Below are 288358 nucleotides of genomic sequence, written 5' to 3' on the forward strand. Positions count from 1 at the left end.
CAGAGATGGATAACAGACAGACTCTGACTTTTAATTATAGTTGTTCATGCTAAAAATGAGTAGTGGTAAGTCAATGGGTGTACCCTTCCTCCCCAAAACTGACTCAGCAAGAGGTTTGGGGATGCAAGGGTAATTTTTTGGCTCAGATTTGAGCACACACACGAAGGTGAGAACTGTGGAGATCACAACTGCCTTTGCTCTCTCTTGCTCTGGCTAGGATCTGCAGCCTTAGAGTGACTGGAGCGAGCAGCTCCCTTATCCCAAAGCCTTGTCCTGTTAGTGAGGCTGCTGCTTCCTCCAGTTGCCTGGCTTAGGACTGCTGCAGTTCCTGGCCAGGGAAGGAAGCACAGGAGAACCCTCATGCTGGGGCATCTCCTGCAGCATCTCTGTGGAGGGGCACAAACACCACTCCCGTACCTCACTACTTCTGTTTTTGTTCCCTGTCCCCATGGAGTGTTGCCACAGCTGATGTGCCATCTGTACAGAGCAGACTGACGGCTCTTTCCCTCGCCCCACACCCTCTGCGGAAGCAAGGGGCTGGCGACCGGCTGCGACAGACGTGCAAAAGGACAAGGTGAACATCACAGGCAGCACCAAGAAAATCCATCCAAAACTCTGCTCCATATGGGGAAGCACAGTTCCAGCTGCTCGGCCTTTGGAGTAAGCTTGCTTTGAAGCTGCTGCCACCCTGGCTTTAATGTTAGGCAAGCACAGGCCCATCAGAGCTGGTGAACAGGGGGAAAGCAGCGGGGGTAGCAGCATCATGCTGGTAAGAGGAATCTTGTGATGCTATCGCTCCCCATGATTATGCTGTTAACAGCCAAGCAGGGTGGAGTTTAATGAGCAAAGGTAGATGAGAAAAGGAAAACAACTGAGACAAATGATGTTTAAATGTGATGGCTCATTAAACAAAAGCTCTCTGCTATGTTTCTTTCCTTGGTGGCAACAAAAGGGACAATGGCCATAAGTAAGAGGCAACCCACTGACAACAGGAAGGATTTATAGAAAGTAACACACTTAATTTAGCAGCTCCAGCATCAATGAGCAGAGATATTTTGCATCAAGAAACTCAAGTGAAGTGTTTTGCAATGTTTTTGCATGAGGCAGAGAGCTCTTTTCAGCCCAAATCCTAGGAGCTTCACACACTGCTTGAATATTGAGGACCAGTCCTGCTTTCCTGCACATCCAAACTCCTGGTGTGTCCAGCAGATGTTTTGGAATGCAGTGCGGGCCGCAGGTCTCATACTAATGCATCCACCATCCCGTCTGGCCTGGGCTACCGATGCGTGCTTGTGGGGGTTTGATTCTGACCAGATCCTGTAGTTTTTACTGAACTGTAGGCCTTAACAGACTTTGAGAAGTTATCCTAATCAATCTCCCTGCAAAAGGCAGGAGCAGCTACACGGGTGTCCTCCCTGCCAGCCGTATAACCTGTGCCTAGAGCGGTAGAGGCTCCGCACCCCCCACACTGAGCAACTATTCCAGTGTTTCACTGTCATTGTCCACCTTGTCAGTATATTGTCCTATTCTGCCGGGATATAGAGTACAGATTATTTCCTCCCTCTTTGCTGAAGCCTTAGTATTGATTTTGTAATAGACTGCCTTTCAGCTTTCCAACAACATGTGAGAAAAGATCTCCATAATGTTCATCTGTCTTACAAGGCAAATGGCTACTCTGCATTTGTATAAATCATGAAACTGGGTGTGATCTTCTGCCTGAATAAAAAAAAAAAGATGCAATCTATCATATTGAAGTTTCTATTGTGTTATTTATGAGAATGGTAAAGGCAATAGTCTTCAGACATAAAATACCTGATCCCTCAGCAGCTCCTGAGCTGAGAAGGTGGCCCTGCAGTCCAGCGCGAGTGGAGGACAGGGCCCTGGACTTCTTTGCCAATTCAGAATTTATCGGGAATGAGAAAGACTGACTACATGATTTCTTCCAATGTTAGGACATCTTGGATGGCAAGAGAATAATATCTTTACTGCTCTTTTCTTGTTTTTTGCATGGGAAACCCAGCCTTATCAGAAATTACATTGTCAAAGACTGGAAAATTTAGCCACTTGAATGCTGTAGAAAGTATGCTGCTGGCTCACTCCATAAGAAAAAAATCTTGGGAACAGATGCAGAGATATCAGATTTAAACACCCTATTCTTTGGCTTTTTTGAAAGTCAGGCACCAAGGAACTAACCCGGATTCTAGGATTCCCGCTGAAATGGTGGTGCACAACAGTAGTGGTACAGGCCCTTTTGTTTTCTGCATTCTGCATGTTGACTACGCTGACATCGTAAACCACAGTAAAACAAATAACTTTGTTCTAACTGCTGCAACAGAAGGTCTTCTGTCTCCCAAACATCATTTGATCCAAGAGGGATTGAACTGACTTGAAAGCAGCTTTCATCAACACCCTCTCTGTTCCAAGTGAGGAGCTTACACCACTGGAACTGCCTATTCACAAAGCTCATGGGAAGACAGCCAGCAAAATACAGCATCCATATGGAAAGTGCTTATTGGTTAAGAGATGGCAACTCTGTGGACAGGAGAAATGCTACTGAGACAATTTATCTACAGTGGGGAGTTCAGGCATCCAGTTCTCACTGCCGTACCACTGTATCTCCTGTTTAGTCGGTGTCAAAATGTTGCGGTTGAGCAACATCTCTTTTTGTGCATACAAATCAATGGTCTGATTGATTGCCCTCAGACTGATTTTTGTTCAAAATTGCTGAAGCCCCATTACCTGGATGACATGAGTCAGAGAAATTAAAGTCTCACTGATTATCATGTCATAAAGCAACCTGAGTCTGCAAAAGAATAACCTCGGCATTTGATATCAAGGCACGCTGTGTTTGCAATTGATACTTTGAAGGCAGATGCCTAATATTAGTCAGAGCAACCTAGAAGTAAAACAGGACACAATAGTGAGGCAAGGCCAGCTGGACCTGCAGTGGCTGAAGCGTGTTCCACCTTGGCCTCCAGCAGTGAGTGAATTTCCAAAACTTCTGACAGCATGATTTAGTTCCAACTCCATTGCCTAAATGTGGGTGCAGGGAAAGCTATGACATTGCAGTCAGCAGAGATCCAGTCCATGTGGGCGGTGCAGCTTGGAGAGCTGTGCTGCTCTTGCTGAAGTAGACAGTTGGTCGGCTAAATGGCTCTCCAGACTCTGCAGCCTGCATAGACTCATTTTTTGTTGACTGTAAGCAGACATTTGGCGCCTAGTTCACATATAGATACCTACAGTCTGGAGACCTACATCTCACACTGGCTGTAAGTGCACAGAGTTTAACTCACTCCTGAGCTGCAAAGCTCACCATGGTGTGTGCCTTGTCAGTCAATAACAATAGCAAGCTCCTGTAAAAAGTGGTTACCAAAGCATAATCTCCGATTCCCTGGGAATATCAGCTGAGTATTTAAGACCAGTCCTTCCACTTCATTTCATGCCACAAGGATGCAGAAGGTATCTGGAAACCAAGTCCTGAGCTGGAATGTCTTCTGAATGGTGTGTTCACAAAACATTCAGTCCCAGAAGTCAAGAATATGTAAATATGTATTTCTCTCAAACCTTTCACCCACCTTGCCTGTCTTATAAATGACAACTTCTCCTGGTTTTCCTCTGATGGATTTCCTAGAACTTTCTTAATTCTTTCCAGGTGGCCTCTCTCCAGTTTCACATCTACCGATGACCACATTTTGTTCCTGTATCTATTGAAAGCTGTAAGCACTGTATCTGTTCCAAAACACCTCCCCATGGACAGACCCAGGGGGCTTCTGATGACAAACAACAATTTGATGCTCATTCACGTTACGCTGACATGTAAACCCACCAAGGATGACCGGAACAAATGGGACCTGACTGTCTTCATAAATTTCCTCGAGTGCCTGGTGGGAGGCAGAACACGCTCTTGCCAACAACCTCTGAGGCTGCAGTATAAAAATAACCTAAAGCATTTAAAAAGCAACAAGAGGGGAAGGATGCATTTTATGTCAATTCAGTCAAAAAGTCCTCAGAATTAGTTGCCTGAAGTGTTTGGGAAAGCTGACAGAGTATAATAGCGCAGAGACTATTTTCTTGCTTCTCAGCAAAGACAGCATTAATCGTCTGGGCTTAATATAGCCTTCCACATGCCAACTGGGTGCAAAATTATGGCTGGTATTAGAAAACCACTTACCATGTGGACAGGCTTAAAGTGCAATAAGCTGTGGGATGTGGATGCAGATGGAGTATGCCTAAGGACATACAGTGACCTTGAGAATTGTATGCCATGTCTCTGGAGACATAGTGCCTTTCATTATGGACCCTGACAGAGATGGAGCTCTTCATCAGTGGTGGGGCAAGGAAGGACTTGGATTTGGAGTCAGGCTTGAATTTTGTGATCCAGGTATATCCAGAGATGTCTGAGCACAAGAGATTTACTGGCATCGGTTATGTACACCATTATAATATCTGTATGCATAATACATAGACCAATATACATCAGGATTGTGCCAAGGAGAGAATCCACAGCTCTGGGTGTTTGCAAGAATGTCATGTGTAGAAAAAAACACAGACCTGTAAGCACCCTCCATCCTCTTCTGTACCCAGCCTGGTTTGAACTTGGTGTACCTTCTGCCAAATAGCTACGCTTGTTTTGATAGGGAGCAGATATATGGCGGGGTATCTCATCTGAGATTTTGTCTTAGTGCTTGAAGAATGCAGAGTGTGACAAATAAGGTCAAACCCTTTAACACCCTGCATTGTAACATCTGTACACCACAGCTTAGAGATTGTTGTTCTAGTATTATTACCTAGTAAAGTTGGCTCAATCGTTCAATACTTATGTAACGCTCTTTCTTCTGCACATGAATTGTGTCTCAATCCTGTTTTTCTCCCAGTGGGTTTTCTCAAAAGTTATTAATAAGCAGTTTTGACTGTTACAGATTTTTCAGTGAATTCTTTGTTGTCCTGTCTGTAGTTGGCCTCCTTGGTTATGCAGTGATGTCTCTCTCTGATCTCTGATGAGAGGATTAATTTTAAAAGCACGATAATAAATGTACTGTTGGTGAAGTCTTTTGGAGAAATGTAAATCTTTGCTAAAATTAGAAGACATGCAGCCTAGCATTTTCGTGGTTATCCAGATATTGACATGCAACGACATCACGCAGAGTGAGTCAAGCAGAGGCTGATTTCATGGATGAGGATTTTTGATAATCAAGCAACACTAGTATTTAGGTAATTATGTCTGTAAAGGATGTTATGACATATCTATTCTACATGCATTGCCAGTTACCAAGACAGCTTCCTTTTATTATTAATATACACCTTTCCTGCCTTAAAACATTTTGACAATTGTGGGAATTTCTCTTTTTACTGAGCCACATGCCGCCTTGGTGAAAGTGACAGGGCTCAACTTGTGTGAATTAATGCTGAACTGGAAGCACAGAGGAGACTACCCATGGCTCCTTGCCTGACTGCTGGAAGGATGAAAGGTTTGGCAGCGGGGCTGGAATTGAGAGGAGTGACTGAAAAGAAGAAGAGGAAGTGAGAACATCCCAGGCATTTCTAACGGTCATCTTCTTGTGTTAGTGACCAAATACTGTGACATCACTGAATGCCCTTCCTCCTGTTTCGATCTGTGTTTCTGCAGGTGCCTCTGCATTGAGTGCCACCAAGACCCACTAAACTGAGGGGCTGATCCAAGTCTCACCTTCTGGCTGGGAAGGGGTCCCTGGGGAAGTGGCTGGATACTGTGCCACCATTTGGCTATTGCAGCTATCAGGAGGTATGAGCATCCTTTACCGCTGCACATGCTCTTGTGCAAAGCTCTCTCCTGGCAACAGTCAGGAAGGGGGAAGGTGACTTCACACAAAGCAGCTGCTACGCACTTAATGTCTTGTGTTGTCATCACTGGCTGTGTTGGTTCTTAGTTACATTGGGGATCTGCTTTCCTTCCCTGCCTGAGACTGGGAGGCATAGCTGTGCTTCTCAGAGCTAGGCCACCATTTGGGCTGTGGGTCAGCCGTGTCTCCGGAGCACGGACATGCATTGATCTCTGACCCTCTCACTCCAAATCTTCCAATAAGCTCTGTCCCATGTTCAGATTTGGGGAGAAGTGGCCTTGATTGCCTGCTAGACCTCTAATGCACACCTTGCAAAAACTACTGGAGTCTACCTGAAGGGCTAAATAACAAGGTGCAAGGCTTTTGCTGTCAGGCTGGAGTGCCATAGCCGTGCTGGTGTTCCTCTGAACCTTGCCAGCTGAAGGCTGCTCACTGTTCTCCTTCCGCTGGAAGATTCTTCACCATTCCTGCTTCCTTCTCCCTTTTCCCCTCCCCATGTCAGGCAAGGCTCCTTGACTTTTAGGTGGGGGTAGATCATGGCAGATGTATGTTGTCCTTTGAGACTCACCCACTCTTTGGCTTAATTAATCCTGACACATTGCAGTTGCTGCTACGGAAGAAATGTCAAGAGAAATTAGACCAGCTGGTAGCATGAAAACTGGGGAAGCCAGGACTGTGCAGTGCCTCACTTTCCTGGAGAAGTTCGATTTGCTTTCCTAATGGGGGTGGCGAGGAATTGGACAGCTGTAAGCAGAAGAGGCTGACCTGCATCACCCGCTCTTGGAACCGTCCCCTTGCACTGAGGTCCACCAAGGGGACAGTGATGAACCGTTCCCCAGACAAGCCCAGCAGGAGATCTATCCAGCAGCAACTGGTGTGGTTGGGCTTTCGTTAGAGCTGGGACAGCCCTGGGATTCAGCTTGGTTTAGGGTCCCAGTACCCTGAAGCAGAAGCTGTGAGGAGCTCTGGGGCTTAGCTGAGCTCCTCAGGGAGGAGAGAAGCACTGCTGAGTTGCTTCTTTATCTTCTTTTATTCTATCTATGAGCACCTTCAGCTGCAGTTTCTCACCACTTTGTTCTCCTTTAAATCTATTGGCTTGAATGATTTCATACACCAATCAATTTTGCTGGATTTGTCAGCAGCTTTCATGCTTTTTTTTTCTTAAAGCAAACAACCTTCATATTTTGATGTTCCATTAGACCTTCACATTTGAGCTCTTTCCTTTCTGCAGTGATCTGATTTAAAAAAAATGAGAAGCTGGTGTAATAATACACGGTGCAGCTGCACAATGTGGATGCATTGTAAATACATATTTCCCCCTATATGAACATCGCCCTCCTCTGAGCTCTCCTGTGGGACACGGAGCTTGTAAGTCTGCAGATGCCACAAGCCTGGAATAGAACTGCACTTAGGGAGAACTGGCTTTGACACTTAAATATTGCCCAGAGTTCAGGAGTGTATTTTGTGCTGCGGTGTCTTGGGGCCGCAAGCAAGTAGAATTTCCCTTCTGCTTGATGCATTGGCAAAAAAGTCTCTTTGTTCTGCCACAGGCAGGCACCTACTTGCCAAAGGGATGTTACTCATATTTAAATATTAAGAGCAAGACCTTGCCACGGCATGGGATCTCTGGCTTGCCAAGCTCAGAAGCAAGTTGGGCTTCTAGTAATGCAGAAGTAATATATTTCTCCCGTTCTGAAAGCACAGGCTGCATGTCCTGTTGCAGGTGTTGGAGGTGTCGCTCCTGCTGTCTGCGCTGGGCGCAGTGCAGGGGTGTTTCTCTGGGACGCCTGAAGGGAGTGGACCATGAGCTGCGTTGCACCAAGAAGCAGAGGAGAGACCAGGGACTCGGAGAGGAGCATGGAGAAGAGGAAAAAGAAGGATGGTTTTGAGATGGCCATGCCACTCCACAGGGGACAAAGGCCTGTCTGCAGCAGAGGTGTTGGTTTTGGTAGCCGTGATGGCAGTAGCTGCTCTGCACTGTCAGGTCTCTTTGTGCTGCACCAGCAAGCTCCAGGCCCTGGGGCTGCTCAGGGGTCAGTCCAGGCACAGGGTTACCCAGGGCAGGAGGTTATAGGAGGTGGCAAGGCAGTCATGGTCTCTTGCCCACTATACCTATGTGTGCAGAGGAAAGCTGAGACAGTGATGGCCCCTCTAATCTGGAGCAATCAGTGCATCCTGGTTTCTCTGTGTCAGCCAAAGGCTCAGCTCACCACTGTGAGAGCAGTCCCATGGTCTTGTGCATTATGTCCCTCATCCCCATCCTACTCCTTGTTCCTCAAAAGATCACTGCATTGCTTATTCTCCCTCTGTTGTGATCAGGGCAAAGAGAGGTGCTCTGTTGTGCTATACAAGGCCTGGTTTGTGGGGACAAGTCCTCTTCTCTGACTTTGGGCTTGATCTGAACTTTACTGCACACATCCAAGGTGTAAGAGGGCAAAGGGAGTGGGGGCTATGGGAAACATGGCTCAGATGCCAGTCCCTGATCCCACATCCATTCATTTTCCCTTTCACTCTACTCTTTTCCAGAGGTGCTGCTCTGCTAGGTTGAATGTCATCAGGCTGCACAAAACACTTGGTGTCTGTGGTCACAGCAGGTCTGCCTGTCCTTTGGATGATGGGTTTCCAATGAATTTATAGGAGACCTGAACCTGGTAGGCATCACTGCTCCCTGGATCCTAATGTCCATTTCCTTGCTGGGAAAGCTTCAGGAGCTGTGAGGGTGTGGAGCAGCCTCATGGCCCTGTGTGAAGGGATGTGTGTGTTTGTGTGGTGCTGATCACACTGCGTGAGGTGGGAGTGCACCTCTGCCTGTGCACCTCTGCCTCTCTCTGTACACATCAGACCGCTGCCTGAGCTGGGGCTGCCTTCTGCTGCTCTCTCTGGGAGAGGTGCACACACCAGGGCTGCCACGCAGCACGCCTGCTTTGCTATTTTTTTGCACAAATCAGGTGTGTGACCAAAACTGCCCATGACTTAGAATGGGGCTGCGCTAGAGCTGCCAGTTTAAGACATTTTAACACAAGTGTGCACAGAGCCCCTTGGCGCTTTTGAATTGGGCTCTGTCTTGTGTATTATTTTCCATCCAAACAGGTGAGAGGCAGAAATCCTGGGAGCTCTGGAGCACTCAGAGCTATCTCAGGGCTCCTCAGCCATATCAGCAAGATTTACTGCTTCAGGGCTGAAGGACTGAGGCTAGGCCAGGACTTTTGGGAGGAGCTGCCATTGGTGGACCACTGGAAGCATTCCGCTTCTTGTGCCCTGCAAAGTCTACAAGTCCATGTCCTACAAGTCCTCTGCCTGCTTGAGCACAGAAGTAGTCAGCCTGGCTCAGTGACTTGCCTTAGGTGAAGCAGGCAGTGGGGTCATTGTCCCATACTTTGCACTCCTTGGTCTAGCCTATTTGGCTCAAGAGCCAGGCGCTGCACCTGATGGAAGCCCTCTTCCTTCCCTTCACCGCTGTTGGGATGGGCACAGCAGGTCACTGCCACAAGTGGTGTGGGCTGCATGGGCATCCAAACAGGTTTTCATCTGGGGGTGATGCCAGTTGCCTCTACCCGAAGCCTCCACAGATAAGTGGAGGTAGCTGTAGTGATGGAAAAGACGGCTGCCCCAGCTTGCTGGTGCTGCTGCCTTGTCGGAAGATGCCAGCCCTGACCAATCTGCTGGAGAAGCTGTGTGAGTTTCATTCCCTCGTCTGAGTTGTGCAAAATCCTCAACTTAGTTCACGTCAACCATTTTGACGGCTTCAACTAATCTGTTTGGTTTTTTCCACAGCTTGGATTTGGGAAGGCTCCTGTGAACTGGTCTCCCAGCAGTGCTGTGTAGGCTCTCCATCCTTGCAAAGGTAGTGAGAGCAAGCTGAGGTACATCTGCTCTTCCACTGGCATGGCTGAATCTGAGAGAAGGTACCTCCTTACCGCCTGAGGGCATTCTCACTCACGGCCCTGCCCTGAGTTAGTTAAAGCAGCGCAATCTCCTCCCTGAGCTCTGTCATGTCAGTATAAAAGTGGCTTACATCTGCTTTTTAATTCATAATTTCCTTACAGACTTAACTTGGATCATCATAAGCTGTTTCCAATCCTATAGAGTGCGAGCGAAGGCGGGGGGCCTTCAGCTAAATGCATGTAACACCAGCACAATTTTATGGGTGGGCAAGCTCCAAGCAACGTGACTGAAGGCATGTGAATATTCACAGCCATTAAAGTCCAAATAAATACAGTGCGGATGGCCTAATAGATTCAAACAGTGAATGCTGTAGCAGGAACTGCTGTCAGTGTCCGTGAGCAAAGAAAGACAAAGTTCATCCAAAGAAAAAAAAAAGTATATTCACTTTGCATTATTCACCCATCCACAGCTTCTGCTCAGGGAGACCAAGCTGGTAATGGCTGGAACCGGGGAAGGCAAAGCAGAAGGTGCAACAAAAATGGCAATAGAAACCAAGCATTTTTCATCTTTCATCTATTGGTGCTAAACTATTAAATGCATTTGATCAGGGTGGGTAGGACGTGGAGCCCCCAGGCAGGAACAGTGACACACAGTGATACCCCTGAGACTTTCCACGTTGGTTCTGAAAGATGCTCCAAGGATGGTTTGTTGCTGTTGTACCACAGGACCTCCTCGAAGGAAGGAGAGATGCCACCTGCCCATTCACTATGGGACTGCAAGGTAGTAGGAATGGAAGGACTAGCACCTGGCTGGGTTGAGAGGGAAGACCTGCTGATGGTTCTCCTCTCCTTATGCTCTTGAATAAACCTCTAGAAGTTAGCTATCATTAGTGTCTTAACAAATTATGATAAGGTTTTAGGACCAGCTCCTCTGGGTGCTTTAGTAAACCTGAACCTTATTAGACATCTTCCAGAAAGTCAGCAGAGTCTTTGCACATTTTCTTCAATGTTATTAATTTACAAGGGTTACTCAATTAGGAGAGTCCACTAACTTGTAAAACTTTACTTATTTACACTGTTTCTTGGAGAGGGATTTTCTCGAAGCGTGATGATGATAAGCTTGGGCATTACAAATCCTCTTGCTGCTTTTGTCAACAGGCAGCCTGAGAGCATTAATCAGAGATGCATGCTTCCCAGCAGAGGTTTCGCTCTAGTTCCCCGCCGCTGGGCATGGCCCTGCGGTGCAGTGGCTTCCCCCCAAGTCTGCAGGAGCTCTGCACACCAGCGTTAGCCTTTCTCAGGGCTGGAAATCCCATTTGAAAGGCAGCAGCAAATCGGGATGTTTCTCATGAGCCCCTTTTCAGGCAACAGACAAGACTGTCTTTACCTCTAAAGCAAAGCATTCTCCCTAAAGCGTGCATTTCAGCTCAAGGCAATTTTCCTGCACCATACACGTCTCTACTGCATGATGCTTCAGCAGGGCAAGATGCAGGGTAGGCTTGGGCTTCAAAGCATGCTCCCAATCACTTTCCAGCCAAGTGAAAAACTGTGGTTCACATTACTCCTGCAGAGAAGGGAAATGGAGCACAGGGTGAGGAGGATTGTGTTGTGTTGTGACCTTGGAGGTGTTGTGACCTCCAGGCCCTCAAGACTGTCTTGATCACCTTGAGGGGTGTCCCAAATGCTCCTTGTTTGTCTAGGATCCTCCAAGTGATTTCAGTCCAAGCCAGTTATGCAGCTCTCTGTTATTCATACTGCAAATGTGGTAGGTAAATGCTGCTGATCTGCTACTCCTGGGAGGTGCTGGTACACATTAACGGTATGAGGAACTTGGCACAATTTCTGCCCTGCCCCAGCCCGGGGTATTATTTATCCCTGTGTCACTGCTGCAAGTGAGATTTAACAAAGAAGAGTTTCTCATTCCTGCTAGTTACTGAGATTTCGCTCTGGGCGCTTGGTGAATCCTCGTCTCCCTGGTGTGCAGACACTGTTGGTGCATGAAGCGTGAAGTTTCAACCCACCCGGAAGACTGGGACAAGTCCTTCCTCCATGATGGAATCACTGAGACGGTACTGGGGAAGGTGAACCCATCTGCTAGCTGGTTTGGGCAAGAAAGCCACTGTCTTGGGCAGTGAGAAATAAGGGTAGCATCCGGCTGCCGGAACAGGCAGATATTGGAGACACGGAGGTTTTGACACAGGTTGTGTAGAAGCGAATTATTGCTCCTTTTGACCCTTTGTCCAGTGTCTGCCTGTCTGGCTACTCAGACTTCTTTATGTGTTATTCAGAGCATTATTCTGTCTATTGACATTTGCCTTCTTTGAAAGCTTCAGGGAGACAATAACCCACTGCCTTCTTACATGGAAAAATGCCAATAATGAAATTGGATGCAGCGTGTTCTCTCTTCACTAAGAGCTCTATGGTTTCACAGATGTGTCACGAGCGTGTTGGTAGCCTTTGCTGCCTTGAAGGGGTTTGCTTCTTGAAGCAAATTGATTTCCTCTCAGAGTCAACATGAAAGCAAAGTTTTTTGGCCCCGACTGTTCTACAGGTGCCTGTGCAAGATCTAATATATGTGTTACTGTGCATAGAAGGATGTTGCTAGGAAACTTGTCAGAGCTAAATGAGGAAATCCTGTTAATAGAGGCAAGCAAAGGGCCTCAAAAATCTTCCTTTGCAGTCTTGCTGATGTCGTTATTATATAAGCAGGGCCAGCTGTGAAGTTGGGTTGGATCATCCCCTGATGTCAGTGGGCCTGCTTAAATAGTGGCAAAAAACCCAGTTTGGCTTGGTTTTTGTGGTGGGGTTTTGATGTTGCTCTGTCTTGGATAAGTGTCATTGCATCATCTGCATTTTGGAAAGAGTAGGTAAGTGTTTTCTCTCTGGGTTAGTTGGTGGGGACTCTGCCCTGCCCTATTTCACTGTACTGATGTGGTGCTCACTGGTGACCAGTCTGAACCAGCCTGTTGCAGACCTGTCTGAGCCCTGAGTTGGGGCAGTGCTTTCCCAGCTAGCCTGAAAATGTTGCGATGTCCAGAACACTGAGGGAGGTGACTCTTTGCCACTACCTTTGTCTGTCTCTAGTGGAACTCTGAGAGTTTAATTCAGCTCAAAGGTGATCTTGAATGAGAGAATTTCCTCCCCTCTTTGTGGTGTAAGAGGCCTATAGAACATAAGGGATGCAAAGTTAGCAGGGACTGCTAATATTTTGCATTTGGAAGAGGCTCAGGTTACCTGTGGGTATACTTAGTATGTGATCTTCCCCAGTTAGTGCCCCTTGCCTTCTCCTAAAGGCATATTATTTTTGTAATAAGTGCTGCTCTTCCTGCCAGTACTGACCACGAGAAGCAAACCTCTTTGCTTCTTGCAAATGGTTAGGGAGTGCTGAGCTTGCCCTCTTTTGGAGAAACATTAAATTGTGTATGTTATGTACTTTACAACTGCTGTAAAAGTTAAGGCTGTCAATCCTGGCTTGCTCCTAGCTGAAGCTGTGACATTCTGCTACTTTAGCTTCTTTTCTAACTTCTTCAGTACATAATACTTCCCTTTATGTCATTACTTGTTGCATTTCTTTTTTTTTTCTAGCTGGTTCTAAAAAAAACCTCAAAACACCAAATAAATTAACTAAACTCCAGCAGAAAAGGTTTTCTTTGGGTACAACCATTTGTTTTCTCAGCTAAGAGTGACCTGCAGGTGCATGCTGTCAGCTGGAGAGGGAAAGTCTTTGCTATGGTGTGATGTGTGGATGAGAGCACGTTGCATGCCAGCTAAGATTTTTGGAATGGGTTGGGGATGGAGTTGTTCCTCATGTGTCCTGAAGTATAACTCGTTTGTGTGACTCATCCTGAAGGAGCCTTGGTAACTCTTTAGCTCATTGCATGCCAACTGCTCTTGCAAAAAAACCCCCACTGGAATCATTTAGTGAGCTTAAAATGTTTATTAGAAGAATTGTCTCCTCCTTGGCTCGCTAGTGTTCAGATCCAGAAATATTTTTTGAATCTTGAAGGCTTTGCGTGCCTAAAAGATTGTCTGATCTTTTTTCTCCTATCTCTTAGCTGATCTAATAAAAATTAATTCCTTTCCCTACAAACCTTGTCTCAGATACAGCCCAAAGCCTTCACAACTACAACAATACTACTACTGTGAACAAAGTTGCCTCCATCTCAATGAATCTAGCTGTGCAGAACTGAAAGGGAATTAGCTGTGCAACTATTTAAAAATGACTCAAATGCATTTCTATGCACAAAAAGTCATAGCATTAAAATCTCAAGTCTTTTCAGGACATGTGTCCCCTTTGTGCAGCTGGAAATTGCCCTTCCCTAATAGCACGAAGCTCCCATTTCTATCCCTTCATGACCATCAGACATTAAAGATGAGAGGGTTTTTGTTATACAGGGTTTTTACGCCTAGAAAAGCATCGCTCGCCCAGGGCTGAATTTGAATCTTGTCTGTCCTGAGTGGGGATAGTGTGGGGAGAAGTGCCTTTGAAACTGGTGAGTTATTTGTAACACTAGAATACATCTCATTGAAGATGGATTAATGGGTAGAGTACAGCTGAGCTGGTGAAAGGTACATGATTAATTCAGTTTTGACAGAACTGTATAATTTATAGCTTGGATCACACCTCCAATTAGGCATATCACATTCTTTATTTCTATAGCTGTAGAGCCTAGGAATAACATACCCAAATGTCAGCTGTAGCGTGCTTGGTGCTGTACAAACAGAAATAAACATACAATGTGAGAGAGATAGAGTGTGCACCTGAAAAATGTTGAGATTATTTTGGAAGGCAGTGCTGCTCACTAGTGAACTAGGAGACTATTGAAGCTTCCCAGGGTCTGTCTTTGTAGCAGTTCCCTTGTGGAGACCAAGCTTGGTTCCAAAGAGAAATAATCTGGGGAAGGCAATTTAAGAGAGCGGAAGCATTGTGAAGGTGGATGTCAAGTGGTGGTGTAGATGATGCAGGTTTTGGGTGCCAGGGTTGCTAGAGGTTGAAGTTTTGTCCATGAGGGATGTGTGGGTTCCTCTCTTCTGGTGGGGTGAGATGAGATGTAACACAGGGCTATAGATAAGAGGAATTTGCCTGTAAAGGAAGTGGTCTGTCCCAGGCGGAAACAGGTTACTGTGCCTCATTATAGGCATGACCAAGGCGGTGAGGAAAACTGGCTGGGCTGGAGCTCCGGGTTCCTGTAAGGGCGTTAGCTGCCCTTGCCATGGGCCCATCTCTCAACACCAAGCAGCCTAGGGAAAGCAGGCTTAAACTGAGCTGCTGCCCCTTTACACTGGGGGGGAAGGACACCCTGCCAAACAATTGTGAAGCGGATGTCAGTCAAAACTCCTTGCTGCTGTTGCTGCGCTGAAGACCTTGGTGTTATACCTCTACCTGTAGGAATTGCAAGGCTGTTGTAGGAGCTCTGCTGTGCACCTCTGTGTCACACCTTGGGCCGCTGTTCTTTGCACAGCTTGTGATCCCCTCGCTAGCGATTTAGGAAGTATCGCTGCATAAATCAGTATGCACGGAAATAACTTAGCATCTCTGCCAGGTGTCTGTTTTCCTGTAGTCTTCCCCAGTATTTCAGACTGGATCAGTAATGAGCAGGGAGCTATATTTGTGCAAAAGTGTGATGCCAGCTCCTTAAGGATTCATTTATTGGGCTGCAGGCCAAGGCATATTCTGGCCCTCGATTGCCTGTTGCTCACTGCATTTAGTTAATCCAATGGGGTAGGCTTTAAACTTTCGATCCAACAACATGAATGCATCACTGCGCAGTCCTCTGATTTTCTGACTAGCAACAAGTGCATAATGAGAAATGGGGCTAAGGAGGAAAGAATCAACAGTGTTGTTTATCTGAGGAGGTCCAAGATCTGCACTGTGGCTCTGGGCTTCTTCTGGTACAGGTAAGATAAGTACTGTGCTCTTGTCTTTTCACAACATCAAGATCCATTTATGAGATGCTTCTGAAAAATCTGGTTTGTAGCTGCTTGCCTTTGCCTTCCTAGAGAAAGCCAGCTGCTTTGTTCCCTTTTGGGAGAAGGATTCGTCCTTGGAGATGACACCTCTTGGAAACCATTACAGAACATAGTATCCCTGGTAACTGGAGCTGATATTTCTATACTCAGAAGAAATCTGTGCCATGTTAAACAGAGTTTAATGGGTGGGGGAAGATAACTTCAGAAAAAGCTGCTCTGAGCCACTGGAGGTAGGATCGGGAGTCCATGCGAGTTGTCCAAATGTAACCTTACACACAAGGGTAAATTCAGTCCCAAATCCTGTAGTACCTGCATCATCTTTCAAATGGCGATATGTCCAGGGAAGTCACTTAGACCTCACCTGTCCTACATACATTTCAAATTGTTACCAGAGTGATACTACTCCGAGGAAAACTAAGTTGGTTAGCGTGCCCCGTATCAGTATGAGCTTGCTGTGATTCTCTACTGATTAAATTGGATTGAGATTAAGTACTGTTGTGGTGATGTAGAGGCTTTGATTCACTACCACATGTGAAAACAAGGAGAAGCTGAGGGAGCTGGGTTTCTTCAGCCTGGAGAAGAGCAGAGTCAGGGGAAAAACCACCTTTCTTTCAATGCATATGTGGAGGCCATCAAGAAAATGGAGGCAGGCTCTTTACTAAGGATAATTAATCACTGGAATAGGTAGCTCAGAGGTGGTGAAGTCTGTGTCCTTGGAGGTTTTGAAGAACTGAGTGGTCAAAGCCCCAAGCAACCTAGTCTGATTTGAATGTTGACCCTGCTGAAACTTAATTTGCTAGTAATTTTTTAGTAAGAAATTATTCTTTTAAAATTTTTTTGTTCATCTTAGTTGCCTCATAGGCAACATTTTCAATTCAAAGCTTTAAGAAAAAAATCTTTCAAACTCTTTTCTGTATTTGAGAAGCACTAGGACTGGAATATCTCTACAAAAGACGTAATGTGAAGAAAAAAACTTTTTGTAAAAATTCAGTTGAAAAACTTGGACCCAGTTGTCCTGGTTTTGGCAGGGATAAACCACTACACTGGTCTATGCTCAGTTTTTGATGTGTCTAGACAGAGTGAATAATGCTAGGGGTGGTAACAAGGACTTCTCTGAATTATTTCATATTCACTTGCACCCAAGGGCCCACTGGTAATGAAGCCCCCCCCATAGGCTGGTCCAGCACATCCCTTTGAAGAACATGCAGATGAAGAAAAAAGTGAATTTATTATTAAAGACTTAATTTAGCTAAGTTGAGTTGAATCTGTGCTACCAAACTGAAAACTCCAACTGGTTTCCTAGCAGTCTGATCCTCCATTGTTCTCCAGCTGGGTTTAAAGGACTGTGTGCCCCCAGCAGAACGTGCTCTCTCTGACTGACCAACACCCAACTGCTACTAACTCGCATCTTTTTGGGAGCCCCCTCTTTTCAAAAGGACAGCCTCAGTGAAGGTCAAACACTTCCTGCTCCTCATAATGATACGGTATAGAGAAATGCAGGCATGGTGTGATGACAGAGGATGCAGTGCAGAAGAGAATACGCATGGGGTGATGAGAAAAGAGGTGCAGGATACCACTCTATACTCCAGGTTTATAAACATCTCGCCAGTGATCAGATAAAGAAATGTGGACAGGAGAGCTGGGCAAAACCAATAATAAAGAGGAAAAAAGAACAAAATTCAATATATGTAAAAGTTCTCCATATGTAGTACTCTGGATGCAGTGTGGTCTTCAAGACCAAGGAAGGAGGAGTAAGATGTAAAAATGTTGCTAGAAAATATATAAACCCAGCTCCATATGGACCTTAGATGGAGGAGGAAGAAGACATCAGCATCGTGCTCCTTCCTATGAAGAGAAAGATGGGATGTTTGCCAAGCAGTGCATAAAACAATTTCAACTATATTATCGCTCAGACTTTTTCCAGATAATATTATTTCTTAATTTTTTTCCTCTAATAATTACATCTAGGCTGTCATGGTTTAACCCAGCTGGCGGCTAAAACAACCACACAGCCATTTGCTTACCACCACCCCATCACCCCAGTGGGATGGGGGAGAGAATCAAAAATGAAAAAAAAGTAAAACTCGTGGGTTGAGATAAAGACAGTTTAATAGGACAGAAAAGGAAGAGAATAATAATGACAATAATAAACAAAAACAAGTGATGAACAGCACAATTTCTCACCACCCAAAGTCAATGCTCTGCAAGACCCTGAGGTGCCCCACCCCCCAATTATACACTGACCATGATGTCGTATGGTATGGAATACCCCTTTGGCCAGTTTGGGTCAGCTGTCCTGGCTGTGTCCCCTCCCAGCTTCTTGTGCACCGCCTGCCTTCTTGTTAGTAGGGTAGTGTGAGAAGCTGAAAAGTTCATGACTGCTTGGCAACAACTAAAACATCAGTGTGTTATCAACAGTATTCTCATCCTAAATCCAAAACATGATGCTATCTTCTACTACTTTCTTCTGCTAAGAAGAAAATTAACTTTATCCCTGCTGAAGCCAGGACATAGGTAAATAATATTTCTTTGATTAGACTGTTAAGATTTCTATTACGCTGACTATAAATTCTTGGGTTTGCATATAATGTCTGATTCCATATTGTCTATAGAAAGAATTTGAGTGCTATAGTGGCCGTGAAAAAAATGAAATGACCAAAAGAGGTAGTAACTTCCTTGGGTTCAGCTTTGTGCCCTCGGGCATGAGACGTTTTCCTGCCCTCCCAACCTGCAGTACTCCACAAGACCAAGCTTTTCTGGAGAAACCAGCAAGTGAGAGACCACGGACTGCTTGCCGAGTGCAATTTGAATGGCAGTAGGGAAACAGGCAAGATGCAGTTTTCCTCTAAGGGTTGGGGCAAGCAGGCATTACTGCCTCTGCTAGTCATGTCTTGAACTCAGGGCTCTACTTGCTGCATCTCTTTCCGTTCCCTTAAAATGAGAAGGACCGTGTTAAGATTCCCGGAGGCTAACGTCTGCGTGCAGTGGCTATGCTTAGCCTCGCTGTGCTGCAGCAACAGCTACAAAACCCAGAAATGCTTTTTCCAGTGTGACCTGTTCTGTCCCAGACCATTTTGCTAAGATAAGCGAAAAAGTAAGGCAACTGGTGTAGTGGGTTTTGTACTGCTGAGCGAGGCACCTTGCTGAGACCGCTGCTCTCACTTCTCATACTGTAACTGTATTGTTGTTGAAGGCATTCATTGCCATTCACCTTTAGGAGTTTAATTTGCATAATCATTTTTCTTGCAAGGCTTCAGAATTGGCTGATCTGGACTCTCCACTTCAAAATATCTTAACTGTGCTTTTCAATATGCACACAATGCTGTGAGAGAGAACAAAACGATCTTGTTGTGTTACCATAGAGACATCCAGGGTCTAAGAAGGGTTCCTGCTTGAAATTGGACTGTTAAAGGGACAAGGGGCTGTTAAAATTTGATGGAGGGCTTAATTCTTGACCAGGCACTGGTATAAATCGGTGTCATCAGGGTGAAGTGAACTGGCAGTCCCAATGTAGTGCTTTACAAACAGCACTCTTCAGTCCAACTGGCCCAAAGGGGCTGTTGTCTTGGTAGATTCAGCAAAAAAAGAGGTGGAGAGAAGGGGAAAAGGTCCAGGAAATTCACTTGAAGGAAAAGCGTAAAGTGGTTTAACATTTTCATTCCCCCCCTTTTGATTTGAGTGCTAATTAAGAGGCTTTCCTTTGCACTTAGACAACTCAACTTTGCTTTTTAAGCATACATTTTTAAGCACCACTAAATGAAGGTGGGGTGAGGGAAGGTGCAGGGCTGACAACTCTGCTCTAGAGACTGAAGTCCTACGTTCACAGTTAAAGGCAAATAGAGGGACTATAGCTGTGTTCCTGTGTTGACCTGGAGAAAACATGATTTGTACTGTGAGGACACTACCTTCTAAGAGCCTGTTGAGTTTTTAGTGTTAGTGCTGTAATTGTCAGCTATAATGACAGCTTTGTGCAATGGAGGGAGAAGCAAGACATTTTCTATATACATAAAGGGGAGCAACAAAACCTTCTGACAGTTAGCGTTGTCTTTGCTTGGGACTACAGTGTCTGGGCTGTCTGTCAGCATCAAAAGGGTGCTCACAAATGCTATTTGCCAAACTGTTTAAAAGCCCTAGTCCAAATTGGAGAGAGAGGCTGTACTCTGCCCTGTGTTAGTTAATTGATGTGGACCCTGGAATTGTAATCCCTAAATAGGTGTTTGAAAGAGCATTGTTGAACACGTTTTGAAAATTCACTTTTTGTCATTGTGTGACTGTGGTGGGAGATAAAGATCTGCCTTGTGTTATACATGGAGCTATTCCTCTCCTCCCCCGCAGTAGCTGCTGGTTCAGGCTCTTAGGACCTCCTGGCTCTGGAGTCTGGTGAGGGAAAATTTTGATCCTTCCTGCTGTCCTTAAGTCAGCCCTGATGACTTCTTCCTCTAGCTTAAATCCTGGCCCTGATGGACTCACCTGACAACAGTTTTGTTATGTAGTGAGCATGGTGAGGTCTCTAAAAAGGTAGTTCTGCTCTCTTTGCTGTGAAACAAACCCTTTCTGGCCCTGGCTACTGTGAATTATGCACACCTTGCCCTGCTTAGGAAGCTATGGCATATTGTGCCAAAGCAGTATACTCAGCAAAGCTAAATTTGTGCACATCCAAAATACTATTAACTCCTCAGGCACCGTGCACTCTTACAAATACTGCGTGGCCCATGGCTAACACTAAGCAATAGCAGGCAATACTGTCAATAACACCTCGGAAACTTGCATTCCTGTCCGCAGTGATTTACAGGGGGGTTTAGACTCCTTCCAGAACAGGTGAAAGGAAGATCAGCTGGCATGGGCTCAGGGCAGCTTCCTAGTAGCATAGCAAATGCTGACACAAGGAGAGGTTTGAGTCTGAAGTGGAGCATAGGCAACTAGAAATGTTAACCAGCAGGTCGTGTGAAAGCGTAAGCTTATGTTTTGTTCTTATATTGCTTTATTCTTGCATTGCCTCTAAACAGAAGACTTCTTTTGTTGCCACATGGCTACAGAGATTTTTGGAGGAGTCACCCTTGGGATGTGGTTGACTCCCTGTGTTGGAGGATCAAGTCAGCAGATGATGAGTGCTTGTCCCATGAAAGCCCTGACAGACAGGGTTGAGGTGTGCGTTCTCCAAAATTCAGTCACTTTGATGTGGTGGTAATAATTAGTATTACGCTTTATAGGTGGGAAACCTTGCCCAAACTGACCTTTAGGCCAGTGATACATAACCCACACACACTGCATGGGCCAACTGTCTTATCTATGGTTACATTGCACTGTGGATACCAAAGATCTGAGGTCTCCCCTGCCTTAGTCCAGCAGAGCTGTTTTGCTCAGCTGCAGAGTAACTTAGACAATATCGTAGTCCCTGAGCCAAGCAACCCTCCTGAATTAGGAGCAGCCATGAGGATGCTACAGAGATACCTGCATTGCTCTATGGGCTTGTCAAAGTTGGTGTTTGCTGAACATGGAAATCTCTGCGCTGTGCTCTTCAGACTGTCCCGTATACCCCTGGGGGTTTCACCATTACCTGGCATATCTCTGACCTTTCTAGATAACTTACTGGATTAAAAGCTATTTCCGCAAGTTATTGATACAGACACCATTAGCAACACCAAGATTAAGCAAAGTGGGCCATATGTCTGCTGGCACAAGTGTTTTAGCCTCTTGTTTTCCTCGTTTTCAGTCCTCATAAGAAAAAGCAAGTCAGTGGCTGAAAAACATTATGTGTGTGTAATGAATGTCAAACAGTTAAGAAATGCAGAAAGCTGCAATGTCTCTTATTAGACCAGTGAATGTAATAAGGAAAAAACAGATGGGTTTTCAGGCATGGAAGCCCTTCTCCAGGTCAATGTGACCAAAAATGTGTTGATATTTTTCAGCTACATCAGCTGGTCTAGTAAAAGTTATTGCTTCTCTGTAGAAGTTACTGCACCTCATGTATCTTTAGACCATCAGAGCCACAGCAACACTGTTACTAAACGAGATTCCTGAAGACTCATTTTGTATCACAACTGCAGGAGTATGTCCACATGAGTCCTAACTGTAGTGTATTTCTTCTCAATTTTGTCATCTATTTATTTTCTGTCACAGCTGTGTGTAATAAATTCTTTCAGCAGTTCTGAAAAAAAATGGAAGAGTGATTGATTTCAATTTTCAGAGCTTTATGGGGTGTGCTACTTAGAAGACTTGTCATTACCACTATTTGCTGGTGTTTAGTGGAAGATTTAATTCACCTAGTGTAATGATTTGGGGAAATCTGTCGATGTACAATTTAGAAAGTTATTATGTAAATGTCACTATTTTGAAATGCTTTTATGTGGATGCAGCATCCACCATTTGCTAACAGGGGTGGCAGTGTGTGTCCGACAAGGTACAATGGACAGTTGTTAACCACAGCAAGAACAGTGTGTCCAAAGAAAAGATTTAGTTGAAGCCTTGGGGAGCAATTTGTTCCAAACATGTCTGTGTGGACTGGGTTTGGGGGAGTGGAGTGAGAAAGCGATGAAGGATTTCAAAATGTTGAATAAAAAGCTTTGATTTTGTAGGTGTACACTGAAACACAGAGAGTCTCTGGGCAGGAGGAGGGGAGAGGATGGGATTTTGTAGCTGAGTAGGTTTGTTTTTACTGTGGGAGCAGCCAGGGAAAACTCAGAAGAGGTAGAAAAGATGGAGAGACTTGACAAGATTGTGGATTAGCTCAAAGAACACTGAGATATTCCAGGGCAATTAGAAACCGGAGGGGTGGGGGTGTAGAAGTGCATTTATTCCTCATGCTACTGAGGAAAAGAGCACCTTGCAGCGTGCAAAGCAAAGTTGTTGTGCTGCAGGTCCTACATGCCTGCGATGAAGGAACCAGACAAACCAGCATGCCCGCGAGGGTGAAAAGGTGTAGGGGAAGTGGTGTCGCAGCCCAGCTCCTGGGCGCTTGAGAAGCTTGGCTGTATGGCTCCTTTCCCATGAAGCGGGGACAGGCAGAGAGCGACAATGCTCAAGGTGTGGGTCAAAGTGGCCTTGGAGAAAGAAACAGTGCGGTGGCCTACTTCGGGGCTGAGAAGTTTGAGAGTATGCCTAATCCACTCGGGTTTCCATGGACACATCCGCTCCTGCCATCTGGCATTGAAAGAGTGCGGAAATTTGCCTGTTGTTTCAGGGCTGGTTTTGCAGGTTTTGCTGCATGGCCAACGTGCAAGCACGGGTCGTTGCTGTGGCAGGGATGAGGTTATCCTGACCGGCGTGTGGGAATCCTTGCCCAAAAGCCTATGTTGGCAATGCGTTGGACTCACGGTGCCTGTGTTGGGCTGCATCTGACTGAACAGAGAGGGCAGATGACAGTAAAGTAGTAAATACCCACCTTTCCCAGAACTGAGGCTCCTGCACACGGGCTTGTGAAAACAGAAGCCTTTGCACTTGGGACAGTATTTCCACATAACTGCTCCTGTGGCCCGGAGAAGAAAAAACCTCCTGGGATAGATGGGTTGACAGCAATATCGCTGTTTCTTCTTCTGGATAGTGACATCTGTTTTGCATACACAGGTGTTCAGCAAAATAAATCTAGGTGTTTGTTTTAATTTTTTTATTGAAAAGGTACAGAGATAGTTAATTGGGTGTATCTCCAAAGGTCTGTTGAGTTTCTTCTCAGATAGAGTTTACAGATTGAACTGTTTTAATCCTATTTCTGCTGTCAAAAGGAGATAACCAATTCCACAGACTGAAGTTATTAATGATCAACTGAGTAAATTTTATACATCTCTTTATATCTTGGAAGGACTGAAGCTGATTTTGATCAGTTTATAAGCAATGTCACCTTCAATAAATTCCCATCTGACAATAGATAACCTAGTAACAAGCTAGGAGACAGCAAAGGTGATGTAAGACTTGGCATCTATTGCAGCTCTTGAACCCAACTGCATCCCCACTGCTTTTAAACCCATGTTAAGGGAAAAGAAAAAAAAGAAGCATAATCCTGGAAAAAAAGCCTTTTCAAATTTGATTCAGAAAGATGTTTTTCCCTGAGACATGAGAACTGCATTACTTATCATAATTCTTTCAAAAGAAAAAGCAAGTGGGAGTGGTTTAATTTTTCTCTCTGTCCTTGCCCAGCTTAGCGTGTAAAGTCTTGGCAAATATCTTGGCCATTCAGTTTAAGGATCCCATGTCTGTTCTTGTGAGCAATGTAACACAACTGAGTCCTGCAGTGGTCACCTGCCAGCATCTGATGCTTGGGATATTGCAAATGTATCTCTTCTATCCATGATGTGCTATTCCATCAGTGCCAAGGAAGAAGTATAGACATTCACTGGTGGGAGAATAGACTGCTGGAGCAGCAGATATATGTCTGCTTGTAGCTCTAGCATCCAACTGGCTGGAGTATGCTGCACTCACTGAATAAATGGCTGGCATGAGCCTAATATTTTGGGGAAGGCTCAAGGGCAACTCAAGTAGAAATTCAGAGTTCCAGGAACAACATCTCCTCGTCCACGTCCTTTCTGTACAATCTGCAAGCTATTTTTGGAAGTGGTGGTAAGGTGGAGAGGGAGCCAGGGTGAGAGGGCTGACTGGTGCATCTCAAGATTATTATTCCCTGTGGCTGCTCCATCCTTCTGGAGCAGGGCCACAGATTGTTCTTGCAGTTGCTGTAAGAAGCAGCTAAAGTCACTTGCTGTGTCACCGTGTTATGCAGGTATGACATAGTATCTGCTGTGGTCACCAGATCCTAAAGGTGATTAAAATACTCCCTGCTCTTACCAGCTTGGGTCAGAAGGGAGTCATCTGGGTCTATTCTGGGCAGAAATGCTTTCTTTGACCACCAGGCTCTCGATTCACGTAGTGCTTGCTGCGGACTTTAGGAAGCACATTAATTCAGCCATTGTACAGGGCAAAGTGATCTTTGCTGTTTACCTGCCAGCTGATGCACAGCAGGATTCAAGGAACAGTCCAAGGCGAGCTGGGATGGCATTTGCCAAATGCAGTGTGTCCTTATACTAATACCCACGCTTATTTCCACTATGTCAAGAGAGCTTCCAAGTCTTGGCAGATCAGGAAAGCAGCGCAGCAGTCCTAAGGAGAATATGCAATTTTGCTTGTTTTCACTTGATTTTTCTTTGCACCTTTTCATCCCCAGAAGTTATCTGAAGGAGCAAGGGTAGTGGCAGGCCACTGTGCCCAATGTGCTCTGTGCTCTCTGCCCTTGACTTTGGTGGAGGAGGTTGTGTTTCGCAAGAAACATTCATGGGCTTTTATTGTAGTTAGGAGTGTGGACATACCCATTGTGTTCCTCCAGGTGGTCACTGCATATACTCACAAGGATGGGGGTCTCCTGGAGGTGCTGCTGAATAGGAACATCATGTTCCTCTACCCTTTCTGTAGATGAAAAATACAGCAGGTCAGCTGAAGGAAAGAGAAGCCGTCTGAGGGAGCCTGAGAAAACTTCAGTCCCCATATTGCCAGAGAATGAGGGAAACAGCTGGGCTATGGCTGTCCCTTCAGTGCTCTTCTGAAGTGTTATGCTTCAGCTGCTTGAGCCTTTGCCAAGAGCTGGCTCCTTAATGGAGCAAAACTCTTAGCCTGCCTGCCCGTGGCAGGGCTGGAGTGGAGGGTGTTTTGCAAGAGGTACCTTTTCACTCCATTGTACCACCACTCACTGAATGAAATCCCAGCCCACGTGGGAGTTGGCAGGAGTTGTTTTTCTGCCTGATAAGGTCAGGTCAACCATTGCTAATCGTAAATAGAATTAGTGGGTCTCTTCCAGAACCAAGAAAATCAGTAAACCTGGACTGCTAGGGTGACATTTTTACCTAGTCCTCTGGTAAAAGGTGCCAAAGCTTGATGCTCGGCAAGGCAGAGTTTAACCTAAGCTTGTTAGATGGTAGCTGGTTTGCCACTTACTGTTTCCACAGGCACCAACTTACCTTTTTCCTGTTGCTTATTCATTTCTTCTCTGCTACTCTGGACATTTTTCCTTGCCTTCCTCACTCCCAAGTGCAGCTCCCCCCTTCTCAGTGGGAGTGTAGTCACATAAAGGGTCAATGCAGCTTTTGAGGCAACTGAGGAGGTGCCGAGCAACTGGGTAGGCTGAGCATGGGAATGGGTACTCCCAGGGCCTCTTGCTGGGAAAGAGGTAGGGAGAACCTTCAATAAGGTGGACTGGCTGCCTGCAGGATGCAAAGGTTGCACAGCTCTGCTTTGGTGGGGAGGAAACTTTGCATAGGGGAATGAAGCAGTCGTACATTTTTCAGAATTGTTAGGGGATTTTTCTGAACCAAATTGCTTATTATTGCAAAACTAACATGGTCAGACTTGGACGGGGAGCTGGGCATGTGGAAGGAGTTGATCTGTGCGAGCTCTCTGCTTTGATCCTTTCCCTGGATGATGGCCCTAAATTCGTAAAGGGTTTCTTTCCTCCATTCCCACCCTCTACGTGCATGCTTGATGTCTAGTGTGCTGGATTTAGATTGATTTTTCTGTGTAGCCTTAAGGACTGCAATTACTTAAGCTTGCGACCCTAAATGACACAACTTCTTGGTGATTCTTGTGTTATGTAGTATTGCAGGGTCCCAACTCGGAGAATTGCCTAATTCCCTTCAGAGATATCTTGGTCTGATTTTTAGGGGTGCTGAACACTCACGTCTCACGCTCTCTTGAATAGCGTGGTTAGGGTGGCTCATACCTTTGAACAACAAGCCAGCAATGTTTATACCGTGCGCTGCAGCAGTTCCTGGTCCCATGCAGCCTGTCCTAAATAATTTGCTATGTGCTGCCACTCTCTTCTTCCATGCAGCTGTAGGCAGGTCCTGGAGATAAGAAGCCCCCGTGGGGGTGCAATCTCCAACCTGTGCTGGACAGCGACTACTCACCCTGGCCCGTGTAGCATCCCCACGGGGAGGGGGGGCGGGGGGGGAGGAGGAACGAAACGGAACCCCAATTTGTGGGTGGCCCGCGCAGAGAAGGAAGGCGATGTGATGTGCCGCTGCGTGCTGGGACGGGACGAGCGGTACCGTGCGGGGGGTGCCAGCCGCAGCCCGGCGGGTTGCGGGGGCGGCTCGGGGCCGCCAGGCTGCGCTCTCGGGCCGGCCGCCGCGCCTGCCGCCCTCCCCGGGCTACCGGGGCTTGGGGCACGGCGGAGCCTCGCCGCGAGCGGGCGGTCCCGGGACGGCGGCGGCGGCACCACCACCACCGGCGGCACCACCACCACCGGCGGCACCTGCGGCTGCGGGGAAAGGCAGGGCTCGGCGGCCCGATCTGCGCCCCTCGCCCGGCCCGGCATGACGCGGCGGCGCCCCGGAGGCGGCGGGAGGTGGGTGCCGGTAGCCCTGGCCGCGCTCCTGGCCCTGCGAGGTGAGTGCTTGCACGGGTGGAGCGGGGCGCGGTACCCGCGGACGGGGCATCGCCGCGGGGCCCCGTCCGCCGAGCCGGTGGGGAAGTTTTTGGTTGCGGTCCCGCCGGTGATGCTCGGAAATGCGGCGGCGGGTGAGCGCTTTTGCAGGCAGGCGCGGGGAAGGCGCGCTGGTCTGCTCAGTTCCTTTTGCTGCCTCCCCTGCACCATCCTTCTTACAATTATTATATATATATATATTTATTTTTTTTCTTACGGTGCTGTAAAACTTGCTTTAAACTGCGCTTCATGTCATGCTCAGTTGTCTGGGCCTAGCCCCTTGATAAGCTCACCTGGGTGGAAAACTCTGGTCCAGCCTTCAGGCCCTGAGGCAGCAGGGAACTTTCTGCAGAGATGGTGACAGGCTGCCTGGAGCGCTCTGTTTTCCCCGGGGTTCTTCCTCTGGCCTCCTCTGCCTCCTCCTCCCAGGGGCACGACAGGCTTTTTCAGCCCTAAGATAAGCGCGTACCCCTGGGGATGTGGAGACCCAAACCACTCCATCACCTCCTGCCCCCAGAAGCCCTCTCCAAAATAAGGTGTATACCCTGGTCCTCTGTGTGGAGAGGGAACAAATTGATGTGACAGATGCTACTCACACCACGTAGTGCATTGCTGGAGAGCATGAGGAGATGATGCAATAAGGGAAACAGAGGAAACCACAAAGTGCAAAATGTTCAGACTCATCTGTTGATCAGGTGTCAAGGCCTTCTTTCAAGTAATGCCAAACTTTAGAGCAGTCCCACTTGGTTATGTTTTACTGAGGTCTTCAAGGTAACTTTCTTAAGGTCTGCTCACTTATGCAGAGGTCCACTAAGTAGTTTTGCGGAGGTCTGCTCAGCAGCGAGCAGTGCAGAGCTCCGCCAATCCAACTGGGCACTGCTGCCGGCCACCTTTGCTGCTGGGAAGCTGGGGAACCTGCTGCAAGTAATCCCTGAGAGAGCGGGAGGACAGTAAGAAATGACAAGATCTCCCACAAGAATACCAGAGATGTCTCGGTGAGGTCTGGATGAAAGTTCCTTGCAGTCAGGATCTGGATGGAGTCTACTGCTTGGGTAGCTGTGCCTGGTTCTCACTGCCCTGCGAGGTGCAGCAGGCCATTCCTCTCTGCCTGCTGAGAAACAAGTCTTGTGATGGGTGAGATGAACTTTTTACAAATGCATTAGCCCTCAAAGCACCCTGAGCCCCATCCTCAAAAAACATTTGGGAGTCCGAGTTGCATGCATTAACTGGAAATTGCACCTGCTGACTTCAGAGAGATGAATTATGGAAAAAAGTTTATTAGCATTTAATTGAAAAAAATAGATCTCAACTGTTTCCACACTTGATGATATTAATTTAGTTTTTATACTTTTCCCAGTTTGGAAAGTGAGTTCAAGGACTTTCAGGTTCTCAATGCCACAATTTTGTCTGCAGACATTGCAAAGGTGTAACAGTCTAGAAAGTCACTGTGCCTACTGCAGTTAGAGGCAAATAAATGATGTGTTTCTGTTGATGTAATATCCCTGCAAAAACATAGAACAGTAACCAGATTTAAGGTTAAAATTAAAGGGGCATTTAATTATCTCTTTAGGCAAAAAGAATGACTCAATACTTAATTTTCTTTTTTTCGGTTGAGGGCATGTGGGGACAGTGACAATGGACAACCAGGCACAGAAACACATCTTTCCATAAAGTATTTATCTGCAATAGTGTAATGCTTTTTCTTGTATTTTCCTTAAGATTTAAAGATTACCTGAATGAACGCCTGTCTCTCAAGCTTGTTTTTTGTCTTAGGAAAAAGTCTTTAAGAGACAGTAGTAGACGAAAATAGCTGTGGCACAGAGTTACTTCTGTGTTACATGGTGGTTCTTGAATTTGAATTCAAAAGGAAAACTCTAAGGTATAAGGAACAGACATACGCTCCTGAAAGCTGAAATAAAATTGGGAGAGTTTTTCCTAAACAACACTTGCAGAAGATCAGTAAGTGTATTTCTGCTCTGAGTTGCCAAGTCTGGTTAGGAAGAATGATTTTTTTTTTTCTTTTCGAGGCTTTCAATTGGTTTAGAGGACAGAGAAGAAAAATGATGGGGTCATATGCAAAGTGGTACCTAAATGAAAGGTGAAAGGTTTAAAAGTTAAAGGATCAAAAGCTGTAAGAGTGTATAATCAGAAGAAATACTTGATGCCAAACAAATGGAAAGTATGTGTGTGTGTGGGAAAGTCCCTGGAGGTCATTTTGTCATTCTTGCACTTTATGCCTATGATAAAATACAGTCAGACTTTGTAGTGAATTGTCAATCTGGTATTATGGTCCCATTCTCTTACATTGTTTTGCAATTTGTAAAATAGCAATGATTCTTTTTAACTGGAGCTAGATGACTGCTTTCTCTGGGCTGTAATACCGATGTTGAATACTCCTGGGGCAGGGGCAGTGCCTGTGTCTTCCCTCTAAAGCATTATGAGCATAATAACTTTTGTGGAAATAATATTTTTCAGGCTCCCTAGAGAAGTTTAGGGAAAGATAGGAGGGAATTCTGTTTAGAGCTTTGAAACCAAACCTGTGATTGCAAATCAGTCCTGTTACGTAGCCAGAAATAGCTTACTGCAAATTGTCAAATGTGTTAGAAATCACACATTGGGTACAGCTAAACTGCGGAACCAGCTTTTTTTTTTAACTGCGTGGTGTTTGGATGCTGTGATATGGTGCTGCAACAGGTGAGATGTCAGTGTGTTACAGTCTGTTGCAGCTGGATCTTGCTCGATCAGGGTGGGGTGTGCGTGTGCCTGGCAGTAGTGCATCAATGCAACAGCAGCTCTGCAACTTTTCACACAACTCTTCTAGTCCTCACCTGAAGTCACCCTCCTGGCAGCCTGAGGTTATCACAGCTGAAACTGAGCAGTTAAGTTTTGGCCTTGCAGCACCCTTGTGCTAGCCCACATATCCTTCTCAGCCCTGCACCAGGTCCTCAGCCCTAGCAAGAGTGCACTGTGGCAAGGAACTGTGGCAGTTCCTTGCTCTTCTGTGCTTGTGCATTTTTTTTTTTTTGGAACAGATTGCCATTTGTGTCAAGCTGTGTGGTTTTGTGACGTGTAGATAAATCATTTTGCTCACGACCTGACCTTGGTCCCCAGCGGTAGGCACAGATGCATGAACTACTTCTTGCATCTCTGAAGTAGGCATCCTTCCCTTATTTTGGAAACTGATTCTTTATCTCTATTTCTCCGGTATTGCCTGAAACCCAATTTTCTTTTGTAAGATACCCTTCTCCGAGGGATTTCAAAGTGCCTCGAGAACAGCTTTATTTAGTTGCTCAGTAGTAATATGGATATACAAAGTATGGTATAAACAACTCATTAAGAAACTTAGAAATCATTTTTCCTGCCTTCACTGGGGAGATGAGATTTTATTATTATACCAACAGTACAGATGGAGAAAGTGAGGCTCAGAGGCCTTGTGACTCAGTGAAGGTCAGTGGGTGCTGGTAGTAGTCCTGAGTGTCTTGGTCCCAACTGTAACCACAGGAGAATGCTTAATTTTATGCAGCAGGTTAAGCAATGCTGTAATGGTACTCTTTAGGGATGTTCACTACTAAATTGTGGTGAGTCATCTATATTTAGCAGGATGCTACTATCATTGTGCTTTTTAAGTAAAGTGCTTTTAACACAGTTTATTTCAAGGGGAAGTGCATGCACTGAATATATGTTCTTTGTAGTTTTTCTCCTCGTGGAGCATTAACGCTGCCTTCCCTTTTGTAAATGTTCAGAGAGAGATTTAGCTCCTGGTTGTTTAACAGACAGTAGTGTAACAAAGACAGTTCCCTGGTTAATACTACCTTGTGTTTGCACAGTCATTTACGAACATTAACTAATTGAGAGTCTCCAAACTTACTTTGTGAGGGCAGTCAGTTTGATTTATAGCATGGAAAACTGAAGTGTACAGAGATGAAATGATTTGCTTGCTGGCAGGTGGGACATCTGTCCAGCCTCTCCTTTAGAGAAGTCACAATTATAGGGCTCCTAGTCATATGCCACCCCACCTTTCTCTCACAAATGTTTATGCACCAGGGAGAAAGCACAATATTATTAATTATGCATGGTGAACTGTTGTGGTTTTTTCTTATGTTTTCATCTCTTTTGGAGATTTGGAGGTCACTTGTGTCCATTGTGGCTTCTGCCTTTTTTTTTATTGCTTGAGCTGGGCTGAGGGCAAGTGTTCTGTTTTGTCAGGATTGAGGAATTTTAGCTTCATTCTGAAAGGAAATAGAAGTTAAATGCTTTGATGGTTTTGAAAGGAAATTTTTGAGAGGATTTCCATCTTAGGTCAACCAATACTGTGTTTCTTTGTGGAATTGTATTATTATACCATGAAAAAATACCCCAAGCAAAAAGTTAGTTTTATGTGAAAGGTCAAAACTTTTGATCCTAAAGATGCTTGGGATGGATGTTTCTCTTTCTGACAATTTTTCCCCGTTTTTCTTTTGAAACAGTTATGATTTTACAAAATACATCATGTTTGATATGGCTTGGTTTAGTGGAAGTATCTACAGTAAAAGCCTTAGTAGTTGCTATTTCTTATTTCTGCAGCGCATTTAAAAACAACAGTGACAAACCCCAACTTGCAGCGATTGATGGTATCTATGCACAGTCTCTGTCCGTTACTTTTGCCATCTTGACATGCGCATGCAAACACCATGTAGACAACGTGGCATTTTCTGTGTCCTTTCCTTATTCATCACACTGTAGAACAACACTATTTGCACCAAAGGAAGCAGAAAATGGCGTACAGACTAAGATAAGTTTCTATTTAAGAAATACAGCCTGCTTGTTAATCTTTGTTTCCCCTTCTGGAGCAGTCACTGGAGAAATCAGAACAGGACTAGCGGCTCAAGCTCGGTCTCTTTTTACTCGTGCATGTGCAGAGCCACAGACCACCTCCTGGCAGCACAGCAGTACTTGTGCATTTGCATATCTGCATGAAGTTAATTCAAGTGTAATGTCAGTATTAGATTGATCAGATTGCTTACTTATGGATATAAACGTGTACATTTTTTTTCCTCGCATCCTCATGAGTCAACCCAGCTCTGAGAATGTGAGCTAGATTGTGTTTCACAAGCATCAGCAGGAGAAAGCCGATGTCTGAACACCACTCAGTTACATCTGTGCTTTGGTTTTACTCAAAATGCAGAAGCCAGGAATGTCATTTCAGGGGTGGGGGGGTGACACAGACACACTCTGTTTACAAGGTGTGGTGCATTTCTGCAGTGGCTTGTCTAAGCAGCGCTGGGTCGGGTCAGACCACTGGTCTGCAACATGGCCAATGCTGGATGCTGCAGCAGGGGCTGTGGAAAGCCCCACAGAGAGCACTCGGTACCAGACATTTAGTGAAGAGGGTGTGATGCCATGCCAGTGCTACAAGATGTCCTAGGAGAAGGTTGGTGTATATATTGCTCTGGACTTCAAAGCCTACTCAAGCCAATTTTCTTTTAATTCAGGGGGTGCCCACACTCCACTTCCTTGCCATAAAATGAATTAAGTCATATATATTCCTCCTACCAGTGCAGAGCAAATAAAATGTCTGTCCCCTCTCCTTTCCTCAGGGAAGCCCCCTCTGCTTGCAAAGCAATGGGCGTAAAACTTCCCCTCCTTGCCAGGAGTGAGGTTGAGCTGGGTCGACCGAGCCCCTTCTTGCAGCCTCTTCAGTTATTGGGGGGGCTGGTGTGCGGTCCCGCTGGGCACCCAGACCTCAGCCTCCCAAACGGCGTGGGGTGTGGGTGGGCTGTCCAGGCTTGGCTCTTCCCCTGCCTGGCGTGTAACTGGCATCTGCCAGGAGCAAGTGGGTTGGTATATTCTCTCTGCATGCCCACTGGGGACATTACTTCCTAATCCTTGTTAATTAGAAGTTGGCTAATGCCTGGAAGCATGAGGGTGTAGTGCTGCTATAGTTTTTTTCTTTTCTTTTTTTTTTCTTTATTCTACCTGAGATATCAGTGGATGTTCCCAGTATCCTTATAAATGCACAGGCCTCTGATTTCTGCTGAGCTCTTGACTTTACAATAACATGGGTTAATCAATCTTGGTAGTTAATTATGGGCTGTGTTTAGAATATGCAGAAAAAGGAAAAAAAAAAAAAAAAGGAAGATCATAATAGCTCCTTATGTCTGGTCACATTTCCTGCTCTTCAGTTGCATTGAACAACCTTTTCTCTTTCTCTTACAAAAAAAAAAAATTAAAACCACAGAAGCACCTGGTTCACTTCTTCATACCCATTTGATAATTTCTTTCTAGCCAGCTTCTCTCCAGATTAAATTGTCCCAATTTTAACTCTACTTGACCAGTAAGTGTTACTGACTGGTGAACGATGAAGCCTTTCTGTGCCTTCTGTATTTTCAGGTGTGCCATCCAGAAGTAACCTCAGAAATTCCAGCTGAGGGTGCACTGTCAGTGTTCACAGTGGCATTTTAGTACTTCCAGCATCTTGTTCAGCCTACGCCTTTAGACATCCTAACAGCTTGCTGGCTTTTTTGACCACCATTGTATGATGAACAGATGTTTTCATTGAGCCGTGATACCAAGATATTTTCCTCAAGTGATTACATTTTAATTAGAGCCCCATGGTATAGGAGTAGTTCAGATTATTCTCTCAAGTTCTTATCACTGTCTGTTTGGTAATGTTGAATTTCATCTTGCATTATGCTGCCCACTTGCCGAGCTTTGTCAGATCCCTTGGAAGTCTCTCTCAATCTTCTTTTGTCTCGGCCAGCCCAAATCACTTTGCCAGCTCCCTGTCTCTCTTCCAGATATTAAGGAACAGATTAAACCACACTAGAGCTGGTATGAAACCTGAGGGTAATCCCTTGTAATCGGGGCCAGAGCAAGGGCTGGGGGAGAGGGGCTCCTGCACCTCCGAGCCTGGGCACCTGAGTGGTGGGGCAGCAGCTCCGGGCTCAGCCTGAAGCCAGGTGGCATCAACTGCACCGGGATGGAGGGAAGCAAGGGGTGTGTGTGTGTGTGGGGGGGGTGTCTCCCACCCCAGGCAAGCAGGGGACAGAGCTGGCTCTGAACTGGCATCCTGCCTGGAATGGTTTAGCAGGCATGCTTTGAAGTGACTGAAAACTAATTGCTTAGTCCTGTCCTTTTCCTTCCAAATTTGAGTGGATTGAAGGGGGCACGTGTTCCTCTGAGCAGAGATCAAGCTGTTTTGTCTCCTGTTGTGTACTTCTAGGGGCTTAGGAAATTTGACCAGTTTAACTGCACCTTCCAGGTTAGCCTGTACCCTCTCTTAAGGAAAGCATTGCTAACTTTGAGAAACACCTGACTTAGCAAGAGCTTGCATGTCTTTGCTAGCAGCACAGCCACTTGAGAAATGTCATTCTCCTGCTGTTCAGCAGTTTTGGACTTGTCCTTTGAATATACTGAAATGATTGTTTTTTGACTTTTGCAACTTGGCCTTCAATTTTGTCCTCAGCCCTCCTAGCTACCATCTTATGAAGCAACTGCTTAGACTGAATGACTTCTTGTTCCTTTTGTTTGACCACACAATGTCCTTCCTTGCTTCTCAGCAGTTTTTTGTTCAGGAGCATCGAGTACCTTTTCAGAGACCATGCTGAGATCACTTCAATGAACCACCGTGCAGAGTGTAACAACTCTTTCCCCTGCTTTTGGAGTTAAAGTGTTTTGACCGTTTTGCTTGTAATTGTCTCTTGTAAGGCGTAAGAGGTGTGATGCAGAGTTCTGGTGCCGTTTCTCTTACAGGGATTTTAAATTTGATTATGTAGCAGTCATTGTTACTTTGACTCAGGTTGCTCTTTGCATCAGTTGCAGTGTTTTAGCTTCTGAGTGCCCTGGGACTGGCTGTTCCAAGCTCTACCTACACTCTTTAAGACACTGCAAAATTGTAACCCGCTGTGACACTTAGCTAATTCCTGCACATGTTGCTGAAGTCACCACTTTTTGCTGTTTTCTTTGACTTTGCTGTTCCTTTGCTTTCCTTCCGCGTTGTGCAGTAGATACTCCCTTCCTAAGTGGGAGGCCATTGCTAAGTCTAGGCTGCTGTAGTGAGATTTGGGTTTTAGTTTGTCCCTCTTCAGCCTTGGCTATTTAGATGGGATCTGTGCATTCCTCATCTTGCAGTTTGGTGTCTCTGCCCTTTGTGCACACTGGGTTTCCAGGCAGGATGTTACTCTGATGAATTCTGCAGCTGGGACCACAGACTGAGACATGTTGAATACTTTAACCATTGGTTAGCATAGCTAATTTCATCCCTTTCCTGCACTTTATAAAGTGGTTGTTGCATCACATTGTAGGGAACAACTCACTGCAGGCTTCAGCATCAAACCCTGGGTGTTCTTTGGAGCCTCTTGCTCCAGCTTCTCACCCAACTGCACCGACCTGTGTTCCTGTATCGGCATCAGCCATGTGATATGAAATGTTTGTTTTTGAAGTGATATCTCAGAAAATACACCCCTGCTTCTTGGTTAAAAGGTTAAAAGGCTGGTCCTGCAGGGAGTGCTCCGGGTTGTCCTGGCTCCTGTGCATTGCTCGTGCTGCTGCCTCTCACTGCCTGTGCCAGCGAGGGGGTCCTGAAGCCCCCCGTGACCCCTGGGGAAGGAGAGGTGTGGGTGGCAGACCTTGCTGTTTTAGTGAAGCCCTGGGAGAGAAGGTGCTGGAGGGCTTCTGTGAGGTGCTGTTGGGCTCGTGTAGTTGCTGGGCTGCTTCCACAGCTCAGCGTGTGTTTGAACTTCGCTGTCTGATGGGGTTTGATGCCTGAATGTCTCTGGTTATGGAGCTGCTAGGCTGCAAGCCTGCTTGGCTTTCTGGCTCTGTGTCGGAGCTAGTGGCTCAGAGAGGTTGAGAGGACCTTGGCTACTTGGCAGAAGGACAGAATAGCCTCAGTCTGTCTGCAGAATCGTCATGTCCTTGGTTTGTCAAGGGCAGTCCTTCCTTTTGCCCCTGAAACAGCTGGTGTGCCCTGGGCCCCTATTACGGGACTCATCCGCAAGCAGCACCTCCCTCTCCTGCGCTGAAAATGCCTTGAATACAGAGTGTAGGCTTGTGTTTCTCAGCTGTGTGGAGTTGCAGCAAGGCTGCATTTTGCTTGTTCTTTGGGGAATTCTCCATGTTAGTTCTTCGGTAGCTTTTTTGCATAGTCTTATCTGTTCTTGCTGCTCTCATCCCTATTCCCAGTGGCTGCTTTTATTTTTTTAATATTTTTTTTTGTAAGACTGCATTTGGACTGCCACATTAAAGGCAGTTGTCTGTTTATCCACAGAATAAGTACAACATGAGCAGGCTTCTCCCCCCCCACCCCATCCTCCAGCCTTTTTGCACTAACCCCTCCTTCACCCTCCCTGGGACCTCCAGCCCTGAGCCAGAGGTCTGAAGCGCAGGGGTCTGCTGTGGGTGAAGAGGAGGGGAGCCGAGGCATCCCACTGCAGCCACGGGCTTGTGTAGCATCCTAATTGCAAATAGCCCTTCCGGCGTCAGCAGTTTGTGGGAATAATTGACAGGAGGTGCCGGCGAGGTGCTGAGTCAGAGCGAGGCGCGCTTGCCAAGCCACTGCAGCAGAAGGAGCCCGCTCGCCTCGCGTGGAGGGAAGCCAATGGACAGTGGGTTTCCTAGCTGCCTTTTGGGCCTCTGTCTCTCCTCTTTCTGAGGCTGCAATTTAGCGGCAGTGATGCTATGCAAGTAAGGGAGAAACCAGGAGCTGGGGGGGGGGAAAACCTCTTTTTCTCTTTTTTTTTTCTTTTGCTTTTTTTTTGGCTGAGCACTGGGGATTAGGAGTTGCAGGCTCTGTTCCCACCTGCTGCCACTGGGTCTCTGTGCTGCCATTTCCATGCTCCGAGCAGGTAGAAGAGGTAGAAAACACATGTTGGAGGTCAGGGACAAGTGAGTGGCCCTAGTGACAGATTGACGTCTCCTGGGTGTGGAAAAGGAGCATATGGCACCCTCATCCAGGCAAAGGGGATAGTTTAGCAAGCCAAAAAAGCCGCAAAATAAAATGACTGAAAAGGTGTTTTGTCTTGTCCTTCCTGAGGGTTGCTTCTGCTGCAGTGTCCTACTGTTTGTTTAGGGGTTTGAAGTGAGTTGTTTGACATGCAGGAAGAGATGTGCTTGTCCTATATACATCTAGCACCTGATGGACCTCCAGGTCAGGCTTGTGAGAGCTTTGCCATTTACTCCTGACCTTCTTGAATGTGGCTAGCATCAGTGTTAATACCACAGCTGAATCTGTCCCAGATATCTGGATCTTTTCCTTTTCCTTGCTTCAGGGTGACTTCAGACATCTTTGTTGTTCTCCCCCTGTAGCACAGGGTACCATTTTCTTGCCTCAGACAAAAGTCAGTAATTGTTTGCACAGTCTTCTAAATACATGTGTCGGATGTATGCTGCCTTTGTAGGAAGGGTATATTTTTGCTTTGAATATCCACTTTGTAGAAGGAGATGAGGAGCATGAAGGAGGCCCACATATTTTTCAGAACCTTTCATATCTATGCTGCGATCCATCCACCCACATTTTTAATGCTAATCTTCATATAATATGTAGATCATCATACAGCTGATGGAAAAACTTGAGGCCCAGAGATGGGAAGTGCCTTGCCCATGGTCATGTGGGATTCCCATGGCCAAATGGGTTGGAGCCTGCACCTCCTGACTGTCAGCCCATGCCCTCTCCACGGGAGCGTGCTGCTTGGCTGCTGATTCAGTCAGTAGCGTGATGAATACTCTCTCCTGAGTTTTCATGGCAGTGGCTCCTGGATGGTTATTGATTTTGAGTCTTGAAGGAAAACCTGCAGTGACTAAATTGTGGCAGTGGCCAAGGCAAGGATGAGAGAAAAGCCACATTCAGTGACAGTTACGCATGGGACCCCTGGAGAGGTGGCCCTGGGGAGGGGAGCGTGTCCTCCTGTCCTCCCTGCCCCCACCTTGCTGCCTCTTCCCATACTGGGTGCAGTCTGCGGTGCGGATAGCAATCTTAAGCCATCTGTGGCTTGAGGATATTTTGCAGGAAGCTTTGCCCCCCCCGGGTTCTGTTGAGAGATCAGTCAGGGATAGCTTAGTGCTCAGGACAGGCTGCTGCACCGCTGGCCTGCCTTCACTTTGTGTTTTTGTGTGAGTTTTGCCACGGGTGGTGGAGATGTGCTAGAGTGGATCTGGTCCTCCTGCATTTTGAAGGATCGTCTTCACTGCTCAAGGGAACCCTAGTCTCTGGCCAGATACAGCCCTTTCTTCTTATCCACTCTCTACCTATGTTGTGGCTTCACTCTGGAAATAAGAAAAAAAAAAAGAGCGTTGTCTGTTACAATTGGGATTTTATAGTGTACCTATGGGAATTAAGTGCTCAATTCCCTCAGGTTCCTTTTAAAAAGCCTAGCTGACATGAATTTATGTTGAAAATAAGCAAGGAGAGGAAGCAGTCCTGTCAGCAGTGCCATAGCTATTCTCCACGTGTTTGATGTAGCAACTGCTGTGGTAAAGTTTATTTAGCTTTTAAGGTCTGTGGGTCAGGACCTGGGACCGGAATCCTCAAGAGGTCTCTGATGTGAGTGGACCCTATGCCCTTGCCTCCTCTGGCCCTGTGCTGAGGGTCTCTTAAAGCACTCATAAATACTGTGGAAATGCTGGTGTGTAATAACACTGTATGTATGTAGCGACACTGTGCTGGGGCTTGATAAATGCACCTGACATCCACTGGGCCAGGGACTAAGCTTGCTACGCATCAGTTTGGGATGATGAAGCTCTGCAGAACCAACTTTTCTTTCATTTCCTAGGAGTAAAAATGTGTATGGATGTTGAGGTGTATGGTTTAATCGCAACCCATTGTCAACAGCAGCGATAGCATTCACTCTGGAGGCAACTGGGAGATTATTTTGACAACTCTAAGAACCTTTTTTCACTCTCTTCATAACCAAATAACCGTGGTTTGCATCAGTTTTCCACAAACAGAGAAATTCAGTGACAATCATCATAATTTTAATTAAAAGTAAAGAAATACGGTATAAAAAAATAAAACAACTGCTGAGAGACCAAATAAGTAGTGGAGTATGGCTGTCACTTAGAACAAGTCAGGGCACAGACAAGATGAAAAAGCTGCCTTCATCCTTGGCTATGAGTGAGAACCCTTTCTGGGATTTTGGTTTTTTCATGGTTAAAAAGATTTGTATACTTTAAGTTTCTTTCTGGACTTTCTTCCTCTGGCCATGTAGCCCAGATAGCCAGGGCACAGCTGGTAGCTTGTTGCACAGCTGCAAGAGGGGAAAAGTGACTTCAGGTGGGGATGCTGCTGAGCCAGTGATCTGGTGCAGAGCCAGGGGGTCCTGAGAGCCACTGCTGTCCCCTGCCTGTGATCCGTTCCTAGCTCCCTCGTGCCTCCCGCCTCTCTCACCTTCATGAAAATGTTCACTATGTGGCTTGATGGACACACAAAAACGCCCACTTCCCCGCTGTGAATTTATGTGAAATGGACCCAAATTGTGGAAATCTCATGAAATTAGCCAACTGTGTAAAAATCTCCATTCGTTTTGGTTTTGCTCAGAGAACAGCTTGGATTCTTCTACTCAGTTTTGAAGAGTTATTCAGCCTTAGAGCTCAAAATCAAATCATGGTCTAAAATCAGACCAGGTCTACTTAGCTGAGCTTTTAAAATAAAAATGTATTACGCTCAAAGTACATTAGAGACAAAAGGCTGTCTTAATGCAATAATACAACTGGACAGTCAAAATAAAGCAGCACTGGGAAATGCATAAGTTAATGATGCCTTGTTATGTATCCTGTATCTTTTATGGCATGAATTTTATAGTATAAGTGGTAGTAAGATTAGAGGTAGGTGAATAATTTATAGCAAATAATTTATTTAATGAATTCCTCTTCCATTTCTATTTGCAAATTGTTTGTGAACATCCTGTGGTTTCTTTGCATTTTACTTATTTGAAATTACTTACTGAATAGCTTCTACAAATAATATTTGACATACCGCATGCTTATGAGCAGGGTTTTCTTCTGTTTCCTTTAGGGGGGAGCAGTATTTCAGCTCCAGGCTTGGTTCCTGGGCACTGATACAGAGCACAAGTTCACACCATAGTATTTCACTATCCTGACGACTTAAAGTAATTGTTAGAATTTAGCTGTTTGTTTCTGAAAGATATCAAGAGTTGGCTATTACTTCTTAATAATTGTTCAGATTATTTATGTGGATAGACAAGTTCAAATTTCACTTTTGCAAGCATGTGCTAAAATTGCTGCGAATGTGTTACTTCCTTGTACGTTCACGTCACTAAATTAGAATAGTTGCAGAAATGAACAGAAAGATGTAAGGTCCACAGTCAGCAGAGTACTGTGCATATGCTTGACTTCAGGCGCATTCTTCGGTAGATGCATAAGTGGTAGAGTGGCAAATGATGAACTTCAGCATATGTTTAAGTGGTTTGCTGAATTAGGGCCCAAAATATAGAACAAAGCAAATTTATCTTTCATGAAAGTGAACATATGAGAGAATTTTGTTTCCTCATCTGCAGTTATGGGGTAGTGCGTCTTTCAGATGGTGGGGGGGAGGCAATGATATAAATATTGCACCAGCTTGCAGTATTTCTCATTTCATCAAATACAAGACAGTTCATCTGCAGCTTCCCACACATGTCATTCTGTGCTTTTTTTCCCCTTAAGTATTGGGGGAAATAACATGAAGAATTGGAGGAAAAAAAAAAAACCAAAACAACAAACAACCCAGTCATTAGTTTTACTTATTATTTTATGTATATCTTAATCTTTCAAGGTTTCTCAGATTTCAGAATATTTTCCATACGCTTTTATTGGCTTAAGAAAACTCTCTCTAAAAAAGTTAATTCAGAAATATTAAATAACGTTTGAACAAATGTGACTTTCACAGAAAGGGCAACTTTCTCTGGGTCTGTGAGGAATAGGTATGAGTTACTTTAGCATCTTAATGGTCTGTCGTAACAGTATTTGGGAAAAGTCTACATTTTTCTGTCCATCTTCTGGAGGCTACACATTGTGGAAAGCAGCTTCTGAAGTTGTGATAGACCATTTGGGTCTATAACACAGGTGGTGGTTTGTTGGCCTGCCTGGAAAGCACAGTTAGAGAATTAGTTTTGTGGGTTTATGAACCAGTGAGACCTCATCTCCTTTCCGTTTGTGCCTTCATGCTGACCTGTGTGGAGTCTCTTATGTCTAGTCGAGGGTTGAGTGTAGCCTGGTCTTTCCCCCAGCAGTGATTATCTCACCTGTACCTGCCCATCTAATTTTATTAACCTTATGGAAAGAAAAGTAATGTCTCTGAGGCCTTTACTCCTCTGTCAGAGGAGGGATGGGTGCAGGGGCCTCATGTCCTAAGACAACAACTCTTTGTGGGCCATGGTACCCATGGACATATTGAGTGGAATAGCTAGCAGAAGACCACAGACAGCTCAGGCCAGTGTGGTCTGGGAAGCTGGCAGGAGAAAAAGCTGGCTCTTGGGTGATGGATGGTGTGTGGGAGGCAGCTGCAGAAATAGGTAGTGACTTTTGGGTGAGGAAGAGCAACTGCTCCTGCTTGACTTGCAAGAGCCACAATGACCTCTTTGGAGCAGAGGCTCAAAGGAGGAAGATGATGTTTCTTATGCCCCAGTGATCAGAAATGTATCCAAGCCATGCTCTGTACCAATACTCAGACCAGATATATCACAAGGACAAGCCTGCAAAATGTCATCAGTGGCCATCAACTCCTTGGATGCAAGTGACTTACACAACATACATGAGAGGAGGGCTTTTTCCAAAGGGGAGGTTTTTTGACATCTGGACACATTTATTGCCCCTTAGGTGATGGCCTAGATATTGATGTTGCACACATGGAAATCAATGGGGCAGTTTCAGCTCTGTGTGGTTGGGATGGTCAGGGAACATTTGTTGGGCAGAAGAAAGGAGTGCTGGAGCTGTGTCAGTGTGTGCTGTGGGGAGGACAAGGGACTCCCTGATCTGATGTGTTTCCCCATCTATAGTGCTATTTATCGATCTGTGCTCCTCACCCATCTGTCCTCTTCTGTGTCCTGTCTTGTGATTCCAGCTCCAGGGCTGGAGAGGACCTTGCAAGAAAAAGCTGGTGGTGACATTCTGAGTTTTGCACTGGCAGTCTTCTCTCCTCTTTGTACAGCTTTCAGCATGTTAATCGCATAAAATTTATCCAGGCTTAATGCTCATCCCTGGCACCTTTTAATGACCCCAGTGATGAACATTGTGAAATTAAAAAGCAATCATCTATACCAAACAAGATAAACAGCAAATGGTCCCAACAGTCTGACACATGTCCTTACGTGCTACAGGAATGCCTTTAGCAGCAAAATAGGTAGCATCGTGTTAGGTTTATGGGTGATGCTATATCCTGCAAGGGCTGTAGGCACTCATATCTATGACAGAAACAGCATCAAGAGACTCCTTGAGGCAACGGCATCTTTGTTATTTTGGTACCAGAGCCTGGTCAGCTCAGGAAGGTGGGAGATCAAAGACCATTTCTGAATTTAGCTTGAGCTCACTTTCACAGAGCCTTGGGATGAAAATGGCAGAACAGGTTAGTTTGAAAAGAAATGTGGCTATGTCTCCATCCAGTGGCTAGTGCCACTGATGAGTTGGCATCACAGAGAAATTCAGCTTTATATGGGGAGATGTCCCAAAAGGAGGATGTGGCAGAGGGGAGGCTCCCTTCCTAAAACTGATGTTTATGGAGGTCTGAGATACGTCTTATCTTGTTTTCTGCCTTTCTGTGTTGCTCCCTCTTCGGTGTTATATAGATTTGTTAATAGCAATAAAATAATAATAAACTCTTTAATACTCCATTCGAGGAAAGATCCTGGTTGTGCCAACTGGTTCCGCAGTGACTCCTATGGGATGGTGCACGGTTTCAGACCTAAATGGCTGTGGCTGTACATCAAGCTCTCTGTGCGTCTGTGTCAGTCAGCCAGGACAAGTCGAAACAGGCAAAAGGAAAGAAAATAGACAAATTTCCGCATCCACAGCAGCTGGAGTGAACGTCAAACAGATGGGCTCTTCCACCCCGATTATCCTAACCTCCTAAATATAGAAATATGGGCTTTTTTTTCCCTCTTCTCCTCTATTTTTTTATAAATTTAAATTACCCGAGGGGGTGGTGTTAGCTCATGCTAGGGCAGTGCTAACGAGTGCAAATAGAAGTCATCTGCTGACAGAGTCAGATCATGGCTTCTGCTCATGACTCTTCCCCCCGCCCTGCCCACACACACATTTTTCCATTGGAAGTGTGGGGACTGACAGGAGCAGAAGCTGCCCTCCCTGTGGGGCAGGGGGGATACGTATGTGTGCATGAGCAGGCTTTTATTTAAAATCCTGTCCGTGGTTATGCAGATACGCAGAGTAAATAAGTACCTAAGAAACTGGGTAAGAACTGCGGTCCTTGCCACATCCTGCAGATGGTTTGGTAAGTAGATGGGGCAGCTGTACTTCAAGTCACTGGAGGAATACATAGCTATTTTGGTTATCATTGCACAAGCACACTGATAGGTGTGGGGTAGAAAGGTGTGGGATCTGCTTTTATACTGTCCCTACTCTGTGTTTTTATGCAGTGTGCAGAGAGATCAGAGGCATGACTGCTGGCAGCTGGCTGGCCAGCCGTGCCTGAACACCCTCGTCCTTTTTGACCTGTAGTGGTCGACACCAGTAAAGCAGCAGCAAGGCAGTGTTTTGTTATTTTTGGACTTCTTTTGCTGTACTGAGGACTTGGGGAAACTCTGCTGGGTTTTCTTTCTTCTGGTGGGGAAACACAGCACCTCACCAATGCTGTGTTTTCTATTACTTCTGCTTTTTCTTGTCCTGGGACTGAATTTCATACCTGTTCTCAGGCTTCTGTTCCCTGACCAGCCATGGGAGCAGGAGGCAGGGAGAGGCAGGAGGAGGTGCTGCCTGGAGAACATGGTAGAGGAGCGTGGAGTGAGCGTGAAGCCACGTGTCTCATCTCTGCCCTGTTGGGTACTTGCACCCACCTGGGCATTGCTCTCCCCACCTCTAAGAAGCAAATGACAGGGGCTTGTTTCTGAGGATGCTGGCAGGGAAAACCCTTATGTGAGTCGTAAATTACTATTACTGCCATAAGCATGACCCAAGACATGTAATGAGGATAAAGGTTTGTAGCAAAACTGCCCTGACTTGGGGCCCAGCCAAGCAGAGCTGCAATGTTTTTTCCCTTGTCATTAAGTACAAGGGTGTGTTGCGCTCTGTGCGTGTATCTATGCTAGCATCAGTGCAGATATACAAATAGACCATGAATAAGACTTCAGAGGCTCTGTGAAGAGATTCTTTATCTTATGGGCTGCTCTCCATGTAAGGGTAGCATGTGGCTTATTAAAGCTCCCAGGGCTCATTTTGCTTGTGTGCTCATGCTCTCCTGCAGAAACCCAAACAGTTGCAACCTTAAGCCCAGGTGCCAGAGTGCCGTACATAGTGTTGGCTTCTATAGCATCTGCATCTTCCTTGGAGGTCTCCTATGTGCAGCAGGGGTTGACAACTGTTGGAGAGGGCTGGCTGGGGAAGGTGTGGAGTTTCCACCATGGAAAAAGGCCTCTAAGAGCAGGTTCAGCCAGCAGCTGGTGGGGTGATGGAGCTGTGGGAAACTCTGCCTTGGGGCAGAAGGATGAAGCTGGTGATTTCCTGAGGGTTGCTGCACAGGGAATTGTTACCTCTGGTCTTCTCAGGGTGGAGGGCCTTCTCTTGTTACCCTGAGGTCACACAGAGCGGCATTGTCTGGACCATGAAGCACGCAGGTGCTATAAATACTGGGTAGCACAGAGAAAGCAAATGTCTCTTCCTAGAAACAGTGTGGGTTTGGCATGGTGGGGGTCATTCCACCGATAATGAGGCCATGCTCATGTTTGCACTGTGTTCCCTAGAGCCTGGGTCAGAAGAAGGCTTTGCAGCTTGGATGCAGCGCCAGACCTGAGCTGGCTTCCACGCGTTTCCTTAGGATAAGCTCTCCCAGATACTGCGTATAAGGGATCACAGCGGAGAGACACCTAATTGGCTTTGCAGGAGAGGAGCTTTGGCACGGTTTACTCACTCTGATTCGCGAGTGGCTGTATCAGACCTGGCCGGCACAACACGGGGTCACTCGAGCGTCTCTGCGCTGTGCACTTGAGTACTCCTGATCATCATCAGCAGCAGCAGCAGCTCAGGGGTGCAGGCGCACCCGTGCTGGCTCCGCACGCTGCCTGCTTGGCAGAGCTGCCTCGCTCAGGCTTCCAGCCACTGCGCGCTTGATCTGTCTCTCGCAGCGGCTTCGCCTCATTCATGCTGCACAGAGCCAGGGGTAGTCGCCCAGACGGACCCGCGGTAACCCTGACGGGAACCACCGCCGTATTTCTGCACCAACAGCATGGTTAATCTGCAACCTGGATAGATCGTCTCTGGAGACAATAACACTATTTTAGGATGTTAAAAAAAAAATTAAGATACTGCAATCAAGGATGCTGGTTGTGCTACTTGTGTTTAAGGATGCCTGATATTTTCAGTTATACTTTTCGCCTTTCCTTGCCTCAGTTTCACTCTTGGTAAATGGGGTTAACAATCCCCCAATTACAATTATTGTGCCCTGAGAAACTGTGGTGGTCATTATTATCCTGTCTTTCCTTTGAGTCACTTAACTGTTTTGACAAGTTTTGAAAAGATGGGCTGAAACTTTCCTGTCCTTGGATTCAAGCTCAGACTGACTTTGCATGGAAAATTTTAGCCACCTCCATCCTACTTTTGAGAATAAGATTAGGGGGAAAAATGGGTTCCTGTGTGTTTGAAAAGGAAAATGTTTTCTTTTGGATGTTGCCTTTCCACCGTGTTGTGCAGGCAGACCTTGAAATGCAGCAGAAGGGTGGTCTGTATGACACAGGTGTGCTTTTTTTGACACCTTTGAGAAAATCTACCTGAATTTGGCTAGGTAAAGAGCCTTTGAAAAATGAAATCTTATTGTCCAAGTGCTCAGCAGAGATGCTGTAGAATTTAGCGAGGAAAACCCCTTGAATTTTCACCCCCTTGCAGCTGCTGTGTGTGATGGGGCTATGCCTTGTGCTCCCCCATCATGCCCTGTGCTGAGCAGGTACCAGGACAACCCCAGACCTCCCCTGCAGTTGCTGTGGGCTGAGCTAGGGCTGGTCTCTGGCAGCAGGAGCTGGCCATGGGTTCACATCTCCCTCCTCTGCTCAGGGGACTTCCTTTGTCGTGCTTGGAAGCGATGGAGGAGCAAGTCACCCTGCTCATGTTCAAGGAGGGAGGTGACCAAGGCAGGGGATGCTTGGGGACAAATGACCATGGTGAAAGTGGGACTGCACCAGAGGAAGGAGAAGGGAGGAAGTGGGGATAAATGGGACCAGATGGAGACTGGACTCACTGGGGGTGAGTCATATTGATGGAGTCCCCCCACAAGCCTTCTCTGCTCCAGGCTGAGCAGTCCCAGCTCTCTCAGCCTCTCCTGTGGGAGACAACAGCTGCACAGAGGGGTTGAGACTGGAAGTGGGGCTGTGCTTTGTGAGGGACCCTGTGGCCTGATGGGGCTTGGAGGAGAGAGGCAGGATGAGTCTAGGACTGGCTGAGCAAGCAGGCCAGTGTCCCAACCTAGAGGAATTAAAAAGCTAGAAGGATTTGCTTGTGAAGTGTGAGGGATGCTATACAGCTGAGCACCCTAAAAAAAAAAACCCATGGGGACTCAGCAATTCTGCCTTCCAGCAGAGACTTGAAGGTATACCACAAATAAAAGCTGTGGTCACACATTTAGTCTAAACTCAGTGAAAGAGAGGATTAAATATGTCCTTAGTTTCTGTCTGTCCTGGAGGTTGAAAGAAACAGGGACAAATGAAAGTATGTGATCTTTTTATTTACCTATTTAGGTACATGGTCAGCAGTGCCAGTGGATATGGTGTCTGGTGCTGCTGCTTTTCTGGCAGTATCTGGGCTGAATACCTGAGCTGTGTTGATACTTGGGTGATTCAACAGTTTCCTTATAATAAACCACCTCAGTGAAGGCTGGTACTTATACAACAGGGGTTAAAAAGGAGATGGATTACCATAATAATAAGGTAATAATTATTAATAATTGTAGTAACAATAGACCACAATGAATTTTAAAAATCCGGAGGGTTTAAATCTCTGCCAAGTAGATTGCACCTTTTGTCCTTTCCCTACCAGGTATATTATTTTCCTGAAATGTCTCCTGTCACTTCTGTGCTGAGAACTCCCTGGTGTGGTGGTCATTCCCTGCCTGTTTGAGGCTTGCTGCTCTCCTGTTTAACAGGAGAAGAGTTTTGGTGCAGGGACCATCCAGCAAGACACGTTGCGGGACTTCTGCAGTTCAAGTATTTCATCATCATTGCTGGCAGTATGGACAGAGTCTGTTTCTTCGGGAAGAAAAATGGGAAGGAAAAGGGGACAGATGACTCTAGTGTAAAGTAAATGGCTTCAGCTGATGATTAAAAATGTGGGGAGGCTGGTGGATGTGAAAAGGATAGGCACTGAATTTCCCCAGGAGCTGCACGTGGTGGGCAGCACATGTTTGTTACCCATATGAAGGAATCGCACCTGGGGTCTCTGGCAGCAAGGATGGCCAAAAGTGGTTGGTGAGCTCACATATGCCATGTTACCTGCATTTCTAGTTTCTCCCCCAGTGTTGCAGTGCCTGGGGAAGAGGAGCCTCCGAGTGAGGTGGGGAAGCCACTTTTCCTGGCAGCAGTCGAAAGACACTCTTTGGGCATCAGTGCTCTTTCCTGCTTTTGTTTTTGTTCAGAAGAGTGGAACTTGAGGACAAAACGGTCTCTTGGCTGGGTGTGATGTGTATTTTGTGGAGGCTGTCTAACCTAGCTTTTTGCAAAGGCGGATGGTGGGACTCCTGCCAGTTCAATTATACCACGGGCCAAATATATCACACTTGGGTGCCTAAAGCTGGACACCTACATTTGTATTGAGGCACGTCGGGAACAGTCACCTCCTCTTCAAAGTGGTGAGCTGCTTTCCTGGGAGGCTGATGCTCATTCCTAAATCAGGTACCGAAGATGTTTCGCCCTGCTGAAGACTAGACCTAGAGCTCCTAAGGGTTTAGGGCTCCCTTCCTTTATGGCCTCAAGAACATGAAAGGATTGGTCTGATCCACATGGAAATGACCCCCACTACCTGAACTTAGGCCCCCAACCTACACTAACTTAGCAAGCTTTTGCACAGAAACCCTCATTTAGAAGCAAGATGGTGTTTTTCAGGGCTTGGGCAGAGAGCAATTTGTACAGCACGAGGCAGCAAACAGGAGGGAGTGCGAAGTTGCCAGAGCACCTTCCTCCTGCCTCGCATGGTGCCTGGGGCTGCAGCAGGTCTATTGGAAGGGAGAGGGGAAGCTGATCACACACAGTGCTGATAAGTGGCTGGTGTGGTGTCCTCCCTGCTCCTGCTTCTCCATCATGGAGAAAAGGCACTAAGGCCTGTGAAATCTACGTTGAGATCACCACACTTTATCAGCTCCAATGAGCTGGCCTCCTGCTCTTGAGTGAGGTTTGTCAATACTCCTCATTGCACAGAGAGGCTGTGGGGTTTGGCTGGCCTTGTCTGCCTGCTCCTAAGTCTTTGTACAGGCAGGTTCAGTTGGGTGAGTGTTTGGGAGATGGCCATTCACTGCATGGGCATTCCTGCGAGCAAGCAAGAATATTTTCTATTTAGCTTTCCCAGTCTCTTGCTCTTGGATTGTGTCAAGACCCAGCACCCTGTGATTGAGGTTACCAGTCACACAAAGAGCTGGCACAAGCAGACTCTCTCTCTCAAATGGCAGGTTGTTTTGTTGTTGGTTTTTTTTTTTTTCTTAAATCATTGGCCAAGTTATTGTGAATCGAGAGTAAATAATTTTCAAACTGATTGTGAATTGAGAGTAAATAACTCTATAAACCATGTATTATGAAGGAGTCGCAGATAGCAAGAGGGCTAAAATGGGCACCAGGCATTACCTGGAGAGTAACTGAACCACCTTCTCCTACAAAAATCAACGGCAACAAGAAGGCACCCTCCCCTTCCCTGCCCCCCAGTCTGCAGGTGTTTTAGCTGTGTGTGAGTCACTATTGAAAGTATGAGGGGGACTGGTGCTGTGAGAAACCTGCAGATAGTGGCTCTTAATTCCTAGGGGCGATACACATCTGGAGAGGTTTCATTGCTTTGCAGGACACATTAGTCTTTCCCAAGGTGGAAGTGTAGCTTTTTAATCAAAGCAATCTCCCTCCCACCTTGGTGAGCCTTGAAAAGACTTATTTCTGTTGTGTCTGTCTACGGCACTTTGTGCTTTATCTTAATAGTTTAGAGAAAGGCTTTCTTACCTACTGGGGGAGTTGGGAGGCTGCAAGGTTTCTGGGTGAATGAAGCCTTCCCTGTGCTTTTTTCCATAATTTTACTTCCAAATATGTTTCTGGTGTCTATTAGGTAGTTAAGAAACAGAGCAAATGAGAAACATTGGGAGCAATTACATTCTAAAGCAAAGGGTGGAGGTGGGCAGGGGGCAGACATGCACATGATTCATTTGTTACTTTGATTCTTGCCTTCTATTTTTCGAATATCTTTCCTGCAGATGACACAGGGGGTTGCTGGGCAAGCCCAATTAAAGACCAGAGTTCAGAGTATCATTTCTTTTTTTCTTGTGGCCTGTGATCATGTCCTGTAACAATTGAACTTTGGAGGAAGTCCCAGCGAATTACTCTGAAACGACCTCTATTATCCCATTAACAACACTGAAGGCAAAATAACCCCCAACTTCTTGTTTTTGCTCCTGCCTGAGAAAGGAATGTGTGAACTAAAGGTCATTTTTAGGCTCTGTCTTTTCCCAGTGCCCTGCACAGAGAAACAGTGCATGGGAAAGGGGTGCCATCAAGTTTGGGGAAAATGATGTTTCCCTGCCTGGTCAAACCTGATCCAGGGTGAAGACTGGGATGAGGAGAGAGATCTGGACCTCAGTTGTTGGGCTCTGTAGGGCAGCCACTGTCTCCCGGGCTGTTGTTGGGTGAGTACCTAGAATTAATTTAGACTGATAGCACCACCGGGTAGCACAAGCACAGCTGTGAAATTAAAGCCACAGGTTGGCTTGTAGAATTTCCCATGATTGAAGTCATAATGTCTCCTCTTAATTAATTTAATTCGGGTTTAATTTATTGAGGGTTTGCCTTGATTTATTCTGTTGCTGAATTGCTCACTCAGACAGCTTGCGTGAAGAGCCTTTGTGTTTTCTCGGGGCCTGGAAAGGTGTGCTGTCATGTAATGATCCAGCACAAGTTACTGATGATACTACCCCCACCATCTCGCCTTGTTCCACCCCTCCAACAGAGGGGCAAAAAGTGAGAAAGAAGGGATGGCTTCACAGGTTCTGCTGTTTGTAGAAGACAGAGAAATTTCTTAGGACTCAATAACAATTTTTGCATGGGGTTATCAGCACCGGGCCTGCTACAAGTCCATGGGCAGGCAAGCCTTGCTCCTTGGGGGAGTTATTTCTCCATGTGTAATGCAGGTCATTTGTGTTTGAGAGAAGCTTTTGGGATCATGGGCATGTTAGATACCCAACCTTACCAAATTTGCTTCTCATGGAGCAAGACAGTTAAGTGGTTACACGAGGGGATGCTGGATCCCCTTTATTCCCCCAAAGGGTTTTTGTTCTCTCCCCTTCCAGCATCAACTCGTGCCGTGTGTGTGTTGCAGTGTGTCTTCCCCTCCTCCATCCCCTTTCCCCCATCTGAAGTCTCCCAGCGCCCTTGCTGTTCGGGAGGAGCCGGGGATCCTCCTCCTCCTCCTGGCTGGGTGAAAGGCCCTGATTTCCATTTCAATAGCAGGCTTTCTGCTGAGGCTTCTCCACCGCCCAGGCTGGCAAACAAGGAGCCCACTGTTCGCGGACGGGATGTTCAGCCAGCCCCGAAGTCCCCGCTGTCCTCAATGCAGCTTTTCAGCCCCTCTGCTGCAGCCCGGGGCGCCGGGCTGGTGGGGGGCAGGCTCCCATCCCCGGGCAACATGCCTCTCATTTTAAGCAGCCCCGGCCTGTCCTCACTTAGGGCTTTATGGTTTATTAGAGGCTTGTTTGACTCGCAGCTGGTTTTCGTGTGGTGCCGAGGTAATAAAAAAGGGAGGGATGAGTCAAACTGGAGTGGTGGCAAGGGATGGGGGATGAGGTAGGGTCCTTTGCCAAAGGCTTGAATGGTGCACGGGGGTGAGCACGCATCGTGCCCAGGGCTCCTGTCTTGTGAGTTCATGCTGACGCCTCAGATCAAAGGCAGACCCGCGCCTCATCCCTGATATTTTCTTCTTCCAAAATACACATCTGGCCAGGCAGGTAGCTTTCTGTATTGGCATTTGCTTTCAGAAATGCAGCTGCGCCTCCCCATCTCCAAGGTTTCAGGGTAAAGGCGGGACAGAGGACCAACATCTAACCCCCTGTCCTTGGCACCTCTGAGCCTGGTCAAATCAAACCCTCCTGCCCCATCTTACCATGTTGAGCATGCTGGCACACGGGACCCTGCAGTGAGCTGGCTGGGTTTGAAGCACTGGAGTCACATTACTGCAGCCAGACATGGATGAGGGCTAACAGCTGCTCTCCTAATTTTTTTGGAGTTTGCCCTCCAGGTGATGCTGGTGCAGGTGTCATGATGGATTGGTATCTGCCATCAGGAAGCTCCTTGTGCTGGTGTTGGCTGGGATAGAGTTAATTTTCTTCATAGTAGCTAGTACAGGGCTATGTTTTGGATTTGTGCTGAAAACAGTGTTGATAATAGAGATGTTTTCATTATCATTGAGCAATGCTTACACACAGCCAAGGCCTTTTCTACTTCTCACACCACCCTACTAGCAAGTGGGCTGGGGGCGCACAAGAAGTTGCAAGGGGACACAGCTGGGACAGCATGATGTCATGCTCAGCATATATAAAGCTGGGGAAGAAGAAAGGGGGGGGGGGGGGGACATCTGGAGTGATGGTGTTTGTCTTCCCAAGTAATGGTCACGTGTGAGGGAGCCCTGCTTTCCTGGGGATGGCTGAACACCTGCCTGCCCATGGGATGTGGTGAATGAATTCCTCGTCTTGCTTTGCTTTACCTATGAAACTGTCTTTAAATATCTCAACCCATGAGTATTCTCACTTATAGTCTCCCAATTCTCTCCCCCTTCCCACCAGGGGGAGAGTGAGTGAGAGGCTGTGTGGTGCTTAGCTGGGGTTAAAGCATGACTCTCCTCTCCCCAGCAAGGTGTAGGAGAACTTGGCTGCTTCTGCTGCCGCTTTCAGCTTCCAGGAGCTCTTGGTGGCACGAAGAGTCCCAACTGAAAAGCCACAAAGGAACTCCTGATGGTGTGATGTGCCAGGGTGACTGTAGGTGCTGCTTTTCTGAGCTATTTTCCTTCCTTTTTCTTCTCTGTGCGTAGTGGTAAGGGACTCCAGATTTGTTTGTGTTTTCCCCCAAATAGTGTCACACCGATGACATTTAAATTCTGCAGAACAGGCACAGAAGGGGCAGCAGCAGAGCAGGCTTCCCTCTCTGCTGCTGTAGGAAGAGCCAGCTGGAGCGTGGGGACAGTGATGAGGCCAGGCAGACCTCTGCCAAGGCTGGCAGCAAACAAAGCCCACTAAAACCGGTTGCAATGTGTTAAATCGCTAGTTCACAGCAGAAGAGAATGAGAAACCTTTCTCTTCTGTCAGCATGAGTAAATGGCTGATAAGGAAAGGTAATGCTTGTTCTGGTCACTTCTTAAAGTTTTAATTTAGCTGCACCTCTTTTTTTCTTTCTTGGTTTTTCCAGCGAGTACTTTTCATTTGTCCTCCACTGACACCCTCTCACGCACTGAGCTCTTGCAGTTCTGTCTTCCCCTTGCTAATGGAGACATTCAAGTGAGCAACACCCTTCTGTAGCACGCAAATGGTGGAGCGTGTGCAGGGGCCTGGAGGTCTTGCTTTCATCCCCTCCACTTCCACCTAAGCTCTGGCAGGTGACACTAAATCCTGCAAGCAATATGGGGCTCATTCAGCTTCTCTACCGCCAACAGAAGCCCTGGAAATTCAGCATTTCCTATCGCCCAGGCTCTGGGGGTAGGCGCGCTCTGAGTGATGCTCTTGAGTTACCCCGATGCTCTTGCTGTGGAACCAGCCCTGTGCGAAGGGCAGGCTGTTGTGGCTGCCTGTGCCCATGGGTGAAGGGGCAGAATGGAGCGTGAGACAGACCTATGGAGGTGTGGAGGCTCCTAGCTGCTGTCCTAGCATCCACTGACTTCGGGAGTTAAGCACTGAAACATTCCCAGCACCTGGACATAAACAATTAGTAGAGACTTTGAGCAAATTGGTGGCAGTACCTGGGAGAGGTATCAAGTCACCTTCTGAGCTTTGTGGCGTAACTGCAGGATGATTCCTGCTCTTGCAAGCGGTCCTCTGGCTGCCTGTGTCAGTGCTGGAAATCTCATTGCACTCTCAGTACTCATACACCCATGACTAGTAAGAAAGGCTTTCTTTTTGGGATGGAGTGTCCCAATTTGGTCTCAGCCTAGGGGGGATTTCCAGTTGTTGATTTGGCAATGTTTCTTGTATGCGTATGTCTTTATGATGGAGTGGTATCACTATGCTCTGAGAAGAAGGTGCTGTGGAGTTGTGAAGGATGGTACCTTTATTTTGATCTTTTGGGACAGGTTATTTTTAATATGAAAGGCTCAAAATTAAAATATGTAGAAACTCAGCCTCATCTTCTTTATTTAGAAGAGCCCTTCTTGCCCTTTGCCATGAGGAAGAAGAAAAAAAAAATAGAAAACAAACTGAATAAAAATGTTTACAAACTGGCGTTAGTAGCAGCACGTTTGGAGGAAGCTAAGCACTGGGTGCTGCTTGAGGCTATAGGGGCTGCTGTGCTGCAAAGCTCAGCACTTCGATGGGGCTCCGATAGCTGACAGCCCAGGACATGCCCAGGGAGCACTGCGGATGCTCAGAGCCCAGCAGGATCAGACCTTATATTAACATTACCGACTGATGAAGCACAAGGGGCCCAGGGGAAAATAAGTTTCAGAGTCCTGCTGGAATTCTCAGCTTCCTGTGACAATTTTCAGTATGGAAACTTTAAGGTGGTTTTAACACAACCAGCAGACTGTTGAAATCTTTCTACTTCTGTGGGGTGTATAAACTGTGCAGGAGGGGACCTTCTTACCAGGTAGCTTTTAAACGCTGCACTCCCTCTTACACAGTTTACACTGGTGAAGTCTGTAGAACTTGTTTAAGCTGAACAGCTCTGGTTATACATAATTGGTAATACATAACTGAGCCAATCCATTTTTATAGTGCAGGTTGTAGGGAATTCAGGGATAGAAAATTACAGATGCTTGTGTTACTGTAACATTAATGTCTCGGATAGGTTTCTAAATTGTGACATTTGGGAAATGTCTTTATTGTGCTTGGAGAAGATTGTATTTTCAGTATGAATATTTTTGTGGTTTTTTCAAAGGCTGTTTTGCTGGATGTTGGGAATGTAAAATGCTGAGATAATGTTACTATGAGAACCTTCAGCATTTCCAGATTAGGAGTGTTTAGCTATGAGACTGTGATGATAGTTCAGCTTGTTTCAGTTTTATTAACCAATCTGCACATGGTTATCACCTGGATGACTCTCAATTAAGTAAAAAGAAATGCAGAAGTCACCCCCCAAAAAAACCCAAACCCAACAGTAGCTCTAAATACTGCATAAACCCCTCTAAATCCAGCCATAAATATGGTCCTGGAAACAGCTCAGTGTTTTCTCTGACAGCTGCAATCTGCATTCTTACGACTTGGAATTTGCACTTTGCCTGCTGGGAAGGGAGCATCCCTTCACTAGCACCTCCACGTAATTCAGCAGGACACATTCACTAAGAAAGGAAACCCTTCCCAAGAAGAACAGACTCTTCAGCTGCACAATGATACTTGGGCACTTGAGCTCAGGTTATTTATTTTCCTCCATTTTTTATTTTTTTTGTGACATTTGTATCTGATTTGCTCTGTTCTTTGAGTTCTGTTGTCCCTTTTGGACCCAAAGAAAAATGGCCCTGGGAACTGTTTGTTTGCCCTCTTCTTCTTTCCCACATGACCTGCAGTGACTACCATTGTGAGCAGGCGGCGAGGGAATAACAAACTGCTTATGTTTGTTAGGGTTTTGTGGTTTCGGTAACAGTGTGCCCCTTGTTTTAGGTTCAGATATGTTTGCCTGAGCAGCCTGGGAAGGAGAGGTGGGTTCCCACCAGCACAGCAGGTGTATTTCTCCAGCAAACCTGGGACCCTGACAGCAGTTGCAGCGGGCTGGCTCCTGGCTCATCCTGCCTGCCGTGCTGAAGGGGGGACCAGGAAGCTCCCGTGGACTGGCACTTCCAAGTATTCATCACCAAAGTAAATTATTACAGTGGAAGCCATTTCCCTCCCCAAGGCACCTTTCTGTCTCCTTTGCAGAGGATGCTGTGGCAGCAACCACTGCTGCATCTCGGAAAGTCTGTGTAGATAACCCGCAGCAAGTCGCAGAGAAAATGTCTTCTTTCTGCAGGGGTTTAATTAGGCTGTGAATCACGCCAGTGGAGAGGGCATACTTACTGTGCCATACGGTGGACATCACTCAAGCTGGGTGTGAAAGGGCAGGCACCGCAGGGTGTGCAGCAGAGACCGAGCCATCCTGAGTCTGCTCCCTGAGGCTGAATAAAGCATAATGCTCGTAGCGGCGCGCCTTGTTCAAGCCTGGTCGCAGGATGCGCTGCCAGGGCTGTGCGGGACCTCCAGAGACACGAGTGCTCTGGCAGAGCATCCTTGTAGAGGGGGATGTGGCTTGGGGAGTGTGTGTGTGCCTGTGCTGCTGTGTATATGTGTGCTGTGATCCTCCTCTCCTAGGTCAGGCTGTGTTTTAATGGTGCGTAAGGAAACGCGGTATTGGAAAAGTTGCTTAGATGCTGTGAGTGGGCTCCACATTGCCCTCCGAGCCCACGTTGGAAGACTGCTAAGCATTTTGTCATCTGTGCTTTAAATTGCCTCATGGGCAGGGCAACAGGGATGCTGTGGGGCAGAAAGGGGGGACATTGGCTGAGCTGGGTCTCAGGAAATACTTTTCTGCTTTTTCCTTTGTCATTCTTCATGAGGACTTAAAATTGGATGATGAAATAGGAAACGGATGCCTCCAAAAAATGTGATCCTCAATACCAGTAGTGATTGAAAGGAAGAGACTATGTATGGAGTTAGAGTGTGCAGGGAAGGGGCTGGGCTGGCTTATTTTGTGCCTGAAGCCTGAGCAAGCAGCTGGTGAGTGAAATAATATACACATGCACACATATGTGCACACACACAAACAAACATAGAGCTCTGCATTTGTCAGTAACAGTGTAGCAGCATGGCCTCTGTATGAAAAGATCATGTCAGTGCTAAAGGGGCATCACCCAGGGACAGTAGTGCTTTTGGGGACTGCAAAGGAGAAAATCATTGATACATATTGCTAGAAGACCAAAAAGGTTGCAGAAGCAGAACTAACTGTGCTGTTTAGGCTTCTTTTTTACATTTTTATTTATTAAAATGCTCTAGATGCGGAGGAGCTCCGCTCATTATTTATAAGTGTCGCTACTGCCTTGAAATGGAATCTGCAGGCACTTTGATAAATGTGGTGAAAGCTTGTCTGGTGTCACTGCCACTTCTCTAAAGTGCCTCCTGCATCCTCTGCTGAATTGCTGTTTCATCAGTTTGGACAGCAGCGTTCCTCAGCGAGTTGCAGTAAAAAGTCTAGTTGCATCATCCCATGCTAATGGAAATGGAGCAGGAGGCAGTGAGCACCATGAGTGTCCTGTCAGTGCTAGGCAGAGCAGGGGTGGGTGGGAGGAAGGTGGCAGCCCTGCTGAGCCCCACTCACTCCTCCATCCTGGTGAGTTTGGTGGCATAAAGATGTCGTGAGCACATTTTTCTTTTGCCCTGTGCTGATAGCTGGGAATGGCATCCCTGTTCGAATTGCCTGTGCCAGGGAGCAGAAATTAAATTGTCCCAGCGTCAGCCCCTCCTTCCCATTATCCCAGCGCCCATGGTGGGGACAGGTGACCGATGGGTGGTACGTGGGGCTGTTCTGACAGCTGAGCTCAGGGAGCTTTTAAAGGGCTCAGAGAATGCAAATCCCCTGGGACCAGAGAAGACTGAAGTGTCAATATTGGGGGGAAAAAAAAAAAATAAAAATCTAGTGACCAAAACACAAAGGGAGAAAGTTTAAAACAAACCAGCAAAAGCCAATCAACAACAACAAAGCAACCTCCCAAAACCTTGTCTCCTCCTTTGGGCAGAGGGAATTGCTCTTATCTGGTCTTGCTAAGCAGAAGCTGTACTTGTGCTGAAGCAGGTGCCTGTCAGGATGATGTGGCAATGAAAAGCTTGTCCTACAAGAGGAGATTAGAAGAGCTTGGACTGTTTAGCCTGAGGAAAATGGTAGGAGGAGTATAAGTGTGCTCTGTAAATATGTCAGCAGGTAAACAGTGTGGTGATGGGGGAAGAGGTTTTTAAGGCTAAGGGAAGGTGCTGGCAATGTACAGGCTCCTGTAAATCAGTTGTGGTAATCTAGTCTGGGAATTAAAGCAAAATTTTGAACTGTTAGGTCAGGGAAGTGTGGGAAGAAGCTTCCAAGCAGAGTAACAGGAGCAAAACAACCATACAGCCTTTAAGATGAGTCTCAATCTGTCTGTGAAAGTGATTATATGATGGGGGCCGGGCTCTGTGCGCTGATAGATTCTGTCCTATGCCACTTCCTATGTTCCACATTAACCATGCAGGCTTTATGTGCGAGATGTGCCTAAATAGAAATCATAGGTGAAACTTTAAGTGGTTTGCAACTTTCAGCTCATTTCTTCTGTTTGGTTTTTTTTTTTTAATGGCTCCTTTCAGGGTGTCCTTTTGACCTGAATGTGCCGCAGCAGCATTTTACCCGGTGCCCAGTTTTCCCCTTCCCCCTCCTCAAGCCGTCTCACTTTTGTGCAAGCTGTTTCCACCAATGCATAGCGCAGCTCAGCACTTTTGGGGGCTGAAAGCTATTTACCAGCTAAGAGGGTAAGAGTACAAAACTATTTTCAGCACTGTGACCCATCTTGGCCGATTGGATTGTGTCTGGCAATCCTATTTGGAGATGGGGTCACGTAACCTGAAATAGTTTCTGCTCTTTGCCTTCACCTTCGGCTCTTGTGCCTACAGTGACCAGGTTGTAATGCCTGTGCTCTAATACCTGACCTCTGGAGAGGAGAAGGGCAGTGTGGGGTTTTGGGCTGAAGCTCCTGCTCCCCACCAGGAGGTTGCCCCTTTTTCTCACTGATGCCCCATGGAGTGGTGTCCTCATGCCATGAGGTGAGGTTGCTCTCTGCCCCTGTGGAGTCAGGCATGAGTGTGTCTAGCTCTGACCTTCAGCTCGCTAAGCCTCTGTCCTTTGGGTTTTTGCCTTGCTGAAAATCACTGGGGCTTGTGATGTGTCTCAGCATCGAGGAGTGGCTGCTGGGCAGGACAGAGGAGTGGCACCAGGCTCCACACGTTGGGTTACTGGCCCTCCTAGAGCACTTGGGTGCTTACGAAGGAATTACTGACATGTTGACCCTGAATCCCAGGTCATCCATGCAGGCCCCAGAACTGCAGTGGAAGAAGCTTAAGCATGCATGCGTTGTGTAGCCATCATGGGAGCTGATCCCTGGCTGCGTGGTAGCTGCAAGGGTCATCCAAGCACAACCACAGTGTGACTGAGGAGGGGGAATGGGGCAAAGGCCATGGCTAGGAATGAGCCTGATGGCTTGGGCTTGCTCAGTGAAGCAGCTGGCATTCCAGCCCAGGCACCAGCCTCAGCCTAAACCTGGGCTTATACGTAGGGTTTTGGTGGGGGGTGGTACCTCATCATGCCACTGCAGCGCTTCCATTCTTGCCTGTGCTCCCATCTCCTAATGGTTGTGTGTATCCTGGGATGGGCAGGAAGGGTTCAGGAGTTAGGTGGAGAAAGGGACATCGATAATCTTTTATACAGTTGACTTCAAATGTTTAAAGCATTTAAAAGTCCTGAAAAATCTATTGCCTAAATGAAGCTGAGAATGGAAAGGGCTGTTTAGCCCAAACCATGCATTTCAGACAGGATTTGAGGCTCTTGGGTTTTTCTTGGTGCTGGAACTAAACAGTGCACTTGCAGGATCCATTTTTAGACCTATCTTACTGGGAGGGAAGGACTGTGAAGTTGCACTGTTTGCTTCACCCTTGTACCTTGGTACCTTGTTGGCCAATTTCAGCCCTGTTTGGAGACTCCTGTCAAAATAGTGCATTTGCCAGAATTCATCAAAACATACAACTGGATTAAGAAAGGAAACGCAATTAATAACCCCACTGAGGGAAAGGAGGTCTGTAATGTGAACTTAGGTAGAATATTAGGCATAAGAAAACCTAAGCCAGCAGGTTGCATGAATCTAGGCTTCAGTCTTGCTACTCAGGGATACCTTGAGTATTTGGGATGGGGGAGGTGTAAAGCTTAAGGTCTCTCTCTGAGTTCGTACAAGACTACAAAGCAGGAATGTTGCTGAGCTTTGTAGTTACCAGTTATAGCTCAGCTCAGCTGAGGTGCTTTCTGGTCTTGCTGCAACTTTCAATCCTGTAATTGACAGAGGATACCCTGCGTGCTGAGCTGGGTTCACATGCCTGCCTTCTCTCATCAAAGACAAACAACTGTGAGCTAATCTCCTGGACAGCCCCGATGGCAATGAGAGATCCTCTGCCCTCCTTTGAGGGGTAAGATGAGATGCTCCCTCTGGCCCTGGCACAGGTCCTGCAGGTGCTGCTCAGCCCATACCGTGGGTTAATGCTACTTCCGACTTGTGCCGGTGCTCAATGAAGCCATCCCATTTATTTCAAGCCATAAAACTTTGCACGGCAGAGGCATGTTCTCTGGAGGAGTGGGAGGAACAAGACAGCTGTCTGAGGATAAGGTGCAGTCTGGTATGAAAGACTTTTGCATTTTCCTAGCCAAAGCATAAACTGGAGTTCGTGCTGTGTCACTAAAACCAGCGTCAACTCAGGCACGGGACTTTCGTTGCCATGGGTGCTGGACTGGACTGAGCCTGAGTCTCGATGCTGTGTGTGGTGAGCTTTTGTCTGCCTTGCAATGCAGTAAAACAGTTGGCAAGTGTTGTCAGAAACCAGTGCACGCAGTACTTTGCACTGCTTTAGACAGCTTTGGGCCATTGCAGATGCTGAGCTACGCCTGGCAAGAAACCCAGGGGGCAGGTCAAGTATGCTGCAAGCTAGGGCAAGCTGGGGGAACGTGTGTAGTCACACTCATGGAGTCATGGGGTAGGTAGAGAAGGGGCAGACTCCTGGCAGTCTCCCTCTTTGCAGTGTTCAGGCTGCCAGCGTTCACTGCATGTTGGTTTGGCCACTCCACGCTGCAGCTTCCTCCTCACCTGCCCCTCTGGCCCGTGCAGCAGCACCTGCTGCATGGGAATGAAGCGCTTTTCCTGCTATACTCTAATATCCAGTGCTCAAAAATCAGGCTGGAGTTCCCCCCCCCCGCCGTATCCTTGTTCCTCTGTGTTGTTGCAGGGATGGTGTGAGCTCTCCCAGAGATATTCAGCAGTGGCACGTGATTTATTGTGGTTTCTTTTTCCTGTCTTCTCACAAAGTAAAACCTTTTTCTTGTTTCAGTGTTGGCAACAGTAGGGGCATTGGTTTTGGATCCAGCATGAAGATGAGCAGCCAGCATAAATCCTGGGCAGGTTTTTGGAAGAAATAATACACCCAATTCATCTCACTGTCATTTGCACTAGGTGGCTTGGAAACCAGAGCCTCAGTTAGGCAGGAAAGCCTGCACCAACTGGAGATGAAAGGATCTTTCCAGACTGAGTGCTGGTATCCCTGGAAGGATTTCCTTCTAGGATTTCTCAGTTTACCTGGACAATACCCATAACACTAGCATTTCTTGCACATGCTTTAGTCTCATGTTTCAGACTGTCTGTTGGTCATCCGTAAGGTCAGGAGGGCATTTCTCCCTCTAAGTATGGCAGGATCTGCTGTAATCTGGTTGGTTTTTTTCCTTCCTCTGTACTTTGGGGCATGCTTCACTCTTTCAAATTCCTGGGCCTTTTTGCCCAATAAATTCCTTCTGAAGGTGAAGATGCACAGCAGAGCCTTGCAGGGTGTGAGTGGAGCACTTCATCTGCCACCCTGTCCCTGGGCGCTCTGTAGTTACAGCTCTGGGCCTTCTACTGTCAGGGGCACAGGGCACTGGGAGGAGGGTGAAGTTACTCTTTGTTGTGGGACCTTTCCGTATGAAAATGTCCATTGCCAGACTGGTAGCAATTGCACAGTGCTGCATTTGGTGACCCTGATGGCCTGTTCCAGTCTTCCTTCCTAGTGACTGGGATGCAATTCATCTGAGGACTGGTGGGATGCTTGCAGTCCGTGGTGGGGATTGGACTTCCTTGGGGACTGCCACCATGTTTTCCTTCAGCCTATGTTCTCATCCTGCTCAGATCTGAGCACTGCTGGGCTCCCCCTTCCTCCCTCTTTCCCGTTTGAATCTTTTTGTTCACCTCATTTAGTCCTGAATTGCAGCAGTCAAGGTGTGTGTGTGTGTGTATATATATATATAAACCCAATCTATCAATAATCTGGGTTTAGAAACAAGCCTCCAGGGTATTTAATTAAACCCAGTGTGACGGAGGCAGCCGAAAAGCACGCATGGTGTGTGCGTGTACAACAGAGCTGGCTGTGGGGGAGCAGCAAGTGTGTACGTGTGAGTGAGAGAGGGAATAAAGGATCCGGATAAATAGATCTGTTCTATCTGTGCTCCAAATACAATGTTCTTAAATGTGTAACCCACAAGAAAACAACAATCCCCTTATGAAATATGGGGAGAGGCTTGTGCCAGGAAAAGGTCAGCAGCCCGGCGTCGCGTGGCTAGCGTGGCCGTGGGCTGGGGTGGCAGAGGGTTTCGGAGAGATGAGATGTCCCAGCCCTTTTCTGGCACAGGCCTGGATTTTCCTGCTGGGATCAAGCTGGAAGGCTGATGACTCTCACCCAGTTTGAAAAAGACAAAGTGCAGCCCGGGGAGGGGACGTGCGGGCTGTTGCTTTACCCGAGGCATTGGCTGCTGGCAGAGAGGAGGGGAAACGTGGAGTGGAAACAAAGCTCTCAGTTTCAACTCCCATTTCATCCCTGGCTTCCATAACTTCCAAGCTTCTTTCCTTCATGAACTAATTACTACCTGGATTTCATAAAGAACAGATTTTATTTTGTCCTGAGTTATTTTGGAGGAGAGGAACAAGAAAACCTGTGTGTGCTAGAAGAAGGAAACACTTCAGTGTTAGTAGATATCCCTTTTCTTTTTAAATTAATTTCCCTTTTGTCATCTTTGCACCTTGCCCAGTTTTTCTGCTTGTGTGTTTTATTTGCCAAAAAGAGTTGTGTTCTGTTTCCCCTTTGCTGCTGCGCAGTCCCTCCCACTCCCTTCCTCTCCTGCCCCAGTAATGGGATGCACAGGACCCTGGTGCACAGCAGCTTTCCCTAGTGAGCAGGCAGGAGCCCTCAACAATATTTGCCCCTTCTGCATGGCTGAGGGTGTAAATGGAGTTTGTGCCCCCATAGCTAAGTGCCTGCAGTGGGCCCTGCAGGAAGCGGTTTTCCTGCTGCCAGTGGTACGGGCGTGGGTGCTACAGCTGCGTGTGAAGCTGGGGTCATTCTCATGTGCCTGGTGCCCATTTAAAAACAAGGCGGGGGAAAAAAAAAGGCTTTTTGTTTTCAAACTGAAATAGCTTCAACAAGTCACAGGCACCACCTCTGTAAATGCAACCATTGTGTGCGATGACCGGCTCCGTTGTGCTCGTCCCCACATGGCTGTCAGGCCCACGGGGGCTCCTCTGAGCTGCGCGTTGTTGAAAGCCAGGCAAAGGACGGTGATCCTTTGCAAATAACTTTGTGGCTGCTGCTGCTGAACCTTTCAGCTGTACGAGAGCACTGAGCCACTGTGCTTGCAGCGCTTGCTGAAATAAAAGGAATGTTGCGGCAAGGTGTCACTTAACGATGGTTGCTGTGTAGTCTATGAAGCCTACAATCCTGCGTCTTCCCTGGAAGACAGGATGGTGAAAAGGATTAGGGTGGAAGGGCCTGTCTAGCCCACCCCCAGGCGGAGCAGTGCAGGGTGTAAATTTGCATTAAGGACTTCCAGCCGCATTCTTGCTGTTGGGCTTGGTGACTGCACCACCTTTCTCTTGCCTTGGAGCAGTTTCTTGGTCGCCTGAATGTGTGCGGAGCCATTGCATGCTTTGGGCCATCAGGCGAGGGTGACTGCTCTGTCAGACTCCTGGTTCGAGCGTTCTGCTGGAGTCGCTGCTCCTCCATGATGCCATTTTTGTGCTGCAGCAGGTCATGCAGGTTCTCATCATCTCTAGTGTTCCTGACAGTGATGACAAGTGGCCCACAGAAGTGTGAATCTAGTGTAAGGAGACTAAGAAGCCAAAAAAAAAAAAAAAAACCCAAGCCTTCTAATCTGATCACTATGCTCATGCCAAGGGATCAGCAAAATGATCAAGCGAGGAAGAGAAACAACTTCTGGCTACTAGACTTTTGCCTTCCTATCCAGGCCAAGTGCTAATGGTAACTATTAATGACTGTACCACAGTGAACATCAATCTCGTAACAAGCTTGGGTAATACCCTCTGGTGAATTAACAAAGACCACTGATATCTAAGTGCTTTTCAGCTGCATGTTGCCAGAAGTAAGTCTCAGTTCTGGGGGGCCAGAGTCTCTCCTCAATCTGAGTTTAATTCCCTCCCATCTGCTGTCTGCATTTCCCGATGATCCTCACCCAAGTAGGGCACGGAATGTGTTTTGAGGGGAGCGGGGGGATGCGCTGGGCTCTGGGTAGGCTGAACTGCCTCAGGAGGAGGATTTCTGCTATGTGGGGATATCCAGGGTCCGTTGCGGTCTTTGTGCCCCCACATATGCAACCAAGCAGGCGCTGCCCCAGCCAAAAGGTCCGGGGAGCCTCTGCAAAGGTGGCTCTGCTGGTAGAAGAAAACTGCCCAAGCTGGTGCAGTCTGAAGCACGGAACAAAGGCTGTCTCTTTCCCACCATTGCTGGGAATAATGGGGATAATTATCTCATTATTCCTTCAGCCTCCACAGCTCCCAAAGAAAGAGTAACTGGTGTGCAACAATGCCCCTGCTGTAAATAATGCCCTCAGCACATTCCACTGAAGCAGAAGATGGAGGTATAAAGCGTTGTCTGCCCTCAGACCATGATTAGATTCACCACTTGGATTTTGGTCCACTGAGCTTTAGGTGTTTTTATTGTGGGTTGGGATATTTCTATTTTTTTTTTTAAAAGATGGAGGGAGGGAGTACTGTGTGGGCTTTCTAGCGTTTTATTTATTAAATCATGGGCATGGATGTATGTTCAGTTTGCAACTGCTCAGAGTTGTGCAAGAAGCCTGTGCCACCCCTGTCCTGGACATGACTGGCAACATCACAGAGTGGGCAGGAAGGGGAACCTGTGTCCTGGCTACACCAGTGCAAAATTAGAGGGTACCACTTAGTACTCCTGGACCTGTTGAAACACGTTTTCATCTGCAGGCCTTAAATGTCCCGGAGATCCTTGTTTGGCAGCAGGCAAGACTAGGGGGTAGGAAAGGTGGAGGTTTTGCCAAGGTTCGTGCAGCCTGGAGAGAGTCAAGAAGCAGAACCAAGTGCTGTCACTCAGGTTTGTTCACTCTGCGATATTTTAAAGGTGTCCCATAAAAAGAAAAATACGCTACCGTTAGCAGCAGAGATGTTTGTTTTGTCAGACTTCTGCATGTTTCACTCATCCATGGTTTGTGGAGGTTACTGCAGCGCTGCTGACGACTGTGCTGTTATCCAGGGGTTTCTAAAATACCCTAGAGAATGTTTTGGTTCTTTTTACTTGTTATTTACATGAGAAGTATCAGGAAACTGTCTTCCAGCTGTTTTCCTGGATGTCTTCTGGCAAGATTGGAAAGGTATATGATGAAGTTTCTTCATCCTTGTCTGAAAATTGCATTGGCTTTCAGGAAAGCAGTTTTTTCTCACAAGCATTTGTCAGGCAACTGGTTTAAATAAGTGTTAACATAAAGCAGAGGGTGGATTTTCAATGGTTCTTCCAGTTTCCTGGCTCAGGTTTCAGTTCTATTCTTTGTGATGTCACTGTTTTATTAGCTCACTGGAGACATCTTTGGCAAAAATTAGGAAGCTGAGAACTGATATTTCTAATGTATCTTAAAGAGAAGAAATAAAGCAGATGTAAAAAACCCATCCATCCAGCCATAAATTTTCACCTAAGCCCCAGACTATTGCAAACTCGTAAAAACCAAAATCCAAAGGCCAAAGCATCCTTCCCTTGCAACTCTGCTGGGAGCAAGGCTGGTGCTAGTTGGCACGTGATGGTCACCCGTCTCCGGGCCACCGCTGCGCCCTGGCTGGGCTGAGGGCAGGGGCAGAGCAAGATGGGTGCGGGTGCTCCTGGAGGGGAGCAGAGCGGGCTGCGGGGAGCCGGGGCAGCCCCCATCACTTTGTCCCAGGCTCTGCCACTGACTCACTGCAGAACTTTGGTGCCTCATTTTCCAGTAGGTAAAACTGGGAAGGGTGACAGTTGCTTGCGGTGCAGGGAGGCAGTGGGCAAATTAACATGAGTTGTGCTTGTGCCTCTGCAAAATGCAGGATGGATGCAAAATATCCTTCTTCCCTGCCTGGTCCCAAACCAAAAGCCCTGTGAGGACGTGCAGAGGAGGGATCCCTCTTCCTTGCAGCCCATCTGCAAACCGTCCTGCCGGCAGCCTCTGCTGTTCCCGCACCTAGCCAGCATCTCGCTGGTGTGGCAGGGCTCTCTGGCCCTGGGCGAGCGGAGGCTTACACAGAGGGTGGAGCTTTCTGAAATCCCGGCCGTAACCTCGAAGTACAGGCTGCAGCCAAGCAATAAGACTTCTCTGTCTTTGCAACACCATCTGTCTCCTCTAACTTTCTGTAATCCTTCAGATGCTGGATTAGAAATTATCGCTGGGCAGGGTTGAATCCGAAGCAGGGTTCCTCCTTTGAGTGACTCAGGAAAGGGAAACCTCTCTGAAACATGAGGTCTTCCTGCTCTTCCTCATGGCTCCACAGGGTCACCACCTTCCCAGCCTGGGGCATCCTGGAGTGGTAGAGCTGGATTTCTGCTTTGAATCTTGGTATCTTCTCATGCCAAGTTGAGGGGTAGAGGGAATGGCACTTGGGGCTGAGGGGAAACAGTGCAGGGAGGGGGGAGCACAACCGCTTGTTTCTCCTCTGATCTCAGCTTGACAAACAATGTGCTCAATACTGGTGTGCATGTGGGAGAAGTTCTGAGCATGCCCTTGCTGATCATCAGTCTGAATCCCTGGAATTGAAGGATAACTTGATCTTTCCTGGGCATTTTTGCAAGACCCAATATTTTGAGGAGGGAGACAAATTGTTTTCTTCTCACATACCATTTCCAACATCCGTGTTATCGGATGTTTCTTTGCTATTTAAATGTCTCCCCCTGCTTTTTCCAGCACTGATGGCAGTCTTTCCACAGGGGATGCAAAATGGGGCAACAAGGCTTAGTGCAGGGTGGTTGGTGCACTGTGCTGCCAGTGCACCAGCCGCTGGTGCAGACTTGGTGCCACCAACTCATGCAGGGCTCTCAGATGCAAGAAATTGTCTTTCCTGCTCTCACCCCACTGCTGGTAATGCCTGTTTTAGCAGGGCTGCGTGCTGCTAGCTTTTCCTTGATGTTTCCCGGTTGCATCTGGAAGAGGATTTAGGGAGCTGTGGCTTAAGCGCCCGTCAGCGACACTGATGTTGTGCCGCTTGCCTCCCCATAGACGCGCTGCCACGCCAAGGGGCACGGCATGTGCCCGGGGTCCTTCAGGCTGGAGAAGTCTGCTGGGATGGTGGGGAAGGAGGATGTGAGCCATCTCAGTTGGAGGACCTGGGGAGATGCCTGGTTCCTCATGGCAGGGCCTGAGCCAGCAGTATTGTATATGGGATGGTGCTACTGGTTACAGGCATTATTTTAGGATGTGTTTTACTGATGTTGAAATTTGAACCAGAAGAGGAACAGCTCTGTTGGTTGTGTAGTACCAGCAGGAATAAGGAGCCATTAAAATGTATCTAGGTGAGCAGAGCTGGGTGTGCGGGCGCACACAGAGGGAGCAGATCTCTTCAGAGAGAAGAGATCCTTCAGTTACAGTCATTTTTCTGACAGAAGCTGCACTTTTGTTGCTGCTCCCGCAAGGTGCAGCAGGGAAAGGATGACTGCCCTGAGTGCCCCTGGGAGGTGAAGCTGCGTGCGGTTTCCTCAGGGAAGCAATGGTTTCTTTTGTGAACCATCCCTCTGTGTGTGTGCATGTTAGTGGTGACGAGGTGCCACTCAGTGTCATTCGTCCCCACCTCCCATAAGAACCTGCACTACAGAAAGAGAACAGAGAGGAGGGGAAAAAGGAAAGATGAGGAGAAGGGGATTTATAGGCTCACAGGGAGGTGACGTAGGCAATGCCTACATGATGTATTGCAGGCAGAAGTAAGCTCCCTTGACCTGCCCTCTGAGCTGGTGGATGCAAGCCAGCGCTGGCCTGAAAGCTGTGAGACTGCTTCAGTGCAGCACTCAGCATGAGCTAATGCACCTTGCATCTCGGCACGCTAACCACAGCTATGCAGCTTTATCAGCTCAAAGGATGGTGAGGGCTTGCTTCTACCTGCAGTACACCTGGTAAATGTATCCGTGGCTTCACTGGTGCCATCTTCTTATAACTCCTGCTTTTCCCAAAGTGTGGTTCACCTCCAGGTGCATGTTTAAGCAAAGGCTGCTTAGGCTGTCCCCTAAATAAGTAAAATGGCTCTAATGTGCACCAGCTGGTCCCATCTCCTTCAGATGTAATCGTTTAACATAGGGTTGCATGTTAGTCTCAGCTTGGCAACTCAACAGTTATGTTGCAGTTTGATCCTGTGACGAGTTCACACAGGTATCTCAAATACCACAATGAAACACTGCAACATGACCATTAGTCTTGAACTGTACCTGTAAAAATAATAATTAGTGTGAAGCTCCCAATTTCTGTTTCTCTATAAGGTTGAAAATTCCCATGCTATGGACACCTTTGGTATCCTAGCAGGTGGTCTGCAGAGTGCCAGTGTTTGGGAAGTCATTTGCTACTTGGAGGATTAAGTGGATGGATTAAGTTGGATGATTGATATGGGGCAGTTTTGCCCTGAGAAATGATCCCAAATATGGGTAGTTTGGAGAATCCCTTCTGTACACCACAGTTGTTTGCACACAGACCTACATTCATCCTGTTCTCCTCCTGGAATTTGCTGTTTTTGCGGAGGAGTGCAGATGAAGACTCTTCTGCAATGTCAGTGGAAGCTAGGGAGCTCTTAGGCAGGCAGAGCAGTTCCTGGCATCCCTGTGTCTCTTCTGAAGAAATGGGAAGACTGCTAACAGAGATGCGAAGTGTCACTGTCTCTCTTTGTCTGAGGGCCAGAAAGCACTTTACAGGCATTTAAGCTTTGCAAAATCCCCTGCAAGGTGTAGAAGGAATTCTTTACAGATGGAGAAACTGAGACAAAATGTCTTGCTCCTGCTTGATCCATTCATCACTGAAAGACTTGGGGACAGGAGTTGGGATACCTATTCCTAGCCCTGTGCACAGGGTCTTCCCTCCCTGTTACCTTGGGAGGGGTGTAGCTCACACAGTAGTGCTCCTGGGAGAACTTTCAGTGTCTGCTTTGGTCAAGAGACCACTTTGTGAATGATTCTCCTCTGTTCACGCAATGACACGTTGTGTCTGACCTTTATTTCTTACAGATATATTGTTTAACTGTTTCAGGTATGCCAGCCTGCAAGACCCACCCATAAGCGCCTCCCATTCCCTATCCCTCCCTGCTTGCAATCTATGGCAGTGCATTGATTACTTGAATCACACCAAAAAAAAAACCAAACCCCTTCTTGTGTGGGCTTTTGTTTATCTCCTGGTGGCTCTGTGATTCCCTTTCCAGATTACCTTGCCAGCCACAGGTGCAAAGAAATCCCATCGTGGGGGAAGGGAGCAGGCTGGGAATGCCCAGCCCTCGGGGACATGTCTGGTCCTGCACGTTGTGAATGAGAGCTGCTACTCCGTCCTCTCTTCCTCTTCCCTGCAGTGAGCTGACCATCTGCTTACCTTAATGGACTAGAGATTAGCCCGGGGGTTAAGTTATCAACATAATTAACCTAGATTTCTCCTCTACGGCTGAGGCAATTTTTACTTATCTACTGCTCAGGTGATGTTGTGAAATTTGGATGGCTCTCTAGGAACAACAGAAACTGGAGCAAGCGGAGGGGAAGGCTTTCAAAGTTTGAAATTACCCTGAAGCCCCCAAGGCACAGAGATGAGAGATGATGAAGCTTGCGCAGGGTCACATATGTTCTCAGCTATGAGAACAGTATTGCAGAGAAGTCTAATATATTATTAATACTGCCTGCTCCCTACGTGGAGGGCTCTTCAGCTCTGTCTCTCAAACCAGGCAAGACTCATTAGCTCCATTTTATGGAAATTTGTTCCTGGAACATATGCAGAAAGCTAACAAATTGAAAATATATGACATGCTTGCATTTCTGCCCAGTGGGCATAGTGCGGAAGACTATCGTAGGTCTACCTGTGGGACGCTTCCCAGCCTGTGCTCTGGGTACAAGCAGTTCAGTGACAGGCTGTCGTTCAATACTGTGGTCATGTATCACCAGATACTCTTTTCATTCTGGCTTAATACGTTAGACCTAACGTGAATCTACAGCCGTGCATGGGTGGCTTTTATGTTGCCTTTTCCTTGACGGTAAAAGATTGCAGTTGCCACTTCAGAGCATCGCTAGCTGCCTTTCCTGCCCTAGATTCAGCCTGTGTCTGTGGATAGTGCTGTCAGACGCGTGCACAGGCAGCCTTCCTTGGCAGGGCCAGCGATGGCAAGGCAGTGCCTGAAGTTTCAGAGGGCACCAAGTTCCCACGTACGCCCCCAAGGCTCTCCCTGCCTGTGGCCACGGCATTCAAGCCATGCTCTGGGCTCAGCTTGCCATGGGTGGGCATCTCTCGCAGAGGCTGCGAGTGTGGGAGCACTGTCTGACCCACCCCTGCGGGCACTTCCCATGCCAGGGAACACGCCATGCAGAACTGGAGGACGTCTGGCGTGCCGTCAGGCTTCCGAGCCAGCACTCAAAAGATCATTGTAATTACCGTCCTGAAAGCTCTTAATCCTTTGGTTAAATAAAACCAACAAATGATAGCGGGAGTAGGAAACCGCGGACTGCTTGAGGACAGCGGTGCCACGAACAGAGATGTGCGAATGAACAAACACCTGCATCCTGCCAGAGACGCCTAATCTTGCTAATGATGAAATTAGCATGCAGCTTTGGTCAGATCCCACCCAAACCTTGGTGCTCAGCTCTAGACATCTCATCGTCACAGAGGCAGGCAAGTTAGAATGAGTTCAAAGAATAACAACGATTAGGGTGCTGGAGGTGAGCTAAGGTATTAGGAAAGATTAAAGCAACTAAGTGTGTTTATCATAGGTAATTGGTGATTAAGAGGGGAAACCTAACTCTCTTCCTGTAATTTGAAGGGTGTGAACTTCAGGGAGAGGAGCTGCTCAAAAGGGTAGCAGGGTGTATATAAGTAGGAGTGATGTGATAAAGCTCAGGGAAAGAAATGTAGGTGGAATATCAAGAAAAGTTCCTAATAGACATTTTTTGGTCTGGCTTATGAGTGACAATGGTAAGAACATCACTGTTTGGGGTGCATATATACAGACAGGAAAATGCTGCAAGAGAGACTCCATAGTAGCAAATTACTCTGCACAGCCAAGGCTGGACTGTCTGAGACCACACACGTGTTCTCTCCCCTTCTCTATATTTTTTTTATATGAAGAAACAAACAGCACCAGTGCTGCTTGTGATTTTTCAGTGGAGACGTGTTGCAAGCGTTACATTTTCCAGTAACGCTTTACCCCACGCTGTCACTGTTAAATCTGTCTGCTGTCAAACTGTAGTGGGGTGTCAGTCCTCATGTCTCTTTGATAAGGTCTGGGAAGGATTTGGTGGACGTTGGCGTCACCGTGCTCCTCTGGACTCTGCTGAGAACAGCTCTCCTCGGTGACAGGGAAGAGCCCTGCTGGTGCTGAGTTGCTTGGAGATAGAAAAGCCTCAGAGCGTGCCCACGTTGTTTTTGTATGTGCTGCTGGGCTTGCACTGCTGAATCAGTGTGCCTGTCCTGATGCTGGGCTTGTGCTCTGTGTTTCAATAAGGCTTAAAAAATTGCAGACCAGTTCTTTTGGACGGCAGAGCCCCAGTTATAGTGCAGGGAGGTTCTCCCTTATCTCAGGCAGGAGGGATCAGAGGCGTTTTTATGAGGCGTTTGTACACCTAGTCTGTGCTCTTCGAGGCATTCAGAGGGACCGTGGCTGGAGCACAGCAACAGACACCTAACATGTTACTCCTTAGTTGTCCCGCAATTATGCCCATGTAGAAAAGGTGGCATCACTCTCCTGACAGACAGATGAAGCATCTACTTGAGTGCTTCTAGTGATGGCTGTGCTGCAGCCTTCTTACTAGTTAAAAATATACCTCACCACCCCTCCCAGTACTAAGCCTGCCTGTATACTGCTGGGGACTCCTTCTGGTATACAGTTGATCCCCTCCATGTGCTTACACATCCCTCTCAGCTGCCTGCATGTTTTCCATAGAATTTGCAGAGTTTTTGCTGGCAGAAAGCATTGCCTAGACTGGATTCCCATTGCAAGCATCTCACCTCATTAATCTCCAAAACATAATGCGTTTACCAAGTTTACAGCTACCCGTGGGAACCTATCTGTATTGCACACAAATTCCTCACTTTGTACCTCATCTGTTCTCCTGCTCCTTTCTGCCTTTCTCCCCAAACCTGCATGATGCCCCCCCCCCCGAATGCGTTCCTGTTTTGTGTACCGGCTGTCCAAGGGCCGTGGTGCCAGGTGCTAGCCCAGCAAATGCTGTGACGTGGTGCCCATGCTCCGCTGCGGCTCTTACCCAGGGCGGCTGCTCCCCATGTTTGTCATCCTAACACAGAGTGACACGGCTCGAATGCCCCTGCAGTAACCTGCCTGGCCGTAAATTGGAGACCTTTACAGCTGAAGGTTTGCCTCTAACATCTTTTTTTAGCTTGCTCGGTATAATTCTCTGCTCTGTGAGTGCTTGCAGAGACTGTTGCAGGTTTTATTTCCAAAGCAGACTGCATTGTAATTAAGAGGCCCCAAAATGAACTCAGCTTAGCAATAACAAAATGTAATAAACTGAGCTCCTAACAAGACTGATAAGAGTGCAGTCAAGCTGCACTTGCCTGGGATGTTTCAGCATCCACATAGACATTTTACTTGACAGAATAATAGCGAGTTTCTTTCAACTGTTATGTTCACCTTCTCTGCCAGAGTCTGACAGCTGCTGTCACCTCAGAAATCACCAACGAAGGGATGCATCCGTGTCTTTCCAGGGAGGTAATAGCACCAGCTAAGCGATAGAAGCTTTCATCCTGGAAAATTTCCAGGCATCTCTAAAGAGGAAAATCCTGATGCTGACAGACACTGTCCATAGAACTGAATAATGCAACCAACAGCAACTGCAGGATCAATCCTTCATCTCCTTCCCACAGGCAGGCAACTCTGAATAACTGCAGTCTACAACAGAATGCAGAAAATCAGGGTCTGTAGCATGACGTTGACGCAGGCATCTAAGTTTTGAGATCTGGTGTCTTGAGGAACTGAAGGCATCTCTCTCTCATAGAGAGTTGTATTGGTTATTTCACAGCTAATACGTACTGGCTAAACACTGTAATTCTTGCTGACTTGCAGCCAGCCTGTTGGGCTGGGAGGCTCCTCTCTCCGCATTGTGGCCCACTCCTGGTGCAGTCTGGTCTTAGCTTGCTTCAGGATGCGCGATTGAGCTGTCCTGGCTCCAGCAATGCTCTATGAACCTCTCAGTCAACTGGCCTGGATAAAATTTGGTTGGGTCTCATTACTGGGGCTTGCCTTCCTTGTCTTGCAAGGTCTAGTGAAAAGCAGCTTGCTTGTCATGATGTCCTGATCACCGTGTGTCCAAGCCCATGTCAACTCAGCTGTTGGCTGCCTTTGGTGAGGCTGGTCAGAGCGATTGCATGGTGGTGAGGACATTTTTGCCAGCAGGGAGCAACCCTGGACTGACTGCACCTGGGAACAAACCTGTGCAGAGAGATGGTCCTGCTCTTCTTTCCACCTCATCAAGGGATGAGGCAAGCCCTTGGCCAGGTCCTTCTTGCAGGCAGCGGCTGCTGCTGCATGGATGGCTGGTGTCATGCTGGAGGGAGGTGGCAGGGGTGCGTGGCCAGGCAGGAGAGTTGTGTTGCAGGACGAGCGGCTGTCAGTCTCCTGGCATCTCCAGTGGACTTGACAGCTGTGCAAACAGTGCAGGCAAACTTATCTGAGAGGAAGTGACAGTGAGGAAATGGAAATGTCTGGAAGCATACCAGGGAGTGAAGCCTCATCATAATATAACCCCAGGCCAGATCAGAATTACTTTAGTGCAATGATACATTATTTTTTTTTTTCCTCTGCTTTCCTCTCAGGGAGGAGACGCTACCGATCTTGACTGGTATTGCTGGGTATGTAACATGTCATGTTGCACAGTTGAAAGAGATGCTGGCCAAGGGAAATACAAGGCCCTCACACAAGACCGAGCTCAAATGTGCATTTTCAGGATAGCAGTGCCTGGGCTTTCTGGAGTCACCCTGTTTTAGAGTTCTCTTAATTTTGCAAAAGGAGTCCAAGTCCTTTGGGGCTTCTGCTGGTCATCTACAAAGTCCAGGAAGGAGTTTTCCCTATCCCTGCCTCCCATGTGTATTTACATTCTATATTGGAGGGGTGTGTGGTGTATTTTTACCAGGATCAGATTTACTTTGGTGTAACAGGGCAGAATGTTGCCCTCTCTTTTAATACAGCCTGTATGCCATGGAGATGTGGTAGACCATGTGGTGACCGTCTCTCTCATCCCCTTTTACCATACTGCCAGAAAAACATCATCTGGTCTTGATTTTCACCTTCCCCTGGAAGAGAAGAGATGGGAGAAAATAGCACACTGGACATGTCTGGTGGTGCCACAGCTTAGGTCATTAGGAAACCTTTCAGGCCAGCGGGCATCCCTGGCTGGTGGGTCATGTCGTGATTGGAGACTGATATTTGCCTGCAGTGGGGCTGTGATGACCAAATGCATTTCAGCTCTTTTTCCTCTGTGTTGTGATCTAAACTCTTAGTGAGTGAAAGGTGGTTATGATCGTTTATCATTTGACGAGCTTCAGCTTTGTCTCTGGTAGATACTAATAGAGAAAATGCTGTCATCCAAACCCAAGCAGCCTTCAGCTGGAGTTAAATTACAGCACTGCTGAACAACAGATTTGGGAGAGAAAATAATAACAGGTGGGCAGATTATTAAAATACAATGCAGACAATACCTGGAGGGTAAATATAATCAGCTTCGAGATGGCAATGAAATCTGAGGAGCGTTTTGAAAGCAGAGAAGCCTGGTATACATGTGCCTTCACAGTAAGGACCCCTGGTTACACAGCTGGAGAGCTGATATCTTTATTTTAGCAACTTGTTTTCCATCATACAGGAGTGCTTCTCATACCTGATAACTCACAGGCAACCTGGATGCATCTTATTTTGCCATGTTTCACAGTAGGCTTCCCGCGGCATCCCAGAAACCAGAAATGTGTTGCTGCAAAAGCAAGTGCTCTGAGAGGCATCGCGGAGGCTAGCTGAAAGCCAGCCCTGCCTGGCACGGCTTGCCACGGGTGCTGTGAACCACTGCGTGGCTGTGAGCACAAGCAATGCCAGTGCTGCCCACCCCTGATCCCAGAGGAGCAGTCCCACGGTTTCTTTTGGTACGGGCGATGTTTCTTCTGCTCAGGCGTGCTTTCTTCTCCGCCTCATACACAGGGTCAGCCTCGCTTTCCCAGCCTCCTGCCCCACTTATCACGCAAGCTTTTTGCTCTGTCTGTCCTGCGCGCTTTCAGCTGTTTGTTCTACCATACGTTTACTTCAGAAGGCCGTCTGGGGAAGACACATTCACGCCAATAAAATTGCTAAGCTGCCAGAGCGAGCGAGATACAGTTTTAGTAACTGGCATAACAGTGAATTTGCTGACCTGGCACAGGGAGGGGAAAAGGAAAGGCTAGTGAATTAATTGCAGTGCTGAGGAGAGCCTGGCTTATCCTGGAAGTGGTTCAGTTGCTTGGCTTGAGATAGGTGTCCAACTGTTGTACACCTGAGGAGGTAACAAATGCACGAAGTGGGGAGTCAGGGCTGCTCAAGGCGTGGGTCTGTGGCTGGTGTAACCGAGCCTGGTTCCCAGACCAGGCTGTGGCGCTCTGCCTGCCCATCCACACCGCCCCCCACCCCACCCCCATCCTGGCATTTGAGATAGCACCCCTGAGCTGACTCTTTAGGTAGCCACGCCGCCACTGAGGCTGACGTGAAGGAAGTGGTGTGGGTAAAGTCAGGACATCAGCAAAGCCAGATTTCAGTCTGTTTTGATTTCGGTTCTAGCTCTGTCACTGACCTGGGTGAAGGCAGGACGCCTCTCCAGAGATGTCACGTGTACCATGAGCCTAGAAGGAAGAGCGTCCCTTGTGAAAGGTATATTCTCTCTAAAAGTAAAAAATAATTATTACTGTAGTGTTGTGATACTGTTACCCCTCGTGTTTACGAATCCTCGTTCCCAAAGGAAAAAAGATTTGAATACGTTTTGAATACAAGTGGTCTCCTTAGGGATCATCTTATCTGTGATGTACGACTGATAACTTGGCCAGACAAAGGTTATTGCAAGAAATAGACTTGACCTTTTAAGCATACAACAGAGATTTGTAGCAATAGTGAGCACTGCGCTTTGTAAATGAATGTGTTAGCAGGCAATGAAAGCAGAGGAGTGCATCTAATTAAAAATGTATGTCAAAGAAAATAGATGGAATAAAAAAGGGTAAACAAATATTAGAGAAGATAAACATATTGTCATAACAGAACTTAGAGCCAGCCAGCGTGGGGAGGGAAGGGTCCTACATGGAACAAAAGCAGCCATTTTGAGAGCTGTGCTTAGCACTAAATTGCAAAGAAATACAAAAATAAAATGCAATTATGACTGTACAGCTGGAGGACAAAGCTATTATGATGATGGTGCAGAGCCATTGGTAACTGTATGATGAGAAAATGCAAAAATCTTTCTGCCATCTGGTCAAGTCCCAGTACTTGCGTAGTTCTCATTGTTAATGGTCCTCACATCAAGTATGTATTGTAAGGCTGCATCCTTAGCAATATTTTAAGGCTGGATCTATAGCAATGGGACGTATGATCAGACATGCAATCAGATGCACACAAATCTCTAAATTTCTCATCAGCTTTTTGAGAGCACTCTGCCTGGTAGACAGTTAAAACACTTTTTTGCTTATCTGCACTTGTCAAAGTCTCTTTGGCTTCAAATACCTCTGAATAGAGTCATTCCTGAGCTTGGCTTGCTGGTTTTGCTGTGCCTCCTCTGTAAGATGAATGTAAGTTATTGAGCAAGTATTGGCTTGCTATTACTCCATCCAGTCAGACCAGTGGGAGAGGGGGGAGGAGGCTGGAGGGGATTAAGACAGGGAGCACGTAATCACCTGAGCTGGAATTTAGCCATGACACTGGGCTTATCGCTTTTAATCTTATAAAAAAAGAAGACCATAGGATCTCTAATGGCTAGAAGTGGTCTGGTCCTCAACTTTATCTCTCACCTGAAAGCCTGGGTCTCCAACAGCATCGCTCTCCTGTGGGAGAGGCTGCTCTCCCAGCATGGGCTTGGCAGAGGCAACAACCTGCCTCAAACTCATCTTGGGCAGCATTTCATTTTTTCCCATGAAGGTCTCCTTGCTTTGCTATAGGCTTTTGCCTGTTGAAGCTCAGTGCTTGCAGGAGCAGAGCCAGTGGGAGGCCTGGCTGTATCAGGGCTGTTAAGGAAGGGTGGCCACAGGTTTCTGGTGTTTATAGGGATGATTGCTTTTGACATCTCTTTTGGTGCCTCTCTGGGGAGGGCTGAAGTGAGATGCGATGTTAGAGAAGAGGAGACCGAGTATAGGTTGGAGCGAAGCAGCTCTGTGAACTCAGAGGTGGGATCACCCTTGCTGCTGTCATTAAGAGCGCGGGAGGATTTCAGTTGTTGCATCTTGATGTTTCCCGGCGAGATTGCCCATTCACAGGGATGTGATTCCCCAGCGTGGCCTGACCTCTGTAGGCCCCACTGAAGAGGGCTGATGGTGTGCAGCGGAGGGATGCTCTAGGCTGTGTAAGCACTTTTGATTCAAAGTGATGGTTGGCCAGTGGTAGCAAGCACAAAAGGACTACTTGACATCAAACTCTCAGCAGAAAATGCTCTCTGGCCACTATTGGCTTGGCTGTCCCTGGGTGTGTTGTGGAAGGAGGGTGACTGAAGTCATGCGTCCGTGGGGACCTGCCCTTGGCCTCAGCGGGTGCCGCAGAACCCCCGGTATGGCAGGGGCGCAGCCACTCCGAAAGGGTCGCTGCCTTCCGCTGCTGCGCCGGCAGCTCTGCTGGCTGTGCACTGGGGGACGCAGGAGGGAGACGAGCTAACAGTTTTAGTTGACAAGGCTGTCTTAATACCTGCGTAGATCTATAGGCAAAGTTGCCTGAGGAAAGATGAAAAATTAATGGGGACATTTTCACCCTGGCTGGCTCACATGCCATTTTAATCCTGCTGCCAACATGATGGGCGTTTCTGCCTGAGAAGTGCTGTGTGAAATCCAAATCGTTTGACAAGGAGTAAAAACAGCCACTGTTGGGCCTGGGGCAATAAATCAGTTTTGTAAATACTCTGTGCTTTCAGGAAGGTCTACATGTAGATTTTGTTTCTATGGTGGCTTAGACCAAGGTCTGAGCACCTCTCAAGTATGGACTGTCTTCAGCTTAAGGCACTCTCTGCTGCAAATGTTAAGATATGGGGCAGTAGTGGGCAACAGGCGTAGCGTAGTAGGGAAGCTTGTTTTATTCCAGATGATTAAGGCTTGGTCTCTGCATAGAGTAGCACCCATGTAAGGGAAGGTGTGATTTGTTAAAGTGTGGAAATCTTTGGGCAGTCCCTTTGGTTGAAACTTGGAACCTCAATGTTTAGATGGTAGCTGTCACTGTGCATCCTACCTAATGTCAAGGGAAGTATCATGAAAACAAGAGCTGCTGGATTTTAGACAGAAAAGCTGAACAATGTGGTGAGCTCAAAACCTGGGATGAAATAGAGAATTACTTTTGGGGAGATGGCAGTGGGATGTATAGGTGCAAGAATTGGGAAATGAAAGAGTATTCAAGGTCTGCGCAGGCCAAGTGACTCAGGTTATAACACCAGCTCCCAGGGATCTCTATCTGGGAGATACAGGGTGAGCAACTGGTGAGTGCACCCCAGGGCTCAGGATGAGAAGGGACGCACGCCTCTCCATGCAGTCCTCCGGCAGCCACTGTGTTATCACAACTCATTCTGTGTAAGCCAGGCAAAAGGACTCATCCTCTTTCCAGAGAGATCAAGCCTGAAATGTAAAAATAGTCCGATTTGGACTGGAGCTTAAACCTAAAGTGATTACATGCCTTCTATTAAAGCAAAAAGCAAACAAACAAACCCTATTTTCCTGTGGCGATTACATAACTCAGAAATCAGATGAATGGGCAGCCTTCAAAGCCATCGCCAGAGGAAAGCACCTGTACGACTCAAACCCAGCAGCCGTGTGCTCCGGTGGGACTGGCTCTCCTGTGGAGGCTGAGCCTCGGAAGCGTGGCGCTCGCCCTGTGCCTGCCTTGCAGCTTGCCTCTCCTGCTTTGCAAGGGGACGTGTGCCTTTTCCCAGCTGTATTAGGTGGTCTCATAAGCTCTCCCTTGGCACGGCGTTTCTTACTGCGCTGCTGTGCTGCAGGGTATAGAGCTGCTCTGTTGGGCACTTGGGCTTTGGAGGACCGCTACCCACCTGGTTTTGCCAGCGTCTGCAGCAGTGTGGGCGGCAGGGAAGCTGCGTATTGTACTGGAAGAGGTATGAACAGCAGAAGAGATTGCATTCCCAGTTCCTGGATTACACACACAGTGCAACATAAATAGTCCTGAAGAGCTGCACAGACAGTTGATCTGAACAGCAGAGCAGGATTTCACTGCAAAAACCTTCAGTGAAAACTTGGGTGAATCAGTACCTGCTGGGGTCCTGCTACGGAGATTTCCCATAGTACAGGGAAGTTTACTTAAGTGAAGCTTACTCACCACAAATGATGGTTTTCCTGAATCAACAGTGGTTGAGAGATGGCTGCATGTTGTGGCTCGTGCTCTGGGTGATTTTTCAGGTGCCTTTGTACTCATTGCAGGTCATCAGTCAGTCTCTCAGCTGGAAGTTGCTGCTGAGTCTGCTACACGTTTATGTAAACGCTGAGGGTGAAGGATATGATCTTTCATCTTTTTTGATACATAGCTTGAGGGCTCTGAATTTTTCCTGGCCTGAAATCCTTCTGGAAACCTGCCTGGCGCAAGGTCATCGTATGATGGCGGATTTGAATGCAAATCTCCGAAGTCAGGGTCCTTCTGGCCGTAGGCTGGGAGTCCAGCAGGTCTCTGTCCCTGGCACATGGTAAGGTGGTGGCGGAGTAAGCAAATGATTTCCCACCAGCTTCTGTTGCCCGCTGCTCTGGAAATGAAGTTTTGATGCAGGGGAGAGCAGGGAAGGGGACAGCATTGCAAAATATTGTCTTTAAAGGTTGGTCTGGGGAAGATAGGCTTGTAGGGGATAACGCGTATGTCAGGAGCGTGTAGGTAAGGCACGGAAGTGTCATCTTGGTGGAGTTACGGGCAGGACCAGGAGACCCCTTGCCCACACTGAGCAGGTAGGGGTTATCCGCAGGGCTGGAAACAGATCTTAGTTTTTAACCTGGGCCTCTAGCAGGGACTGGGCTCACATGCCAGGTCCAAAATGTGGGGGGGTGTGTGTGAGCAGGGGCAGCAGCCGCAGAAGGACTGAGGATAACCCTGCGGCGAAGGTACCTGTCTGGAGTGAGGGAAGGAGCACTGGGCTCCCCTAAGCAGCTGGGCTACTGAGCCTGAGGCACTGAAAGAGGGATCCGAGTAGTCCAACATGCAGCCTTGCACACTGGTGATGGTAAGAGCTCTGTGCTGCTGTCCCTTTATAGGGTCTCTTTCTTGCTTTCCAGCTTCTTGGAGTCGTATCCTCAGGCTGTTTGCTTTGCACAAAGGTTATCAATATTTCATTCCCAAGAGAGGGGTATGACTGTCCCCTGTTCAGGGGAGAGTTCACAGTCAGAACTGGGTAGAAACAGGGGCTTGTGATCCTTTATCAGTGCATTGGGCATCCTGCCTCCAGCAAAACGGCCAGCGCTTGATACTTTGTAGGAAGCCCCCCCACTCCAGCCCCACTTGCCTACCTGTTACAGGATAGACACAGGAGGGCAAAGCTTTCTTTATCTGCCTTGGAGAGGGTTTTGAAGCAACCTAAGATACGCAACAGTAAATTACTAAGGAATTTCCTCCATACATTTGTGTGCATGCATATATGTATGTGGTGATTTGTGCATGTCAATATTTCTCATCATCGGTTCGCCCAGTTGGATTGCTGCCCCAGTTTGTTGCTGAAGGTGGGTGATTATTCTGTTGTCAGAGTGAGCTGAAGGTGGAAATGATTTTATTTTGAGAAACTCCTTTACCAAATACAGCACTCCTGCACACCTTTTTCATAAAATGTTTTTTGTATCCTCCTGTGAGGGTTTACCATCTCCTGTGCAGATGATATTCCCAGGTAAGATCTGTTACTGTTCTGCTTTGTGCTCTGTTTTGCCCCTCTTTATCTCCTTTCAGATCAGCTGCCTTCTTCCCCTCCCATTAAGCCATTACCTGAACCAAATCTCCTCTCTTGTAGTGCTGCTGCCATCCATGTGATCCCAGCTGCCGCCAGGCTTGCAGAATTTCAGCAATACCAACAAAAATTCTTGGCTTCTGTTAGTGGGGTTCCCCCCCACCTTCCTTTCAGGCATACCTCAGAGTCAGAGATGGATTTTTGAGGATGTGGTGGGGAACTCTGGAGTTTGCAGCAGTTTTTCTGCAATGAGTTGCAAAAGGCATTTGCAATGGTTGCTCTCAGAAGGGCGAGCAGAGCAGTTGGTCTAGCAAGGGGTGATCTAAACCCAAAAATGTAACTGCTGGTGTAGTTAACTCCTTCATCACTGAGCAATAATAACATCCAGCAAATGTGCAAATACCGCAACTCTTAACTGCCTCCAGCGTGTTGCTGAAGTGTGAAGAGCCCTGTTGTCTCATGCTCAGCTGCTACAGCCTCCTGACAGCTCCTCTGCCTCAGAGGCTTCTTGTAACATCATTGATAGTTACAGGGGGGAGGGATATAGGAAGGAGCTGAATTAAAGCACATTTCATGTAGAAGAAGTTAACGTAGATACCGAATCTCGGAGTGTGAGATTCACATTGCATTCAATTTGCTAAAAGCTTACATATAGATGACACGGCTGCTGCCCCGTCAGCATGTCAGCGTCTGGATCCCAGTTGCTGCAGAGCACACTGGGTCTGCCCGATCCAGTTTGGCACCTCTAAGCCATAAGACTGGTGAAGCTTCGAAGCTCTCCAGGGAAGGAAGCTGCCTGTGGAGAGCGGCTAGTGAAATATAGACATAATCCCGTTTCCAGTAAACCTATCTGTGAAAAGGACTGTATTTCTCGAAAGTAAGGCAGTGCCAGCAAACAAAGATGCTCAGTCTAGGCACTAAAATTTCTTGTTCTTGATGTATTTAAAGAATCCTGCATTATTAATCATGATATCCATAGGTATCGGTTTCTCTAGACAACTTGGTTGCTCCAGCAATCTGTACTGATTGCATTTATTGCCACATTAGCAAAGGTTGTGTTTTTTTTCCTGAATAGCTCTACCTAAATATATACTTTCTTCTACCAGATGATGCATGTCTCATTCTCTGTATCTGAGATGCACTGCACAAGTGACACCTTGATTGTGCTGTTCCAGATTACTGGCAGGCTTTGTCTTTCTCCTGTTACCCTGTATTTCTTGATTGCTCTATTACACACATGAAAGTGCCTTCTGTTACGTTAAACCTGCACTGGCCGCTGAGTAGTGGAGCAGCTTCATTGCTCTGCTGGGTCTGGTACATCAAACACAAATTATGTCTAGAGTTACCACCTTATAGTTTTTTCTTTTTTTCTTCTCTCTGTTCATGGTCTCATTGGGTTTCTGCATCAGTGGTCTGTCCCACAATAATGCAGAGCAGCTGGATCAAGAGGGCTGCAGACATGGGTGAGCTCTGTCTCTTGCAGAGCAGATGAAACATAGGATTCTGGTCTAACCGTGATGGGGTGTAGTGCCATACTCAGACTTCCCTGTGAAAGGTGTAGCACCAAAGCCCAGCTCAGACTGAACTCCTCCAAGGGTGCTGGATTGAGGGCTCCAGCCCACCAAACTGGCTCCTTCACCAGCCCTACTCAGTGTGTCGAGCCTGATTGGTCTCATGATCTCTGTAGTCCCACTGCCTTGCACACTGTGCTACCATCCTGCCTGTGCCGTGTGCCTTGCTCATCATGGTGCTGTCATGCACGTAGGGTAGCCCTCTGACCTGTTCTCGTGTGCTTTGCACTAGAAATGCCTTGTCTGCTCAGGTGGAGGGTGGGGTTTCTTTTTTTTCTAGTACATCATTGGTCTCATGAAAGACTGACTCAGTTCAGTGGTGCAGAAAAATAGAGCCTGTGCTTTCTGTCTAGTGGCTGTTGCTTCTTTTTAGTTTTCTCTGAGACACATCCCTCCCCTGTGTCCCCCCTCCCAGTCTCCCAATTCTTCCCACTCCAAGCTGTGCTTGACCCAGAGGTTCTTACCTTTGCTCCTGTATTTTTCCCACAGTTTCCCTTCCTGCTCCTCCTTGGGCTTACACACAGACCCGATGGTCGCCTGGTCATGGGACTTTGCCCACTGTCTGGGGCAGGATGCTGGAGGACAGTGGCTCCTTTTCCAGCTGTGCCTGTCTGAGAAGCCTGGCCATCTTCCAGGCTTCATCACATTCATCTGCCAGCCCCGGGGCTGCCCTCACCCCCTCGCCCTCCATGAGCCCTGGACAGCTCTTCCCTCTCAGCAGTGGCTCCGGGGTGCTGTGCAGATACCCAGCCTCCGAGCTGGCATGGACCTGGCAGAGCTTGTACGCCCAGTCTCACCGTGATGTGGCACCAGTCTTACCCTTTGGGAGCTGCGCCTCAGGAGTAACGCTGACTCTGCTGGCCCGGAAAAGAGCCCCTGCGGCAGGTCCAAGCCACCCACCCCACGAGCACGGAGCAGGCAACGCCTGCGTTGGTGGGGCGACGTGTGTGAGTGCTGCCTGGCAGCCCTGCTGAAAGGCTCCCGGCGTGCTTGGCCTGACTTGCATGTTGTAGCCGAACAACAGCTTTGCCGTGCCTTTTGAAACTTTTTGGGAAGGGTAGAATGAAGTTGGCTGGGTTTGGTGGCGAGGTCTCTCGGCCCTTCCTTCTGCTCAGGGCAGGGGTGAAGTCAATGTATTTTTATCTCCACTTGGGTGCCGAATTCCATGTCTTTATTTGGCTCGCTGTCTTCATCCCTCTGCCAGGATGCCTCTGGCTGTACCTGGCTATATCCAGCCCTTAGGCATGTTTGTGGGGATTCTTGGGAGGGTGGTGGCCACCCCCTCCTCCTCCACCTGTTATAAAGATTTGGGGATGGGCTGGGGAGAAGGATTTGGGCAGCAGTTGTGCCTGGTGGATAGAGTTAATCCCTGCAGTCTTGAGTGTCTCCTGTTTTGCTGGCCTGCCTGGTTTCCTGCCTCCAGCCCCTGCGCCGGTGGGGTAGAGTTACCGAAGATGCAGGGGTGTGGGAGCCATGGGGGGAGCGCGTCTATTCTGAGGAGCCGTGTTCGGTTACTGCTCTGAACCCGTGGCATGCCAGAGACACTTGGGTATTGCTGGCAGGGAGCTGCAAGATGGGAACAGGAGAGGATGGCCAAGGACCTGCAGGGCTACATGAGATTTATTTTTTTTTTTTTACTCAGACGATTACAGAGATAAAATGTGTCTGTTCAAGACTGGGAAGTAGTGGCGCTGAAAGAGCACAGAGTGGTTCATCTATTAACTTTAAATTATTCCTCCTCCTGTGCCTCCTTGGCTGTGAGGGAGAGGATACAGATCTGGTTTTCGTGTGGATAGCCATGATGAAGTGACTCATCTGAGGATATGGGGAGTTTGTGGCGCAGGGATGACCAAAGCCTCGAACACAGATGGCCTGGTAGATCTGTAACTCATCTGCTAGATGGTAATGCACGTTGCAGAGGTTGCTTGTAGATACACAGTTGTTCTGAATATCTCTACAGGTGGTGATCAGCCATCATTCAGATGCAAAGGGCTGTTCAACATGCTTTATAGGCCCCTGAGGTTCAGAAGCTCAGTTTGGAAATAGAGACGAAAGACTTCGTGACCTCAGGGACAGGGCATGAGGCAGGGATGTGACGAGCAAGTGTACTCAGCTTGGGCTTGCTCTGATTTCTCTGTGCTTGTTGGCAACATTTGGGTGAAGGAGGACAGAGCTGCACATACATGTGCAGCTAACATCACTGTGCAGAGTGTGGGCATGCCTAGAAGGAGCTTGCTTACACTGATTTGCATCTGTACCTACCTGGTGCTTACCCCTCTTTTGTAGACCTTTAAAGAAAATGGCATTTGCACCTGCTGACACAAAAAGAAAAGCTAATTAGGGAACTTGGCCGCCTGCAGGTTCCTGTCCTACATCCCCAGCACTCCTGTAACGCTATCTTCTTCCGCTGACTTCCCCAGGATCAGGCACCACAGCATTTGAGAAGAGTCCACACATCTTCAGGCACCCCCGGTGCCCTGCAAAGTTTTCCATCCTCCCCAGCTGGTAACACTCAGCTCCTTCCTACATCTCCTGTGACCTTTGGAAATATCCTTTACTTTCTCCTCTCCTTCCTATTTGTTTGACCGGGTAGTGGTCTGGCAAGCACTTGGCTTTGGGATCTATGTGTGGTGATTGACTGCCTGGCAGGTGACACCAGGCAGCTGTCTGTTGAGTTGTTACAACAGTTTGTCACAACACAAATTTACTCATCCCCTCAATGTCACAAAACTTACAGGAACCTAAATCTTGGAGGTGTCTACTGCTTTGTTAATATTTCTGACCAGCAGGTTTGAAGACTGCGTGGTTGACAAAATACTGACGTACACCCACACAAACTCACAGTGTGATCTCAATAAATGACATAAGCGTTGTATATATAGACAGTAATCATGGCTTTTTGGCTTAAAAGCAAGTCCACCTCTCTCATTTCATTACCAATCAAGTTTTGTCATTTTTCCTTCTGAATAATCTGTGCAAACTCTCTTGGTCATCCTTTCTGAGGTTCTCTGTGGTGGATATTCAGTGTGCGATTGTGCTTGGACCAGAGTCCCAGGTCTTAGTGCCGCCGTGGTCCTCTGGCTTGGAGAAGACCCCAGGCATCACGTCTGGACATAACTAGAGTCCTGATGGGCCAGCCTCCCACCCCTTTCCCAGGCACATACCCTGTGTGTGGATATTCTGAAGTCCGTGGCAAAATATCTGTGCCTGCTTGTCTTTGTTCCCTGCTTGGCACTGCATGTGAAATTCCTGTTTGAGAGGGATGTAGGAGAGCCGTATGGGAAAGCATAGCACTGTTTCATGAATAAAAGGGTATTTACAAAACAACGGGGTTTGTTATAGCTACATGCAGACTTTATACCAGATGTGATGCCAGCATTCCTAAGAATCAGCAAGCAGAAAGACTATTCACGGGCATAGTCAGCTGATTAATTTACTCACTGACAATAATTCTTATGGACAAGCATTCTGGAAAATAGTATTTAGGAAATAAAATCAATAGTGCTTTTTAAGAATTCCAGAGCTATTAGGGAAGGGAAGTAAAGTCGTTTCATACTTTTCATTATGTGATGCTTGATAAAGCACAGAGGAATCATATTCTCTCAGTTTGAGCATTTTTTCATATATTGCTACAGTAACTAGAACTAGTGCCTGCTGTCTTGCAGCTATTACTGATTGTGCTGCTTCAGCTGATAGGTTCAGCTCTTATTACATCTTTGCCTGCAGTCTGTCAAAGTTTCATATTTTTTCCTCCAGATTTTCACCTATAACTCTGTACTTTCACTACGAGCATGTTCCCTGCAGGATGCTCCTCTGATGTCCCCTGTTTTCTCAAACTTCTGTCCTTAGTTTTAAAACTCTCCTACTTTAGCCCCTCATTCATGCTTTTATCTTTTTGTGTTCTTTCCTCCAAGCGTCCCCCCACCTCTCTGCCCAAACATAGTTTGTTACAGCCCCAGTCATCAGTTCTGCCTGTAGATATGTCTCTTTAGATTTTTTCTGTTTGTGGTGGGTTTTCTTTTCAGTCTTGATAGAGCTGCTTCCTTGCCCTCTTTATTTTCCAGATCTGTGCTACGGTTTCGTACACCAACTTGTTGTACCCCCTTTTTATCTTAAAACCTCCTTGGAACCATCTTTTAGTCTTAATGTTACCAAAGACAATGGCTCCCTGGGGTCTCTAAGCGCTACTGTAGTACAAATACATATATAAAATTCATCATCTTTCTAGGGCACATTCCTGATGCCCTAACCTAGCAATTTCTTTGCTCTTAGTGCGTGGGTTTTTCAAATGATGTGATAGAGAAGTATATTGTAGTCACTTAGCAACCAGAACTGGTTTTTGAAAGCAAAAATCTTGGTTTTGTTTTGTAATTTTGGTTTCTAGAACCTTAAAATTAACAATTGCGTGCTCAGGAAATCAATGAAGTGTTTGCAGGGTTGCAGCATGAAGATACCCTGTCGCCTTGTGTGCTCACTTGCATGCACATGTGTGTGCACCCTTGCTCCTTTGCTCTCTTTAGTTATAGATAGGACAGTGCGTTTTCTTGTCGTTGGCTTTTGCACCTGATTTTCAGGACTGTTGTTGAACTCCATTTATGGTCAGTGGGAACTTTGGTGCTCAAAAATCTGGAAAAATCGGTTCCTTTGCTGCAGACGCAGACTGCCTCCGATGCATCCCCAGCTGTGAAAAGTTCCAACTGCCCTTTATTCAACAGCCGGCGCTTCCAGCTTTGTCCCTGGCAAATTCTGCAATGCAGCTCCGAGTGATCAATGCAAAAGTCTTTGGCATATGAAAACTAAAAGTGTGGGGACAGCACAAAATAAATTGAATTGCAAAATAAAAGAGCACAGGCAATTCTCCTGATTGCATTATTCAGCTTCACATTTATTTAATTAAAACCCGGCATTTTCTAATTAAAACGCAGCCCCTGCAGAATTTCCCGCTTACCGCCTGCGACCGGGGGGGGCGGCGGCGGTCAGGGCTCGCCGCAGCGGCCACCGGGGTTGAGGAGCGGGGGGGGGGGGGGACGGACCAGGGCTGGGGGTGGCCCCCTCCTTCGGCGGCGATGCTGAGGGACAGCCGAGGGGGGGGACGCCCTGCCCGGGGTGATGCCCGTGGCCCTGGCCCGGGGATAGAGGGGGGGGGACGACACACTTATCCCGCTTTCGAGGCAGCGCAGTGCCCTCTAATGCTGCTCCCTGGTAGTGGAAAGCCCTCCGGGATGCTGGCTGAAAGAAGCCCCGTGGGCGCCTTGTCGAGGCTTAGGGGAGAAAAGGGATTTTTTCGGCCCCCCCGGGGGGGGAAGCAGGGCACTGTTTTGGGGCACGCCCTGATGTCTGACTCATAGTTTCAGCTGTCCATCCCCTTGGTGTGCCTGGTGCTGCAGCCAGGTAGAGAGCCTTACAGAGGGGCTGCTGCGATGCCTTCCGTACCCAGGTGATTTGTGCTTTCCTTTTTGGAAGTGAACTTCTCCTGAAATCTGCTGTAAATGAGCTTCAGGCCAGAAATGTTGCCCCAGGGCTTTCTTTTTAGCTGTGACCTGTCTTAGGTGAGGCCGTGGCTTGAGCTGCTGTGGAGACAATGCTGCCCTTTGTCAGCGCTGCCCTTTTTCCTTTCCCTGTGCTTCAGAGAGGCATGTCTAAACTGTGTATTGCAATTATGTCAGAGACGTCCAAAATTACCATATCTTGCAGATCTTGGGGAGGTTGGCTTCCATTGCTTGAGTTTGTGTCTGAACAGGGGAGCAAGATTTGCTCCTTCTGCTTCCTAGAAATGAATGCCTGGAGGTGGATTAGCCTTTGCTTTTCTTTGCCAGGGTGGCATTGGGGAAGGGGCTTTGGTGACCCTGACTGTGGGATCGCTTTTTTTTTTTTTTAATCGTAATTCCCCAATAGGGGAATCACTACACCAGAAGGTGCTGGTGCGGAACACTGGCCCGTGGAAGCCAGGCTGTAGCACGGTAGCGGCTCAGTGCAGCCGTGGTGCTAGTGAGCAAAGGCTGGAGGAAGGCAGCGGAGGTAGGGTGGCTGCTGCATCTCGTGCGTGGGGTGACCTCTCTGTGGCCCAGGAAGGAGACTGGTGTGGGGCCGAAAGCTTCTGCCCGATAATGGAGTTCACTGTTTTCCTGACCCGAGGGCAATTGGGTAGGAAGCTTGGCTGGGAATGGCTCATCATAAGATTGTCATCAGTTGGTTTAAGTCAATACCAATTACAAGGTTATTAATTAAAAAAATGTGACTGCTGTAAATAATGAGTGTAACCCTTTATTTTCCAGGCAGTTACATTGCATACATCTAGTATGAATTAGAGCTCTCTATCTGCACTGACTGGTAAAGATTGTGCTCACTTAAACATGTCTTTTAAGTGTCATAATAACGTCTTTTTAAGTGTTAGGACTGATTTTTCTTCAGAATTGCTTTTCTCCTGCCTTCAGGAATCTTCTCTGACTTGAGACTCCCTCTTCATTCATCTCTTGCTGTCTGAGAAAACATTAAAAGTCTCTTAAATGCAGCCCATCATGAAAAGGGTCACTGTTCAATCAGGCATGGAAACCTGCCTGATGTCATCTCTCGTTCCCAAGAAAGTTTTCTGGCACTCCACTAAATGTTCTCAGGCTTTTATGTGTGGGAAAGAGATACTGGAGTAGTTGCCATCCTTTGCTGGCACCAAGATAAGAGCTTGGTGCTGATTTTATTGCATGTGACTTGTTCCCTGGGGTCAGCCTCCCGACTGTGTGGTTGCCATGTCCTGGAGGAAGATGCTCGGGGCTGGCTGGTCCACGTGAAGACAGAAGTGTTTGCTCAAACAATTACTGTGTTGGACCCGCACCTCTGATGAGTTTCCAAGGTGACCTGGTGGATCCCTTTCCATGTTTGCAGGGGGGCACCATCTGCAGGGGGAGAGAGGAGTAGAAAAAGGTGGTGAAAGGGCTACCTGCTTGGATGTACACTGTGACATACATGAAGCATGGCTTGAATGTGGCGGTGCCTTATTTCTGTTCTGCACCTGAGGCACAAGAGCAAAGACCTGCCTGGCTTTGGTTTATGGTTCACCAGCCAAACTTAGAGACAGCTCCAAAATGAGCGTACTCCAGCTTCCAAACCTGTCTCCCTATACGTGTAAGACAAACTAGGTAGCCTTACAGTGCTAATCAGCCGTGCCCAGAAAAAGTGCGATTTCCCCCTTGCTGACACACAACTTGGTGGATTTAGGGGCATGAATCCTCCTCGGGGATGCACGTAGCCCTGGCTCCATCACCACTGGGCAGGACAGATGTGAATCCATGTGCATCTGTGACGCAGGCAAACTGGATTTGGCCAGCTGCCGGGGCTTTGAATGTTCATTTTGGGGGAGGGAGGGAGGGAAGGAGGACGGAAGAGGGGAAAACCTGCCCTCTGCCTGCTCCTGGTGCTGAGGTGCCTGGGGAGGGAGGGGGGCTGCAAGCAGAGGAGGATCAGAGGCAGGGCTGCCGCTTTGCTAGGAGGTCTTTTCCCCATTTGACGGCAAAGCATAATATCGCAGGGCCTACACACAGGAGCTTGGCTGGAGCTGTGTCCTTTTGCTGCATCCGATGGATTTGCGTGCGCCTCTGTGTGTGTATTGCTTTGTTTTTCCACCCTGTGTTTTTTAGTAATAATCCCCTCCAAGGTTACAGAGATATCATTTGTCAGGCAAGCCGACAGAGCTCTTTCTTACTATGGGATTACATAAGAGAACACAGGCTTTATTACCATTTTAGGATGTATTAGCATTGTGGATTATTTCCATAGAGACTGAGCACAGCAGCAGCCTTCACTCCAGGCGCCCTCGTCCTTCCCCCCCCCCCTACTTTTTTAAAAATAATATTCATTAGCAAACAAACAAGCAGGAAGCACCCTATGAAGCCAGGTCCATGATCAATGGTGTATGTGGAGGACTGACATGAGCACAAAGAGCGCATCGCAAGACTGTGGACAGAAGGAGGGAATTCAAAAAGACGATGCAGAGCAGCAAGAAAGCAGCTGTGCCTTCTTTATTCCTGCTCGGCCATGTGGTACCTTCTGTATTCCTGCTTGTCCGTGTGTCTTCTTGGGAGGCTAGGAGAGCCACTGCTCCTGCCTTGGTCATTCATTGCCTGTGGGATCATGGCATGTCAGGTCTATGCTTCATGTCTCAATTTAACAGTCTGTAAAATGGGGTGTGTGTGTGTGTGTTAATTATATTGGGGTATCCTGTTGTATAACTTGCTAGCCTATGATTTATTCACAGCATCTTTTCTGTGACAAAGGCCAATCCTAAACCAGCTGTCTTGTGCTGGCTGTGCATCTTTTGAGCCAACAGTAGAGTAGGAAAGGAGTGTGGAGCATTGCTGTAAATAAATGAAACTGCATATTCCTCCCTTGGAAAAGCATCTTGTCATATGTTTAACTCCTGCGTTTCTGACGCGCGTTGTAACCAGGCTGTGGTGGGATCTCCGCCATGAATGGACTAGCAGGGGATATTTTAGATCTTCCCCCTTTTCCATCAAAACTTGCAGAGAACAGAGATGTTCTTCCTCAGCAGATCTAGAGCATCGTTGAACCGTAAAATCTGGAAACTGGTTTCTTCCTCTTGGCTATGCCTCTGCTACAGCACAAAGTATTGGCATTTCTCATGGCCTGGCAGACACAGTACAGGAAACTTTTGGCCTTCATCTGTGCTGGGGGTGTCCGTGACACGGAGTGGTTCATCGTGAGTCTCAAGCTGCATCGCGCAGAGCTGATAATGGAGTTGATAGACACGACTGCCGAGGCTGATGCCAGTTCACTGGTCAGGGACTAGTCTCCAGGTCTGGAAGGGAGTCTTTTGTTTCACCTCTTGCCTGGTCTTCTCAGTGCTCATAAGTCATCTAATTAGTGTTTCTTCTCCTGATGCTGCTCATATGTTACCTGGAACATGAAAATTGTACTAGATCCTGAATAACTCCCAGCTTAGGGAACACCTGCAGTGTTTGCGCTGCAGTCATATGTCACAACTATCCCCCAGGGCCAGTCTTACAAGAAAGCAATCAGACAGCTAACTGCATTCAAGAAAGCCTGCTGCTCTGTTTCTTGAATGCTTCTGTTCAGGCCTGTGCCCTGATGGGAGCTGCATGTGGGTGCCTCTCCCCTACTAGTGAAACCCACAGGATCCAGGTAGCGAATATACTCCAATGGCAAAACAGGCCTCTGCAGAAGAGACGCTTTCTACAGGAAGAGCAAGAGCTAACCAAAAAGTCACCAAGGATCAGTCATTCCTGAGTAACTTGTTGAAGACAGACAAGGAACTCGTGGTTATTGGAGATGGGTGGGAAGGTACTATTCAATTCTGCAGCGGCTGTGGTGGGAACTCAGATGCTGATTACTGGACACCTGAGAAGCCACATACCAGACAGTTGCAGGAAATCAGGATTCAGATATTCTGCTGCTCAAGAAGCTTTTCGTTCCTCTTTGAAAGTATAAGTTTAACCAGATTGCTGAGAAAGCAACTGTCCTGGTGTGACCCTGGCACTTGCACGGTTTCTGTGATTTATGAGCACAATGCATGATCATTAATAGCATCCTTACCTGGGGTGGTAAACTTAAAACCTTGAGCTTTACCTGTAGGCTAATTGCACCTGAGTTCAGTCATCTTTGCTGCCATTTCAAAAAATTAAGTATATTTCTTGGTTGTGAATATTCTCTTTGCTGCTCTAGATAAGTGGGGTTGCGTGGGGGGGTGGGGGGGGAAGTGAAGTTCTCATCTTTGTGACCTGCCTGGACTTGCCACTTTTATATTTTCTCCTGTGCCAGTCTCACATTTTCTTCTCAACAAAAAGGCCTAAAGCCTTTAAAGCCCCTGAGAAGAGCAAGATTCCAGCTAAAGACTTGTGGTTGTGTAGATAACTGAATACTTTGCTCACATATATAACTGTTTTGGATCTTTAAAGATTTTTAGCTGGATTCCTCACTCTGTCCCAGGACACTGGTTGGCCACCACAAAGTGCCCTATGATCTTTACTTTCCATAGAGGAGACCAGGTGTGATGTTTTAAAGACTGATCTCAGTCCTTAAGAGAAATCCATTTACAGAAGTCCTCTATAATCAGAGATGTCTTATCCTAGCCAAAGCGGGCTACTACAGCATTTCCCAGTGACATGACCCTGTTTGTGGGAAACAGCTTAAGGAGAAGCTGTTCGGGCTGGAATAAAAATCCATACGCGATTGAACTACTGAGACCTATCTAAAATGTCGGCAATATATGTCCTTACTGCCCACCTTGTTCGCTGCTGCTTCTGGAGTTAACGTTGAAGGGATTTGTGTGTGTCAGAACACGAAGCCATCACTCCTGGTGGCTGGAAACCTTACCCAGAGATCTGACTTGCCTTCGGCTGCAAACAAGACAGCGAGGAAGAGCTTTCTTAAGTTAAATCTGCTACAGTTCAAAAAAAGACTTGTTCCGGGATGTTTCCTATCAGCTTGCTGAAATCACTAGGGAATTCCTTAAACGTGAGATCCTAGACATACTGCTCTGCAGGGCTTAGGGCACGTACTTTTCTTCCTGGCAGCTACACCAGCATCTGTATGCTACATCACCTTGGTCTGTTTCTTGAAGATTTTGGGTAATTGTGGGTGGGCTGCAAGTGTTTGTTCCTTGGATTGATGACTGAATGAGCAAATCTGCAGGCCTGTGAAAGCGGTGGGGTTGGTGGCATTTCTCATGCAAGCACACACAATGTGCATTCTTCTAGGGGCCTCAGGGAAGGGCACACATCTGAACGCTGGACTGTCTGTGGCAATGATTAGTATCTATTTATCACAGCTCCTGTGAAAGCAGGGTAGCGGATAAATAAAATGGAAAAGGACCTTCTTTCTACCACATCAGTTCCAGGAGTGCCTTCACCTCACACTTGCTCATTCATGTGGCACAAATCAGTTTTCCGTGATGCTTAGCTGGATTGCATCTGCAGGACTACAGGGAGATGAGCAGGCATCATTTCTGTCTCTTGTGGTCCTCAAACCCCCCTTGAGCTAAGTTCTGACTGCAGATTCTCTCACGTCCGCAGCTGCTGAAGATGCAGCAAGACATCCATCTCAAACCTTACTACCTTGTGTCTTGCCTAAGGCATCTGTGAACTTTGGTGCAGTGGGAACCCTACAAAAATGTTTGTCAGTAATGGAGGGTGACCACTGAGGGTGGTCCTGTTAACCTCTGTCAGAGCCTGTCCTGCCCAGCAGCCCTATGCACACAAGCTACTTACTGCCTTAGGAACCAAAGGCGTACCTTAATTCTTGCTTCTCTGGCTTTCTTTTTGAGAAATCCCTCACCAAAGTAAGTGTGCACAAGCGTTTGGAATGCATCAGACCTGCTGCGCTGATGGCTGTTTCCTGTGTGGAAATAGCACAGTAAAGCTGATGTGTCCTAGCTGCAAGCAGCCTTGCACAGCATGGGGACAAAATTGTTCGTTTTTATAAGCTGTCAGAATATTCCTGTACAGGGCTGATGAAGGTCTAAAAAGATTATGGTAATAGCTAAATTTCTCTTTCTCCTCTCAGTTTTTCTGGATAGAAAAAAAGATAACTTGTTGAAGGGCACCCAGTCATGCAACAGTCCTATGGGCATTGTGTTGGTGTGACCCCTGTGTGGCTCACAATATACCTTGCAATCCGGGAGAAGCCTTATCTAATATGAATTTCCTTATCTACTTACTTTGTGTGGTCCTGTCTTCATCCACAGTGGGAGACCTCTCAGGGACCTTGACAACCAGCTGTGGAGCAATTTTGAACCTCTGTTCCAAATGACTGTGGCTGTGATACCAAACCCCTCATGACTGAATTGTACTGAGACCTGGTGTTCTTAAAAACTGTCTTTGTCAGACACCTGTCCTTATTTAGTGTAGGATTTGGGCGCTAAATGTATGGTGTATTTATACTCTCCATACCTCTAAGAGCTGCTTTATTGTGATAGGTGTTTGTGCTTCGGTCTGTAAAATGAAGATAATTATTCATCTGTGGGCAAATTATATAGTATTTGGTAGTCTGAATTTACCTCTGCACGGGCTTTTGTCTGTGTTGAGATCCTCTGAACTGTGCCTGCGTTTGATGACTTGAGCGGGCAGTGTGACTGCTCTTCCAAGTGACTTCCAGGGTCACATGTATTGCTTGTAGTATAGAGAGAAGGATCCAGAAGCTGAGCCTTCAGTCTCAGAAAAGCACCCTCGTTTCAGAGCTGTCCTCCCTTGACACCAACATTTCCATTCGTGGAACCCAGTTCATTTTGCAGTAAGGAGAAAAACACCTTTTGACTTATAAATTGAGCACGTTTAATGGGGAGCAGCACAGGAGGAGTCATTATTAATAATTATTTGCATAACAATAGCCTTTCTTCCATAGATCTCGCAAAGCTGGGCAAACATGAATTAATTCAACCTTAAACTACCCACATGGGAGGACGCAAAGTATCATTATCCACATGAGCAGTTTCTCTGCATGATTTTACTAATTATAGTATAGCACTTAGGTGTTGTTATATGTGCTATGTAAGATGGTAAATAACATTTTACAGAGAGGAACAAAGAGCATTTCTTACCCAATCAGACTCTCCTTCCAGCACTCACACTATACTGTCTCCAGCAATGGGGAGAGTTATTCCAGCAGAAGGTGGAGGAAATGGGCCATCAACGGGCAGCATGGCCAGAGCTATAAATAGGCAAAATGCCTTGCCTAAACCCCACAGAAATGGGCCTATCGAAGACCTGGATCTAGATAGTAACTCAAGTTGCACACCGTGTCTCCACCATTCCAGAACATCTTTTGCCTTCCTCCGTTGCAGGAGGAATCCTGTTCCTGATCCTAGCACGGCAGTGTAATGCAACCTTCCCAAAAAGGCTGAGCTGTTTCAGTAGCACTGCCTTAAGATGTTACTGGACTGGTCCAACGAGGTGTGGGAGCATCTTCTGCTTCATGATACTTTGAGCATTAGGGCAACAGCTACTGCCTCAAAGCCCTGGGGAAAGGGCACTGAAATACTTCCAGCCACCTGGGAGTCTGTACTCCCAGGATATTCCTCCTTCCTGGCATCTGAGACTTCCAGCAAGGCCTTTGCCATCCTTTTTCCCCTGCTAAGCTCATGGAAAAGAGCTGGCTGTAGGTTTTCCTGAGGACAGCCCAGCAACTGGGTATGGCAGTGTCTGAAATAAATATAGTTTTGGAGGAGAGTTCATTTCCCCTGAATTAATGCAGCCTGACACAGAGCGCAGGAGCATGTGCCATCTGGTCAGATCTGCCTTGATTTTGTGAACAAGGGGGAGGGTAACCGATACTTTTATGAACTGCAGTTGCTGCACAGGCGAAAACAGTAATCCCCTAGGTACTGAAAATGCGAGATGCTAATCTGAAATTAAAATGGGTAAACGCGCACAGGCCCAGTAAGGTCATGGAGGTCAAAACCTTGCTCTCTAAGGAAATGAACCTTTTTATCTTGAGAAGCCCTGGGCACAGCCGTGTAGTCCATCAATTTAATAGGAGGCAGTGGGGTAGCGTGCTGCTCTTTTATTTCAGAGCCAAGCTTGTTCCCTGTACGTGTGGAGTGTAATGTAATTTCCTTCCTTCGTCCCATGACGTATGTGTGTTCTCTGCAGTGATTTCACTCCTGTATTACCTGTCCGTGCCCCTGCCCCACCTTGGGCCCTATTTTGCCATTGCCTTCTGTTGCCGCTGTATAAATGGGGCCGGAGGGTATGCCTCTCACTCCTCCTCAGCCAGAGAGCAGGCATCTAATTCCATTCTCGCCCGTAGTCCTGCGGAGCACATAATGAAATGGCCAAATTCCGCCGATTTTCCCCAGAAGGGAGTCTGAAACCATTCAGTGGTATGTTGTAACGCGAGCTGTGATGGTGGGAAACCTGGAGGAGATCCTCATCTCTTTTCCGTGAGAGCAGGGCTTGCGTGTGCGTGAGCCGCGGGTGAGGATTCTGCACAAGCTGCTGGAGAGTTTGAGACAGCCCGCGTGTGCCCCACGGCCACGGCTAGCAAGTAGCGGTTGGCCGTGACTTTAGTACAGGATGGGCTCTTAAGGCCAGCCATGCTGGCCTTAATTTAGCAGATAATGGCTGAGTAACCCAGAGGCATGTGTAAGGCAGGAACAGAAAGTGTTTGCCTTGTTTTCCTAACAAAATTGCTCTCTGGCCGAGTGCCTTCCAGATTTTCAGCCATCGTCCTATAGTACAAAATAGCAATGAGGGCTCTGAAACTTCTCTGCAGATCAGGCGAGGCAGGACTGCAGTGCCACCAAGAGCAAAGGGAAGAGCAGGGAGGTGGTAAAAAGCTGCTTTCATACGCAGCAAAGCAGGGGGGGAATCTGTTGTGGTGCTGGGTGAGATGCAGGTAATAAGTAATAACCTCCTCTTACCTGCCTGTGGTTTGCAGTGTCTGTGCTGCTCGGAGGTAAAACCTATGATCCTTTCATGTATGCTTGGTGTGAAACAGTCATGGGCTAACAGAGCACAACAAAATCGGGGTGCGGGAACAACAGATGTGGTCATTGCATTTCTTCTGGGGGTATTTGCACACATACACGCCTGAAACATCTGTCATCCGGGAATCCCTTTCACTGAAACACAGCGCTGCACCTCCCACCTAAGAGGGTAACTCATCTGCTGCAATTAGGTGTTCCCTTGCTGCCGTGGGTTCAGCCCCTCGGCGGGCAGTGGTCGGCCACAGTGAGCCAGCGTGCACCTCCCCGTGTCGGGGCAAGCGGTGATTTGCGGGGAGGTGAGAGTTGCAGGAAGGACAAAAATCTGGAGGTACATTTTCTATGCAGTTAGTTCAAGGAGAATATTGCAGCTCTTCTGGCCAGGAAAGATGCATGGAGAGAAGATGTTTCCCTACAGTAGCTTGGTTTTCCTTTTTCCCCTCATGAAAAGCAGGACCAGTACCTTGATACATTCCTCCCATTCTCAGATAGAGTAAAACTTGCCTGGTTTTTTAGGTGGAGGCACATTACAATGCTTGGGTGAAAGATGCTATAAAAAAGGGTGAAGGTTTATCTGGCCTGCAAAGCCCAGAAAAAGGGTCCAGGTTTAGGTTTAATTCATGACAGGGAGATTCTGGCTCAGAAATTTCCATCACTTCCAGGAGTGCTGAGCTCTGATCATCTGTGCAAGGGGCATGTTTCTGTAAAGATACCGAATTTGCTGTTATTCCTCCCCATCCTTTCTCTTGGAAAGGAAATATCTCCAAAACCAGGGAACTTCAAATACCTCTTCTCTTCTTCTCTTTTACCTTTTTTTCTTTTGCTCCCCACCTTGTTTTTGTTTCTGGACCAGAATGCCCAATAAAATCACGCAAAGGTCTTTTATTTATATTTGGCTAGGAGCTGACCAGATGCCCCAGCCTGTGAAATAATCACCATCTGTTGATTGTAATCGCAAGGCAAAAGCCAAAAGCCTGGAAGGTTTTTTCAGTGATGTATTCAAAGAACTGCAGCTTGACTTTTCTGAATAAAAACAAAAGCTTCTGCTTTGGGTCAGACTTTTTTTTTTTTTTATTACTTCCCCACATGCTGAATGCCTATGAATAGCTCTGCTACTCATTCCCTCCTTATCAGAAGCAATTTGGGTTTGCACTTTTTTTTTTTCATTGCTGTCTGAGAAGGTGGCACCGTTGCTGTGCCCTGGTGCATTGCGTCCATCCTCTGCAGCTCAGCACCTCAGTGGGGAGCACGCTTGTCTGAGGTCCCGTGCGCAGTGAGTTTCTTCTCTCCCTCTTTTTGTCTCTCTGACATCTTGCCATTCTCACATCAGTCAAAGATGTCTCTGGGGGAGAAGGACAATGGTGAATACTGCAGGTGCAGTAAGAATCAATAATTCATTTAATCATAAATTAATAAATGATGATGCTGCTTGGGGAGAAGAGGAGGAAAAGAAAGAACATTAATAGAGCGGTTTCCAGATCAATTCCACAACTCTGAGAGACTGAAGAAAGGCTCCAGAGGGCCTGAACTTGATAATTGCCAAGGTCTGTAGGATTCTCTCACTACTGTCATTGCTGCTTCTTGGGTTTAATTGAGTGATACGGCTGTTATCTGCCCCCTCTCCTGTGGAACTTGGAGGCTGCAGAACTTCGGTATTTGCAGGACACAGAGCAAAATGCCTCTGGGTGGGGCAAGTGAGCTGTATAGGAGCTTTTATGCTTGCTGGATAAAAGCACTGCAGTTCCTGAAGTGCTTCTGCCAGATACTAAGAGGAAGGCAGGTCTCCAGTCCTAGCCCCCAAACATCTGAGCTTGCTTCTCCGGGACCACAGGGTGCAACTGAGTATTGTTGCCACTGGGTGACCTGGGAACACTTAACGCTTGTGCTGCATCTGGCCCTGCCCAAAATACATGGTGGGCAATGCACATATGCATCCCATCTGCTTGAGACTACAGCGTATTAAGGCAGAGCAAGCCAGGATTTAGCAGTCAGAAAATGAGGAATGAATATAATAAGGATATTAAGTGTATTAACCTCCAGAAGACACCTCTCAGGCAGGCGATGCCTATTTATTTCAGTTAGTGGACAAAGACTCCGAAAGCCCCTATCACAGCACTCCTTCATCCCGTGGTAACGGGTGGCCAGATTTGTCACATGAGTTACCACCAAGCAGAGGTGCTTTTCAGTACTTTTCTCTCCAGTGTGCTCTCTCCTTCCCTGTGCCTGCGGTAGCACAGACCTTTCGCAGCAGCTTAGATGAAGGCACTCAGGACTGCTGAGCACTGTTACTCTTGTTTTCTCCTTCATTGGCTCTTAAGTAACAGACACGGACATCTCCTGACTTGGGGGTTGGATTTGTCTTTTTGCAAATATGTAGGGCCCTGAGGGTGTTTCTCCCTGGATTGAGTGCTCTGTGGCCCTACCTGCAGTTTTGGATGACTTAAATTTTGCCGAGAGATAAGAATGTTCATTTTCGTCATTGTCCAGGAGAAGAGGTCAGGTGTGTTTATGCAGCATGGTAGTGCTTGGAGAAATTCAGAAACGGTGCCCTTCTCCCAGCCCTTCTGCTGGTCAGCAGGCATCTGGAAACATGACATCCCTAGGGACAAGAGGTCTTCGTTATGTATTTGTATATCACTGTATTAATAATGGTAATGAATAGTGGAATTAGAGCTTTAGTATCTTTTATGTAACTACACATGTTGCTAATGGGCATAAGATTAGCCAGAGCTGCTGAAACACCCAGCAATGCTGTTTTGCCTCAGCAGTGGTTTGAATTCTGCCCAGTGCTCTGGGTAAAGTGTCTGCTTTTCCTAGACGGAAGGAACAAATCAGTGCAACCAAGAATGCTGCTGGAGTTTCGGAGCTGAAATCTCAGACAGTGCAAAGACTGGGAGAGAAAGAAAGGATCTCCAAAACACTCTCCCTGGATGCTCTCGTAGTGCCTGTTTTCTGTGCCCCTTCTTTCCTTTTTGTTGAGTTACTTCTAATTTGCACTGATGCAGAAGCAGAACCACGCCAACTTATTTCCTGATATAAGGTCTATTCTTTTTTTTTTTCCTTTTCTTTCTAGTTTAATCTCACAACTCCTAATTATTACCTCCTCCCACTCTGCAGTATTCACGTGTATATTTTACATTTTACCTGGGGTTGTTCCTTAATAAGCTGTACACATTTAACCCTTCTTAGTCATCTTCATCAATTCTTCCAGGTCTGTTTATTAATTGCCTCTGATTTTTTTCTAGTTTGCTGCTCATTTCTTGCTGATGAGGAAAAACTGATGCAATGAACAAAAATGAATCCTTGGGCTGGCTGCATCAAAATGGTGCAGAAACTCTTTCCTCCCTCCCTTTGCTGTGATGGGATGCCCCTCTGTTCACCACTCAAAATTGCAAGAGCCTGTTTTGCTAATATAGCACATCAAGATTTTTTATTTGCTATTTTCTGTAACCTCAAGTCTCACAGAACAAAACAGTTTCTGTGCTTTCTCCCTCCTGCTGAGTATCCATCTTTTGGATTATTGCTCTCCAGGGACATTACCTGCATTTTTCTATTTTGTTGGGTTCAGCTTGTGGCTTTGATGAGTCTAGATTCAATCATCCTCTGTCCCAATCATGCTACTCTCTGCTTTAACTTTCAGACCATTGCCCACACATGCTTAATTTTAAGGAGCTCCGTGTTCGTCCAGGGCCTGTTTCTTTGTCTTCTGTTATATTTGCAATTTCTCTGCAGGGTGTCAGCTGCAAATTTCATGGACAGTTAGTGTAGGTTTCTTGTGACACTGGGTTTAATAAGACCAACACGGATGCAAACCCTTTGGCACATCATTTGTCATTTGTCAGTCCAACAAAGCGTATTTTCTTTTGGTACCTCTGGCCAGTTTTTTGATCTGTGGGCTGTTGGTTCTGGTCAAACTGATGCAGTGGGGCAATGTCAAATCCTTCAAATTCTTAAAGCTTCAAATTCCCTTTACTGCCTTTCCTCTGGGTGGTATTTGTGCACATGTATTAAAAAGCAAAAGACTTTCACTTGTGTATTGCATGTGATTTTATCCTTTAGATTCTTAATGACTGTTCATATTTGTTTCATTATTTCACTAGGGAGAGATATCGACTTGGAATTAAACATTGCCAGCTCTATTCCTTATTGAAAATCTTTATTATGTTTGCTTTTTGGTTGGTTTTGTGGAGCCTCCTTAGCTCAATGTAAATTGTCAGATTATTTGTCACTGGGATAATACGTTTGTCAATGCCTTGCCATAACAAATTAGGCTCCTGATCCTGCATACATTTATGCAAGTTCTTATATGTATAGATTGCTTAATGTTCAGCCCTATATTAATTCTGTTGAAGTGAAAAATACTTTTAAAAAATGTCTCTGTCTTTTCTGGATTAAGTTGTAGGATGTCGTTTGTTTTATTTGGTTTGTGGACATACCATTCTTCAAGTTCTTTTTGCGTCTGTGTGTGTTTTTTTTTTTTTTGTTGTTGTTTTTTTTTTGTTGTTTTTTTTTGTTTGTTTGTTTTGGTTTTGGTTTTTTTTTTTTTTTTTAATTTACTTCCCCCCTCCCTCCTTTCTAGTCCAAACTTCCTCTCTTTATTCTTCTGGCTAAGGACAGATTTAAAAAAGCTGCTCAGCCATTTCTGAACCATTAATTTCATCCTCATCCTCATTTATTAATGAACCTACCTTCTTTCTGGTGCTGCTTCTCCTCCTGATGAATTTGTAAATCCCTTCTTATTCCCTTCAGTGCCTTAGGCAACATAAATTCATTTGCTTTTTTTCCCCCCTTGCCCTTATCTTTTCCCTACAGCCTTAACTGACTCCGTATATTCTTGTTTAGTCACAATCTCCACTTCTATTTGCAGCACAGGACTTTTCTTGTGATTTTCTTAATGAAAAGGCATCAGTAGGAAAACACCGTGCTGTACAGTGCAGTAAGATCTAAGGTGTTTCATTTAAAAGTTGTGTGTGGTGGAGCCTTCTCAGGGACAATGCATGTTAGGAACAGTCACTGTGTGGCAAAGCCTGCGTTTTAGTTTTCATGTGTCTTTGGCTTAATTTTTAAAGCTCTCACTGTGACTTGAGCAAGGCAAGACAGGCAGCTTGAGCAAATGGGAAATCCTCTTCTTTCTGAGTGGTTTCATCCACTGTGCGGGCTGTTCATTACAAGAGCTGCTCTCGTTCCCTGGTAGTAGATATAGAAAAAGCTCCCTTTTTAAGGGGACTTCTTCTAACCCAAAGCGGGGGGTGGGGAGGGTGGAGGGGGGTGTCTGTGAGTGTTTCAGCCACTTGTTGCTCAGGCAAAAGCAGAGCTTCAGGAGGAAACCTGGACCAAAAAAATGAGCAGCTGTAAGAGGGGAGAGGAGGCAGGAGGTCTTTCTGTCTTTCTAAGCTCCACTTCAAGATGGGTTGGCAACACTGCCACGCTTAAAGGTGGGCATGGTCTTTGAGCTCCATCAGCATGTTAGGCAGGCAGAAATATCCTGTGACTACCATGGCTCTTGTTAGCAGAGATGGCAAACCTGCCCTTGGGGAGCAAGGCTGGAGACTGACTGGTGGAGGGGTTGCTTCACAAGGTCTGGAAACAAATAAACTTGGAGGCTAACTTTGGAGGCTCATTAGAGAAGACCTATTCAGCCAAGGCTGATCTTGTGACCTAGAAAAATGCCAGTAACTCAGCTCATGTGAATGGGACTGTGCCACTGACCTGCTCTGTGACCTTGGAGAAGTCTCTTCTGTGTGCAGTTTCCCCATCTGTAAAATGGAGACAGCGATACAGGGTTGTAGGGGGTTGGCCAACTACTGAATGTGAAATGCTCCAAGAACCTTGAAATGCCAATTTTTCTTTCTTGTAGGGAATCAGCACAAACGTTTTGGTGGGGCAGGGCAAGAAGAAGTGCGTTGTGTTTACTGGTTCCCACCACCTCTTTTGGGGATGGTCTTACCCACTTTTCCTCCGTCTTCCTCCCTGTGTGGGTGCCATGGAGAGCAGCTGCGGATCAGCAAAGTGTAATGAGATCACGAGTTCTCATGTGCCTCTGGGACCAGAACAGTACCGGCCATTGCTGCTTCATCTTCCCACATCACTCTTGACATCTTTCCACGCTTCCTGAATACGGACAAGTCAGGAGTCATGCAAAGTCCTGAGGCGGTGAAAGAAAGAGCACAAAATATGCTTAAAACCAGAGGTTACCTCCATAGACCCATACTGCCCCCCTTCTCGTGTGCCCCGTAGTAGTGTGCTACATGAGGGCAGGGAGTCTGCCAGAGCTCTGGTCAGTACGTTGGATGTTTGCTCAGAGGAAATGTTTTTTTGTTTACATGGGGGAAAGAGAAGCTTAGAGAGGAAACCTGGCACAGAGCAGTTGGGATTCGGTTAATCTGCTTAGAAATACATTAATCAGAGGATCAGATGCTGTCAACAATACTCTTTCCCCCTCACTCTCTTCCCTCTTTCAGTACCTTCCTCATCACTGCTCCCACTGGGTCCTACTCCTCATCCTCCTCCCTGTGTCCCTCCTCTCTCCTGCTGTGAAAGTCAGGGAGTAATGAAGGACAAGGAGATTAAAGCAAAATTAACAAATAAAATATAAATCCTAGATCTAAATGAAAATTAAAAATGGATCTTCGTCTGTTTATTTGTTTCCCTACAAATAGCCTTGTACCCCAGCCAACCTAAATGTAGTCAGGATTTCCCTGGAAAGTTCTGGGGAAAATAGGCAGGTCCCAAAAGATGAGCAAATAGTGGAAACAGTGGCTGCTTGCTTCCCTTCTGACTCCATCTATCTCCCCCGACTTCCACTGGAGCCTGCAGGAGAAGCTGTGGGGCCACACAGAGACATGGCATTCTCACAGCGACTGGAGAAAGGACTACTCCAAACCACCAGCCCTCGTTGCCTTCAGCAGGAACTGCGGGTACTCGGCTTCTGGCTAACATCTCTTGTCTAAAGGTGGGCATCCGTAATTGTCAGCAGTCACAGTTTAGTGGGTGCTGTGATTAAAACACGAGCCAGGCAGTTCAGTTTCTGTTTTGTGCAGTTGGGAGAACAATATGCACAAGGACTTCACCTGTACGGGAAGAGAAGCTCTGAAAGAAGGTGTCGCTGTTAGTGGCATATTCCTCAACATCATCTTGCTTTGCTGCCTGGCATCTGGTGAGTTGGATTGGATGCTCAAAGGTGGCATCCTGTGGCTACGAGGACCTGAGGTTGAGGCTGATTTTGCTGCTCTCTGAGCTCTGTTGTAGAATAACTGTTGTCAGAGGAGTATTTGTTCTACATGCACTATCTTCTAACATTTTTGTTTTATTAATTTTTCAAGAAAAGCACAAGAACAAAAAGCATTGCAGTGAACAAGATATCAGTACCAACTGGGGGATAAAGAAAAAGGTAGATAGATAGCTACTGCTATCTACTCTTAACGTTTGCTTTGCATGCACGGTGTTTTATATTCCTAGGCTTTGTTCTCAGATATGCAGCACTCAGTTTCATTGTCCATATGAAAGTATAATCACAGGCAATGCAGGATGTGTAGTGTGGCTTAATTTCAAGGAAAACCTTTAACTTCAGGGATCTCCTGACCTTTGAGCCACTGTTTTAACAGCATTACAGTTGCATTAATTTTGGAGATTTTGCAATCCCATGTTAATCCAAATTCCATTGAAGTCAGTACACAGACACCCATTGTCTTAAGCTGGGGTTGGTTCAGGTCATTACTCTTCAAATTGTGCTGAGGAAAGGATGGGGATAAAGGGGAGGATGCAGTGGTATACCAGAGCTCAGCTTCTTTTTGTGCTTTCATGGGTGAAATAAAGGCTGGCTAAGAAAGAAACTGGGGTGGGTAAATGTTTTTACAGGAGGATTTTTTTTTTTTTTTTTTTTGTGAGGGATCAGGAGTCATGAGGGGAATACAAGGCTGCTGCCTAAGGGTGCAGCAGTACTTGCCCCAAATGGGAACAACAGAGTGCTTTGGCCAGAGAGTTCTTGGTGCATCATCCCTTTCACGGGAAGATGTGTCCTTGTGCCAGTTCCCCTCCTCTGCTCCCTCCTCCTGGACCACTGCACCGAAGAAAAAGTGAGAACCTACCTCTGTTTCTCCTCAATCTGCTTTAGAGGAAGATCCAGAGGAAACAGTGCCATTCCCCTGTTTGTGTATATACATGAGGAGATGCACTCAGCTGTTTGAGAACATGTGGTCCCTTTTAATGTTGGTGCACCCCATCTCTGCTTGGCATGCCTCCTGTATTCCCCCAGCCACTGTGGTGCACTGTGACCCAGCTGCCTGGTATCTAAGTGTGGCTGCCAGGGTGGGCAGTGGTGCCTGCTGACTGTGTGCCCTGTGGGTCCTTCACAGACCTCCTTTCTCTAACGAATTTGTAGTGCTGATCTCATGACCTGTACTATCGCATAAAGCCTTGATGTTCTGGGGCAACAGCTTTGAAAGACCTGGGCTTGAGCATTGGCCCTGCAACCAGCAAGTGGTCGTAAGACTTTCCAGAAACCACGTTCAGACTTTGTGCCAGCAAGGCAGAAGTGCTGAGTTAGTAAGTTCACAAATTCTTGCATCTTGGCTTCCCCCCAGCAAGTGGGAGGTAGAGAGCCAGTAAACCTCAGAGAGACGTGTGCCTTTGACAGCAGCCCCGTGTACATGAACTGCTCTGTTGCTCCTGGCCAGGAGCTGGGGCTCTGATACCTGCTGGACGAGGTTATAGCACTGAATCAGTGCATTTAGGGATTTTGTCTGCCTGGGCAAAGGAGGGTGTGATGGCATTGCTGCATCCATTCCATTCAGCATGAGTAAGAGTCGGAGGGAGGACGTGGTAGCGCAGGTCTCGCTGTGAGCTGCTATCAGGAAAGTACACAATGACCTTTCCAGCATGGTGTCCCTGCTGGTTTTAGCATGCTAGCAGGATTAGACCTAGTATAGACACATGTACTCATGCTGTGTCTGAGCTTTCCTTTTGCTGAGGACAAATGCTTGTGGGTTTGGGGCCAACCCGTATCTTCAAAATGTTGTGTGGAGCTGGTCCAGCTTTTTCCTTCAGCTGTATGTGTTGATGAAAAATGTTTTTTTTTAATTAAAGACTGTTTTTCACAGTTTCCATTACATTCTTGTCTTAACTTCATTTTTTCTATGGAAAATGGTCAGGGTAGGAGGAGGAAGTGGGACAGGTGGGTTTTAATTTTTTCTGATACAGCTTTTGATTTTCACTGAAAGGAAAAGGGAGGGAAAAGAGGACTGGAAAGAAGTCAAGGGAGGAAAGGAAACTTTTTGTTGCTTTTTCATCTAAGTTTGGTGCTGGAAAACTCTTATCTACCTTTCTCTTTGTTTTCCTCTTCATCTCTTTATTTCTTGTGTTCCTTTCTCACAGTTTCCCTCATCCCAGACAGTCACTTTCCCAAGAACATAAATAGCCACAAGTGCTGATATTTGTGTGGAAGGTTGGAAGGGAAACTTGCAGGAAAATACAGTGGCTTAGGTAGAAATGTGCCTTGGTATCAGCCCTGCAAGCTAAGCTGGTGACCTCTTCTTGAGCTCTGAAGTGAGTCACCAGTCTGACGAGGTGCTGAGCCAAGAGCTGGTGGATGAGCTTTGTGCTGGTGTCAGCCTGGTAAGCCAAAGCTGGAGAGAGCATCACCCCTCAGATGACAACACCTTCATGTAAGCAGGCAAGCTTGAGCAAGCAGAGCTGCCCGTCCTCTCCTGGAAAAAGCAGGAGATTTTCTTCTTTCTCTTCTTCCCTGCATGTGGAGGAAGGTGGTCTTCTCCTATCAAGTCTGCAGGCTTGAGAAGTGAGGAGGATTTTAGATGGGAATGGTGCCAGGCAGGGAGATTTAAGACCTCTTGTCATACTCCAGTGCTCCCAGCAGGACGGTTTTTTTATCCATGGCTGTTCTCTGCCTGAGATAAGTCACTGCTTTTTCCATCCTCTTAATAGCAGTGGCTTTGCTGGGTCTTGTCTCAGGCCCATCTAATCCCATAACTGGGCTACTGGTTGGAATTTGGATTGCAGCAGATACTCGCACAAAGATGATGTTCAAGGAGGCATCGTTTCCCATGTACCTCCTCCCTGGAGTGTCATGAAGAGAGAAATGAAGAGTTGCTTGCCGCCAACCTCTTTCCCTGCCCCAGGCTGTTGCCAATGGCTTCCTTGCTTGTAGCCAAGTTCTAAAATGACATGGTTCAGCCTGATGTGCTCCATCTCCAGGCTCAACACTGTAAGTTAATGCGGATGGTGGATACTGGGCTGATAGACTGAGAAGGGGGGTTGGAAGCACTGGGGAGATTGCACCTCCCAGTGTGGCTACATACAACGCATGCACTATTGCTGAGCAAGCTGTAGGTCCCTGGGGCAAAGTGGGCTTCCTACACATCCCTCTTTTTCTGTGGCCTCCTACACCTCTCCTGGAGCCTGTCCCTGCAGTTGAAGCATGTACAAAGGTAGAGTTGCAGAAGCCTGAGAAGATCTTGAGGCATCTTTTTAGGCTAGTGATATGTGGATTGTGGTCTGTGAAACTGAGGTGAGCACTATGTAGGTAAGCTGTATTAAATAGTAGCTTTTACAAGCTCGGTGGTCTCATGCAGTTGCTCTCCCAAAATCAGATAAGTGGGTAGCAGAGCAAATGTTCAGGCACCACTGATCTGGTCTGTGTGCTGTTCAGGCAAAGTACCTGGTTAAGTCTTAGTCAGCCCTACACCCTGCCTTTGAAAAGCTGCCAGAGGTGCTTTTCACAGCCTCCCTGGAGCAGTTTGTTTCAGAGCTTTGCTGTTGTCATAGCTAGATAGCTAGTCTGAGATCTCGCTGCAAATTTTGTTGCTAATAAAGATGATCGGTGGGGAAAAGAGAACTATTTTTCTCATGCAAATTAAAAACATACTACATTTATCTTTTAGCATTTTTCTATCTATTTTTCTTCTGTTTCTTTTCTGTCCCTTTGATGTATCTCCCTATCTCCCTATCTCTATCTCATTTCCTACCTTCCTTCCCCCACGATGATCGCTTTCTCCTTTCACGGGGGCAGAAAGAAGCATCTGCCGTGTTTTATGGGTTCCCACTCAATCCTGCCTGATCCTCCATTGTTAGAAGGCTCCTTCCCCTCTGGTACCTTTGTGCTTGGTACAGATGAGTACGGCAGATCCCTGCAGAGGGCCCTGTGCTTTTGGGATGCTTCCCAGGCAGCCAGCGCCTCCGGCCCCATCTCCCTCCTCTCTTAACCTAAACAGCTTGTGCTCAGATGCTAATGTTATCGCTCTTTTCTTCTAGCATGATGACGCCTGGAGCTTTCGAATATGCTCATTAATTAAGCCTCCTGGGGTGTATTCCCCGCTGGCCGCTCTGTGTATGTACGTCCGTGGAGCCGGTGGAGGGGAGGAGAGGGGAGAGGGCAGGCCTGGCGCTGGAGCATACGCTGCGCATCCTGCCGGTTTGCACTCTCGCTTTAACAGTTGGTCATTCCTTAAAGCCTCAGCCCCCTGCAGAAGTCGAGAGGGCCTGGGATGCCTCGGAGGGGCAAAGAGATGCAATCGGGTTTGACAGGATTTGCACCACAAATTAAGTGCTGAGTGTCAACGTTTGACACTCCAGCTCCATGGAGCTTTTGGGTAGCCCCTCGCAGAGAAATCTGTCAGAAACCCAAGCATCCAGAAAGCAGGGGGAAAACCACCCTGCCACCTCCTGTTTTTCGCTTCTCAGAGGATGCAAAACACCGAATTGGTGCTGCACAGCCTTGTCATCTCCAGTGAGTGCCCCGGCTCCATTGCCCTGGGGAGGAAGGTGCTGTCACGGCAGGGAGCTTGTGCGCTGCCACCCCCCATCCCACACCCCCGTGTTTACTGTCTCGCCGGCACAGGGCTGGAGGTATGGCCTGCAAAGCGCGTGTGGGTCCTGGGGGGGGGTAAGGATCCATATGATGCCCTTCAACTCGGCGACGTGATTTTTTTTTCCCTCAGCCCCTTCCTGTGCTTCTCACAGCCACGGCCAGCTGCACTATTGCAGTGGTGGGCACAGCCACACTGCTTTGAACCACGTCCTCTTGAGTCTCGTTGGTGGGGGATAATATCGGCATTAGAGAGGAGATTTGTGAGGGTTATTGACGGGGCTGCAGGAAAGAGGGTAGGTGAGCAGATGCCCGAGGGTCTTCTCTCTCTGCTAGGCAAGTGCTGAGCTGCTAGTTATCATTTTAGGTGTAAGTGGGGTGTGGAGGAAGCAACATCATTCCTCTTGATCAATTAAAAGAAAAAAATATGAACCAAACCCATTTAAATACTTTGAGCCAGGGATGCTCATGCCAAAAGCCTAATGGAAGCTTGTTTTCATGTGTTAGACTTGCACTGTCCAAAGGCAGCTGTATTTTCTTCATCTGTCCTCTGTGGTTATGGATTGTTGCTGCACGTGCTGTCTGAAGCAATGCTGTCTTCCAGCCTAGCCGAAGCGCTTTCCTCCACCGCTGTATCGTCCTGCTTCCTGGAGCTTGGAAAAGACTTCAATGTTTTGTGACATGAGTGTAGAAACACCTATCAGTAGGTCCTACAATGTTGAGAGCTGGGAAGCAGCTGTAAAAAACTCTTCCTTTGATGAAAGCCATCTCCGGATGGGGAGCAGCCTTGTGCCAGTCTCAGTACAGCACAGCCTCCCACAATACCACCATGTCATTGGAGCTGAATTCCTTCCCTGTGGCCTCTGTTTACTGTGAACATAAATAGCATCCCTGTGGCAGCCTCAAAAGACACTTCCTTCTGGCTTCTGTCATTCTAGGATTTATCCAGTGTAGTGCTGGTCTTTCTCAAACTCTCGGTTCCTCCTGCTCAGAGACTACTCCTGTCCTGCTGTGTTGTCCTCTAGGTATTCCACAACCTGCTTAGAGATAGGCCAAATATATGTGGAGATGTGGGGCTCTTGCAGAGGCATCCAGTGGGCAGCCTTTCCATCTATCTCTCTGGGGTGAGTGTTTTAAGCCGTGTCGATTTAACTCCACAATCTCTTTCCGGCTGGTCATCAAGTGTATACAGTTGAGTTTATTCCTCTCTGGTTTTCAAGAGATGTATTTTCTGAGGGTCAGATTCTAGCTTGCAGTCTATTACTTAGAGTATTTATTACTTTCAACCTGCATGTAGACCTCGGGGTATGGTTTTTGCTCCTTCCATCAGTCTGTCTGCTTGTTTACCTGCCTTCCCTCAATACCACATGCCCAAACAGCACAGAGCACTGGTGGGGCGAGAGAACGCTGCCCCAGTTTACAGCCAGGCAAACGGAGGCAGGGAGCGAGGCTGCAGTCGGATGTACTGCCCTGGCTGCCGCTGAGGTGGATGGAGAGGTCAGAGGCTGTCCCTGCTCCCCTTCCCCTGTCAGAGGTTATCATCAGTTCAGGTTGCCAGCACAGCTGGCTGCATTCTTGGTCTTTAATCTGATTGTCCTAGCGTGACATAAGGTAGAAAAAAATTTGCTCTTACCCACTAATGAGGATCTTTTTTGCCAGAGCTGTGTGGGAGAGCTATTAGACCAGCAGTTATGCTGTTAGATCTGAGGGGGAGAGGGCGGGATGAGGAGTGGGAGGGATGCTTACCTGCACCCAGCCAGAGGAGCAGGTATGGCCTCAGCATAAGTGACTACCCCTCTTCTCCCAGCAAGTTCAAACTGCAGAGGATTCAAACCCACATACAGATTTCTTAGTGGCAGACCAGGCCTTGGTGCAGTAAATTTTAGCCTTCTGACTTTAGGCTTGTTTATCATAGCTGATTTTTATGAAGTCCCATAAGTAGCCTGCAACCTCTGGAAGGTCTGAGCACCAGAGGCTGGACTCCTCTACTCCACCAGCAGAAACCATCTTCGTGTTTATGTGAGTGTGTGCAGCAGCCTCTCCCTCATGTCGTCGTCTTTGAACAGGGGAGAGCTGGTGTGAGCACTCACAGAAGGCAAGGAAACCAGGTCGGGTGAATACCATTGAAGCAAATTGAGGCTTATTATTCAAACAGATGTTCATGAATATATTTTGCCATATTTGCAGAGTCCTAATTGTAATCTGACTTGATGGGCACATGAGTTTAAAAGTAGAAGACAGAATTTATGGAAGGAGAGGTGATGTGGGAGATAAACTACCAAGCTGGGCTCTGGGGAGTGAGGGTTCACTTCTAGCTCTGCACAAGTGTGGGCAAGTTCACCTGGGCTTATTGCTCCTTGCCTCCCCCGGGGTGCTCAGATCCTGCTGGGGGAACACAGCCTGAGCAGGACTGTTCATGTGCTGGATTGCATGTTTATTCATAAATATAGTGCAGATTTGCCACCTTTTTCCCCTCCTGCCTATCACTCTGCTGTCCCAAAACAAGGGTTCTCCTCCACTCTTCTGTTTTCTCAGCTTCCATGGGAAGCTGTCATAACCTTTCCTGGTGGGACACCTCCTGCAAAGTCGGGTCTCTGTGAATTTTTGGTGATACAATGACTTCACTGCCTGGTGAACAAGAGGAGAATCTGGGAAAGAAGCCAAAGTGTGATTCTACTACAGAGATTATTATTATTGCCATTAGCAAATATGGCAGGAAAAGTTATGACAAACAAGGGAGAGATAAGTGCGATTTATAGGTGTTTAATCTCTTCTGTGTGTTTTTTTTCCCCCTTTCTTTTTCTCCCTGATGACAAGCTAGGGACAGACTGCATCATTTTCACCCAGTGTCCGGTGACATCGGGGTTGCCCATTGCATGACGCAGCGTATTCACTCTCACACAGCACCTTTCGCAGAGCAGGCAGCAGCCTCGACTGCAGATGAGAGATGCTCTCCTCCAATGGCATCTGGAGGGTCAGAGAAGCATCGGCACCTCCCTGAGTAGGACACCCCCTCCAAGAGTTGTGCTTGCTGCCCGTGCATCTTCCTCTCCCGGGGGTGTGCGTGGGCAGGGCTTGTCTCGGCTGGCACGGTGGTTCATCTGGCATGGACCCAGCTGGCTGCAGGTGAGGGCAGCCTCCTGGGGATGGTCTCAGGTGGAGGATTTGGAAGGAAATGAGGCTGCAAGTGCAGGAAAGGGGGTAGGTGAAAGGCTGCTTCATGATGGGAACTGCTAGCGCAACTGTGCTGAGGTGGCTGTTAAAAACATTGGTGTTTAAAAAGAAAGTTTTACCCCTTACAGTAAATGACACAGACTGTAGAGATGGAAACCTGCTGCTCAGCGTACTGCAGTGTTGTAAGACTGCAGCTGGTAAGAGAGCAAATGGCTCCAAAAATATACTTGTAAAAAACCGCAACATCTCTGCGCATGCTGCCTGGTCCCTCGATACATCTCCCCAGGCAAATAAAAACGGGAGCACAAAAAAGTAAGTAAAATTGAGGGCTCAGCCTCGTGCCCCATGTTGCTAAATAAGAACCTTTGTAGCAAAGGCAGTTCGGGAACAATTCTTCCTTCCATGATTTCGGTGAGTGCTCTGCCACAGTGAGTTGTGGCAGCCTGGACCACATTGGGCACAGACAGTTCTTTCCTTGGGGGTGATACTGGCAGTGCTGCCCACATCACTTTATTAAAACTGGGGGTGTTTGTGGGCACCAGCAAGCTCAGCGCTGGGGCTGACCTGCAGAATTTGGTGCGAGTAAGTGGCAGTACTCTGAAATGGGACACAGAGGCCCCCAGCGTGAGCCTTTCCCAGCTCTTGGGAACCCCAACAAGGTTTCTCTGAGCTTAAAGGATAAACGAAGAGAGCAGTGAGTACCTGCTCTTGGCGTCAAGACAAAGGAAAGAATTTGGAGAGACTTCTTTATGCAGAGTAGCACTGATCTGAGTTTTTAATAATGCAATGGACTTGTAAGTGTTCCAAACTGTGAGATTTTTTGAATGAATTTTTAATCCAGGGTTTAACATTAAAGATTAACATGTGTGTTTTGAATTTCAAATAGGGAATTTACCCCCAAAAGACTAAGACTTCTTTCAGTGGTGTCTTATGGTTTTGTTCTATTTTAACTTATTTTTCTTCCCTGCATGCATTAAAGCAAAAAAACAAAGGAAAAGAAAAACCCAGCATCCAGGCTGTGCTTGGGGAATTTTCAACTTCTTGTTAAACCAGTGTCCAGTTGGAGTCTTTCATATTAATGCTGCTCTGTGTGCTCTTAGACTTGGCAGGACTGACAACATTTGCTTGAAAAACTGAGCCAGCTGTGCAGAACCCCCCCCCATCTTTCTTAGTTCAGAGCAGTTGTGTACTTTGCTGCTTGGGCATAAGCAGCTTCTTGCATCTGTTATAGAGGGAAAATTTGCAAAGTGTTTTCCTGACACTCTAACTCTAAAAGACAAGGGAAGCCTGTAGCAGCTTTATGTTTGCAAAAGTTAGCAGCTCTCGTAAAAGAGAATTTAGGACATTAGGTAGGAAGGGAAGAAGAGAGGGCAAGCATAAAATCAGACAGCACTGTGAGGCTTGGTCACCCAGGGTTAACTCCCAGGACTTGGCATCAGAAACGAAGGTGGTAAGGAGGGAGGCCCATTGTCATGTACAATAACAGCAGCAACTACATTCACAAAGTCTCTTTCCTGCATTTCAAGCATGTTATGAGGATACTCTTTTTTTTTTTTTTTTTTAAAAAAAAAAAAACCCTCCTTAAGAGGTTTGGAGCATTTTGTGAGCATCTGACACTTCCTGGAAGGTGGTTCGCATGCCTCCCAGCCTGGAGTGCTTTGGGGCAGGGCCTTTTGCAGAAAGCGTTTGCTCTTAAAATCGTGTCGGCCTCCAACAGAGCTGAACATAGTGAACCTTCTTGGTTATTTTTTTTTGTCCTTGATAAGAAATGTGTGTGTTAATTTGAAATCAATACTAATACTTGGCACAGTGTTGAAGAGCGTGATTAATAGGCAGAGCAAGGCCCATGAATCCTATTCTTGTCTTGCCATTGACCTGCTGTGTGGTGCTTAGGCAAGTTATACCTTCTCTCCATCTTGGTTTTCCTCACGGCAGAATGGAGAGTCTCTGCATTGCCCCAGTGCCTTACCTGCTAGCATCGTTTAGTGCAACTTTCTGCACTTGAGTCTTTTCGGCACGATGCTGGGTACCCAACTAGAGTGCAGGAGGACTGGCACCGGCTGGAGGTGAGGATGCTCAGCATTTGTGAAAAAATAGGCTCAATGATCTTAGCTTGGACTCTTAGAGCTGCAAATGCCTCAACCCTGGGTACACTGTGAGCAGGAAGGGCCTCCCAGCATTAGGACTTGTTTCCCTTTGTGCCCTGTGCTGGCATGTACCCGCACATCAAATGGGCGTGCAGCAGACGGGCTGCAGATTTGCACTAATCTGGCTGTGCACATTTAATCTATTGGTCCTGCTTCCACCATGCAGTGTGGGAAAGATTAGTCCAAATGGCTGGAGAGCTGGGAATTGATTTATAGTGAGCAACACTTGCACCAAAGCTTTGGGTTTTGGGGCTTGGAGGTGGAGAAGATGGTGCTCCCTGAGGACAGGGAGCAGGGAGCGAGTGTCATTCAGGGAAAAGACATCAAAGTGCTTAAATAGATGTATTCCTGTGGCTCACGTGTGGAAATGTCTGTGCCTGACACTGGCCACTTGAGCAACATCAGAACCAAACTTCACATGGAAACACCTACAGCTCCTGAACTCTGCGTGTTCCCATGAGAAGACTGGGCTGGAGTTGTTTGTAGCTAAAGCAGGTAACAAACTGGTCATCTATTCCAGGGAAGCCCTAATGTGTCATCTCTTTTTCATTTCACATCGCAGTGACAGTGCAGATTTTTCAGTGGATGGAACAAAAATCAGGGGAAATTTCCACTGGGAAAAGATACTGTTCACATGATATTGAAAGGCCATAGCGTATTATGTGTGTGCGTATAACACTGTACTGTTACTGAATAAAATTATACGAAGTTAGAATTTATGTAATATCTAAATATATGGCAAAAGTTTAAATGGATTGAAATAAAGTGTTTTTACCTTGTTGAACTGAAGTGTGCCAATATTAACATAATTAAATGGGGAAGTCAAAGCAATTCATTTTGTCTTCACTCACCGAAAATGTCATCAAAGTTGATATTCTTACAACCTATTTTGATTTTAATGAAAACTCTTTTTCCCAGTGGAAAATTGTCCTTTTACAACCTCTTTCAGACAGCTCAAGTCATAACCTGAAACATTCAATTACTGACCTGACATTTGCCAGATCAGAAGACAAATTTGGGTTTTCCTTTCTATTCAATTTAAATGAAAAAGAGCTTGCCTTTTTTGTTTCTTTCCTGTTTGTTTGTTTTTAATAATTTTAATCACTTTACATCCAAAGTAGTTTGGGATTAACAAAGTTTAATATATGGAAGTCTAATGTCTTTGAATATCCCCATGAAAGCTCACTTCAATCTGACTGCTTTTGGAGACTGAAAGTTATGCTTTTATCCGGCTTGCTTTCAGCATCATGTATGAGACAGGGAAGTTTCACTGTGGTTGTGCATGTTCTCACTTAAAGACTTTCTCTCATACCAGCAGGACATAGGAGTTTTGTTATCAAAATGGATGATTAGACCTTTAAGCCCCGATATGACAAGATGCTTAAACATGTGCTTAATTTTTAAACACCAAGTGTATTTCCAGTGAGTTAACTGCCTTTGGTGGAACTGCTAGGACATACCAAATTAGCACGGGCATCGATGTCTGGCCCCATGTGGGCGCTCTGCTGGCCACGCAGGTGGTAGCGTAGGTAGGAAGTCACAGAGCAGGAAAATTTTTAGGGGAGCTTAAAGGTATGGTGAACACCAAAGAACACCTGCCAAATATCCTTTCACTTGCAAAGCTAGTGTACTCCATAGGGTGAGAACATTTCATACATGCAACACAAAACTGGGGTGGAAAGTAGATAGCCAACTTGTTAGCATTGCCTCAGCAAAAAGCTGTGGGTTGTTGGACCAGATCCTTTAAGCATCCAATACTCATCCTGGTGACAGTCCTTCCTGACTTCAAGGAGAATGGGATCAGCCTGTAAATGAATACTTTTTTTTTTTTCAGAAATGGCTAGTTTTTGTCTCTTCAGGGGTTGCTTTTATTTTAAATTATTTAATTTTCTTTTGTCTTAGGCACCCCTTTGTTGAAGGACTAGCCCATCATTACCCCCCATGAGCCATCACAGCCAACCATGGGGTGATGATGGTGCTGGAATACCCTGGTAATGGGGGAAGGCAGGTAAGGTAGGTACCCTAGGAAGCACTGGAGGAGCTCCCCTGCATTTGGCTTGGAGTTGTGGGGCCATGTCTTGGAGAGTTATTTCCTAGCCCCAGGCCCTGCTGTTCATGGTCCCCTGCGCTGCCTTAACCCCGATTCCCATGCTGCTACCACAGTCTCTCATTCCTCTCCCCCAACCTCTCCCTCCTGGGGCTGGCCCAGCCTGGCCCAGCCTTCACTCTCCCCCTGGCAGGGAAGCTTTCTCACATAGGAAGTTCCAGCTCCTTGGAGCCCTCGTTGCTGACCCAAGCCCTGACGTGGACTCAGTGGCTCTCTCATACGTGCACCCGTGCGTGCAAAGGTACACTCCTGTTTGTGGTGGAGCCCATCGACATCTGGGTGGGTGGATGCATCGTATTCCTGTTATCTTGCTGCCTCATCAGTTCTGGAAGATGCAGTAGCACCAGCAAGGCCTGGGTTGTTCACATGGCCAACTGAGGTTCCTGGAGGATTCTCTGAGGATGTTGGTGGTGTCTGCAGTGAGTGCCACGCAGCAGCGTGTCCCTGCATCTTCACCCAGCCTGTGACAGGTGCTGTCTCTTTGCTGTCCATCACCCTTTGCTCTTCCTCCTTTTTGGGGAGGACGGAGGATGGGCATAGCTCTTGGTGCTTTGGGTAAATATAGTTGATCTGTAGTTGAACCATGGGACTTTTTGTACTGGAGTTAGACTTAATGATGGTTGTGACAAGGTAGGTGAAAAAATCACTCAGGTGTGAGTTTGCTGTCTGTGTTTCAATGGTATTTTTTTCACAATGGGGGCAGGAGGTAGAGGGATATGCAGAACGCGTATCTCTCAATGCATTCTGTATTAAAGTGTTAAAAGTCACTGAAGAGCCAGTTCTCCTTCCCCCATCCCCACCTCTTTTCCCATGCAGCTGCACCCTGCACTCCTGCCTCTCCCCACCACACACAATTTGTATATTCCAGCCTGCCCATCCATACATCCTGCCTTCTCCTGTGCCAGCTCCCCTTACTGGGTCTTTAATCTTATTCCTTATGGGCTCTGTCCTTCCCAGTCAATATACCATTGAACATATTTAAACCTCGAGTTGTTTTCCCTTATTAAGCAGTTTATCACTATGTTGCACTTTTTTTTTTTTTTTTAACCAGGAGAGAAGGAAGAAATTTATTCTTTTGACCATAAATCATTTACAAAGCTGCTGGGCTGTTAATGTATTTTTTATGGCTCGGCAAACAGAAAATAGGAGTGAGTGTCTTAGTAGAGCTTTGCCGACCTGTTTTAATTTTGGCTTCCTAACACTGGTTGTCTGTTCCCCAGTCTTGGGAGCAGATACATTTCTCTTGCAGAGGCACCAGTGGATAACTTCTCCCAAAGGAGGTCACTTTGCTGTGTCAGCAATGTCACATGTTGTTGCCAGCACTTGGCACTGATCTGCAGCGTGACACATCTCTGCTGACTGGGCTGTGCTGGGAGAATACTAGCAAAGAAATGGGATGGGGGGTGTGTGTGGAACTTGAGGCTATTTTTGTTTTTAGATCCTGGGAAGAGCTCTAATTAGACTCCTGCTCTGGGGTAAGCAAGTTGCATACAGCTCTCATCCCATGCAGCCTCATCCTGTACTTTGCATGTCATGGGCTCAGCTGGCCTCAGGTGTGGTTATAGATACCCATGGGGATGCTTAAGGATGCTTTCAGAGACAGTGACTGGCCATGGTGGTGCTTCCTAAATGTTAAGAGCTGGCTGCTGCAAGGTTTTGCATCCTGCTTCAGGAAAATGAAGCCAACATATGCCTTCACTGCTCTCAGTCAGCTCTGTGCCTTTTCCCTCTTTTAGGAAACATAGATACAAATCTTTGCTGTAAAAGGTGCATTTTCCTTCCTGATGTGCTGTGACAAGCAGTGAGATAATTAAGAGGAGGGATGTGGGAAGTTTATGTTAGCATCTGAGCTAGATGAATGGGAAAGTCTGCAGCTCTGAGCTGCTGTTGCAGGCTCTTTGCAAACTCAAGCTGAGCTTCCCACCTTAAATATGCTTAATAAACATTTGATAAGCTTTCATTCCTAAGTCACTTCAATTAAAGTAACCGGCCGTGGTCATTTAAAATGTTCTCACCCCTAGAAATTCATGACTGTTGGATGATGCCTCCACTGTGGCAGCAAGCAGAACAGGACAGTGTGTCTGCAATGCAGCTTTTCCTTTTCACAGCAAAGCAAGTTAGCCTGTCCTTACACCTTCCTCAGCAGGTTATGCTAATTAATGCCTAGCTGTGAGCTGGAGTCACAGCTTCCTTTCTGCTGTCCCTGCTTTTAGGGCAACAACCTTGTGCTGAGCAACAAGGTAAACAGCAGAAGATGACAACACCTTAAGTTAGTGCAACAGGATTCCCCAAAGCTGATCGATCTACCACAGGACTAGGGGTGAAGGAGGAGGGACTGTGCTTGCCAGTCTCAGCTTTGTAGAAGATAAAGAATAGGGAGACGTCCTTCTGTGCCCAGCTAGACTTTCACTTTCCTCCTTGCCTGTGCCTGTGATTTGGAAAATGGTGCTCCAAACATCTCTGGAGGACCTTAGGAGGGAAAGAGATGACTAGCACCCTGTTGCAAGGACATACTACCTTGTTTGTACTTTGGGTATGCTGCCTCATTGTGGCCTTCCGCCATCTTCTGTGGACAGATTGCATGCTCCTGATTTACCCACCTGTGTCCTGGGGGATGAGTCCTTGATAACTCCGATGCTGCCAGGAATGGGCAAAGTTGGTCCACAGTGCAGGCTGGATTAGGCTTACCCAACCCTCCTTAAATTCAGGGGAACAATGAGCATTTGAGTGAGTTCCTGATCCCATCTAGGTCCCCTCTGGTCTTGCTCATCTGCTAAAGCAAAAAAAATCCCTAACCTCAGTAATGCAGCTGTTCTTGAGCCCTCTGCAAATGCCGTGAATTCAAGGACTGCCAACTCAGATTGCAGCAGTGCCTGTTTCCAGCCAATGCCACATGCATTGGAGTGAAGTGTTAAACCTTCCATAATGTACCTAATTGTGCAACAGTATATCATGGAGAGGGGATTAATGCATGCCCCAGAGCACAGCAATTGATTAGTTTTATCCTAGCTAATGTCCTTGTAGGTGCTATTTTTGTTCCTATCAATGTCCCTTCCTATTTTTATAATCTTGCTATAATAGAATACAGTTGTTTTTTTACCACTAACTTGCATGCATACTGCATCCTAGGCAGCAGACATGCAAGGCAGCCATCCCAGCTAGCAGGAGCTGTGAAGAAGGTGGCTCTCCTGGCAGCTCCAGCCAGGTTGGATAGAGACACAGAAGAGAAACCAGTACTGGGAGCACAGCAGGAGTCCAGAACTGCAAAGGACCATTTCGGTCACTGAGCCCCTAACCCTGCGGTATATTGCCAGGGTATCTGTAAAAGAGATTTGAGTTCTCGTGCCGCTTTGTACATGTTAGCAAGCTGCTCAAGCACTGTGCTCCTCTCAGTTCAAAAACCCCTTTTGCATTTCAAGACTCCGACTAATTAAACACAAGCATTAAGATCTGTTGGAAGAGCACTGCTCAGGTTACAAAGAGAGCTTAACATAATGTGCTACATGGACGGCACAGTCCCTCTCGATTTCCCTAGCAGGTTTGAATGCTCAGCACTTCAGCAAATCAAACCCTCGAGGTCTAAACCTGAGCAAATGAGGATCTTGCACTAATAGGCACCCTCTGAGGATACCTGAAGCTGACTTGCTTGGCAGGACCCAGGGAGTCTGTAGCACAAATGGGGAAGGAATCAAATTCCTCAGTGTGTTATGAGAGCCCCTTTTCTATCCCTGCAAGAGCTAGTCCAGCTCCTCTGACAAGGACATGGGAGTGAACTGACACCATTCTTTAAGTATGTATAGCTGAAAGCTTTCCTGCCTTTTTTTGGTCTTAAAGTCCAGTTTTCACCCCCACTACAGCTGCAGGTTAGGGAGGTCAGGGGCAGGGATATGTGCTCCATGCCATCTCAATCAGACAGTTGTTTGAAATCCTCCTGTCAGCCAGCCTGCAGAGAAAGACCTATTTCTGCAAGGGGGGATGGCAGGGGCACTAGTGACCGCTATTCACCAGGCCAACAGCTGAGGCCAGAGCAGAATGGGTCAGCAGGAAGATTTGCTGTTATCTTTCTGTCAAATTCAGATGAGGTTATAAATGGTAAGGGAAAAGGGTCAGCGTGATCAGCACAGATTTACAGGTAGCCAATGTCCCTGGTGGAGTTCTTGGTAAGAAATGCTGTAGGGCTTAAGTTCAAGACCCTGACATTGTGTTTTCTCCCTGGATTAGTGTTTGCTAGGCTGAATATCCTACAGAGTGGACAGCAATCCTGAGGTTGCTCTTACTGTGGTAAAATGGATCTATTTACTTGGGAAGCTCCATGCTGGAAGGATAACTAGATACCACCAGTTGTGTCTGATGATTTCTCCAGGGATAAAGGTGCTTAGACATTAACTTGGCTTTTGACCTGCATTTAAGGGAGAGAGTAACACTGTATAGACCTCAAAGGAAAAGTTAGTGTCAGTGTAGGTTTAACACCTGTGTTACAGAAATCTTGCTCTAAACCCATGCTAGATGTGATAGTTTTCCGGCTGTTTCAGTCTGTACTGCAGAGCCAATAAAGATAGGAAGGAAAGAGTTGGAAATTATTTTCCTTATATGCTGTCAGGTTACTATCGCATTGCTAGACCTGTGAACCAGAAAGAACCAGCATGAGCCTTGTTTTGGGATACTGAACCTATCCAATTAAAGGGAATGGGATGACTCCCAATAAATTCTCAGTCCGGTATCTGAAATATTCAAAGTTTGATGCAGCTGTTTCAAAGAACAAAATGGCCCAACTCTGTTCAATTGCAACTTCTCTTTTTAGCTCTGAGCTATGTATTTGTCCATCATCGTGATGGGAATAGTGAAGGATATGCAGAAAGAGCTGGACAGGGTGAGGGAAAGGGACAAGTTTGCCAAGTGTGACTTGCATGGCTGAGTTGCAGAGAGGAAAGGGCAGGGGCACAGAGGCACCACTGGTGAGAGCTCTGGGAGTTAGAAGAAAGCAGGGGCTGCTGAGTACTGGACCAGACTGCTAAACTGTGCTGCACAGTACAGACATTGTCTGGAGCTTTAAAGACTAAATTAGACAAACTTCTGTTGGGAGTGGATTAGGCACTGTTGATTGCGTCTTCAGAAGGAGCTATGCTACAAAGTCTCTGTCCCTCTTTTCTGAGAGAAGCCTGACATTTTCTTGGGTGTCCTCAGTATGCCCCGCAGGCTCGCTGGGATGGCTTCCTGTAGCACCTGTATAACATATGCCCCCAAACTGGGGCACTGAGGCAATGACTTTGGACTCTAGACCAAAGTTTGCCTTCTCTGCTGTGAGCTGGCAGAAGGGCTATAGTGTGGCGGAGCCCTCCCTTCTTCTCACCATTGCTCCAAGAATAATTGTTCCAAGGAGGTCTCTACTAAGACAGTGGGCATTAACTCAGACACGTGCTACTTTGGAGTGCTTGGTGATGCTGGTTCCACAAGCAAGATGGAGTCTACTGCAAGGTGCCTCCGGACACTAGACTGGGTAAATACGGCTTTCGGTTAGATAGATTCTGAACTAGCAAGTGTAGCACACCTAGAATGATAGGAGGATGCTCAGCCCCTGATGAGAATGGGCAAGACCAGTATTCAGACAGCTTGTTGAGCAGCCTGCTTGGGTGCTGTCACGTCATGCTGGATAACTTCAATGTTATCAGTGCTTACAACTGCAAGTCAGGCTCCTTCAGGGGCTTTGCAGTGGTTGCTGCACTATCAGGTCCTGTGGCAGAAATACTCCCTGCATCTGTTACTGTGTCCTCCATCTGTGAGTCACTCCTTCCTGGGCTGTGGGTTTTGCTGCTGCTCAGTGTGTTGAGTTGGCAACGTAACCCAGCTCATTTGGGGCGGCAGACATTTCTCTTCTCTAGCACAGAAGGCAGCTTTGGTCCCAGACTCAGAGATGTGAGGCAGGCCAAAGGCACAGCAACTTGTGTTTTCCTTTCATCTCAGAAAAAAGGCTGTTCTGCAGTTTCTCCCTCTGTTGCCTGCAATCACCAGATCGAACGTTGTGTTCCTACCCTGTTCCTGAAACTTTTGAGTGACCTCATCTATGCCTCTCTAACAAGGGACCCAAAATGTCATACTGCCAAAGGCATCTTCCTCAGCACATGGCAACAGGATTGCTAATTGCACTGGGACGGGGGGAGCCATTCCCCAGGTTTCAGATATAAGCTGATACAGCTTGAAGCTTTATTCTCATTTTCCCCCCAGCCACGCACATTTCTGCATGTTTTCCCTGGAGGTCTGGAGATGCAGAATGCACACAGCTGAGGTTTTTTTCATCCCTTTCACACCTCCTTCCCTCCTTTCTCCCCAGCCGTTTGCCTCCCTGGCTTGCCAGCACTGCAGAGTCAACCTGTATCCTGGCCTCTGCGCATGCAAAGTCATGCTAGCCCAGCCTCCCACGCCGCTGAGTTTCAGGAGGCTGCTGCTAGCAGGTGACAAATGCTGCTGACTTGCCAACAGTTCTTGGGGGTACTTGCAAAGTAGAGAGTGTCCTCCAGAAGGTGAGGCAGAGCAGGAGATTGACTTGCATCGTAAGAATGACCCTCCAAATAAACATCTATTTTTCTGTGGTCTTGGGGGATCAACACTCTAAGTTAAATAAAGTGGGGGAAGACCCTCTCTGTGCACTATACTGCAACCCAGCCAGTGATACCCAGACATCTTGCTGAGCATGGTTGCCTCTGAAAACCAGGTGCTGTGAATGATCCAGCAGTAGAGGAGGACATGCCCTTAGCACAACTTCAACAGCATGACCACAGTGCTTCTTGAAGGCACAGCCTCTGAGGCCCTTGTGGTCTGTGGCCGTCTGTCATCATGCTGATATGGACTGGTGATTGTGCATCAGCTGTTCATGTTATAGTCTGGAGTACTGATGTGGAGTGATGGTGGTGGAAGTCCTCATTTCACTCACGAGGCCGTCAGCTGAGGTAATTAGGTGGTCTTTCTGGTGATCTCTGGCAGACAGATGTGGCAGTGAGCGGGAGCTGGGAACATTTTCCGTCAACTTAGTATGAGTTAAAGCGCTAAGATGTGGCCATGTCTTTCAGCATTACTGCATCTGGTAGTGTGGTGGGTTGACCCTGGCTGGAGGCCAGGTGCCCACCAGAGCTGATCTATCACTCCCCCCCTCCTTAACTAGACAGGGGAGAAAAAGTATAAGAAAAAGCTTGCAGGTCGAGATAAGGACAGGGAGAGATCACTCACTTATCATCACGAGCAAAACAGACCGAACTTAGAGAGAGAATTCATCTAATTCATTACTAAACAAAACAGAGTAGAGGAATGAGAAATAAAACCAGATCTTAAAACACCTCCCCCCACCCCTGCCATCTTCCTGGGCTCAACTTCACTCCCGGCTTCAACATCCTCCCCCCTCAGTGGCACAGGGGGACGGGGAATGGGGGTTACGGTCAGTTCAGCACACGTTGTTTCTGCCACTTCTTCATCCTCAGTGGGAGGACTCCTCTCATCGTTCCCCTGCTCCAGCATGGAGTCCCTCTCATGGGAGACTGTCCTTCATGAACTTCTCCAACGTGAGTCTCTCCCATGGGGTGCAGACCTTCAGGAACAGACTGCTCCAGCGTGGGTCCCCCATGGGGTCACAAGTCCTGCCAGCAAACCTGCCCTGGCGTGGGCTCCTCTCTCCATGGGGTCCACCGGTCCGGCCAGGAACTTGCTCCAGCGTGGGCTTCCCACGGGCCACAGCCTCCTTCGGGTGTCTCCACCTGCTCCAGCGTGGGGTCCTCCACGGGCTGCAGGTGGAATCTCTACACCCCCTCATCCTTCCTCCATGGGCTGCAGGGGGACAGCCTGCCTCACCATGGTCTTCACCATGGGCTGCAGGGGGATCTCTGCTCCGGCACCTGGAGCACCTCCTCCCCCTCCTTCTGCACTGACCTTGGTGTCTGCAGAGTTTCTTACATCTTCTCACTCCTCTCTCCAGCTGCAAAAGCTCTCCCTAACTGTTTTTTTTCCCCTTCTTAAATATGTTATCACAGAGGTGCTGACTGGCTTGGCCTTGGCCAGCAGTGGGTCCATCTTGGAGCCGGCTGGCATTGGCTCTATCAGACACAGGGGGAGCTTCTAGCAGCTTCTCACAGATGCCACCCCTGTAGCGCCCTCTGCTACCAAAATCTTGCTACGCAAACCCAACACAGGTAGGCAGCTAGCAAACATGTGGCAGCATCTGCCTTGTCCTTGTACCTAGCAGAGAGGCAAGTGCTGGTTGTGGGACTGGGCCCTACATGTTTCTGTCATGTTGTATGAACTATCTACAGGGACTCCTTCATGGATGCATGGGAGGGAGTTGAGTGTGCTATTTAGAAAAGCAGTAGTCACCCATCAAAAATGAAATCAGAGTGATCTGTTGTCAGACTACTTGGTCCTGGAAATATGAAGAAACTCTAAAAGAGCCTCTGTAGCCAAAATATCATTCTCCTGGCTTGTTCCCTAACAGAAGACAAAAAAATGGAGCATCCATTCTAATTAGTGGTGGGAGCTTGCTTCACTGGGATCAAAGGAGAAAGCCATATGAAGAATCAAGCTAAGATCAAAGTATCCTATGTACAGGAAGGGCCCATTCCTCTTTCTCCTGACAGTGGTGTACCCTGCTCTCCCTCCAGGCATGCTGCTTACAGGGATGCTTAATTACTAAGGAGGAGACTGCACATACAAGAGAGGGTGTAATGGCCATTGTAATCCAATTCTAGGAGATAATTTGGTGGTGATTGAGTCTTGTTGCCTCTCACAAGTCATTAAACTTCTCTGAATGCTTAGAAAAGATCTGGATTGTGTACTTCTGCAAGAAGAGACCCTTTACAACATCCTTTGCTTGATTTTTCTGACCTCTTATGTGTAATTTGACTTACTAGACTGGGCTGTATGCGTATGCATATATCTATATTTGCATTTATATCTACCCAAGGGAATTCAAGTCCTCATTCCTTAGGCTGCATTGAAAAATCCTTGTCCCAATAGATATGCTAAATTTGAAATCTCTTCCTCCCTGTCTCCCCTGCCTCTTTCCTTTTGCATTAATGCAAAGCCATATTTTTGCAACTCCTAATTTTGAAATGTTTAAACATGTAACATTTGGTTGAGTTTTCCTACTAGGTGTCTTCATGGGCATACAGGTTTATAAGTCTATGTGTCTTTGCATCCACCTGTGTTTAGGGCCATGAGTATTGATGTGGAAGGATGCAGTCACACAGATCCTTCCATAGATGGACAAGGACGTGTGTAAGTGTGTTACATTTTCTAGTAGTCTGAGATATAAAGAAAGACACTGTAGCTTCTGAAGAGGATTTGATCTTTGCTCTTTCAGCTGTCTCCCTGGGAAAGGAATTGCAGTGTAGTAACGCGCCCCCGGTGCTGTATTAACACACCATCCTACCTCCCTGTTTATGCTGGTGGAAGAGGACTTTACCTAGATTTGGTCTCCTGACTCCCCTGTCGCCTTGCTTAAGCTTACTTGTCAGAAGCAGTTGTGTGTGTTTTCCCCAGCTGTAGCCCTGCAGGTGCCACTTAGCTTAACAAAACGAGTCCTTGTCTTTAAGTGCCACCTGCCTTGTATGAATCCTGGGCCAAAGAGCAGCTGGCAGGTCCTGGGAGGCACGAGGCAAAGGCGCGTCTGAGGAGCTGGTTTGCCTGGTGGTTTAACAAGACAGAGACAGAGTAGCAAGATGGGGGGGCAGTGCTTGTCTTGCAATGCCAGATTCAAAGCAGCTCCCCTTGGCAAGAGAAATGGACGGGGCCCTCAGCTCTTCCTTAGTGCTCCCCTCTCTGCCCAACCTCCCCAAGGCATTCAAATTAAAAGAGATGCTGTGGTGCCCTAAAAGGGGGAGAAGATCATGGAGGCTGTGGGGTGCTGCTGGGCGAGAGTGAGGCACTGGCAGAGCAAAGGGAATATGATGTTTTCTTTGCTTTTTTTAAATTGTTCATAAGTAGATTGGGAAATTCTCAAATGTATTGAAAATTATTTTTACAGTGAAGAAATTATGCATGTTCTATTTTAGTGTTTTTATTATTCTGCAGGATGTTTACAATCAACTAATAGTAAATATTAGGAGTAGCAAGAGGGTAGTTAGGTATGAAAATCACATCATCTTGATGATTGAGTAATTGATGTAACTAACCCTGCAATGCAAACTGTAAACTCTAACTTTTCCAGTAAATTTGCTATTAGTGAATACTCACAATTAAGTATTTCTTTTCCTGAATGACAAGAATTTGAATGTGTGGATTTTTCTTGGAGGTGAAAGTGGAGGGAATAAGTGATGGGGCTGAAGAACACGTTGCTATTCCAAATCAGATGAGTAGTTGGTTTTCCTCTCATGGAGAGCATCTTATTAAACCTACACTGAATGAGGCAGAAGAGCTTTCTGCACCGTGTTGGAGAGAGAGGTTAATCCAATAAATGTCCACATTATTGTGACTCCCTGCACACTGGTTAGCACATGGATGATGCTAGACTGGATGTGTAGTCATGGCAAGGTAGCCTTCAAATTTAGACCTGCAGAAAAGACAATCCCTTGTCAGGGTCATATTCAGTAAGAGACATCTCAAAAGTTGACATGGATCGCTTCTCGTTTTGGGGCTACTGCCACTGTGTGGCCAGCCATATGCAAACGAGGAGTCCAGAACCATTCCCAGTCTGTTGACCACAGATGCTACTGGAAGGCAGATGCCTTGTAATAAAGGTGATGCTTATTACTGGCTCTTCAAATTATTTACTTCTGCTGCCTGCTGACAGCCCTGCGTAGGAGATTGATGGATTAAGCTTTCAACAGCTGTTCTTCATCCAGGCACCTTATTCTCTGAGATGTTAGCACCAGAGATGAACTATTTCTCTAGGAATTTTCAAAAAGTTCCACGTTTTTATATGGAACGTGGAAAATATGTTCCAAGCCTGTGAGGAAAGTCAGACTTGGTATTTTTTCTGCAAAGTAAGAAACTCATGAAGTTCACTTGGAGAGATTAAAATGGCATTTTGTTTGGCCTTGTTCTGAAGCACTTCTGAGCCTCCCCAAACTATCTGTGGCTTTGGACGTGGGAGATATGGAGCCGGAAATGGAAGTCCAGAAGAGGTTGCTGAGGATTTGCAAGGTCCTGGGATATTGCACCTCCAGAGCAGTCAGTCCAAACCCAGGAAGTCATCATAGAGTGTTCAGGTGCTAGAAACTTTGGATTTGTAGCATCTGAAGCTCAGTGCTTCCAGGCTCTGAGTGCCCCATCTCTCCATTAGGTAGGCTGGGAAGGATCCCAGCACACAAGCATGTGGGAGACCACTCACCTTTTTCTCAGAAATTAGCCGGTTCAATTTCTCCATAGTTCAGACAGAAACCTAGTCTCGTGAAGCATTTCACCTTCAGCAAACCAGTGTCTCTTGGCAGAAAATAGAAGTTTGCTGGCAGCCTTTCCTGGAGGCAGCAAGAGAACAGGGTGGTCCAAAGACTACATCTGGGTGCTAGGAATATTCTGATATTGCCTTGGAGCTTGAAAACTCCTTGCCTTCTCCTCCAGCAACCTCCCACATGCTTTGAACAAGAAGACAGTGAGCTGTCACAGAGATGATTTTTGTAGTGAAAATTTTGATTTTTTGGGGAAAAATGGTTTAAAGAACTTTAGTGCTACTCACAGTGGTGGTGGTGATTCCTTGGTTAGTTTCATTTGACAAGATTTTGGCAGTAGGAACGGAGATATTTCCCTGTGTGACTTGCAGTCTAAAAACTGCAGTCTTGAGCTGCTGCGCTGGGAAGCTGGGGCTTATCAGGCTTTGAGCCCTGTCCAGCCTATGTGGAATGCAAAGAAGTGAATGGTGGAAATGCTGGAAAATGAATGAGATTTGGTGAGATTCTCCATTATCAGTAGTCATTTTTCACCAGCTAGATAGAAATACCTGGACTGGAAAAGATTTAGATTTTTAACTCTTTAAATTAAAAATAGCACTAAAATGTTTCTGCTTATGCTGGACTTTATGAGGCATAGAAATGGGGGGAGAACTGTGTTTCTCTCTTCTTACCCCTTGGGGAAGACTTTTAGAATGCAGTTTCCTCTTCTGTTTCAGTGATGTTGGGTATCATTAAGATTGATGGGTTTGAAAACATATTTCATTATCTCTTAGGCACAGCTTGGCTGCTCTTATGGCTCTTTCCCTGTTGCCAAAACAAAACCTGTTGTTTTCAGAGGCTCTGAAACTAGAGTGCTGTCACTTAAAAGGGCTACCTGTCTGCATTTGCCTGTGAAAAAGGTCTGCATGAGAGCAGTCTGATCTGTTGAGGGAGGAATATAATCCTTTTTAGCCTGAAGTAATTGGTAGGGTACAGCTGTGTAACAACAGGATGCTGCTGTCATGACCTGCACGTGCATGGGCCCACCTGCAGTGCTTGAACTGGGTGTCCTTCTCCTGAAATGCTTGAACTGGGTGTCCTTCTCTTTCCAGGTCTGGTGTGTCCTCTGGAGGTGTCAGTCAGTTCAGGGAGTATCCAGGTTGCCCGAGGCCAGACAGCAGTATTGCCCTGCACCTTCACCACTAATGCTGCTCTCACTAACCTTAATGTCATCTGGATGGTCATTCCTCTTTCTAATGCCAATCAGCCTCAACAGGTAGGTCCTTTCTTACTGGAGCATGCATTTCTTTGGGGCTTTCCTTTTCCTCATCCTTTTCATGCTGATCTGGATGTAGTCCCTTTACAATGCTGAGTCTCTGGTTGTCCCAGAACGTTCCCTTCATTGCTGAACGTGCCCTCTGGATCTTACATGAATCTGATTTCTTCAGTGCTTTGTTAACTGATGCACATTGTGTCCTTGGCTGGATGTGCAGTTGGGGCAGGTGTACGTGATACTGTATGGCTGCCCTGGATCTCTGGTGGTTTGTGTGTTCAAAAGAGCGCAGGAGATGTAAGCCAGGTTTTGGTGGACTGGATATGGGATTTGGAGGATCTGGGAGCAGCTGCAGGCTTAAACCTGTGAAGTCTGTGTAAAATGTGCCAGAACACATGGCCTCTTATAGACTCACTTCCCCTTTTATTTCCCCTCTTACTTTTTCACTGTCCATTGATTATGCAAGTCCATTCTTATGAACATTAGCAAATGTGAGTCTATTATGGTGGGCACAAGAATCATAAACTGCCTGGGTTTTGTCCAGTCTGCAGCAGCAGAATGCCATTGCTCTGAAATCCATCTTGGGTCACACTCTCCCCCTCACACTGGGTATTCACTTGTGAGAACCTGCACTGGAGAGTACCTGCTCCTCAGGAAATCAGTCTGAGTACATACCGCTATATAAGCCGTCTGACTGGTAGAGGCTGTGCAGGTTCAAGGGTTACATTGCCTGTCATTCAGTTCATCCCAATGATTTTCACTAAGCAGTGTGACATCATGGCAGGATCTTACTGGCTGAGACTCATAATGATACTGTCCACTGGGTGGATGCTTTCCAGCAAAGTCCTCACTGACCTGCAGAGAGTCTCTGCCTCTCTACATCGATCCTGTCCAGATGGGTATTATATGAAGCAGGCCGGTATTGTCAATCCAGCTGTGCCAGAAGACTTGGGTATCTATCTGGTCTGTTACCTCTGTGAACATTTTTCTTGACATAAAACAGACTACAGAGTGTGTTCCTCTTTTAGAGAAAAACACCTCTGCTAGTATGGGTCTGCCGGGGACAACTGTATATTAAGGTCTGTTTTTTTAGAGATGCTTTAGGAAATGGTCCTTTTGGATTTGGAAGCCCATGTTTTACTTGCTGTTTTCCTCCTTTCTCAGCTCCTAAAGAGTGTTGTTTGAGTCTTCCTTTCTTTTCCAGGTTATTCTCTACCAAGGGGGTCAGATCTTTGGTGGTGCACCCCAGTTCTATGGGCGAGTGGGGTTTGCTGTGACAATGCCAACCACCAGTGCCTCCATCTTCATCAACAACACTCAGCTATCGGATACTGGCACATACCAGTGTTTGGTCAACAATCTTCCCGACCGAGGCGTCAGGAATATCGGAGTCATTGGACTTACTGTCTTGGGTGTGTTTATTGGGATTATAGGGGAGAGGGGAGGAACAGGGACAAGGGGATCCTCTTGTGCATGGTAGTGCATCATAGCAGAGCAATATGGTAGTGTACGTATTGGAGCCCACGGACATCCTGTAGTGAGGGGTAGGCTGCCCTGTGGGTATTGCAGGAATTTGTAGGACACACAGCCTTCATATACAACATAGCATACAATGGAGTTTTAAAATACGGTGGAGAGAAAGGTTTTGTGGCAGCATTGTGATGTGGAGTTGCAAAGAAGCACGAATAAAGTATGAGGGCTTCCTGGAGAGCTGAAGGGACCATAAGAGTTTTGTGCATAGCAACAGGAGAAGAGAAAGACTTTAGATTTTTGCTTCCTTTTCATGAAAGCAATTAGTATTGGATACCCCCTAGGATGTTAAATACTCCAGAGTGTGTGCAATTATAGGGATACAAAAGAAAATCCAAGCACAGCAAATTCTGTCTGCAGCTCTGTTAGGTCTCACCACCCTTGCTGTCGCAAACACACGAATGTTCACCTTCTTTTTCTTTGCGGGAGGGATCTAAGAGTACTGGGTCCTGTGAAAGTCAGCAGTAGTCTGTAACCTTGATGGGCTGGTGGGTCAGGAATCTTTGTGAATTGTGACCACCCCCCCACCCCAAACCTTAATGGGTTCTTGTCTGCTGCCTTCCTCTTGTCCCCTTGTCAGCTTGTGCCAGTGTCCTTGCTTTCCCCAGCAGTGCATGTCCAGAAAGAGCCTGCACTCCACTGTTTGGTCATATTTCCTGATCTGCTGTCACTTTCCCCTCTTCTCTCGCAGTTCCTCCTTCTGCCCCGCTTTGCAGAATCCAGGGGTCCCTGGACGTGGGCAGCGATATCACACTGACCTGCAGTTCGGAAGAAGGCATCCCCCGGCCAACATACCTCTGGGAGAAACTGGACAATGTTCCCAAGTTGCCCCCAACTGCCACACAAGGTGCTCGTTCTGTTGATTACCCTTTTATTTCCCAGGTGACAGCCTGGGCTTTCCTTTGAGCCTCCAGAGGTGACATGGCTCAATGAGTGTCTGCCATCACTTGCATGATCACTTTATTGGAACAAAGATACCTAGAGCCCATGGTGGACTAGGTACCCTCTAGCAGCCACATAACTTTTCATGGTTTTTTGGTACAGAAACATGTTTCCCACTGAGGAACAAGGGTCTTGTCAAATGGGAGAGAGAGAACATGGTTGCCAGATGTTGGCATGTGGCTGGAGATTTCAGCTGCCAACTCATCTGCATTTTAAACCAAATGAAAGGCTCATAGATTGGAATCTGGGAGAAGGGAGACAGAGTTATTTCGGGAAAATACTGCCAGCTTCTCACACTGAGGTCGCTGTTCTCCAATAAGTAACTGCCAGAGCTGCCTTTCAGATGTGTGTAAAAGCAAGGTTCTGATCAGACTGGGTATTGCCCAGTTCCAGGTCCCATCCATAAGATTTCTTAGCCTAGGTGTCCTGACCAAGTTGTAATAGCTGTACTTTTGCCCTTTATCTTGCTGTATTTTAAAAATATGCAAGCATTTTAGTTTTATATAATTCAGGAATGAGGAAAATTGGCAGAGCAGGGGGTGGGGAGCCCAGGGATGGGAGAGCAGGGGCTCTGCAGGGCAGGACTGAATTTAGCGGGTAGATCTGGGTATACATAATTGCACATCTCTTCTTTCCTCCCTTTTCTCACACAATACTGAGAGTCCCAAGCTTTCATTTACAGAAATTAATCTATAAGAAGAAAAAGAAACATCTAGTGTAAGCTCCTTAAGACCTAATCTTGTGTGTGAGTGTGTGTGCGCACAATGCTTCCATCTCAAGGTTATTTCCTAATTTATTTCTCTCTGAAGAGTCTCCCACCAAAATTCTCTATTTGCTGGCTTTGCCTTTTCATGGTTTTCCTCAAGGGGGGGAGGGATTTAAATCCTTCTTTTCTCTCTGACTAGACCAAGTCCAGGGCACTGTCACTCTCCGAAATATCAGCACTGTGTCCTCAGGTCTTTACCAATGTGTGGCTTCAAATGCCATTGGAACCAGCACTTGCCTTCTGGACCTGCAAGTCATTGCACGTAAGTATTTTGCCGAGGGAGGCTTGGCCACCTGCTTCTGTCTTGTGACAGTAAAGTGTGTAACCATGTTTGCTGTGAGCCATCACGTGCCTCTCTATCAGAAGACCTTTGTGCCCTGGAATGGGGATGTGTCCCTTCCCCCCTCCCAAGCCAGGGTAGCTTCAAATGCTCATGGACGGCCACAGCCCAGCCCTGATTTCTTCTCCGTTCTCTGTTCAATTGTCCCTACAGCCCACCCCCGGAGCATCGGCCTGATTGCAGGAGCAGTGGCCACAGGCGCCGTCGTGCTGGTTGTTTGCATTGTGTTGGTGGCCGTGGCGCTGTTTTACTGGAAAAATAAACACAAAGAAGAAGAAGAGGAGGAGATTCCCAATGAGATAAGGTAAGGACCAGAGGAAGCTGGTGGCAGGGGACCTCTGATCACCCAGCAAAAGCAGTGGCTGGCAGGAAGGCAATCAGAAGTCTCACTCTTGCTAATCCTCAGTGTGTTCCCCTGGGCCAGGGGAAGATGTCAATATCTGTCCAGAAAAAGGAGGGAGCAAATGAAGAATGGTAATGACACGTTTTGTTTTCAGTATTGCCTTTGAGAGGCATTGAGTATTGAGAGCTTTGGCTTGACGTTATTAGCTCTGTAGAAGAGTGACTTGTACAGTCATGCTGCCCGCATGGTACCAGTGGCTGTGACAACCACTGGTTTTGCCCCCCTAGACACGAGCGTGGGTCATTTGCCTCAGTGGTAGAAATGTGGAGCAATTAATGTGCACAGAGGCAGGTCCTGCAAAGAGGGATGAGCAAATGGGCCAAAGAGCAATGCTGGTTCACGTTGGTGCTGTCCTTCACTTTGAATTGATGGTGGTGACTCCAGCAGGGTATGGCGGGGGTGGGTGTTGGGCAAGCAGGGCAGCATTCTTTGTGTGCCCTCACACCCTCTCCTTCCCAGGGAGGACGACCTGCCACCCAAATGCTCCTCTGCCGCAAAGACATTCCACGCTGATGCGTCCTCGTCGGAGAACGACACCCTCACCTCCTCCAACACCTACAACAGCCGCTACTGGAATGACCCCAAAGCCAATCACGCCACAGACTCCTTCACCCGCTTCAGCAACAGCAATGACGCCCACCAGCCCCCCTTCTCCCGCTCGGGGAGCACGAGCACCCGCCCCGTCTATGCCAACGGTGGCCACCCGTCCCCAGCTCCCCCTAAGACACTGGTGGTGACGGCCAGCACAGCGCCGTCCCCTCAGGAGGTGATCCGGAGCAATGGCTCGGTCAGCAGGAAGCCGCGGCCGCCGCACACCCGCTCCTACGCCGTCAGCCAGGCCACGCTGGAGCGGATCGGGGCTGTCCCCGTCATGGTGCCCGCCCAGAGCCGGGCTGGCTCCCTTGTGTAGGGCCGTGCTGGCAGCTGAGAGCCGAGCAAGGGGCCTCTCGTACCTGGTGGGGCAAAGAGACCCTACTCCTTCCTGAAAGGCGGCGAGGCGGCGGGGGGACACACACGCGCCTCTTCCCCCTGCCCTCCCCTCCCGAGGCCGCTGCCGGCTGGTGGGACAGCCCCGGCCATGCTGTATCCCCGCCAGCTGTCGGGGCTCCTCGCATCGGTGGAGGCCGCAGATGTGCCAAGGCTGGAGGAGCAGGGAGGTCGGGACGTGCTCCCAGCTGCTGGCCCCCAGCTGGGACGTGCACCTGGCCCTGACCTCGGGGGGGACTTTTGCTTTTGTTTCCTGTTGGTTTTGTTGGGGGTCAGTTCTGTCCATTTGGGTCTTTCAGGGAGGTTTGGGGAGAGATATATATTTTTTTTTTTTTCCTGTTGTTGCTGTTTTATTTCTGAGAGGACGACAGCCTGCATTGGGGCAGGGAGGGCCAAGCAGGGAGGTATGCCAAGGTAGGGTATGCCTCGCCATGGCGGCCCTGACGCCCTCCCTGTGGCCCCAGCCCCGCTGCCGAATGAGGGAGGGTGGTGCACCAGGGCTGGGTGCGAGGAGGCACGGGCCAGGCTGGAGGGGCAAGATGGAGGCACAGCCACCAGCCCGGCCAAGGGGACGGCTGGGCGAGTGTACAGACCAGGGAGCGTTTGTCTTTATTTTTTGCGGTTCTTCCCCCACCCCAATATGCACAGACACACACAGGTCCTCCTCAGCCTGGGTATTTTTCCTGCACTAGCTTGGAGTGCTGCCAGAGCCCAGTTCACGGCTGTGGAGGACGCAGCGGTCTCAGTGTCTTTCCCCAAGACACTCGGTGCAGGGCGAGGGTGTGTCGCTGCTGCTGCTGCTGCTGCTGCTGCTGTAGGGCTTGCATGGTTTTTTTTTTTTTTTGGGGTGTTGCCAGGGTTATTCAGGAGGCAGAGGGGAGCAAGGTGGCATGGCAGAGCAGCAGGCAGGTCCAGAGGCATCTGCTGCCCCTGGGCTGCTCTGGTTCATGTCAAGTGGCTTCAAACCCCACAGTTTTGATGTTTGCATGGTGGGTTTTCCTTATGGAGCTATCCAGGGCTGGCTGGCATGGCAGGGCACATGTTGATCTTGGGGGCCTCACACAGAGGCATCACAGTTTTCATTCCCACTCTCCCATGCGCACAGACTTCCCAGACACTGAGGTTGGTAGGATTCATTTCCAAATCCCTTTCCTTAGAAAGACAGAAAGCAGGGGCTTAATGGAGGGGGTAGCCCTGTGGAAGCCCATGTGCTCTCTGCCTCCCCTACTTCCTGCAATGTCCCAGGGCCGGGTATTGGTGGCATCTGCCAGTGGCTCTGCCATTTCCCCGCAGCCAGGGAGGTGGATGCAGCTGGCACCTATCCTTTTTCTATTGCAACTAAATAGCCTTAATCAAAGCCAAGAGTTGAAACCACTCAAGGAACCTGGTGCCATTTGGAGGGCTGGACTGAAGGCTGGGATTTACCCTCCTAGAGAGCACTGGCTCGAAGGAGCCATGTCTAGGATGGGTATCTCGGTCCTCCTGCATAACACCAACCCTTGCACATGTAAAGGCAGTGGTGACCTCCAAAAGCACACCAGAGCCCTCCCAGATCTACTCTTGGAAAAGCAATGTGGGGAGTCACAGGTGACTTGCCGTAGCTCTCACATTGGAAAAAGGGTCTGCTTAAGCCAACAGACTCTTCCTCATCCCACTTCCCTTCTCCCGGCACGGCTTTACTTTCCCTAGCAGTGCACAAACCTTGGGCAGGGCCTTCTGCCTGAGCGGTACCTTTCATATGCAAGCACAGGCTCTGAGGAAGAGGCGGGAGAGGTGAGGGCAGGGTTCGCACATGGACACACTGGCTTTTTGGGAGGTTGGGGGCTCCCAGGCAGCACTAGGTTTGAAGCTTGGCTGAGATTTTGTGCCTTCTTTGCTTAAAATAAAAAAAAAAAAAGGAGGAAAAAGAAAATCCAACCTCCGTTCCTCCCCCCTCCTTCACAACTCCATCCAGAATGGGTGCAAACCCCCACGATGGTGCAGGCAGGTGGTTGCTGTGTGTGTGTGTGCACGCATTTTGCTGGAGCAGTCCTCTTTCCTGCCTGTCTGCTCACTTTGCTGTTGGGTGGTAGGATTGGTAGGGGTGAAAAGAGTGGCTTTAGAAACCCTAATGTGGGAGGGAAAAAAAAACAACAAACCCAAAAAAAGGCAATCAAAGAAAAGCCCAGACACATTCTCCCTGCTTTTGTAACAACCCCTGTGTGACATTTACAGGAACACTGCCCTCAGCAGACCCCCTCCTCTACTGGGAAAGCTCTTCTGTTCTGGTTCCTACCCTCCACGAGACTGTTTGCTCCTCTTTCTTTGTTCTTTCTAATTGTCTAAAATTCAATAAAACTTTATTCATATAAAAAAGGACTTCTTACTGCCTGCTGCTGCTTTTTCCCCTCTCCCACCTAATTCTGTAACTACAATGAATTTGACTATTAATACTCATCCTTGATATGACTGGCAGTTAGCAGCGACCATGCAACCAAGACCTGCACGTTATTAGGCCAGCCCGTTTGGTAGTGAACCCTGGTACTACAGCCTTGTTTTCCTCATTCATAATAGTCTGACACATTGCCCTTCAAGGTACAATTTCTCAGGCTTGCAAGGTCTCTACTTCTCTAGAGAAAGGTAAGGTTTATCTTCTGTCATTTGGTGGGGGAGATCCTTTGCTGCTTTGAGTGATATGGGAAAATGTTTTTTAAAACTGCCTAACTTTGCTTATGTGTTGGTTTTCCAATCTGAAACATGGCATGTTCAACCCAGATCCAAAATCTAAGGCAGCCACCAGGAAGGTCCTCACTGATTTTCTTGGGCTTTTGAGTAAGTTTGATGGGGGAAACTGTCAGGAAGTTGAAGATCCCCATAGACAGAGCACGTGAAATTTCAGTGCCTGAGCATTCACACTTCCAGGGCATAAGGGGACTGGGAAGCACACACTTCTTAGTCTGTATCAACAGCTGCTAGCAGAAGGTTATTATTAGTTAGGGAAACCTGATGTTTTGCCAAAGATTTTGCATTTTTCTCTCCGTGTTTCATTTTCCCTGCCTCTTCTCTAAAATCCCCCAGATATTCTGAGAATGATTATTAAAATCAAAAACCTATAGATCCAACAGCAGTGCTAATTCAGCCCTGCTGCACATGCATCGTGTTCTCATTCCTTGGTGTTTTTCAACACCTAGTTTAAAATACGCCTGTAAATGTGTTTTCAGCTATAGGCCTTACAGTAAATGAGATGACTGCATTGCCATTTCTGGAAAGTTGCCATTGGAATCTTAATGTTTACATTTTTCATCTTTTGATTGTGCAACCTTGATGTGACATTAATAGCATCTTTGCATTTTATTCCCATGATAGCCCTGTCAGTATTCTGCTATACTATCCATTCCTTGCCACTGGCTTGCTCTTTACATCATTCTTCTGCACATCTCTGTCTATTTACCTAGAGCAGAATTTCCTAAGATACGGGATAGTTTTCTAGGTTTCGGCAGCACCTAGTATGCTGGAGTTTTAGCGTGGAAATTGTATTTAGTGAGGCATTGCTGCAATACAAATGTCTAGCCAAAAATAATACCAGTTAGAGGTCTTGATAGTGCTCCCGAGTGACTATTTATCATTAAAAAGCAAACAAAGGTTCAAGCTATTGTAGCTGGAAGTGGAAGTGGAGCTGAAATGCTTGAGTTTGCTGATAGATTTCAACCCACAGTGGGTGCCACAGATGTTGCTCTAAATGCCAGTACCTGTCAGTTAGATCACCTTCCACCAAAGTATATCAGAAGGAAACTTGTTCTAGCACAAGGATTAACCGTACATTTGAGTGCCAAGACAGAGCAATGACCACGAGAGAATGCTTTTACACTTTAGCATTGGACATCTTTTCAGACGTTGATGCAGATGGAAGCTCAATTTCAAACATTTGGGAAATCTGGTCTGTAGACTGCTAGAAGTTTTATTAACTTACACAGCTTTTGGACTTTGATCTGCCGATTCATCAAACTAAAAAAAAAAAAAAAAAAAAAAAAATTGACGCATGCACTTCAACAAACTCTTTCCAGAACACAGATGAGTTTCCAGCAGAAGCTAATCTACTAGATGGTGTCCTGTCCAAGACTGCCTGGCTTCCCCATGAGCACCTGGGATGCTCAGGAGATCAATCCTCCTTATGTCATGGTTTAGATCCTCATGAAGAGTACTTCACATCAGGGTAGCCTCAGATGACACCCAGGACTGAGGTAACTGGGTGATCGATTTATTGCTGGTAAGAGGAAATCAAGCTGAAATATTTTGATTCCCCCTTCCCAAAGGAAAGATATTGGGGAAATTTTCATGATACATTTCTGGTTTCATCAAACACACTGGTAAGTTTTTTTCAGGTGAAAGGCTATGGCTCTTTTTTTCAGCCTGCTTTCCTCCATGTCTTGCTTCCATGCATTGTAAGTGCTGGGAGGATGTTACTAAGATTTAGCAGCTCTATGAACTCCTAAGCAAGGGGGGACACACGCAAGGCCCTGAGCCTGGCACTAGCCCAGAGTTCTTGTTGCTTGCGAAAGAGAAAGGTTTCATTAGGTCACCCACACAGCCATGGAGGGAGAGTGGGACATAATATGTGGCAAGCGCTTTGGGCATGGATTGGTGAATGCAGTTTTTTGGGGAGGAGAAACTTGGTACTTTGTGACTCTAGGACTCTGGCATATTTTCTTTGATGAGTTTCCATAGACAGCGACAGCTAAAAAAGCACTTTTCCTTTCCCTGTGGTAGGGGCTCCCTTGCTTTAGAGAGCACTGCTGATGTGTAGGAATCGGACAGCGCACATGGCTAAGGATCAGACTCTCACTAAGCCTTGTAATGCCATTTTTTGCTGGCTGTTTGTTCCTGATTTCCTCCTTTCCTCCCACTTCCTCTGTAACATGTTTGAATCAGAAAGTGGGTTGGCAGGAAATTGAATCTATCTGTGTAAAAATAACCAAACAAAACCAAACCCCTGAAACAAACAGCAGCAAAGAAGGGAGGAGATTAAGACTCAGCTTGCATGGCTGGCTGGCAAGGGATTCTTTAGCACTGGATCTAGTCTGGGTCAGCTCCTGAATTTGAACTTAATAAATCATACTTGGGAAGGGATGATGACTTGCTTCTGGTTGATACCCTCTAATGGGACAGCCGGTGTGGTGCATGCGTGCAGAGAAACATTGGCTAAGGGTCCTGATACAGTAAAGCCCAGAGGCTTTGTTGTTTGGCTCACTTGTATTTAAACCCACTGTGTTTGGTACAGGGGCTGAGCTGCACAGCCTGCCTTCCAGCTTCCTGGATACTATCAATAACTGCAGAATTTCTCTCAGGTAGTTATTTTTCTTAAGGATCTCAAGGTGCTTTGGCAAGCCGAGTATAGCAATCACCACGTCATTGTCCATGTGGATATCTGAGAGGGGAAAAAGGTGTGTAATTTGGGTTGCAGCAGTGGTACTTTAAGCTGTGCTTTAAACCACGGAAATGGGTGAACAAACACACAGACCCCCCCACCAGCTCTTTCCTGGGCGCACTTGCTCAATGGCTGCAGAATGCAATCTGTTCCTGCTATCCGTGAACCCAATCTCCATGTTCACATTTTCCTTTGCTCGTCTTCCTTGTGTGTGAATGCATGCTCCATGCACCCATCCATGCTCAGGGGCACCAAAACAGGTTGAAAGCAGGCATGACTGGAAAGCGTGTGAGCACCTCGTGCCTTTGCTCAGCCCAGTCACCTGCAGCATGCATTCCGTTTGTTTTCCAGGCTAACCTGTTGCACATCTTTCAAATCACGATGGGTTTTGCCGCTCCTCCTGTCCTCCCACAAGTTATATGCTGGCCTAGGGAAAGTTGGTTACTTCTGGGAAAGTAAATACGGAAGTTTGGGGCTACTGTCCGAGGAGCGGCTGACACTAGGCATTTATTCACTCACTCTCCAGATTTGGGTCACAAAGCTTGCCTCTTTTGGTGGCTCTATGATGACATCCTCTGGAGGGATGAAGAATTACAGCGGTTCCTGTTCACTTGTGCAGCTTGTCTGCACCAGGCTTCATCTCCCTACTAGCTGGTAGGTTGATTTTCCTTTTCTGGTCCTGCAAAGAATATAGTGCTCTGTGCCTTGAGTATGAACACCTCTTCCTTTTTTTTCTCCTATGATTGTTACTTAGGATCTGCCCTCGGTCCTGTGGTGTCTAGTATGCTGAGGTAGGGAGACTTGAGTACTTTGTCTGTGTCCCAGAAGCAAATGGTTTTCACCATGGCCTGCCTTTAGTTTCCCAGTTCTTCCCTTTGTTATGATGGCTTGTGATTCCAAGGCATGAGGAACAGGCTGGTGTGTGTGCGTGGCTAGGGAACAGATGAGCCACAAATAGTTAGTGTAAAAAGCTGCTGTTTCCTTATTTAACTGTATTCACCAGTGCAACTGACTTCTTATGGGCTTAAAATTTACTTAAATTCGTCCTTCTGCCCTGCTGTTGAGGTTGAGAGCAGCTGCCTGGCTGAGTTTTCTAGCTCCTCCACACTGGAGTAATGTTTCAGAGCTTAGGAGAGTACCCAGCGGAAGAAAACTACTGCAAACTAAGTCTTATATGCTCACCAGCCAGCTCTGAGGATCCAAGGCATCAGTGACTTTGTGAAACCAGCACCCATGTCCATGCTCCATAATGGACCCAGATTAGTTGTAACATCAAGGACATCCAGAGTTTAGGTTCAGATATGAGAGCAAAGTACTTGCTTAGGCAAGTCTGGTGAGGCTTTGGTTCAAAAGGCAAGTTGATTATATGCCAGCCTCCCAAGTCTGATTTTCTTTTCAGCTATGTGTGGAAGGGAAGTAGAAAACATGACCCTAATAGATTTTGGATGTGACCAAGACTCCAAAGCTTTTCACTTTACACAGAGCCATCTCCAGCCCCAGGTAGTGGGCTCCTGGGATATTAGAAATCAGAGCTTGGCTCCAGAGCTCTGTTTACCAAGAGCTGGTCTATGAGATGTTCCAAACCTCAGTTCTAAGACCAACTAATTGACAAATACTCTTTGCCTTTGAAATGCAGCTTATAATCAGCTTCTGTGCCATGCCCTCATTTCTATTCTTGTCGGTCAAGTCAGGAACATACAGCCCATGGGGCTTTTCCGGTAGCCTTTCAACTGGGCTTTACTATAAACGTTGTGCCCCCATCTATCCCCAGCACACATCAGAAACACAGTAGGTCTAACCTTTCTTTCAACTGACACAAAGTTCCTTGTCCTCTGTCTGGGAGGGAGCTGCAGTGCTTGACGGCTGTGTCATATTTCTGAGCAGGGAGTTCGAGGTCTGCATTAAAATTGATCAAATCAGTCTCTACCAGTTTTAAATGATTTTTGATGGCCGCAAAGGATTCTTGGGCTGTAGATTTTTGTTTTGTTTTCTTTTACACAGTTTTTTGGAAGTTATCAGTGACTGTCTCATAGATGGCCATGCATCTTTGCATTATATTTCAGTTCTCATAAACTTAAGTCTCAGCATTAGATTTGTATTACTCAGTTGTTGCAAATCTGTTGCTTGTTAGAGTGAAGCATAGAGGGAAGGGAACAGACCTCAGAAAAATGCAGCTGCTACACAAGGTCGTAGGGGAAGAGAACAGGTACTACTAGGTGCTAGGTTGTTTAGAACACGGTCGCTATGATTCTTCTCAATGTATTAATTTCTTTTAGGTCCTTTTCATTGTTCAGTTAAAGCTTCAGGTGATGTTTCTGGTGCTAAGCTATATTTAATAAACAGGAAGAGTATCCCTTTTCACACTAAGAGATTAACACTCGCTGCTGTGAAGGCTATTGAAGTCACTGGGAATGGCTCCCCTCCTGCATTTCCCACCCAGTCTTTAGCAGCAATAGGATCAGGGACAAAATGAAACTGTGGTGTGGCTTACAGAAGTAAAGAGAAACCTCTGTTACCTTGTCGCTGTCTGAGAGTGGCATGCAATGAAATGGAGTCATTAAACTGATCGCATTAACTTGGGGCAAAGCCTAACGTGTGCGTGTGTGCGTTTGGGGCTGAGAGCACTGTAGTTTGATTTAGATGAAATGAATGAAGGCAGCATTAAGTTAACTTGCAGCAAGGGTATTCACCCACAGGAGCACCCCAGTGTACTGAACACTGGTTTGCAGGCCAGCAGGTATTGAAGCCATAAAACATCTTCACGTAGTGGAGTCTTTAGCCAAGTTATATTCACCAGCCAGTCACATCTCAGCCACTAGGGAGTTAAATTCAAACTCCTTTTTGAGCTTAAATATATAAATGTACTTTAAATAATTCTTTACTTTGTAGGTATGTGATTTATATCCTTTAAGGGAAGGAAATTACTCAAGAGGATAGAAAAAAGCACATTAAATGAAGATAAATACTTTGGGCATTTGTGATCCAGCAGACATGCTGCTGGGGTATTAGTCAGACCTGTGTTTCACTCTCAGCTTGTTATTGACTTGCTGCCTGACCCGAGGTCAGTAGGGATGCAAACACCCATCTTGGGGGGCCACAGCTGGACCCATTGGTTAATCTGAACATAGGAACCTGAGACTGAAAATGTTAGCTTTAGTCTCCTGAAACTTCTGTTCCCCACCTGGAAAACTGATATAATCGTAAAGAACAGGCTTGAGAATGACTTCAAAAAATCATCTAATCTACACACACATGCACGCGCGCACATGCACACACCTTCCCCCCACCGGGTCTGACCTAAGAGGTTCAACTATATTTAATCCCTTGCTGAAAGACAGTTAACCTGCTCTTAAAGATCTCTGCTCAGAGAGCCTGCAGTCTTAGTAGGCACAGGGATAAAAGGAAATGCTTCCAATATTGGTTCTGACTGACTGCTTTATAAGAGTTTTATTTTTTAAGGATAATCTTCATATTTCTTCATATGCACATTGCCAGCCCTGGGTGTTAACTTTGTCTGATGCTGCAGAGTGGGTATGCTAGGAATATACTGTACTTCTCATTGATTTACTTGTAACCAAAAACTAGGATTTTCCTTAGTGCTAACCTGTGTTTTCAAGACTGCCTAGTTCCTTCCCTCGTCTGGTGCTCCTTGTAGGAAATGGAGAGCTTTGGTTGCCGTGTTGTGTGGCATCTACTGGGTTTGGGGAGCGGCCGGTGGGCTTCAAGGCTTGCCCTGCTGACTGAAGGAGCATTGCTGCTCTATGGAGCAGCGTAAAGGCCACTCTTCTCTGTAAACTGGTGTCAGGACCTTGCCAATGCTGCGCTATTTCTTTCAGGATACCAGGTAGAAGCATCAGCTCTGTTGCCCGGGCTGCTCCCGACAGGACGGCTGCGGCATTAACAGCTTCCCAGCATGTTGGTTACTTGTGATCAGGAAGTGTGCTCGGAAGTGCGCTGGTGAAAACAGCTGTTTGTTGAGAAGTCGTTGATAGCCTTCGCAGTGAATACAGTTCCTTTGCACAGTGACAGCCACGGCGCAAACAGGGGCAGCTGCGTCTTCCACTGTGCTGCCCCCCTCATATGCCTCATCCCCAAGGCAGCTGTCTTTTTAAGCCAAGTCCCAAAGGCACAGTGTCCTACTCCCTCAGCCTTCTGCTCTGAGACCTAGGCCCCTCTGGCTTTACCCATCTCTTCCCCTCTTCCATCCGTGTCTCCTCTCTGAGCTATTCCCTCCCTTGGTGTTTCCCTCAGAGAGGTCTTTTCTCTTGTTCCCCACTCTGCTTTGCCTCTCCTACTGCTGACAGGTCCATTCCCTCTCTGTGGACTCTGTGACTCCTTCTTTTCCGCTCCCTCCCACTTTATTTTCCCTGTGCCCTACCCTCTTCAGTCCTGCCCCCCAGTCCATGAGGCTGAAGTCTCTCATCCAGTTTCCTTTTCCTCACTCTCTGACTTTCTCCTTTGTGGTTGCTTCTCATCCTCTCTGTGGGCTTTCCCTCACCCTTCCTTCTCCTGTTCATCCATCTTCCACCTCCTCCCAGTTACCTTCAGCTCTCCCAGTTTTCCCAGTCTTGTGGTAAGGCTGTGTTAGCCCTAGTGTGAGTCTCTGTGAGAACTCAGGAGGCTGGCTGGCAGGTTTTAAAGATGGAGAGTCCAAAGATTTCACCAGCACCCAATGACTTCATTCTACCATCTCTTAAGAGAACAACTTAGCCTTGTCCACTCCTCTGTAAAGCAATGGTGATGGCAGCACACCTCGTAGTGAAAATGGTGCCTGTGCGCTTATCTCTTGGTGTTTGCCCTGCCTCCAAAATACAGAACTTCTGTATGAATGGTAATAACAACCCCTGGTGTCCCAAATGATGAGAGAATCTACATCCAAATTTCCCCACCCGTCTTGTAGAGAGATGTAAATGAAGACATAAACAGCCTTCATGTTGCTTGTCATTCATGACAGATGGTGGATAAAAGGAGTAATGAAAACATCCAGCCCCTGTTCCTGGCCTCCCCTGCCAGCAGGCTTAGCAAGGAGGTCAGGCAGGCCATGGAGACTAGTTGCACTTGTGAGCTGGTTACAGAGTGTGGTTGCCAAAGAGTGAGGTGAGCTGGCAGGAGCCAGTGTTTGGGAGAAGCTAGCCATGATACTATGTGGACAATGGCCCTCAAGCTGCATCAGGGGAAGTTTAGATTTGGATATTAGGAAAATTTTCTTCACTGAAAGTGTTATCAGTCATTGGAACAGGCTGCCCAGGGAAGTGGTTGAGTCACCATCGCTGGAGGTATTTAAAAGATGTGTAGATGTGGTGCTTAGGGACGTGGTTTAGTGGTGAACTTGGCAGTGTTGGGTTTATGGTTGGACTTGATGATCTTAAAGATCTTTCCCAGCCTAAATGATTCTATGATTCTGTGATTCTATGGACAGACTGTACTATGTGGATACCTTGTGGACTGAGGGCTTTGGTCTCTGGGGCTGCCAAGGTAGCAGCTTCAACTATCATCACGTACCCTTATTGCAAGGTATCAAAACCAGAGCTCGATGTTCAGCTGCCAGATGGAGCCTGCAGTTTGGGAAGAAAAAAAAAAAAAAAAAAACAAAACTTTGGACAGAAAATAAATCTCAGTGACAGGGAATAAATAGAGAGCACCAAGTCGTCATTTTTAATAGACTTTTTTTCCTCTAGACCATGACTGCACTTAAAACCTTTGAAAACGACGATTTCTTTCAGGGTCACCTCTGCAGGCTCCCGGTTCCCCTGGCCCGGCTGCCGAGACGCTCCGGCACCAGCGCTGGGACTGGAGCCCCGCTGCAGGGCGGCAGCACGGCGTGCCCGCCCGCCTGGGGCCCCCGGAGCCGGGGCTGCGTGCTGGCAGCTTGCTAGGAGGGACCGTCGGGGGGCAGCAGCATCAAGCGCTTCGGAAGCTGCGCTCCAAGAAACCTTCCAACATGCTCCTGACTGACAGTGTTTTGCACCTAATCTTCAGGACCCGGCTTCTTTCCAAATCCCAGTCGCATCGGGCTGCGTGGCGGTGACACTTTAACATGCAGCATATGCATCTCATTTCCCTATGCACTGGGCTATTTGTAAACCTAATTTAAGCTAAATGTCTCCTTACTCTTACCATTTTACATAGCTCCAAAGGAAAGGATGGGAGGGGAAAAATAAAATCAAGTAAGAGAGTTGCCAGCAATGCACCTTTTCCCCCTCCCCTTCTGGTACAATAGCTTCGTAATCATTCATTTGCTGTGTAGGAAGGACCTGGCACCCTTCATTCATATAACCTTGGGTGCAACCTTCATGTCTTCCAGAGACAATGTCGGAGAGGAAAAATCTTCTCCGTTTCCTGGGAAGGGATGAAGGAGACTGGCAGATGAGCTTCTAGCTGGGATCCATCACCCTCCCGCTTTCACAGGGAGAAGGGCCTGCCTGGGTGATGGGCTGTGCTGAGCTGCTACAAGGCTGGGGTGGCAGCAGGCAATACATAGAGGGAAGCAGTGTGATTTTGAGTGAGTGAATGCTTTCTTCCAAGGTATTATAAAATTACATGTGCTTTGTTTGCAGATTGGTTTGGTTTGTTTGTTTTTGACAAGACTCACAGCTATGATCCCTCCTCAAGGTGTCCCAGCAAGTAAAAACCATGAAATTTGATTAAATATTACAGTTAGAAAGGTAAATTATTTCACCTCCATAAATTCCTACCAAAGTAGTTTTAACCAGCTACAGGCTTTTTCCTCTCATTCTTCCCTGCTGCGATGCAGCTTTGCTGTTCACTGTTTAACAGCTGCTGCTGCTGCAAACTAAAAGGGGTTTCATCTCCATCCTAGGTGAAGTACTGCCTACTTTTTCTCTGTTGTTTTTTTGTTTGTTTGTCTCTTATCATGATAAAAGTAATAGGAACTTTTAAAGATAGAAAAAGGCCATAGCAGTTGTTCCAAGGAGTTTAGAGTCCGCTCTCCTGAAGGATGCAAGAAAACTGACAGTAAGATGAATGAATGGGCACATTTCATGTGTGCCTTTGTAGTTTCCTATTCAGCAATGTCTGTGTGTTTGGAGGAGGAGAGGAATGCTGGATTTGCTCACAGGCGTTTGAAAGAAGAGCTTGGAAAGCCAAATCTCACGGAGGGAGAGATTTGGAGAATGGCAAAAACAGCTTCGCAGAAGGGATCACAGAGGCATCTTTGGTCGCAGGACCCTTTTGGAAGTGATGCGAAAGTGACTACCTAAGAGGCTTCAGCAAAGTTGCTACTGAAAGCTGAGTGAAGAACAGGTGCAGAGAAATGGGTGGAAGGTGAGTTGTCAAGGTGAGAGCAAAATGCTTCAAATGGACTGCAAAGAGGAAAGAGAACTGGTGAAGAAAGGGCTTGGAGGTGTTTTAAGCAAAGGTGTTGGAGAGGGTAATGGCAGCAGTGTCTTGAATAGGCTGAGGCTCAACACATTTCATGGTCAAAGCTCATGGTAATACAGGTCTAGAGAAGGTTTTGTTTTCTTGTATACATTCTGAAGGCTCTGTAACGAGGCTTTTCTTGTACAAAGAATACAAATACCTTTAAAATAGTGGCTTGAAGACATGTATAACTACTATTCAGCCTGTGCTAGACCCCCTTTGAAACTATCTGGGGAAAAAAAAAGAAAGATGGTAAAAAGTTCATATGAAATTTCCATGCAATATTTTTACAGCAAATGTATGCTTTCCTTGGGAAGGAACAGAAATATTTTTCATCATAAAATGAAAAGCTTTCAGATTTGGCAGTTATTTACTGTTTGTTTTTGGTTTTTGTTTCTTTTTCCTCCCTCTCCCCACCATTATGTTTGGTTTCTTCTGGCTTTGAGTTTCTCAACATAAAGTCAACATTTTCTCCAGCTGGGGACATTTACTATTCTCTCCTAGCTGCTGATGTATTTATCTGAAATCTCAGCTGAGAAGGCATTTGGATTTGCTTCTCTGTCATGAAATAGCTACATGGAGCAGTTCAAACCTCAGCAAGAAGAAAAGAAGCCTTATGATTAGCAATGTTGCATCAGCCTGTGAAATCTCTTCCTAAGGGCACACCGGTGGTGCTGAAAGACACACGTAGCCCCTCTTGTTACCTCTCTGAGATTTTTAAGGTGTTGCTGCCCTGACACGATGCTGATGGAGAAGCAGGACCAGCAGATGCAGCTGGGTGGCTGTTCAGAGTCCCCGTGTGAGTAGCAGCTGGATTTGGCAGTACTAGCAAAAGCAGTCTGCAACACAGTGATCTGATGTGAAGAACATCTGCTGGAGACAGATAACAGGACGAGAGAAGCCTGCAGGCTTGTTGAATGGTAACTCAAACTTCAAACTAGTGTTTACAACACATTATGTTCTACTTCATCTACTTTCTTCTCTAGAGAGGCGAAGGATGCTTACAAACACCCTGGAAACATGCTGAATGGATTAACCCGCTGGAAAGCACGTTGGCAAGAGGGAGCTAGGTCTGGCTGTGAGTCAAAACTCACCCATGTTACTTCGTTATGAGAATATTGAGTAAGGAGAAAGTGTCTATCTTTCTTGGGTAACAGTAGCACATATATCCTTGTGCTACATAAGGATATGCTGCACTGTAGGTGTAGCCATCTTCCCAATTATGTCTGATGGTCACTCTTCGGGAACGAGTGAGGACATCATCTCTGACACTTCACAGCTGTGCAGCAGAGTACTCCCGTCCTGCCTTTATACAGAACAATTTCAACTGGACGTCGCTCTGTTCCTTTTCCAGGCCGTTGTGCTGATGTAGACAGCTTAACCCACCCAGTTAGATTGAATAGGTTGATTCCTACCAGGGTTGAGTGAACAGAGGGAGAAATTCACTGTGAATATTGGTTCATATTTGAAAGTGAATTTTCATTCAGAACAGAGACACGTCCACATGACTGCTGCAGCTAAACCAACCAAGCATTGAATTGAAGCTATTCATAACAAACTGTCCATGAATGGCCTGCAGGGCAAAAACTATCTGCAGGAGAAATTCATGGGTAATTTTGACTAATGAATGAATTTGGGAATTTGGCTTTCAGTTTGCAGACAGTTCACAAATAGAAAAAAAAAAAAACATATGAAACATTGAATAAATGATTTATAGTGAAATATTTGTTCAGCTCTAATCTCTGTAACGTGTATAGTTTATGGTGTTAGAAAGCACTTTAGGATTAGCTGTGGGAGCTATATGTCAATGAATAGTCTGTGAAAAACCATTCCTTTCTGAACAACTATATGGAGAAGTGTTAATGTCACCTGCCACAGAGGGAGATTGGTAAAGGCTTGTGCTTGGGAAAGGACTGTTGGATTCCAGCAGAGCTCTTGGGCTCTTGAGCAGAATTAAGGCTTGAAATCAGCCCTTCTTGCTGACTGCAGTAACTGAGGACAAAAAGGTTGAATACTGGGGCTTATGCATGGGAAGGTTTGGCAGCCGTTTGAGAGAGTCATTTCGCTTCTGCAATGATATTCACTGAGAGACTGAGCTGTGATCGATTTTCACCAAGACTGTAAGAAACATAACTCAAACCTTGTTATATAACAAGGGTATTTATATATTCGAGGCTCTAAATGTTCATCTTCCTAGAAGTGCCTCGCAGCTAGGCACAGCATGCCTTTATGCCTCTATTCCATAGCATTTTACATGGTGCTAATACTAACAAGTCCTCCTGGGAAAACAGTAACTACACCTTGAATGAATATTCTTTCAGGTTCGTGTGGAGATATATTCCTAACTATCCTCTCTTTGGTGGTCATATTCAAATGCTTATGAGGAGCCTAGAGTGCCTGTTTTCCCTGGCAAGTAGTATGGAGTAGGACCAGCTCAATGCTCCTACATGACACAGGCAACAGAAGCTGCTCCATAGCACTCCTTTGCAGCAGTAGGAACTGGCTTCACTTTGGCAAAGCTGGAAGTGGAGCTGACTTCTGAAGCTCAGTCAACACTGAATTCAAGGAAAGGAGCTGACACTGAATCCGAGGTAACTGAGAAAATGATGACCCAGAATGAAACTAAAAATGTTCCTGTTCTGTGTTGGAAGCCCTGGACAGCAATTCTACAAGCACTCTCAAGTGGTGCAACTGTGTTGGGTTTGTGTGGCAAGATTTTGGTAGCGGTGGGGGCTATGGGGGTGGCTTCTGTGAGAAGCTGCTAGAAGCTTCCCCTGTGTCTGATAGAGCCAATGCCAGCTGGCTCCAAGATGGACCCGCCCCTGGCCTAGGCCAAGCCAATCAGCGCCTCTGTGATAACATATTTAAGAAGGGAAAAAAAACAGTTAGGGAGAGTTTTTGCAGCTGGAGAGAGGAGTGAGAAGATGTAAGAAACTCTGCAGACACCAAGGTCAGTGCAGAAGGAGGGGGAGGAGGTGCTCCAGGTGCCGGAGCAGAGATCCCCCTGCAGCCTGTGGTGAAGACCATGGTGAGGCAGGCTGTCCCCCTGCAGCCCATGGAGGAAGGATGACGGGGTGTAGAGATTCCACCTGCAGCCCGTGGAGGACCCCACGCTGGAGCAGGTGGAGGCACCTGAAGGAGGCTGTGGCCCGTGGGAAGCCCACGCTGGAGCAAGTTCCTGGCCGGACCGGTGGACCCGTGAAGAGAGGAGCCCACGCCAGGGCAGGTTTGCTGGCAGGACTTGTGACCCCATGGGGGACCCACGCTGGAGCAGTCTGTTCCTGAAGGTCTGCACCCCATGGGAGAGACTCACGTTGGAGAAGTTCATGAAGGACAGTCTCCCATGAGAGGGACTCCATGCTGGAGCAGGGGAACGATGAGAGGAGTCCTCCCACTGAGGATGAAGAAGTGGCAGAAACAACGTGTGCTGAACTGACCCCAACCCCCATTCCCCGTCCCCCTGTGCCACTGAGGGGGGAGGAGGTTGAAGCCGGGAGTGAAGTTGAGCCCGGGAAGATGGGAGGGGTGGGGGGAGGTGTTTTAAGATTTGATTTTATTTCTCATTCCTCTACTCTGTTTTGTTTAGTAATGAATTAGATGAATTCTCTCTCTAAGTTCGGTCTGTTTTGCTCGTGATGATAAGTGAGTGATCTCTCCCTGTCCTTATCTCGACCTGCAAGCTTTTTGTTATACTTTTTCTCCCCCGTCTAGTGAATGAGGGGAGTGAGAGAGTGGCTCTGGTGGGCACCTGGCCCCCAGCCAGGGTCAAGCCATCACAGCAACGAAGAGTTTTTGCAAAGCCCATCCTGCTTTTGCTCTTTTCTCCTAAATGCACTGGAAGCTTCTAAGCTGAGTCCAGCTGGGAGGAGATACATGCTGCACACAGCCATCGTGTGAAGGAAAGCTACAGGAGCAGCTTGCCTGTGCGTACAGTGGAGATTAGTAACAAATATGGCACAGTATTTCATTTCAGGTGTCTACAGAGAGTAAACTGCATTGTATGGATACTGGTTTGTGCTTCTCCTCAGTTTCTTACAATATTATCAAAGATGGATCTCAATCTTCCTTCCCTTACAACCACTGGCCCTAGCTGTCTCCATGTCCCAGTTCAGTTACTGCTCCCTGCTCGCTCTTCCACCCTTTCATCTACCCACTGTGGCTCACTTGCCACATCTCCTCCCTGGCCTGCTCCAGATGTTGGCCTAATGGAGCAGTTAACTAATCCAGTGTGTTGCACAGCAGACTTGTTTATGGTAGCAGCAAAAATAGAAACAGAAATAGCAAGAGCAAAGGTACATTGGCTCATACTGTTGTTCATCTTTGGTTTTAGTAATGTTGATATTTCAGGAAATAAATGGCCCAGATTGGACTATGAAAACATTTCCAAATGCATAAAGATTTTACAGTATTACAAGGCATTTGACTTTAGAACAATTACTGTTGAATTCTATTAATTTTGCAGCATGTTTCAGATGTCAAAAAAAGAGAACTTACAACAATCATAGTACTCTATTTTGCTACAAACAAAGCATAGCAAAGCAACTTTACTGGAAGCGCCCATCTTGCAAACATTTTGCTTCCAATTCTGATTTATCCAGAGGGATGAAAAACTAGCCTGAAGCCACCATGGAGAATTCTTAGGTTAAGTATGATCTTAATAACATTTTTCTATCTTTTTATGACTCACTTTCATAATTGCAAATCTATATTTTTAAGTGAACGTATTCTTTTATCCTTAAATCTTATCTGGTAATAAAACAAATTTCTGAATAATGGGACGCACACTCAGACTCTACAGTCATTTAGGGCTGCTTTGCCATTATTTAAGCTTGGGCTTGCAAACCCTTGTTTCATCTACTGTCCAGTGTGTGGCACTGTGAAGTCATGGGGAAGTCCACCTTTGTGCTACAAGGAGCAGGGCCTAGGAAGGCAGTACAGGCTATTGCATTGTGAAGAGGCAAGAATTATCATGAAGATCTTCAGGAAGCAACAAAAGAGCAATAGAAGAGAAATCAAGAGAAAATAATCCAGTGAAAACATGGTGCTGACTAAAGGATCAGTAGAAATGCAGTGAACTCCAACACTCATTCCAAGAAGTATGCGGGCATGCCTTTTTTAATTTTTGTTCCCCCCACTACTCTTAAAGAAAGCAGGAGGCTGAACAGAGATTCTGGAGAACAGTAATGAGAGTAATCAGTGTTCTGACAAATATGACCTATGAAAAAAGATTAACTGAATTTGGGTTAATTAGCCTACAGAAAAGAAGGCTGAAGGGGGTAGGTGGTAAGAGTCTTCCAGTATATAAAAGGCTGCTGCAAGGAAAAAGACAATAAACTGTTCTTCTCATCCATGGTGGATAGAACAAGAAATAATGGGCTTAAATTGCAGCAAGAAAGATCCAGGCTAGAAATAAAATGGCCATGGTAGTGAAGGACCAAAATGTGTTGCCTGGGGAGAGTGTGGAGACTCCATCACCGGAAAGCTTTTTAAGAGCAGATTAGGTGGCCGTTTGCCAGGTGTGGTTTACCTCTAGTTCAGCTTACCTCATAGCAAGGGAAGAGCTAGATGGTTTCCTGAGGTTTCTCCATGCCTTTTTTCTTTGTGGTTCCAGATGCGCCTGGGACTCAATCAACTCCATGCGTGGGTTGGAGCACTGGTGTCAAAGGCAAGAAGAATGACCCAGTCACACAAGGTGTGATAAGAAGATTGATTCAGCGCTCCCTTGGGCTGTGCTGAGTAATGCTCTCCAATGCCTGTTGAAAATATGCTCATGTGGGTTCTCCTTCAGTTGTGGTGGGAGCTGGGTGTTGTGAGGAGGGCTGGAAGCAGGGAAGGCTCAAACAAGAGACATCCTCTGTGACAAGAGATGTCCTGTCACGTTTATTTTTCAGGAATACATGGAGGTGGTTCAAGATAGTTTGGTCAAACTAAGGTGTTAAAATCATGCTCAGGCTTCAAACTGTTTTTCAGATTTGTTCTTTAAACTTTCTTTGTCCTGATCCCTATTACTGCTCTTAGTAATTCCTGGAAGTCCTTTTCCCCATGCTGGTTTCTGCTGTTCCTGATCTTTCTTCTTTTAACCCCAGATGATTTAACCAACCAGTTCATCTGAAAACCACACAATTCTTCCTTCTCTTTCACCCTCCCTCTCTCCTTTCATCCTGCCACAAAGAGACCACACTATTCTTAACACTGTCAAATCCTGACAAAACCAAACAGAACGAATACTCTTTGGTTGCTGTGCATTCGTGCCCCAGCCATTGCCTTTCCCCTCAGAGAAGGCGGACTGGGCATCTCTGACTGTTTCTTTGACCATATGGCGACACCATCTCTGTCTTTGTCATTTCATAACGTTCAGAAAACATTCACTTTCTGCTCCCTCCCAACCCCCAAGGTCTCTCCCGTGCTGGCCCAGATGTTATGCAAAATACAGCAGGCATTTATCACACTAGGCATGTTTAGATGATTTATAAGGCAGTACCACCTGCCCTTCAGTCTCCCAGAAACATGTGCTGCTGACATTCTACAAGGAAACGCTTGTTCCTGCAGTCTAAGGGCCCAGTGACAGGCTCTGCAAACCAGGTGGGCTGGCTTTCCTGCACTCGAAGGAAGAATTGTAAAGGAGGGAAGGAGGAAAGCAAGTATTTTGCTGAAGAGGAGACCAGCCCCTGTTCCCAATGTTCCTGAAATCACGAGCCTCAATTTCCAGACCTTCTCACACTGAGGCACAGATCACACACAATTTCCTGGCTGCTGCTGTGCCAGGTGAAGGGTGCACTGACTCCAGCTTTCTGGCCATCCCTCCCCTGCCTGGGGTAAGTTTCTTTTCATACTTACCTCCTGAGGTGTTTGTTTTGTTTTTTTTTTTTTTTTTTCCTCAGGACACCACAACTTGTTTTAGCCAGTTGAACTAGGTTAGCAATCACCTGTTATTAAAGCTAAGCCAGGTCCTTCTGCCTGAAATGTGGAAGGGATTGGTTGCACGAGCACCTCAGTCAGCAGATCTGACCAAGAAATAATGTGATCTTGGCTGCAGCTGGAAGAGAACATGGCATTCAGCCCTGATATTTGTGACTGTGGATGCATCACCAGACCCACACAAAGACAGCTGTGAGGCCTTATATTATTGTAAATAAGTCCAATAATGTTTTTGCCTGATGTGTGAGGGACAGAAAATAAGGATAGAGAACTGTTAGGCTGTCTCTATGCAGTCTGGGAATATCTTCTGTGCAAAGCTACCAACAGCCTCGGTGAGATATGTTGCAGTTCTTCCCACAGGGAGCTCTGAAGGAAAATTTCCACTGGCCTCCTGAAGAGACAGGGCTGGTCATCCCTGTCCTGTAGAGCTGTCTTATTGCTGTAGCCACAATTATTTCAGGTGAGAAGCAATGTTCTGCCAAGAAAAGCCAAACCCAGTTAGTCTCTAGCAGAAGTGGTAAGTCCTGCTTCTCACTCGTACTGCTGTGGTATTGAAAGCCTAATGAAAACCTAAATCCAAATCTTCTCACTTCATGGTTTCTCATATTTATGTGCCATCACAGCCATATTTTGCATCTTCTGATCACAGCATCTCTCTCTGTGTGGCATCTATTTTATCAGATAATATTTTGAAAATGGTGCTGGAAACATTAATGACATTATAGCACATGAAAACTGGAAGTTTGTTAGTTCAGTCCCTGCACCAGCCCCACATTTCTTGTGCTATCTGATATGAAACTCATTATATATTTTGTCTTGGTGCTAGGCAGTGGAGACTGAAGACTAGAAACAGGTGGAAAAGTAACTTCTCCCAGTAGGAGACAGCAGGTTATAATGGCAACCCTTGCCAGTGCAGGCAGAAAGTACTCTGGGTTTGGGGAGATGGGCAAAGATACAGACCCCATCCTGCAAGTGTGGGGTGCAAGATACTCTGAGGCCTGGAGATCAGTTAAGAAAGCCCTGTACAAAGTTGGTCTCAGCAATGCCTTTGACCTCTGCTCTCTGCCTCTTCCATACAGATACTTAATTTCACATTTTATACAAGCAGTTTTTGTCCAACACTCTGTATCCTTACTTGAGTAAATCAATGAATGTTCAAAGAACATGCTTTCTTCCATTGCCTGAGGTAGGTGAATGCAATGCACTTGATTCCCTCATGCGCCAAGCCCAGACCATTTGGTTTCACTGCATTCAGCAGTAGATGGTGGTTTGCAAGGTATTGGAGTGGGCTAAACCTACGCTCACCGGCTCTGTGTAGTGAAGCCTCCTTTATACATTGCAGTGCCTCTTCTCACAACTGCTATATTTTTTCCTACTTTCAGATGGCATTATTCTGAGCTCTGCCATCATGATATTTTACAGCAAACACCCATCTGCAATATTTCCTTAATGATAAGAAATACTAGATTTCAGTCCCTCAGTTTTTGGACAAGAATAACAATCCCTCTTCCTCTAGAACGAAGGGCTGGAGGCACTGTATATTATTACTGTAGCTTTGTGTTTCTGGAGGTGGATATTTGGTTAGACTCTCCAGTGATACATATTTGCCAGGTATCCCTTAGCTGTCATCAGAATTTATAAAACAAAAACCCACCTGACCCTTAGTGGCAGGCTACTGAGACGGGAAACCTCTGTTAGTCCACAGAAACCAAGTAAATAGGGCTGGAAAAACCTCCAGAGTCCACTGCCATACCAGAGAATGATTCTCTCCCAGACAGCTCCGCGTGAGCGAAGCAACAGGCTTTCCTCAGGGAGACAGGTCAGCATCTCCATTATCGAGTGTGCCCATCAGAGGCTAAATCTCCACCCTTTTAATTTCACCCTATTCTTCATAGCTGTAAGACCTTTATTCCTCCCAGGACAATTACTCTTTCATCAAATACTTGTAGCAGGTTAAATATGCTCCTCTGGGTATAGCTAGGCAGCTATACATATTTAGCTCTCTTTCCCTCCCCAGGAATCAATTTCTCCAGCCCTTTAATCATGTTTACTGCTCTTCTCTGGTTCTGTACAGTTGCTCATATTTTGCATTGGTTCCTATTCATCTCTGGGCTTTTTGACGAGCTGTAAGGCTTCATCTTTGCCTTTTTTCTACCAAAAGAGAGGCAATCTAGCAAAGCAGGTAGCACTCTGAGATAATACCCTCCTGTGACTATGATTCTCTGCCTCCCTAAACTGCTGGGTGATCTTGGAGGTCAGTTCCTTGTTGCAGTCGTTCTCACTGGGTGAACTGAGACAACAACGGCTCCCTCTCCCGTGAAGTGCTTGGAGACCTATGTGTGCAAACATGCTAGAAACACTGATCAGTGCAGCTGCTATTGCTCCCTCGGGGAGTGGCTGTCCTTGGGAAAGGGTGCCAGGTTCTCGGGCAGAGCCCTGCCCAACCTCCCTCACATGCCAGCACACCAGCACGGATGCATTTGTGTTCACTGACATCCGTCCCTGCTGGGCAGCTCGCGTCTCTCTGGGCTGCGAAAGTCTCAAAGGGAGGAGGACAGCTTGAACTCGAGCTGGGGACAATTATGTTGCTTAACAATTTCACCTTCCTCTGATTCTTCCTTGTCAGTGAGGGACCAGGACATTAACTCTCAATAAATTAAGTCATTATATTGGGTTTTAATCTCTCTGTAATATTTCACTGTTGACTTTTTTAACAGAATCTTGGCAGGTTTTTCTTCCTACTCGCTCCGGTATTTGACCCTTACAGGAGCAGTTTGGTTTCTCCCAGGATCTTGGATGCCGGTAGAGAGCTCTGCTCACCTTTCTTCCCTGCCATCTGCCATCCTGGCATTTCTTGGCCTCAGAACGGCAGATCAGATTTCACCTGCAAATCGAACTGCAAAGCATTAAGGTAAGAGCCTTGGTCTCCAGGCACTGTGGCTTGGACCAAAGTGGGATACCACAGTGGGCACGAGGTAGCAGATTCCTGCCAACAAGCCTCCCGGTGCCAGTGCGGAGAGCGTGGATACCTCCTGGGCAGGACCTGAAGGAAAAGGCAAAGCAGCTGAGAGCTGGGTGACTCTGCTTTGCCAGATATGTTCAGCAAACACTGCTGGCTGCCCAGCTGTAGGGAAGTGGCTCCAAGCCTGCTTACTATGGGCATCCTATCAAGACTGATATGTGTCTGCCTGGCTGGAGAGGCACCATCAGCCCGTGGCAGAGACAGAGCAAAAATGTGCCAATGGATGTGAGGCTGGAAAATGCACCAGGCTGAATCCTATAAACATCTTTCTGTGTCAGGGGAGATGAATTGTAGGGAAAGGGGTTTGGCTCCTTATAGAGTCAGGGGAGGGAGAGATGTTTCTTCAGTGGGCTGGCTATTCAGAGATGTGTTATGGTCCATGTTATCTGATGCCCAGAGTAGGACTAAAGTGAAATTCTGGTCTTTCGTTCAGGATGTAGTTACTCTCCCCTGTAGTCACAGCTACTGTCCAGCTCTTGCAGCTGCTAAGACCCATAGGTTACTCAATTTTTACTTACCCCAAAGCTTCCCAGATGCCTATAAGTATCCTGGGGTGCATGCAAATACGCACAGTGTGATGGCTCAGGGCAAGAGCTGAGTACCACCTGCCTGAACAGTGCTGCCACCTGAACAGGAGGGGCATCCTCACTTCTTGCCCTCTGCAGATGCTCACAGAGCATGGCCTGTGACTGATGCCTGCTATTGTCCACAGCAGGCTGGCAGAAGGTTGCTGAGAGGTGACGTGGCCGCACAGTGGGCATGCCTGAGACGTGCAGGTGGTGGGGCACATGAAATTACGGACGGCAGGCACAAGGACATGGGTGATTGAGAGCCAGGCTTGAGAGAAGACATAGCTACAGGTAATATCAAGAAAATAAGGCAGGGAAGTACAGAAGTTTGGAACAGAGCTAAGGAGTAGGAAGCTCACTGGGGAGCAGTGACACACAGCAATAACATTTATGTACTGCTACAGCTTTCAGCCAGGCAGCCAAAAGAAGAGCAGAAGCCTTCAGACCTGGTCCCAGCCCCAGCCATCCACCCTCTGGCCAGGCCTTAGGTTCACATAGGTTTTGGCTGGAATTGTGGTTAAGTAGCATTGCAGAGTGGATTACTTTTGCCTAGGCAGAGATGAAGGAGGTGGGGGCAAGGAGGAGGAAGAGACAGTAAAAAGTGAAGCAAAAAGCGAGGCATCCGGAGTGAACAGTGAAGAGGCTCAGTGTTTCTTCAGCCATTCACCAGGCCTGGAGAACTGCTGAGGGAGTTTCAGGTGATGAAGAACACACCCCACTATTTGCATTTATGGCTGCTCTTGGCACAAAGCTGTTCTGAGGAAGCAGCAGGGGAAAAGGAGAGAACAGGAGCAAGGTGGCAATGAGAACAACAGCTTGCTCCGAGAAAGGTGACCAGATAAAGGGAGGCTGCACGAACACAGACAGACTTCAGATTTGAGTCAAAAGTGATGTGCAGTATTAGCAAATACATTTTACACAAGAGCTGTTTGTACATGATCCTCACTGTGCTGTGGCCGTCAGGATACTGTGCTGTAGAGAATGTGGCCATTACGTAGGATTCAGTGTCTGGGAAGTATGACCACCTTGCTTTTTTAGAAACTTAAGCTCTTCTCTGTTCAAAGAAGCTACAGTTTGGAAGGCAGAGAGGGGGCAAGGGACAAGCATAGCAAAAGGCAGATGCAGTGCTGCTGTGGGGCAAGGAGGGGTGACCTCAGTGGCACGTGCACGGGGGACAGCTCAGCATTCACGCATATGTGTTTTTTCCCTCCTGAATTGCTAAAAAAGGGATATGGCACACGTGTCCCTTTTCCCCATTGTGTGCTTCCCCCTTTGCCACTGCACAAGCTCACACTCCTCTCTGTTGTCTCCTTGTGGCTCCTTGACTAAGAGGGCTTGTGATGTTTCGATGTGCAGTGTCATGGTACATCCAGAGCAGTGGAGCTGCTTAAATGACACAGAGATATGTGAAAGGAGAAGCTGTGGACCATACACCCTTGTTCTGCCTTTTAGTATATAGATTATGGTCTATGTCTTCAGGATCATTTTGTTTCAGGGATGGTCTCTGTCCTTCAAGGTTACTAAGTACAATATTCATTTTTTTCTGTTTGCTCAGCATGATGGATATTTTGGAAGTCATTTTAGTTGCCACTTTCTCCATTTATGCTTCAAAGGGCAAATCTAGGAACTTGCATGAACATTTTTGATTGTAACTTGGTGTGGGAAGGAAAGGTGAGGTGATGCAATGATTAAATCCTTGATTGGCCCTAGTTGTGTGTGACAGAGCTGGTGTCTTTGGCAGACCTAGCTGGAGCAGAGTAAAAGGCTACAACTCCTTAGGCATGCTTAGATGAGTCTTTTTAGGTCTCAGCTGTGAGGGTAGTTCTCTCATATGAAGGGCTGTAACAAATGGCAGGAACTGCTATCTTCTTAAACTACATTGGCTCAATCTGTAAAAAGATGCTAGTGTGGCAATAAAAGAGGAACTGTCTGCAGATGTACCATAAATCTGAATTTGTGATCACTTGGCTTCTGTGTTACAGCAATGTTCAGAATCTCTGACCCTGGGCATCATATGGGGGAATGGGCTGTCCATGCAGGCAGTTTGTGGTCGACCACTCAAGACAGATTGTGAGAGAGACAGGAACTGTGCTGTCATCCTGTCTAACAGAAGAAGGCATGATTTTCAGTTGTCACAAGCTCTGAAATCCCCACTGAGGAAAAGGTACCATAGCTAAATGGCTGTCGAATGTCACACCCAGGCTGCCCCGGGAGCTGCCAACTGGTGTGGCAATGGTGATGCTCCTTAACACAGGTGAGGTCCTCACTCTGCTCCTTCACAAGAAAGATTTTGCCCTTCCTTAAATGTTTCCTCAAGGTAAGAATAAGAAAGACTGGAAGGTGTGAGCAGCTACTGCTTGAGCAGAGAGGCTACTCTGAAGTAAAAGGCTGCTCCGAAAACTGCCAGGAATAGAAAATCTGAAGAAACCCATCATGCTCTAGTACCTTGTTCCATAGGTGAGGGTGTGCTGGACCATGGGTGATACTGTTCTCACCAGGATACTGGCCTACTGGGAGACTGAGGAGCATCACCCTTCCAAACTACTCCTAGGAGGCAATGGATCACTGTTGGGAAAGGCACTCAGTTAGCTTATTGGTTTTCTGCTGTAAACTTATGAAGGGAGCTGTGCTTTCCCTCAGTACCTCTCACTTGAAATGTATCCAAAATTACTGACTTGAAATATGAGGCCATAATATGTTTATAGGTAGACTCTAGGCACAAGAGAGAGGCAAGGAACATAGCATTTTAGCATGGATTACAGCCCAAAAAATACCTGATCTCATTGGACAGAAGGGAGACGGGAGACAGATGTTTGACAACAGGTTTTATCTGAAGTGGTGAGGTGATGATTACAAAGGGGTGCTTTTTAAAAAGGGGACTCCAAATATTTTCTTCTGTTCAGCACAGACTACGTCCATTTGCCAGGGAGTGCAGAAGCTGCTTACCTAGAGATATGAGCTACTCAGGGAAAAATCATCACTTGTTTTCCTATTTAAGCAAAGATGCTTTCTTGTAAAGATAACCAAAGCAGGAGGCAGCATCTCTTGGCAAACAAAGTGACATTAAAAGCATTTGCTGGAAATGCTTTCCACTTTGCTCCTGAAAAATGTTCAAAGTGTATTGATAGAGTAACAAAGGACTCAGCTGTGCAGCAGGGGCCCAGCTACCGTAATTTTAAGTTTGGGAGGGGAAGGACCAGAGGGGTCGTGAAGACCCTCTAGTGGGATCTAGGAGTTTCCTCCTCCGGGAAGCTTCTTATATTAAACTCACTAATCACTTGATGCCATCTGGCATAATCCAAAGACAGAAAATATGCTCTTCCAAAGCATGTTTAGAAGCTACTGGGATACATCATCTCTGGCAAGGGGATGATTCACCAGCATTGGAGAAGAAAACCACTGGGGAAATCATTCCTAGCATACAGATGAATCCAGGAATAGAGCCCAGCAACGTTCCTTTGAACACATCACTGCTCTGTACCCATGGGATAAAGGCAGAAGCAAGGACTGACACAGGCCGTGTCTATTCCTTAGTGAAAGCAAGTTGTGCAAAGAGGCACAAGTGCTTTGAACCATGCCTGGATTTGGGTTCTGTGTCTCCTTCACAGTCAACCCATGCATCTGCTTTGGAGGCTGTGCAAGGTATCACGTTGAGTATATGTGGGTTCCTGTGGTCCCACATGTGGTGGGAATCATGGTTCCACTGTGCCTGAGGCTACGCTCACAGCTGGCAGCGTGGAAGCTAGGCAAGGCTAATCTCAAAGCCGTCTTCTGAAGCATCAGTGGGTGAAGGTGCAGACAGACCCAGGATGCACGCTGCTGGACAGGAATTGTTGACTCCAAGGCCTAAGTTTCTATCTGAAGGAAGCAAATGCTTTACAGGAGCTAGTCTGAGATGAACTGAACTCCTACAGGAGCTAAGGCTTGTCTGTAATCCCACTGACCTCTCCTCAAAGTGCAAGTGTTCTTCCTCACAAAAAAAAAAGTGCAGTAGACCTTAAGATATATGCCCCAAACCCTGTTGAATGAGGAGGAGGAAGGAGGAAGAGAATAAAGTAGAAGTGAATCCTAGTGCTTCACATAATCCTTGGAAAGCTGTCAGCTATGATGGTACTCAGAGCAACTGAAAAAACAGTATAAGAGTCAATGCAACTAATTTTGCCTACTGTCAGTCACCCCAACTTGCTTGCATCCATTGAGTCTTACAGGAATTTATGAAATTGGAACAACTTCGTTGGCCTGGAGATATCTTACAGAGCCTCAGCACAAAGCTTGCCTTCTGCCACGGAGGGTTACATGCGGATGGGACTCCATGCTAATCACTTGTGTATCAAGGCCCTGAGTGCTCCTGTGTGGCTTAACGTCCCTGACCAGCCTCACCTGGACCCTCCATGCAGGCACCCTCCACCATTGGTCCAGGAACTGCTTTTAGGCTCCAACCCAGACTCCTGCTTCTGGCTTGAGCTATGTTGTAGGTAGCCTCAACTGACTGGGCTTCCTGCATGAACTCAGGACCTGGCTTGTTTCATTGCTGTTTGTCACTGGACTGTCAGCAGAACCTGGCCTGGATACTGTGGGGCTGTGCCTCTGGTTTGAGAGGATGCTGTGGGTATCCTCAGCTGCTGTGCTCAGTAGCTGTGCTTTTGTTACCTCCTGATGTCAGGTGAGTGACCTCAGCCAGAGGAAAAAGAGTAGAAAAAGTGGAGTGTTTTGTTGGCTTTCTCAGCAGCTGCTGACCCAAAAAAGCTATCTATGCGTTATTGCTTCTGTTATGGAAATTAAGGGATTTAGAGTAAGTGATCCCTAACAGGAAATGACAGACAGATTTCCAGTTTTTCCCATGTGGGAAAGAAATGCCAGGCTTTCTTCTTTATTTGCTTGTTTCTACTGTCTCTGGCACCAATAGCTTAAACAAGTCTGTCTAACAAATCAGGAGCTAGAATCTGACCTCTTAAAGAAAGAAACTGAAATGAAGCATTTATGTGAGCATTAGAATGTGCAGGAAATGTGCCTTGCCTAACCTGCATTCCCTTCTAAGAAGGAAAAATGGGCACATTTTTACAGTGCCACTAACCTTCGGAACTCACTGCCACGTGGTAACTTTGGGGTCGGAAGCTTAGCAGAATTCAGAAGGGGAAGGGATGTTGAAATAGCCAGTGAGAGCCTGCACAATTACATTAGACAGGCTAAAAATGCAGAAGGGATGCATATCCTCATGCTTGAGTGTATCTGCTCACTAATGACTGATGGCATTAAGGAGGAAGCTTCCCCTATTGGCAGGTTGTTAATTGCATGATTGTACATGCTCTTCTGCAGCTTCTCATGCTGATCTCAGCAGAAGTCAGGACCTTGCACTGCATGGCCTGCAGATGTGATCCAGTCTAGCAGTTGTTTTGCTTATTTCCTCATTTTGTGAGACACCCGGAAACTAATGGCAGCTGTTTGTACAGTGATGTGTTGACAGATGTGTGAATTGTACATAAACACAATATATGAAACTGTGCAGCGAAGAAACAAGTGGCATGTACTTCTAAACAGGGTCTGTCTTGCTGTGGAGTTCTCGCTCCTGCTGCTTATTTTCCACCTCTAGTCTTAACAATAAAACTCAGCAATCTGTAAAGCGCTGTGAAACCCGTCTCCGGGTTCTGGTGTAAGTTGCAAACCTGCCCTTCTGCTGGCTTTCTGGGGTTGCTGTGGGTGCAGGGTGGTGCTGTAGAAGGGAATGGGGGTCTGTGGCTGTGAAGCTAGACAGTGCTCAGGGCCGTGGGAGGAAGGTGCTTTGTGAGACTAAAGATGACAAACGGAAGTGAGAACTCAAAGAGCAAGTATTCAGGGCAAGAAACTGAGTTCTTGATCCCCTTGCATGTGCCCCAGCCATTTGTCAAGGCTGCTGGACTTGTTTGAGACCTTTGTACTAGAGACCTAGAGGAGTATAAATGAAAGGAGCAGGAGGATTACCTCTGTGGAGACAAAGAAACAAGTTTCCTCACATCTTTCCTCTCTAGGTTAAAAGAATCATAGAATCATAGAATGGTTTGGGTTGGAAGGACCTTAAGGATCATCTGGTTCCAACCCGCAAATGGTAGAAGAAAATATGTTTAGGGGCGTTCTAGAATTTTCCTTGAGACAGTAGCAAGTCCTAAAAGGAATACTTCTACAACTTTTCTGCTCTTGTCTTCTGCTGTGGCAACAGGCTGTCCCCATAATGCCCCATCTTCTCTCTATTTGTATTGTGCTCACATTTCCCAGCCATGTCTCAAATGGGATACAAAGAAGGAAAGTAGAACTTGCCCTGAAAGTGTCACCCCTAATTAATATCCTCCAAGGCAGCTTCCTAATTACTATGCAGATCTGGTTTCAGTGCAGCTTGTTAATGGGCTCACTCCTCAGAGAATGGTAATTAGGTATGACACTGATATACTATGGTGTTACAGGAACCTGCCACAAGGCTAGATCCACTGGATGGGTAAGCAGCAGCCACCATACCAGGAGAACAGGTCCTGCTTGGGCAAATCCGTTTTGGGCTAAGAACAGAGTGAAAAAAGAAGGGGTAATCTGACATGGTTGAAGAAAGAAGCCCAAGGTGTGATCAAAGATCTGCTTGGCAAACAGAGTGAGCAAAAGAACTTTGCTAGTTCATGCCCTATATTCTCCACACCTATGTCTGCTCATACCCATCATTCATGTGCTACAGCACCTCTTCCTCACAGAAGTGCTCTGAAGTTGCTCTGCCCAGCTCTGAAAAAGCTTATCAGTTCTGTCCTTTAGTACTAATACTCCCACTGTATTAGACTTGCGGAGCAAGAGGAGACAAATGGAAAAAGACCTCTTTTTCCAGGAGGTCAGAACAAAATGCTGGATTCGAGCGTGCTGAGCCATCAAGTGTGCGAAATCAAGAGTCTCTTTCAATCAGTGAGTCAGCATTGACTTGAACATAGCTTTTTGTTTGGGCACCTCTTCATCTTCCTGGAGTTGTTTGTATGTGCAGCTTCTGTATTGGTGGCACCAAGCAGGCTGCCAGACTCATCTCTTGCAGCAATCTATCATGACCTTGACCTCAGATGTACAGTATTTTATCCTCTATGATTACTATGATCCTTTGAGTGTATAGGCACTCTTGCCTTCTCTATGTGCTCTTATAACCCTCTTTTCTCTGCCACGTGGAGAAAAAGCAGGCAGAAAGCTCCTCCTCTGTCTTATAGGCAGGATCCAGGGCCACCATCTTTGGCCCAGAGAAATCCTTGGTGCAAGCTGTCAGTCCCCACAGAAAAATCTTGCAGTTTGTTGGATGCATTTTTTTGTGGTGCTGTATACTTGTGCATGAAGTCATGGTGATTCACCATGGCAGCTGATGACAATATGGCTATTATCAAAGGAACATGAAGGAGGGAGTGAGCCAGTGTGTAGCATGAAGGCCAAAGACCTCCATCTGATAAAAAACTGGATTTTTTTTTCCCCCCCCAGTACCATTTTCTACATAGTCATGAACAAAACAGGTTGGTTTTCTCCCCACATTAGTCAAACCTTTCTAAGCAGCAAATGAGAGGAGCTTCTGGAAGCTGAAAGTCTTCTAGGTAGAAATAATCCATTGTTACAAGCCTAAGGCTTAGAGTTTGTTTAGCAGATTTTTAGACAACAGTCAATGAAAGGTCTGAACCCAAGAAAGTTAGGAATTTAAAAGAAGCCGCATTAAGGAGCGAGCTTTACAAGGCATGTATTCCCTTTAAAGCCGAAGTGAGCCGAGGCCAAACAATGTGGAGTTGAGAAGGTGAACCTTTTGTACCCCTGGGGATATTCAGGATTTCTTAGCAATGGGAGTCACTTCTTTAATTAAGGCTACCTGCAAAAGAGGTTTGGTTTGCTTGTGTATGAATTCCCTTTTATCTATTGAATGATACACAGTGAAACTCTGATGGCTTTTTTTTCCCTGCTCTTTGAGCTTTACTTCAAAAATATCAGGACTATTGAGGCTGAGCTTTCCTAAACTTACTGAAGGATTCACTGTTGGACTAATTAAAAGGTCCCTTTTCACATTTAAGTCTCAGCCAAGGTTTCCTACCCCGCTCACTAGACAAGGCACTAGAGTAAGGTATGTTTCTGAAGCGCTAGGATGTTCAACTCTGCTACAGCAAATGAGATAGATTTGTGTTCAGGTCCTAAGCAACTGGCTTAATTTTAACATCACAAGCTGATTACCATCCCTGATGCTTAGTGAAGCATTAGGCACAGCCAAAGCAGTAGCTCTGTATCGTCTGAATCCTACTCTTGTCAATATGCCTTGGAGCGAATGAGTGCAGAGCAGTTAAGGCTCCAGTCCCTCACTGGCATCTCAAACAAATAACATTAGGATAGATGCTTGGTCTAAGTGCACAGGATTTGCTTTTCTCTGAGGAATGGGTAGTCACCACAGCACTCTTCAACCTGGGTGCTTTGTAACCATGAAGGACTTGTGATCTCACTTAACCTGGATGGCACAGGATCAGATACCTATGAGTGTGTCCCTTCATGTCCTCTAATTATGTCCTTGAACTGTGCCAGCTCTAAAACAGTTTTCCATGTCTCTTGTACAGACCATTGGAGGAATTTGAAATGCTAACCTGACCTTTTGTCCCCTTAACACATTGTCCCAAGACAATTTGGTGGAAGAGACATTTCAGTTGCCCTCAGATATTTCATAACTTTAAATATTTTATAACAAATTAAATGTTAATTGTGTGCTGTCCAGGGGAGAAAATCATTGTAGTATTCAATTAACATTTAATATATTAGCCATCAAATATTTAAATAGCTCCTGTCCAATGGATGTATTTCTTCTGCATTATCAGTGTGGATCCTTGGCTTGGCTTTCCACAGAACTCTTCACCAAGATGCTGCAGCAGAATAACTTCAAAAGGGTAGAAAAAAAGATCATATTTCTGCCCATTTTCTTGCTTTTGAAGTTTTCCAGCACAATATAGAAGGTCTGGATACTAGCATGGGGGAAAATCAACATGCTGATAGCCCCTGCAGTATTGCTTTGCTGTTTTGCTAGTTCACCCTGAGTACAAGTCATGACATCTTTGAGAAGGTGCCTAGAGATCTCTTAATTATACAGTTGCCTCCTTAAGTCACTTCAGTGCCTCTTCATTGTGCTGTGCATCAAAACCAGCTTCTGTTCTCAGGGCCCTACATCTCATGGCTCTTGGTTATGGTTCCGATTTGGTTTGATTTTACAGCTTCTCCCCTTGATCAGTGATCACTTCTTTCAACTTCTTCCTTCACTGACAGGTTTGTCATCTTTTCTGTCACCCTTGTGTTTTTAATGCTTTCCTATAAGGTCTGTTCATCAAGCTGCTATTTTTTTTCCAAAACTAGCAGACCTTCTCCCCATCCCCTAAAAGGAAATTGAAAAGTTCACTTGTTACAATAACAAAACAGATGTGTCTGTGGGGAAGGGATGATAAAATCGCTGCTTCTAAAGCTTATGCATAACAGAGATTGCATGTTAACTAATGGCAGGGTGAGGCCAATTCTATGGAGCAATGTGTGAGTATTAGTAAGCAAGATGTATATTAATCCTGTGAAGTCAGGCATCACAAAATAGAGACTGTGGGGCAGGTGTTGGCTGGGGGGGGACTGTCTCTTGTGCTGGACTGATTTGGTAAATGATTTTGGGGTTCTGGTATTAATGGGCTTAAAATAAGTACTTGGGACATTGGTCAGGGACATTAGAGTAGGAGACAAATAGAAGGTTTGCCCCATGTCTTCTGTTTTGAGAGATGTTTCTTCTCAGTGGACAGATAGCCATGCTTGCAAGTGTTGACTGACCTGGATTACAGCAGGAGAGCTGTTGTAGAACCCTTCAAATGGAAAATCCTGACTACAAGCCAATTGTGTGGTCCTCACCAAGATCCCAGATAAATTTCCCACATTCTTTGGGGAAATCTATTTTTTTTATAAGGTTTTCAGTCTCTCACTCTGTTACAAGGTGTGATGCTTGCATGTTTCCTGGCTGGCCTGGCAGAGCTGAATGTGGCTATATTGCTGCTTGCTGCAGAGTCCTCAGTAAAATGGATTAAGTAGATGTATATTAGTGTACTCATTCCAGGTCTTGTTTCATTTCTGGGGTCCACACATCAAAAGATGAGAATGGCGGAGTGAACTACAAGAAAGATTCAGGCTTGGGAATATTTTCATCTGCAGAGAAGGCATTGACACGTCTATCTATTTAGCTTATCAAAGTGAAGGGTCTTGATCATGGAATAAAGCCAACAGGGGAAGAATCTGTCTGATCTAAGACAGCTCTTTAATCTAGTAGTCAAAAGTGTGAAGAGATCCGAGAACTGGAGATGGAAGCTAGACAAACTGGGAGGGGGAATACGGCACAGCAGAGTAACGAGCTGTTAGAAGAGCTCTGTCAGAAGCAGGGGAAGTCACCAGCACTCAAGTTTTCAGTCAAGCCCTGGCAGCCTTCTACATGAGCTGCATGGTGTGAGCCAGAAGTTATGAGTGTAATGCAGGAACTATGAGTGGAGGCTATGCCCCGTGCTCTGCAGGAGGTCAGAGTAGCCCTGGTTGCTCTTAATGTCTGCACTTGGATAACAAATGATGATAGTCATAGCTCTGTGGCCAGCCTCTTCTGCTCCTGTCATGGTATGTTATTTTCAGGGCATGGAAGGAATTTCTGAGGCCGTGGCATTTCTGAGATACTCCAGTATGCCGTGTATTTGCCGCTAGCATTTGTAGGTTTTCTTGCTGGTCAGGTGTGCCAAGTTGCTATAGCCAAATGGGACCTGATTTAGGCCATATCCATGTAGTCATGTCTTTAGGCAGTTATGCTTGAGCTGTGTGACATTCAGTGCTAGAAACCTGTGCCCAAATGGTGGCATCCACATTATGGGGCAGACTACTCTCTGTGCTTATCTAGGCCCTGTCATGACTGTGAGGTTGGGTCTCCTGACTTTTTTGCTGCTGTTCCTGCCTTCCCTTCCAGGGGAAAGCAGGGTGCTGGGGAGGCAGGGGAGAACACTGTGGGCTCTGGTCTTGTTCCAAGAGCCCACAGGTGTAAAACACTGTTGTGTAAACACAGCTAATCTGAGGTTAACTCCCATTGCCCCTCCTTCTCTTGCCTCTACAATAAATTGCCCACATATCTTCCTGATGGCCTCTTTAAAGTAGAACAGATCAATTATATGGAAATATATATGTAGTACTCTAAAATAACAAGCCCTTAGAAACACCACACTGAGCCTGTGATGCTGTTTGCAGAGCATGGAGCTAATTGGTGTGAAACTGCTATTTACAAACAGTTTATCTCCTTGCCTGTAGGTTTCTGGGAGGGAAGGAATAGGGATGTCTGAAAGGAGGGGGATGTTCTTAGCAAAAAGTGCTGTTTCTGTGAGGAATAGAATGGCAGTGGCCATTTTCCTGGCTTTTGTGCAGTCAGGGATGCTTTTGCTCTGGACTGGAGTCCTAACTCTTTTCCCCATCTGTGCAGTACTACATGTATTATTCCATTGCCTTGAGAAACAGTACTTTGGTACCTGTGTGTAAGCCTTAAGGTGGCTTTTAGGAGCTCAGGAGCCTTCTTAAAGGCTTGAATAAATAACTTCAGTGTTTCATGTCTCCCTCCCTTCTCCGGTGGGACCTGCTTGGGACTGTCTGTCTCATCCCTTCTAGTGGGAGAAGAGGTGGGAGGGTGGAAGATCATGGCATGTGCCCAGTACTCTTTCCGACCAGGAATGGGGGAGCAAGATTTGAGATTTAGTTGATAATCAGAGAACTGAGGAGCCTGAAGCATTATTGGGAAGCTTGCTTGTTTGAAGAAGGTGGGGGGGGGGGCGGCATTTACAAGGAGTGCTGGCTGCCAGCTTTCCCAATCTCATCACGAAAGCTGGAAAAAACATTTGACATTGTTTTGGGGTAGAGGTTCAGGGGACAGGACCCGCTTACCTAAGGAGCAGGCATGAGAACTGCTGTAACAAGTAATGAGTGTGTGTTATTCTATATGTGTTTGTGTTGGAAATGACTCCGGCTATTTGCTGGTAAGAGAGCAAATCTTCGGTACTTCTAGGAGTCACTGCCAGAATTTGGCCTCATTGAGGGGAAGTGTGTTTGGTCCCTGGCTTTACCCTCAGCTGTTCCTTCTCAGGCTGGGAGACCTTCTAGACGTTTCTCAGTGGGGAAACTTCCAGTTCCCTTTAGTGTGCTTTCTTGCCTTGTGATTAGAGAGATGAGATCTCTTCTAATGTTCATGGCCTTGAAAGAAGAGTCTTGCTGTAAAACCTCATCTGCTTTTCTAAGATTTGAGGGATATGAGGAGTGCTTCCTGGATAGACCATGGATCTATATAGTGGGGAGAAAAAAAGATGTCCACTCCTCCAAAGCAAACTATGGCTATAGCTAGAAGAAATACTAAATAGCATGTCTGTATCTCTTGTTAGCAAGACAGGCAGAACTGTGGCCAGGGTGCAGGGCAGGACAGTAAAGCTGCTATCCCTAGTGTTGGCAGCTTCTGTGCTTCCCTGGTCTCATATGTGATCCCCTGAAGCTGCTCTTGTCTTTGATTTCCCCCCCCCCCCCCCCCATATGCTTTCAGGCTGTCTGTCCACTTGACCACCACTTCATTGTGTCTTGCCTTTGTGGTGGTGGTTCCATACTTTTATTTCAGTGCCCTCACTCATGAGGAAGGGGCCTAGGGTGCTTTCCCCATTCATGCCACCCTTTGCTGGAGCTATGTTCATCTAAGACAGGCACTGGTTTGGCTCCTGCACTGCTTGGCATTCTGTGCCCTGCCCTGCTCCCCAACTCAGCCTCATGCCACCTCTCTTCTTAAAAATCCCACAAAATTAGCGCAACTCTTCCTTCCGATGCTGTCAGGAAACACATGCTTTCTTTTACCAGAACTGCAGAAGGGGCCTGCCTATTTTCATCCTTCAACCTAGTTTCACAACTGCACTCATATTCTAAGCCTAACCATATGCTCTGAGCTATGAGGACACTTTGTCCCATCTTTGCTTTGTCTTTTAGACTGTCTCCTCCACAGGAGGACAACTGTGCCTTTCCACTCTGTGCAGCATCTGGCAAACTGAAGGCACCTGGCATACTGTCAGTACTTAACAGAAATTAAATAGTAATAATACAAAGATACCTAGAGAGATTAGAGACTTGGTACGAAAACAAATGAAGATTCAACTTGGCAAAAATTAAAGTTAATGCATCTGGCAGTGATGGGAATGTGGAGAAACATAGCCCTCTGAATATTCGAAGTGTGTAAACACCGAGTGGAGAAGGAATTAGTTAATGTGTGTTGGGCAGAGCTAGCAGTGATGGGAAGAAATAAGAATGAGAAAACCCTTATGGTGAAGTTCATTGAACTATTAAATAGTTTCCAAAAGGAAAGGCTAAAAATTACTTTGCCTGAGATGCTATAGAAATACTATAATACACTGACTGAAATTCTGGGACCACTCGAGTCAGTGAGGAAATTTGCTCTGACACCACCAAAGCCAAGATTCCGTCCCCAGATAGACATGAAAGTGAATTGGCAGAAAAATTGACCTGTGATTGAGTGTTTGCTGTTTTCAAAGCTGTTTTGATAATTTCCCACCAATGCAATATATAAAGGTGGCTTATGAGAAAAAATAAACATAAAATACCAAGTATGGCATTGTATATAAATAAGACCAGTGTTTTACAGATTCAAGGCACTGTTATTCTACATAATCACAGCATGCAAACATCTGCAGAGTATGCAAATAATATATGGAGGTATTTAGTATCAGCACCATATAGATTCCTGGGGAGCTGATAGAGAACAGTGGTTTTCAATCTCTTTTAGTTTGCAAATTCCTACAAAACTTCATGAGACTGAGGACCTCTGTATGGTGAATTAACATAACAGTCTCTCTTTTGTTTATTTTTATGGAAACTGTAAATATATCTCATGGATCTCTAAGGCACCAGAATTGGAATGTGAAAACTCTGGCAGGAAGATGTCTGGCTTGTAATCAGATATGACAGATGTTTGTAAGGTGGATATGCTTAGCTATATTTTGAGGTAATTACTATTTTGTGGGTTTTCAAATGCAACTTCTTCATTGCTGGAAAGCCTTGGTTTGTAAAAAGAGCTCAATACATATTGAGTGCAACCTGCATGCGCTTGCATTTTTTACATATGCCAGGCCAAACATCAACCTGGAATTCACCTGCAACTGAAGAGTTAAACCAGAGCAGCAGTCAATCTTGGGTGAAGGTTAGTGATCTCAGCTGCTCATCACCAGAAGTTACCACCCTCTCTTGGCATAGCTACACTTCTTGACAAAACTGATAGGTGGTCTAAATAGTGAGGGAGTGATTATTCATGGATCTATTGTCATCAGAGATGACAATAAATTGTGACAGTGGATGAGTCGTTGGCCTTGGTAACTTTTTATTCCCCCGCTGCAGCTCGCATAGGTTGTGCGGGCACAGTCCCAGTTGAAGAAAGTCTTTCTCTGCCTGATGAACAAGTCTTTGACAGGCAATGGTCTTGAGTGAGCTCTTCCTTCCCACCTGAAAGTGGGAATAACAGGTAGGAAGTAGCAATCAAAAGCTCCTGACCTGGAGAGATCAGAGCAGTATGGTCTGCAGCTTTTGAGGGGCATCATGACAACTGGCAACAGAAATGGAAATCTTGTCCTGAAGGCTGTTATGACACTTCAAAAATTTGTTGTCAAACTGGGATGAAAGCCCCAGTTGGCTTACTGGCTTAATTTGTGAAATACACATTAAGTATTTTCAGCTTAATTGCAACATAAATATTTTAAAGATATCCGAAATACTTTGTGAAATATGTTTTTGCACTCAAAGGTGTTTTGATAACATTGAGTGATTTTTTTTTTTTTTTAATACAGTCAATATATTCATGCGGACACCACACAGCTCAGTTATGTCAGATCACCATTTTCTGACAGAAGACTATACTCTTTAAAGATTTTAGCTAAGGAATATAAAGCTCCTGCTCTCCTGAGAAAAGAAATACCAAACATGCTTAGAAAAGGAGAGGATTTAGGATGCCAACATCTTACCAGCTCAAAACGAGTGTGTATTGATTTTTCTTTTTAATGCTACACCTATTCTTAGTTTTTCATGTCATTCTGCTGCCTCAAAGTGTGGGTCTCTCTAATTTTATGGAAAAAGTCCTAAGAAATGCTAAAAGCTGAATATTGAACTTTAAAAAATTACATTGGAAATGGGATGCAAATTTTTACAGTGGTAATGCATCTGCCATGGGAGTTTACTGAGGAGACTGGTTAATTCATCTTCTTCTGGAAGCTTGGATTGAGTTTGGGTATCTTTCCAAAAGATATTTTCTAGCATGTCTTCATGTATTGAACTTGATGGTATTTGCTTGCACACGGTGGTAGAGGAAAATAAAGTCCCCTCACTACAAATATTACTGTCTGAAATTCAAATGCCTGTAATGTAGGAAGCCCATGCTAACAGTTAGTGGCCTGGTCTCTGATTCTGACAGCACAATGGTGATAAGCAGGATGTAAGTGATTAACTGCTCTAATGCATCGTTGTGGAGGCATGGGGTGGAGGTGAGGTTACTGGAGAGCTTTCATAGTGAAAAGTCTTACTGCTGTGGAACTGAAATCTTAAGCTTGAAGCTGTGATATGGCTGTTTTCTGTGCTGAGCACAAAACTAGGTGGGGGGTGGCAAGGGGTTTTCTGGGGCTGGCTGCCTAGGCTTCTTTACAGCTAGAAGTCCTGCAGAGAGGTCCTCTCTTGCAGTGGGAATGATGGCAGCTCAGCTATTTGAACCATTTGATTTCTTAATCATTACAGCTCAAGATGACATAAGTCTTTGAATTTTGCCAACCTAACAGAATATATTCTCTCTCTCCTGGAGAAGGTCAGATAGCTACTTGGCCTTCTCTCCTTGGGATGACCTTCAAACTAAAACCGTATTACACATTTCCACTGTTATATCTTTCCAACAATTCAAAATTACGTTACTCTCACAAATTAACTGAGTCTCTGCCCCTGTCCTTGCCCTCGGCTCCTGATGGATTTTATCATTTAATGAAGCCTGATTCATTTTTTTCCCCAAGTTTTATCATTTATTATTAATTTTAAACTTTTCTGGGTTCAGAGAGATCGTGAGGTTGCACAGTAAGGCCATGCTGTATTTATAAACCTGCTAAAAATTTACAAACAGCAGATAATGTGCATATCCCTGTGGTACTGTCATTGCATTAGGGAATCAGGAGACACAAATGCCACTACTAAATCATTGTATTGTGGATTATGAAGACACAATATTAACTTTTCAGCAGAAAACAGAAAGACAGTTCCCTTTGTACTAATAATTACTGTTATTTGCATTGTAGTTGAGCCCAAAACATGAGTTGGGCTCAAAGCCCCATTAGGTGAGGTGTTGTATAAATTGTGCAGAGGGAGAGGGAGAAGACTGCTGATGTGTTTTACTCCTAGGAAGTGCTGATGAATTGCAATCATGGAGACTAATTAAAGCATCTGGATGGATAGATAAAATGGACATAAAACAGATTTAATTGACGGAGAGCGGGGGAGGGTTTGACAGTTAATTAATGTTTTTAATCAGTTGTGGATTTACAGGAGGAAAGGGGAAGGAGGAGGCTGGAGGGTCTTAGCCCTTGCTGATAGCAATACCTTGTGTATGGGAGTGCCTGGGGTCACATGGAGCTGGAGTGTTCAGACACCCATCCTTTCTTCTCCACTCTCATCATGGATGCATTTGGCCTCAAAAAATGCTTTTTATGTACAGATTTTCCCTACCTCTCAGTTTGCTGATTCCTTATACGTTTAAAGGGATGTGCGGACACCTCTAGGAAATTCCCATGTGCGGAACCTTGCAATGCACATCAGAGACAGAAATAGACCAAGGCTCTAGAGGTCTGCAGACCACAGTTTGAAATTCACTCATCTGGAAAATGGAAGTATTATACATACACTGGATATAGCTCTTAATGTTGTTCTGCCATTTGTGTGTTATGAGTAAGTTCTAAAGAAATGTCCCTAGACTGAGGTCTGTTAAGGTGAAGGATATAGTGAGTAAGAATATATGTGGTCTCCAGGCTTGTAGTGAAAAAGTAGTTACTAATACTTGGCACCAGTGAGTACGGGGAACTCTGTATTTCTAATGGGCTTTTCACAAATTACAATTAATTTTCCCAGACTCTGATAGAAGGGAAAGAGGAAACCATTGCAGTAGGTATTAATGCAAGAGGGCTTAATTTTATCTTTCCAGAATTCATAAACCCAAATGGGTCTTACCATATGCTAACATATTGCTGCCACTGTCGACATGGTTTTTGGATATATATACCTGAGAGCTTTTCCCATTGTTTGTGATATTCAAAAGAATACTAATTTTTGGTGGAAAAAGCTCAGTATTATTTCCAAAGAATACATATATCCAATAGCAATTGCAATATGGCAATTACATGCATGGCTTCAAGTCCTGGTATTGATGCGGCCCTGAAGTGCTTGCCTTCATGAGGTTCTGCAGTACTGCCATGCTATGGGGACCAATGGAAGGATATAAATGGGAAATTACTTGGCCAAAGCCACTTTTAAATGCAGGTTTGGAGGAAGGACGAGATCCAAACAATGGCAACTGGAATGCACCATGCATTTTTGAAAATCCTTGCTTTTTAAACCTAGTATAGCCTGATCCTTCAGGGCTCTGCTGTGGTATGCAAAAGAGCAGCACAGAGATGCTTGAGCGGGTACTAATCAAGTAATCTGGACTAGAAAACAATGCATCTTGCTGACACAGGCTTTGCTATTCTGGAGTCCTGTTGTAGCAACTGCACAACACTGTACCAAGTTGAAATATCGTATCAGTTGGAGATAGCTTGGGGAAGTTCTAAAACTTGTGCAGAGGATAAGGGTAAGAGATACCATTAGATGTTTAGAGCCTATCCTATGACAATCAGCCTTTATTATTAAGGGAGAGGTATATAGGGGTGGCACTTTACCCAGCAATTGTGCTTTTAATTTCTGCAGCTGTGTATAAAGACTTGATCTTGTTGCTGCTCTCACTGCAGAAGTTGCTTTGATTGTGTGTTTGGGACTGAACTAGTGACTCCAGCATCTCGCTCTGTAATTGGGCACTGCTCAAAGGTGATATAAATGATGCTGTATGTTACCTGGCAGCAACTTAGCGTAACTTACAAGAGCGTACAGTCGGGAAATAAATGATGCAGGAGCAAAGGCAGCTCAGTGAAAGGTGTAAGACAAAGTGAGAGTGGGAGGTTCTTTATCTTAATTCTACTTGGTAGTTGCTTTTCTATCTACCCAGTTCTATCGGCCTGTAAATTACAACTACTTATCAACCAGAGGTAAAATGCAATATCATTTCAGTCGCTTTGAGTTTGACCCAAAGTGTTTATATCCATGAAAAAAATGAATTATTGCCCTTTATTTATTTATTTTTACAAAAATGATAGGCCATTGTGCAGGAGAAATCAGCCTCAGCTGACATTCACAGCTGTTCTTTTATGTGGGAGTCAAGCAAAGTGAAAACACTGACACGCATGTCTCTGCTGGACAGTATTTTGGGATCTGCAGTTAATCTGCTGAAGGGGGAAAAAAACATGGGGAGAATGCACCGCTTAGCAATAAAATACATCAATACACCCAACATCACCACATCAATAAACAGTGATTAAATTTATAGCTCTAGCTTCACAGTTGTTCTGCCTGAAAACCCCCAGGGTGGCCTCAAAGTCCTCTGCTTCCAATCCAAACTGGTGAAGCCATGGCACTTCTGTCATCAAAAAAAAAAAAATTTGCTTTGTATAACAACAGATGTCTTGCATATCCAAGTTAAATACAGAAAGATCTGAGGTTTTCCCAGGAAAGGCTCATTTAGTGAGGGTCTCCGTCCTGGTTTTGGCTGGGATAGAGGTAATGCTCACAAAGAGCCAGGACAGGTGAGCCAAGCTGGCCGGGGGCTATTCCATACCATGTGATGTCATGCTTGTCAGGGAGGGGTGGGTCGGTGGGCTCCAGGACAGTCTGAGTGTGGGCTGAGCGTCCGGTCAGTTGTTGGATCAGTGAATTGCCTTGTGTTGTCACCCATTGTGTATATTCCATTATAAATACTGTTGTCGTTATTTCCCCCTCCCTTTGCTGTCCCAGTAACAGTCCTTATCCCAACCCACGGGGTTTTGCCTTTGTCTTCCCATTCTCCTCCCCATCCCACCGGGGAGGGGTGAGCGAGTGGCCGCCTGGGGCTCAGCTGCGGCTGGGGCTGAACCATGACAGTCTCCCACCACTTAGTGATCATCTAAGCAAATCTAAGAAAAGGATTAAATTGGTTACAATGAGTAGCCTTAAAGCTGGAGATAGGAAGAGCCGCTATTCTCTCTATTGAGGTTTCCTCACTTCACCTACTGGGACCTTAATACGTGCTTCAGAGACTGCAACTAACATCAACACTTTCAGCAAAGGCTTTTTAAGATACCTTCCACTTCTGGCTGTACTGGCTGAGGCACATGATATAGCTGCAGTCAGGCCAACTGTTAAAATGCTTAAAAGGGACAGATGTGCCTGATATTGTGGGAACTAAGCTTAAAAAAGAATGATGGGCAGTGGATCAACAAATGGACTAAGTCTTTTCCAGGGCTACCAAAGTCTGGCTTACAATATTGTCCATGGAAAAATCACATGCCTCAGTGCTCCAAATTTTTCTTCTAGGATGACTATTTTTCTCCCTTGGCTGTAGATGGAGCCTGGGCCTGACAGCTATACATCTTAGGCAGTCTGAGATTCACATCAGCCTCTTTAATTTAGATGCCATAATCAGTGAAGTCACTGTGGCCTCTGGTATGTAGCTGGGCACTCAAAATCGAGTTACTATAAAAAGACTAACCTGAGATTTCACAGGGAAGAATATGTGTCAGCATGGCAGTTCAAAAACATTTGGGCTCTAGCTGAAATTGCAAGGAAAAGTAAGGAGGTGAGTGAATTACCTACACGGACTCTGACTGGGATGATAGATCTACCCTGTGAAGGGAGAGCTCTAGGACTCCATTCTGCATCTCTGTACCTTACCCACGAAGTCTATGCTAGAACAACAGTTCAGAGGGAATATGCTAGTTACATTATCCATGTCATGGCTTGCTCTTTGTGGTCTCCAGGGCTGCCCCAAGTGTTCCTGAAGTGTCAGAACAGAAGATCATCCAGGAGTCCTTAAACTTACAAAATTTTAAAGCTTTTAAGTCAGTGTGGTGAAAAAGGAGTTTTGTGCCTGTCATATATGATAAAGAACAATTGATATATCTTCTGATCAAAGATGAGTGTGCCATAAATGGATTACAGATGATTCTATCTACGCTGACTTTTATAAAGCACCCACCACTGTAGAATCTAAGCAAGGAAAGATCTGATCTATAGATATACATTCATGCATTATTAAAAAAATTAAATACAAGCCAAAATAGATATTCTGTGAGGCAGAGGCAAATTTTCTGCTTGAAAGCAGCGATGAGCTTCTTATTGTTTACTAAATATTTGTACTGGATTTTCAGCATACAGAGAGATCATAAGCAAGAGATACAAGCACAAAACAAACAAGAAAGTGAGAGCATACAACAGAAAGCAAAGCAAATCAGCACATTACAGGATTTTCCAAAGCACAAATGATTTTCATGTAAAAAGCAAGTCCTATGCTGTATGAGATAAAGAAATGTTTAGCATAAACATGCATCACTGACACTGATAGCAGAAATGGATATTAGAATGAGCTGGCCAGATTTTTCTGCCTTTTTTCTACCTCTGGAATTTTTCCAGTAAATTGTGAGTTTGCAGTTTCATAATTCTAAAGAAGTTTTGGTTGGGTGATGATGATCAACCTTCTTGATGATGCTGAGCCAGAGTATGAGCTGGCATTCTCCTAGGTGGTTTAAGAGGTCTGCGGGGGAGGTGACTAAAGTCACCCTTCCCTCCCTTGCCCTGTGCGGGCTTGTAGCTGTGCCATTATAAGTGTGCTCCTTAGCATTGATTGCTTGTCTTACAATGCTTGATAGTCATTGTTCAGGCTGTGCATCAGTGAGTCTGCAGATTACCAGGCTTTAGGAAAATGGACTTGAAAACTGTGTGTTCATCAGACTACTGTGTGTATATATGGCTAGCTGTACCTGGCACGCATGATTCTAATACCCTCAGATGTCCTTTCTGCTCCTTTGCTGGAGATGACTGGAGAGTTGGCAGAATGAGACATATGCCTGTGCTCCAGTGGCTGAAGCTTTCATCTGATATATTAGCACAAACCCACCCTTCACTGGCAGTTTATGCTAATACACCAGCCTGAGCTAGAGCATTCAAGGTGCAGGCACACATTTCTTCTGCTTTACCTGCTGTTGGGGCAGTAACTTCTGGCAGAGGGACAGGGCAGACAGCTGGGGAGAGGTAACATCTTAAATCATATCAGCTAGGCTCTTTGGAGCTCATCTGTCAAATACCTTTATACACTCGGAATGGGTGTAAATTGACTCTATTTTGCCTGGGACCATCAGTCACGCTAAGGAGGACAGCCTGGGACAAGGGCATGAGCCTTCATCGTAGAGTATGCCTGCTTCCATGTTGTATATAGATGTTATCCCTTACCATCTTTCCCGCTCTTGAGTGAGAATGAAGCACCTAGGCTTGGTGACTTGCTGCATCCCTGCTAACCAGTGAGAAGACTGGGACGTAGAGTCAAGCACTGGCCCACAGCAGTCCCCGCCGCTTAACTGTTAGCGTGTTCCCTGCCACCGTTTTGGAATACATCAGCTAGCGTTCCTGCTGGCAGTGCCTGGACGCAATCTAGGAGATGGGAAACGCGGTGGGTCATATGCTCCTTGAGGACTTGTTTAAGCCTGGTGCCTGAGCAAAGGGACTGTAGCGGGAGCTGCCTCTGGAGAGTGGGCATTGCTATCCTGTTACCTCCCATACCAAAAGTACGGGTTTTGGGAACGGGGAGTCTGGGGTTTAGATGTGGCTCGTAAGATCACTTCTCTTGTCCTTAGTTTTCACAATGTTTTCCTGATGGCATCTCGCACCAACTTGTGCTGTAGCTTCCTAGATAAATTCATGCTCAATTCTATCTCTGCAATTTCCATATCATGTTTATTCAGAATAAGTTGTTTTTGCTTCTCTCAGCCCTGCGGGGTTAACCTGTCTTATGAAATTCAAATGTCCTCTTCTTGCTTTCCATCTTGTAACACTTCTTTCTCTTCCTCCCAGCTTTCTTTTGGCTTCGTGGACTGTGCAAAGCTTGTGGGAGGTACCAGCGGGTTGAGAGGGAGACTTGCTGCCCTAGCCAGCCCCAAGGCCAACTCCAACCCCTTCATAAAGCCTGTGTTCTGGTGTATTGTGCAGTACTCTTGAGCATGAACATGACACAGCCGAACACTCATTATTGCAGAACCTTTTTTCCAATTCCACTCTGAGGAATAATATACCAGTGGGCCAAAGATCTAATACAAAAAGCATTAAGAAGATAGGAATTTCTCTATCAGCTCAGCAATTTTCAGAGTCTTACTAAAGGAAGCTTCCTATTTTAGGGAATATTTTATCTCTCTGTTAATGCCTAATGTGTTGAACTGTTATACAGGGTTTTGCTATCACAAAATAAGATGATAATGACAATTCCTGCCTGTGTAGCCAATGATTCTTTGTGCTACTTATAGCTTCTTTCATTCAAGGATCTCAAAGCTCTTTATGCCTTAGCTCTTCAAAAGACCCTATTTGCTTAGACACCCAAATCCCACTGAACTGAGTGCTTAACTCATAGCAGATATTGTAAAATAGTTAATATTTTAAAAATTCTAGCCTATGTCTATTAACAAATAAGTTAAAAACTGCATTATTTCACCTCCTAACAGCATGGGTGCTTAATAAAACATCAAGAACCAGAGTTCCAGAATGTATTTGTGCTGATCTGCGAAGGGAAAGATGCTGGATTTGGGTTTTTCTTCCATGCTGCTTTACAATGCATTGTATATTAGAAGAGCATGAAGTGTCCGGCAGGAAGCAAGGTGGTAGGTGTGCTCTCACAAGCGGTCATGCATCATGGGAGAGGTAAGCCAGCTAAGGAGTGTGACCCACTGGGAAGAACAGTGACTTCAAACCACAGAAGCAGTGCAGCACTTGACAGAAATGCTGTGTTTGCTCCAAGCTTGGCTTGAAAGGAAATGTTTTGCTGCTTTTCTTTTTTTCTGTTAAACAACCTCTTTTCACCTCTCTTTTGAATTTGTTTGCTGGTAACATCAATGTTTTGATTTTTACTGGGCTGAAAGCAGGAAAAAGTTTTCTTCACAGTGGTAATACATCATCTCTTGCTCAGCTCCTATTGCAGGCTCATTGGTACGATTTGAGCATGTAACGTACGTTTTAAAAAGCAGTACAAAAAGAGTTAGGAAACTGGAGAGACAAGATTGTGTCTTAGCAAAATCATTTAAGTTCTTTGTTCCTTTTCCACTGTGCAGAGGCCTTGGCATAAGGCAAAACATACTGAATTTAGCTGCAAGTAGTTTTAGTCCATTGTGTGACTGTAAAGAATCAGAATATTCCAAGCCGAAGCAGGGAGCGTTATTGCTTTATTTACAGTCATACATAGCGCACAAATCCTCATTTACACAAACAGCATGCTAAAGGCAGTCTTTCCCTGTGCAGCAGAGGGCTGTGACCTTGCCAGATGCTGAGGTCAGGCAGCTGCTCTAGAAGGTATTTAGCAGCCTACGAGGTTAAGTTTGACAATTCCACCTCGTGCCCTGCTGTCTGAGTGCTCCTGCATGCTGCACTTGCCTGCCTGCACAGATAAACCTCATCTTCCCTGATTGTGAGATTTAAGTTTTTACCTGAAAAAGACCAAAGGTTAATATGGTAACAAAGCAGCATGGTTATTATTTGGAGTAGATAACAAATAGTTCTGTGCCCTCTGGTGCATAACTTTAAAACTCTTCAGTGAAGGGGAAATGGTGAAATGGTATTCTGTAGGAATGCAATTTGAGCAGTACAGGAGTTAGGTTTGAGTGGTTCACCTTGCTGGGAATTTCTACATTTCCAGGGGTTTTATATACTGGCTTCTTAAAGAAGCAAGGGACAGGCAATCATTCTGTCTGCCTGCATGTCACCCTGTCAGTCCTGCTCTTCTCTGGTATCAGTTGACTGATCTCAGCCAAATTTCCTAACAGGATGGGTGGTTTAAAAAAAAAGTTCCTATAAGTACCAAGAAAATTGGGGGCTGGGCTAGGGAGATGGACTTAAATGAGTGCCCTCACTGGGAGAAAAGATGATGGTGAGAGCTGAAGTGTGACTTGCCCAGTGTGGCCTGTCAGCTGGCTGATGAGCGTGTGCATAGCTTAGCGCAAACGCAGCGTGTGCCGCCTTGTGCCTTGGCTTCGGTTAGGGAGCCATGGGGATGCTGCAGAGGTGTGCATGCTGGGAGACAGGGCCGGTGCCATTTAGGACCAAAGGATACTGCAGACACTTAATGGACTTAGATACCAGAACACTTCAATCACAGGTATATGCATTTTTATGAATTACGCAGCTTCCCTGTTCCACGGGACAGATGACACAGCCCAGAAGAGAAGTTGGATGGGTCAGTGTAGCAGTTCCAGCTGTGCCATGTGTAGTCCCAGTGCTGGGTTGTGGGGTTGCTTGGGTTCTCTCCAGGTGCTGTCAGGTATAGGTTTTGGTAGACATTACCCAATGCTTGATTAGCCCATTTGAATTCCCTCCGTGTCCAACAACTGGCTGTTGCCACTGCTGGTGCTCTCTGTCTGCTCATCTGGACAAGTGGTTCTTGACGTGTTCTTGCTTAACTTAGATTTGAGAAGAGTAACTTATTCCCATATCCCATAAGGTTAACTAAAGTTTGTATGCTAACATCATTGACAACTAGTCCTAACTGCTGCAAGGAAACACAGAGAGACAGTACAAGTATGTCCATAGGAGAGATAAGAGAACAGCTGAAGAAAAACCCTATGATATAGGGTTACGTGAGACGTAGGGTTATGTGAGATTGTTGCCTGCAAACAACTTGTTAACTCCAGTGTTCTTGAGATGCAATATGCACTCAAACCACTGATATGTGCCCACAACCTTAAATTCACCTTAGCAAAGTTTTTCCTGTGTGCATTGGTTATTTATTACTGCTAGAGCACTGTGGATGCCCAGGGGATTTCAGTAGCATGGGGATATGATTACACTCAATAATAAAAATAATGTGCTGTAATAAATCTGTCATTTAGGGTAGAAAATATTGACTGTTAATAAAATTACCTGTAGTATGGACTAAATTATTTTAGTACTATTAAAAATTCCAATTGCCAGTTTCATGAAGATGCAATTCCTTTTACTGTTGGTGTAGGAGCCGATGAGTGGGTGGAATAAAGGAAGAGGACTGGAGAAAGTCAGGGCCTGAAACTGTCACAAGGGAATCACATGAAACAATAGTGGCTATGTAGCAGAGAGGAAAGGTTACATTCATGGTGGGGAGAATAATCAGTAATTTTAGGAGGGCAGGGGCTAAAACTGGGCAAACTCCCAGGCATGGAGCATCCTTGGATCAGGAGCATTCTTATGATGTGCTTGGGGAAGGAGCTGGAGAGTCTCTGGAGGGCTTGGTGGCAGGATTTGTCCCTTTAGGTCATCTCCAGTCTTCACTGAGTTCCTTCACTGACTTGACTTGGAACAGGGGAACAGAGAATTTAAAGCCTTGGTGGCTCTAACCTGTTAGAGGCAAGCCTCATGGGGATAGGCCACACAGGAAAGTAAAGCAAGTGAGTGAACCAGAGGTATGGTGTGGGGCCGGGTGGGAAAAGGATTTGGTGAGGGGGGCAGTCAAGAGAAGAGGATATGAAGGTACTCGTAGGGCCACATGCTGCTTTGTTTCTGGGGGCTGGTGGTGCTTGAGGAGGGGAGGGAAGGTGGAAGTCCTGTTGCTGACCCTACTGAGAACACTGGGGTGGCTGATAGAAGAGATGTTGCAGAGCCATCTAGGATGACAGCTGAGTTGGAGCAGGTTGTCACTGATGACTTCTCAATGGGGAAGACTGAACTAGCTGCAGTCAGGTATAAAGCATATAATTGCTATTGAAGAAGCACCCAAAGTTGAGCAGGAGGTACTGTCTGACTACATCTCTACATTTTTCCATGAGTAAGAAAAAGGGAATGCAACCAAAAAGGAAAGTGAGGTTAAAAGGCGTTAGAGGAAATGGACAAACCTATTCCCTCAGTGTCTTGATACAAGAAATCAAGGAAATGACTAAGCAGGAGCAGTGATATGTTCTCATGCATGAAAACAATGGTTTAGTTGGCATTACAGAAACTGGGTGGGATAATGCATGTGACTAGAATACCAATAAAGGGAGATATGATCAACAGTAGAGAAAAAAAAAAAAACCTAGGGCAAAAGAAAATGAGGTTGTACAATGATGGATCAAAAAAAGTAATTCAAATCTTTTTCAGCCAAATCTTCTCCCTTGTGTAGAACTTCTGACCTGAGATTCCCATGTGAATCAGGCCCATTATGTTTTAAGAGAAAAAGGCAGGTCATAAAAGGAAAAGTTTATGAAATTTACAAAAAGGAGAGACTCATTAGAAACATGTTTCCTTTTTAAGTGATCCTTTAAGCATGATCTCATAGTTGCAGCATGATGAACAGAGGGCCAGTGCAATTCCAGATGATACAGGGCAAAAAAAAATGTGATCTCCTTTGAAGCGGTGAACTGGGGCTCCCTCTAACCTCTTGAAACAAGCAGAATAGGACAAACTGCCCAGCTTAGCCCTTCCTATGCAGATTTAGCTGGGAGTGGGTAGGTATTGGGACACTCCCTTGGCTGTCTTTCCATCTGTGCCACCAGCTGACTCTGTGAGCCTGGGCAAATCACTGCTGGGTTGGGTTTTTTTTTTCATTGATTAGCTGGTTCAAATAATGCTGATCAGCTTCACTGTGGGCCACAAGGATTCATTAGCAAATGTTTTGAAAATGCTTTGACATCCTGCAATGATCATGGTAGATAAACATGTCAAAACTTAACCTGACCTCTTCTAATAAGGTACATGTTATGGGGTCAATTCCCATGTCCAGAGAGCTTGGACTTTGAATTACTGAGGGATTAAAGATACAAGCATTGCTACAGATTTTAATTCAGAATAGCATCCATATGAAAAAGAAACAAACCACTGGGTCAAAATATTAGAAGAGTTTCTGAATGTTTGGTAAAACAGTCTTGTCTTTGTTGTATTTTGGGGGTGGGGGGGTGAGAAAAAAAAATGGAGGTATTCCTCCATCTGACTGACTTCTCTCTGGGCATTACTGCAATTGGCTTACCTAGAGTAAGGCACATAGAGCTTCTATTTTCATTAGCACCCTGAAGGCCAAAAATAGCTGTGCAGGAGGAAGGTGGACTCTTCTCATTTCCGTGTGAAATGAAGGGCACTCGGCTTCACTGACAGGTCCCAGCCTGTGTTGCCACACTTCATGGTCAAAGTAAATCTCTTTAGACGTACCCACACAATGAATTTGGTTTGGATTTATTGAGAAACTAAAGTGTTTTGTTTTTTTTTTTTTTGGGGGAGGGGGGGGGAGAGCAATGACATCATGTACGTTGGTTTACCCCAACTGGAGTATGTTGGAGTTAAATGAGGCAAAGAAATAAGCTGTTGTGCCATGAATATAACAATTGCACCTACAACAAACAATGAACTTTCAGTACTGAAGTGTGGCAAAAATAAATAAGGAGACTTTTTTTACAGTGTGTGACCACTATATAAAATAAAATTCAAAACTGAAAAAAGCCAGATCAAACCGTTAGAAAATAATGGAAAAGCTTTCAGGTATTTTAGAATCAAAGCATGAGGGATTTTTTTATTACTATTACTGAAACATTTATTGGGGGAAAAAACACTGCTGGCAAAGAAATATTTCATAAGAGACACTCATACATGGAGTGGCCAGCAATTTTCTTTTGTAAGAGATTTAAAAAAACCAAACAACCAAACCCAAAAACTATAAGCAAAAAGCTTCTGAGCTGGTGGTCAGTTGAATGAAAGGAAGGTTGGGGAGGGGCAGCTTCTGCGGTGGGCTGAAAGTAGGAGTGCAAATTTACTTGGTCAAGCAAACACTCAACATAATCCAAGAGTCAACTTTCAAAGAGCGTGTGAACTTCTGGAGGTTATTGCTGTATCCAGATGAACATCCCAATCTAATTTTGCCCAACCCAGACCAGAACTTGAATAGCCAAGTATAGATCTGGAAACATTTCTGTCTGGACTTTCAGTTCATTTGGGGGTGGGAAGGGCAACCCCATAACTTCAAACTGTTTTTTGGATGCGGTGGCTTCAGTCTGCCCTTGCAGGTGATAAATGATTCTCACTGCCATGGTAGTTCTTCACTTTCTATTGCTGGGGAATCAGGCCCATGGTATTGGTTCTGACATATCTCTAATAAGGATGCTAAAACTTTCTGCAAACCAATTATGGAGTTGATAGAAAAGAATGCAAAGCTGTCCTCTAGTATGAGCTGCAGACGGGGCATAGAGAGGATGGGAAAGTATTAAAAACACAGTCTCGTAAGCCCAAAGGCTAACAATATCAAGACAACTTAAAATACAAGGTAGATTAAAAAAATCCATTTGGCTGAAGGGAGGGTGTGTAAAGGAATTGTATAGAAAATGAACAAGCAGGGAGATGGAATTTAACAGATAGCCACCAGTGCACACCTCAAACCAGGGAGGGGAGGAAAGAGAAGCAGAATCAAATCACACTTGCTTGGGGGGGAAAGAAACAAGAAAAGGCCTTATCAAAATATCCAGAGAGAGCGAGGCATCTGAGAGAGTTTCCAAATGAGAAAGTGAGGCAGGGGGGAGGACAGGAGAGTGGCGGAGATTTTCAAACACGCTTTTTGCTCAATTTTCTTTGCTCCAGATCACATAATTAATCCTCCTGCAAGGCTATTTTTCAATATCGTTGACTGCTTAAGACATATGCACCCTGCCCAGCCCCCCCTCCCTACCACCAGTGGAGAGTATCTTGTGGATTAGCACCTCCTGAGAAAGCGTCCCATTCAAGTCACAGAATATTTGTTGGCGTTTTTTGGGAGCAGCAGTCACAAGGGAAAATGTCAAAAGGATGGAGCTGACATCTGCAAGTAGTCCTTGTGCCAGTCCTCTGTAGTTTATGCCATTCTTCTGGGATCCAAACAGACCTTAAAGGATCAGCAGGGTTTCTGGGCAGATTCCCTTATTTCCTCTGTCAGCAGGGGGATGGAGCCGGGGACAGGAACTACATCTCTTCATTAGGAATATAGAGGAAACTCCCTTTTGGAGCATTTTCCTCTGTTCCTCCAAATTATATATATATTTTTCACAGAGAAGCAGCATGTGAACTTTTACCTCCCCTTGCTGAACAAGAGTCTTAAGACTATCCCTCTAACTTTCAGTGCCTGACCTCAGTGGGACGATTCAGGTGAGCCTGGTGGCATTACCTTGCTGAATCAGAGCCTTAGCTGGATGATAAAAGCGAGTGCAGGAGATCTGTTATGCTTCGATTTCAGCGAGGCAGCTGAGATAATGCCGCATAATAGAAAGAAATGAGATGAATTCCTAGCTGATAAAACATACCATCAGAGGGATTAGGTATAGCTTGGCAGATGAGAAACAGAATGAAATTAATGGGTTAAAGTAGAATAAGAAAGGCTTTTACAAACAGATCAGAGGAAAAAGTAGCAGTAGGGAGAAAGTAGGTCTATTAGTAAATGAGAATGGGAAAAAAATTAATGATGGCTCAAAAATGGCTGAGATGGTGAATTTGACTCTCCCTCCCCCCCAAAGCATCTTGAACAAGATTTTTTTTTTTTTAAAAAGAACAGTTTGAAAATGAAAAGGACAAATTGTAAAATAACTGTTAAAGAGCAGGTATGGGAGGCTTGCAACAAGATGTGTTGTAGGTCAGCTGTTTTGGGCAAGACACTGTACCAGAATGCTTTGGCCCTTCAGGACCCATCCAGCCCTAGTCAGACCCAGCTGGGATCATCAAACAGACTCTATAAAAAGCTCAGAACAGAGCTGGCAGGTGACCACAGGAGATGATCCATTTTTGCAGTAATCACAGACCCTAAAGATTTGTGAGGAGAAGGAAGTAGGCAGAAGCAGTAGCAGAAGGGTTTTGGCTAAAATAAAAAAAAAAAAAAAAAAAATAGATGAGAGTGTGCTGTGACAGAGTGGAGATTATTAGCAGGTCCTCTCAGGGCTGGAGGGACTGACCAGCTGCTTTACACACAGGCAAACACCTGCACGTATGTGTGTGTGTGTGATAGAATACTTAAAGTCATTGACTTTGCTGCAATACTGGCAATTATTTCTGAAAAAGCAAGGAGATCTGAGGAGATACTGAAAGCTTTAAGAAAAGTGAGTGACCTTCAGAAAAGAAGTGATCCTGTAAGTAATCATCTTTTCAGTCTAATTTCTGTCTTCAGCAAAATAATAGATAGAATATTTGGAAAAAATCACTAAAAAGCTCATAGATAATGGAACTGTAAGCAGCAGCAAGTTTACAGAAAAACCCCGTGGCCAGGCTAATGCAAGTACTTTTTGTGTTGGAAGAGTGTAAATGTAGAAGACGAAGGGCAGATATAACACATGTGAATTGTAGCAAAATATCGGATAGCTTTGCATTCTCTATTAGCTCAAGTGAATTTCGAGAGGACTATTGGAAAGGAGAGTGAAAGCTGTCCATGGGAGCTTGAAACCAAGGCTTTTCTAAACTGACAGCTCATGTGGCTTCAAGGGAGCCTTCCTTTTCCTGGCCTGGAAATAGCTTCATGGAATCCTCATATCTCTGCCCAAGATACAAAGGAAAACTTGAGGCTTGACCCTTTGGAAGATCCCCAGTGTAACCTGGCAACTTTCCTCCTGTGTTCCACTCCTGCAGAAGTAGCAATGGAAGACCACTGAAGAGGTCACAAAGTGTATCTTCCCTAATATTTCAATTTTGCTTTTACTGTGTTTCTCTGGAGGCTGATCCCGTACGCAGATTTCGAATGTGCATGTGAGACTTTTGAAAATGTTTTGACTTTCTTTCATAATCTTGACTTGTAAGCCACAGATGTTCCATACAAAGCATGGTTGGCTGCAGCCACAATCCTTGGTTGGTTTGCAGACAGTGCATCTGGCACTCAGGTTGGGATGATAACTCTTTTCAGTTCACTATGTTCATTAGTGCTATCTCCTTTCTCTCTCCCTGCCTGGATAGGAATGTTTTTCAGTTGAACTTGTCTTTATAAATAATGCACTATTACACACAAATTCTATCCATCATTTTAATTCGTTTCCTTTCACCTCTCCTCCCCCCACACATGTTCCTCTCTCTCTGTGGACATTTCTGTTCACTTTCTCTCTTTCCCCCTCCAGAGTCTTCTGTGTAAAAAAAGAAAAGGAAGAAAAAAAGGTTCAGCTGAAAGGCTGAAGTTATATTTTGTTTATCTGCAAGCTGTCTGCCTGCTGTCCAGATATGCTGCTATTTTTTCCCAAAGGGACAGAATAAATCTTTGCAGTGAAAACCCAAAACTATTGGAGCTGAGCAAAGCCATAAGGGCCGTCGTCATGAAGGTGGAGCTTGGCAGGAGCTCTGCCAGCTGGGAAATCTCTCAGACGCCCAGGATCACATAAACACCTCGATGGGCAACTGCAAGGGGCTGCCAAAGAAAAGGCTTGCTGAGATTTGTTTCTCTTCCTTAAGGCTCAAGCTCCAACGAAAGGGAGGATGGGAGAGGGTTTTCCCTTGGTTCTGGTGCTTACAGTAGTTCCTGGCTTTCTCTTTGGCCCCTTGGAATACCAAACCAAAGGCCGGTTAGCTGTCTAATGAATAACAGCTCATTAATAACATGTGTATTGTTTCATAGAAAACTAGTTCAGGAAGCATAACCTGCATGGGGGAAAAAATGCTATTCTGCCATTCAGGCAATGTGGGGAATGTGTCCAGTTCTCCCATGAGCATCCCAAAAGACCTTGAACACCTGATTAAGGATCCCAGAACCTCAGCTGCTCTTCTATAAAACAAAATTAATAATACCAGATACTTGTATCTCTGTCTTAAATGGCCTGGGGGTGTCTCTCAGTGTGTGCTTATCCCATGCCAGGCACAACAGACCTGTGAGTACTGATGAATAATTACAGAGAAATGTTCTAGTAAAAGTAGGTTAGGGGTGGTGTGAAAGAATTTATGGTGGTTCCAGAGCACTAGATAAAACTTGATCTATGGAAATATAAATACCCTTCAGACAAGACAGCTCAGTTCTGCCAGGGCAGAGGGAATGAATGCTAATATTTGCGGCTTGCATGGGCAGCCACCTCTTCTTTCCTCTCCCTAAAAGAGAACAAAGGTAGCACTGTCAGAAATTTGATCACTAGACTCTTAGTTGCTCCCCAAAGCCAGAAGGCATTTTTAAGTACCTTGAGATGTCTTGGTTTAGCCCAAAGATAATGTTGTAACCAGGGGAAACCTTCCATGACTTAGGCTGGAACACCATTAAAAACTTACACGTGTGGCAAGACTGTTTTGAAAATGTTCATAAGGAAATTCTCATTCATTCAGGAAGCAGTGGACCACTGGAATGGAGGTGTTCTGCAGTGGAGTATGAGCTTTGCTGAAACTTGCAGCAGAAAGAAGGCACAGATATGCTGCCTGGCCAGTATGGTTCAATGTATTGTATGTTGTAAGTGCCCCATATAACTTCTCTTTTCACCAGGGGTCTTCTGCTATGCTGGGTGCTTCTGGCTTTCCAGGCCTAGCTGAGCTGGGACTCTCAGGTCTTTGTAGGTAGATTTTTCCTCTCAGGTCTCTGCTTTGCAAGGTCACTGGCCCTTCAAACTTCTCAACTGTCCAAGAACTCTTCTCTGCAAGTTACCCAGTTCCTCTCAGCTTCCTGGGCAGATGGATAGTCCTAGGAGCCAAATACTTGGGAGAGAAGGTGGGATGTCCTAAAATATTTCAGCTTTCTTCAAAATATTGAACCTCTCCTGGCTTTACCCTGTTTCATCTTAATTAAGGAAGATTTCTTACAAAAAGAGGAAAAAATAAAGCTTACCGTTCCTTTGGGATGTGGGTGGAGAGGGGAACTATCTTTTCTGGCTATCTCTAACCATGCCCTCTACTCACTTATTTACCTATCTATTTATTTCTGAACTTCCTGGGTTTGGGCACGTGTGTAAAATATTACCAGCCTAAAACACCTTGCTGTTTGCACCAGTGGGAATGTTACACATCCTCTTGGTCCTGATGTCAATATTTATGCCATGAGCAACTGGTTCAGTCAAATGCCGCGTCCAACTACCAAAGGCCAGTCATCTTTTTGGAAGGGGATTATCGGTTAGGGAGTCCTTGGAGTTGCTTGAAGTGAAGCACAGGAAGTGCTAGGGGAAAGCATGGCAAAACAACCCCCTCGGTAGCTGCCTTCCTACTGAAACCCCAGTGCAAATTATGCTCTGCTCGCCTGGTGTTGTTGGGGTTGGGAGTGTGTGTGACATCCAACCCAGGGAAGAGTTGCTTAGCAACTGTGTCCTGCCCTCAGGCTGCCCGCGGCTGCCTGTGATGTTCTGCTTTGATGATGGAAGTTCTTCCATCTTGTGTTCTGGGGGCTCTCTGTGTACCCCGCTGGGTATATGTTGTGTGCATAGATTTTCTATTGAACTTGTCTGATCTTACCAGCTTAGATGCCAAACTCACCTGCTCTTGCAGTTTGAGTTAATCTTTGCTAATTAAGGGCAAGGGTTGTTTTTCTTTCACCTGGCTTGCACAAGAAACTTGTACCAGTTGAGTGCAAGTGATTTGCAGGCTGGTTGGATAAACCGGTTCTTCCCCCTCTTTTGTGGAAACTGCTTTTTCATGTGCTCTTGGGTGACGTTCTTATCAGAGGGTTAAGTGAGACAATGTACACAAGGAGAGGGACTTTCACTGGGTCAACTCAGAGATATCTAAAGCAATTTTTTAAAAAAATAATTTAAATGACTCATGCTAACAGGCTCGATCAATGTGAAATGATCAAGGTATTGCTGTGACACTTGTTTCAGTGAATATACGTTTTACTTGGTGGCTGGGCTGAGGGCACAGAGCAATGGATGGTTCTGCAAACAGCTGAGTCAGTGGAAGACACTGCAGTTGTTGATGGTGGCCCACCTAGTGCTGGTAGTGCCATCCCTCAAAGACTTGCCAGTTAAGCTGCTTTTCTCAGTGCTCCCCTCTGTTTCAGTCTAAATGAGCTAGTTTGGCTGAAAGAGTTGAAATAGCAAGTCCCAAAGCTGGCAGAGTGGACTAGGCAGTAACCTCTGGTGGAGGGCAGTTCACAGCAGGATCCCCTTTCCTTAATTTACTGGATACAGCAGAAGATCTTGCGTGCAGTCTTAATCTTGTATTTGGGCAGCTGCCATGTTAATGTGTGGTTACTCATTGAGCCCCAGTACCTTAAATGCTTTGGAGGATGGTACCCTACTCCTCTGGCGTGTAAATCACCTACGAGTTGTTCAGAACAAAATGATTCTGTAGGAGTGCTGAGCTGGCCAAGTCTGTGGACGGACTTAGTTAAAAAAACATGTCTCCCTTGTGTGCTACCTCTGCTGACAGCTCTTTGGAGAGGTAGCAAGCAAAGGTGCTGAAGATCAGAGTGGAAAATGGAAATAGACAACTCTAGCTGTGTTTAGGTGAGGACTTGTTTGCTTCCCGTGGTGCTTTCTCAAGATCACTGTCAGAGTCTCCATGGGAAGAATTTTTCCCCTGTTCCTACTGTCTCTGGGGAACTGTTTGATAGGCACAATGGATTTGCTTGCAAGCACTTTAAATAATTTCCAGAGCTTTAAGTCCCAGAGGGGGTCTAATTCCAAGCTGAAGCTGCTCAGTGGTTCAGGTCAGACCCCTGGAGACAGCCTATCTGATTAATAGGTTCACCCTACAGGGCAGGGGATGCCTCAAGTACCTTAAAGGATAGTGTTGTTATTTGTAAACACATGTTAAGATAGTTCGCCTGCATTATGTTATTACCATAATCATTACTTTTACTACTACTCTGCAGGTTTTGTGTAACAGTTCTCATTTATACATCCCGAGGCCATTTCTGCCTCAAGAAACCATGAGATAAGAGAAAAACAGAGACAGAACGTGGAAAGTAAAGTGTCTTGTCCTGGTGCATCCAGCAGGCTTGTGGCAGTACCCAGAGCTGCTCTCATCCAGAATCATCAAACCCACTCCCTGGCACTGCACCCCTCTTCTGAGACTTTCCTCTAAAGAGAGGGAAATTGCTGAGCTCATGTCACTTTTGAAGCATGGCTCTTCTCCTTTCAGTAAGTTAAAGTGTGACTGTGTGTTTTCTTCTTGTTTTATGTACGGTGTCTGATTTAACACCAGAATCCCTCTTGTTCCCTCTGCCTTTAGTGGGAAAGGTAATGGTATGAATAACAAAAGCAGTGTGCAAAGAGCTTGCATTGCAAGAAACCCAAGAGATTGGTGTAGTAGGGAAAGAACAGTTAGGAAGCAGCTGGATGAGAGAGAGGCATTGTGGAAAGCATTCTGTTTGTTCTCTTGTTCTCTTCGAGCAGTACTTAAAATCTGTATTTGCCTCATAGAGGAACTGCCATCACAGATAGAGGCCCAACTCCAGTCCTACCCATGCTATGGAGGAGCTCTGCATGGTACTCACATTATTGCAGTGTCTAAGGGCAGAGTGTCATATATCAACAACAAAAAAAGTCCTCTTTAAAACTAACCAATCTGAATTGGAAACATCACTACTTCTAGGCCACACAAAATAGACAGCGATCTTCAGTCTTGGCAATGCAAGTTAGTGAAAGGAGGACAAAGAATGGGTGAAGCCTGAAGGATGTGGAAAAAAAGTGACAGAAAGGGACTGGAATGGAAAGAGAAGGAAGCATGTTATTCGAAGTAGGAATGGCAAAGTTTGTAGGAAGAGGCAACTTCTTTTGCTAGACCAAATGATACAGTTGGGGAAAAAAAAGTGTAGGGTTTTGAGCACAACAGCCAAAAACCTGATGTGGTCCCTGCTGGAGACCACAGGAGAAAGTGACCACCAGAGCATCTTTACTTTCCAAACTCTGGGCTCTTTTCAGACTTTTCAGGCTTCTCTAGCATCGATTCCCACAGGTGACTGTTTAGGGCTTAAACCAGGACATATTCCCATTTGCCATGTTGTGCATGGGGAAGCATCTCTCTGGCTCTGTGGGGAACTGCTCTGTGCAGATGCACGGTGGTGAAAAGGCTAGAGTGTCCCCAGCTGTAGGGCAGGACTTGGAGGTAGGTCATCCGCTGGGGAGACTTAAGCCATTAAAATTCATTGGTCTGTTGATAGTGAAACCTCTTGTGGGATAGGGTTGCTGAACACCACCAACTCTGCTCCTTACCCCCTACTTCTCCTCAGCTTTAAATACTTCCAGGTGCTAGGGAAGCTATACAGATGAAGCTACTACGTTTGTACAGACAGTGTAACCGCACTGGGAACTGGAAAGTGACGGGACCTGAAAGCTATGCAACAGATGTGGGAAAAGACTGGCATAAGCATGAGTAAGTACCTAGAGCAGGGAGCTCGTTTTTATTCCTTGCAGCAGGCTCCATGTTCACCACAGCTACTCAGCTGTCTGAATGTGTATGTAAAGCAGTATTATAAATCTGTGGTGCTACATGCACAGTTTTATTCCTATTACACTATATACATATTTTATTATGTTTATCATTAATATTCAGCATGGGGTATTAGCAGAAGTCAGAAGCAGTCAGTTCTGCTATGGTTCCTCAGACGAGCTCTCAAAAGGGGTTTCCAAATGCTGAGACTTCTTCATTTCTGCCTTGCCTCATATAAGATCCCCCTAATGCTCATGAGAACTTGCTGCATTTCTTCATCCCTCCCCATCCCATTACCTTTGGATAGAGTCAGGAGCAAATGCACAACCTTTTGGCATAAACCCAGACTTTGCCTAGCAGGATGAAAAGTGACTAGGATTATAATTAGTGTCAGTTTTGGTCGCAAAACTGGAAGTCAGTCCCCTCAGCCTCTTCCTTTTAATAATAATTAATAATTAATCACCCCAACAGAAGAGGAGGGAAAGGAGAATTATTGGTACTGTGTGGAATAGACATGATGGGAAGAGGTAGAAAATTGTCTGATAGGAAGTTGAGACTCCAGAGTCTGATTTGAGGAAATATTTGACTTGTTTTACTGCATTTTAAACAGGCACTGAAGGCCACTGGAGAAAGGGTTTCTCCCCCTCCTTTGTCTGCCATGGGCAAGCACGTGCTGGAAATCTCCATTTGCTACCCTTTCTGACCTCAGCGCTGCTCTGAGGCAGCTGGAAGTTACAAAGGTGTTCTGGTTAATGAGACAAGCAAAAAGTCCTCCACGTGTCCCACAGTGCTTCAGAGAAGTCTGCATTGTCCTGCAGGTCACCATGGCAGAACTCCTCTGTGGCTCTGATGGCAAAGCTCCCCTGGGGCTTTGATTCTTCCTTGCCAGGTTAAGGGATAGGCCCAAAGGCAGGGGCTAGGAAGAGATGTATCTAAATGGGAGCCATCTGAAGACAAAAAAAAAAAATTAAAAAGACAACCACCACAAACAACAAACCCCAACAAAAAACGCAGTGAATTTAAGGTGCCTACAAATTTAAGTCAAGATGTCAGTCTTTCTCAAAGCTCATACCTGACTGAGGTAGCTGAACTCGGTGGTGATACGAGATAGGTCTTGCCCAGTGAAAATCAGTCTCTCGTAATGATTATACTGGTGCTTCAGTAACAGACTGTCCATTTCCTTCTTTTTTTTCCTCTCTTTCCCCCCTCCCCCCCCTTCTTGTAAGACAAAACCCTCCCCTTTTTTCCCCCCCTCATTTTCTGTGACCTCCCCATGGTTCTCAGTGCTATAGATCAAGGCAGTCTTCCTCGGATGTTCTTTCTCTCTCTTTTCCCTCCCGCTGTGAATTGTGCCTCACCAGCTGCTGCTCTCACTGCTGTTTGAGCCCTCTTTCCTCTTCCCGCTGCCTTTCAGACAAGTCCCGTCATTAGCACAGCTCCCTTTTCCCCTGCCCGTGCTAGCTGTAAGGCTGGTGGTGTCACTCCTGTGTCAGCCACGCTCAACTCTCACGTCTCCTTCAGCTTACCCTTTCATCTCTTCTGTTTGTCTGCCCAGACTCTACCCCATCTCAGCTCCACTGTAACTTCCTGACTCTGCAGGCTTCACCCAAGGATCTGTCTGTGCCTGGGTGAAATACTCTTCTTCCTCCTTGTGTGGAGGCAGCATGGACCATTTTGCAGGGCACTCATCACAGAACCAAGGCAGTTATACTCTTGGTTATGCTTCTTGGGCAAATGACTTGTTTCTCCATGTCTCTGTTTCAATGTGTAAAATAAACAAGGTGATGCAGATCTGCCTTTTTAAAACACTTTGAGATCTGTGAGTGAAAGCTGGCAGGTAACTGTGAGGGATAATTGTCGATATGCTTCTTCTAGTACCACATTTTACTGAGATCTCATGTTTACCTCAGACACAATTTCTTTATTGATATCTTCTCTGTCAGGTTCATGCTCCAGCATCCCAGCCTCGCGCACACGCACACACACAAGCTGCCTTTGCCACATCTAATCCTTTACTAAAATCCATCATCATTGACTCATCACACTCTGACCTATTCACAATTATCCCTTATGTTATTCTTCCCAAAGCCATGCTGGGCACAGCACCAGCAGTCAGGAATACTGCAATTTGAGGGGAAGTTGATTAGTGCTGAGGAGAGATAATTCCCCGGTGAGGTGTCCAGATCTGAGTTGCCTTTCTGATTTTTTCCCGAGCCCTCTGTGAAGATCTGTGACGTGCATGATTATATCAGTTTCAATCAATGACACACCCCCCCCCCCCCCGCAATTGCTGCTCCTTCCCACCCTTCTCCCTCGCTGTCACACTGCACCCCAGGCACCTTCTCCTGATTGCTCCTTCCCTCTCCGTTCCCTACTACCACTGCTTCTCTGCTCCATCGCTGTCCCTTCTGGTTCCTCTGCGGGCCATCCCCACCTTGTTTCCCCCACCTCTCTACCTGCAAACAGAAGCCCCATCTATGCGCTGTGCATGCAACACCGTAGCTGGCTATGTAGCCCTATATCTGCTCTTTTACTCTCCTCTGCAATGAGATGCAGGATTCTCTGTGTGAAGGATGCTACATGAAAATAAATTGTTCTGTGTAGCTTTCCGTTACGCGAAGTTACTGCGCCAAAAGAGAGCCGTTTGGCTGCTTTCATATCGCCTTCCCTTCACCACTTGATGGTGCTCTTGGACATAGCAATTCTTTATTGTGCTGCAAGAGTGGACAGTGCAGCCAGCGTCTCCAAAATTGGCCACTAGCTCCGAGGGGCTTGATCATCCCGGAGCTCAGTGATAATCCAAAACGAAGTTCAAACCCATCTCTCAACAAGGTGCTACTCTCCCCCCCCCCCACCCCCCGCAATGGTGATGTAGGAAGCAGCATCCTAAATTCTTACCTGTTAGGGTAAAAAGCCTGCTTGCTTCTTTTGCTATTCCCTTTTCTTGACTGGCTTATTTTCTCACTATTTGGTCAAATTATTTTCTTCCATTTCCTACTTTTTTTTTTTTTGGTCTCACCTTTCAGGTTCAGTTTCCTTCATGTTGCTTTCACATATCCTCTTCCCCCAATGCCTCTCCCACATCTCCCAAATGTATTTTCCTGCTTCTATTAGCTTTTCTCTGATTTCTCTTCCTCCCCTTTTCTCCTATGGTGCTCTCTAGAGTTCAGTCTTAGGTGTAGAGTCAATCCTAGTAAGTCATAACAGAGCCTCAACATAAATTTCTTCCTCTTGCCTCTGAAATTCTCAGACCTTGCCTCTCTCAGCTTCTGCTGCACTCTCAGTCACCTTGCATTAGAGAAATATAAACAACTCCAAACTCATCCTCTTTTCTGCATCCTTCTTCCTGCCATGACTGACTTTCTAGTTGTGTTGCTGGGAGGAAAAGCTTGGCCTGCAAGTTAACAGAGGAGCCTCAGTACAGAGCACCTCCAGAGAAATTCCCTGGGCATCTGCCAGAGCCATTGAGAGAAACATTTGAACTGCCAGGAAGAAATTCTCCTAAGACGGCTCGCTATAATTCAAGTGCAGAGTTCATGTTGTTGGGTCCATGCTCTCAGAAACTGAGTACCATGTAGCTTTGGCCATCGCTGTTAGGCCTTGAGGATCACCAGTGCCATTGTAGCTTGAGTTAAATTTCATTTTTCACTCTAGATAAATGGTTAAACTCTCCTATGAAATGATAGCAGGCTGCTATCCAAGCCAGAGGCTACACAGGCACTTTAGCCACTCAGGAAAGACAACTTCAATGGGCACTGAAAAAATAGGGAGGGTGTGTATGCATGTGAAAGAAAGAGAGAGAGAATGAAACTTCAACACAAATATGGAGAAAGAAGGGAGTTGAAGCACAGCCTGTTTAAGCAGCTGGTAGCCTGACCCCTAGGAAAAGCTTAGAGAGTTTGATGCTGTAAGCAAAGAAACTGGCTTAGGCTTGTTTGATTTTTCCTGCATGGAAGAAAATATGACTCCATGCATTCTTTGCAAATAAACAAGATATCATAAAAGAAAGACTTCTTTCCAATTCCCGATTCCCCTGGAATAACCCACGAGACCCTGAATTTTGGTTAGTGGAATGGGGGGCAGGAGGGAAAAATGATGCTATGAATTTTTTAACAGAGAATCAAAGTTCTAGAAAATGTGTTTTACCTATGAATCTCAAAGCAACGTATAAAGTGGGATTGTTTTCTTCTCCCCATTTTATGGTGACGAATACTGAGGTCACCCACTGAGGTGAGTGTTTTGACAAGGGACTTCTCGTAACGCTCAGAAATTGAATTCTTAACTCCCTGTGCCTTCCTACAGCTATGTACCATGTTGCCTAATGCACTGTCAGCAGTCCAAAACCACAGCGAGGGAAGGTTTATCTACGGGTTAAAGGTGAGGACTCTCAGCTTTCACTCTGAGCAGTTTCAGTCATACCACTGTGTGATCTTGAACAAGTTGTTTGGATTTTGTTGTCATTAGCAGTGATATAAATGGAGAGTTCTGCCTTAAGGTGTGAGCCCCTGGGTCAGTGCCCAAGTCCTCATCTGAAAGAAGACCAGAACCATGCCTAGAGTTGCCACGTTTCTCCTGTGAGACAGGACCTGTGCTGTAAAACATCATGAAGGAGCTGGTGGGCCAGACTTGCCATGTACACAAGGCAAAGTTACAGTCCTCTAACCCAGTCCCTTGTGGTCAAAGCTAGTTTATTTTCTGTAGTAGAAGTTTCCAACTCATGATGTTCCCAAAGCTCTGAAATGCAAAAGACCACCCTTTAACTGGAATATGATGTCGTGACTTAACTCACCCGAGTGAGATCAAAATCAGTCTCTCAGCACTTATGAAATTATTATAATAATATTGACTTAGTGGGGCATTGTAACGATTAGTGAAGGACTGTAATATATTTTGAAACCTGCGGATGACAGTGGGAGAACATAATGATCATTTTCCTCCTTTAATTCTTCTGTATATGGATCTCCAAGTACCCCATTAGCATTATTAAACTCCAGAGTTTTGTGTGAGGGCGTTAAGTAATTCAATGAATCCATGGTCATAGGAATAATTTTTGGTTGTCTTTACGCTGTACATCATGGTGACTTCTATGTTCATTGCAGCACCAGTGATATAACTCAGGTCCTCCTGTTCCAAAAGAACAGGCACCTGCCACTTAATTAATGGAGATGCTATAGGGTTTTTTTATGATCAGCGTGGGGACTATGCATCCCGTTTAGCAAATACTGAGTCTAACCAACAGGCAGGATGCAATAGTTTGCTGATGCAGCCAGAGTGTCTTAGCAGTCTCCAGTGTCCGCTGGCATCATCTCCCGTGCAGCTCTGTGGGGAAACTGGACTTGCCTTACCTCAGAAGCAGCCCTGTGTGGGAGAGAGAAGAGACTTCTTATTGCCTGGAATAGGGTGAAGGCCTTTGAGTTTGGCTTCTCTTAAGGAAGCAAAGTGAAAACAGAGGTATCTTTCAAAGATGACCTTTTAGGTTGTGCTTGCTATTGGTGAGTTAGAAAACACTTATGCAATTACCTCAGGAGTCCTGGATTCCCTTCTGAGGGCACCTGCTTCTCTCCTGTAACAAAACAGAGAGTAGACTTCTGGTTTTGGTCCTCTGAATGACATCTATGTTGGTCACAAAGTCTTAATAGAGCATCTATCTTCCTAATGCCCTACTTGGCAACCCGCTTCAGAGACTGCCCCCACCCTAACCCCCTGCCTTGCCCTCAGCTTAGATCCAGTTTCTCCAGAGCTCTTTTGCTAGAGCTGTGCAACCTCTACACTGGGATGTCTTCAAAAGGACACCGTCACATCGTATCAACCCCCATATTATGAGCACAGTATAGGCTCCACTGCCTGCTCTTGTCAGCCTAAATATAGTTATATCCTTCACATGCTATGAGGAGAACAATAGGATAAAGGTAAATTGAGGGGATGTTCCTTCCATTCCCTTTTTCCCATGAACAGACATGTCTGTGTGTTCAAGTGCAATCAGAAAAAACTCTGAACTGGTTGGATCTGAGCTAGCAACCATCATTTCTGCGCAAGTGGGGCACCGAGCATGAGATAATATGTTTTAACGTGTCTGGAGGACTGCTGGCTCCTGCCAAGGCTGCTTCAGCAGGCAAGGGGGATATGTTGACTTCAACGTGATGATCTGACCACAGTTTACAATGCTGATACTTGAATAATCATTTCGGGGTCTTAAGCTGCAGACCTTGCTTGGGTGACAGTAGTAATTCGCTGTTCTCAGGGCTGCTCCTCACTATTCTCTAGAGAGCCGCATAAACATTTATTTCTGCATCTGTTGCGCTCCTGCCAGTCGCAACTGCTTGAAACAATATGCATATATATATACACACGCATATATATGCATGTATATATATAGATGTATGTGTGTAAACAGCACATACAGCTTTATAAAACCGGTGTGACTGTGGGATGAGAAAGAAGTTCTGTAGAGGTGTACAGTGAATGCCAAGAGCTTCCAGTATGACTAGTTTCCAGTCCGGGCCTCAGAAATGTTTTTTCTTGATTTCAGGGAAAATCATATACTTCTTTAGCACAGCAGTTGCACTGTGCAGTGCTAGAGTAACAGGGGAGGAAGGAGGAGTTTTTTCTCTCGCTTTGCTCTATACCTTTGCAGATGATGACTGGTAGGCAAGGAATAGGGCTGTTTGAGCTATGAGGTCTCATGTGGGCCGGTAAGATTTATCTATACGTGCTCAGAAGTTCTCTGAATGAGCAGGCAGGGTTGCTGCTTGCCTTGCTGTGATCACTGCCTGGCTCAGCGCACCTCTCGCATCCCCCGGGGATCCTGACAACTCGGGACCTGGGGGGACTGCTAGTGAAGAGGCAAGTGGCAACAGGGCAGGATGAAATGAGCAGGGACACCTAAACCATCAAGAGAACTCGTAACTAATCCCAGCTCTTCCACTGGTGCGCTGTGAGGGCCCAAGCAAATCACTTCCTTTTGCTATGCCTCAGTTTCCCCGTTAATTAAACAGAGATAACAATACACCTCTCACAGGAGCAACGTGGCAAGAGATCAATCGGTATCTTTAAAGTGCAGTGAGATCCACAGATAAAAGGTGCTGCGGAAGAGCATTGTTAAAAGTCCACAGCGAAACCCCACAAAACCTCCTGAACTGAGCCCTCTTGTCAACCTGGATATTTTCACTGCACCTTTGAAGATGAAACTCTGCCGCTTATACTACTTTGCTCCAATTCAGTAGGTTTTAAGAGGCCACAGGGGGACCTGTTAGAGTTAAAATGGATTGAAATTGTCTTTGAGTCTCTAGAATAATGAGTATTTCCCTTTCTTTACGTTTTTGGATCCAGATGAGATGCCGTTCAGTTGCTGTCATTCTGCCAACATATGCCTTTCTATTGCATTGAAACCTGAACTCCTAGGGTCAGGTATTTGCAACCATATAGCGTTTTTTTTTGGAAGTACATTAAGCAAAAGAAACTTAGGTAGGAAATTTTAATTACTTTTAAACTCTAAGCTACATCTTGTTTTCCCCATTATAAACCATTTTGATTCTGCATTACACAGATGCTGGCTATTCCTATTATCTGCATTAAGGTGATGATCTTCTTAGTGTCTGGGCACATTTCATGATGATTATTATTTCATATCTCAGCAGTGCCAAAAGGAGAGGAGAGAACATTAAGATGCTCGACTAAGGCCTGATTCCTGGGCCTGGCACAGACTTTCTGTGTGAACTTTGGCATGCCGCTACGCAGCGTGTCTTTCTGCTTCATTTTCTTATTTCTGAAATGACACTTCCCTGCTTCATGGGGTCAGTGCATTCATTGGCACAGGTTGGGTCTTACAAATACTATACGAAGGGAAAGGCTGTGATTTGTGCCCAGTTGTGTTAGATGCTGTACAGGTATGCATGAGGCTACGTCCCTGACTTGCAGGTGAATGTGATGGTAAACTACCAAAGGTGTGTGAAGAAGAGGGAAAGATGCCATTCCTTTCTACCGTGGGAGGTGAGGCTAAGTTAAAACACCAGGAAACATTTTTGATAGGAATGTTTTCGGACTGAAAAAGGTTGCTTGGAGGCACCATGGGGTCTCTCTCTCCACAGGGCTTGAAGGACAATTTCTAGCTGAACTGCCATGGTTGCAGGGGATTGTGCTGCTGGACAGGGGGAGAGACTAGATATCCTCCTGAGTGCCTTTCAGCTCCATTTTTAATGCTTGATGACCACAGGAGTTCCATCTAGAAGTGGAATTAAGACAGGATTTTTTGATTTGTAGAATCCTAAAGATATTTTAGGTGGAGGCGTGAGCTCCTTTAGGAGCCACGTGTTTGGCAGGCTTCCCAAGTAGTGTAAGTAAACCTTCTGAATAAAGGTGGCTTTCTTAGTCACCTTTGGTGGGACTTTGGAAATAGTCTCTGATCTCTCCTCCATCTGCTGTGGTGTTACCCAAACTAAGCTGTCCCTGCTCTGAGCAGTGTGATGGACCAAATGACCTGTGGTGGTCCCTTCCAACCCAAGTTATTCTACGAGCCTATGATTCATTGTGCTGCTGGGAAGTCTGAGGGGCGATGCAGGCTCAGCACTACCTCTTATATTTATACAGAGAACCAAATCAAGGAGGCTATATCAGCGCTACAGAATCATAGAAAGGCTGATTGAAAGGGACCTCTGGAGATCACATTACCCAGCTTCCCTGGGACCAACAGTATACATCAAGTCAGCCATGGCTTTGTGGAGCTGAGTCTTGAAAACCTCCAAGAACAGAAATCCCACAACCTGATCTGTTCTGCAACTTGGTTGCTGGAAGAAGGCTTCCCAAAAGTCACTAAGCATGTTCTCTTTTTGACGTTTAACGCGAACAAAGTCCACTGCTGGGAGCCTTCTCTTAGCCAAAAGCCCTTTTTCCTGCAACCTCCCCGTGACTTCCCAGTTCCAATCTAAGATTAGCCTTGATAATCCATGCTGAAGGGAATTATTGCTTGCTGGTGAGAGTAAAAGAAGCCCATTTAAGACAGTAAGGCTCTTTCTCCCCTTGGGCTTGGAAAAGCCTGGCCAAAAATCACAAGAAGAAAGTGTGCTAAAGTCTTTTGTTATGGTCTTGATTTTTTTCCTACTTGCCCCGATGTCCAGTTTCTGTATGAGCAAGCCAGTGCTTGTTGCCCCCGGAGAACACAGACGCTGACATTTTCTGCCAGCCAAGTCTTCCCACTGCAGTCTCATGAAACATGCCCTCATTGGCAGCGGGTTACAGGCTTCCACCTGCGAGCTGAGGGCTCACGGCAGATGGGTCTAAACCGCAAAGTTTGGTTTTGGATCCAGTTCTGGAACTGAACACTTTGAGCTGGAGTCAAAAGAAGGGTTTTAATTGGAATTTTTTTTTGTTGTTGTTGTTGTTCTTCTGCTACACTTTCAACAGAACTTGGGCTATTTTAGAGCTTAGCTCCCCATTGGCCAGATCTCTGGGTGAAATTTTGCAGGAAGCAACACAGATCTGGGGAAAAATCATTTCCAAACCAAATCAAAGTCAGATGTAACTGAGCAGCTCCCAGATGAAGCTACTGAGAGCCTAAAGGGGATTCAGTTCAGACATACGTGAACAGGTAAAATAATAAGCTTGCCTTTCTCATGTAGGTATCTTGAGTCTGTGGCAAAGCTTTTGGGGGGCTGAGGAATCAGTATTGAAAACTCAAGATTTCTGTATGCATCTTTACACTGTGAAATATGCCATGGCTTGTACAGGTTCTCTCCATTCTTCGCAGTATCTGAGCACGTATGCCTTTTTTTTTTTTTCCCTTTTTGCAAAGCACAGGAGAAAACAACAAAGGCAAATTTTGCAAAATCTATTTCAAGTCAGTAATTTGCTAAGTGCTCAGAGCTTGTCTCTTTTTTTTTTCTATGTTAAGTAATTTATAAATAAAAATAAATTCACACTAACTCTAATATTTGCTTGTACTTGAATTCTATTGGCGAGATGTGTGAAAATTGCCTGATGGTTGAGATCACCAGCAAAAGCAAAGTTACAGGGAGTAATTACGGATAGTATTATAGAACAGAAGGATAATTTGATCTAAAAATTCGATCTAATGCTCTCGTGCAGGGACATATTTCTCTGGGAGAGGAGTTTGTAAAACAAAAGAGAAAAGAATAGTATGGATGTGAGCTGGGGAAAAGCAATTATTCTCTCATAATATGGGAACACGGTGTGCCTGGCTCAGGAGAGGTATGAAATACAGGAGAAAGAAGGGGCTGCAAGGAGCCTTTATGCATCCCAGCAGGGTTACTCAGGAAGGTTATTCAAAATGTGCAGGGAAGACACAAGCTCCTGAGCCCAGTGGGGCAAAACAGATGTGTGAGGAAGGACAAAGAGCACTGTGTGGGAGGAAGGTGTGCTTGTGTTTCAATGGTGAACATGAAGTAAGTCTAGGATGCATCTGGCCTGCTTGAGGTCTCTGCCTTGTCCACAATAATGATCAGAGGGGGCAAGAAATTGCCACGGTTGTGAAGTAGGGTCCAAGAGCATCTGGCTTTCTGCATCCCTCAAGGCTCCCTGCAGGCCTTTGAGAGAAATGCAGAGGAGCAGAATGCCCTGGCTTTGGTCTTCTAAGCACTTCTCTGGGATGCAGAAATGCTGTCAGAGGATACGCCTTTCACTTAGGTCTCCTCTTGCCCTCTTGATTCACCAGGGATGGGTGAAGACCTCATGTTTTTCCCCACGCGCTGACTGCAATTCCCTCCCCTTTCTATATGTAGCCCCAAAGCCACAGCAAGGCTGGCCTATGGTCTATGGAGAAAGCATCTTCCATCATCTGCCCTTGTCTCAGTTTCACACCTCCCGCTCAAAAATGGCAATCTTATGCTAGCTCTTGTCCCGTGAAAATGCAAATGTGTACAAGGCATTGCACAATGTATAGTGTGATGATTGTTATTACCAGTAAATACTTACCATCCTCCTGCCTCCCCTCCAGTGTTGAAGTCCCAGAGGGCAGTAGCTGTCCTGATGCACGTCTATGCTTTAAACACCCTGAGAAGTGCCAGTTCCCCACAGGCACTCACCAGGTTAATGGCAATACGCAGCTCTGCTCACAGCTAACAAGATTTAAACACGGGCTAATGACTGCATGTTTTCACTTTAATCAACACACAAATCGCCCTTTTATTATTATGGGTTCTTTTTAACTCCAATTTAATTTATAATTGAATTATGCTCCAGACTGTAATTGTTGATATAATCCACACCTTGAATTCCATGTTCATTTAGTGCTTCACCTTAACCTTTCGGCGAGGGGCCCAAGTAGCGCAGTGAGCGAGTCCATGCACAGCGCTGGGTTCAACTCTGGATCTGAGCACTACAGAAACGCATTTGATGGCCTCAGGCTGATCTGCCTGTGGAGCCCTGTGCCATTTCCACAGGCTCCTTTCTCCATGCCCCGTGCTAGAAATCACAAGCCGAGAAGGGAAAAGATCATAGAATCATTTAGGTTGGAAAAGACCTTTAAGATCATGAGCTTTCGAGAATCCAATTTGGTGGTCGAACATGCTAACCACTCTCTCCCCCTCCCACCTTAATTTTGTTCCCCTCATTAAATGTCACCATCCTGACAGCTGAGCTTTGGCAGGAGACTGTGCGAGCTCTCCTGACCCTGTTCAGTGCAAAAGAAGTTAGCTAAGCTTAAATTACTTTTCAGCATAGAGGGTAATAATGCAGAAATAGGAGGATTCATAAGACTTTGTTTGCCTGTGCCCTGAAGTTCAGATTGCTCGGAGGCCTGTGGGTGTCTGCCTCCTCCTGAAGTCCATGGAAGTTGGACGTCAGTTGTAACTAACACAATCTCGAAGGCAATGTTCCCTTTAGCGTACATACGGGCAGTGATGTTTCTGAATACACTGTTTTGTCAAGGCACCTTAGCATTAGCCATGAGTAGCTAAAGTGTTGGAATATCATTTTCCTATACGAGGCATTGAGTGATACTTGAACATCACATTAGTGAAAATGTGTTAAGTAATGAGGCTTTGAGGATATTTTTTACCGGTGGAGGCATAGCTGAGGGCAGCTCTCGCTGTGGCAGTGATTTAGCATTCTTAGCAAGAAATGCAGAGCTGATCTGGGGAGCCCTGGGCTGGGAGAGCTGCGGGGCTGGGAGAGTTGGGGGGCTGCAAGGCGAGGGTGATGGCAGAGCTGGTTGTGGGCACTCAGATCTTGGGTAACAAAATATGGATGTCTTGAATGTTCAGGCTTCCCAAATGGCAGGCCATTCTAGTTTTGAACCACGAGTAAATTTTATCCAGATGTTGTCAAGGGCTTACGAATTCCATTCTTGGGAGGACCCCAGATTTCTTACTGTACTCAGACCCATCCTTTCTCAGCTGTGGGGCAGCAGGCAGTGCCTCCCTGGCAGAGCTGGGATTGGCACCTGACTCCCTGCTGAGTATACCTTGATAGAACTGTCTAGCAGATCTTGGCAGAAATCAGTTGAGGAGCTTTTATAGCATATTTCTGTTCTTTAGGTAAAACTAGGAAATGTGAATACTCTTTAACTCTTATAGTCTGTAAATTCATACAAAGAAAAATATAAAGCGGAATCAAAGAGAATGACAGACTCCCTGGGAAGTCTCCTAGCCAGGAGATCACTTCCCTTGCTCCCTGCAAACTATTGCTTTATGGGGCACATTGAAGTCTGATCAAGAGCGCTTGGCTGATACAAACTGTTGCTGGGTACAAATGCTGTATTATGTCTGACGAGAGAAGTGAACAGAAACTGCCCTAAGTATAGCCCCTGGCTCTATATGTGTGATGTTAGCAGCTCGATCCTTCTGGGGTACCAGCACAGATACAAAGCCCTATCTTCATTGACTTGGCTGGTCAGCTGCTCTGGGGGGGCTGAAACGCATTTGGCATCCTGATGCAGGGTCAGGAAGGGATGGTTTTGGCAGTGCGCGTCTCCTGGTGGCATATCCCCGTTCCCAAGAATAGGGCAGCATCGAATTCCTCTGTCCTCAAGGCCCTGTGACTTGTTCCAAGACCCAGACCATGAGGACCAATGGGCCTGGAAAAATCTGCTACCATGGGAAAACATGAAGAATTATTCCACTAGAGCTGTCCCAGCCTTTGGACCTGCCTGGGCTTCCCTGGGGATGGCACTGGGGGAGTGATTAGTGGTGGATTTTCAATTCACTAGTTACTTCCTCACGCTCCCTTATGAATACTCCTAGTGCACATTAATGCACAATAGTTTATTCCACTTTCAGACCTGCCTCACCTAAAGGCACTTGTGTTTTCTGGCAGGGTATCCATTAGGGAATGAATGAAGGGTAGTTAGTGTGCTATAAAAAAATCACACCCTTGCTTATTGCACACTAACTTCACTTTATACGCAGAATATTCCAGAATGAAGAGTGTTTTCACTTTAATCAATGCACAAACTGCCATTTTATTATTATGGTTTATTTTTTTCTGATGTAATTTATGATTGAATTATGCTCCAGACTGGAGCATAAAAAATACTTTTATTCCAGTATAACTACTCCCCTTTGGAAGCAGAGTCATTATAATGGAATAAAGTCCATTTTATTCCAGAACAATGTAGTGCTCTCTATCGCCAGCAAAGGCCTGAATGTTGTAATTTATAAAGAGGGAAAAGTAAGGTTGAGAACAGGGGGGAAATTAAAGCAAGGATAGTTAACTGATAAAGGTCTTGAGAATATCATGCACGTGAGGACTGAATATAGCCCATAGAGAGGAACACTAAACATCCACAAACTAAATAAAAATAATAAAAATGCCTCCTGCCTTCCCCTCATACATCTTACGAGGTGGTAGAAGGGGTTGTGGAGAAAGGATTGATGTCTCTTGCTGGGAAGTGAATTATTCAAACTCCTGGCTGCAGGTAGCTCCTACGGTTATGAATCCCGGTCTTCCCTCTGGTTGCCAAGGCAAAGGTAGCCTCTGGTTCTCCATGGGAAAAGGGCACCCTTGGCGCTGTATTCCCCCTTGCTGCCAGAGGCCAGCTCCCTGTCTGCCACCTCCTTGTGCTCCAGGTCTCGATGCCACCCCAGCCGGGTGCAGCAGAGGCTCCCTGAGGCCGAGCGCGAGCTCTGCTTCTGTTTGGGGCTGGGCGGTACAGGCGTATGGGGAGGATGTGTCCCACGAGCACTGATGTGCAAGCTGTCTCCTGGGCAGTCACAGCTTCTGTGCTCCTCTCTGTAGGATCTGCTTTGGTCAACGCATGTAATATTTGTAATGGCAAATAAAAATCTCTCTTCCAGGACTACCAAGGTGCAATCAGGTCCAAATAGCCTGCTGAAGTCTCTAGCCAACCCCGCATGCCAGGTTTAACAGGACCTAAACATATGCTTTTTATCCCTTAAAACAGTGAAGCATTATTTTAACTGGAGGGCAGTTATAGTTCACTAAATTCAGCTGCAAAAGGAAATGCAATCACCTTCAGTTTGCTTGTTTGTTAGTAATGGGCCAGACCGACACATCTGTCACACCATTGCTGTGCTCTTGCACTTCTTGGATAAGAACTTGGTCAGCTTTTAGGATTCAGCAATAGGAGAAAGGTGCTTTTTTTCTCTCCTGTCAATAATTCCCCATGTGGCAATCAATTTGATCTTGCTGAGGGCCAGGACCTGTCTTTCAGAGATTTCACGTTATGATGAAAAGGAGTGAAAAATGCTTTTTCTCCCTTATACTGCGAGGGATGGTATCCTTATCTCATACCCCTTACCCGTACCCATTCCGGGATCAGGGTGCACGAGATCACACTAATCCCAGACACACGGCTCTGCTGTGCTGCTGGGCTTGCCTGGAGGGAGGACGGAGAGCTGCTGGCCAGGGAAATACGAGGGGAAACACAGCCTGCCTTTTTGCTGTGTCCCATCTTGAAACAGAGCTGGCCCTGGTGTGGGCTGGGACGGGGGAGTGAATGGACATTCAAGGTTGCACATAAGACTGATATGATGCTGTACCAAGATAGTACCTGACATTTTTGTGTGTTGGGTTTTGTGTGGCAAGGTTTTGGTAGCGGGAGGGGCTACAGGGGTGGCTTCTGAGAGAAGCTGCTAGAAGCTCCCCCTGTGTCTGATAGAGCCAATGCCAGCCGGCTCCAAGATGGACCCGCCCCTGGCCTAGGCCAAGCCAATCAGCGCCTCTGTGATAACATATTTAAGAAGGAAAACAAAAGAGTTAAAAAGAGCTTTTGCAGCCGGAGAGAGGAGTGAGAAGATGTAAGAAATTCTGCAGACACCAAGATCAGTGCAGATGGAGGGGGAGGAGGAGCTCCAGACACCAGAGCAGAGATCCCCCTGCAGCCCGTGGTGAAGGCCATGGTGAGGCAGGCTGTCCCCCTGCAGCCCATGGAGGAAGGATGACGGGGTGTAGAGATTCCACCTGCAGCCCGTGGAGGACCCCACGCTGGAGCAGGTGGAGGCACCTGAAGGAGGCTGTGGCCCGTGGGAAGCCCACGCTGGAGCAAGCTCCTGGCAGGACCTGTGGCCCCATGGAGAGAGGAGCCCACACTGGAGCAGGTTTGCTGGCAGGACTTGTGACCCTGTGGGGGACCCATGCTGGAGCAGTTTGCTCCTGAAGGTCTGCACCCCATGGGAGAGACTCACGTTGGAGAAGTTCATGAAGGACAGTCTCCCGTGAGAGGGACTCCATGCTGGAGCAGGGGAACGATGAGAGGAGTCCTCCCCCTGAGGATGAGGAAGCGGCAGAGGCAGTGTGTGCTGAACTGACCCCAACCCCCATTCCCTGCCCCCTTGTGCCGCTGAGGGGGGAGGAGGTTGAAGCCGGGAGTGAAGTTGAGCCTGGGAAGATGGCAGGGGTGGGGGGAGGTGTTTTAAGATTTGATTGTATTTTCTCATTGCGCTACTCTGTTTTGCCTAGTAATAAATTAGATGAATCTCCTCTCTACATTCAGTCTGTTTTGCTCGTGACAGTAATTAGTGAGTGATCTCTCCCTGTCCTTACCTTGACCCAAGCCTTTTGTTATACTTCTCCTCTCCCATCCCGCTGGGGGAGGGGTGAGTGAGCGGCCGTGTGGCACCCAGCTACCGGCTGGGCCTAAACCACGACATTTTGGTAAATTATTGGTGTATGTTTCAAGCAGACGTGCTGCTGGGGTGTATTTCCCACCACTGCTGCATACCCAGCCCAGTCGGGCTGCAGAGCCAAGACATCCCACGTCACAGCACCAGGGCGGGCTGTCCTCAGGCTGACCACGTGGCTCCCTCGCTGACCCCACACATCTTCCAGAGGTGTGGAAAAGCCTGTCAAGATCACGCATATCCTATTCTGGCGGTGCCACTAACGCCGACACCAAAGCAGCAAGATCATCTGACAACAACCTGACTCATTTCAGCTCAGCTTTTATTTCCAGGCGCAGCCACCCTGCACAGGCAGCATATGTGCAGAGTGATAAGGGCCTTTAGAGGAGCCCCAGAGAGATATGGACTGGTGTTCAGTCCACGGTGGAGGTATCACTAGAGGTGGGCACCGAGGTGGCAAAGGGAATTTATATGATATGTCAGCTATACACAATATCCTTCGAAATATATTCTCTGTTTCTTGAGCAGAGGTTAGCGTGTCTCATAAAACTTTCGGCTACACATAAGGAAAATAAGTATTAAAAGATTTAGGTATAAATTCTGGCAGGATCAAATAAATCCGGCTGCTTCTGATAGGTAGACTCTGCTGTGTTTGGGGAAGAGGAGTCTGTGGTATGAGGCCTTAACAGACTCTGCACTATGAGCATATTAAAAGCGATGACTCCAGTGGTGACCTGCCGCTCAGTTTTGGGGGTGGGGGGCTGACCTCCTGCCCGCCCTGTCTGCTCCAGCCCAGAGGTGGCAGCATCTGGCAGAGCTGTGTGCAAGCTGCCTGGGGACCCTTCATACGACCTTGCAGGCCGGGCAGACGGCGTCATTCTTGGATGAAGTCTCTTTCCCAGGAACGTGTGGCGGCTTTGGAAAGCCAGCGAAGCTCCTGCCTGGCTGCAGGCACTGCTTCAGCTATTTGAGTTCAAGTAGGAAAGACCTTGCCAGTTTTGCCTGCTTTTGAGAACTCCTCTTTGGCTATTGTTGCTCATATTTTCTTTACAAATCTATTAGCTTTACCAGACCCATTAAATGGCTATTAGACTGCCCATTAGCAGATGCTGTTGATGGTTTCACGCAGAGGTCTCAGCACGGGCTCCTTTGTAAAAGGCAAGGAGAGAGAGGTGGGGTTAGGGAGCCTGGACCAGGTGTGGGGAAAAAAAAAAAAAGGGAAGGAGAAAAGCCACTGCCACTACCAACTGCCCTTCACACAAAAGGGAGAGGGTTCTTGGAGGATATGTGTTGGGGTGAGGTAATTGGAAATAAGGCTGAACTAAACCAAGTAATCCTCGGTCAGGGCTGATTGGTCGCGCAGCAGTAAAAGGACCAGAGTCCCTCACGTAACAGCTGCCATCAGGTTCTCTGCCTCACTTTGGCACCAACATCACCTCAGAAATGCTACTTAAAAAAAGAAAAAAGTAATCAAGAATAACTCTTTGTGGTGTAGGAAGCTCCTGGAGAAACCAAGAGAAGCATCTAAAAGCTGGTGCTGCAGATCGCACTCTCTGTCCGCCTGCCAGGCAACTGGTTGCACAGCTGCAGGGCCATGCTGGGCTCTTTGCAGCACTGGGACTAGTCCAAGTGTGCGTGGCCCAGGCTGGCGTTCAAACAGCTTTCATCGTGAGCACAAATCATGCAATTATCCCAGCCTCCATCCAGTCCATACTGCCACCTTTTTGCATTTCAGGTCACCTGGAATCAGCTGGGTCCTCCCTGTGGGTGTCCTGGGAGGCAGAGCAAGTCCTCCTTCCTTGCAGCCCAATTGCAAGGCAAGACCCTCTGCTGCCTACGGGCAGAGATGCAGGCTTAGGTGGGCATATGAGGGGACAGCAGCAGTGTCCGCAAGGGGGGAAAATAACAATTTTACTTTAAAAAGTGGTGGAAATTGGGCAAGAGGCAGCCACATTCTGAAAGCGATAGTCCTGCACAGATACTCATGTATGACTGAGAAAATACTGAGTGGATTTATATCATAAAGCTCTGCCAATACCTCTGATCCTACCCTGCAGCGTCCTCTCCAATTCCAGTTCTTCTTATATTTCCCTAATATGCATATGCGCACACACACACACAGAGTTTTGCCAAAGCACCCTCTGTCCTGACCCTCTTATCTGGCAGCTATAGTGGTTCTGGGTATCCCCGAAGTCTGAGCAGAGTCAGGCAATCATGCTGAATTGTGTTTAGTGGAGCCAGGTTATTGTGATGCTGAAAAATGAGGACAAGATTGAGGCCATCAAGCTCATTTTTATTGTTCGTTGGAACTCCAGATGTGAAAGCTAATGGATTTGGATTGGTTGCTAGCAGCAAAGCCTCATCAAAGATCTTTTTTTCCTAAGGGCATTCAGTGCAATTCACTGATTGATTGGAGGCTTCAGACAGTTTGAATGTGGATCTGTGTTTGGGCTGGATCAGACGCTCAAGAGGAAATCCAGCCTGCTGCCTTCAGGCTTGTGCAGGAATACGGCAGCCTCAGCTCCAGCAGGCTGGGAAGCTCTCAACGAAGAGAGATGGTTTTGCAGACTTGCTTTGTTACGTTGCTGGGTTTAGGCAATGGGGGGAAGAGGAAGACAGCCAAATCTCAGGACTAGCCAAAAGAGCTTCCCCGACAGGAGCTTTTCTTACAGGACAAAGGTACAAAAATGATCTTGTGCAGAGGGACAGCATAGGTTTTAAGGAGTACAGAAAGATACAGAGAAGTGTCCCCTGCTGGGAAGGTGGACGTGGCTCTGAGGAGGAGCTGCTGAGGTGTCTGGAAGATGCTGAGGGCTCTGCAGAGGACGTGTAAAGGTTTAGGTGGGTCAGATGGGCCAGAAGTAGGTATCGAGATGGATTCTGTATGTGAGATGACAAGGATTTGTGGGGGTCACAAAAGACCTAACTGTGACTCAGACGAAACATATGCTATCAGAGCTTCTGATTATAGTTTTACAACTTTTACTAAAAATCCTTCACTCTCCATCAGGAAGCCAGATGAGTTACAGATCTGCGTGTGCCTGTCAGGAGCCTGCTGCTGCCATGCCAGCCTGTCTTCTGTTGGCATTCATTTGGGTAGTTTGCTTCTTTGTCTGCAGCACAAGTAGTTAATCACATGGAGAACCTAATTAGGTGGTAATGAACCCAGGTGTCTTACTTCTCTCAGTGTAATAGGACATCTGCCACTGCTCCAAGAGCACTTTACAATGACTGACTAACAATGGCTGTAATGTATGGTCATGAAGAGAGAACAGCTTCCTTTAGTGCCTCAGCTAGGATGTGGTTAGTTGGGAAAGCCTAAATTCCCAATCTCCTCACCCACCCCGTGCCGAAAACCGCCTGGCTGCCAGGCAAAGGGACCCTCATCCTGAATGGCACGGGCGAGAGAGATGCAAGGAGCTGCTGGGGGAAGCACAGGGTCTCTTATGGGACAGGACTGGTGAGCGCTGGCTGAGGACCTGCTTCATGGTGGTGTGTACTGGAGCTCGGTAAGGCCAGATCACCCACCAGCAACAATTTCAGTGTGGCGCAGGCACACGAGCGCACCTCTGCTGAATTAGAGCGTGTGATGCAGATCTTCCGGGGGATTTACGCTTTTATGCCAATGACAGGAGGGCAGGCAACGCTCAATCCACTGCCAAGTTAAAGAGGTGCGGAAAGACGGTACCTGATCTGAGAGAAAACCAAAGCGCAAACTTACCTCGTCAAAATGCTTTGGACAAATTTGTTGCAACTGAGTGAACTTACACCAGCTCAGCAGTTCACCTGACATGGCTGCAGAGCCTTTGATCCAGTCCTAATAGTCCCAGGATCAGATTTACTGCATAGCCCAACCCTATGACTCCCACATGCACAAAATGGTCTTTTTTTTCTGCCCGGCACCCAGATGGGCTGGTGTGGCTGTCACCAAATTCTGGCCCGCTACTTGCATAGGACTGCTGGATGCTGGCTGGTCCCATCTTGTGACCAGATCCTGTTATACATATTGTGTTCTCAGTAAGATTGAGCAAATCGTTCACAGCTAATAATCTGGCAGATGCATTTCACTTCTCCCTCTGTCTGAGGAAGGAGATTATAATTTTCTCAAAGCAGTGCCTTCAGCCTTTATCTGCAAATGCATTAGTTCTCCAGCCTGCTGTTTAAATCGAGCCGTGTCACTGTGTTGTGGCTGCGTGACAGTCACATGAGGTTGCCTCTGCTCCCATGCTCCTTCTCCCTCACCACTCAGCTGGAGGAGTCCGGCTTCCAGGGTGAGTGCTCACAGTTAGCAAATTCACAGTTGCATTTTGCATTTGCCTTTGCTTACGTTAAGGTAGCCTTTGTATCCCTGGAGCATTTCTGGGAGCTGAACCTTCCCTCGTGTGGTCACAAGAGGCCCCGTGTCCTACCCCAGCAAAGAGCCAAAACTAGTGGGTGAGGAGGAGACATCAATTCCAATTGTGTGGCATTACACCATGACAAGGTGTAGCATGTTTCTTCCTGACCCAAGCTGCTGATCGGCAAAAGCCCTGAAGCATGAGGATTAGTAAGTCTACCAACATCTATCTTAACTAGCATAATTGAGAAAGCTGTTTCTATTCGTACTACTGTCTACTTCCATCTTTTTTGGAACGTGCTGAACCATATCACTCTAACTGAACAGGATACAAATCCGTTTAGCAAATCCATAGCTCCTTTCCTAACCACATGCAAATACTTTCTCCTTATCTTGCTGACAAAAGTGCTGTGGAAGGAGAAGTACAATGGGGCGCACTCGGTGTGCGTACCTCCCCCAGGCAAGGAAGGAATTTTGCAACATGCTTCAATGAGATGTTTGAAATCCCTCTTGTTTAAATTGTCCCAAATTTGTTGGTGCTTAATCAAAGTTAAGCCACATTCTAGGCTTTTCTCCTTCCTTTGCAGCAACTAAGGAAATTTCATGCTCATGAAGCTCAGTGACTAATAGCAGTTAATAGCGTAGCAGCAGATGGCATACGAGCTCTGTTAGCTTCTACACTGGCTGCGCCAGTGCCCCCCACAAAGCAGCCTTGCTGTTTCCATCCAGAGCCCTGCACTCGGCTCTTCCAGTGCCTCCTCCTGCCTTGCATCCCCCCCCCCCAATACCTCCCAGCCCGGGGCTCCCCATGCCAACTCTGCCAGTGCCCCCTCGGGTCCCCCAGTCTCTGCAGCCCTCCCAGCCCGGGGCTCCCCCCACCAGCTCTGCCAGTGCCCCCCTCCTGCCCTGCAGCACCCCTTGCTAATCTCCCTTTGTTTTTCTTAGCTCACTTACTACTCGCCAAGACACCTCAGTTTGTGTACATTGTGATTATACTGGAGATACCGGCAAAGGCCCCTCATCAGCTATTCTGGCTTTGTGACTACAGAACCAGCAAATGATAAGGTCTCTCCCATTTCATAAACATAAATGTCACGGGTCTTACTCTGCAGCTGTTCTGAACTCCGCACTTACTTTGAAACCAATGGGAGCTCTGCGCACAAAGCAGCTCCCTAATAATCAGGGTCTGTCAGCTCTATAATGTCACAAAATATTCCATGTGTGCAAATATTTGGATTATTATTTATTGGGTGTCAACAAAGTGCAAATATCAACCTGCCCCAGAGACACGTTATAACTTTCCAGGGTGGGAGGACGGGGGAGAGCACTGCATGCTCATAAAATAGCCACGCGCCCGATACCAGCGCTGAACACTTGTGATAATACCCACCGCTTTTCAAGTCCTTTCCATCAAAGGATTTAAAAACCATTCATGAATTAAGGCTGACATTTTCATTTAGAGGTGGCAGGTGGGTGGAGGCAGTACATCTCTAATTTGAGGCACTCTGGATCTGATTTCCAAAAAAGTTGCTGTCCGTATTTTCCATTTGAAATTGGAAGCCTTGGGCAAAACTAAGAAGATAAGTCACAGAGCCACTTCCTTGAGATTTGTGGGGACTTTTGCTCTAATCAGTTTCCTGCTCCTCCTGTCTCTTTTGTTGATCAGTGCCATTTAACCACACCTTTCCAGAAGGTTATAAAAGGCCACCAAAGTTTTCGCTATGTATTTCTTGATGGAGTTGGATGCTGAAGCCACCTGAAGCTCTTGGTTCTGCTTCCTGCAACTGGTGCTTGCCTCATGATCTTGCTAAGCGTTGCTGGCTCTGCCTCAGGGTTTGAAAACTCAGGACATTGCTAGAGAAGGTGATTTACAAGTCAGGGACAGGTGCAGTTGGGTAAGCCAATCGTCTTTGCTCACAGACTTGGACTCCCATCTCAGGACCTTCTTTCATGGCAGGTGACACTTGTTGATCCGTGAGACTAGTTTTTCACTTCTTATTCTTGATGCAAGGCAATGAGATGTGAATATGAAAGCAAATATCGGCTATGCCAAGAAGAACTTGACCTTTCTACTCTTATCAGTTGCAAGTTGATTTTGAGATTGCTCTCTTTCTCTATTTTTTCAAAATGCGGGCACTTTCTGTATCCAGAAGGAAATATTTTATTGGAAAGATTAGTGTCTTGGATGCCTTGTGGCACCCTCTGGCCAGCAACAAAGCACATCACAAATTAAAAATGGAGAGGACCCCCTCAGGGAACAAAGAAATGGAACCAGTGGGAATTTTTTTTTTAACTTCTTCAGGGTCTGCATGCTTTTTCAATGTCTGGACTGTTACCGATTCTTATAGCTCTATGTCTTCAGGCCCTGCTGTCTGTCATGTGTAATGCACATCATACACTGTTGGTGAGCAAACAGCTTCAGTTGATATTGGAAGCTCCCACAGACTTTTCTGCTAAACCCATAGCATCACAACACTCAGAACTACTCAGCTGAAAGTCCAGGTGTCTCAAAGGCGAGAGGAAGATCTCTAATGTATCTGCTCTGGAAAGTTAAAGCTATAACAGCTTCCAGCTGTTATTCGGAGTTTATGCAGCAGAGATCATGTACACTCCTTATCTGTTTCAGGGCAAAGTCAGGCAGCTTCAATAAAGCTTTTCCTGTGCAGGATTTGGAGCAGGGGGTGCCAATGACCAGTTCCCCTGTCCCAGCTGAGGGGACTCTGTCCTCTACTAGAAATGAATAACAGAGCTAAACCTGGTAACTCAAAGCACTCTGCTAGATTTTATAGTGGGTATTTCTCTGTGCCTTCAGCACCACCTTACGCCCTCTTCACATTAGGCCAAAACTAAACCAGTTACTGTCAACTTCAGGGTGCAGGGTAACAAAAGAGTGGAATTAATGCAGGTATAAACTGGAAGCTTGCTGTAGCCTTATGCATTTCCTTCAACTTGATGGATCAGTGAGTAAAGAGGTGAAAAATAATTCAGTGCAGCTTGGAGTTTGCCCAGCCAACAGACATAGGACTTGAGAAGACAGATAATTGCACTGGGAGATACCAGAGGAAGAGATTTTCATGACTGGCTCTACTACCTCTCTTCCATGAGTGATGGCAAGTTTTCCCCTATCCCATCTTGTCTCACAGAGATGGAGAAGAATTTTCACTGTACATAAAATGTGCAGCACAACAAGTTTTGGATTTCGGTGGCGACTGAAAGGTAATGCTATTATGTAAGCAGTCATAATAATAATAATTAGTATTATTATTCTGAGTGAAGAATAATTTTTTCTCAGCAGGGGAAAAGTCAGCCAAGCTAAATTCAATCTCTCCTGAGGGATTCCAGGAAATTGCCTCAAATTCCTTCATTCTTGCTTCCATTTTTGTACTGAACACTGCTCAGGAAGTACACGATTGCAGCCATGCCTGTACTTTTAACCCTTAGACTTAGAGGATGGCACACCATAGTCAGGGATAAGGCAACGCGGTCTTTCCCTTCATGTGTTATTTCACTGCCTGCCTTCCCTCTGGGCATGCTCTCCAGCTGCTCCATCCCTTTCTTTACAGCTCCGCAGCACACAGCTCTGTTGTGGCTGGTAGATGCCCTCCCCACACCCTGCTCTTTCTGTCCAAGCTTGCACAGTGATTTTTTTTTTATAGCTTGAAGCACTGTAGTGCTGCCAGTCCATCGATTAGTCAAGTCCCTGCATGGTCCTGCTTATAAGCTCTGTTGGGAATGTTTTGCTGTGAAATCTGCTCCCTGCTCTCGTAGGCTGTCTTTTCCTCTGGGCTGCAGGCGGGAGGCGTCGGAGATCTGGAGCAAATCTTCATTGCACATCAGCTACAGCCAGCCTCAAACCTGAGAATGAAGTGGACACAAGGGAAAATGAGAGATACGGACTAGGCAAGAGTTTATGTGTCTGTGTACGGTGCTCTTTGGAAGCTGCTACCAACTCTACAAACTTTAAAGCTGTTATCCCCTGGGAACGTCACTGGGTATGTTGTTGTGACTTGATCCAGGTATTTGAGAAAGCCATGAAAGAAAGCGATGCCATTATTTTTGAGCCACAACTAATCTATCAATAAAACAGAGATTGTTGAGGGAACCTCTTTACAAGGAACAACAACAATCATTCATTTAGGCACAACTAAGGACCTGAAATGCAACAACTTGAAACATGACATCTTAAAATAAAATATCTTTGAATGGAAACAAAACCAGATAAATAGGCCAGTAGCCAGTACCAGGCTTTTCGAGGACGTGTATGAAAAACAGGCAAGTATAGAGAAATTATTTCTTTGGGATGTGCTTCTAGGCTCCAGGGATTGACAATTTATGGACTACCTGTGTCAGACATTGTTCAGCCCACTGAACAGATACTCCATATTGCTTAGCTCCACTTGAAGAGTTTGTCTAATCCCTTTTATGGTGGCTTTTCGGCCCAACATAGGTTAAGATCCTTCCTCTGCAACATCACACTTCTCAATTTATTTGTTGTGGCTAGTTGACAGATTCTGGGTGTCTCAACAGCCTTGGGAAACAGACAAAACCAGAAAGTATTGTTTTCCTCCAGTGAAATGTAAACCTGATTAGCATTCTGAAAATCCAAGTTGGGGATTTTTTTTATTATCCCCAGCCTCTGTTACACGTGCCAGATACCTCTGGGGATGCTGCTGGACAACGCTCTATTCTTTCACTGGGCTATTGACTACATGCCAAATAAGATTTCTCTCCAATCGAACACTTCTGAAGATTTAGACACTGTCTTTATCACAATTGGTGGTGTCTAGTAAAACAACTCAGTTCATTTGCTACACCTTGCCTGGGTCACTGGGGAAGTCAACTGCTTGGGACTATTAACACCCCATAAAAATACTTTCTTAGCTTTAAAGCATTCTGCACTGAAACATCAGCAGCACCCTGGTGATGGGCTGCCTGAAGGCGGCTGCTGCTGTGAGCATAGCTTGCTGCTGAGTCTTTGTGAAACAAAACAAAGAGACGGTGCCTAAAAAGCAAAGCTTCAGGGCAGTACTGGCAATCTCTTGTGGAGGCGCGAGGAGCACGGTACCCATGGCCTTGACAAACCACAAGCACACTAGCTACACCTGCACTTACAGAGAATAGCATGCTAAGCTCATCACCTCCTAAATTTTATGGCCTGATCTATCAAGTTTTATGACAGCAAAGATGATTATTTGCATAATAATGTGGCCTATAGAAATGAAGTAATTCTCTGCCTACTGTAGGATGATACTTTTCCTCCATATTGTTCCATAAATATCTGGCTTTGGTTCTCCAGCGTAGGCTGGGTTTGTGCTGCAAATAACATAACTCGATTGAGCACAGTTACGCTGCTTAATTTCCTGGGTTAGGCGACGTGGGCATCGGTTCCCAAGGCCATGAGAACTAGCATCGGTTTACCTGGAAGTCGGAGGGTTACTGTGTCTCCACTGAGATCTGACATCTGCATGGTTAGCTCTGCTCATTGCCAAACTGTCTTTGGTACCAAGAGCCACGGTACAGCACAGCCTTCAGTGCCGCCTTCTAAACACTTGGGTATTTTGCAGGGGACTTGGCTCTCAATGAGCTCCATGTTGCACTGGCTTCATTGTTCATTGAAAGCTCACAGGGGCTTGTCTGTATGAGCTGTTATTACACCTTCCGTGATGTGATATTGATGTAATCACACGGAGTGTAGTTAAGCCAATGATGCTGTTGGTGGAGATTTTTCCATCATTTCACACCCGGTGTAAACTAGCTATGTTAATTAGCCAAAGGCCAAGCGACCAATTCTGTGCAGACTGGGCTCTAAACTGCAAGGTTGGGAAAAGTTATAGGTCATACTGACTATTGAATCAATTACGTTTTGCTCCAGAGTGTAAAGTTTACAGAGGTGGGAACTGTCATTGCTGAGTTCAGGCTAATAGTGCCACCTGTGAAGATGGGAGCCATGGTCCCTTGGTTCTTTCTAAACTCATAAATTGCTGTGGAAATGGTGTGTTTCTGAGTATGACAGGAAGCCTTTATTCATACAGTTTGGAAGTCATCCTGCACTGGACACTTTTGCTGGGTTCTAGGAGATGGTGCTTCTGTGGACGTGGTCGGAGGGGGGATCTTTTTTCATTCCTATACTGGCTACTGAAAGACTGCTGAGATATCAGATCAAGAGCCTTCACCTGACCTGCGTTACCTGATGAGTTTCAGGAGCAGAATAAAGGTGTGGAAAAGGCAGAGTGGAGACAGCACAGGAGGTTGAGGGTCCCTGGTTTAACTGTCCATAAATTTCTCCACCATTTGCATCATTCACACTGCAAAAGCACGCAAGGCAGTTATGAGTTTTTTTCTCACTGCGTGCTAATTAACACACAGTACTCACTTTTTTCTGTACTCTAATATAAACAATACATGAATATGTGTTCCTGGCTCAGGTATTTGCTGTCAGTTGCACTTGCATGACCAGTTATGTCTGAGCCCTGTCTATGCTATAGTTAGCAATATTGTTCCTTTAATGTGTGCCAAGGAACACTGGTGAAAATAGCCTCCAAAATACTGAGAGCTTCTGTAAAACTAAAGGCAGCAGTCTTCTCCTTGTCCTGATGTTAAGGACAAAAATTAGTGGGCTTTTACTACAAGAGACATTCACTGGGATAGATGATAGATTCTCCAGCAGTAAGGGCAGAGAATCCCTGGAGCAGATCAGGCAGGGAGGGAGCAGTCTCCACCACTGGAGTTTTCTTAAGACCGTGATTAGACAGGTATGGTGGGAGCGGTTAGGACATCAGAAAGGACTATATCCTTTCAGCCTTGTTATCCGTGGCACTATGTAGTACTTCATCCCACTTCTCTGTTTATTCCTATTATATATTTTTTTTCTTCCTTTTATTCCTTCCTTGCTGTTCAGTCTGAGTCTGGCCAGCTCTGAAAATGGACTTATGTCCTGGGCTGAAGCCATTTTAGCAGCAAACTGTCCTTGTAATAGGAGAGAGCCAGTGGGAAGGAGCAAGAGTGAGGAAGCCAGATGTTGTCTCAAGCCAGTGACATGAGCCAGTATCCACTGGCTGAGAGCATGAGCTGTCCATGTGTCCTGCCTGCAGCATCAGGCAGAAGCTTCTGTTGTCTTCCACCCCCTTGGGCGTGCTTGCCATGGCTGTCACAAATCCAGCACAAATCTTAACACATACCACAGCAGAGCGGCTGTTCCAGACCGAACTGCCTCTTCTGTGCCCCCCTGGGGGCTATTTTGGGTGGGGGTGGACCCCCAGCTCCAATCTACACCAGCTGTGAGCTTGTCCCTCAAGGGCATTCACCAATAAACCTGGAAGGCTGGTTCTTCTTCTGCTGGGGGAGATGAAAATGGACTTAGCGCGCGGAAACCAGCTGGGCTGAGAGCAGAATTGGCCCAAACAGCTCTGGCTTAAAAGAGGCAGCAGCATGGAGAGAAAGTGGTGGGAGGGGGCAGGAGAGGGAAGGAGAACTGGAAAGGGGAGATAGTCATGTGTATATAGAAGAGTGAGGAATGAGCATCAGCTCCTTCTCCTTTTTCTGAGTGATTTTGACAGTGAGGCGCCATGGCCTTCACTGACCTCAGCTCTTATCATCCTGGGGATGAGGTGACCTTCTTGCTTCCTTGGTTTAAAATGTTTTTTATTCTATCAGTGGCCCATTCCTTCTCCCCACCCCCAGCTCATTTTTCCTTTTACAGCATGTTAATGAGCAAAGTGCTTATGCAAGTGAGAGGCAGAAACAATCGCTTTGAATAAGGAAAGAAATTGTCAGGATAGGGACAGACTCCAACTTCTCTCCAATGAGTGTGTCTCTACTTTGGCACTCATGATGTCCCTCTTAGTTTACACTACACCTGAACCATAATGTGGGTTTTTTTTTTTTATTATTTATGTGCCATTGTATTAACACTGATACCTGACTTTTTGGTAATACCACTTCATATGCTTATAGAATTGTACAAACATTAGCACCAATTCTCATTTTCTTGCAGTACAAAGATAACCCAAAGGGGAGAAGGGTTTCATCTCTCCCAAGCTTGCTATCTCTATGCAAATTTTGTGTCCATTTCTAATTGTTCATTTAGAAAAGTGATTTTATGCTGGTTTATCAGCCACCCTTACTGTGGATGCAGTCACACTAACGTAAAAGTGCTGAAAAGCTGTGTAGCTTAGTCAAACTGGACTATTACTTGTATGCAAATAGAAATGAGCCTGCCTTAAGGGGCTGTTCTGGTTTTTTCCAGCATTAAAGCAATGTATATGCTAGTGTGAGCAAATATTTAGAAATGTCAGGGGTGTTCTGGCTAGTATTGCTCCATTTCAGTAGAGAAAAACCTCAAGGATGTTTACTGTAGGCATTGCAGGATATGGATGTGAATTCTTTAGAAACGGTTTTCCTTTTACCAAGATGTTAACTAGCTCCTGAAATTAAATGAGATTTTGTCAATACTTGTTTAGGAAAAAGGGCATGTAGAAAACATAAGATGTTTGTATGAAGTGTAGAAGAACTAGCAGAACACAGGGTAGTGTTTAGGTAAATCAAGGCCCATTTGTTTTCATTTGTCTCCAGGAGTTAACCATATAGGTTACAGCATGGATACAGGGACATTTCTTTCTTTCAACAGTAGGGTCTCTTAAGCACCTCCTGGCTGTGTGGAGGACAGAAACAGGCTGACGCTGGGAGGTGAGAATAGGCTTTATTTCAGCTCAAAAGAAATGCCTGCGTCAGGAAGGCTGTAGTCCGGAGACCAAACTTATGGCAACTTCTTCAGCACTTTCCTGTCCAGTATCTCGACAGCAAAATCTGGGGCAACCCAATACATCTTTTATATGAGGGCTTGTGAAAAAAATTTAATGGCTGTCATGTGGCTCCTGTCCTCCCTGTCCTATAGCATCCAACATAGAACTATACCTATATGTATAGGTATAAAAGGGCAGGAGTAATGACTTGGGGTTCATTGAGAGTCTCACCCCTGCCCAAAAATTCTTTCTTTATTGCCGTCATTTGAATTTTGCTTTATTGTCTCATATAAAGATGTAATTCACCCCCTTCTTCAGCTTTCCAGGGCAGATGAGACCTGAATGTCTAATGTAAACCTTAGTTCTGTGAAACCAAAGAATCTTAGTCTCCTGCAGATTTGTGTCTCAAGACTGATCCCCTGTGTAGGTCTTCCAATGTTTGTTAAGTGGCAAGCACACACGACAGCTGTTGTGTCCTTAAAGACATTAAAAGGCCCTCCTCTACCTCTCTGGCTTTTTGCACAAAACTATTCAGAGTTTATATCTTTGAGACTTCTGCTCCTCTGCCAAACTGGGTTGAAACTGGCCAACTGACTCAATGGCTGTTAGGAGAGACTCACATACAGACAGTATGATCACACAATCCAAAGAAAATCAGGATAAAATTAAGCAGAAATAGATGCTGTTTGCACATGACCAGGATCATCTTTCATCAGTCACCTCTTCTGGTAGGGAATGCCTTAGGGTCTTTGGGATGGCAGTGTGGGGAGAGGTTGTGCTGGTGGGACTCACAAGAGTGCAGAGGTTACACTGCAGGTTCACCTTGCAGTCCTCATTGCCCAGGAGAGCATATCCTCACACATGAAGTGGGTGTTCACCAGTGGGTGATGCACACTGGATCTTGCCCGGAATTTAGGGTTTGTTTAATCCAGTAATGTATGGGAGCATTAGTTTTAGGGCTAAGCTGTTTCATCCTGTTGCTCTCTACCAGGCCATGTACACTTGGTCTTTGTAGCCTATTCAGCTCTGTGCTGTCCAGCTGATTTTACATGTCTCCAGTGGCAGCTAGGATTTTAAACATTTTCCTTTGGCTAATTTAATGAAGTTGCTGAAAAGAGTTGGTAAAGCTTCCGATAAGCCTCTTGATTTTTATTTTTATTTTCTAGGTCTTATGTGAATCAGCTTTTTTGAATTCAGCCACTAGCACCTGGACAGGGGCCACCAGCACTTGGGGGTTGACAACATTATTAATGCAAGTCATTATTTGTGAGAACACAGTCCTGGCTCATTTGAAGCATGTAGATTCCCACTGTTTCAAAGGAGATGGAAATACCTGCTGTATGCAGATAACCCACCCCCCTCTGCCCTTTCCTAACCAACAATGCCCATCCCTCAAATCTGGCCCTCTTAAACAGCAATGTGTATCTGCTCAAGGGCCCCTTTGTCAAACTCCTATGGTTTTACAGCAGTGTCAGGCTAACAATGTGAAATATAATTTAGAAAGGAATGGGAAATTATTCAACTGGGTTGAATAATAATAAGAAATTCTCAGATTGGAGGGGGTGGGGAAGAGGGGTGAAACAATTTAAAAAAAAAAAAAAAAGAGAATGCTGATTCAGCCTCAAACTATTTTTTGGTCTGTTTTCAGTTATTTGGTGCTTTTAAAATTATTCTCCTTTTTGTGTGTCTATATCTATGTAGGCCCATTTTTAAAAGAACCAAAGGAAGTTGTGAAGGTAAAAATAATTACAGGCAGGGAGGTAAGCAGGACACATGCAGTCCAGGTTTGCCAAAGTGGTACCATCACAAACTAACCAAGTGCCTTCCTTGGGGAAGAGAACTGACTTTCTAGAGAGGAAAAAAATGTGTCAAATCTAATTTATTTTGGACTTCAGGAAGGTGATACCACATGGGAAATTACTACTGAAGTCTGGAGAAGACAGGGATTAGGAATAAAATTGCAAAGAAGGAGTGTGCTGATGAAATTAGCTGATGAAACAAAACTGAGGGACTTTCAAGGCAAAGGAGATATTGTGAAGGAAGCGTTGGGTGACCTTGAGGATAATAGGAACAGGATGAAATTAGATAGTGCAGAGTAAAAGGTTACATTCTTGGGATTAACATGAGAATTTCTGCTATGTGCCAGAATAAATAAATTCATAAATTGAAAATGACAGAAGGGGGAAAGGACCAAGGTATTAGTCATCCTGTGATCAGCTAGTACAACTGTGAGCCACCTCTGGGATGCAGGTGAGAAACAAGCAAATGCAATCTTAGGATGAAAAGGATTTCTGAGACAGACAGGGAATTTTTAATGTCATCGTATGAGGCTTTGCTGAGGCATTATCTGGAACATCGTCTTCAGCACCAGTCAGTCACGTGGCTAGCTGAGCTCCAGCAGGAACGGATGCTGAAGAAGGCTGTGGGGGTGTCCAGTAGAACGGAGAGCCTGTCGTATGTGAGGAGACTGCAAAAGTGTCCCACTCGTCTAACAAAACAAAGGCTGAGAAGGGATATGATTATTCTCTATAAACACGTTAAAGGGATAAACGTCAAGGAAGGAGAAGAGCTATTTAAGCTAAAAGACAATGCTGGCACAAGAGCAAATGGGTACAAACTGGCCGTGAATAAAAACAGGCAGAAAATGAGAGGAGAGTGACCAACCGCCAGAGGAACAGGGCTCTAGCTCCGCCTAGACAACTGGTATACATTTACAAAGGTGGAAGGAGGCATGAGAAGTGATGGGTGGGCACTCAGAGCTTGACACTGTGCTTGAGACTTCTTGTGCTTGAGAGACAGCGTGAGACTTCTCCCTCTTTCCCTCTGCCCCCACTCCGTGATGATTAGGGCTTGACTCCTCTTGCTACGGTGGAGGCAAATGCCATAACTGCGTTTAGGGTGTTGTTTGACCAGTTGAGAAAGGTGTTTATCTAACAGGGTGCCTGCAATGGGAGAGGGTTGGCTTCTGTACCTCTGCAGTATGATGTTCTGAAGTCTTTTCCATCTCCAGGATGGAAATGAATCGTCAGGTTTTCTCTTTTAGTGCTATGTTGCAACTTCATTACAGCAAATGTGAAGTTGCATGATAAAAGTAGCTATGTTTTGGAGGGATGTATTTACTTCTGTGCTTCCTCCTTTCCCCCCTGTTTACCTCTGAGACGGATTTAATCTTTTAATCTCTTTTTTTTTTTTTTTTTTTGACAATGGGGAGAAACACTTTGCCCCTTAACAGATTTCTTGAGAGAGCTGTAGCTTCTTCATGGGCAAAGGAGGGTTAGGAAACAGGGATGGTAAGAAAAAGAGTGGGTGAATTGTTCCTTTTCATTTCCCGCTGACCCACTGTTCTCTGCATTGTGCTTGTGACATGGCTGAATCACCAGGGGAATCCAGGCAGGACTCCTCTGATCTCATTTAGGCTAACTTGAATTAGGAAGAGAACGGAAAAGAGAAAAGGAAGACAAAGAGGAATTTAACTGTCACAGCAGAGTCCAGGTACATTCCTTGTGGTAAATAATCCCAGGTAAGGTGAGTCAAGTGGATCAGAAAGGCACACAGCATACATCTTCATTTCAGTTTGAGAGACAGAGATCAAGATATTGCATGCTCATAAGCAGAGTACTGCTGAACTCTTAAGAATTGCTTTGACTAGTTCAGGCTCTATCTATCACATTTGACATTCACTAACACATCGGATTTTTTTCAGCTTTCACGCCTCTCTCGGCCACCAGTCCCATTTAAATGTTGAATATTGCCTTCACTCTTTGCTGTGAGGTAAGACCCTGTTTGTGAACATCTGCTGTCTTTGTGGTAGCGGTGGAGCAATAGAAGGGAAGGAGCATGAAAACTACTCGAGCTTCAAGCTTTGAATATGGGGATGGTACTTATCAGGAGCGCAGGGTGGTGAAATCAGCCTCTAGCGTTAGACCCAACCTAAGGTGTAATTGCTTGTGTAATCATGGATGTATTCCAGTGCCCCAAACAACATTTGAGAAGCAAACTGATATGATTATTTTAAAATGCAAGTACATGGAGGAGAGCAGATAGAAAATCCTCATGCACTGCTTTTCTGTCCGGTGTTGTGACTAGTACCTTTGAAATACAGTTCAAAGCATCAGTTTGGCTTACTAGTATGTATGAGCCCATCCAGGCCTTAAAAAGTCCTTTGGTGAGTTATTTTATTTCATCTGAAACTTGAAGAAGTCATTTGCCAGCCCAGGCTGCATCTCCCCTTGGATGGTGTGGGTAAAGTCATTAAAAATGTAGAAAAATCTTTGATAAGTGCTGACAAACCTCATAGTGGTGGCGGTGCTGGCTTAAAGACAGACTGGGGAAATAGCTATCTGAAGCATATGTGAGTTGGCTGAAGCCTACCTAATGTAGGGTAGGCTAATCTAATTTTAATCGAGATACGGCTGTAGCTCCTACAGCTGTAGCTGAATTAGATATGCATTTGCCGGCTCACATACTGCTGGCTTGTAGCTGCTGCAACACGGAGGTCAGCCCAGGCTGCAAAACCCACCCATGAAGCTGCGCACGCTCAGCTCTCTACTGCCATGACTCTGCTACTGGCAGCGCGGACAGAATTCAATCCACTGTGCAGGTTGCATCAAATACCCAAGGGAATTTAGACTAAAAAGAGTTTCTGGCATTTCTGTCACTTAGTCATGCCAGAGTGGGTTCTTTTGCTGGAGAACTAACTGCTTGTGTCTTGCCTACACTTGTCTATCCACAGCATCACAGAGTTAGGGACAGAATGAACCGTTGTGGTCCATCTCATCTAGCCATGGTCAAAAATAGGCAGGTTTAAACCCCATCACCTCTCCCCTCAATCATTTAAAATTGTATGCAGCTCTTGGGAAAATAACCAGCCTCAAGACATGATATAGTTGCAGGTGGAGAGCCTGCTATACCTTCCAAGTAATGTATTAGTATAGTACGTGCAAGTATTTGGTCCTGTGCTTTTCTAGCTTTGCTTAACATGTCTTTTTTTTTTTTAATCATGCACTCCTTCGAGGCTTTCCTACAGACCCGCATCACCTGCGAGGAGAATATATTATGCAGAGGCAGGGTAATTGGGAATGAGAGGAGAGGAAGAGCTTTATAAAACTAGGAGGCCTGGAACAATTAAATTCAACCGATTGACAGAGCTGGCGAGATGAGTTGACAGTAGAAAGATAACCTGTTTGTAAATGCAGCCCTATTTTATCATCCCACCAATTAAATTAAGTTCTCTTTGGCCTTCAGATAAAAAAAACCCAAACTAAATAAACACTGTTATGCTGCATACATCTTAATACTTCTAATCTTCTGACTAGCAGAGCAAAAAATTAATATCTTCCTGCCTTAGTAAGAGGGAAAACAGATGCCATGGGGAGGAGGAAATGGGAGAGGATGAGCAACCCCAGGGTTTAAGCTTGTGTGTCTACACGTGCACGCACACACACACGGAGTCGAAAATAGCTCTGTGAAAGGATTTTTAAACCTCATTGTAATAATTCATGAGTATGCCAAAAAGGAAACCAATGAAAACGCAGCACTTCCACTTTACCTCAGCGACGCCAGGCAAAAGCATCAGTCTAGCTTCGGCAGGTTTGTCCCACTGCAAAACTAAAGGCCTCTGCCTTTGTGGTGCTTGAGCTTGAGGGTAGATCATACATGTTTGCAGCCCCAAGGAAAACCTATGCCTGCCTTACTCCGCAGAGGTGTGGAGGAAATGAGTTGAGAGCTATGCCCTTTCATACCACTGCTGCCTGCAGCCTCAGGCAGCTGAAGAAAATCCCTGAGCAATTCCAGGGGTGCCTGGTACAACACTGCACGCCCGTGGTCTGCGCCTAGCCAGAGTAAAATCAGGGAAGCAGCCCGTGTGATGAACCTGGCACAAGGGCACGGAGGAGAGGTGCTCCAGGAGCCCCAGTGCAGAAGACGATACTGCGTCCTTCAAATGAAGGATGGCCTCAAAGTTTGGGCTTTTCTCAACCGCCTCAGTTTTTGTCTCCCTTCCGTACGCTACCGAGCGAGTGCTCGGCAGGCCTCGGCGCTGGAGGAGCGTGTGATCGTGCTGCTGCCCTTGGAGCCCAACGTCCCCGCAGGCAGGAGGGGAAAGCAAGCTGATGAATACTGCATGATCAGAGCGGGAGGAGGGAGATGGGGCAGCGGCTGCTCTCCTCACAGCACAGAGGCACACACACACGCGTGCCCAGGAGATGCTTGCGACATCGGCAAATGTCTCTCTGGTCTCTTTTCCCCACTCCCTGTCCTACCTCCTAACAGCACGTCCCAAAGCTCTGCACTGCTGACCATGGCTCACCGGCCACCAAGGCACTCAGGTTTTTCCTTTGGGGTGTCAGGAAATGCTTCCTGCTTTTCCCTGCTCTCATTCCTGGGCTTAGATCTGTGACAGGAGAGGTGAGATGCGTTTCCAGCTCGTCCCCTTTGCCTCAGCAGTGCCCTATTCAATGCAGAGCTTGTATCGCAAGGACACGTCGTCGAACGAGCCCCAGCGCAGTGGCCTGGCTCGGTTGCTGCTGCAGACGCGCAGCCACTGCTAATACGCAGAGCGGCGTGTCAGGCTTGTAGGGTTGGGTCTTCGCTGCCCCGGACTCGCACCGTCCTGCATCGGTGTTGATGAGAAGTGCAACTCGGTGCCATACCGCGGCCCCCAGCGCTGCTCAGGCAGCATAAGGAGAGCTTACAATGAGAAGTCAGCATCCCCTCGGGACGCTGCCTGCGCAGACCAGACGGAGCTGTGGGGGATTGGGGCAGGAGCGCACTACAACAAAGCTGAGTTCCTCTCCTCAGGCACAGGCCTGGAAAATGCTTTACCCTGTCCCTTGCTTCTCCTCCACCGTGTCAGGAGCAGCAATTAAAAATCATAGTAGCCCAGTACCGGTCTGTTCATGCGAGTCTGACAGGACTGAATGCCCTGCTCATTACTGGGAGCAGAAAAAAAATCTGTGGACCTGGAATTTAGTTTAGACTGTTTGACACATCATTTCCCTTTTCTGTCCCAGCTTTCTCAGACATAAAATAAGGAATTTACCATCATTCGTAATATTCCTTTATTTCGTGCTGCTGAGCTTCGTATCTCCTCTGCAAGCAGCCAGCACAGTTTAAAGCAACTCTGAGGCTCCTGCACGCCGCAGCGGGTTGTTTGGTGATGCAGAATTGTAACTATAGATAATAAATGTTGTGCCACTCTCTTTGGATGCAACTGTCAAACCGGACAGAGGTGTGTTTTGTTTACTCCCTCTTGTAAAAAAAAGCTAGCTTACAAATTTCAGCGAGGGAAAGTTTGCCTTCATTCAGACTAAATGTCTTCTGGTTTCATTTTATCCTGCTATCCTTAAATAGTCTGTCTTGGATCAGACTATAGCTACTTTAGCTTTCATATGGAGACATTTTCTGTAGTTCTGAACAAAAACTTTCTTTTTGGTTTATGTACAATTCCTTTTTTTTCTCCTTGAAATCTATTTTCAATGTGGACTCGAACCACAAATGTTACTTTTGTGTCCCAAATTTCTAAGCACCTCAGCATGATTGGTACATGCATGTTCACAGGTGCAAACCATTGAAGGAGGAAAATTATGTATGGGAAGGTGATTTTTAGAGGCACTCTAGATCAGCTTTATTTTCTTTTCATTGCCATTGATGATAAAATGCCACTTCCTGACTTCAGGGGGAAACAGAACTGAGTTAATGTTAAAGTGTTTTGAAAATCCCACTCACTGTGCAAAAAACCTGTAGTAGAAGATCCCCAAGGTGAAGATTTTATTCACACAAGACAGGCAGTTCAGACACAAAATGAACTATTGAAATAAACAAAAGATATCTCAGATAACTAAAACTAGAAAGCTTTTTTAAAAAGCTAATTCCCACTGTTTCCTATTTGTCATTTGTTTATTTGCTCTATTTCCCTCCTTTGGACAATATAACTAAACTAGTGATTTTTTTTATTTGACTTTTCCATGCCCTTTCAATCTAAAATGTTTCTATTTACATTAAAATAGGGGAAAAAAAAAAGTAAAAAAGTCTCAGTTGAAGAGATCAAAACATCCGTGTCCTCCGTGACATCTACATGGCTCTGCCTCACAGAATGACTGCAAGCAAGACAGTTTCGTAAGTTGGCTGTATAAGCAAGCACCTTTTTATATTTTCAGTTCTCGCATCTAGTTGAACTGTACGTCAACAGAAATTAATTGCTGTGTGGTAAGCTACCCCCTAGATTTACTGTGCATTAACTGCTCTGTGGCAGCTTTTTTTGTGCTTGCACTTACTTCACTGTAGATGTGATCCTGAAACTGGGCAGCTTGGGCGCCTTGCACTTGGGCGGCTAGCACAGACTAGCTACTGCAGTGTTAACCCACCCCAGGTAGGTAGACCAGCTACCCCTTGGATGGGAAGGGCGTTGAGAAGCAAAGCAACTTCTTCAGGGATGAAGGCAGTATTTATAGGCTGAGATCTTCTTCTGCTTCTAGTTTCTTTCCCTTCCTCAGGCTTCTGTGTTATCTCAGGCTTTCTGTGTTTTAGTTGGGTCTTTTTTGCATGGGATTGTTCTTCTGTTCAATGAGCTTTTAAAGTTTTAACCCGCTGCTCTGCTGCTGTGTTTTGTAAAGTCTGAGTCTCAAAGTGAAAGCATCCAAAGTCCCGGTGTGGTAACTACCTTCCTTTCTGTCCACCTCTTTGACCTTGGAGCCACAGAGGCTCGGAGGGGCAGTAGGTGTTTGCCTGCATGGCTGTGGTAGTGGAATTACTTCCCAAATTCTACAATGAATGCATATGATTTCCTTATGCGTTGTGCTTCGTGCATATGTCTATGTATTCACATACACACTGCAGTAAGTTCTTTTTGAGATGTGATCACAAATTGTTCTGTTTACACAGAAACCTAAAAATGCTGCACATACATGCATATAAGATTATAGGAAGCATTTGCATTATTTGTCAAGTAGTATGTTTTATTGCTCAGCACTCTGTGAGCAGGCAATAAAAAAACTTTGCCTTTTGTGTGATTCAGACCTTTCCCTTCCCTCTGCATACATTCATCTATTATTTTTTTTGGAGGAGGACGTAACATTTAATATTATTCTTACACAGTAATGGTACTGTAGTGTATTTTTCAGATGCTGCCTCCTCTATTTCCATTCTGAAATCTGTTTATTTTTCTTTAGAAAATAGGGATGGATTTAGGAAACTATTTTCAGAACAAATAAAAGTGGATAAATGTGGAGCAGGTGCTGACAGTTTAAACAAGGAGGAGTGGCTGCAAGGTGCAAATAGATTTTTTTCACTGACCATTCCATGGGGGATGTAGCAGCCTTACTTGAAGTGAGTAGGACACAAACCTTAGTTCTGTCCAATTGCAGCTCAATTAAGGGTAAAAAAGTGTTCTCCTGCAAGCAGGTGGGCTTTTTTTATGAACTGTTGGGCAGCAAGAACAGGATGGAGCTAGCAAAGTGGAAAAGGACTCCTTTGGGAAGTATGTTTTGGATGCTCTGGTGCTTCTTTTCTTTGATCCTAAGGGCTCCTAATAGCTTTAGAAATGTGATTATGCTGGGAGACCATTGTGTCCTTTGCTGCTGCTGGAAAAGCATGCCTCTTACCCTTCCCACAAACAGCATTGCAATGATTTCCCTTCTGAGTGCTGTGGGTAAGTGAATTACATGGAATGAGATTTCCTCTTGTCTCTAGATAAAGCTGGGTGACCGAGTGTAAAATTGAGAGAACTTTGCTTTCCCAATCTATCATTGCTCTCCCTTAGTCCCCCCTGTTGCATACCTGTGGGGCCTGATTCACTGCAGTTTAAAATGGTGTGAAGGCAGTGTAAAAGAGAGATCGCCAGCTCCTTAGCGTGAATTGTCTGTCCCACTGAGAAGGCTGTTGCTTGCTAAAGCTGTGGCCCAAAGGACTGCAGGTTTTTTCTGCCCTTGTTATTCTTTCTGTTTCACTGGTGCAACAGATCTCATGATGCTTTCTCTAAAGGGAAGGCTGAGCCCATGATGCACATGGACTGTGAAGCGTCTGGCTCCTTCTGCAAGGTCCGTGTGCTTTTGGTACCCGCTTCACAGTTGTGTTCAGACTCCACGTCAGTAAACAGCCCCTCTCTGGTTAAAGCAGCTAAGCTTCTGATTGCTGTAAGCTTCTGTAAGACCTGATCCTACCTGCTCTTAAGGCCTGATCCTTCTCCTAAGAGAAGGGCAATTGGTGGGATGTACATCATGTTAGCAGCTAGGAATAAAAGCTGGTTATCTCTCACCCAGTTACTCTAGAGGTCATTCAACCAGCATTAGAAATGGATGAGCTAAAGCTTATAAAGAAAGCGCCTATGATTGCTGTATGGTTGGAGGGAGGAGTAAACATACAGGAGCAGTGGGCTCTGGAGTAGTGTGCCAGCTTGCTAAACTAAGCCTCTGCTTCCATTGTAGCTAGGTGGAGGTTTGTAATGAGTTTCTATGTTATAGCTTCAGTGGTAAAAACAACCTAACCATGGGGGTCAGAAAAATTACCTCTTTCCAATCCAGGACTGTAATGCAATCTTTAGTTTGCCTGTGAAAACTCTCCTGAAATAACTCTTAATGCTCTCACCCCAGAGATCAGTTTTCTAGCACAGTGTGTCAGCAATTAATACTGGCATCACAGGGGGCAGCAGCTTTGTGACCCTTCTGGGTGAAAGGAAGAAAGGTCTGGGACAAGCACAAGCTTCCAAAACCATCCTTGGTCTCTGACTGCACAGCATTTGTATGTGCATGCTTTTGGATTCTTCTGAGATGGTGGAAATGATAAAACTGAAACCTGCATTTGATGGTAAAGATCCTGCTCTCTTCATAGAGCTGTCTGATTGCAAAAACCTGAGTGAGAAACAGTAATTTCTTTCTAAAAAGATTATTAGGTGAATGAAGTGGCTTTATAAGTGCTCCCCCTGAAAGAGGGATGGGAAGGTGGCTAACTTGGCTGTTGGCTTGTAGTCATCACCTGGGAGTCTGAGGCATTTTAACTGTGGTTACGCTGTCTGGATGTTCTAGGGCAGCCCCATCCTCTGCGAAATGCTGCTGCTGGTGGTCTGATCTCAGCAGCAGGACTGTGATAGTTGCTGTTCCCCTTCCTGCATGTTAAGTGACCTAGAAGGTAGACCTTTCCTTGAGCTCAGAGACCTTCTGCCACTGCCTAGTGTGACACGACACACTACTTGTTAGGTATTAGACTGTGAGATAGAAAGGAGAGGTGGCAGCTTCTGAAACTGAAGCAAAGCTTCAAGCCTCTGTCAAAGTGTTTTCATCTTTTCTGCTTTTTAAGTTAGAGAGAATTATAACCTTTTCCTCATGACTACCAGGCTTGTACGTGTAACTATCTCAAATGCTATGAATCCGTTGGCAATGGCTGGATGACGGTGTTTGGCGATGCTGACCTGAATTGTTCGTGCCGCTTTGCCATCCTCTGAGTGTTGGGTTGGGGAGGGTAAGTGATAGAGGTGCGGTGGCGCAGCAGCTGCTTAGGCTAGTCTTGCTGGTGCCCGTTGCCTCTTCCTAGAGCATTTGGATCAAAAGGAGACACAAATCAAGCCCCTTAAGGTATACAGGAAACAGGTGTTAAGAGTTTCTCTTGTGGGTCTGGTTCTTAACCTTTTGGCTAACTGTGTTGCTTGGTCACAGTTTAACTCCAGACTCATTTACATTGAAAATTAAAGCCTATAAACCATGGGATTACAGCTTTGGCTGTGTCTTTTTTTGCCCTGGAAACATGATGAATATTATCATATGATGTTGCCTGGACAGTGGGACTCCTGAGAATCTAAAAAAAAAAAAAAAAAAAAAAATTAAAGGTGGTCTCAGCTGCTGTTAAGTAACTCACTGTTTCTCTGAAGATAAGAACTCAATAGCCCAGGGTGGGGGGATAGAAACCAGCTGTGGTCACTAGAAGCCAAAACAGCTATGTATACTCCTGTCCTGGAGGAATGGAATTGATGGCAGCAATAAAAAGTGTTTGGCAGCTCCCTGGTCAGCGCAAACACTTGTAGCGAGTAATTCTAGCTTTTCCTGTGCTCCCTGTTCTGGAAAAACAGAATTGCTGCTTCCTCCTCTGAGAAGTGGAGATCAGCACAGTAGCAGCATGACTGACTAGCTTCAGTGCAATTCTTGGTGTGTGAAGACAAGGTACTACCTCAGAGAAAAGCTGCCAGCTCCTAAATTGAAGAGATGGCTGTGATGGTTCACTCAAGGAGAAAGCTCTGATGGAAAAAGGTACCTTCTCTGGGTTTAAATGGAGGAGGGTGGGGACACCTAGGCAACAAATGGCTCCAAAGCAAATAGAGGGTGGTAAAGGACTCTGAAGACTTGAGAAATGTTGCCATTGTAGATGGCAGCAGTGTTCTCTTACAGAGAAGGTGAGGGTTTGGCAGGACACACAGTTGCCTCGACTTAGGTCTTTATCTCTTCTCTGGAATATCTTACAATGACCTTTTGGATCAAAGAAAAGATGTCTTTCCATGAAGAGGAACTGACGTGCTTTCTGAGCTTACCATTTGCCATGTCAACTAGAACATCTGTAGCACAGAAACATTTGCAAGTGTTGAGGGACTTCCTGTGGAGACCTCCTTTGCACTTGAAACAAAAAAATGTAGGTGCTTCTCAGCATAAGGATAAGTACAGGGATGGTCTATAGTTCTCTGCAAACCGTGAGCATACTTCATAGTGGAAATCAAGGTGGTGTAACTCCTTGTTGCCTCTTTCTGGCTGTAGGTGCTGCAAAGAGCAGCCTACGCAGTGCTGTTCTGCCCCAGACAAGCTGCCTTGCAGTACATTGTTTTTCCTCTTGGGCACGATGTAAAGGAAAGGATTCTGGTATGACCCAAGGGATTGGGTTTCTCTGGATCACTATAGAAACACAAGCAGTTTGGAATTACAATGGTAAGGACTGTCAGTAATGGGGAAGAACTGAATGAGTTTCATAATTAGCTATTCATATGATCATATGGAACATGATACCAAGGCCTAACCATGAGAGATCTTCAGTCTTTGAAATAGTTCTACAGACACCTCGATGCAGAGCTAGTGTCACTGAAGTGGAACATCTGGAGGTAATACTTGTGCCTAATTTAGTAGCTTGTGCGTAAAAACAAAATGCCATTTACTCAAAAACCATTTATAGTCTGTGTCCTTCATCATGAGGAGATAGCTCCTAGATAGCTCTAGAACATCCCTGAAGAGTTCATGAATTAAACTGGCTTGTTTGTACTGTTTCTGTGGTATAAGAAATCTTTTTTTTTTTTTTTTTTAAGACAACTGTGTGACCCTTGGGGCTGCAGCTAGAGAGTATTCATAACTAACTTTAAAAAAATCCCCAAAAACCCACAACCCAAACCAACCAACAAAACCCAAAAAACATTCAAGACTATTTCCTAAAAGGCATATCTACTATGGAAAGCAAACTACAGCTATACTCATATGTTCTTTCCCCTCCTGCCCTAAGCAGGCTTGCAACTAGGATTTGAAATGCAGAGACCTCCTTTTCCTGTGAACTTCATGTTATTCAGGATGTAGCTGGCTGGATATCCTCTTGGGAGGGAAGCAGTATTAAATATAATATCTAGTGATTGGAACTGTGCAAGAAAGCACTCCCCTATTCCCATAACTTGAGTGGAGTAATTTCAAGTGTCTCTAAAATGGGAAAGTAATAGAATAGATTGCTGGATTTAAAAAAAAAACCAAACCAACAAACAAACAAACAAAAACCGCCAAAAAACCCCATCCACATCAACAAAAACCCCAACCAAACCAACCCTGTACTTAAGTCACCTGCTGGCTATGGTAATTTCCAGAAAGGTCACATAAGCAGCTGAGTCATTCCACTCATGTTGATGACGTAATGAAACAGTCCAGGCAGAAGACCTCTAGGCTTCCTTTTGCCATAAGGCAATGCTGCCTTACTGAGTGTGTTAGTCTCAATGTCTTAGTTCTGAACTTGGTAGAGCAGGGGCACTTAACTACAATATAGAAAGTGCAGTTGCTGGGATGTTGGTTATTCTGGTGTGATCCTCCTCCATGCCCCCATCCTGCCTTCTTAACCATGGAAGTATTCCGCTGTCGAAACTAATGTATATCACACATGCAATTCAATTATTTTGGCAAAAAATTTTGTCATCTTTGACAGCTTTCCAGCCCTTACTCCAGGATGTCATTAAGTGAGACAAGTTCATCAGAACCAGCTGTGGTAGTCCTGATATCACCTTGCCCTTTGCTACTGGGCATTGGCAGCACCTGCAGACTTCAGGGATGATGAGCAAGAGATTTCTTTAACATGTGCCAGACTTGGCAGAGTCAGTATTTTGTTGGCTACAGCTGCTAGTTAAACTCCTGGTCCTATGTTGTACAACTTATCCTAATAGAACACGATTTCTGAAGAGCTGCAGGCAATTAACACTCCCTCTCTTGAAACACTATAGGAACGTAGCCTGATTGCTTGTTGGCTAGTAGTAGGAATCACTAAATTGTCTGAGGGGAAGGGGCATATGTGTAAAACAGGTCCTTGAGAAAGAGGGAAGCCACAGCTGGCTCTGCTTTCCTTCCTGATCAAAGGGAACTATGAGGAGAGGACAGATAGCAGCTCTCAAATGATAAATTACAAGGACTGCCTCTTGTCCTCCTGTGACAATCCAATGTACACCTCATGGTCACCTCTCTGTAGCCTCTAGAGGGATGAATGTGCCACCACTAACCTGGACTTGTTGCATCTAACCAGGAGGCATGGCGAGAGCCACTGACCAGCCATCAAAAATAATGCCTTTGTTCAGTAATAATTCCTACTGTCTGCTGTGGAACCGTATTCTGGGTAGGAGGGGATTGGTGGAGGTTTTTCTAGAAAATCTTAACTCTTATATTCAAGGTAATCTAGAATTGGGATAAGCCATATAAAATATGATTGGCCTCCCTTGAGAAAGGCACTTAAAATAGATTCTTGCCTCTTTCAGATATTTAAGATTAAAAAAAAAATCAAATGAGTGAAAGAAATGCAGTAGAATCACCTTTATCTTTTGCAGCTGTACTTCTTAAATGGGAATGAAAATGTTTTCCTTAAGTTTATGGCTTGGACTCTTCTAATGAGACTGTCATTAAAGTGTCCCCTTTCATCTTTCTTCCCACACTCTCCCCGTGTCAGTAGACACTCAGGGATGGATGCTCATGAGCGGACTTGAATTTCGATCTGAAGTCATGCCTTTTTGACACTTCTGTAATGCTTATTTCTGCCTCCTCCAGTGCAGGAGGCTGGAGACCCCAGGATATGAGAATCAGCTGGTGGCAGACAGAAGTGTGAGAAGCCAGAACTTTGGGACTGTTGCACAGCATAGCATTTTCAGATAAGTCTTATTGGAAGACTTGTACAGGAGAGGCATTAAGGATAGACGATCCTGCTCTTCTGGAGATGTTAAGGGTACAGGTGACTTGACAAACTCTTTGCAAGTTTCTTCTGAAAAGTGTTTAATTTTTAGTACTTTGGCTTTGGTGGAATCTACTTTCCAGCAGTCTCTTAATGGACTGATGAGCTCCATCTAGTCCGAAGCTTCTCCACCACTTGGATAAGGCTTGCTGCTCTGGTTGTAAAGTAAACCTCTGCAGAACATGAGGGTGTTTAGTAGAACTCCTCTAACATTTCTGTAGTAATACTTTTTCTGGGGGAGATAGGGGGAAGGTGGTACAGCTCTAGACATAAGCTCTGCTTTTGTGTCACTTTTATAGTATCATAGAGGTGCGCCAAACTCCTCCACAGAAATTCTGTGGAGCTCTGGGTTGAAAACAGCCTGAGGTAGTTCCTGATTTTAAAATTGGATCTTTAAGACTATCCTTGAACTTCTGTCTATTGATCCAGACCTTGCTGTTTTAACGTCAGTGTTTCAAATGGCTAAAACCATCCTAGCTACCCCCACAGTTTTAGTTCCTCCTGAGTTATCTGCTAAAGGTTAGGGCTCATCTGAGCTTTGGCAAATAATGAAATAATGCGCTATTTAAGTGTTAATGTGGGGCTAATAGCCCATGTGGATTCACTTCAGTTCCTCCTGCTTTTTTCCTCCTAGGTTTACTTTCACTGTAGTGCATCAGCCTGTGTTGCAGATGCTATGAAATCCTGTATACCTCAATGACCTCCTGAGAGGTGGTAAAACCACCTTTTTTTTTTTTTTTTTGAGATAGTACAAAAATAGGAGGCACCAACACTGTTTTCTGTAGTGAAGATGTAGCTTCAAATGCCCTGTGCCCTGAAGTTTAGGGTAACAAGCTCAGACTGTAGATCTAGGTAAATCTGTGCAGGGATTTCTTAAGCCAGTGTCAAAAGCTGTAGGTTGTCTGTGTGCTTGTACTAGCCTTCCAGGAAGTTTCTCTGAATTTTCTGGAGCCTCTATGGTTGAAGACCAGAAGTGGGGTTGTACTGATTTTTAGGTAACCACTGTATCATTTGAGAATGAAATGGCATTAAAGGCCATTCAGTCTAAAATGTGAGATGGCATGGAAAGCCATGAGCATTTGCAAAGGCTCATATATAAACAGGAGAGCTTAACTAACTGGTGTGTTTATTTGGTCCTTTTTGAGGGCAGGTGCTCCTAACCAACTGACTGGAAGGAGAAGGAATGGCTGATCCCATCTGTGTTCTGCCTCCTATTTCACATCAGGATCCAAGTCCATCTTAGAGAAACTCTGGCCTACCCTATCACTCAACACAGGATCACTTAATGATGTCTCCAATTTCTTGTGGTGTTCCTGAAGCTGCAGCAAGCTATGGAGTTTGAAGAGCATCGTAGCTGGGATTAACTTGCAAGTTCCTCGTTGTAAATCTGCATGGGCTGTTATTACAAGAGCTCTCATTCTGTTGAGTCAAGTGAGTTAAGTAACCAGAAATCTTCCCATGGTAGAGTGTCTGCCTTATTACTGACTTCAGGGTGTATATTTACAAAGGATTGACCTTGAGAGATAGCAACCAATATTTGTAACATCAGTGCCATCCTGAGGAGCAGAAGAATGATCCTGTCTCCTGTTGCAGTTCAGACCTGCATTATAAGGCTTCTGTTACCAGCTCTCATAATGGCTTGTATTGCTCTAGAGGTAAGCATTGCTTTGCTTCTGGATTATCTGAAGTGATGGCTTTAGTTCTGACACCTGCAATGCCTGGATCCCTATCTCTGAATTACCAAAGTTCTGACAATCTTTGAATTGCTCTTGCTACCTTGTACGTGAACTTTTTTTAAGTGTTCAGAACATTGAAAATATTTTTAGAGGACATGATAATTCTCTAGAAAAAGTATGTTCATCTAATCTGTATGAATGCAAAAAAAATTCCAGTGATTTTCTCTTCCTGCCTTTCTCGTACCCAGATTCTGTTGGCCCTGATTCTGTAGCTTCCCTCCTCTCTTCCCCCCTGTTGCAAAACTCCTCCTCTCCTACATCTTTTAAAGTGCGTTTTCATTCTTCAGAGACTCTTACCCTCATCTGCTCTGACAGCCTAAGATCCTTGCTGGTCTATTAATTTAATATTCCTGAATGTAAGCAGAAAGGGCTCCAGTTTCTTACCACCAAACTGTTCCTAGGTCAGGACAAGGAGCAAAATCTTGCCTGCTGTGATCATTAAGTATTTCTTCTAAGGCCTAGTTAAGTCCATAACAAGTCAACTGTCTGCAGGGCATGATACCATTTAGTTGTGTCTGGGGAATTTAAGACTTAGAGTGAAGCCTATTTGCACACTTTGAATATTGACCCCTGCTTATAAGATAGGATGCAATTTTTATGAAGTGTTTTGGGGAGAATTAAATCTTTTCTTCTTCCATTTCACCCTTCCTCCCCTGTCCAATCCTACTTATTGGGGGATTATCTCAAAATGTAGCCTTGAAACAAGCACTGAAAAATGGAAAGGCTCCAGGTACTAACCTGGAACTTGAAGTCAGTGGCAGAATGGGAGGACAGTGTTATGCTTGTAAGTAGTGTTACTTCCTCATGTTTAACTCAAAGTACTTTCTAGGTGCAGTTGAGTTTGAACTGTTCCCTGTGTTACCATAAAGGTATGGAAAATACTACAGACACTTATAGAAATGTGATGGAGACAAGGCAGGTCTCAGAACTGCCAAAGGGGTGTTGGTAAATAAGAGATGTCACAGCTCCGGAGTATGAAGCAGGTGCGGAGTAAGGAGCAGCCCCTCTTAGAGCAATGCTGATGTTCCTCCCTGAAATTCATACTGCACTCTGAGCACTTTTGCTGTCTGTTCTCTAAGGCAGATGAGTTGCACATTTGTGTGAGTAGGTGACACAAGACGTGTCTGCATAAGTGCATAGACAACTGCTACAACCTTTTGTAGCCCTTTGACCATGTGTTTGCTTCAACTTGGAAAGGCCAAGTACTGTTTCTCCCACAAGGTTAACCTCAATTTGAAAACAAAGCTACATGAAGATTCAGAAACTCTACCTATAATAGCAACAAAATGTGTTGCTATTTGTGTGCTAGCAGTTGAGCATGATTCTTTATTGTCGCAACTCAAGCCACACGTGACTAGTTACGGTGAGACTGTGTGACCATCCTGTGGCCTAGTGATACCAGTTCCATGGCAGTGCAACCCTTCTCTATTCCATCTGTGCTGGTTTTAGACTCTAGCACTACTTTGGCTAGCTGAGGCTGACTGCAAGGGCTTGGGAAGATTGATTTGGAATTCAACAGGATTTTGATCAGATGGAGATACTGTCCAAAATGACCCAGATGGAATTGAAGACAAGTGTAGAGATTTGGCCATAGGAAGGAGAAATCAAACGTGTGAATACAAATGGGGGGTGACTCTCTCGGCCGCAGTGCTAAAGAAGACCTATTGGATTAAATGGTCTGAAAATGGCAAAAGTCTCATTCCATCTTCAAAGGAAAAAATGGGGGAGGGGAGAAAGTCCTGAAGGAAGGATTAGAGTAGTGCTTGTATAAAGGGAAGGAGGGGAGTACTTCTAAGGAGGCTTTAGCTGGAGCATTTTGCTCAGCCTTGGTAACTGCTTTGGAGAAATGGGCTCTAGGGAAGAGGAGCATTGTGAGGACAGCCTCTCAGATGAAGCACTAAAGTCCTGAGAGATGGGAATATAAGAGGGCTCATTTACTGGAGACTTGGGGGTAGTGGAGAGAATGTTAAGTAACTTACCCTCCGTGTGGGTGAGGACAGTATGAAGTAAGGGCAGACAATTCACTCTGTTAGATGCCTCAAGAAGGCATTAGAATCATCTTCACTTTATTTTTAAGAGGTTGGATAAGGACCTTCAGAAATAGCCAAGGTAGGGCTGTCTCTACTTCCTTTAGGAAGGATAGGAGGGGCCTTCTGGCCCTACATTTTCATGATCTGTAAATGATTAATCAGATTATAACTATTTCATTTAACCTTGAGAGAAGATATTCTTAATTTCTAAATCAAAACTGCCATTCAAGAAAAATGAGTAGTGGCTTTGGAACCTTCCCACGGCAGCTTCTCATTTATTCCTTTCTGTTTGCAAGTTGTGTTCACTGGGTAGGGACCATACAGTTGCTGCAGTGCCAAGACTGTCCTTCAGGGTGCTAGTATTGGAGATATATCCAGAATTTACAGTCTCTGCCCATCTTCTTGCTTGTCTCCAGGATCAACATAACTCAGACTTACTTGTAGGTCTCTCCAGGGTTCAAGAGTCATCTGCTTTCTGAACTCTACCTTGCTATGTTATTCTGGTTTTTATCTTGGAAGAGTTGTTAGGAAGTGGATAATGCAGGCACTAGCTGACAAACTACAAGCTGGTAAAACACTGACCTGAGAGACAGCTGGCAACTGAGGCTGGGATATGAAAGTAGAAAATCCTGTAAACTACAGTTGTAAATGCACTGCAGATTAAATGGCCTTCCTTGCATTGCTGCAGCAAGACTAGGGACTTTATCAAAGGTAGCTTACAGGATATGTCAATCTTGTGTACAGCCGCAGTTAAAGAAAAGACAGGCCTTAATAAATCTCTTCACTGAAATATGCTTTCCTTCCCTCTCACCTCTGCTGTCAATGGCTTGCTTTTGGTTACCTTTCTAAAAGGAGTGGTTGTATGTGCAGAAGAATCTCAAGATTATTTCCCTGCCTTTCCACTTTCCTTCAGTAACTTGCTCAGTCTTTCACTCTGTGCCTCGACAAAGACTGTTTTCCCAGAGAAATTGGGCAGTAGCCAAAAGGCCACCATAGGTCAATGAAAGTATTGAGTGGCTGAACTGAAGTGTTTGGAGTAATGCCTCAGAAATGTCCTGGTTCAAAGGAAAGGCATGGCCCAGGCAATAAAGGCTGCTAATCTTGCTTTTCCCTGTGGTTATGTGAGCTCTGGGAGCATGGCATACCACCGCGTACAGTGCTCTTGTAGCAGATACACACCCTTGTTCCAGTGAATATGGAGATAATGTGGACAACCTTCTTTCCTGTGAAGAGAGGGAGAGGGTCTTGCTAAGGCAAAAAAAAAATCCTGCAGGACACAGAGGTAGCAGTCTTCTCCTTTGCAAAATGATCTTTCTGAATGTCGTGGGCAACTTTTATCTGCAGCATCAAATATTGACTGTAACTGTTCTTGAGGTGTTCTCCAACTGCTGCTGTGACAAATGAAATCCCAGTGACCCATGGTCTGGGGGTCCTTCATACAGCAATCACCAGGAGCAGAATAGCTCATAGAATCACAGAGTTGTTTAGGTTGGAAAATACCCCTAAGATTGTCAAGTCCAACCGTTAACCTAGCACTGCCAAGTCCACCACTAAACCATGTCCCTAAGCACCACATCTACACATCTTTTAAATACCTCCAGGGATGGTGACTCAACCACTTCCCTGGGCAGCCTGTTCCAATGATTGACAACTCTTTCGGTGAAGAAATTTTTCCTAACATCCAATCTAAACCTCTTGTGGCACAACTTGAGGCCATTTCCCCTCATCCTAGCACTTGCTACTTGGGAGAAGAGACCAACACCCACCTGGCTACAGCCTCCTTTCAGGTAGTTGTAGAAAGCGATAAGGTCTCCCCTCAGCCTCCTTTTCTCCGGGCTAAACAACCCCAGTTCTCTCAGCTGCTCCTCACAGGACTTGTTCTCCAGACCCTTCACCGGTTCCACCAGGTCACAGGGAGCTGCCTGCCATCCTGAGCAGGGAGCAGAACAGCTGAACTGGATCACTAACTCTGAATCTAGTGTGAAGTACTCTTGTAGTACATAGCAAGTTTTTTCCAGATACTTCCATATTCTGTTTTAATGCTGTGCTGCTAATTGTAACAGCCATGTACTGTGAAATTTGCTCAAGATGCTCAGTAAAACATCTGCTGACACTTTCAAACTTGTGCTCTTTCTGAGAGGCCTAAGAATATTGCCCTGCTACCTAGGTGCCCAGAAAATCTGAGCTGTAGTTGCCCAAGGGTGGGGTAAAGGAGGACAGTGGTAGGGTTACAATTGCTGGTAGTTTATAGCCTGGGTAGTTTCTGACTAGCAGCTACAGCTAATGTTGTGACTATGGGGGACTGTGAGAAAAGGTGCTTACTGCTTTTCCTTAAATGTATAGTGATAATATACAGTTGCTGATATGACTGCCTGAGGAGATCTTGGTGCTTTCTAATATAACATTAAGCCTTCTCCATGTACATCTTGCTGCATTCTAATGTGTCTCGCAAATGCTTCAGTAGGCAGAGACTAGAGAGGAAAAGGTATCATATTCTGTTAATGCTAGTAGCTCAGTAACAACCTGTGTGAGATGCTTAGTCAGGCTGCAGCTGTCATGCTGAACATCTTTCCCATTGCAGGCGTTAACTTCATGCTATGGAGATACAACAGGGCTGTCCTCCTGCCTGAGGAAATATGCTGGGGGAAATGTGCATGTTTATGTTAATAAACTGCCCCCCCCCCCATTTGCCTAATGAGGTACCTCAAAACACAAAGGCTTTTTCATTAATGTAGCTAATTCACGCACACGCACCCCCGGTGCAATGGAGAAGTGAAGATACAGATTTGAGATGGTATCAAGCGACTGACAGCTCTGAGGTCTGGGCTCGCGTCCTCTGGTTCCTCATCTGCGTTAGCCACTAGTCAAGGTACTTTTTCCTCATACTCAGTGTCTGTCTTAAAATTTGGTCATCAAATCCATTGTGAAATTCCAGAATTATTTTTGCCAGTGGTAGATTACTCTCAGACATAAAGGAGCGTGCAGTGCAGCAGAAATGGAGGAAATCCAGCATTTGACTCATCAGTGAGGGTTTTACATCAGCTGCCTTCTACCTACTTTTGTTACCAGATTCCTGCCTGTGACCTGATTGCCTCAAAATTCTTAATTATCACTGCTTGTGTAATTTCAGATAGTTACAGACCTAAATCATATGTCTTCATAGGTGGACCTACAAGAACTTTAAATATGAGCTGCTTTCATTTGAAAACCACTTTGATCAGAAGCTAGAAAGGAAGCTATCTGTTGATGTCCAAATACCAAACTCTTGGGGTTCAAGTGAGGCTTTTGATACTGGATTACTTTGAATGGAAAACTTCAAACCGGCTGCTAATCTTTTCAGAGTCAAATGTACCAAATCATACAGTAACACTTACATTTTTAAGATGCAAGTGCTATAAGGTGAAAGCCATATAACTACAACTGATTTAATGAAAACCCTTTAATCCCATTAGTCAGCGAAGCATTATGAGAGCCCCTTCTGTCAAACCTGTGCTGCAGACATGCTGTGGCCTCAGGCTATGTCTTGGAATTGAAGTTTTAGCTTCCCAAATCCCAACCTGATCGGCAATTTAAGTGTTGTCATTAGAGTGGCAATTTTGAGCCTCTTTCCATTTGTGGGCAGTGCAGATGTGTTCATTCCAGGGGTGGCATAGATCTCAGTGCAGTGAATTGGGTCTCATTGGTAACAAACTTAATTCTCAAAGTCACCTTTCTCAGATTCCCCCCAGGAACAGTTTATACCAGGGCTCCAAGGATCGAGCTGAAAAGTACTGCTGGACAATAGGCAGAGGTAATATATGGTCTTTCCACTCTGCTTTTCCCATCAGGGTGTTAAAGCTCTGCAACAAAAGGAGCTATTCACTGTGGTGTGGATCGCCTTGATGTTTATATGTCCCCTAGTGCCAGGTTTATCTTTTAGGCAGAAATGCAGCTTCCTGTTTATTTACCCGTCCCAAATCCAGCTGCATCTCCCAACCTTTTAACGCATCTCTTCATAGAGAGCATGTCCATAAATCTAGCCACAGAGCCGTGTGTGCTAATGCTGCTCTGTGTCCATACTGTCGGCTTTGTCCAGGAGCAAGACTTCACATCTCAATTCACCCCATGCCCATCCAGCTACTCATGTGAGGATGGCATCCCATAGTTTGGTATTCACAGACTTGCTTCAGCTAGCCTTCTTTGAAGGAAAATACTCTATGTAGCTCTTCAGCTCTGGTGTTATTAAACCAAAAGCAAGAGTGTGAAAATGCTTTTGGGCCCTGATATGTTGCAGATAATTCATATTAGAAGAGCGACTCTTAGATCGGTCTGGATGTGGAAGGACCAGAATGACCAGGAGAAGGTGGGCTGTAAGTGTGGCGTGTGGTGTTGGCACCTGAAGCAGCAGATCATTCAGATCCCAGCCCATCTACTTGCAGCTTCCCAGGACATCTATGTCAAGGGGAGACAAAAAGGAAAGCCTTCAAGTTATGGAGAGATGGTGGCAGGAAGATAAGCGGCCAAGCTAACTTGTGTCTTGGTGCCTGAATGCTGGATAGACCACTTCTATTCATGTACCTTAGTGCTCTGTGAACAGGTAACAAAGATAGTGTGAGTGAAACCAGTTTTGGTTTTGAAATAGACTCTCTCCTCTGAGGTCTCAGTATCATGGCTGTGATGTTGCAACTTCATTTGCTACCCCACCACACTCAAAGGCTGAGTCAACACTACACTGTGCAGATTTATATCCTCAGTGCCATCTCTAGCTAAGCAGCTTCAGTCTCCATCTATCCTTCCAGCAACAGAGCTTTTCCTAATGTTTAAATCAAATCTCTTTTCCTGCAATTATATCCTGGAGGTTCTTGCCTGGTCTAACACAGGCATACAGAACAGTTAATAATTCCACTTTTTAATGAAGTTTTACATGTCATCTTTCCCCTGTGTCTTCTCTTTTGCTGAATGAGCACAACCCTTGAACTTTATTCATAGTTATATTTTGTAGATCTCCATTCATGCCAGTTCTCTACTGGAATAGTTGTAATTGATGTGTCTGTCTTAAGGCAGGATGTCACCAAAATAGGTGTGCTATGGCAAATAACAATTTGAGAGCACTGAATATGATGGAAAAGCTAGTATAAACTCACTAATAAGGAGCCACTTCATTAGAGAAAATAGAAACTAGTGAGATGACATTTAATAGGTAAATACAAGCCATTGTAATTGATTAAGGCTGAATACAGAACTAGGGCTGCAAAAAGGCTATGCTTTTCCTCTTTTTAAAGCAATTATTGATCTTTTAAGAGAAGATACTTGGATAAGCTGGACATAAGTCCAGAAATGTTCTGCTCCAAATCACTTGTTTTCAAAGGTAGGAGAGATATATATGCATGCATATGTTTATGTAACATTTTATATATATATATATATGCACACACAAAGTTTACTTATATCATCCAAAACGTGCATTTACTTTGCATGAAGTAAAAAAGCAGCAGCTGGTGATGCTGAAAGCAGCTATGGGAGCTGCTAAGCAGAGGGTAAATTCAAGAGTGCTCCGGTTTGGGACTTCATGTGTGAAAGTGTCATGGCGCAGATGAGGGAGGAATATCCTCTTTACATAGCTCTAGATCAACCACTTTTAAAATGCAACATTGCAGTTTGGACACCTCACCTACAGAATATCTGGCAGGTTGAATGGAGTGCAGAGCAAGAATGTAATCAAGGATTGGAGTGGCCTTATTTACAAGGACAGATTTAAATATGTACAGATTGGCTAAGTTATGAAGAAAGGATTTATGCTAATTGTCTAGATATTTGGAGAGCTGTAAAGCCTGGAGAGCACAGGCCTGATTAAGGCATCTTAATAACTACCTAAGCTAAAATTTCACAATGGAATGGCGGAAAACTGCACGATGGTGAGATGTCTTAACTTGCCAGCTGGTCGCCTTGGTGAGACAGAAGGCATCTTGTGGCGTGGGGCTTATGCAACATGCCTGAAGAAGAGCAGCAGCAAATGTGGGTACACATCCCTCCCTGTGGAAACTCTCCTGCACTGGCCAAGGGTTCCCAGTGTGCCAGTATTTCTTCTTCCAGATAAACATGCTGCATAATGACAGAGCATAAGCAGAGCAGGCTTGGAACGGTTTCAGTGAGTCACTTTCCTGTTGCAAAATGTTCATAGAGAAGCTGCGGTTAAAGGGGTGAGTTTTGAATATTTCTTCAATTTGGAATCATTCTGAATTTGTTGAGACATCTCATTTTTAGGTTAAATGAAAAATTCTGGATTCCTACTTCTCATCAGACTGTTCTGAATTTTTTTCTGAAGTGTGGTTGGTGTTCAGAGAACCTCCAGTCACAGAACATTCAAGTTGGAAGATTGTCTCATCTAACCCACCTACTGAATTCAAGGTCAAGTATAGTACTTAGCTCAAGGCTGCGTCCAGATGTGTTTTGAATAGGTCCCAGGATGGAGACTCCACAGCCTCTCTGGACAACTTGTTCCAATGTTTGACCACTCACACTGTCAAAAAATTTTGGTTTTCTTATGTTTAAAGGGAATTTCCTGCATTTCAATTTGTACCCGCTGCCTCTTGCACTTTTACTGGATACCGCTGACTAGAGTCTGACTCTGTCTTCTTTACTGCCTGCTGTCAAATATTTATATACATTGATGAGATTCACCTTGAGCCTTCTCTTCTTGAGGCTAGACAATCGCAACTCTGTCAGTCTCTCATATCAGATGTTCCAAGTCCCTACACATCTTAGTTGCCCATTGCTGGACTCACTCCAGTATGTCCATGTCTATTGCACTGGGGAGCCCAGATCAGGGCACAGCACCCCAAACACTCTATTTCCAGTGCTGGGTAGAGGGGATGGATCACCTCCCTTGACCTGTTGTCAATGCTTTTCCTCCCAGGAGGCTGCTGGCTGCCTTTGCCCCAAGGGCACATTGCTGGCTCTTCATCAGGTTGCTATTCAACAGGACTCCCAGAGCCACTTCTGCAAAGCTGCTTTCCAACCAGTCAGACCCCAGCATGTACTGGTGCATGAGGTTATTTGTCCCCTGAGTGCAGGACTCTGCATTTCCCTCTGCTGAACTTCTTGAGACTCCTGTCATCCCAATTCTTCAACCTGGCAAAGTCCAAACCTCCAAGTTTTTGCAACCTCCAAATGGCAGCACAACCTTCTGGTGTATCAGCCATTCCTCCCAGTTTTGTATCTTCCACAAATTTCCTGAGAGTGTGCTCTGCCCTGTTGTCCAGGTCATTAATGAAGATGTTAAATGGTATTGGACCACCTGGGGTGTACCACTAGTGACCAATCTCCAGCCAGGCTTTGTGCCACTCCGCAACCCTTTAAGCCCAACACTTCAGTCAGTTTTCAGCCTCCCTCTCCACTTACCTGGTCTGTAGTTCATCAGTTTTCTATTGAGGATGTTATGGAAGGCAGTTTTGAAAGCCTTGCTAAAGTCAAGATAAACAATATCTATTGCCCTTCCCTCATCTTCTAAACTGGTCATTTCATTGTAGAAGGCTATCAGGTTGGTCAGGCATGATTTCTCCTTCATAAATCCACAGAAAAATTTGTGGTTTACATTGAAAAAATACTAAGAAGTATATTAAGAAGTTTTAAAGGTGTTTCTTGGGCTGAAAGAAATGCTTCCATAGTGAAGCTTGGGCAAGTGTAAGGAAGTCAGAGTGGAGTCAGATCCTGCAAGCTGTAGTTGGGAGCAGACAGAACTTGTGCTCAAGAGCCTGATGCCACTGAAGTGAGTGTTTCGCTACTACTTCCCTCTCTCCTGCCACAGGCAATTATCATCGAGTAACTGGCCACCACAGCTGTCCTGCACATCTGCAGGTCGCTGCCTCAGGGTGACACCAAAGGGCTCCCTCTTTCAAACCGCTGGGCGGGAGGGGACCGCAGGACCAGCCTCTCCTCTCCTTGTTCTCCCTGCTGCTTTTGTTCTCTGCCTTAATTCCCTTTTGAAGGGCTGATATTTTATTCAGCAGCCCCTGCTGTGCTGGAGCCCGTGACAGAAGTTGCTCAAAAGCACTCCGTCGACAAAATGATAACAGCTGGTCTTTGAAACTCAGGGAGTGCTAGTCGGAGAGGTGAGGGTGGCAGGGAGCGATGCAGAGGGGGAGAGAGAGGGGCAGGAAATGCACTATTTGTTAGGAATAATGAGGCAAAAATATGACAGAGGTTTTTATTGCAAATAATAGACAGTGAACTTCAAACAACAGCGGAGAGTCATTAAAAAAAACCACAGCAACAGAGTTAAATAAATGCCTAATTAGCCAGCGCCATGAAGGTGGAATTTACTGCTCCACAGATTCTTAAGGGAGAGTCAATAAATTCACAGCTGGTTGGTTTTTTTTTTTCCTTCTTCCCCCTCAGGCACAGAGGAAAATGTGAATGAGCCCAGGGCTGTTCTCAAGGTTTTGGCGGGATTTCTCTCCTTGTTGGCAGAAACTGCAGCCACTGTCTTGGCAGAGACAGGGCTGCCAGATCTGCCCTCCCAAGGGAGTTGCAATGATTTGTGAGTGGGAGGACTGTACGCTATGTGTATTTGGGATTAAACTGATGAGTAAGCGTGTCTGGTCCTAGGACATTTCCCCCCCCAAAAAAAAAAAATAGGAAAAGCTGTTTCAAGTCCTGCATTCACCTTAGCGTGGGTATGTTGTAAGACCATATGTGTATATGTAGGATATCAGGGTATGTTACTCCTGCTCTTGAATTTTGCATAGGAGCCTGTGAATCCTGCAGGTTTATTTGTGGCGTGGGTTTGAGCTATCACAATGTGAGCTCTGACCCACGTGTGCATGTAGAAGCAGGTTGTTGCATGTGGATGCCTGCACAAGAGGTGTCATGTGGGTCCGCTCTGCCACATGGGGGCATGGAGCAGGGCTGATTTTAAAAGGTAACAAACTACATGTGTCATTACAGCAGCAGCAGAATTCTATAATGGTATATCTATACAAGATACCCCTCCTGTTCCCCTCCCCAGTACCATCCGTACTAGACCTGTGTGAAAATGTTCCTTGTTTTTTTTTTTTTTTCCCCCCTCCAGGAAAAAAATGCAGGTTTGTTCTGAACGGATTCCAAACTGTCTTTCCCTATGGTGCATTGCTTTCACAGATTGTCTCTTCAACACCTCCCTCTCTACTGTGTGCTAGGTACAACTAAAGACCTCTAAACTCATAAGGCAATGCAGAGAGTTTTGTCTGGTCAGCTTGAGGCAGCACCCTGTGTGAGTCCTGTGTCTCAGAGTGTGTTACTGGAGCTGTAATCAGGCCAGGAAGCAATTCCTGTAAGCAGCTGTGTTAGAGGGACATCTAGTTTGTTGAGACAATTTAAAATAGAACATTTCATATTACTTCTATAAAACTATATGCTTTAATTTTAGGATCATCAAAAAACCTTTGTTTTGATCAAAAAAGTCAACATTCTGAATCAGAATTTCCATTCCACAGGAAAGAAAAGAAATTTCAATTTTTCATCACCATCTTATAATGAAAAAAATTCTTCAGGTTTCCCAAGAGATGAAAAATCTTAATCTTAATTTTCTCTGCATTACACAGTGACTCCCATAAAACTATCTACAGAACAGAATTGTTTTCCTTCCCCACTTCTAACCAAAGTGCAGAAAAGGCTGCTGTGCTACATGCCACTGGGTTTGAAGCCAGCTCTGTGCATTGGAGGTTCAAAGCTGAAATCAGAGTGAAAGCAGTGTTGTTTTCTGTAGAGCTCTGCCTAATCATGATAGTGGTGGAGCAGACACCCACTGTTGGGGATGAGGGCATCTGTAACTCTACCAACATCAAACCTGCCATGTGAAGGCAGGTAAACTTAGTCCAACAGGCAGTGAGGGAGCCTGAACTGAGGAATGTGACCCCTCTACTGCTTCTTACACCCAAAATTTTTATGCCAAGTCTGATTATTTTTTCCCCCTACACATGCAAAAATACAGACCGTGACTTAGAGCTAGACAGCCAGAGCTGAAGTACAGTAGTGTAAGAAAGAAGAATGACTCTAAAATGAGAGGAAAGACTGAAACTGTGAGACACTTCCTATTTCCATAGCTAAAAGACAAATGATTTCAAGAAGGAGCTTTCTCTTAGATTATCTGCCGTGATAAACACTTTTGAGCAAAAAGGTAATGAGAAAAAGCAGTGCCTAACCCCAGGGGAAAGCAGAGACACAACAGAGATCACATCATACTATCTGTATGCCACCAAATCAGCAACTGATGCTAACGACAAATGGACGTGGGAGATAAAATCACAGCCACGCATCGAAGCCTTGCTCCGAGAAGCCTGTGCCTACCTCTGATGGAGACCTGGAGCTCTGCTTTCTCTTTACACCATAACAACGTATGCGCAGCTTATCTCTCCCAGTAAAATGCTATTGAGCGGAGCTGCGTGCGAGTGCTGTGTGGGGTGTGTGTGAACAGGTCTGCGTGTGGGAGAACATTTGTGTGCTTGCCTGTGAGGGTATGAGAGAGCTCCATGAGCATCTCTGTACCTGTGGGAGGCATAGGACTGGGTGTATCAACCCCTTCGCACCTGCTGCTAGGAGTTAATAGGATTAGTCTGAGGTTTTAAAAGAGCTGCTGCTAAAGGCTTTTTGTGTTAGCTGAACATGTGGGTTACACATGGCACCTCGCTCTGCCTTGTAGGGGGTTTGGTGGAAGAAATCAGAACGACCACGTGTACTGAGGAGCTGCTACAGGGTATTATCTTCACCACAGATGGTATTATTCCTGCAAGTCAAGCAACCAAGGGGAACGGGAATTGGATATTGAGGTCACGGAGGCAAACAGCATGAGGCACCACTTACACGCTGGGAGCAAATGTTAAGGGATACTAGGGTTTGACTCATGAGGTTTTAAAGTAGTGCTCTGAAACCACCACACATCATCTATGCCTGGCAGGGACGGAGAAAGGGATGGTTGTGGGAATTAGGGAACAATCACAGGCGCATTCTGCCTGTCGTCCTGTAAGTCAAAGTTTCTAGAAGAATTATGGGAATGACTGGACCACCTGAGTGGATGTTGCGCCGGGGCTGGAGTGGCCTTAGGAGATGTGCAGGTAAGGACAGCATGCTGCACAGAGGTAGCCAGGGCTGTCTCTCAGGATGTACTCTGTGCAAGGTACATCCTACTGCATTGTCCGAGTATCCTGAGGAAGGCTTCTCATGTGGGAGGATTCCTCATGGCTGGCAGGGTACAAGAGAGGCAGCCGTGCTGGAAAGACTGAGCACAGCAGCCCTTCTCCTCCAAGCATGCAGCATGAGACCTTGGAGAAGCAGAACAAAAAAGGCAGATGTGCCAGGTAGAGGAGTAATAGAAAAAGTGGGCAGCTGTAAAAATAACCAAGTGTTTAATGTGTGGGTGGAGGGATGTGGATCTTTTCAGGTGCTCTGGACTCTCGGTCCAGCCTGTTGCACAGCAGGAGAATGCAGTGGCTGGCATGAGTGGGAAAACCAGTGCTTGTGCTGTGCCAGGGCCCTAGTCCTGCTTCAGCTGCCTTGGAGTTTCTCTGTCAGGTCTGGACAGCCAAGGCCTGGGTGCAGCCACGCGTTCTGCACACAGCACCGCCGCATCTCCGCTGGCATGCTGCCTGGGGTGGACAGGTTATTGCAAAGGTGGGGCCGCTGCACTCTAAAGCCATTGCATGCCTGGCAAATTGATTTTGTTGTGACAGGTCCACCCAGCCTGCCCTGACCTAGCCTGAGCAGTACTGCTGTTTGTATCCTGCACTGATGCAGAGAGACTAACTCCCTGTTTCTGCTGGCTAGCAAATGTCTCATTGGGGGATTGTCACAGAGAGCACCAGCAAAATAAAATAAGGCTTTCTTTCAGACCTTCTGCCTCAGAAAAGTTCAGGAGGTTTCAAAACAACCTTCTCCTTGCAGAAACTCTGAATCTGCCAACCAAGCTAGCACTGGTTGGACATAAAGCCATAAATCAAACGCTGACTCCTTTTGAAAGCATTGGGTGGTTTTTTTATCCCTGAATTTCCATTTTGTGATAGAAACCAGGAGGTTTTGCACGGCAAGCCTGCATAATGCTGTGGAAAGGCAGGATATGCTCAAGCGCACGCTCCAGAAGAACACCCCTGAGATGTTCTAAGTCAGCAGACCAGAACTGGCTCAAGGTTTGTTCGCTGCTTAGATGACGTGGAGTTGTTTGGGGGACAGACTCACCCTGGAGCAGCTGCAGGCTGGTTTCATCCACCCTTGCTTCTGCCTTGCTGACTCCATTTGGCCCCTGCCCAGGCTGTGAACTGCCCCGATCTGCACCCATCACTTTCCTCTTGCACCCCACTGTCCTCAGGGCGAGGCATGTGTAGGCATAGACAAATGAGTTAAAAAAAGAAGTGTGCCTTCCCAGGACTGTTTGGCTGTCCTTGTAGATGGACAAGGTGTGAGGATTTTAAGTAATTCTTGCCCCTTGTGCTGACCTTTCTGCCGTCCTGGAGCAGCTGTTAGTGGGGTCATGTGGAGAGGAACTGGATGGTAGACTGAAAGTTAGACTATACCATTCACCCTGAGTAGTTAGTGGACACAAACAGGCACATTTTAGGCGCAGGTTTATTTTTAAGCTCGGTCTCCTAGAAAAGAACAGGTGAAAACCTATGTTTAAGTGGCTGCTTACAGCCAGCCCTATTACAAAGCTCTGGCAAAACTCAGCTCTGCCTACAGCTCACCAGGATCCCCCTTTATCTCTTTACCTTATCCACTGCATTTCTATGTGTTACATTCAGTGCAATTTCATGGGCCTACCAAGGACTGCTTTATATGACCTCCCTGCACAGAGTTCAGGGGGCACTGCTCCAAAATGCACCCGTGCCATGAATTCAGCATTTGCACTGCAAGTTTGTTTTCAGCCTGCTGCAAACAACACGTTGCAGCAAAGATCTAGAGTTTGGCAGCAAACTGTTGTGAATTTGCAGAGCGCGGTAGCTTTTGCTTAACAAAGAAAAGTAAAAGAAACAGACATGCATGAAAATAGAGGTATATGAATATGAACACATGGTCCTAGCCACAAAAAGTTTTTGAAATGGCTGTGCTGACCCAGCTGGTGTGGGTTTGGATCTATAATTGCAGTGGTTCTCATGACACTTTCTCTTTCCAAAAGCTTTCTGGCAGAGACAACTTATCTGGCACGAACAACAGTGTGAAATGAAGATAAATGAAGAATATGGGCACACGAATCCCTAGAAGTAGGCTGGGTAGATGAAGGTTTTCAGGTACTGTTTTGTACTGTTTGTTCTCCTCTCTTAACTAGAGCCACAGCAACACAAGCAGCAACTGAAGCAGTGGAGGAAAAAACCATCCCTGTGGCTAGTACGTCAGCCTAGGGCTTAGGATAGCCCATGTCATGTCCTGCTGCTTCTGTAAAGCCACCATGAAAAAGAAGAGACATCCTGTGCCTTCACTTCAAAGTCTTCACTTAAGCATATTTTGACACGTGGCTTGGAGCGTGTCTGCCATTCTGGCCCGTAGTAAAGCGGTGGCTATATCCTGGTGTCTCCCCTGTAAGTATACAGGGCATGGAGTTTTGGGGCCCTACTACTTCTGAAAGGCAGGGACCAGCCGAGTGTCCAGAGGCACTGTGGAGGGACTTTTGTCTAGGATGGTGGGTGGTATAAAGCTGTGGAGGCTAGCTCAATAATTAAAAAGTAGATAATTACATAAACAGTAGATGGATGTTCAGGACACATGTCTGTGTATTAGCCCTTGAGTCTCTTGACTGTCATTTTGAGAGTGACTCCTGTGATGTGTTACGTGAGAGGGATGCTCATCAGGTGAAATCCCCCATCCAAGCAGTGGAATGTACAGACAGCCCAAGTCGCCATACAGCTGGATTCCCTTGTCAGGGTTCACACCATGCAAGTGTACCCGTTTGGATCATTTCAGGCAAAGGATGGAAGACCTGCACAGCAGGGAGCTTCCCTCCATCCTGTCCTCTCCCCATGAACTGTATGCAGAAATGCAAAACACCCATTTTGCAGGGACACAATTTGGTTCTGTTGTAGGTATTTTAACACCATTCTGGGTCAATCAGGTTCTAATTGGCTTTAATTAGCACCTTACATAAGAGATGTCAAATTCTTTCCTATCTTTGGAAAGCATTGAAAGAAATCATCTCCAATCTGATCCAGCTGATGGCTCTGTAATCAACAGGGCAAAGACATCTGCCCACACACAGAGACTATTTTTTTGGGGGAAATTCAGATTTGATCTCGAGTCAAATGATCCCTTCAAGGGAAATTCAGTAAAATAGAACTCCACTGTATTATCAAGCTTTAAGTCACAGCAAGAGAAGAGACAAGTATATATGAGTCACAGGTCACTGATTCCCTTTTCTCCTGAATCAGCCTCTCTGCATGTATTAGAAATTTTGAGTCTCCAACTTTCTGCAAGATCCATCTTGTTCCTTTAATTACCCTTAATTTTTAGTTCTCTGCTCTGTGGTGGGTGTTTGTGTGTACAGTACTTTACATGCTGGATAAAGATGTACAAAGTAACCCTTATGCCCACTGACTTCTGTCAGATCGAGTTTTATCCAAGAGCTGATTGCAAAAATAGGGCTTTTTTTTTTTTTTGCCAGTGATAGAAAGAAAGCACAGTTTTCTTAAGGAGGAAAGTGAAACATTTGGTCTAAAACTCAGGATAGTGTGATGCTACAGTGCTGCTGTAGTATCAAGAAAGTTGTAGTTTGGCTGTCAATGAAGTTGGGTTCCTAAAATGAACTCTGTCCCTGAGATCATGAGGGTTTTTTGCAAGCTGGCAGCATATCTCATGGGAGATAGAGGCTTAGTTTCATCTACCCAGACTTTAAACATCTACAGTTTAGATGTCTAGGTCTGAACTCATCACCCTAGCCACCCTGTGGAGAGTTGCTGTGATTCTCATTGCCCAAGGACAGTTCTCTTCAGCTAGGCTGCCTGGTGAAAGGAGCTAGGAGGCCTTCTGCTCCTCTGTTGTCCTCTTTGAGAAACAGAGAGATATAAATTCCTTCAGCCATGGATAAAAAGGTCTTTCTGCAGAGGCTAGTGGAGCCAGCAGTATGGTAGCTGAAGGGAGCAAATGATTACTTTTCCTTCTCTCTGACAAGTGCTGCGATATTAGAATAGTTCTTAGGTATTTATATATTGGTTTTCATATCGGAATATTTTTGCCACATTTTATTGCTTAAGAGGAAAGACTTTTACACTAGCTTTTCAGGAGTCTACAAGAAGTAGATTCTGAAGCTGGATTTGAAGAAGTAGGGTCAATAGGCCCCAATGGAGAAAGTCTATGTGGCTAAAAGGAGTGTGAAGATGGTCAGAAGGTTATACAACCCACTGGTTGTTGAAAACATGCTTTGTGATAAATTTTGGTACTGAAATAGAAAGCCCTGTCCATTTCCACTGCTCCTACTGGAAGGCGTAGAGAAATCTAAACCTCTATAAATCAATGCTGATGGGTAGTGGTGTCCACCGAAGCTTGGAGATAGCCTGAAACACCTCTGGAGGAGTACACAGAGGCCTTATTCATCTTAATTGACTTTTTTTTCATTTTCCTCTGAAACCTAACCTTGAATACATTTGGTAGAACCATTTCTCCAGCATGTTTAGTTCTCCCCTCCTCTGCCCACCATAGACAGCCCTTTTCCCTGCCTTGAGATAGAGCAACCACATCTTTGCTTTCCCTAGTGTCAGCTATCTTCAGAAGGTTTTTGGTTTGCCTTTGTTTTTCACCATGCAAATTTCCTTTTCTTTCAATACAGTGAATTTCAGGCTGGATTGATGGTCCTGCAGAGCAATGTTTTTCTGTGTGATAAATAACACAAGGGCTCCCTGTACTGATCAAATGAAGTTGAGATTTCCAAGGTGACAGAGTCCATAGATTTCTTGAAGGGTTTAGGTTTAGCGTGCTCTGAAAAATTATTGATATTGTAATTGCAGCACACTAAGAGGGCTTGGCTAACTGTTAACCTTCTCCTCCAAGGCTGGGATGGCTGTGGCACGGTGACAGTGTGCTGTGGCGGATGTTGTCTCCTTGGCTTGCCCACCCAAACTTCTCAGCTTCCTTCAAACAACCATGAGAGAGAGAGGGAGCTGACAGTCAAAACAGAGGCTGCTCTGTTCACATTTTTCATTGTTCATGCTTCCTTTGGTGGATATTACCTTTTACCCTCCAGACCTCAAACTCATGTGACCATGTGTGCAAATTGGTAGGATGTCTAATGTTTTTCACCTTTGGCTTCTGACCCTGCTCCACATCTGAAAATCATTATGATTCCATGGCTGATTAGTTGCCTATCAGATGGGTAGATGAGGTACAGCAGAGTTCTTCACCCACCTCTTGAAAAATATCTTCTGATATCAACAGCCTTCCTGTTAGGCAGTTAGCCAGAAAGGGCTGGGACAGACTGGGACACAAAGATTGCAATTTTTAGTCCTTCTGTGAATCCCTTCTCACTTTAATTGCTGCAGTATTTTTTAGGCCAGGAAAGGATTGAGGGAAAGAGAGATGGGATAATGGATAGAAAAACTGGTGCTGGTATTGCTTGCAGATCTAAACATGCAGGCTCCCTTTACTCTTGCAATTTGGCAGTCTGATACCTTATGCTATCACAAAATTGACTTAAAACATCCACAAACCTTTGGGAGAGAAAACATAGTGAAAGTAAGGTAGAACAGACAACAGAAAAAAAAACCTGTAAGGTCCAACTAATCAGATACCCTGAGATCCTAGTGTTGCTCAATCCTCTTTGCAAAAATTAAGCTGATGACTTTGACCTTTTTAGTGCCTTAATTTTACAGATGTAATGCCAGCACTTAATACTTTCCATGTGTAAGATTCAAAGCAGCTTAAAAAATGAGGGGAAGTTGCAGCAATCCTTTATTACAGACAGACTCACTAAGAGAAATGATTTAACAAAGCCATTAACAATCACAAGGCTTGCCCATTCTATGTATGCACAAAGTTAACATATCCTCCAGACTCTGCTTACCTAGTCCAAAGTTGTCAAGTTGCTCACTGAAAGTGCTTTGTTAATAATGTTCTCGCCTCCAGCTTGCTGATGCTGTACTCCCTACCTGAAATCCCATGATATACTGTTTTTTGCCCTGTCTCTTAAAGGCACACCAGGTTATGCAGTCTGCATTTATCTGATGGCCTTCTGTATAGTCCATGAGTTACCCTTGGCTAATTGCTGGTCTCAAAATAGTAAATGCACAAAGTAGCATAGAATCTCGATCTGTGTCTGGCTATCCTCAGCTTTTAATTATGTTTGGATGTGGGTATCAGTTTGGTTCATTACATGGACAGAACCAGCTGCAAAGTTCAGGTATGACGCTGTACCAAGTATCATCAGGGCTGAATCTGAGGTCCTAAGTTCAGGTCTGAGCCCAGACTGGATTTTTTCACTGAAGACAGTGACCCACCCCGTACCACCTGAAGTTCTCTGAGGAACAGGGCTGTTAGTTTCTGGAAGAAACTCATGGGTGCAGTCAGACACTGTAGCTTCTGTAATGTTTGCATTTTGCAACCTGGTGAGTCCTGACCTGAGCAGAGCAGAGCAGTCAGTGATGAACCACAAGACGACCATCTCAGAGATGTGGGGAGCTGAGTGCATTGGTTAGATGCTCGTTACAGTGGCTGCCTGTAATGATGTTTGCAGGAGGAGCCCTGATAAATTCCCTCCTGTTAACAGACCTCACTTCCTAGTTTTCCCTCCCTTGCATTCTGTATTTGGTAGCGTTAGATGAGGTACGTAGGCACCTGAAGCAGTGGTTCGTGTGAGGTTTGAACCAGCAGAGATCAGAGCTGTATTTCAAAGTCTTTTCAGATTCCCTGTTGCTGCTTGTTCCATCTCCTCTGGACCTTCCTCCTGCCTGAAATGACGGAACGAAGCGTTCTCTGAAACTCTGATCGCACGGTCTGTTTCCCCCAGTGGTGCCTAGTAGAAGAAATCTTGTCTCTTGGATATCGAATTTGAAAGCAAAAGTGAGAGAGAAAATAACAGTTGCTTTAAATAATGAACAAAAGTACTAGGAGATTTATTTTCCCCCACCTTATCCCCACCCTCATGCAGATATTCTCTTCTTTAAAAACAGTTTTCCAAAGTGAGTTTCATGCTGGATCGACAGCCCTGCAAAGCAGCATCCTCTGTTCGCATACCAAATGGGAATAAATAATGCGTGGGAGTGCAGACTTTCACTCAGCAGTAGCAGCATGCCTTGGACTTAATATAGCTAGAAGGTTGCATATATGTGAAGGACTAGGGTTATCTCCCTCGTCCATTCAGTGACAAAATCCTGTCCTCTTCTGAACAGCAAGGATGAGAGCAGAGGTGGCTACTTACTCATTGATTTCTAAGGGGGCAATAAATGATCAATTAATGATTTCACTATAGTAACTAAGAAGGTTATGCATGATAAAATGTATTTGTGGTTGGCCTGGAACATGTCCTCTAGGCAAAAACTGTAGATGTTGCTACAAATCTTCTTGAACGTATTTTACCTTTGAAATTGGTAGATTGGAACTGATTATGAACTTGACATTTTTCAACTCATGTTCTGTGTTTAGGAAAGTGGAATGCTGCTACTTTGACTCTTTTTATTTTTCCTTGTACCGCATAGCTCTTCCTGTCTTCACTCAATCTGCTGTTGTGATTGGTCATCTAACTCACAATATTGCTTCTTACTTAAGGGCAGCAAGCTGGTAGGAACTCCTGGTGTAAATACTTGCCTACAGAAATTTAAAGTTAATTGCTGAAAGTTCCTGTGCTAGTAAAAACAGTATCATTCTGATATTTAAAGCAGTATGCAAAAATGGATGTGAGGTGGTTTGAATTGCAAACATTTAACAACTCAAGCAATTGTTTCTGAGCATTTTCTTTGTGTCATTTTTCAGATGTCTTATAACTGGGAAATATAGTTAGGGATATTTTTAGGATGAACAAGGTTAATCAGCTACAAAACAAATCAAATTTGAACTTTCTCCAAATCTCAAGCTGAACAGCTTTTCAGAAAGTTTCAATTAGCTTTTTCATATTATCATTTATCAGCAGTGCTGGCTAACTGGGGAGATCCCTGTTGACTGGAGGTTAGCCAATGTGACACCCATCTACAAGAAGGGCTGGGAGGAGGATCTGGGGAACTGCAGGCCTATCAGCCTGACCTCGGTGCCAGGGAAGGTTATGGAGCAGATCATCTTGAGTGCCATCACGTGGCATGTACACTACAACCAGGTGATAAGGGCCGGTCAGTATGGGTTTATGAAAGGCGGGTCCTGCTTGACTAACCTGATCTCCTTCTATGACAAGGTGACCTGCTTAGTGGATGAGGGAAAGGCTGTGGATGTTGTTTACCTGGACTTTAGTAAAGCCTTTGACACTGTTTCCCACAGCATTCTCCTGGAGAAACTGGCTGCTCACAGCTTGGACGGGTATACTATTCACTGGGTAAAAAACTGGCTGGATGGCCGGGCCCAAAGAGTTGTGGTGAATGGAGTTAAATCCAGTTGGTGGCTGATCGCAAGTGGTGTTCCCCAGGGCTCAGTGCTGGGGCCAGTTCTCTTTAATATCTTTATCAATGATCTCGACAAGGGGATCAAGTGCACCCTCAGTAAGTTCTCAGACGATACCAACTTGGGTGGGAGTGTTGATCTGCTTGAGGGGCAGAAGGCTCTACAGAGGGATCTGGACAGGCTGGATTGATGTGATGGGCCAAGGCCAACTGTATGAGGTTCAGCAAGGCCAAGTACTGGGTCCTGCACTTGGGTCACAACAACCCCATGCAGCACTGCAGGCTTGGGGAAGAGTGGCTGGAAAGCTGCCAGGTAGAAAAGGACCTGGGGGTGCTGGTCGATAGCTGATTGAATATGAGCCAGCAGAGTGCCCAGATGACCAAGGTGGCCAACAGCATCCTGGCTTGTAGCAGAAATAGTGTGGCCAGCAGGACTAGTGAGGTGATTGTCCCCCTGTGCTCAGCACTGGTGAGGCTGCACCTCGAGTACTGTGTTCAGTTTTGGGCCCCTCTCTACCAGAAAGACTTTGAGGTGCTGGAGTGTGTCCAAAGAAGAGCAGCAAAGCTGGTGAAGGGTCTAGAACACAAGTCCTAGGAGCGGCTGAGGGAACTGGGGTTGTTTAGCCTGGAGAAGAGGAGGCTGAGGGGAGACCTTATCGCTTTCTACAACTACCTGAAAGGAGGCTATAGCCAGGTGGGTGTTGGTCTCTTCTCCCAAGTAGCAAATGCTAGGACGAGAGGAAATGGCCTCAAATTGTGCCACAAGAGGTTTAGATTGGATGTTAGGAAAAATTTCTTCACTGAAAGGGTTGTCAATCGTTGGAACAGGCTGCCCAGGGAAGTGGTTGAGTCACCATCCCTGGAGGTATTTAAAAGATGTGTAGATGTGGTGCTTAGGGACATGGTTTAGTGGTGGACTTGGCAGTGCTAGGTTAACGGTTGGACTTGATGATCTTAAGGGTCTTTTCAAACCTAAACAATTCTATGATTCTATTTTTTTTATTATTATCACTGTACTTCCAAATGTCCAGGTGTCAGCAGATGTCAGAGCATATCAGTGCTCCCTGAATCTGATAGGGTCTATTTTTGTGTTATTTCTAAGCTAAATAGAAGCAGAACGAATGTGAAGTCTTCTCTTGAAAAAGTTTGCTCTGATGAGAATTCTTTCCCTGTTTTCTAGAAGACTGGATATTTCAGTGAGATCAGGAGTGGATCAAGCATCTTAACTGGAAATGGGTGTGAACAAAGTCCAGAGCAGTCTCTTAATACCTCTGTCTGCATCTATTGCTTTTTCTGCCTACTAGCTAAGCTTATAATGTTATTCCCAAATAGATAAACAGATGAAGCTTTATCCTGAGCTCAATGTAAAGGTTCTGATATGTTCCTGAACTTAGGAATCCTGTCCACAAACTCCCCATTGAGGGGGGAAAAAAAAAAAAAAATAGTATCCAGAAGGCATTAAGTGACAAGTAAATTCCAACATTGCCTGGAAAGTTTTGACACCCTGGACATTTTGTGATGAAGGTTCAGCCAAGGATGTGACATAGAGACAGCCCTAATAGTGTTGATGGATAGAGGAGATAAGACTGAGCCAAAGATCGACTATTTTTCCAAGCATATTACAGGACTTGCGTGTTTTCAGAGCCTGCTTGCAGTAACCAAAACCAAGAAATCATAAACCCATATACAAACAAAACCACGGAATTTTGCAAACAAAGCTGCTGAAAAGCTAAGAGGAATGAGAAGGAGATCCACACTGAAGCCTGCTATGGAATCTTAATTGCAGTATGGTGCACTGAGATGGTGGAGATGGATGGATGCCTTAAACAGATGAGTGGGTGGACAGAAAGGATGAAAGGTGCATGGGAACCCCCAGTGGAAGGCACTCTAGAAGTCAGTAGACTCAGTCTAATATTTTCCCTATCTTTAACTGAGGGTGGGAAAAGGCAGAACTGTTTATTTTAGCAGTCTAGAAGATATTTCCTCACATGATTTGATGATCTGTTTTCCTGGGGCTTTTTTACGCTTTGCAAATGAAAAAAAAAGTTTGAATTTTGAAGACAGGAGGGTAACTGGAGCAGGAACAGTGTCCTGCTTGCCTTAGGTTCATGGGTGCACCAGAATGAGTGGGAATAGAGGCAGGATTTACAGCTGGAATATTGGAGGACATCAAGTTGATCATCTTCCACCCAACAGGCGTAAGGGACGTGTTGTGATTTCCCCCTGACAAAACAGAAATGTCCACGTCCACCTTCCCGAGGACACAGTCCCCTGTGTGGATTCCCTTCCCCTCACGTTGGCTCTAGCAGTCTGGATACTTGTCAAATCCCCAGCATGCAGCTGCCTGCATCTCGCACTCCATTATTATTGCTGATGCTAATCTCTGACCGCTGAACACGGGTCAGAACCAGGAGATAATTGCAGCTCCGATCTGCCAGGCACGGTCCTTTGTGAGTAGTTAATGAGTGTTCAGGAAAATAAAGCAGAAAGAAGAAAAGGGGGATTGTGGTTTGCATACAGTGAGATAGAGAGTGAATAGGAGATGGAAGGAGGGGACAATTCACTGATGGGGGGAAAAAAGAAAGAATTAGGAAAAAAGAAATCATTTGCACTAAAGCCACTGCAGCCTTATTCTTGTTTCGCCCAAGTGGATGCAGCTAACTCTGGTAAGAAGGGGACTACTAAGCAAGCAGGATGCAGTGACAGGCGGGGTCTGTTAGCAGTGCTTTTGTTCTGGATGCAATGAATGCAGATGTGGGGTCATCGTCTCCCTGGCCAGTCAGGGGGTTACACCCACAAGACAAATATCCTTGTGCTCTTTGCTCTGAGTTATTTCCTCTGCTTTACTCTACATCACACAGCCTGTGTAGATGAAGGTGCCCTCTGAAGATTGGCTATCTACTCCTAAAATTGACTTTAACTCTCTCTCAGCTTGAGTGGCAGTGACCTGTATCTCTGTATCTGAATTACCAAACTTTATTCCCAGCTCTATCTATATAACACATACAGAGGGATCGTTTTTGGTGTCTGAAAGAAAAAGGTGACTTTTATCAAATCTTTACCAGGTCCTTAAAACGGTAGCTGCATCTAGTGATCCACGTGATGTGACTCCTTGTGAAGATCCTAGAGAGCATGTGTGTTCTCTTGTGTGGAGGAGATGGCTCTACCTGCTCCTGTGACATCTGTCACAGGGGATAAATGATGCAATATGGTGACACAACAGCTTGGTGGTCTGGGCATGTCCAGGTTTCTGGAAACCAGAAACCACCTCAATGGAGGGGAAGAAAAACTGCTACCTGCAAATGAATTAGAGTCACTGGGGATGGAGTTTGAGGGGAAATAAATGATTGCAGTACGTGTTTGTGTCCATATGAGTCCCCTCTTCCTAACGACCATGTTAATGTGCTCATAAAAAGATATGGCGCAGGGGGGACGTGACTGTTCAGGCTGATTAGCATTTTATGGCAGAACTAAGCTCCATGACAAATGGCTGGCTGGGTGGGCTGTTTTTACAACCCAGAAAACTCTATTTTAAGACGCTGAAAGTATGAGTTCCTTTTCCCTGTTTTGAGTGCTATTACATTAATAATAATATTAGCTATTATTGACCTCTGAGGGGTCCTGCAACTCCCATGAAAACACAAGATGGTGAGGGAGTTTTGGGGTGACTGAGGTGAGTCCTAACCAGAAGTGCTCTGTACTGGCACAATGGGGCAGGTCACTGGGCTGACAGAAGTGCCTACAGCCAGCTGCAAGGTGTGACTGCCATCCTGGGGCCTCTTGGACCTGCCATCCAGAAAGTTAGGTATTGAGTCCTCATGTCGTGGCTATACCCAGTTGCCCTCTGCAGTTTGCTGTTCACTTTCAGTGAAGTATTAACTCTGTTTTGCTTTCAGTCCAAACTCATGTGTACCATGGTTCTGTATTGCTTTGCAGTCTGGAGGCATGTGTGTTTTTCTGTTGCGTTAAATGACCTACATCCCCTTTGTTTGGAAAGAGGTGAGGGTTTCCTCAGGGTGAGATACACCATGGCTGTGTTTCCAGGTTTGGAACAGTCTGTGGGGTCTTGCTGCAGTCCCAAAAGCTGCTGTGCCAGATTTATGTCCAACAATAATGGCTGAGAGACAAGGTATAAATTCATAAAATGGGATAGCAGACAAAAAAAAAGAGGGTTTGAACCTAGCTGTGAATACATCCTAGAGACCACCAGCCTTTTCAGCACTGGGACTATTGCAGATGTCAGTGGTCCTCAGAGCTGTGGAGCAGGTTTCAAACAGTAGGACTTTGTGAGGCAAGGAGCAGCAACTTCTGCGAGGCAGTGAGCAGAGGGACTATGCAACGGCAAGCATTTATCCCACGTGCTATGTGTTGTCTCCAGTGATGGAAGGGCTCCATCTGGTTAGAAGTCTCAGTATATAACTGCTTATCATATAATGTCACTCGGAAGTCAATTTTTTCTAAGGGGGGGAAGTGACAGGTATTGAATAGCCTAATGTCAAGAGAATAACAGGTTTTACGCCAAGAGATTTAGAAATGTGAGAGAAGTCGTTTTCAGGGCAGATCAATTCTGTGAGTGAATGTGGTGTGTTGTGCTGGAGAAGGGATGCAAGCGCAGCTGCAGTGATGACTCTCAAGGGAAAGTGTAGCAGAACAGATAAGACAGAGCCATGCATCCCGCATATATGTTTGTGTGTGTACACATGCATACATTAGTAACAAACACCCAAATTCAGCACTCTGCCTTTACTCAGCCATGTGGGTAAGCATGTGTCTTTTTCTGCACACGCTGAAAACTGTTACAACAGGACTTTCTGGAAAAGCTGGAAATAGTTTTCTGGGCATTAGGAATAATTCTAAGCTCATACTCAAATGTGTACTGAATGGAAGACTGGAGCTGTGTGAGATACTTGCAAGGAAACCTGGAAGTGTGTACGACTCTCTGCACTTCTTATCTTGCTGCTGACTCCACTCTGGAGCTTGGCAAACCATTAAGAAAAAATGTAATTGCAGAAATGCGTAAATTTCTCCTTCAGTGTACATAATGGCCTGATTTGGTGTGTGGTTTCCTTGCCTTCCTCCACACCCTCCTCTTCCAACCATGCTCTCTCAGAACACAAGGGATGTTGGGTATTACTGATACGAAGCGAATTTCTAACTCACTTAACTTGCTTGCAATCAAGAGAATTTAGCTGAAAATCCCACAAGTAGGTTTTCACACTGGAAATGCTTATCAGCTCACCCAAAGCATAAGTGGGAAGTTACCAAGTGTGGCCAACTGGGACTAAGCACTGCAGCTCACAAACTGAATATCTGGAGTCACTCCACCACCAAAATATGTGATGAAATACGGATATTTCTCACATAAATTCCAATAGCATATAGAGGTAAGGAAACTGCCATTTGCGCAGGGATATTCCACAAGCTCTGGGATGGAGGAGAGAAAAGGGTCCTATTTAATTGAGTAAAATATTTGTTTATTAATAATTTGCTCCATTTGCCTCAGTTTGCAAAGGGTGAATTAAGCCTTTGGTTATTTCAGGGGACCTCAGCTTGCTTATGTTCTCCATTCAAACACATGTGAATGCTGGAGGCAGGATGGAACCAAAAGGAATGAAAATAGGAATGTTTTTCCAAGCTTCACCTGTGAGCCGCAAATGCCACGATGCCAAGATGGAATACCTACTGTAGTTCTTGATATGCTGCTTTTGCTTTCTCCTTTAATCAAGCAGCAGTAAAACAGTTAACAGTAGTGGCCTTTCTACTGCCAGGGAAGCACGTGAGTCCTTGAAAGGGGCAGGAGGGTTCACCTCTCTCAGAGCTGTAGTTTTGAGGCGTACTTTTGCCACACGTTTCAGCTGAGAAGTTTAAAATCTCACTCATTCAGATTGTGACAGCTCCACAGCCCTGTAGTTGTGGTTCCCCGAACCTCTGAAACAATTTCCCAGAGGGCACCCACAAATGTCCTTGCATGCTGTAATGGGCACCAAAGCCTTGGTAAAGCTGAATCCAGCCTTCAGTCCCTGCCTTGCAAATGACTGGTGTTCCATCATCTTTGTTGATGGGCTGTCTGAGGGTGTTAGTAAACAGACAGGAGCCCAGACTGAAGTTCAAGACAGCAGGAGATGTCCTTGCATGGGCATGTTTGCCATTAGCTACCAGGCCTGCTCCTGATTGAAAATACTAGCATTGCAGAGCAGCATGCACAAAATGAACTGGCAGCCTGCCCGAGCTGCATATGGTGGCTGGAGACAGGGTACATTTGGTGAGAAATAGGGAAGCTGTGATGATAGGGAAGCTATTTCTCCTGTGGGATTGTTATGTCCTGAACAGAGGTGTGCTTCTGATGAGAGCAGGACGAGTGGTAGGAAGTTTTGGCTTGTCATACCTCCAGCCTTGTTCATCTCTTGTGAATGAGTGTGTGTAGTGCTACGTGTGCATCCGTGGCTTTCTTCTGGGGAGAGGATGTCTTTTTAGTTCCGTAGCAGAAGCGATGAAGAAGTGCCTGAGAAAGAAGTCCCGTAGAGAAGCCACACTAGTGACATCCTTCTTGGCAGAGATATGATGAAAGTTCATGGCTGTGACTTGGATCTTTCCTTCCAGGCAAAATGCAGCTGTCCTTTCTGGAGGTGCAGAAAAGGCTAGTGCTTAAGGCATGAGGCAGAAGTTATGAGGGACAAGAGTTTCCAGGGTAATACAGCAGAAGCAGGGATAAAATGAAGGGAGGGAAGCAGTTGTCAACGTGGCACTGAGAGCAAGCAGGTAGACAGGATGTGCTGGACACAGAACTAACTGGAGAAGCGGACCTGAAAATAATGAGGGCGAAAACTGCTGTTCATTATGGTTTCTGCTACATTTGGGGAAATAGGGCTTGACACTGGCATTCTTTGCAAATAATCAGGATTATGCCAGTGAGCTGACCTGATTCAACTCCAGGGCTGGAGTTCTCCATCTGTGAATACTGCTTAATTGCGCAATGCAAAGGAAAAGCAGTGCCGAGGCCACCACTGAGGTCTCAGTCTCAATTCCATCATCTTGATCTCTGTTCTCCTGACAGAGACTCATGGGATTGAAACAGCTGTGCTTGAGTTTTCTGTATGAAACATATTCTGCTCTTTGCAGGCTTTTAGAAGAGCGTGCCTGGTACCTGGAATGGCAAGCATGATAGAAGGGGGCTCTGCCAACTAGCTTTTTCTTCTGTCAATCTGCTTCTCTCTTCTTCTCCCTCAGGAAAAAATCTTGCTTTCTTCTTCCTTAGCGGCAGCCATGCTGTAACCTCCTGAGACTGGACTGTTCCAGGGCACCTTGCAGAGCAGCCTGGAGAATGAAGTTTGTGGTTTAAAGCAGTGTACTGCAGCCTTCTCACATGGGGAAAGAGACATGTGCTTGAGGAATTTCCCTGTGCTTCTCTGAGGCTTCCATGAGTTCTTCCCAGGAGCTGTGAAGGTCTCTGGTAAAAGCAGGTGCAAATCTTTCTAGTGAAGAAGGACCTCATTGCTGCTTTGATATTGTGGATTAGTCAAGGAAAGCTGCTTCTTCAGTGCTGATAAGAGTAATCTTTTCCGTGACTTCCCTGCCAGTACTCAGTTTAGCGCTGAACCAGGAGGTACTTAGTGCCCATATAAACCAGAACACTTATTTAGACCTGTATATACAGGTGGGACATGAAGAAGCCATGTCTGTGAATCACCCTAAGATCACAGGATCTGTAGAGGAACAAACACGAATCTAGAGAAAGACTGTCTGAACTGAGACAAAGTATTTAGTGCTGCATTGGACAATGTAGGAAATAACGCACTTGGGCTCTGATGCAAGGGGTAAAATGAGATCCCCAGTGCAAGTGGGATTCATCCAGCCCTTATCTCATCTTTGTAGCCTCTTGACTGTTCCTGGTGGCCAAGAAGCCTCAGTGGAGCTGCATATAGGATGTGCGCCTCATATCTAACCTTAGGTACATGGAAAGTTTGGGCTAGCAATAGTGCTGAAAGATGGCCTTTCTGACAAGGAATCACCTGCCATGCAAAGTCTTGAAAGCGTGGCTAGGAAGCCAAGGCTGGAGAGGATGCCCAGGCATTGCAATATCCAGATTTGGGTTCAGGTCTGAGCCCATCCCTCCCTCTTTCCAGCACACAGCACTCAGTTCATGTAGCAGGATCCGTATGCTGCATGTGAGGCTGGGGTACTGCAGCAGGAAACAGAAGTAAAAGGTTTATCACAGAGCATCCAGTTGAAGCGCTGGTATCTTAAATGCACTAACTCCAGCCTGGCCTGAACCAGCCTCTTTACTAACTCAAATGATTGCATCCTGCTAGCTTTTGATGCCAGAAAGAAAGAGACTGTCTCTTTAAAGAGAGGAGAAAATGATAGGGGTGATGTGATCTGATTAGTCTGTAAGATGAGCGGAAATTAGTTATTTTCATCCTTAATCACCCACGGGATGGGCCAATTATCGAGCTGTTAGAGACCTATTAGATGGTTGGGAACTCACCCTTCCTCACCTCCCTCCCATAACCCAGCATGAAATTATTGAAGTCACTCAATTTCACTCTCATTGAAACCCATGAAGGGATATCTCACAGCTGAGCATGGGGTGGCTGCAGAGGCCTTTTTCTAATTACTAGCAGTACTCCAGCTTCCAGAGATTGGTTTATTGATTTCACCCAAACTGCCTCCCTGAAAATGCAACCTTCAGGTTTGCAGAAACAATTCTATCTATCTGTTTGTCTGTCAGCCTATCTGCTTGTCTATCTATCCTCTCGTTTGGCTAATCTGGGAGAGACAAACAAACTTTTAACAGCTGCCTGACTAATCAATCCGGCTTGTTTATCTGCTCTTGAACAAACTTTAATTTTACACGTGTATTTGCTAATGTATTCAATGAATGCTGCTTATGAACAAATTGCAACCTGTAGATTCCCTACTAATTGGATTTCCTAAGTGTATTTGTTATTTGGTATTGCTGTGGTGAAAGATGATTGGTCAGATCCATTCACATAGCATTGGCTTCCTCCTCCCCTGCCTCTGACTGGCTAAGTTTAATTAACAAAATGAAGAAGGTATACATAAGTCATTGTGCTTTGGAAGAGGGAATGAATAATTTGGGGAGTGAGGAAGAGTGAAATTAGGGTAGATTTTTCTTTCTTGGGAATTGGATTTAAACTTAAGGCCCCACTAATAGGGGGGAAAAAAGTTACATGCTGGGGTAAAAGTTGAAATAATTTTTTCCCATTGCACTGACAGAAAGTAATCATCAGAGCTGATTGCACAGTACCGGTAGCAAAGCTGTGGCTCTGTCCTTGCCCGGCTTGCCTAGCTGCACGTGTTTCACGACCTTTAGCAGAGCGTTGTGCAGCTGCAGAGGATGTAGTTGTGTGCTCTTACCTGTTCTGCCTGACTGCGTTTTTGCCAGGACTCCGTCTGGGGGGTTGTAAACTCTGCTCCTGCTCGGAGCTCTGTGTTGCTATTCAGCGTGAGGAGTGTGAGTTGTGAAAGGCACCCAAGGTATCTAACAGGACGCTTGGAATTGCCTTCGCGCTGGTTTCAGCAGAAGTTAGAATCCTGCATGCTGGCTGCTAAATACTTTTGAAAATATGTGTCTAGCTGCATCTTTTGGCCTTTTGGATGCAGGCCCGCATTCCTCAGGCACCCACATTGTTTTGCATAACAACATTTTCAAATGCATTTGTTGAATATGGCCTGGTAACTTTTGCCTCTGGCTGATGCTTGCCATAACCATGGTCAGAAAAAAATTCTGAATTGCTGACCTAATAGCTCAGTTCAGTTGTGTAAATTTAGCTGCCTTTTCCTACTAAAGATGCTCTAGGGTATTTGAGACAGCTGTGGATTACCAAAGACCCATAGGACATCTGAACTGGTAGCTCGAGGTCATATGGGTATATGGCTCTAGATGACTGTGTTTAAGCAACTGACTTGAGCCTCCCGAAACTCCGTAGGGAAAGACAGTGTGGGATTTCCCCGTGTAGCTTCTGTACCTTTCAGCACTGTGGCAGGCAATCTGGAGGCCTGTCCTGCAAGCTTCCCCCTTCATGGCAGGAGTGCGTCACCATTCCTCTGAAAACTGGCAGCAGCGTGTCCTGGGAGACAGAAAAGTAGCTGGAAAGATGAAGGGATTAAGCCAAAAGGAAGCTTCTGATTCTTGTTAGAAATAAGAAGATTAGTCCTAGTCTGATTCAGAGTGCACGTCCTTTTCTGGATCCAGCTGGAGCAGAGGAAGAGGTTGCCGACCCTTTACAGCCAGCTACGCCACACAGATGTTAGTGTGAGCGGTTTGCCAAGGCAGCGCCCATCAAAATGATCCCACTCAGCTCTAATCTGCTTTGTTTCAGCTGCCATGGGTTAGGGAATGATCACACAAGCAATGTCACTGGCAGGTCTGGGAAGGTGGCACCTTCCCCCGTGCATTTGGTAACAGGCAGCTCTGCAGACAGTAGCATCTTCGAGTAACCCCCTCAGACATCTGGTCTGTCTTACACCTTCAGTCACCAGATGATAGCTTAGTGAGTCACAGACCTTCTACTCATACTGTGCAAAGGCTGTAGCCTCTGTCTTTTGTAGACCTTGGGATAAAGGCTCATATTATACGCAATGAAATTGAAATCAAGAGGAATGTGTGGGGTTTGTTATTTTTAATTGAAGGGGCAAAAAAGACCCTGGGCAAATTCTGTGAAATATTTGTGCAACAGATCTGCTTAGCTTAATACACAGCATTAGAGCTACTGCTAAGGGTAGAGTTGATACCGGAATCTGGCTAATCCCGCACCCTCTACCTGAGACCATGGTTCTGCTGTTACTGCAACTATTCTTTGAGATTTGGGATATTTAAGGAACAGAAGTTAGTTTCACTTTTAGCAGCCTTTGGGCAGGTTTTGATTGCAATCATACCAATGCCCTCTGAGGGACTGTGGACTGCCTTGAGGGTGGTGCCTGTGTAACTGCGATGAGAATTATCCTTTCTCTGCCCTTAGCTGCATCTTATCTGCGCAAGGGAGAAAGGCAGATCACTCTTGACTACTTCCACATCTTTGCTTAGTGTTTCAGTAATTTACAGCTTCTGTGCATTTGCAAAACATATTCTACTCTGGATTTGCAAGACACTGCATGGACACATGCAGAATCATCACAGCAGGTGTTTATGGACGCAAAAGGGAAGGCCAGGCTTGTTTAAACCAGTCTTCTGTTGCTGAGTGTATTTTCTAGCTGTTTCACACTGCTCTGCATTCTCTTTAGGCATCTGTATAGTGGGGTAGCTAATGTACTGTGGATAGTACATTGGGCAGACAAGCACAGGGCTAACCCTAATGATCTGTCACCATCTGTAGAAAGCATTTAGGTACTATGGTTTTGGGTAGCCTGTAAGAACCTGATAAATACTGTTACTGTGTGTTGGAAGTGATTTGATTGAACCGGCTATTGCAGTTACAGTCGGTTCCTCTTTCTTCTTGTGGCAAAGCCCTGGTCCCAACTTGGCAGGAGCTTCCGACCCCTACTTGCTCCCCTTCTCTGGGCAGGGAAGGCAGGATCCTGGGAGCCCCAGTCCCCATGCTCACTTCAGTTGGCAGTTCCTCCTCACCTTCCCACCTGATCCTACCTGGACCAGACACACAGGCATGAAAATTAGGTCCTCTCTAGCTCCCCACTTCTGGCTTTAGCCTCCACCTCCCTCGGTTTCCTTGCTCAGAAGTGCCCTAATCGAAGGGCAGCATATCCTTGACCCAGACTAAACAGATGGCATCTCTCTATGTGACATTCAGGCATGAATTTCCAGCACAGGCTGAAGGAGAGGGCTCAGACAGGTCTGTTCCCCCTCATTAGCTTTGCCTGACGTTGCGCTCCAAGTCGTGGGGCACAGGAATGGTTGCGTGGTTGTGCAGAGCTGTGCCCCTATCCGTTTCACACCTGGATGTGGCCCTGGAAACACCCATAACTGGCTTTGTCTGTCCTTATATACAGATCCCACAAGGCTGGGCCTTCTAAGATCCACGATTTAATCACAGAGAACTGACATGATGCTGAAAGTGATTTGTCGTGTCCATGCTGGCAGTTAAGTCATTGCCAGCAATTGCATCCAAACACAATAAATTGCTAGCCTGTGGACTGTTGATGGGAAAGTATCATGGCTGTCATTTCAGCACAGGCACGGACTGCATAGCTTTTCACCCCAGCCAGGACTTTGAGCTGGGTATCTAATGGACTTCAAATCCTGTATGACCAAATTCTCCACTAGTATCACTTCATTGGGTTACGCCTTGGGAAAATTTTGCCTCCCGTTCTTTATGAGAAAACAGTCTTATGGGGGAAAATGGTAGAATTGTGATTCAGAGTATAAAAAGCAGATGATGGGTGTCTTTCAAAACAATTCAGTATCATAGGAAAGAAGAACTGGAACAAAGGAAACTACTATCCTGCTTCACTGCCCCAAAAAGGCTGAGAAGGAAATGTTCATAACCCAGAGCTTGTGTTTGTTTAAGAGTAGTCTGGGATTTACCTAACTTATTACAGCTTTAGTACACAGCAGCAGTATCAGCAGCAAGGGCATGAAAAATATTAGATTCAGGCAAATAGAATGTGTCAATCCAAAGTGGTAACAACTGTAAACCTTATCTATTTTTTTTAGAGCTAGCAGGGAAAAAAATATATATTTTTGGCAAACCCTTGCCCCCTTCCCCAGTAAACCATGGCTTTGGACAGTATATGTCACAGCAGCTTTGACAAACAGGAATCTGGGTACATGCTCATTTCCATGTAATGGAGGTATTTTGACACTGCTTTCAAACTCATCTTATTCTGTGATCCTGGACGTTCAGACCTTGTTCCAAAGTCCACTACAGATGACCTTGCAATTTATGTCCATGAGATATGGATTGGGCTTATATGTGATCAGGTAGCTATTTATAGTCTACTGCACCAGGGATTTTACTTGAGAAAGATCTGCAGCATCAGAACTGTTCCTTCTAGAATAATTAACAGAAAAATGTTCTCCATGAAGAAAATTGATCTCTGACTGTCATGGCGGATGATGTTCTCTGAAGTAAGATGGAGAAAGATAGATGCTTGGCTGGACATCACTGAGATTTTTCAAGTGTGCATGGTTTCAGGTGAATTTAGTGTTGTCGAAGGGGCCAGATGGAGGACTGTGAAGACTGATGGACCCATATTATGACCTGCTAAGTTTCGTATGAGCAAACAGTCTTTTATCCAGACCTAGCCCTACCAATGGGCCCTTTTCCTCGCCATCTTGATTTTTGGGCTAAAGAAGACTTTCTGTCCTCTCAACTTCTTTTCATTTCTGCAAAACATATGACAGTGTAACAGCATTGACTTCAACAGGGTTGCTCATACATGGCACTTGGATTTAGTGAGAGGTGGTATAGATCTCCTGAGCAGAGCAGGTGATCAAATGTTGGCAGACTTGAGCTGGATCCTTGATTTCATCTGCAACATGATCTTGGACATGGCCTGTGTTGTTTCCGTGATTTACTTCCTACATCTGTAGCTAATGGTCCGTCCCATGGCCAAATAGCCCTTGAAGTGCTGTGCACTGTCAGTGTACTAAATCTTATTTATTAAGCAGCAAAGGGTACCTAACCCCATGGAGATGCTTTATTAGCTGTGGATGAATTTCTTCACCCGTTGTATTGATCTCTGTGGTTCCTGTGTGCTGCCCAGTGCCCAAGCACTCTGCTTCCACTATGGTGTCCAGAAAGAAGCTGCCATCGTCCCCCTTACATCCCACCTCTGGGGAGAGCAGCCCTCCACTGCCGCAGAGTCTCTCAGGCGGGTGTTCCACCTGGTGGCTTCCCCGTCCCAAAGGACAATCACTTCTGTCTTTCCCCAAACGCTTCAGCAGTTTTTAATATTCTCCCCATCTCTCAGCTTTTTTTATTTTTATAGAGCTTCCTTTTCTTAACACAGCATTAAAAAGGAGGAATAAAAAAAGAAATGAAAAATGTGTCAAGGCAGAAAGAAGCCAGCAAGAGTTGTCTACCCCAACATGGGCATCCTCTCCCCTCCCTGTGCAGTTCCCTGTGAGAAGTTGATGTCTTGGCAGCCGGTCCCTTTGGGTGACCTGTGATATGTTTCTCTCTCCTCTGTTACCTTGTTCCCCTTGGTCAATGGAGAGGAAAGAGGGGGATGATGTGGCTGGATCTACTCAAGATCCAGGCAGGTGGGGGCCTCTCCCACTCAAGCTGTGGGGAGCACAGCTTGGAAAAGACAACTGCAGAGCAGGGGCAGAAGAAGCATTCTGGGGCAAGTGCCTCGTAGTCAAGACAAACCTACTCTGAGACTGCAGGTCGTCACAGGGAGGAAGACCCCTGTATTGCTGTGTGAAATAGAGCTTTGCTGGCCCTCTTTAGCAGCCTGATTGCATTCTTTAAAGGGCGTCCTAACCAGACACATAAAACCTAATGCGTCCTGCTTGTTTCTTAATCAGTGTTCAGTACTTCAGCCTGTTACTGTAATTTGTGTTCTGTCTGCCATCCCTCCTTCTCCATCTTTCCCTTCCCAGAGTAAAGCCTTAACCCACATACATTTTCAGCTTCCTGGGAAGCCCTTCCACCTCAAAACTCATGCCCAATAACCCTTTTAAACTTGTTTTTAAGCTTCCTTACCTAATCTTCCCAGTCAGATGTTCCTCTTAAGGGAGCACACACGTGTAGATGCCATCTTTTCCCATGGAGAGCCAAGCCCCTTCCAATTCCTTCTGCCACATGTTCATAGAGGATTTCTTTATCTTACAAAACCCAGATTTCTGATGCTGGAAGCCTGGAGTCCCAATTTCTACTATCCATAGACTGTGCAATTTAACTACTGGATTTAAAACAGGACTACAACATGATGCTGTTCTCAATGGTATGATAATGATGTGTCCCTCCTTCAATCTAGCAAATGAGCCTACAAGGTAAACCTCATGTTTAGGCCATTGCAGTTTCCACAGGACACTTGGATCCTTAGCTTTATGTGGATATCCGTAGAAGGAAGGCTGTTAATTTTTCTGTATAGGTATGATCAGGGATTGGTGTGCATGAGAGAGGCAGGGGAAGGGGCTGAACAAAGGTTTACAAAAATAATTAGCTTTTCTGCCCTCTCTTGCCAGAGGTGTCAACCCTCTCTATCACAGCTTAGCCACATGAATAGTTGATTTCTCATGACAACGACAGAGGTGGAAGCAAACAGCAGGCAGGGGACAAGAAAGTGTAGATGAGGTCAAAGCAGGCAGCAATATGGTTTTACAGCTGGTCCAAGTTTCTGTTCCACCAGCAGCCCATCTGCTTTGGGAGATTCCTTCCTTCCTTCCTTCCTTCCTTCCTTCCTTCCTTCCTTCCTTCCTTCCTTCCTTCCTTCCTTCCTTCCTTCCTTCCTTCCCTCCCTCCCTCCCTCCCTCCCTCCCTCCCTCCCTCCCCTCTGCTCTTACCAGAGGCTTCTGTCCATCTTTGCTACATTGAGTCAATGAGCAGTACAGCTGCAATATGTACAACCAAGGGAGTGGAAATCTCTGATGCGGTAGTGGGACCTTTTAAAATGCTAATAGAAAGCTTTTAACTGGTTCCCACCTAACAGCCCTAGTTAGCAGGGCTCATTCTGGATTTAGCATAGCTGGAGACTGCTGCGTCTCACCATGCGCAGCAATGTAGTGGAAGTTATTTTCAGTCCTGGGGTTGCTGCCTTGCACCGTGTCCTGTCAGATGGGTGAGCTCCCCAGACTGCCAGGAGCCATGGAGAAGAGTGAGCTGCTGCTCTGTGCCTTTTCCAGCTCAGGCGCCCCTCCTGCTGAGATGGAGCATACAATTTGTTCAGCAGCTGAAGATTCAGCGTAGGGCTTTTTTGAAGACTCTCTGTGCAATTAGCATGGCAAATTGGAGCCTCCCAGGAGGATACACAGCATCACGCTCACCAGCAACAAGATCTCAGCTCCTTGGTACAGAAGGAACCTCATTTAATGTATTAAATATTTAATTAATGAACTGAAGCTTTAATGAGGTGATGATGAAGATGCCAAACAAGATACTGGGACAGGAATACCCCACCCCAGAGATAACAAACAGTTAGCTACTCTTCTCCCAGTAGTATTTTTTTCACTGGCAACACTGCTGCCTGGGGAAGCTCTCAGTACCTTTAGGTCTCATTCTGCCTAGTTGAATGGAATTGCACAGGTGGGATGCATCCCAGATGTGGGACGGAAAGCTCCTTTATTGCCTCTTTTATTGAGCTGGAATAGATGTGGAAGCTTTGGCTGGGGAGCACAAGAATGGAATAGCCTCTCTGCTGCATGTGGCAGCACAGGAATTGCTAACAGCAAGATGAACTGAGATGGCATGAAAAATCATGCGGGTAGGGATGCCATTGCCAGATCCATGGAAGATCCAAGTTTCTCAGAGAAGGGGAGGCAAGGGAGAGGCGTTGGGTTGAAAAAGGGTCACGTTTTTTCCTTGCAGGGTTCCTTTTTTTTATCTTGCATTGGATCTACCCAGTGTCATTGGTGCTAAGTTTGGTACAAGTACCAATATGCTACTGGTCTGGGCCAGGTGTCTCCCCAGAGGCGTTGAGAGTGGACCTCTTGTGTTCGGGGGTATTCAGTGTGAGAGCGTTCATTTTGTGAACTGCTGCTAAGATTGTACATGAGCATTGGCCTTGGGGTGCGTCAGGTTCTCCTGCATGGAGGGGTGAGGGCCGAGGGGCTGAGAGGCATTGAGGGCCTAGGGCCTTCTTCAGGCAGGAGGCGCTCGAAGAAGAGGCCATAGGGAGTTCTGATGACGTGACAGAAGGATGTGAGAGCCAAGATAATTCTCACCATTTCTTCTCTGTGCAAGAATTGCTTTAGCTGATCAGTCCCTGTTATGGGAACCTTGGGATTTGGAAAGGAATAATAAAAGATTAATCGAGAAACTCCTGAATGAATTCAATAAAAATGACATATGGAGCGTGCACCGTGATGTTTTTATGATTAGGCTGGCAGATAATTGGAATGAGCAGATTCTGCCCCATGCTTGGTCAGATCTGGTGTCTCAGAGATCCTTCTGGTTTCAGTGTTTCCTCACAAAGAAAAAAATACAGAGGGAAAGGGAAAGAATGAAAAAGGAGGAGGCAGACCAAATGTTTCTCTGCTCACTTCAGGACAAATCTCTGAGAAAGTTGCTGTTTAAAATGCATTTCAGATTTCAGAATACAATCCTCTATGCCACAGGTTTTGGCTCGACTCACACATCAGCACCCTCGAATCCCGGGGTTGGGCTGGGATCAGGGGTCATCTGAATGTTCAGCCTTTCTCTTCTTGCTTCCAGCTGGCATTTGCCAGTAGCCAGGCCCAGCATAATGGTTAAAGGACAAAATTTCACACATATACACACACACACAAACAAACACACCCCCACTCACCCCCCCAAGCTCTAGAGCTGCATGTCCTTTCTCAAGAACATCATCTCTAAGCCAGGGCCTCAGTTCAGAGCTAAACCCTCCTTGCCCTGGGCATCACAGCACATTTGGCTTGGAGCTTGATGAAGACTGTTGCAAAGCCTACCCTCTGCTGCTCTGCTTTGAGAATACTCAGCCCAACTTTCCTCAGCCCCTCTCTAAGATAATGAGCTTGCTTTTGATTCAAGGCCCGTGACACCCTCCTTGCCCAGCTGCAGCTCTGTCCCCTGGTCACTTCTCCTTGCTGGCACCAGTCACACACTTGTCAGGTTTGCAGAAGAGCATCTTTCTGCCTTGTTCCCTGCTCCCTGCCAGTACCTGCAAAAGCACCTGTGTGTCCTGCCCTCTAATCCATCTTTACTGTAACACATATTCCTCGCCCCTCTCAAAGAAACCAAACCAAAATAACCCGCCTCAAACCAAAACCAAGATAACTGTTAGCCAGTCAGTGTATGGAGGTCTGCCTGATACAGTGACATGTATGGTCTCATTGCCTCCTTCTTCCCCATCTGTCTCTAGCCACCCACTCTCTTGCCTTATATTTAGATTTTCTTTTGGGCAAAGACTGTCTTTTTGTTCTCTGCTTGTACAGCACCAGGTGGAATGGGGCCTTGCTCCATACTTGATGGATCAGAGAGTGTTGCAGCTTTTGTGATAATAGGTGATAATAAAAAGTATTGACTGGTTCACAGCATGAGGTTGTGATGAAATGATGGAAGGTTTTATTACACCTTTTATCTTAGAAAGACAAAAAGAGAGGAGGAGAGATGCAAGAACATGCGGATTTAGTTTCTCTTTTTTTTCCTGAGGTGGATGGAATTCTTCAGGTGTGTTATGGAGCCCTAAGGCTCCATAATATTCTCTTTTCACCCTATATTAGTATCCTGCCACCTTTTCTTTAAGGCCATGTGTGGGGTAACTATTCTCAGGAAAATTCCTCTGGAAGATCTCATTTCACCCATTTGGGATGTTCCTAGGTACTGTGCCTTGTTGTTTATCAGATATGGAGCCAGCCTGTGGATGACACGTCTGTGTTAGAGCAAGAGGCATGATTTCAGGATGAATAGAAATAACCACCCTAGCTAAATTACAATAGTAGTGAACTTCATGAATGCTAGCGTGGGCTAACAGTTTATTTACATAGCTTCTCAGATGAACTTATACAGGCTTTTTGTAACTCTGTTGCTACTCATACCAACAGTATGTGAGATCACGCTAGCTCACGTATGTCTGTGCTCCCTGCAATTTAATTGCAGTGAAGATATACCCTGTGTGAAAGACAAGAGGAGTCTTTACCAAGTCTTTTAGCTTCCAGAACTTCCCCAGGCATGACATTTCGCATGGAAATGATTCTCCAAGGGAAAACACCATTTTCTTTGCTACCATAAATAAAATACAGCAACATTTGACAGCTTTAAAATGTTAGACTCTGAACAGAATGTTTTTACTTGGATTGGTTCGAACATTTGCACTTGCTGGAATGAATCAAAGCATTTTGCTGTACATTTATTTGACATCAAGCAGCACCTGCCCATGGGGCTGCTGTGCCTCATGGGAGTTGTAGTTTGGATGCATTGTACATACGTCTCTCTCGCAGACTTGGTCTGCTTGTCTGAAATACATTTCCAATGACATACTGCAGATCTGCCCTGACTGAGCTGAATAGTGCAGGGTGAAAGTCAGAGAGCAGCCAGACATTATGGAAGGTCAGTTCCAGCACAGGCAAAAACAAAGCTCTGAAATATTCAATATAACATCCCAAAAAGAAATGTTTGGTTTCAAGGAATGTCAAAAGACATTGTTTGGATTGGAGAAGTGGAAAAATGACTGTATTTCCAGTTGTTTTTTGTGTTTTTTTTTTTTTTTTTTTTTTTAAATTTCCTTTGGAAAAAGTATGTATTAATTAAGCTTTTCATTCCAACAAATTGTGGTGTTTTTCATTGGCCGGACCACCCAGTTCTATTCTTAACTACCGTAAGAGTAGGTGTAATAGGATTGATTCAGTCTCAGCCACCCCAGGGGTGGAGCTAACCCAATGATTAGTGACACAACTAATGAATTTTACCCTCGTTGCATGAAAAGATGTGGGGTTTTGTTATTATTTTTTTCTTTTTGGATTCTGAGAAGTAATATTTTTCACTGGAATTTGAAAATCATTCGTGATGGACAGAGAACAGACCTACTTTACGAGCAGTGTAACGCTGGCCTTCTTATATAGGTCATAGGACCAAAATTAAAGAACAAGAAAGCATCTTCCTTTTAATAAAATGTCTTGGGGGAAAAAAACAAACCACCTTTCCCTCCTTCTGTCTGCAATGCTGCCACCTCTAGATAGGTGCACCTACTGTTAAGCAACAGAGCACAGCACAGCAGCATGTTAGTAGAGCAATGAAAACTAGCGTCTCCCCCAGCTGATGTTGCAGGAGAGGCTTAGAGAGAGATGAATTATTACCCCTGGAATTTGCCTGGGATGTGTAGGCTAAAATCTAGGGAGGGAAAGCAAGCCAGGAGATCATAAATGCCAGCAAGGTGTGCAAGGGCTAAATTATGTTTTCCATCTGAAGTGAGATACCTTTCGGGGGATCCCTTAGAGACACGGTCGCATACGGGGGCAGTTCTGCGCATACTGAGTGGGACTGCTCTGAGCCTGTGATTAGAATGCACCTATTTAATCCTCTGAAGCTGCCGGATTAGGGTACGGCGCTCTGATTTATTTTGTCTGTTTGGGCTGCGTACACACTGTGTAGAGGAATTTGGATCTAATCTTTGCCATCATTATAATTAATTAGATGCTATTCTCCAGCATGTAATGGTGGCGATAGAGCTCTTACATGGAGCTGTGTGTTCCTCGCATACTCTGCTGCAAGAAGAGATCTGCTGGGGAGATATTTGTTAATTAATTGTTTAGTTCGTCAAAACACCATGCTGGGCCAAGTTCAGTCCTGGTGTTATGCTCTTGATTTTAGCTGCCTGGCACCCAATGAGGGATTTACCCCTGAAGTTTTTCTCCCTTTCATTTACCTTCTAATGTTTTTTTGGATTGTGCTGCGACTGGCAGCTAGATGTGCATTTGTCCTCATGGGCAAGTGGCAGGCATGAAGAGGAGGCCATCCGGCAGCTATGTGCTAGGCTATTAGTTCAGCTGTGTTATTCTTCTCTGAAGAGAGCTTCAGAGGGAAGGAGGGATGGAGGGAGGGAGGGAAAGAGCTTTTGCAGACACAGAAGAACGCCAAGTTGATGAAGAAGATGAAACTCTCAGAGAAGCTAGGCAGACCTTCACCAATGAGGCTGTGATTCCTGCTCATACATACCGTTCACTGTAGTTGTCTGGTAAGCAGGTATTCCTATGCCTACAACTGATCTGCATCTGGATGGGCAAGTGTCCCGTTTGCCTGTGCGTGCATGCGTTGTGGCCAGGAATACCTGCAGATGTAGATTAGTTATTCAGTGATGTGTGTGGATGTTTATTACTGAGCCTGTGTGGAAACCTGTCGGGAACAGGGGATTTGTACAGATGTATAATTCAGTCACTATAAATAAGTGTGTTGGGAAGAGGAAGACCTGCATGTTGCTGAGAGCATGTGATGGTGCATGAGGTCTGTCACACAGAGTGTGGGAAGCTTGTGTCATGCGTCTGGCTGCAGGCCTTCATGCCTGGAATTGCCTGTGCCTGTGGAAGTGGCCGCCTGTCCACGGAAGTTTTTATTCACACTTGACTTATTTTCTGATAACAGCTGTCAGTGTTTGAGTCTGGGTTTTGACTGTCTCCCTTTGAGTGTCTCTAGTCACCTGTGTGCCCATGCAGGCTGCGCGTACGTGGGTACAGGGGTACCACAGGAGTACCTTTGCTGCTGTATACACGTGATGGGTGAGTTATGCTTGGTACTCCTGTGACTACAGAGTGCTCTCTGTATCTGTACATGTGGAAGAGATATACTGTTTCTTTTCATAGCAAACAAGCTCTTTAATTCCCCTTCCCTTCTCATCTTCACCTATTTCCTGGGGCTCGTGTACTAACAACTTCTAGTTACTTGTTTATAGCCAGTTATGGCTGGATTTTCTTTGAAGCACGTGCACCTTTGTGGTAGACTGACAGAAAAGCACAGTGTACGTATCAATAGATGGATTTGCCTTGCCCAGGTTCAAATCTGAGTGGACACGAGGTACCAACTCCCAGGAGAACTCAAACACGCACTGCTGACCATTTCATGCCTGCATACCTATGAAGCTTTTGAATAGAGGTAGTAAGCTGTGCTAGCAAATGTCCATCTGCTTTAAGGCAATTGTCTTAGACATCAGTGGATTTAGGCTAAGATTTCAATGGATTTAGGCTAGGGTTGAGCCCAGTCCCTGGATCTTTTCTGGCTCTGCTCCAGAGTATACTGTGGAGGCAGTTCTTTTAATGATGGGTATCACACAGCTGTGTTCACCATTCAAATTCCCCATCAGGTCAGGGGTGCTTGTATGATGATGCTCTAACTGAGGGAGAACTGCATCTTTCCAAGAAAGGGCAGCACAATTACCTGTTTCTACAAAGAAAGCTGAGAGAGGGAAAAAAAGAAAAGAAAATGAAAGAAAAGAAAATGAAAGAAAAGAAAAGGAAAGACACAGAAGTCTCATTCCTTAATGCGCCGGGTTCTTTGTAGTTTTCTTTGCAAAGGTCAAAGAGTTGTATCAAGAAATGGGAAATTCTCTGAATCCTTTAAACTCTAGTCCCTTTTCTTCTTAAAGTGGCCTAATTCCAGGGAGCTTAAGGTCTAACAAGGGATTTGATCCTACCTCCATCTCTCTCTCTCTTTCTGTCTCACAGCAGGTTTGATGGCACTCAGATTGCTCATTTGTATTTTCTTTTGTGAGACAAAGCACTTTGGTTTCTCTGAGCTCTTCCAGCTGTCATATGTGTTCTTTCCTCTGCCTGTCTGGAAGACAACATTCCTAGAGAGGTAGCTGGCAGGAGAAATCTTTTCACTTTATTTATAAGAAAAGAGGTCAGCAAAATGTACTGAGTTAAGCTTTATCTGAGCATCCCTAAGATGTGAAGATCTGATGTCTGAGACTGCTGACCAGTCCAGCATGCCTCTGTTACTGCATGAGATGATGCAGCCCTTCTCCCCGTTATAGCTGTAGTTCTCTTGGTAGGGTTTTACTGCACTTTAGCAGGGGCAGCCCATGAGGCTTATGCATTCCTCCAGTAAATATCCCCAACTTAGTGGGGCTCATTCTTGCCTTTCCATTGAACATTCGCCTCCATTAGACTTGGTGTGCTTGTTTGCCCATGGTCATAGCAAAGCTAGCAAGATGGTAGATGGTAAAGATGTCTCAGTTCCCAGCGTCCTTCCCAAATGCTTGGGAAGAGACAGTGTGAAACACAGTTTTTCTCTTATCTTTATACTGGGCCAGTCCCCAGAGCCATGAGAAGGTTTAACCTTGCAAACAGAGACAGGCAAAACTCTTTAATAAGCAGTAAGAGAGGTGGGGCAGGGTCTGAGATGAAGAGAGAAACGGAGAGCCAAAACTGTGGATATGTTTCGCCCTGGCAAAGACTTTTAGCAAAAAAAAAAAACCAAAAACCACCAAACCAAAAAACCCAACCAACCAACCAAAAAAACCCAAACAACACACCAAACACACAAAAAACCCATGAGGAGAAGAGAGATAGGAAAAATTATTGTAAATGTCAAAGCATCTTGGTTTTCACTGCAGTGTTTCATTTCTGAAATGCTCGAATCTTTAGTTTTGATGTTCTTTTCACAGAAATAGCTTTGTTTTTTGAAACGGCATTAACATTGATCTAAATTAAAAAGAAAAGATTAGAGAGCAGCTTGAATAACCCAGAAAAGAAATAAAACATTGTATTTGGGTTGACCAAATTTGGGATTGGCCCGAGATGAAATGATTGTGATTTATTTTTATGTTGCTGAAAACCTTTACGAAGTTTTGTTTCTGTTTGAATCAAATCTATTGTTTCTCTTACAGGGTTTTCAGTGAGATACTGCAACAAACAAGCCAAGTCCTTCTTTGGTTCATTTGACCCCTGACTGCTCCAGCTTCTCCTCGTTCAAGCAGAAAGAGATGGGCAAACTAGAGTATCCTAAAAGTGTGGGACTTGAGAGGTACCAGCTCCCAGGTCCAAATCCCCTCGGCTCATTCCTGAGGTATGTATGTCCCTGATGATGTAGGGCCTATTAAGAAAAGACCGTATCCTCAAGACATCCTTTCCTTAAGAGACACGTTGTCTCCAGTATTTTTATAGGACGGCACTAATTTTTCATAATGAGACACGGTAGGCTCCAGCCCTTTAATAGACTTGTCAAGTCTCATGTATTCAGGATGAAATTAGCTCATTTGGTTCCTGTCTCTCACTCCCCTGTTGTGGTGCTGCTAAGATGCAGATGTGCAGTGCCATGACCCTCTGCTGCTCCAGAAGGACGTGCCAGGAGGTCTGCTGCTGCCAGGAAGCCAAGGAGCACGCGCAGCTGCCGGGGTCCTGCAAACAGCACAGTCTGTGCAGTGGCTGCTGCAGAATGACCCAGGATGCCCTGTCCATGTCACCCGTGCTCCCTTGTCACGTCACCCAGTGCATACATGTCTGTGGGACCCCTGTGTGCTGGCTCAGAACAGGGATGGGAGGGGAGGCCCCTTAGCCTGGGACCTTGCTCTGCTTTGTCCAGTGTTAGACAGGGTTCCTCACCATTCCTCTTTCCTGTGGATGGTCCCTCCAGAGGTGACTGCTCGCACCACCTCTCCTTCTCCTTGAGGCAGAACCTTCCCAGCACAGTCCAGTGGGGCAGCCCCAGTTCAGGATTTATGACAAGCAGTTTGAGTGGGTCTTCACTGCTCAACTCCTCTCCTGGGGTGGACTTGTTCCTACCAACAGTGAGGGCTCAGTGGCAGCTAGTCTGTGAGGCCTCGTTAGATTGGGGTCTAACAATTTTGCAGGCAGGCAGATTGCTTGGAGGAAGGGTGCAAGGCCAGTGGTGGGAAGGGAGGTTTTGCAGGCTCTGGAGTGTCACCACACCAAGCAGCTGAGGGTGGTGGCAGCACTATGGCTGAGAAGCTGGCTACTCTCCTGATGCCAAGAAGCTTATTGTGATAAAATCTCACGACTTTTAGAAGGAATAATTCTAAAAGAAAAAAGATTTCCAGTATGACATCAACACACTGCAGACTGGCCCGAGGGTGGCATTCCTCAGCAGAGTCCATGACACCTACCATTAGTAATTCACAGCAGCAATGCTCCTGAGAGACTCAAGCCCAAACCGGTGAGAGGTGGGCAAGGTAAGCTTGCCCTTCCCAGCTCTGCTGGGATTTGCTGTGTGTGCCTTCAGGTCACTTCATCTCTCAGGGGCTGGTGAGAGATACTCATCTAACACCATAGTATATATTCTAAGATCAATGAAGGAGGGAGGAACTGAAATAAGAGGAGAGGATAAAAATGGCTTTGGTTGGGGCTTGGGCCTGCTAAGTCATGTTCTTTATCGGCTTTCTCTTGTGTGCTTGTAATCAGTCCCCTGCCACCCATCCCTGCTTTCTTTCAGCTTTTCTTGGCCCTGGCATCGTGCCCCTGCAGTGGCAGAGCAGCGTGTGTCAGCACGTGCACATACCCCCTCCCTGTGCGTGCGGTGAGGAAACGTGTGTGATGGTGTCTGTGCTGTGGGCACCCTTGCACCCGGTCTCGGGTGAGTGCCAGTCCCTGCCTAACAGCTGGCACAGCCGAAGATCTTGCCTGCCTTATCAACAGTCCACTTATCCGGAATCTGCTCACTGAGCAGAAACTGCTCCATAAATCCTCCCGCAATTTGCATTCCTCTTGGCTGTCGCTCATTACCACTGACCTCACTTCTTCTGCTGGAGCTGATCAGCCTCCCACCGTCCTGCCTGCGAGACGCCTCTCCATTACCACAACCTATTAGCAGTGGCAGCAGCAGTGCCTCCGCGAATGAATGCGCTACTGCTGAGTCAGGAAATGTTCCCAACTCAACTCCTCTCTCTTTGCTCCCTCCCCAAGCCCCGGGAGGGAGGCAGTGACAGCGAGCGCAGCTCAATTGCTCTCCCTTGCGTGTTTCAAGGCCAGGCTCCACATCCCGGGGAGCTCAGCGGGATCATTACTGGACTTGCACTCTTGCAGGCTCGGGTGGGAAATGAAGTGCGTCGGCTGGAAGCATCTGAAACCAGAAGTGCTTGCTAATCAGCTGTGGGGTTTCTCAATTAGCAGCTCACCCACTTGGTGCATGTGGATGCAAGTTTCTAGTTTAATACCTGACTCCTCAGTCTGTGGGAAGCACGTCTCTGCTGCTTCCTTCCTCAGGAGCAGAGGAGAAGCAAACACCTTCAGATGCAAACACACATCTCACCGCGGTCACAGGCTGAGAGGGTGCATGAAGAAGCTGAAGCAGCTCAGCCTGCTTCCCTGTGCTCACCCATCTCAGACCCAAGCGGTTGCCTACGCTAGGGGCTTGTGATGGGCAGGTCAGGCACGAAGCAAGCGAGGATTCATGTTAGTGCTCTCCTTCCTGCCTGCCAAGGAAGCTGGAAGTGTGGGGGCCCACACCGCCTCCTCTTTCCTTGCAAAGACGAGGCAGCACCAGCTGAGTGCTAGGCTCCCAGGCAGAGGAGGCAAAGGCACAGCCGTGCTCCAGTCCTTTGGTCCTGCTCAGTGCTGCAGTGAAGGGCTGAAAAGGGGCTGATGTATACTGAACCTGTTACGCTGTCCCTTCTGCATCATGCTGGGTCTCCCATAGCAAAGCACCACACCAGATGTTTCCCAGAGCCTCAAAATAGTCATGTAATGCTCTTGTTTTTTAGTTCTCTGGTCAGAATTGAAATCGTACGTGGCTGGAGTGGCTGGTGGTATGCACTGACTCGAGTGCCCCCGTTCAGAGCATGCCGGAGGAAAGGAGCTGGCTGTTTTGTTTAAATCCAGGTGTGATTCCATAAGTTTTAGAAACTGAAACATGATTTACAGGTGATGCCCCCTGGTTTCTGATTTCTTGTAAAGGTCCAAATGCATTGTGAGGTGTATGGAAATAGCTTATATTGCCTTTGCTCTGTAAACAAGCATTCATTCTGTAATGTAAGGAAGGATTTTATTTTAGTGGGAATGGAGGAAGGGGTGTGGGCAGAGAAAAAGCCTCCTAGTATTCCCCAAGCTCTTTTCCCTTTGGCCCAGGCAAGCAAAGCCTTTCTTTGCAGGGGGAGAAACATGTTTACTTAGTAGAGCAGAGGGACCAAGATGCAGCCTTATTAAAACACAGCTCACGTATAGCCGGGGGTTTCATATATAGCTTTTTTTTTTTTTTAACCTTCCCTGTCTTGATGGAAACAAAAGGAGAAGAGGGAAAAAAAAGAAAGAGAGAAAGAAAAGGAAGGAAGTGAATT

The 288358-nt window shown here is 45.9% G+C and overlaps 1 protein-coding gene across 5 annotated transcripts; it reads left to right on the forward strand.

Moving 5' to 3' along the window:
• Window positions 1-11753: 11753 nt before the first annotated feature.
• On the forward strand, window positions 11754-133846 carry IGSF11 (immunoglobulin superfamily member 11). 5 transcript variants are annotated; one of them, XM_054842406.1, is made up of 7 exons: window positions 11754-11772; window positions 128700-128863; window positions 130065-130272; window positions 131082-131237; window positions 132238-132360; window positions 132592-132742; window positions 133301-133846. In XM_054842406.1, the coding sequence occupies exons 2-7, from the start codon at window positions 128825-128827 to the stop codon at window positions 133749-133751; spliced, it is 1128 nt and encodes a 375-aa protein (XP_054698381.1). In that variant the 5' UTR covers window positions 11754-11772; window positions 128700-128824; the 3' UTR covers window positions 133752-133846. The 5 variants fall into 5 exon arrangements, with proteins under 5 accessions (XP_054698381.1, XP_054698353.1, XP_054698363.1 ...); XM_054842378.1 differs by lacking the exon at window positions 11754-11772 and adding an exon at window positions 26665-27037; XM_054842388.1 differs by lacking the exon at window positions 11754-11772 and adding an exon at window positions 28091-28208.
• Window positions 133847-288358: the final 154512 nt, after the last annotated feature.

This window comes from Grus americana, chromosome 1 (genome assembly GCF_028858705.1).
Source record: "Grus americana isolate bGruAme1 chromosome 1, bGruAme1.mat, whole genome shotgun sequence".
Classification (NCBI taxonomy): domain Eukaryota; kingdom Metazoa; phylum Chordata; class Aves; order Gruiformes; family Gruidae; genus Grus; species Grus americana.

Coding starts and splice junctions, on each gene's coding strand:
- IGSF11 (XM_054842369.1), top strand. CDS start 90,454: ATGTGGAGGACTGACATGAGCACAAAGAGCGCATCGCAAGACTGTGGA. Junction 130,273..131,081: donor CATTGGACTTACTGTCTTGG/GTGTGTTTATTG, acceptor CTTCTCTCGCAG/TTCCTCCTTCTGCCCCGCTT. Junction 132,361..132,591: donor GGACCTGCAAGTCATTGCAC/GTAAGTATTTTG, acceptor TTGTCCCTACAG/CCCACCCCCGGAGCATCGGC.